Source organism: Heterocephalus glaber, unplaced genomic scaffold, assembly GCF_053883595.1.
Source record: "Heterocephalus glaber isolate CG9 unplaced genomic scaffold, H.glaber_assembly_v1.0 deba00001569, whole genome shotgun sequence".
Classification (NCBI taxonomy): domain Eukaryota; kingdom Metazoa; phylum Chordata; class Mammalia; order Rodentia; family Bathyergidae; genus Heterocephalus; species Heterocephalus glaber.
The window spans coordinates 11,184,243-11,472,600 of record NW_028258354.1 but is presented as its reverse complement, the minus strand read 5'-3'; the positions used below and the strand labels follow the sequence as shown (position 1 = coordinate 11,472,600).

General features: G+C 37.4%; 1 protein-coding gene and 1 long non-coding RNA gene across 3 annotated transcripts; one reads left to right on the top strand and one right to left on the bottom strand.

Moving 5' to 3' along the window:
* Positions 1-144,977: 144,977 nt before the first annotated feature.
* On the bottom strand, positions 144,978-275,577 carry Hmga2 (high mobility group AT-hook 2). Of its 2 annotated transcripts, XM_004861103.3 has the most exons (5): positions 275,461-275,577; positions 272,779-272,865; positions 263,159-263,209; positions 156,170-156,202; positions 144,978-145,139 (listed from the first exon to the last, which is right to left on the bottom strand). In XM_004861103.3, the coding sequence occupies exons 1-5, from the start codon at positions 275,569-275,571 to the stop codon at positions 145,092-145,094; spliced, it is 330 nt and encodes a 109-aa protein (XP_004861160.1). In that variant the 5' UTR covers positions 275,572-275,577; the 3' UTR covers positions 144,978-145,091. The 2 variants fall into 2 exon arrangements, with proteins under 2 accessions (XP_004861160.1, XP_021097020.1); XM_021241361.2 differs by lacking the exons at positions 144,978-145,139; positions 156,170-156,202 and adding an exon at positions 241,811-243,985.
* LOC110345128 (uncharacterized) lies at positions 223,835-230,980 on the top strand. The gene is made up of 3 exons (XR_002388258.2): positions 223,835-224,855; positions 227,338-227,592; positions 228,545-230,980. It is a non-coding gene; the product is annotated as an uncharacterized LOC110345128 (long non-coding RNA).
* Positions 275,578-288,358: the final 12,781 nt, after the last annotated feature.

Sequence of the window (288,358 nt, the reverse complement as noted above, 5' to 3'; positions counted from 1 at the left end):
CTCCCGTCATCCCCTCCAAACTTCCCTATTTACAAAGACTTTATTTCCATTTTTTCCATTTCTCATCATTTTTCCTTTCCCCCTTTCCTTTCCCCTGCCCCTCCCACTACCCCTACCCCTTTGGACATTTTCTTCGTATTTTACATTATCGATTATTCATTCTAATCATTGGTACATTTTAGGTATACAATATAATGACATTCATCATTGGAAATTTGCACCTTTACATAGTCTCTCTTGGTTCTTATTTTTCACCCTTGCCCAGCCCTCCCTTCAACCTCTCCATCCCTTCCTATTTACAAAGATTTTGTTCTTATTTTTCCATTTTCTCATATTAATTCCATTCCCTTCTTTTCTTTCCCTTACCCCTCCCACTTCCTTCCCCTTTGCCCCTTTTCTTCTTATTTCACATGACCTATTATACATTTTAGTCCTTATTTACACTTTCAGTTTCTCACACTAGAGAAACTTCGTTCAGTATTTATACATGTGTGTCCTGTTTATTTCACTTAAGAGTATCACCTCAATATGCATCCATTTAGCTATCAACGTCTCTAATTTCTCATTTTTTATGGCTGAGTAGTACTCCATTTTATTTAAAACCCACATTTTCTTTATCCAGTCTCCAGTTGATGGGCATTTGGGCTGTTTCCAAGCTTCAGCTATCACAAACTGTGCTGCTATGAACATGGGTGCACATATATCACTGTGGTATGATTCTTTTAATTCTTTGGGGAAGATCCCCAGCAGTGGAAAGCGGGGTCAAATGGGACTTCCAGTCCTAGTTCTTTGAGGTATCTCCATACTGATTTCCACAGTGGTTGCACCAGTCTACACTCCCACCAGCAGTGGAGCAGGGTTCCTCTTTCCCCACAGCCCCGCCAGCATTTGTTATTGGTTGATTTCATGATAGCAACCATTCCTTCTGGAGAGAGGTGGAATCTCAGCCTTGTTGTCATTTGCATCTCTCAAATGACCAGTGATGTTGAACATTTTTTCATGTATTTATTTGCAATTTCTACTTTTTTGTCTGAGAAATGTCTGTTCATTTCAGATGCCTATTTTGGGATTGGGTCTTTAAATTTGGAAGGTCTGATCTATTTAAATTCTTTATAGATTCTAGATAGTAGTCCTTTGTCTGAGGAAAAGCAGATGAAGATTTTTTTCCCACATTATGGGTTGTCTCTTCACACTGCTGGTGGTTTCTCTTGCTGTGCAGAAACTTTTTTAATAAGAAGAGATCCCACTTGTTAATTGTTTGTGCTAGTTCACGGGCAACTGAGGTTTTGTTCATAAAATCTTTTCCTACACTAATCTCTTCAAGAGTTCTACCTAACCTCTGTTCCAACTGGCTCAGTGTTTCTATTTTAATATTTAGATCTTTAATCCACTTCGATTTTAGTTTAGTGCATGGTAAGAGATATAGATCTAGTTTTAATCTTTGGCAAGTTGAAGCCCAATTTTTCCAGCACCATTTATTAAAGAGACTATCTTTCCTCCAGTGAGGGTGTTTAGCTCCTTTATCAAAGATGAGATGGCAGAGTGTGTCTGGAGTTGTTTCTGCATCTTCTAATCTGTTCCACTGGTCCTCAGGTCTGTTTCTTTGCCAGTACCATGCTGTTTTATCACTGTAGCTTTGTAGTATAGTTGCAAGTGGGGATTGTGATATCCCCTGCCATGTCTCTGTTACCTAGGATTACTTTTGCTATTCTGGGTCTCTTCTTGTTCCAAATGAATTTTTGGATTGTTTTCTCAAGGTCCGTGAAGTATGCTGCTGGGATCTCAATTGGAATTGCATTGAATCTATATAGCAGTTTTGGAAGTATGGCCATTTTCACCATATTCATCCTTCCTACCCAGGAGCAGGGGATGTCTGTCCATTTTCTGATATCATCTTCAATCTCTCTTTTCAGAGTGCCATAGTTTTCAGAGAAGAGGTCTTTGATTTCTTTCGTTAGGTTGATTCCTAGGTATTTCAGTTTTTTGGATGCTATTGTGAAAGGAATTATTTGCCCTATTTCTCTCTCAGTGAGTCTGTCATTCGTGTAGAGGAAAGCTATTGATTTTTGTGTGTTGACCTTGTAACCAGCTACTTGACTGAATTTGGTTATTAAGTCTAGAAGACTTTTGGTGGAGTTCTTGGGGTCTTCTATATAGAGTATCATGTCATCTGCAAATAATGACAATTTGACTTCATTTCCTATCTTGATTCCTTTTATCTCTTTCTCTTGTCTAATTGCTGTGGCTAATGTTTCCAAAACGATATTGAACAAGAGTGGTGATAGTGGACATCCTTGTCTTGTTCCTGATTTTAGTGTGAAGGATTTCAGTTTTTGACCATTTAGTACGATACTGGCTGTTGGTTTTTCATAGATGGCTTCTATCAGATTGAGGTAGAGACCATCTATTCCAATTTTTTGTAAGGTTTTTATCATAAATGCATGTTGGATTTTGTCAAATGCTTTTTCTGCATCTATGGAGATAATCATATGTTTTTTTGTCCTTGGCTCCATTGATATAGTGTATTACATTGATTGATTTGCATATGTTGAACCATCCCTGCATCCCTGGGATGAATCCCACTTGATCAGGGTGTATGATCTTCTAGATGGTCTTCTGCATTCTATTTGCCAGTATCTTATTAAGGATTTTTGCATCTACGTTCATTAGTGAGATTGGCCTACAGTTCTCCTTTTCGGTTGAATCTCTCTCTGCTTTGGGGATCAAGGTGATGCTTGCTTCCAGGAATGAATTTGGGAGTATTGCTTCCCTTTCCATTTCATTGCAAGAGTTTAAACAGTAGTGGCAGTAGTTCCTCTCTAAATGTCTTGTAGAATTCAGCAGTGAAGTCATCAGGGCCCAGGCTTTTCTTAGTTGATAAGTTTTTTATTATGTTTTCAATTTCATTGGTTGATATTGGGTTGTTTAGAAGTTTTAGGTCTTCTTCATTCAACTTTGGTAATTCATATGTATCTAGGAATCTGTCTATTTCTTCTGTGTTTTCCATCTTATTGGCGTATAGGTCCTGGAAGTAAGTATTGATGATCCTCTGGATTTCTGCTGGGTCTGTTGTAGTTTCACCCTTTTCATTCCTGATTGCATGGATTTGGGCCTTTTCTTTCCTTTTTCTGATAAGGTTGGCTAAGGGTTTGTCAATTTTGTTGATTCTTTTGAAGAACCAACTCTTGGCTTCATTGATTTTTTTGTATCATTCTCTTAGTCTCCATTGCATTGATTTCTCCTCTGATCTTTATAATTTCCTCCCTTGTATGAGCTTTGGGGTTGTCCTCCTCTTCTTCTTCTAGAAGCTTGAGGTTCAGCATCAGGTTGTTTAATTGGGCTTGTTCTGTTTTCCTAATATGCATATTCACTGCTATGAATTTCCCTCATAAGACTCCTTTAATTGTGTCCCATAGATTCTGATAAGTTGTATTGTCATTGTCATTTAATTGAAGGAACTGTCTGATTTTATCTTTAATTTCCTCTGTGACCCATTGGTTATTCAGAAGTGTGTTGTTCAATTTCCACGTGTTTATGAAATTTTTCCAGTTTCTTTTGCTATGAATCTCCAATTTCATTGCACTATGGTCTGATAATATACAGGGGACAACTTCAATTCCTTTGCACTTACTTAAACATGTTCTATGTGTGAGTATGTGGTCTATTTTGGAGAATGACCCATGTGCAGCTGAGAAGAATGTGTATTCTGATTTTGTGGGGTGGAAGACTCTGTAAACATCTGTTAAGTTCATTTGTTCAAGAGTTCGATTGAGTTCTAGTATTGTATTACTTATTTTTTGTCTAGTTGACCTAACTATTTGTGACAGTGGGGGGTTGAAGTCCCCCACTACAAATGTATTAATGCATATATGACGTTTCATGTCTGTTAGTATTTGTTTTATATAGTTGGGTGCACTAGTGTTTGGTGCACAGGTATTTATGATTGTCATCTCGTTCTCTTGGATTGTTCCCTTTACAAGGATGTAGTGTCCTTCTTCATCTCTCTTAATCAGTGTTGGTTTGAAATCTACTTGATCTGCAAAGAGGATAGCTACTCCTGCTTTTTTTCGGGTTCCCATCACATGGAGTATTGTTTTCCACCCTTTAACTTTCAGTCTATGAGTTTCCTTTTGAAATAAGTGTGTTTCTTGTATGCAGCATATTGTTGGATTTTGCTTCTTGACCCATTCTGCCAGTCTATTTCTTTTGACTGGTGAATTGAGACCATTAACATTGATGGTTATAACTGAAATGTATTGACTTGTCATTGCCATGACTTTTTCTTTTTGTTGGGTTCTCCCCCTTTCCATTTAATTTCTTGTCATGCCAGATGGGTTCATTCTGCTTTGCTTCCTGGGGCTGTGATCCTCAATGTCTGTTCCTAGGATATGGTGTAAAATTCTTTGGAGTGCTGGTTTGGTATTCACAAAGTTCCTAAGGTGCTCTTTGTCCTGAAAGTATCTTATTTCTCCATCCATTTTGAAAGATAGTTTTGCAGGGTACATCAATCTGGGTTGGAGGCTGTTTTCTTTTCGAGCTTGGAATATGTCACTCCAAGCTCTTCTTGCCTTGATGGTTTGTGTTGAGAAATCTGCTGTGATTTTGATGGGCTTTCCTTTGTATGTGTTTTGTTTCTTTTCTCTAAGTGCTTGAAGAACTTTGTTCTTCTGTTGAGTTTCTGGAATCTTAACAATTATATGCCTATGTGTAGATCTTTTTTGACCAAGGCTAGTTGGAGTCCTATATGCCTCACTTATCTTTATGGCAAGTTCTTTTCCCCTGCTTGGGAAGTTTTCTGCCATTACTTCTGTGAAGAGTTTTTTTTATGTCATCTGCACTCTCTTCTGTTTCTTGTTTGACTCCAATCAGTCTTATGTTATTCTTTTTTGCATCATCTAGCAGCTGCTGGATTGATTTCTCATGTTCCCTTATAATTTTGAAGCAATTTTTCTTTTCCTGGTCATTAATTGCAATCTTATCTTCTATATCTGAAATTCTATCCTCACATTGGCTCATTCTGCTGTGTAGACTTTCAATGGAGTTTTTCATGTCCTGGAAATCTGTTTTATGGATTCCATTTGTTTCCTATGTTGTTATTCCATCATGTCCCTCAGCTCCTCTCTAGATTTATTAATCATATCTTGTACTAGGAGCACAATCTCTGCTGTTATCTGAGAAATTATTTCTGATTTCATTTTTTCCAGATCCCCTTTTTTTGCCAGTTCAGTGGGTCCAGGTGGTTGAGTATCAGAGTGTGCCACCTCATTTCCCTTTGGGGTTGCTGTAGGTGATCTAGAAGTCTGTTTTTGAGACTTATTTATGTGTCCTCTTTTTTCGACTCGGGGGGCAGGGGGTGCTATTGGTGCCTGCATGGCTCACCTCCTCTGAGCAGGAGAGGTGGGACAGGGGCCCAGGAGTGGCAGGAGGGATGGTGACCCAGAAGCCCCTTCCTCTGGGCCAGGAGTGGCAGGACAGATGGTGGCCCAAAAGCCCTTTCCTCTGGGCTGGGAGTGGTGGGACGGACAGCGACCTAAAAGCCCCTTCCTCTGGGCCAGGAGCCACAGGCTGGATGGTGGCTCAGAAGCCCCTTCCTCTGGACAAGGAGCAGTGGGACAGTGGGTCAGAAGCCCCTACCTCTGGGCTGGGAGCAGCAGGACAGAGGGCAGCCCGAAAGCCCTTCCCTCTGGGCTGGGAGAGCTGGGAAGGCCAGCGGCCAGTGATATGTATCTTAAGGGGCCAAATCTTTTGCAAGCTGGGTCTTCTTCAGTCTCTCTCTTGTCCTTTCCACTGGTGAAGGTCAGTGCTACAGGTGGCCATTGATAATGAGCCTCGATCCTGGAAAAGAACATCCATGTGGAGAAGAATTCCCAGTCAACCAGTGATGGAAATGGACCTTGAGCAGGAATTAAACCTAGAAGTAAGACCTCTGCCTCAGCTAATCCTCCATAGCTCTTGGTAGTACTGAAATCCCTGGAGGCCTCTTTTCCTTTGGCATGGTGTTCTCCTCCCCCACCTCTCACTTCTTCCTTTCCATCTCCATTGTGCTCTCTTCCTTCATTTTCTACTTCGAGATGGATAGAAGATGTGCTTCTGATCTCACTATGTCTTTTTGATAGATGTTCACCATTGCCACTTTTGGTTACTCTCACAGCTTTAAATATTATGTCTCTGTGACCCTAAGTGTTAGAAAAAAGTATCCAGTTTGAGGATCCCTAGTCTCTCTTTCCCTTCCTTTCTCTTGCCTTCCCTCCCTTTTCCTTGAGGGCAAGGATTCTAGTCTGGCTCGTCAGTCACCTGGCTGTGAGACTTCACTTGTCTGCCTCTTTGTCTGTACCTATAACATAGAAGTGATTGGAGCCTCTACCTCACACAAAACACTTCCAGGGCTATAAAGGGGTCATTATGGTTTAGATATAAAATGCCTCCTCAGAATCCTCACATGTCCTGAGGATGGGCTTTTGGAAGGTGATTGGATCATGAGGATTCTAACTTCATCAGTGGATTAATCTGATGGCATCACTGGGAGGTGATATAGGTAGGAGGAGAGTCCTCTGTGAAAGGAGTGGATCATGAGGATGTGTCCTTGGGGACTATGTCTAGTCCCAAGCCCCATCCTCTCTGGCTCCCTCTCTCTTTACTTCCTGGTTACCACAAGGTGAGAAGCTTTTCTCTGCCACACCCTTCCACCACTATGTTTTCATCACGACAGGACTAAAAGCAATGGAGCCAGTTAACCATGATTTGAAACTTCTGAAACCTTAAGCCAAAAATCTTTCCTCCTCTAAGTTGTTTTTGTCAACTATTTGGTCACGGCAGTGAAAAACTAACACAATTGTTGTACATTTACATTTTCTTAGCTCCCACTCTCCCCATTTTCTTCCACCAACTTCTGGTAGGACATCCTTAGAAGGAGATATCTCATAATAAATACAAACATAGGTCCAGCTCATACTGATGTGTAGTAATAGGAGTGAAAAATTGGTACCTTTGTCCTGAAAAGACTGTCCATACAGTGCTTGCTTTGTTTTCTGGTTAGATTGTCACCTTCCTGTGAGTCAAGCACTTCTAAATTGTCAGCTTTCCCACCCTCTTTGTCATATGCACAGTCACCTGCCTGAGGTAACTCTGCTGTCCTTATACTCAGTCTTAGCTCTTCCCTGCTCTCTCCAGGGTCATCATTGCCAGGGCATTATAGCTGCCCTGCTTTTCCCCGAGAATCTGTTTTCTTTACTGTGGTAAAATACATGTAACATAAAGCTTACCATTTCAATCATTTTAAGTGTGTCATTTGGTAGCATTAAGTATATTTATAATATTGTGCAATTATCACTTCTATTTCTTCATCTAAAACAGAAAACTTATACCCATTTACAATAATTCTCACCTCTTTTCCTCAACCCCCCAGGAGCAACTAGTCTACTTGCTATCTCTGAATTTTCCTAGCCTAGGGTCCTCATATAAGTGAAATCATACAATAGTTGTCCTTCAGTGTCTGACTTCTTTCATTTAGCATAATGCTTTGAAGGTTCATCCATGTTGTAGCTTGTGTCAGGATTTCATTCCTTTTCAAGACTGGATAGTGGCCCCTTGTATGTATATATATATATATTTTAATTCATTCATCTGTGGAAGACACTTGTGTTGTTCCCCTGAGAATATCTTGAGATGCTCATTGCTGGGTCCCCCTAGTTTTCTGTTCTGAGACAACCCTCCCTTCTCTGTTACTGTCTACCCCTTGTCTACTTCAAAGTCATCTACCCAGGGATGGAAATCCAGGGGCCAGGAGTTGGTAAGGAGTAAAAGGAAAGTTCACAGACTATATGGATGTGATAGTGATATATTTTTATTTCTTTCTGACAAGTGAATAATTTTTAAAAGTACTCTGAGTAAACAATTGTAATCATGACATATATTTTACATTTGTTGCTAGCTGATTTCATGTGTTTTCAATACTTTTAAATTTCTACAAATAGCTTTTCTCCTTTGTGAAGTTGGTGGGAGATACGCAGAGACCCTTAGTGCTGTACTTATGATGACTTGTGGCATCTATTACGTTGCTTGGTGATTTAACTTCTGAATTTTGAGAAATGGTATATTTCTTATCTTTGCCATCATATTGTAAGTTTCTTCAGAGAGGAGATGATTTGGTATATCCAACATTAAAATCAGATAAAGAACATACATTTCACAAAGGACTTGATACATATTTGGCACTCCTTGAAACATTTTCTATTACTTTCTGTTTCTTCTAGCATCACCCAACAAAATACGCAGATAGGAGTCATGCTACAGTTTAGCACTTAACAAATTGGTTTATCTATTGATTCCAGCTTTCCCTAGTCCCTGCTATTTTTTATATTTGACATAGTATGTTTGAAATAGTCATCTTCCCCTAAAACCACTGACATTTTAATTATGCTGTATTCAGTCCTGGTCTTAAAGTATAACATAAACACTTTATTTCAATTCAGCTGATAGAAAAAAATTCAGGGGCACAGTATGAAGTTTTCTTTTCTTCCTAAATCTTACCTTTCTCTGCAAGCCTGTACTAATCTGCATCCCTGGTTTATATCTTAAAGAATTTTAGTGTGTGTTTATTATAGTACCTTAATTCCCCGAGATTTACCGAGGACAAATGTAATCTTAATATTATATTGTATTTCATTTCACAGGTTTGTTTCATAATCTCAATATTTATTTCTAGTTGCAATTCTGTTTCCTTTCTAAATGTGTTAATAAAATGCTTGCATTAAGATTGGCTTGACTCCAGAATCTGATGTGGTCATGCTTCAAGTAAGTGATAAAACTTGTGACAATATAGCACTTGGAGATCTTTGAATGCATCCTAACTATCCAAGTGGGGAAACTCATGGTTCCTCATAGAGTTAAATTAAGGTCAAACCTGGTTTCCGACACGAAATTCAGATGTATTGGCCGATCCCATGCTTGCATTTATTATACTGTAATTTGGGGCTTAAAGAGTTATATCCAGTCCATCCCCAACATCTGGATAGTGTTTATAACGATCACATTTGATCCTAATGTAATTTTGTTGGAGAATTCACTAGAATTCCTCTGTTGGCTACATTACAACTGAACATGAGATCTGCTAAAATATTACCAAAAAATGAGTGACTACCCATAGAGAATATAAAAATAGATAGATTTCACTGCTCCCCCCCCTTCCTTCCCCTGCCTCTAGCCACAAACACATCATGTTCATCTATCTGTGTTTCCTTGTCTCCATTGACAAAATGGAGGTGACATTTTAACAGCAGCCAGTATTTGTCAAGGGTTTTCAAACTTGAAAAGCAGCACAAGCACAAAAATATTTCAGAGATGATTATTGTATGTGTGTAATGACAATGGTGGCATCCTAGACTGGACTGATGAGGATGACGTGAGATCGACTGCGATTTTTCTCTTTCTTTTTCCTTTTGATTTAGATGCTATTCCTTAGGGTTAGAAAGACATTATTTACAAAGCAGAGCCAACAGATTGGTTCTAATCACCTTTCCCCCATCAATGGAAGCCCCAAACGAATCAAGCCAAAACTTTTAAGGGCTGTAAAAGGAGCCTTTAATTAGGTGAGATTGACAGGAGGGGCATTTGGGAACTTTCACAATGCAGTTCCAGGACCTCCCAGTCCTGCCAACAGGAAAGTTATTAGCATATTTCATGTGATTTGTGCATAGTAATGTGCCCTTCCCATGAAATAATTTTAACATTCAAAAAGAGACAGATGGGAAGGGAAAAAACAGATAGGGAAGGACAGAGAATGTAACAGTCTTTAGAGAGGGAAAATTATTTCATTAAATCTAAAGAGCATATGCTTTTCTGATGTATAGCATATGCAAGTCTATGCAAATTATTTAATAGCAGTGCACTCAGAGTAATTTCCATTTCCTCCCTAGCTTATGATGGAAATATTCCTTTTAATCAGATTAGATGACATCCTCCTCAAACTTTTGGGGGTTTCAATTTAATTTACCATGCTAAATAGTTAGGGTAATTTGAAATAAAGCAATCAGTGGGCCGAAAAGAATGAAGCCAAACCTCATTTCTGTCTTAGCTATGAGGGGCTGGTGGGCAATGGGAGCCCCACAGGACTCCCCCTCCCCAGATCCCTCTCTACTCCCCAGCACCCGAGACCTCAGCAGAGTTTTCAATAGCCGATTGCATTGTTTTGATGGCACCCAGTCAAATCTGTTTCCCATCCACCAGGTTTGCATGTAATGCTGCATTCCATTAGGCCTCCCCTGACTGTCACAATTTACAGTGCTGCCTCAAGCCATGATGGAAAGATGAATTCACACTCCTTAAAAACTTTTTCACCTAGGGATGTCATGGACTCCTGCAGTGGTCTTTGAAATGAGTCTCTGAAGAGGTCCAGCAGATATTCATTCTAGAGTTTGGGAAAGACTTTCATTCTGCCTAGTACCACAGATGGGCGAGAGTTACCAAGAAAAGTCATGCCAGGAAAGAAATTATTCTAGACACAGCCTTGAAAGGGACATCCATGTATCCATGGAACCTGTGCCATAGGAGCAGCATTAGCCTTTGATGGAACTGGGAAGTTTTGGGGGGTAGTTGCTTACAGCTGTGCAGGCTGTGGTCTACCTAGTCCCAGGGCAGGATTCTCTTCCAGTCTTGGGGAATCTGTATGGTGATATCTAGTCTTCCAGAAGATGGAAGTAAGGAGTTTTAGAAAGAGAGTTCTAATACCACATCAAGTTACAGTTGGAACTAGGATAGAGGCTTCTTGGCCTCCTCTCTCCCAGTCCTTTCTTATGCTGCTAGTGGTGGTGGTGGTGGTGTGTGTGTGTGCGCATGGGAGGTGGATTTTAATTGCTTAAACTAATTCCCCACAAAATGTTAGCAGATGAGATTTAAATACCATCCATATTAAACTGCTAGAGATTTACTAGCCATCAAGATATAAAAGAATGAAATTTAATGGTGAAATTTCATGTACCTAGACAAGCAGTTAACTTTATTCTTTCCTTTCTTTTTCAAGCCCCCCCCCCCACCACCACCCCGCAGCAAGGCAATGACTCAGTTAGGATCCCAGTTTAAGATGTGCTCCTAAGACTTGTTCCCTGTGACTTAGAGAGAGCTTCTTAGCAAGGGTTTGTTTACAACCTCAGAATGTGACAGACACAGTAAAGAACAAGCTGTCATCAATTAACTCTTCAATAATTATTAAGCCTGTGAGTAAACAAGCAGGCAGTTTTTCTGAGTCTTTCTATTCACTCTTTTCTTTTCTTTTTTTGCAGTGTTGGGTATTGAACTCAGGACCTTGTGCTTGCAAGACAGCGGCACCACTGAGCTAAATCCCCAGCCCTTCACTCTTTTCATTATTCCCCAAGACAATCCTTTAAGGTGATTAGCATTTTCCCTGCCTCACTGAGAAAGAGACGGCTGGCCAGGCAAATCAGGGGACCAATGGGAGGTTTCCAGTCATCCCGTGGATTCCCATTCCAGCCTGTCTACCCCCAGGGCCCAACCTCATGACAATAAAATACTCTTCTACATCAGCACTAACAATGAGACTAAAGTGGACTTATTATTTTGTTTGTTGTTAAGTAGGTAAAATATATACATCATGAATTCAGATACAAACTCACAAATAGGTTTCTCTCCTTCCATGCTTCATCTCTGGCCACCTTCTTTCATGCAGTTGGTTGTAGTTTCCTGTGTATTCTTTTGGAAATATTTTGTACTTTGATAAACATGTACATACATATTGCTTTTTTTTTACCTCATGTGAATGGCAGATCAGGAAGACAGTTGGGTCTTTCACTTTTTTAAAATAATGTTTTTCAGGGGAGTTAACTAATTATAACAGACTCAAAATATTTCCTATTATAAGCACCACAGTTTTATTTAACTAAAAGTGATTTATTTAATTTATATGTTTATTTAAATAAGAGTGATAAACTTTAGAGATTATATATGTCTGTCAGTGTGCCAGCCTTTAAACACTTGATGGACAAGTGCTCCAAAATTGAGTTAATATATGGCCTCTTCAAGTGACTTAATTATCAGGTACATTTTTAAGGGATTGTGTTATGCTTTAAATATATATTATTGTCACATCTCACATGTATGCCTCCCACACCATTTGAATTAGAATTAAAGATTACCAAAGGAAGATAGCGAAGTCTCAAGATGTTGAAGAAAAATAACAGTGCTAATGGGCTCTTCTATACTTTTTATGGTACTTAGACACATACCTGTAGCCTGTCCAAGCTTCAATTTCACTTCTTTAGAGTAAAATGAGCTGGATAAATAGGAACAAAGTAGGAATAAGCTCACTTTTCAGGGAGAAACAGAAACAGAACAAAGGGAGGAATTCTGCAATCTATAGAGAGAGGGAATTCCTTTTTCATCCAATAAACTTCAAATTCTTTGGTTCCTTTGGGGCTGATATGAATACTGGTCTGTTTTTCCTGTTGGTGCCTTTAGATGAATTACAACTTTAAGAGTACTCAGGAGTGGGGTTGGGGATTTAGCTCAGTGGTGCTGCCGCCTGCCTCACAAGTGCAAGGTACTAGTTCAATCCCAGGTACCAAAAATAAATAAATAAATAAAAAGTACTCAGGAGTTACACAAAAGATGGAATTTATATTCTATTACTTTTATATGTTTCCTAGGAGTTACAGTGAAAGAGAGGGAGAAAAAGAGAAAAGGAGGAAGAGGAGGAGGAGGAAGAAGAGGAGTAGGAGGTAGGGAAGGAGAAGAAAAAGGAGGAGGATGAGAGGAAAAAGAGAAGAGAAAATAAAAGAAAAGAGAAGAGAAGAGAAAAGCAGCAATTATTATCTCACTATCCACCAACATGTAAGGTCAGGTTTTGTCTAAGAATTTCCAAGATGTTAGTGTGTCATCCATGATGGTGAGATTTTCGAATGCTCCACCTAGTTTCATTTTCTCCTTCTATTATAAGCTTTCCATTCAAATGGCAAATCTGTTAAGTACCTATTGTGAATATTATCCAGTTTTTCTGATTTGGTACTTTTATTTCTACATTTGTGCTCTTCACTATATTTTGCCCTATTTCCAGTCTCTCACACAATCTTTTGAAAGCAATCATTTGATCTGGACGTCAAAGGATCCAAAGGCCAGCAAACTCTACCATCATAGTCTTTACTGCTCTTCCTACCACATCCCACTCCATCTCTACACTCGCCTTTGCCCTGATTCTTAAGGATATGCTGTAATCTTCTGGAAGTGGAAACCTCAGGACCTCAGAAACAATGACGCTATGACCTAGGAGCAGAGGGTGACCTCCACTTCACTTGAAGTAGAAGTGGCCAAGGTATACATATATGAAACAATGAATAAATGGCATGGAGTGACTTATATAGAATCTTCAGGTTTTAGATTTGGAAGAAACCTTAGAAGTCATCTAATCTAGTGGTTTTAAAGCCTCACCATGAGCATCAGTGAAGAAATATTAGCACACAGAAGATACACACACACACACACACACACACGCACACGCACATACGCATACGAGCATGTGAACAAATCTTTACTACAACAAGAAATGTTACATTATTTATTGAAATCAAACAAAGATAGTTCTGACAAAGGTAAGGAGACCCTCCTATTCAGGCTATATAAGTGTTCCTGGGGACTTTTTTGTGGTTATAATGGTCAGCTATTGCCGCGATGTTGTATAACAAGCTTAATGGTTTATAGCAATGGCAATAGGCTTATTATTGTCAGAACAATCAGCCAAAATTTAGTGGCTCATCATAATAAACATTTCTCTCTTATGCTACAGTTCTGTGGGTTAGATGGGGCAATATGCTTAGGTTATGAGTTCAGGTGTGTTCCATGAGTTTTTCATTCTCTTTCAACCAGCAGCTACCTAGAATGTGCGTTTCCCAGGGAAAATGCCAGGAATGCAAATGATAAGTAAAACAATAACAAAATCCACCTAAATCTAATTCAGGTCTCTGCTTTTCACACCCTCTGAAGGAGTCATGTGCCCAAGCCCAGAGGGAGTGGGCATAGGAAAACATCTCCTCCCATTGGGGAAGGTATTATAAAGTTACAAGACAAATGGTATGCATTCATAGTCTTGTTACAGGCGAGTGAATGTCTTAGTCCGTTTGTGCTGCTATAACAGAACATTTGGAATTTTGTAACTTATAAAGAACAGAAATTTATTTTTCACAGTTCTGGAGGCTGGGTATCCTCATATCAAGGCACCAGCATCTGGTATCTGGTGAGGGATGTATACTTTAAAGGGGAAGAACTCTGTGTCCTCACATGGTGAGAGCTGAAGGGCAATAGACAATGAATTCCCTCTCAGAAGCCCCTTTAGGAGGGCACCTAGTCTTGTTGGAGGAGACACATGCAAACTGTAACAGTAGAAAATTGGATCTTATCTTCATCTGTTTTAGGACACCACCACTCATGGTTTTCTTCTATCTTACTGGATATTCTTCCTACAGATCAAGTTAAAAGTATTAGATAAACAGATTGAAAATAAAAAGGAAATTAGTGTTTACTGATCACCTCATAAATGTCAGATATTTTCCTACATGCCATCTCATTTATCATCAAAACAAAACTATGGAATTTCCCCCACCACTTTTACAGAACTAAAAATAAACACAAAGAAGTGCAATAATTGATCATGAAGAAAGTAGATTTTCAAAAAATATATATTTTTTATTTGACAAGTTTCAAACTTAACAAGAAATTGCATGAATCATGCAAAGAACTCTATATACTTTACCCAGATACCCCATTCACATTTTTTCTAGTTTTCCTAACAACTAATTTAATTCAAGAATATATACTGTAGTCGTTAGTGTCTTCCTTCTGGAACATATCCTCAGTCTTTTCATGACCTTGAGATTCTTGAACATTATACATCTGTAACTTTATAGACTGTGCCTCAATTTGTGTTTTTTTAGTGGTTTCTCATGATTAGACTCTGGCATGTGTTTTTGGATAAAGTATCAGAGATGTTGTGTTCTTTTCATTATTTCTTATTGATGGGCACGTGATGTCTGCTTGTCTTGTTATTGGTGATGTTAACTTTGATCTTTTGATTAAGACTAAAGTGTCAGCTTGATCTATTTTGTGATTAATAAATATTTTAAAGATAAAATCTCATTCCACTTTCACTCATTAATTTTAGCATACATTAATGTTTTTTGCTACAGTCAATTACTGTGACAGTGGTTGCCAAATGTTAGTTGTCTAATTATATTATTCTTTCTGTACTTTTGTCTGGCTTACTAATCTAAGGTAGAACTTTCTCTTCTCATTTATTCATTTGTTCATTCACATCAGTGTAGACTCAAGAATTTTTATTTATCCAATGAGTTATAAGCCATTACTATTATTACTTATTTAGATGCTCACATTGTCCATATTCCAACAGTTGGGATCCTCTTCAAATTGATTTTAAATCCATGTCATACAAATGTGGAATTTATTTTGTTAAGTCATTTACACTGCTGTAGTAGAGACAAAGGAACAAATAAGTGAAAAATTAGAAAAGCATTGAGTGGGTATGGCTCCTGGCATACGTTCAGTGCTCAGGCTTTAATATCATCAAATTCTTGGTTAAAATTCTGACTGTGTTGTCTTAGTTGAAGGACATTGGGCAAGGTATATGCCTCCTTGTGCTCTCATTTACTTGTAAGGGTCAAGGATAAAATGTATCTTTCCAGATTGTAAGAGTTACAAAAGATAATGTGCCTTATTTAAAAGATACAACAATAAATGCAATAAATGGTAGCTATTGTAAACTATTAATAATTATGAGCCACACATTTCTCCTCCCTAAAATGGGACAAAAATCTCTTTCAGAGAACCTTTAAAAACATTAAATGAGGTAGCATCTGTTAAACCATTTAGCACATGTAAGTAATCAAAAAATGTAACTATTATGACTGATGTTATTGTTTTCTGAGCTTCACTTTCATCATTCTTAAAAAAGGCAACAATATCTACTTTACAGATTTGTTGTGAAGATTAAATGAAATTACATATGTAAAACTCCCAGGCCAGAGGCTGGCATTTGGAAAGTACACCATAAATAGGAATTATTGTTATTGCAAACCAGACCTAAAACACCTGGAGAAGTTTTACAGATGCAAAATACCACTTCACCTGAGGAAAATCAGGCATAAATGTAAGACCATGGGCCTCACCAAACACTCCGAGGAGCTGACTACAGCAAAGATCACCCGGGAGGGAACACACTGGACAAGTTGTGAAAGTAAAACAGACATTTATTAGTCTGGCCAGACGGCACCCTCCAAGCACCAAGCTTAGAGAGGTGCCTGGCTCAGGGACTGAGGTCTTTTTATAGGGGTCGCAAGAGGGAACTTGGCAAGCAAAAGTACAGAAGCAAGACATTGGCGGTTGAGGTAGTGTAGCAACCAATCTTTACATAACAGGCATAAGGCTAACTTGCAGTTTCCTTGGAACAGCAACAAGTACATTCTGGGAACTTGACGTCCCCGTGGTGAAGTGTAACAGAGGCAGACAAGATGGGGCCTTATTACAAAATGGAATAACTTTTGTTCAGTTTCACAATGCACTTGTCTCTCTGTCTCTGTCTCTGTCTGTCTCTGTCTGTCTGTCTCTCTCTGCACATGGATGCAAATGTGTGAAAAGGCAATGAGTCGGTGTTTACCACTCTCAGAGTTTAAGTCTTTTTTCTTGGATCTCTCTCTACTCACTGCTCTGGCTTGAAGGAGAAGTTATACTTAAATGTAATTGGTTTGGTCAAGTGCAGTGATTTAAGGATGCACTCACATTCCCTAATCTCATTTTTATCCACTTGCCTCTAACGGGGGATTCTAAGCAGCCTCCCCACTGTTTTACTTCACTTCCTGTAATAAAAGAGCACTCAGAAGTGACATGAAAGCCATGAAAGCAGTCACAGAGGGAGCAGCACCTCCGCTGAAATGGATGGAAGGCTATTTTTAATAGTAAAAGCAACAGATCAGCATTCATGTTTGTATGTTAATAAGTTCTGTCTTAGCTTACATTTTCTGGTTTTTAATCTCAAAGCAAATAACACTCAGTTGGTCTGTAGCCAAGCAAGTCCAACTTCACATTAAGTTTATTCTTCCTAAGACTGATGACTTTGGGCATTTATGTCTCAAAAATAGATAAACAGTGCTTGGAAAACTTCACCGAGTGACTGTCTCAGAGAGAGGCTTAAGTGGATTGATGCCAGCCTAATACTATCCTTTCTCATTCATTCATAATAAATGGCAAAGGCACTTCATAACTGAGCATTTTATGAAACCAAAATCATCAGTTCAATGCTTTAAACAGGTTGGGGTGGTGCTAAAGCTCAAATAGTCCAACAGGGAATCCAGAAACTTCTGTTTGTATTTGGTATGCCAGGCACTGTACTTAACATACTGTGCAGATTATTTTATTTAATTCTCAAAAGAATATTGGGTGCTAAATACTCTTCTTATTTCAATTTATGGACTAAGAAACTGAAGTACAGAACATGCTTGTGCAAAGTCGTCTGGCCAGTGGTTCATGAGGCTTCCCACTGAGGCAGCCTGACCCCAGAGTTCAAGCTCTTATTCTCCTCTAAATAGCAGAGGGATTAGATTTTTGTTATTACTGCTCTTTTGTTTTTGATACTTCTATTTGATTATGAAGCTGTCAGTTGCACTGGGAACTCACTTCAAGCCAAGTAATGACATCAGACAATGCTGAATAACGATCGCTTCCGAATTCTTTCCGGATGCAGACCATTTCCTGGTACCCTGCCCACTGGTGCGCATAGCACCAGTTTAAGGCATGAGGTTTTTGGTCTAGCATCTCATTTTTAAAGAGCTGCTCTTAAATACCTACTTGGTTTGTTACTATACATTTTTTTTCAATTATACTATCTAGTGTGGCTTCTGTTTAGTTATTCAACCTCCTTGGACCTCTGTTTCTGAATTTGTACTCTGAATGGTTGGATGAGTTCTATGTTATTCCAGTTCTGACCTCCTGAATTTCCAAATGGTTGGGAACTATTTTATTATTTCTGTCTCTCGGCCTCTCCAGGAATCTTTCCTCTTCATAACTCCTGATTGCCCTTGGTGCTTCCTTTTTTTCCCCTCTTCTCTGGAATTACCTCCCTTCCTCTCTTTTTCTAACTTTATCTCTCTCATGCTCTGTTCTCTCCTTCTTCCCTTTCTCCATTATTTACTTTCCTTTCTGTCTTCCTTTTGCTCTCTTGCCTTCACTTTCTCATCTCCTGTTGTCTTATTTCTCCTCTGTCATCTGTATCACTCTTCTCTGGACTTGTCTTCTCCCTTTCCTCATCCATTCCCTTATTTTTCTTTCATTGAGCTCAACATGCATTATGCCTTTCTTTTGCTGCACTGTTGAGATACAAATAGATCTCTAGTAATAATAGGAGAATCAATCGAAGAAAATTCAGATTGGTTGGTGCTTTTCTTTCAAAAGAGAGCAAGGAACACTGGGATATCAGGAAGTTTGGGTATGAAAATAAATTATCCTGGTTTCTCTGCTCAGCACAGATAATCTCTTTTTTGCTATTGCAAATATGACTGAGCTTCTTACTCAAGAGAATTAATTTTCTTGGGTGTGCCATATTTCTGTTGCTTTTCTGGATAAATCTAGGCTCTTTCCTGTAGGAAAAATAGCACTTAAAATTGTTAGTGTTGTGTAGGAAACTTGAAACAAGATGCTGACCCTTGAAAGACTCAGATACAAACTCCCACACTTCAATTATCTTGGTCAATTAAGTTGAAAAGACACAAACATATCAGTTGGGCTTGGATCTAAATAGACACAGTTGGAGATGTTAAATATTTTATCTTGTATCTTTCTCCATGCTTCACAAATCTGTTTTGTATCTTGTCATTTTGGACAAATTATTGAAGAGCTTTTTCTAACAGACTTTTATTGCCCAGATATCTTAACCAGAAAGTAACTATTTTGTTTTACGTATTGTATCCTCCATTTACCTGTTGATCCACGAGTCTAATATTAGTTGGGTTGTATTACAATGTCTTTAGCATCACAAAATCTTGCAGAAAAAACTCACTTTTTTGTATGCTCCTCCATGCCAAATGAATTAAGATTGGCTTTTTTAAGTAAATCAATGTTGGGCTGGGGATTTAGCTCAGTAGTGCCACCACCTGCCTTGCAAGCACAAGGTCCCAAGTTTGATCCCTCATACCAAAAAAAAAAAAAAGGAAAGAAAAAATAGAGGTTGTTTGCAAACATTGATCTTTTTTTTTTTTTGGTAATGGGGATCAAACTCAGGACCTTGTGCTTGCAAGGCAGGTGCCGGAACCACTGAGCTAAATCCCCAGCCAATAACTTCTATTTTTAAAATCACTTGTATGTATAGAACTTGTTTAAAATTCACGTTGGACTTATGACTTTGTACTGTGTACCTTTCGAGGTGTTTTCAAGGTGAAAATACTTGAAAACTTGCCAAGTTTCCATTCTTACTTCTCAGAGGGAGAAATATTATTAAAATTATTGATATGCTTCTGATATTGTATAATTAATATGAATATTTTCAAGGAAATGTGTATAGATCTATGTTTTATATAAAGGAGGAAATGAATTATCTTTGACTCCTAATTTTTGTCCAATTCTTTTGTAATCTTTTTTTTTAAAGATCTCTGATAATCACAACATTTCAAAGGGACTCCATTGATATTTGGGTCAAGAGAGATCCTACCTTCCTCTCAGTACCTTGGATTCTAGCCCCAGGTTTGGAATTTAATTTAATTCTGGGGAAATGGCTTCTTCATAGATTTTTTTTTAATAAAAAAGATTTCAAATGTACAATCAGGTGGTCTCCACACAGAGACTTAGAGGACACTTCCCGATTTGTGGACAACCCCCTTGTGTAAAAGGACATGGCTGTTCAGTCCCTGGCTTAAATAATGCCAGGGCAGCTCTGAAAAGTACCCCCTGTCGCAGAGGTGGGCTTACATTAGAAAGCGTCCAGGCCCCTGGCAGCTCTGAACTAAAAGTGGCCTCACAAGGAACTGGGTGAGGTAATAAAAGGACACAGTAATGATGTGTGGCATACACACAAGGGCCTTTGCACCTGAGACTGAAAACCATTAAGGGGGTGGAGGATTATGCTTCTGAAGGACAAATGAAAGTGAAATGATGCTATGAAAAGAGCATGCACTAATTGGGGAGATGATGAGGAAAGATGGCACTGAACTTGCTTCCCACAAACCGATTTAAAGAGAGATCATGCCATCTCCTCCAGCCTGCAGGGACTACATGGCTGATGAATGGGAGGAAAAGGCCTCTCCTTGTAGGCTTTCCAGAGAGATGGTATTTTGGCACCAACACCCATCATCTCTTTCCTCTGCGGTTTCACTTGCTGGGAATGTTCTGTGCTGCTGGGATGTATTTCTACAATGACACAGTAAGCCAGGCCTGGTCTGGCTTCCTCGTCTGAGGCCCAGAGGGAGCAGGCATCCCAGGCATCTGACTGCCATTAAATGCCAATCCAGTGTTACTAATGCAGAAGGTAGCTCAGCCTTTGGATTGTTTGAAGATGAGATGCCTTATCATTCTGAAGAAACTCAATGATTTGCATGTCCCTTTGTAAAAAAGAGATTCAACACATCTTGGACTTATCTTCAAATGGGGCCACTGTTGGAGCTGCTGACCAATGGCATCGCAGAGTTTGGTTTGTGCAGAAAAAATTTCCCAAACCCAGGTCTCTCAATTAGGAGTCATTTAACAAACGACCAGTAGATGGCAGCATGAGCATCTGGTAGAAGATCAAGACTGAATATTTATCTTCACAAAGCTCTTCTTGAAGTATGAAGCAAAACTGACCAAAACGCAACCGTATTTGGACAAGCAGGCTTACCGTAGTGTTTTGTTATTAGAAGTATACATATGTATGTATATATTTTACTGTCAAACCCTAAAGTTAAGGAAAATATTCTTGATGATAAGGATGGACTGTAAACTTTTAGTGTTATTTGTAGGCTGAATTTTCAATTTCTTATCGAACCTAACTTTTTCCCTTAATAGGAAGTTTAGTGGTCATACACCATACCATCACTTAGTAAAACTCAGGAGAATATTTTGATCATCTGTATAACCCTATAAGAGAAACACATACAGGGAAAACCACAATTGCAATGTGTTTATTTTATTTTAGTCTATTGTATTTTATTTTACTGTGGTACTGGGTATTGAACCCAGGACCTTCACATCGAGCTTCAACTCCAGCCCTTTTTATTTATTTGTTTATTTTTAAAATTTTGAGACAGGGTTTGTTTAAGTCACTAAGTTGCCCAGGCTGGGCTCAAACTTGAAATTCTCCTGCTTCATTCAGCTTCCCAGAGTGATGAGATTATAGGCAAATGTCACTAGGCTGGGCTTAGTGTGTATATATCCAAAGAACAATGTAGATAAATATTTTTAGGTCAATATATGCATCTTTATGGAGATATACACATAAACAATAGAGCTCCTTATCAAGGTTAGTTTAGTATAGGAATGCTACTCCATGTCAGATTACACTCTACCTCTAAACCTGAAGGTTTCAGAGTAGAAAATGACTCTTAGAACTTAGTAGTAGATGCAGCCCCTGGAGGAGAAGCTACCCTGGAACTAATAAGCCCTTTCCTTGGGTGAGAAGTCTGAACACAGGCTTGTACTCTGTCTTTGCAGATACCCTCTTACCTAATAAGCAGTCAGACAGGACATGGTAGAGTAAGAACAAAAACTAAAGGACAGATTGGAGGATCGGAGACTCGGGTAAAATGCCCCAAATGGTATTTGGGACAGAAACAAAATTAGAAGCCAGTAATCAGAATGTTATTAATGAGACACACCCAGGTCCCAGAGGCACATGTAAGAGGAGAAAGTGTGGGAAAATTCAGGCCCCAGAAGTAAGGGCTCACGCAACATAGTTACTCCAGCTTGTGAGACTGAGCATTGTTAGCTACCAGGGATAAAAGTCGGTTACTCGCAATTTTGTTTCATTTGAAGACACAAGGGCTTGCCTTCAAGGATTCCTCTTTGCTTTCCTAGAGCCTCTCAATTCTTTGTTTTTGTTTGTCTCGGTTTTGTGTGCATCACATGACCTCCTTTTAATCCCAAGAATTGATTTTAACCATTAAGAATTTAATTCCTAGCTTTGACACAGAGTTATATCTTGCAGAAAATAAAATTATCATCCTTTGAGGCCTCTTAAGATACAAGGAGAGAAAGAGTCCTAAGAATATCCAGAGAAGGTGAGCTGGTGTTGGGTGTCTGTGGGAAGTTTAGTCGTTTGGGTTGCAGGTTGGTTTGGGGAAATCTCTCAGGAGGATGAGTGGGAGAGGAAGACAGGCTGGAGCCACAGGTCAAGGATCCTATTAATAGCACCCACACCTAAGGTCCTCTGTTAGCAGTGATAGAAATCTCTGGTGTCACTGGGAGCGCTGATCTGTTGAGGGAAAATGCCTTTGCACTGGGAAGAGATTCAAATGTAGTCAGCTCGATCTGAATATAAAATTGTGAGTACTAGATATTGGGAAAGGTTGGGAAGGGGACCTGGAAGGTAGATAATAGTTACCAAAACACAGACGGAACGGGGCGGGAATGTAGCTCAGCGGCACAGTGCCTGCCTAGCAAGCACCAGGTCCTGAGTTTGATCCACGGTACCAAAAACAAAACAAAGCAACACAACAACAACAACAACAAACCAGATGGAATAAAATTGAGTGTTCTACAGTGTTATGGCGTGATTATAGTTCACCATAACCTACTATATATTTTATAAAGAACTAGAAGGGAGGAATTCAAAGGCTCTATGCATAAAGAAATGATAAACATATGGAGATGCTAATTACCGTGATTTGATCAGTATGTGCTGTATATATGCATAAAGATATTGTACGGTACCCCATAAGTATATATAATTATTACAGGTTAATAAAAATATAAAGCAGTCAGCTTTAGGAGTCTTTAGGGGTTTTTGAACATCCCTCCATAAGGAAGCATGTTTTCATGAACTCACTGACTTTCATACACAAGGATGAAAGTAGTAAAAAAGGCATCCAAAACAAAGTCATGTGGCCCCCAGCTGAATTCAAAATATGAGGAGAAAGGAATATTAGAGTTTTCTAGATGGAACTCGGAACCAGCCTGGAGAAAACCAGTTTTATTTTCAGTCTTCCAAATGGATATTCAAGTGGCAGGCCATAAATAGGTAAATATGGAGGACTACTGAGGAGCTGTCTGAAATACAGAAAAAAGGAGGAGATCATTGTTCCAGTTAAGAGTTAATCATAAGAGCAGTATATGGCAATAATGACAACAAGAAGGTTTAAGACTTTTCAGGGGCCCTATAGTCCCAGCACTCTGGGAGGCTGAGGCAAGAGGATCACAAGTTCCAGTCTTGACAAATTCGCAATTTAGCAAGGCTTTGTCTCAAAATTAAAAAAAAAATAAAAAGAGCAAGGATGTAGCTCAGTATGCAGACCTGGGATTTGATCCCCCAGTATTGAAAAAAATACATGTCATTGCTTCTAGATGACAAAAACAAGCTAAGTCTTCTTTTCATCTCATAGGGAAGGTAAAGATGTTGGAAAGTCTGACAGTTGATTCAGTTCATTCAAAAAGACAGTGCTAGCCTTGGTATCAGATCTGGCATTGAGTTGATGTTCCAATATATATTAACTTTGTGATTTTTAGCAAGTTACTTTGGTTTGACAATCATATCTGTCTCAAATACTTAATTAAAACATGCTGGTAATGAATATAGAAATATTAGTAAGAAAAACAAATATTAGTAACACTAATAAATATTTTTTTCTTAAATTCTTTTATTGGTACATTGTAGGTATGCAACACAATTACATTTCTCATAGGGAATTGTACCTTTACATAATCCATCTTGGTTCTTATTTTTTCCCCATTTCTAGCCCTCCCTTCACCCCCTCCACCCTTCCCTATTTACAAAGACTTTATTTCCATTTTTTCCATTTCTCATCATTTTTCCTTTCCCTTCTTTCCTTTCCCCTGCCCCTCCCACTACCCCTACCCCTTTGGACCTTTTCTTCCTATTTTACATTATCGATTATTCATTCTAATCATTGGTACATTTTAGGTATACAATATAATGACATTCATCATTGGAAATTTGCACCTTTACATAATTGCTCTTGGTTCTTATTTTTCACCCTTGCCCAGCCCTCCCTTCAACCCCTCCATCCCTTCCTATTTACAAAGATTTTGTTTCCATTTTTCCATTTTCTCATATTAATTCCATTCCCTTCTTTCCTTTCCCCTACCCCTCCCACTTCCCCTTCTGCATTGCCCCTTTGCCCCTTTTCTTCCTATTTCACATTATCTATTATACGTTTTAGTCCTTGTTTACGCTTTTAATTTCTCATACCAGAGGAACTATTCGGTATTTATACATGTGTGTCCTATTTATTTCACTTAAGAGTATCGCCTCAATGTGCATCCATTTAGCTATAAATGTCTCTAATTTCTCATTTTTTATAGCTGAGTAGTACTCCATTGTATAAAAAACCACATTTTCTTTATCCAGTCTCCAGTTGATGGACATTTGAGCTGTTTCCAAGTTTAAGCTATTAACACTAATAAATAATACATTCAAAACACAGCTCATCATTTAAAAATTTTTATAATTATTTATATTCTAGCTCAAGTCTTTTGTCAATAGGGGAGAAGCTATCTTCCCTAAAGACTGAGGACATCAATATCCCAGAGCTAATTTTCAAGGTCTTCTGAAGATAGAGCCTATCTTCCCTTAGTGAAAATATGGAAAAGTAAGTGATTATAGTTATTATTGTTATTATTATTTTAAAGAGAAAGAAAGACAAAAGGGAAAGAGAAACTGTTAGGTTTCCTTGTGTGTTTCCATTGCTATTTTTGCTGAATATTTTTCTGGATCCATTTGTGCTACATTTTAAAATTGCCTGGTAGACACAAGTAATTGATAGGGATTGTGGCCTAACATCATATAATGGAAATGCACCTTAAAATGACTATGTATTTGGAGGCTTCATACTTGTCTGCCCTGCCTAAAATCACAACACAGCTCAGTGGTGTGAATTTGGCTTTTTACTACAAGAAGAGGGAGGGTCGTTGCGGGGTATCCAAGGTAGAACTAAGGTCAGGTGAGATTTTGCTGCTACTTAACAGTGCACCTAGGCAGTTTTCTCTCTGTGGTTTGCATTGTGCACCAATTTTTATTAGAAATAGATTGAAAAATTAAAAGATATGTGTGAATTCTTTCTAAGAACTGTTGTTACAGAAATCTGTCAGCCCTGAACAAAGGTAATATCTGAGTCAGTCCTGCATCTGATATGAATAGTTCCTTATGTTTGTACAATATCTTGATGTTTATATTTTTAAGATTGTATTTTGAATTTGTAGAATTTCTATTTGGTTCTTTTTCAAGTCTGCTCAGCCCTTGTCACTAATTTCTAGCTCCCAAGTGATATTCACAGACTTGACTTTTTCTTTTTTTTTTTGTAAAAAATAAGCATAATTATTTTGTGATCTTCATCTGGTAAGTTTTATTTTTCAAGTGTTTATGGGTGTGTTATCTATTATTTCTTCCAGTTGTCACTTGCAGTGTCTTGTTTTCTTGTGTGTCTGGTATTATTTGTCTATGTGCAGGATACTACATTTAGAAAAATTTATTCCTAGGGCTACTTTGAGGCCTAAAAAAGAAATCTATCTTCCTCCAGACTTGAGCATATTGTTTTGCTTTGACCAAGAGCCTGGGAACACTACCAACCTTGGAGCGTCTTAATCCACATTTAAGGCTTGAAATTTCCTGAACAAACCAGATGATGCTTATGTGAATCCAGGTGAAGACTGGGTTACTTCCACTTCATACTTACCTTGATTCTAAAGCACAAGACAGGTGATCAGAGTCTTTGCTTAAGCAGGCCCTAGATTTTTACTTTTATCCTCCCAATCATTTGAAACTTACTCCAAGCAGTTTCATCTCAAAACGGTTTGGTTTCTTGTGGATTGGCACACATCCTCTGGACAAAGCAGACTGAATGCTGGGCTTACTTCTCTGGGTTATTGTCTTCACCTGGATTCTGCTCCAGTAATTCTTCACTACTTCGTTAGATTTTTTTTTGGATGCTCTTTAAGAAGGTATTTATGCTCTTTTAGTTTGCTCCAGTTGGAGGGTTGATCTAAATGACTTTGTTCTGCCATGTTTGGAAGATTTCTAATTCTCTGGTTTGTTAATAATTGGATTTTGAAAATGGGTTGGAGCATGTCCTCAATTAAAAAAATGGATCTATAAAATAAAAAGTAAGTACAAATGGATGAGGAGCAATGTGAGTGTCACTGTAGAAGGGAGTATGAAGTCTGAATTTTCTTCTATATTTTCTACATAGTGTGGGAATTTAGAGGCCTTTTAAAAAATATAATTTGGAAGTACTCATTTTAAAAATATGAAAGTGTGTTAGTTTTTCTGTATAATAACCAACCACAATACATCAGTGGCTTACATAATCAGCAGGCATGTCTTTCACATATGTCTGCAGTTGGCTAGGGTACGAGTAGGTTTCAGGTCTTCTCATCACATCTCATTGTAGTGCCCATCCTGGAGGGCAGCAGTTCACTGGGGCATTTTTCCCCCTGTGGTAGAAGTCAGGAGCTTCACAAAAGGTGAGAGAAAACAAATCATGCCTTTCAAAACCTTGTTTCCACTACTAGAATTCAATGAACTTGTTTTCGTTAGTCTTCTTGAAGTACTACATACTGATAATCACTGGGCATTTTTCCACATCAACTCTTACTTGCTAAATATCTCAGAATGATCAGAAGATTGATTAAGAAACATCTTAAGGTGTTCCACATCCTAACAGATACGACAAACAGTAAATATGTTTGTTAGTAAGATATACTTTAAAAAATATAAAATTGAATTTCTTCAATTCAGTTTTATTTCTATTATATATTTAAATATAGATCTCTCTCTCTCTCTCTTTCTGTATCTCTGAAAATTCTTTTTCTTCTTTTTAAGATTCCTATTTTTGTGCCATGAGTGTTTCGCCTTTTTTAGGATATCACTGACAGTTCTGACACATTTTTCTACTTCTTAGTTTATTTTTTCTACATGTTTTCTTCTCTTGGATTGAGACACTATATTATATATTAGAGGATTTTTTTCAAACACTTGTTGATCCTTATTGTCTGCTTATATGTAATATTTGAAAAGCTGAGGTAAGAGGGTTTGGAGTATGAGGACTGTTGTCTGGCTGGGCCATTTTGTTGGGGATTTTTCCTTTAAGCTAATCATGTGATCTAGAGAAAGACTTTTCCAGTATTTTGCCTGTATATCAGTGTTCTGGAATCTCAATGGGAGAAGATTTATGTTCTTGAAATAAATACTGTCACTTCTTACTTAAACTTCATGTTTTCAACATGGCAACCTTCCTGCCAATAGGGCCTGGTGTCATCCTGTCTAGCGACCCTTTGTTTTACTAATGGTCGAACCTTTGTTTTCTGCTGGGGTGGAAGAAGGATGGCTGATTAACTGCATGGAGTGGAATAGAAGAATCTGGTAAAGAGTTAACTGCTTCTCTGCCAGACTTCCAATAGATCCTTCCATATTTAGTCTGTCTTCATCTCTGCTATGAGAGATGTTATACCCCTTATTTGTGCTTTTTGTAGGTTCTCAGTGTAATTCAACTTACTTTTCAGCATTCTTAGATATTGTTTTAGGATTTAGTTCCCAAGTCTGATATATTCATTTCCATTTGTCCATCAGGTTTTTAGCTTCCAAAATTTGTTATTATTTTTCTTTTCCTCTTTACACTTGTGGGTATATGGTTTAAATTTTTTTCTTTGTTGTTGTTTTGATAAGGTTTTGAGAGAGAACAGAAGTTATTGCCATCTTTAACCAAAACCCTTTTCCTTTTTCTGACAAGGTTGGCTAAGGGTTTGTCAATTTTGTTGATTTTTTCGAAGAACCAACTCTTGGCTTCATTGATTTTTTTGTATCGTTCTCTTAGTCTCCATCGCATTGATTTCTCCTCTGATCTTTATAATTTCCTCCCTTGTATGAGGTTTGGGGTTGTCCTGCTCTTCTTTTTCTAGAAGCTTGAGGTTCAGCATCAAGTTGTTTAATTGGGCTCATTCTGTTTTCCTAATATGCATAGTCACTGCTATGAATTTCCCTTTTAAGACTGCTTTCATTGTGTCCCATAGATTCTGATATGTTGTGTTGTCATTCTCATTTAATTGAAGGAACTGTCTGATTTCTTCTTTAATTTCCTCTGTGACCCATTGGTTATTCAGAAATGTGTTGTTCAATTTCCATGTGTTTATGAAATTTTTTGAGTTTCTTTTGCTATGGATCTCCAATTTCATTGCACTATAGTCTGATAATATACAGGGGATAACTTCAATTCCTTTGCACTTACTTAAACATGTTCTATGTGTGAGTATGTGGTCTATTTTGGAGAATGACCCATGTGCAGCTGAGAAGAATGTGTATTCTGATTTTGTGGGGTGGAAGACTCTGTAAACATCTGTTAAGTTCATTTGTTCAAGAGTTCGACTGAGTTCTAGTATTTCATTACTTATTTTTAGTCTAGTTGATCTATCTATTTGTGACAGTGGGGTGTTGAGGTCCCCCACTACAATTGTATTAGTGCATATATGACTTTTCATGTCCATTAGTATTTGTTTTATATAGTTGGGTGCACTAGTGTTTGGTGCATAGATATTTATGATTGTCATCTCTTTCTCTTGGATTGTTCCCTTTACAAGGATGTAGTGTCCTTCTTCGTCTTTCTTAATCAGTGTTGGTTTGAAATCTACTTGATCTGCAAAGAGGATAACTACTGCTTTTTTTCAGGTTCCTGTCACATGGAGTATTGTTTTCCACCCTTTAACTTTCAGTCTATGAGTTTCCTTTTGAATTAAGTGTGTTTCTTGTATGCAGCATATTGTTGGATTTTGCTTCTTGACCCATTCTGCCAGTCTATTTCTTTTGATTGGTGAATTCAGACCATTAACATTGATGGTTATAACTGAAACGTATTGACTTGTCATTGCCATGACTTTTTCTTTTTGTTGGGTTCTCCCCCCTTTCCATTTAATTTCTTGTCATGCCAGATGGGTTCATTCTGCTTTGCTTCCTGGGGTTGTGATCCTCAATGTCATTTCCTAGGATATTGTGTAAAATTCTTTGGAGTGCTGGTTTGGTATTCATGAAGTTCCTAAGGTGCTCTTTGTCATGAAAGTATCTTATTTCTCCATCCATTTTGAAAGGTAGTTTTGCAGGGTATATCAATCTGGGTTGGAGGCTGTTTTCTTTTAGGGCTTGGAATATGTCACTCCAAGCTCTTCTTGCCTTGATGGTTTGTGTTGAGAAGTCTGCTGTGATTCTGATGGGCTTTCCTTTGTATGTGATTTGTTTCTTTTCTCTAACTGCTTGTAGAACTTTGTTCTTCTGTTGAGTTTCTGGAATCTTAACAATTATATGCCTATGTGTAGATTTTTTTTGATCAAGGCTATTTGGAGTCCTATATGCCTTACTTATCTGTATGTCAAGCTCTTTTCCCCTGCTTGGGAAGTTTTCTGCCATTATTTCTGTGAAGAGTTTTTTTATGTCATCTGCACTCTCTCCTGTTTCTTCTTTGACTCCAATCAGTCTTATGTTATTCTTCTTTGCATCATCTAGCAGCTACTGGATTGATTTCTCATGTTCCCTTATAATTTTGAAGTAATTTTTCTTTTCCTGGTCAGTAATTGCAATCTTATCTTCTATATCTGAAATTCTGTCCTCACATTGGCTCATTCTGCTGTGTAGACTTTCGATGGAGTTTTTCATGTCCTGGAAATCTATTTGCATCTGTTTTATGGATTCCATTTGCTTCCTATGTTGTTATTCCATCATGTTCCTGAGCTCCTCTCTAGATTTATTAATCATGTCTTGCACTAGGGGCACAATTTCTCCTGTTATCTGAGAAATTATTTCTGATTTCATTTTTTCCAGATCCCCTTTTGTTGCCAGTTCATTGGGTCCAGGTGGTTGAGTATCAGAGTGTTCCATCTCATTTCCCTTTGGGGTTGCTGTGGGTGATCTGGAAGTCTGGTTTTGAAACTTACTTACATGTTTTCTCATTTCGACTGGGGGGGTGGTGTGCTTTTGGCGCCTGCATGGATTACCTCCTCTGAGCTGGGTGAGGTGGGACAGGGGCTGGGAGCAGTGGTAGGGATGGTGACCCAAAAGCCCTTTCCTGTGGGCTGGGAGCAGTGGGAGGGATAGTGGCTGGGAAACCCCTTCCTTTGGTCCGGGAGCAGTGGGATGATGGTTCAGAAGCCCCTCCCTCTGGGCTGGGAGCAGTGGGAGGGATGGTGGCCCAGAAGCCCCTACCTCTGGGCCGGGAGTGGTGGGAGGGATGGTGGCCCAGAAGCCCCTTCTTCTGGGCCAGGATCAGTGGGACAGAAGGTGGCCCCAAAGCCCTTTCCTCTGGTCTGGGAGCAGTGGGAGGGATGGTGGCTGGGAAGCCCCTTCCTCTGGACCAGGAGCAGTGGGAAGGTGGCTCAGAAGCCCCTACCTCTGGGCTGGGAGCAGCGAGACTCAGTACAGTTGTCTGGTGGTCCAGTGTCCTCTGCGTGTTTGTAGTGTGGAACCAGGTGGCTGTACAGAGGAGTGGGGGAGGGGGGTCCAGTGGATTGTTGCCAGGGCGCGGGCTGATTCGGCGTGTTCTGTGTGACTCGGGACCTCAGTAAAGCATGCGCAGACCTGCCTGTCTGCAGCTGGCTCCCAAAAACCTTTTCTGATTGAAATTCACTTTCCTTCAACCCATAACCCATTTGACTAACCATGAATTTGTTCTCAGTCATTCAGGAGGCTGCTTCTTTGATGCTATATTATCAGACAGGAATATTGATCGTAAGTAATAAAAAGAAATAATAGGCAACAATCTGGGAGCATTCCATCTTTCTGGTCATTGCTCAAACCGGTTGTTTTGTATTTGCCCCTTCTAAGCCTGGCTTTAGCATGAAGAGGAAGAGGACAGGGGCAAATACAAGACAACCAATTTGAGCAGTGACCAGAAAGATGGAATGCTCCCAGACTGTTGCCTATTATTTCTACTTTTTATTGTCATTATATTGTATACCTAAAATGTACCAATGATTAGAATGAATAATTGATAATGTAAAATAGGAAGAAAAGGTCCAAAGGGGTAGGGGTAGTGGGAGGGGCAGGGGAAAGGAAAGAAGGGAAAGGAAAAATGATGAGAAATGGAAAAAATGGAAATAAAGTCTTTGTAAATAGGGAAGGGTAGAGGGGACGAAGGGAGGGCTAGGAATGGGGAAAAAATAAGAACCAAGATGCATCATGTAAAGGTACAAGTTCCCAATGAGAAATGTAAATGTGTTGCATATCTACAATGTACCATTAAAAAAATTTAAGGAAAAAAAAAAAAGAATCTGTGGCCAGGCAAGAAATCGTGGGCTTCCCAGTCTCAGGGAAACTCAAACCTCCAAAGATCTCAACGCCATCACTCTCTTCTCACCGGCTGCTCAGTTCAGTCTTTGATGTTAATAAACTACATAAACTACTATTAATTCTCCATCCTGAGTAAAGCTTGGGGACAGTAGCTTTGGGGAGTCACTATGACAAAGTCAGCTGAGAAATTTAGAAATTAAATGTAGACTTCTCTTTCTGGGAAGAGGATAGCAAAAAAGGAACTAACATTGTCTAATCTTTTGTTGTTAACTCACTTTGTTATACTTTGCCTCAAAGCCCTCTGCTTCTTAATTCCCCTGGGCTTCTTTTCTTCCATTCTCTTTCTCTCTTTCCTTCTTTATTTTTTTCAGTACAGAGGATTGAACCCAGAGCCTTCACACTAGCTATATTCCTAGCACTTTTTTATTTTTTATTTTGAGACAAGCTTTCACTAAGTCATTAAGTTGCCCAAGCTGGGCTCAAACTTGTGATCTCCCTGCCTTACCTTCCCAGAGTGCTGGTGTTACAGGTATGCACCACCATGCCCACCACTATGCTGGGGTTCACTGGATTTTTCACATTTACGAACTCTCCCCTCTAACCTACCTGGGCTCCAACCACTGCCTTCATGATTCTATGTGGTTTTAGCCCATTCCTTTCACCAGATGGGGGGTGCAGGGAAGCCAACCATTCTGTCTCCAGGTGTTAATGACTTCTCTCCACCCTGGCACCACATCACCATCCTCACCATCATATCAGTGCCTGAACATTTGCAAGGACTCCTATAGCTAGAGAGCTAGGGGGTAAATGAGTCCCTTCACTGCTGAGAAGTAGAGCACATAAATATATTGTTGAGGTCCCATTTGAAGGGGGGAGCTATTCCATATATATTTACCCTATACCCTGTTTCTCAGTCCTCTAATGTTATAGATTGTACAATCTCACATTCACAGGTAGAAAAACAAGAATGATGAAAAGTAGTGGATAGTAATATGTTAGATCTTTGATGTAATTAAATGCATATATGTTTATCAAAATTGCCAATTGTTAACTGCTTGAGTTAAGTCACCGGAGAAATTTAATCAAATCATGTCTTTTGCAATTCTGTATGGCCCCCAATGGATATGATCCTTAGGTAGCAAAATGCTGTCATAAAACATTATTACTGATGAGGTACATTGTCTTCCTCACATATTTCAGGTTAGAAAAATCTTGAGAATCACTAATTCTAAGAGGCTCACTAATTGAAATTTGAGAGGATAGTGTCTTTTTTTAGTTCAGAATAATTCAGTTTTAAGACACATGGAATAGTTTTATTTATTTAAGTGATCAGAAAACTTCTAATTAAATTAGCCTTGCAATGGAATTTTAAATTGGCAAATGTCAAAATTGATGTATTTTACCAATGGAATAAAACTGGATAGATTTCTGTGTATATTGGTAAGATTTTCTAGGAAAGGAATATAATACTATATCATCAAGAGTCCTAGGACATTGGGCATGGTAGTGAATGCTTGTAATCCTAGCTACTTGAAGGCTAAGATCATGAGTTTGAGGCCACCTTGGAAGACTTAGCAAGACTGTCTCAAAAAAAAAAAGGGATGGTGGTAGTGAGATGTATGTAGTTTCATACTCCCTGGGTTCAGTCTCTACTTCTGGAAAAGAAAGAAAGTGATAGGTAAGAGTACAAATCTAATGGTAACTGTAATTTTGGAGGTATTTACTATGTGCCAGACACTACGATACATACTTTACATAAAATATTCCATATGATTCTGTCAATAACCCTCAGATAATAGATATCTTTATTTCTATTTTGTAACCAGGAAATGAGAAGTCAGAAAATCTGGGTGGGCAATATGTCTCAGGTCACATAATAGTGACAGAGTTGGGAATGAAAATCAGAGATATCTGTTTTAATAGTCCATGTTTTTATTTCCCTTTGTATGCTTTAACTTTTTATTTCAGTAATCCTAGTCTAGGAACTGTAATTTAAGGAAACAATTCTTTAGGAAAAAACCACATATGGACAAATGTTTATAACAGTGGATTGTATAAGAGAACAAATAGCTGCAAATAGTTGGAAACTACCTACATGTTACACAATAGGACAATGGTTAAGGAACTCATAAGAGATGTATTCAATGGAATATTATGCAATCACTGAACCAGATTACTGGGCTGTTTTTGTAAAAATATAGAAAGATGTTCATAATTAAATAACTTTAAAAAGATTGAGTACAAAATGTTATTTATCACCAGAATTTTCACTATGAAAAACATATATATATGTTTTTCATAGTGAATATATATATATTTATATAAACAAGAGCATAAAATTACAAAAAACTGTTTTCATTCAAGCTTGGGATTATGTATATCCCTCCCCCAAATTATAAGAATGTCTTATTATTGAATTGGACACAAAGGAATTAGTTTTAGTATTTCTGCCTCAAAACAGCAGTAATTCATAAAAATAGCAGTGAAGTAAAATATGCTCTTGACAATAATAATTGTACAGATGTACTTATTTGGGAACTATTGAGAACTGCAGGGTTGCAAGATTGGTAGTTATGTGCTCATGTGTATATCTCCATCATGAGACTTCCAGCTTCTGGGAAAAGGAAGACCCTATCATTGTGGTGCCCATTTGCTTTTGTTTTGCTTCATTCAACTTCCTTTCCTTTTTTTCCTGATAACAACTTTCTACTTTCCTATCTCTATTTTTTACCCCACTTAGTTTGTGGGGGAGCTGACTGCACTCCTACCTTCAGAAGTGGGCAAGTAGGCTAGGTGTAACTGAGCAGAACACTGTGTTACTTTGTGCTGTGGGCCGAGCCTGAAGATGGTTCTTTGGCTCCTCCTCCCTCCTCTCTTTCTCCTCCATAGATTAGAGAGTCAAACAGACTGTGTCTGTCATACTGTAGACCCTGGATGGTACAGCTGCAGGAGACAGTTACATTGTGTGTGTGTGTGTGTGTGTGTGTGTGTGTGTGTGTGTTTGTGGTGCTGGTGACTGAATGTAGGGCCTTCTCAATGAGTTACATCCCCACCCCTTTTTATTTTGAGACAGTCTTGCTAAGTTGCTAAGTTGCCCAGCCTGGGCACGAATTTACCACTCTCCTGCCTCAGCCTCCCTGAGTGCTGGGACTATAGACATGCGCCACTATACCCAGCAATTTCAAAAATTTTGACAAAACAGCTCTAAGACAATATTCTCCCTTTCCACTGAGGTTGTCCAGAAGATGGGTTGTATGCCGGGAGTATCTGCAGCTGTATTGCCAATGTGAGAGCAAAGTTTACATGAAAGTGAAAATAATACAGTCAAAATGAACAACAACAGATCTCATTTGTATTATCAGAGTCTCTGGATGCAACTCTAATGATAGAATATTCTTCATTAACAAACATCTCTCATTTTCTTAAGCTAATTTAAGTGAGTTTTAGTCTTTTTGCATCTATGCATTTATTCAATGCCTTTCACATTTCCTAAAGGAACACAGGACAAAGTCCAAGACAAAGAAGAATACTGTGGAGGTTCAAGGGTTGGATAATCTGAAGGTGGAAAGGTACACTGGGGCCAGATTGTAGAGTGCTTTGAAGGTCAAGGTGTGATGCAGGCTATTAAAGATCAAAGGTCCAAAGTGATGTCTGGAAGGTTTAGATTTTCACTTAGGTCCATTGTAACTAACGCATGGGAAACCAATGAGCTGGAGCTTATCTTTCTTTTTTTCTTTCTTTCTTTCTTTCTTTCCTTCTTTCCTTCTTTCTTTTTTCTTTCTTTCTCTCTCACTCTTGTGCTTTTCTTTCTGTCTGTCTGTCTGTCTGTCTGTCTTTCTTTTTTTCTTTCTTTCACACTGGGAGTTGAATCCAGGGCCTTCACAATGAGCTACATCTCTGGCTCCCCTCCTTCTTTAAATAACTATTTTATTTTGATATCAGGATCTTGATAAATCACTAAACTGTCCAGGATGGGATTGAACTTGTAGTCCTCTGGCTCTAGTCTCCCAGAATGCTGGGATTACTGGTATGCACCACCAAACCTGTCTAGGCTGGGATTATTCTTAGCATAGCTATTAACCCCAGAGAATTTCTTGGAATTCTCTCTTGGTGCTGCCTTGAAATTCAATTATCAAGTTGCTAATAGTTTTAATTATCTTTGAACTTTTGCATTACATTTGATTCAAAGGGTTAATCATGTAGCCACTAATAGGGTGCTTTGAAGGTTGTCCTTATGAAAACCCTGTAGGCCCTGTGCAGAGAGTACAAGAACAGCAGCTCATTTGATTCCAACCTTGTCAAAGCAAGGCAGGGGGATCCATGTAAAGACCGAGATAGAAGAAACTCATGGCAGAGATCACAATCACTTAGAGAGAAAAAACTCCTGCTTCACTGTGAAAATTGTTTTTGTCTTTTGGGATACATTCTGTTATGGCATATACTCAAGATATTTAGAAAAATTATTTATTATTTTCTAAGGAAAAAATGAATTTTATCCTTCCTTTATTCATATCCCTATGAATTTTGTCCTTTTTTTGGATGAGGTGACTTGATACTACTGACTATAGATGCTTAAATAACAACAGCTCAAATATCTTAGAAAGGATTCTAAAACATCCAACATTTTTATTTAAACATAAGATTTATTAAATATTTATTTCAGCTCATGCATAAGACATCTGTCTCCCTCTGTCCCACTGTCCCAACTTGTATTTCAGAAATACTGCAAGTTTTGAGGTTTTGGATTCACTTCATTCTTCCCTTCATGAAGAAATGGAATTGTCACATTGTTTTTAGCATGGATTTTAGAGTGAGTGGCATTTCAGGTCTATGACCCACAAAACAGCAACAATGTGACCTTCAGGAAATTTTTCACCTTTGATTTTTGTCATCTGTGAACTGAGGCTAATACTACTTATCTCAGGGACTGCTGGACAATCACATGAAACATTATTACTAAATTGAACATGAGCACTAAGCAAATTTAAATAATAACTAATGCTATTAGCATACAAAATAAAAGGTCAGATTTTCCTGTAGATTCTTCCATCTATTGTAAAAGCTCTAAAAATAGGCAGCATAATTTTTGAAGCTCAGAAGATGTTTTGGGCTTCTCAGTGCTCAATATAAAATATGACACCTACCTTCAAAAGAGAATTGGTAAAGAAGACGTGGGGTTTTTTTAATGAAATGGAGTACTACTCAGCCATAAAGAACGAGAAACTAGAGACATTTATAGCTAAATGGATGCATATTGAGGCCATACTCTTAGGTGAAATAAATAGGACACACACGTTTAAATACCGAATTGTTTCTCTGGTGTGAGAAACTAAAAGAGTAAATAAGAATCAAAATGTATAATTGATAATGTGAAATAGGAAGAAAAGGTCTAAAGGGGTAGGGGGAGTGAGAGGGGTAGGGGAAAGGAAAGAAGGGAAAGGAAAAAAATATGATAAAAGAAAAAAATGGAAACAAAGTCTCTGTAAATAGGGAAGGGTGGAGGGGTTGAAGGGAGAGCTGGGGAAGGGGTAAAAAATAAGAACCAAGATACATCATGTAAAGGTACAAGTTCCCAGTGATAAATGTAACTGTATTATATACCTAAAAGGTACCAATAAACAATGAAAAAAAGAGAATTGATGCACATCATAAAAATTGTTTTAGACAAATTGAATATGAATTAAATTTCTTTTGTCATAAGTCCATATTTTAAATATGCTTGTGGCCACTTGTCAAAGAATTCTCATGCTAATTCCTATTGAAAATGGCAGAATGATGGGCTCTCTGTGGTAAAATCCATCTCTCTTTGCCATCACTTCTCAGTCTCCACTTAATTCTGGACTTCAGATGGCCAGTGCGAGGCCAGTGAGAGAGATCTGGAGAAAGAAGGGAAGAGACTACTACTCTCCAGAGGTGGCTTCAGGCAGGCATGTAGGTATCTGGCTTATGAATGTCCACAGCTATTGCCTGCTGCTATTCCCTCTGTTGCTGTTGCCTGGTGCCTGGTAAGGTGTTGCTCGCTGCTTGTACTGTGAGTGGCTACTGTCGTTACTGGGCCTTTTTGAGTTACTGAGACGATTTAGGTGGTTCCCCAAGAGAGATCTTGGGAATCAACAACAGAGAGCTACAAACCAAGATCATTGTGACAGCTTCACTAACTTTGTCCCCCAGCCCTGCCATTAGTTGTGAAAGCCTCTACATCCTGTATTAAAGCCCTTTCTATGTGAATGACATAAAGTGACATTTGTGTTCCTGATCAATCCCTGACTAAAATGAACAACATAGTGTATTGAGTACTTAACCTGGAATCGAAAGACTTCCTATATTATGCTTATTCTCTATCTGGCCACATTGTCCTAAATCATTCTTTGTTTTTAGGGCAATGTGGACAGATAGGGAATGACCATAGAAAGTTGATTTTCCATTTTTTTTTCTCACCAGAGATCGAACTCAAGACCTTGGGGTTTTGAGGCAGGCACCATGCCACTGAGCTAAATCCCCGGTGGTTGATTTTCCATTTTATGAAAGTATCATAATTGATTCAACCAACTCTGTTGAAGGATACTCAGTTTCTTGTTTCTGATTTTTCTTTATTACAATGTCAATGAACAGCCATGTATATGTAGTTTTACACTCATATGAGTAGATCTGTAGGGTCCCCAAATAGCAGTATCAATTCCCAAAATTGTGTATGGTTTTTATTTTTGTCCTTTAGAAGCTATATGATTAGGTAACTAAATTAATTAACTAGAGTTCCATTTTAACTATTTTTAGTCCTCTTTTTCCATGAAAGATGTTATTTATATTCAGGGCAATAATAGTAATAGAGATAATACAAACATTAAAATCTATTTATTTTCAGAAAACTCAATTAAAATGTAATAAAATGTTTTCTATATTTTATACTTTAGAAATATGTATCACTTAATGATAGTTGATTGAATTTCCAATAAAATGTATCAGAAATGGTCTCATACAATGTGTTAGCTGGGACACAAAGAGGTCATGAAGTAAGATCTTGTTTCATGCTTCCTTCCCACTATAATCCCAAGACTCTGTGGGAGAACAGGGTTTGTGTTTGTGGTCGGGTATACATTTGTGTGAGGAAAAAAAGCTTGAAGCATTATTTCAAGTTTATATGAAGCTTTGTGTTGCTCTTTGCAACTTGAATCAGAGGATATAGCTTCACAATAAAATTTATTCCTTTTTATTCTTTTTAAGGAAAGGCTAACTAGTGATTTGCATCATTGAGCGGAAGTGTTCACTTTTATACTATAATCATACTTCCAGTTACTGAGGTAAATGTTCCTAAACCTTTGTTTATGTCAGATCTTAGTTATGAGGCTAAACTGCAAGTCTGCTGGTATCTAATACATATTACATATCCAGTATTTGGTAAAAGGGTAAATGATGTATTCATACAGAGTACATTGCAATGTGTATACCACCTTGAATATAGAAGAGATTTTTGCTTTCCTTGTCATTTGCCTCATTTCTCAATTAAAAAGAAAAATTGTCTACCGTGAGCAAGCACAAGAAAACTTACAGAATTTCTGAATTGAACTTCTTTTCCAAAATTATGAGAAGATGTATTAGCTGTTTTTTGAAAGAAATATTATTGTACCTCCATTTTTAAGCAGGAGAAAGTATTGCCATGGTCAAATAAATTTTAAAAAGAGCTTTGAATTGGTGGGGAAATGTGATATTTAATGGATTTCTCTCAGTCCACCTGCCCCTCATCCCTGGATCTGATTTATGGATAATTTTTTGGAGAATGGTTTGGTGATACAGAGATTGGAAGAAATGAGAGGAATTAACAGCATTGGATGATTAGCCATGTACAGACCCACACATGATTTAGAGTATGAGCCATTCTTATTACAGAACTTATAACTGGAAGTGCAACATGTAAATCCAGGATTTGTGGGAAATCCACATAGAAAAAACTTTATTGTGACTTAAAATATTAGTCTTGAAAGCTAGATACATCTCACTTTCATGTTTTACAATGGTATAATACTAACCTCATGGGAATGCAAAGAGACTGGAATAAGACCAGACAAACAACTTACAAAGACAAAGTCTAATATTTTTCTCCTTTTGTTATCACTGAGTGCTTTTGCCTATTCATGGATCCAGGAAAGGAAAGAATGTTTACATATGAATCCCTCTTACTCTACAATTTGTAGTTAGACCAACAAAACACAGGTTCAGTGAGCCAACCTTTAAGACTATAGAAGTTGTCGAGTAACTAACCTATCCCTAAAAATGTATTTCTTGTAATTTAGCGTAAGAAAATCTCTTTCATGATCCTCAATTGTAAAGTGAAGATATTAGAATAAAAGAATCATTCAAGCTTCCCACAACTCTCTAAAAAGAGGCTTACCGTGGGCACGTGTGAAAGCTGGGACAAGATTGATTGCAACCTTGGAATCTTTTCCCTGTTGGTCCCGAACACGCCTGGAAACAGCCTTATTCTATGTCACCACCCCTCTCTTATCTTGATAAAACATTTAGTCAGACTGTATCTTGGGACTGTCTATAATCTCCTCTGAACAGGGGAGCTGCAAAAATGCATTCCCAGAATTTAGGGTTAGCAATTTGTCAAATTGTTGGAACAAGTCACAATTTATGCCAAAAAAAGGTAGAAAATGTGTTGATTTCATTCAGGTTCAAAAATATTATATTCACATCTTTCCCTCAGTGTTAGAGGTGAAATATAAAGACTGTGAGACTATTAAAATGTTGGGGATTATATTTAAGACAATACACTGTGATCTCCTCAAAGTACAGTAAATAGGGAAATTCATATTTATCCTACGGGATGTGTAGACCATACTATTTGCAAAGAAAAAAAATCTCTGGGCCCAAGAGAACCATGAAATGAAGAAAATGAGATCCTCCACCATGCGGTGATTTGTAATTCCTTGTGTATTCTAGGCTACACCAGTCTCCAAGGGTCTGCTAATCACTTTCCTTTCTCACCAGATTCCCTGAGGAAGAGGTCTTAAGGAATGCCTCGTAGCTGGGGTCTTCCACACAAGAAAGAGAACTGTGAACATTCCCACCACTTCGGAGCTAGGCCTAGCAACTGAACAGTGAACCCAGTTCCACCAGGGCATATCCTACCCTTATTTGGATGCAACCTCTCAGCGATTAATCTGAGCTTCTGCTACAGGGTATAAAGGCAGAGAAATAAATGGATTTTCAAGACTTGGTGAGGTTGAGGCTTATTACCCTTAACCTCTTCCACTGGGTATACCACATTGTTAACTTGGGGGGTTAAGGATGGATAGGGAGCAGGGGAAAGGAGTCAGGGAAAGCCATGTGACTTACGGAGACTCAGGATGGTGACACAGCATGGGGCCATAGAACAGCGGACACCCCATCTTCTGCACTATAGCACACTCCTGGGTTGGACCTGTCATTGCACTGACCTGGACTCCAGCCTTCAACTGTCCAATCCATCTAATAACATCCCTGCCATATCGACATCCTAAAGCATAGACTCATTTTAGTATGTTTCCTTTCAAACCAAAATAAAACTTTCGGGAGCCAATTGTTATTTGCTGAGTTAAATAGTAATTCTCAGAGCCCTTCAAAATATATTTTTAACTGCCCTTTCCTTTTGCTTCCTGTTCCTCATCTTAACTATATTCTTTATTTCAAGAAATATCTTTACGTATTTCTTAGAAATAACTCCATGTTTTCCTACTTCCAGGCCTTTGTTTTAAAGATTCTTTCTCTTAAAATCTCTCCCCTTTACCCTGTGGCCTATTAAAAAATATTCTTTCTTCATAAAAATTTTTCTTGAAACTTCCAATTTGCTGTATTCCTTTCTTTTCTTTAAAAAAATGTATATATTACAGGTTGAACATCCTCAATCTTAAAATCTGAATCCAGAATGCTCGAAAACCCAAAACTTTTTAAGCACCAAAATGATGACTTAAGTTTGATGCTTTAATGTACATAAACTTTATGTCATGCATAAAATTATTTAAAATATTGTACAAATTACTCTCAGGCTATGTGTTTAAGGTATATAGGAAGCATAAAATAATTTTGTATTTAGGCTTAGGTCCCAACCCCAAGATATGTAAATATTCCAAAATTTGGATAAAAAACTCCAAACAAACCCTGAAGTCTGAAATACCTCAAGCAATGGGATAAGGAATATTCACCATGTATTTTGTAATTTGTAACATACAGTCAGAGTCACTTTTTTTGTTTGTTTGTTTTTTGAGACAGGGTCTCGCTATATGGTTCAGGATGGCCTCAAACTTACTATATACCCCATGCTGGCCTCAGACTCCCAAGTGCTAGGATTACAGGCATGCATTGCCATTCCCAGAAGAGTCATTTTTGATGGTAGATTTGTCTTATTCATCTTTGTATGCTCAGCATACATGATATAGATTCTTAAATAGCTGTTTCAAAGTAGTGTTTTCAAAGTTGAGAGATCCTACTCTGGTAAAGCTTAGTGACATGTTGATGAGCTAAGACATTCAGAATGAATGAGATATCCATTGCGAGCCAGTGGTAAGGGCTACATTCATGCTATAGACAGTAAGGATTGAGTGGGTGCATGGGGAATGAATTTTCTCTGATGATAGACTTATATGTAGTTTTAGTGAATGGATGAGTTGAAATGATGCACTAAGGTGGTGAGTAAATATTTTCTAGGCCAAAGCTGGGAGGAAAGGATTCTCTTTGGTTCTCTGTAACTTCTAATCACTAGTTCTGGTTCTGCTGTGGAGGCTGTAAAGTATATGTATGCTTCCAATTTTAGCTTGCCTGCCTGCTTGTTTGCTTGATTTCTCTTCTTTCCTTTCTTCCCTCCCTCTTTCCTCATCTCTCCTTCTTTCCTTTGCTGTGTTCCTTCCTTCCTTCCTTCCTAAACACCCCAAGAACCATCCTTCATATGACATCATTTCTAATCCTATCTCATTCTCGTGGCCTCGGAGGACATGTTCTACTTAGATTAGATGCCTCTTTTAAATGCATCTCTTGAATACCCTGACTCAGACAGTTTCTATGTCCGAGGGCAGTGGGACTCTACCTCCACTTCCCTTGTCCTGAGTTTAACTTCTATTAAAGCAGTCTATGATCACACTGGCTGCTGTTCCTGCAGATAAATGGGCATGTGCACGTTCCCTCCACTTTGCATAATGTGAGCACCTTTAAAAACTGAGGTCATGCACATGCTTTTATGAACACTAATGTATTAAGCATTGGTACACCTTGGTGAGGACCAGGGACCCATTGCTGTTCCCAAGGCTCTGGCAATGCTGACCACCAGGCCTGGTCCCGCCAGGGACAAGGGCTGAGACTATCAGATTCAATCGAAACTGCAGGGGGAGTTTTAAGGAGGCAGAATGTAATTACTTGAGTTGGACTGGGGCCAGAATTCTAGAGTTAACACAACTGCTCTTAGAAAGTCTGCCATAAGATCTCTGGTGACCACAAATGGTTAGGTCTGTGGTTTTAAGTTTCATCCGAAAGGTAAACAGCTCAGCGCGGCCCAGTGCCCCCCAACACCATGCAGGGCACCGATTCACAGGAACCTGGAGAGGAGAGGCCACCTACTGAATGAGACACACCATTTCCTGAAGTACCTACTTGTTCCTGGGAGGTCTCTCATCCTTGCCCAAAGCAGACCAGCCCTTCTTTAGCTAGTAAGGACTGACAGGCTTAAAGCACTGAGTGGTATGGCTGCCAGACTGAATTATGTGCTTGTCATTTCTCCCTATGTTGTCCAAGATTCCAGCAACAAAACAGTAGGGAACTCCCCATACACATTTTTTGCTCAAAACACATTCGTTTCTCTTCTCTGTAAAGTCCCTGGATCCCACAGTCCAAGTTAAACACAACTGGAATTTCCCTATAAGTCAAAAACAATATTAATGCTGAGACCACATATTTTTCTTCTTGTAGGTTATGTACACATTTAAACACAGCACATGTTGCAGACAATCTGCAAATGGTAAAAGAAAAAAAATGGCTCAGGAGGAACAAACAAAAAAGGAGAAATGTGAGGAAACATATTTTTAACAAGAGAGCGGAGGTTTGGTGGGGTGTCTGACCCAGCAATGAGAATGTTCCTCTGTGGTCTGTTGAAAGAAGGGCAGAGGCTGGCATTATGCCTTGGATTGACAGTTGGCAGTTTCTATTCCACACAAATCTTCAATGAGGGCACTTCTCCGTGGGAAGCAAGGAGATTCTTACAGACTATGAGCCCAGCACTCAGCTGAACCAATGGGTCCCTGACTCTGGTTGAAGAGGAGACATTGAAGTCTCTGTTTATCTGAAGTCTTGAGATTACCATAGTCATCTTTTTCAAACTAAAATGGCAATATAAAGTTTTGTAAATGTTAGCACCTCTAATTGACAGTGGCTTGTATAATTAAAATAAGTCACTAATATTTTCTCTTGTATTTTTAATCACCGAAAGTTCATTTTTCACTAACTCAGACAGGGTCTTCATTTTTATGAAGACTCATGCTGACCTCTAAATATCTGATTTTTTTTCAGTTAAGGTTTGTGCCCATCTGGTTTGAATTTAGCATTTTTATGAGTCATTTCACTGTGATAGGCACACTCTGCTATAGAAAACTTCTGTTAAAATTTTAACATTTTAAATCAAACACCACATAGAGCATGACCTAAGTCTCCTTGCAATTAGAGAAAACCGTGTCCTCTATTTGTTCATGGTTCCTGCCTTTGTGTTTGTTTTCTTTAAATTGAACATAGTATATGGTAAATAAGTGCATATGCTATATGTGTGTTCAAACACTTTACCATCTTGGGCTGACATAGCCTCTTGCACCCTAAGGGCCTTTTGGAGGCAGCATTTGCCTGAGGAAGGATGAATAATTCTATAGGAAGTTGGATGGTCTTTGCTTTTCATGGCTGACACTTAACCCATTTAATAGAGCTCCATTTATTTTTCGCTCAGCATTAACTTTATAACATACATTTTACTACCCAAATTTCCTGATTTTGAAGCTTGAACTCATTTTCCTTTTACTGCCAGGCAACATTTCTCAAGGTAGTCTTTAAGCCTAAACGAAGGAGGAAAAAATGCCAGGAATCTCTTTAAGAAAATATAGCAGTGTCTCCTCTACCTTCTTAAGCAAATGGATGGTTCCCAGAGAGGCTAGACTTAGCTGTGTACTTAGTCAGTAAATTGAATCCGCACATGGGGTGGACATAATTTAACTTTAAAAAAAGCAAAAAGAGGATTTTGAAGTATTATTTGTCTATATTAGAAGTGAAGTTAAGTATGCCTTAACAAGCCAAACCATTTTGTCCTTTAGTTACTGTATGTAAAAATATTTCATCTTAATTTTGGAAGGAAAAAAATATCAGTGGTTTAAATCAAGTGCTTCAGCAGGAGCAGGTCATTTGTAAGGTATGTATGAGTTCCACACTTGAAGGGAGATACAAATGAGCTCCTTCTCTGAATGAATAATACGGTTTCACTCCCCTATGCCCCTATTAAGGTTTCTTGAGTTTATTTCATAATCTGCAGGAATAAAGCTTAACAAAACAAAGCACCATATTTGGGCTCTGAGCACCCATTCCTTAAGACAACTTTATTCTAATTCTCATTACATTTTAATTCACTGATGGTGCTTGGAGAGGTTTAAATCAAAATGGAAAAAATAATAACCATTGACTCACAGAGGTGGGGCCTAGTTCCTTAGTCTTTGTTCAGGCAAAACATGTGTTGGAGGCTATGAAAGCTTTGCAAAATCCAAATCTGGGGATTTTAGCAACCACATGCCATAACTGCAGATCCTGGACTCTGGGCATGACGAATATGTTTGTACTTCCCATTAACCATATTGTTGTGACTGAATAAAAAATGTAGTTTTTTTCACACAATTTAATTAGAAGTACCAGATGTGGTGTTGTATGACTGATGTCAAAATATGACACTTTTATGTAAACACTTTAACTTAATCAATCAAGTAAATAGCTTTCACTATTTTAAAGCATTTCAAATCTGCTTGATACAAATACATTATTTTCATGATATGCTAAATAGATCATGGCCAGCTGCAGCATTATTAAGAGATTAGGGGAATAAAGTTAGATTTTACTATATTATTTTTCAAGGGCTGGCCTTTGCAATTTCCTCCTCTGGGCAAGACGAAAAGAAGACAGGGCTACAAAATCCTTTAGTTTTGTGGTGCTGAAGAAAATTTTCCTTGAGAAAATAATGCTCTTTCTCCATTCCCATGAAATATTATTTTAAAATATACCTTTGCATTCTCTACTGCTTCCAGGGAAAATTGTTTTTCTCTTGTTCCCTATCTAGTCAACAGTCTACTGCTGAGGTGGTGCACCTTCACCAGCATATTAAGTGTCCTAGAAGTTTGATACCCCCGGGAGTATAGCCTGGGAACAGAGAATTGAAAAGCTAAGCCATTAGTTTCCAAGCACCTCTCCTTATCCTGCTTAGTTTGAATTCCTTGTCAGTTCAAATTGCCCTGTGTTACTGGGGCCAACTTAACTTTATCAGTAAAAGTAGTGCTGTGGCTCAGAGATGTCCCTTTTTGAAGAGCAAAAGGTTGGGGAGAGAGGCAGGATACTAAGTTGAGGCAAGAAACTCAAGGGTTCAATTGTGCAATGAAATAGTCACCCCTTATGAGAGTTGTGTGAATATCTGTGTAACGTTCACAGGGAGGAAAGTATTTAAGAGGACACACAAAAAAGAATAGATTTAAAACATTTTTATTTATTCATTTAGTTTTGAACATATTAATTGGGCATATTAGTTGTACACAAAATAGTGGGTTTCGTTTTGGCAGATTCATGCTATGTATACCATACTCTGATGACGTTCACCTTTCTTCAGGACAGTAGTGGCTCAGAAAGATGATTGTGTGTTGCTCCTCAACTTGTTTCTCACCTGGTCCTGCTTCCCTTAGTCCTCTTTGTCCTCCCTTGCTCAGGGCATTTAAAGAGAAAGAATTATTGTGGAGAGAGAGTGGTTGGGAGAAACACTGTACAACTGCAGAAATGAATGTATATCAGGCCAATATTCTAGAATATTCTATAGCCCCTAATCTTGCTATGCTTTAAATTTTTTTTCTCTACCTTGTACCATTTACACTATGGTTCCCCCCCAAAATGAAGTTTTCTGCTGTTGGACAACACAGTGGTTTACTCTTGTGGAAACTAAGAAACATGAAACATGAAAATGAGGACATTACCCTGAGGTTCCACTTTTCCTGCTTTAAGAATTGTTGACAGAGGAACTCTTCCAAAGAAGGCATTGTGTGTGTGTGTGTGTGTGTGTGTGTGCGTGCGCGCGCGCGTGCTTGTGCGCGTGCGTGTGTTTCCTTTCAGGTAATATTTATTTATTTTGCTGAAGTGAAAACTTTTCTTGTTTGGCTAAAACAATGGGACTTTAAAACTCAAAACAGAAGGAGGGATAAGCTTCAGCAGTTTCTGATTTCTTCAGAATTCACTTTAAAAAATCAGTCATAAATGGTGAGGGTGAGTGACTCTGGCTGGAGAGCAGGCAAGATTAAATCTCCACCTGGCCCCTTGAAAAGGGTTGGAGCCTGTTGAAAAGCTCATGTGTGCTGGGAGGCACTTTGCCCTATTTCCAGGACGGGTTGGAACTGTTTCATCAGCGCCGTTTCTGGAGAGTCAAAATTAGGAAAATACTGACTGACCTGTGATTTGATTTTATAATAATTTCTAGGAAAAAATTTAATAATTCTTGGCTTTTTGCCACATGATCCGTGCTTTGCAAGCACACTTCAACATCAGAAGGTTCTGATACGACTCATCCTAGAGGCCCAGGTAGCACGGGCTTTGCACACAGTGTTCAGCTCCTCCCTCAGCCTCCTCCTTCCTCTTATATTTCCTGTACTTTATCAAGGGCTGCTTACTTTCCTGATGCTACTTAGGTTGCAGACATTACCTGGAGAAAACAATAAGTAAGGAAACCAAATGAACTTGCAAAGAAGACATGTGGGTTTTGTCCTCCAAATGGATTGATTTACTGGACCACACACTTTGAATGCAATCAGTTGGTGGGGATGCTTTTTATGCCACTTAAGCTGGGTGATGGGGTGGTTGTGTGCTTTGAAAAGCTACAGGAGTCATGGTGGCATTCAGATAATTTTGCCTTGTGAATCCCAAAGTGCAAGCAGTGCTAGAGGGATTTGTTTTCTTTGTTCTCACCCTTTCTGTTTTTTTTTTTTTCCTTTTCTTCTTCTCTTTTTAAGGCATCTTTGTTTACTTTGGCAAATTCTTAAGTCTAAGTTAAAAGTGGGTGGAGGCATTTAGGGGAGGAAGTGTGTAGGGGGGAAAATGCAAATGCAATTAGCTGGCCAATACCCTGTTTTGCTGGAATACCTGAATAATTATCACATGAGTATTTTGGAAGAGATTCATTTCTATGTCACAGACTATAGAATTCTTTCTCTTTCATCTCCTTTCCCTCTGCCCTCTCTTTCTGTGTGGTGGAGAGGGGCAGGGAAAGCCAAACAAAAACCATAGGGTCTCCTTGGTGGATTCATGAACATTTCAGAACTTGCTCTTAGAGTAAATAATTCCAAAGACTTTTTCCTACAACACAGCCAATGGTGTGATTGTTCCAGGTTTGAATACTTCTGGGGGGACTGTCTTGCAGTATTTTATTTTCTAGTGCTCAGGTTACATGGTAGTTTCTAGAAGATACCACTCTGTAGCCAACCAAAGAAGAGTTGACAATTTAATAATTAAAACTAATGCCCAGGGTCTTTGCACATGCTGTTCCCTCTGTCTAGAACATTTATGTTTCCCCTCCCTTTTCCCAGCAAATGTCCATTCATTTTCCATTCAGGCTTCAGCTTAAACAGCATGTTAATGATGTCTTCTTTGATTTTTCCAAGCTGGGATGATATCACTTTTATATTTTTTATGTAAAATATATATCTTCTTGGTGCCATAAATCTCAAATGTAATTCATTAACATTTAAATTAACACTAGGCAGCTGCTACTATGAAGGAGCTGATACCATTTTTCTGGAGACCAATAAACTGCTGGCTCCAAACAAAACAGCAGTCATGATGATAGTTATTCAGAACAACTAAAAGCTAGTTAAAAAGTATTAATGGGAAATTCAGTGACAGCAAAAATGATTACGGGAAGAAGAAGGTGTGTGATGATCACTGTCTTGCTGCACTATGCAATTAATTCTTCTCCATTGTATTAAGCCATCCTAGTAAATGTCAAGATCTTCACCTTTTGTGTGGTGTCCTTTTCTTTCAGCTATAGAAATATATGAATACTTAGTGAATTTATGTGCTAAAGCTAAACTCCTAATTTAAAATACATTTATTTATTCAAATGAATACATTCAAACACATGTTGACGTATTGACTTTTGATTATGTGATATCTCAATTACCAACAGGTGACACTAGGTAAACACTTAACCTTCAGGTGCATCTGTTTTCTTTTCTTTTTTTTTTTTTTTGGTACAGAGGATTGAACTCAGGACCTTGCACTTGCAAGGCAGGTGTGCCTCTGTTTTCTTAAATATAAGGTAGGGTTCTTGGGATTAAATTAGATATTATTTATAGTAAAACCTTTAGCACAGTGCCTGTCATACAGTGAGCTTTCAATGATGTTACTGATTATTTTTTTTTAATGTTGAACTCTTGCCATTGAAAGATTGAAAAGAGGTGATCTTGGCTGATCCTGAGTTCATGGCTGTGAATGATTGGCACTATAATCCCCAAAAGTATATTTCCTCTTCTATAGTCATCTAGTTTATAAAGCGACCATCAACGGGAGTTTCTCATTGCACTCACTGTGCGTGATGGTTCCCAGCTTTTCTAACGTTTTGGCAGACCCTTAGCATATTCAGGTTGTTCCACTCCCAGCAGCATTTGTTTTTCTGCCTCTACAGGCAAGTGCCACATGAAGTCCTCTCCTCCATACCCTGGGGCATTGGAATGGCAGGACAGATGGTGTGTTGGCCAGTTGCTGTTGTGCTTAGATTATATTGAGCTTGGGTGCTGCTGGATACAAGGCTGAAGGTTTATAGAAAAATTTTTCACAATCTGTGAAGCATGTGAATTATATTCCTGTGGCATTTAAAAAATTCTTGGCCCAGGGAGAAGTGTTGAGTGAAAGGTAATAATCCACTGTTACCTTCCCCTTCTTTTGACTGCTATAATGGCTGTTGGAAAGGCCTCTGAGAAATCTGTTGAATTAGACTCTTGCCATTGTGCTTCCCGGTCATTAGATAGCCTCCTTATTCTTCTGTGCCATTTCCCACTGGTGATCTGTGATTAAAAAATATTTTAGAATGGGCAGCAATTGATGTTTGATTCCAGGGTGATTCACTTCTTAACACAATGGATTCTAAGTGAAATTGGGAACAAGTTTTGGCCATTACTTTTATAGATGAAAATGTTTCACATTTAAAAAATGCTCTTAACCTTGTGGGAGATTATTTTTGTTTTTTGGGAAAGTTTGGAAGATAAGCGTCTCCATTCAGATTTCCTGGAGACTTAACCAGATGGAAGAGACAAGAAAACTCCAAAAGTACTTAACTTAGGACCATGCATGTGTTTTGTAATTTTTCGACAACAATTTTCTCTATACTAGTTGGCAATTGCTCTTTCTCCTGTCTTGCTTTTCCTCTCATTTGTGTCTTCACGCTGATTGTATTCATGAGCATAGTTAATACTTACAATTTGCTATGTATCTTGCTTTAAGAGCTTCACATAGATTGACTTCATTGACACTTTATAACAACTGTATGATATAATCATATTATTATCTTCATCTATAGGCAAGAAAATAGAGGCATAAGGAACTAAGTTAACCAAAATCACAAGCTAGTAAGTAGGGGATGAGAGATTTGAACACACACAGTCTAACTCCAGAGTAGTTCCACCCTTTACCATGATGGTTCCTTTCCATTCTCATCCTAGTCTATGCAAAGTAGACCACAGGGAGGACCTAACTCCAACCTAAGGACAGTGTCCTTTGTCAGAGAACTTGGCAGGGGAGCCAATGGCTCTGTGTCTTAGTGTTGGAAAACACTCCACTTGTGTGCTCTTTTTGCTACTTAAAGTAATAAATCTTTAAGATCGATTAAATCTTTGTTTAAAAAGTTGTTAATGGAATAAAATATGACAAAAGCTTTCTCCTTGAAGAAGAAAATTAACTTTTGTTGTATTTAAAACATAAAATCTTTCAGCCTTGCAAATATGGATCCTGTAAATTAAAACAGACTGTTATAGGCATCTCCTTTTTCTGATTAGAATTATTTTGTAGTATTGTATGTCTCAAATTGTGTTTTCAATATTAATGATTTCATCTCAATGGAAACAGAAATTCTATGATAAGTCCACTCAGGTTAAGCCTAGAATCCACCAATTCTATCATTTGTCTTTTTCTGGGGTTTTGGTGGGGTTTTTTGCCCTTTCATGTTTGCTTTAATGAGTTCGATTTCTTAAACTCCTTTTGGTTCAATAGGGTGATGTGTTGTTGGACATACACTAAGTTTACTGACTTCAACATTTGTTTTTTAGAAATCACAACACTTCTCACCTTGAGTTGGAAACTGCTAAGTTCTATCCCTAGAATGAGGTACACTTTGAGCAATGGAGGAGATTTTACCAGGCCCTCTTAAACATTCATACCTTTTATGTCTTCCTGAACAGAGCTCTGGGGACAGAGCAATGTGGTCTCAGCTATTAAAGATAGTGGGCCAGGAACACCTGCTCACAATAAATATAGGCTCCTTCTTTCAGCTTCTCAAGGTCTTAAAATGAATCTACAAATTTTAAAATTTGTCATTTCCAGGATTATGATAATCCTAGATAATGAGACATTTTCACAAGCCCCACATTGTAAATTTGGTGGTTGCCTGTTTAAAAGACCACATTCAAAGGAGATTGAATTTTGCTAATTGTATAGTTTCTTGGATTCAACTTATCCCAACACCAAAGAGACTTAGAAATCAAGAATATTTACAAGGTACCTAATTATAAAACCATGAAAACAAATGAAATCACTGAATTTTTTAAAGAACTTGTCTACCATAATGAAACCAGTCAGGCAAATTCCTGAAGTGCAGAAGTAAATTAGGGTAAAACTGAAATATCTGTGGGCTGCAGTAAGTCCAAAGTATTCTTTCCAAATAATAACATTTATTGGTATGTTTTTAATTATAAAAGTTATTCATGCTTATTTTAGAAAACTTAGGGGGGAAAAGAAAAAACAAAACCATCTTCGATCTTACACATGCCTGAAATTTTGACATCCAAGAAAAAGCAATAGTGTATTCCGCTGAGAGTCCTTGTTCAAAGCAACTACTTTATTAAACTCAAGATACATTTGAATTTAAAATATAAATGAGAATATCCGATAATTGTACCAATTACAGTGACTCTATACTGTATCTTCTAATAATAGAGCAACCCAACTTAAGATACATTAGTCCTTATTTTTTCAACTATAAAAGTTACATTTTAATTTTAGAGCTTAGGTGGGAATATGAAAAACACCACACCTAATCATCATACTTCTCCTCAAGACAATTATATTGGTCTGTTTTCATCCAGCTCCAAAGCTTTTCTTGACTTCAGCAGAGGTCTTAGAAATGGATGGACTCTGGTCCTCTTAGAAAGGCAAAATTGCAATGGTGGGCTATAGGCCAAGAGATTGGCAGACTATGTAAGGCAGGAGTTTCCAATAACCATGCTCTCTGGGCAGGAAGGCCATCTGAGAAGGGAAATCAAACTGATTTGTTCCCTAACAGTAAACTCAGAGGTGTTAGAACCAGGTGATCTCTCTCTCCACAGCTCAGATTTGCTATCTGTGCTTCCTTGGTGGAAAGAAGTGCCATCTTGTCCTCGTTTCAACCTATGTCTCACCACAGAATGGTTCTTATTCCCTTATCAACTGTGAAAATAACCAACCTATCCTAACTGCACTGGGTACATATTAGGTCCTACATAAATGCTTACTGAGCTCAACTGAAGAAAACCAAATTTATAATCTGGATGGCAGTCTTAGCCAAGAATATCAAATAGTTTTCATGAAAGATCTACAATTGAACTTAGTTAAGGGGTAAACCTTTTAAGCAAATGTATGTACTAACTGAGATGATGATGAGAATGGAACGGGAGAAAAAGGAAGAAAATGTGAAGGCCAGGGAGAGTTACTCATTTGGCAAAGTACTGTGCTTATCTCAATGAATATATACAGATGTGAATATATGTCATATATATACATACACACATGTCACTACACATATATGTGCAAATGAAATATTTCTACAAAAATGTGCTGGACTATGGTGCTGATGAGCTTATTTTTACAGAGAACTGAAAGAGGAACTAAAAATGCCATAAAGTAGAAAATGTCCGATGCTAAGAATATGCTAAAGAAATGGAAAACCATAATGAGAAAAATGTTACATTTATACATTAGCAGGAATCTTATTTTTTGCTTTCATGAATTTTAAAGTTGCATTGATTTGACTCAACCAATCTCATTAGCATCTCATTTGTACTTAGGACTTTTAATGATATGCTAATGATCTATCTGAAATGAAGGCCAGCAACCCACATGTTTGGAGAACTATTTATTCCTTGGAAAATTCTTCTATTGTTTGGAAAGTGTCATCTGTGGATACCATCTACTTAGCATAGAAAATGGAATCAGTGAACATTCCTCTGCTTCAACAGATGTGCTTTATAATCTGTGAGGTCCTGAGGCTCAGAGGTTGTGCATTTTGGAAAGGGTGACTAAGATGCAAGAATCACCTAGGTGCTCATTATATGCAGATTCTGCAGAAAAACATACAGATTCCCAGGCTTAACACCAGACCTACTAAAAGAGAATATTCAGGTGTAGGGCATGAGAAACCCAGTGACATTTATGCACACCAAAGTTTGAAAACATGGTATAGTATAAATGTTAGGAAATATTTGTTTAAAACTCTCAGTCTATGCAAAGAGAAAAAAGACTGATGTTTACTGGCTCTTACACCAACAGGGGTCACTCACCCTTTAGTCTCGAATCTGTTCTAATTGGCAAACAGGAGGCAAAACCACAGGAGGAGGAATAAACTGAAATTCAAGAAGAGAAAAGGAGGAAGTCTTGTCTCCAATAGGTGCATCAGCTTTGGAGTCATTGTCATAATAATGACAAATACCAGTTTTGGATGATTTCTTTGTATTCAGCATTTCCTACGTACAACCATGGGGGATCTTCTCAACAACCTAATGAGATTGCTGCACCTTTATTTTGTGGTGGGTCCACTGGGGTTCAGAGAGATTAATTTGGACCAGAATTCATTGGTATTAAGTTGCGGACATGGTATCTCTTTGATTCCAGAACTTTGGATCTTAACTTCAAGACACAATGCATTCACTACTTCTATAAACCAAAATTTTGAGTGCACCTCCCAGGGAAGTCTTACTTGAAATATTTTCTCTTCTCTGGATATCTATATCTAGCTCCAGCAGTTGGTATCATAAATGTCATGTCAGTACCCAGGAGCCTTGTGAAAACCACAATCACAGAGAATTCCACACTGGCTGTTGTTCCCCATTCATTTCCAGATATAGGGCTTCCCTATTTCTTCCGGTCATCCATAGAGCTAGATCTTATGTTCACTGAGAGTATAGATACAAGGCTAAGTTTAAAAAAGTAAGAGTGCTGATAATGTTTTGTTTTATAGTCTAAGTGCTAGGCATATGGATAGATTCCATTTGTGAAAACTTCAGCAAGCTGGATACTCACTAAATATCCACTATTCTTTATGTACTATATATAGTATGTAGATGATAAAATTTAAAAATAAAATAAAACTGTGGTCTTTGAATTATGTATTTTAGCTACTGAAGCTCACCTCATTGTGCCATCTTCCACTGCTCCAGCTCTCCCTTTCATTTCCAAATCAACAAGCAGTTTTCTGGTGAAAGATGGCAAAGTAATTGTTCTGACAACTGCATATACAAGTATTGGTTAGACCAAAGGCTCAGGGTTGAAGTTAACGCTGGTAACGGAAATGGGCTGCTTCCCTATTAAACTCTTTTCATCTCTTGACTTCAGTCATCTTTAAAGTTTAGCACAGTTTTCTATTATGTTAACACATTGTGTCCTAAACAAGCTGACAAAAAGCATCTTGAATATGCTTTAAAATTTTTTGCTTAAGTAACCGCATAAGATTCCCACATTCTTTAGTTTTGCCTGTATTGAGAATCAGCAGTTACTTTAATTTTTAATAAGTTTCACATGTGTTTGTAGTGAAACTGTGTTTGGTTAATTCTAACCTTTAATTAGTAGCCTCTGGATTGGTGTATACCAGACACAGGGATGTTATTAGTCGTGAACTGAAAGCTATGTGTGTTACTCCATAACAGATCAAAACAAACCTTGTGTGCTCTGACAGCATTAAACCCCTCTGAGCCCTGACCAGGATATGGTTTTCAGTTGTAAGAGAAAATTGTAATTTCCAAGTCTTTGCCAGATGTTGTACCCCAATACCTCAACTTCATTACATCTAACTAAAGTAGGTGATCATATAAGGTTTAGCCTAAGGGACCTGCTTTGGTGTTTTAATCATTTAAAAATCAGAATCACTCAAAATATTAACAGTGGGAAAGTTGATGCTTCTTGGTTTTTAACTTTTAAAAAATATTATGAATGTTAAATTTGGGTTTCACCTTCAAAATTCTCACATATAATGTACATTTTTTGAAATATTAAATCAAGAAGAAAATCTTTTACCTATAAAATGTAAAAAGATCTAAGATAAAATAACCGAATATGAGCAAATTTGAATGAGAACACAGACTTGGGAGCTGGGGTCTGTTTCAAGAAGTAAACAAAATAATTCTAACATTTTGTTTCAATCCTTTACCACACTGTGGATACTACCAAGTACAAATTACAAAAACTTAACTAGACAGACCAAGAGAAAAAAGACTAATGTATTCTCAAAAATAGTTTGATTGGCAGTGACCTCTGAAGTGTTGAAACGTATTAAAGTTCAAATGCCAGTGTGCATCATCGTGTAATTACAAGTGATTCATGTGGGCACATTAGGGTGGTGAGAAGATTTTACCCAACTTGGAGTTAAACAAATGACCAAGAGGCAATTTACTTTCACTTTCTGGTCATTCTGTTTCATGGCTCTAACAAAATATACCTTTTGTACCTTACATTTCTTATATCCTTTCTTAAACTACTGGATTTGTGAGTGTTTTCTTTGGTTAGACAATTGGTCTTATTCTAATACATACTTCAATTTAACCTCAATATAATTTCACAGTAATATGTAATGCAGATGGTAGGATATAGTAGTAGCTTTCACCTTACAGGCAAATATATTTTATCTGGCTATAACTATAAAAAGTTATTCCTGAGGGAAAATTGTAGCAAGATATTTCCCCCAACTGGATTTTATTGCAGTAATGATCAATGTTAAATCCAAGTGATTTAAAATGTAAATTATTATGTTGTTTTTTCCTATAAAGGAGTAACTATGGAAAGCAACTGCATGGTGTTCTGGCTATATACATAATTTGATTCTAACTTCTCTGATGACTAATTTAAAAGATACCACTATGTTTGTAACGTTTCAGAAGCCTCTGCCTGGCAGTAATTGACAAAAGAGCAACATTTAAAAATGTGGTGAAAGGGAGTGCTTTTTAAAGAAACTTCTTTCTCTCTTTTTACACACCTTGAACTTGTGAGCAACCAAATATTTAAGAAAGAGGATTTCAACTGAACACTAGGAGCAAAAGGTTGTTGTTTTTTAAACTGGCTTTTAGGATCTCCAGGGCTAATTTGTGTATGCGAACTAAGCAATAGAACTACACAGGTAAGCATACATTAGGCTGTGAGGTTGGAGAATGAATTTGAACGTTTTGGGGAATGTTCCCTTTTGACTTGTTTTCTTCTCCAGATAAAAACCACAGAGGTGGAATTTGTTACTCTTCATACTTTTATATAAATTGTTGCTGACACTGGCTTTTTGACTGATATTATCCTCTAAACATTCTTCAGAGAAGTAAATTTTTTACTTTTCTCTCCACTTTAAATTTAAAATTTTCAACTTCAGGAATTAACAAAACCCAATGATCTCTTCTTGGTTCACTCTCTTCTCAGACTTGTCATTAACAAGTTATATCAGAAATTTCCCCTTTTCAGATTTAAATGGGACATAATGAGTCATTCCTTTTTCCCCCTACAGTGAAAATGATTTAAAATTATTATCTATAATTCTAAAAATTCATAATCAGTACAACTTTGGGATTTCATGAAGATTTATAAATAGGACCCTTTGGCCTTTATTAACAGGCTTGTTAACACTTTAATGGCTGCTACGATTTTAAACAGTTTAAATCAATGTTTTAATTTGAGCTATTATTTTATTGGTACAGAGAGATATAGTAGTATTTCCTTATTTGGGGAGTGTATGTGCATAGGTTTGTGTAGGGTAAACTCTTCTCTTTTTTCCTACCTACATGGGTTGCAAATTGATGTGTGACAATAGCAGAGGATTTGGAATCAGGAAGCCTGACTTCAGTTCATTCTGCTTCATACAAGTTGTGTGACTTAGGTAAGTTCCTTAATAATTGTTCAATATACAGTAACATGATAGTGTAGGGACTTTATCTTTGTCAAAGGTAATCACTCTCAATTTCTTCTATGTAATGAAAGTCACTTTTAAAAAAACCTTACGTATCAAGCATTTATGTCTGATGGTGTCCACGCACATGAAGTAACTCATGTTCACCAGTATGAAATTTTTAAAAATGTACTTTGCAATAGTTAACATCTTCAGTCTTTTAAAAATATTTGCACAGGACAGTTATCAATCAAGAAAGTCCTATCTACATAAAGCTTCCAATGATTTTTTCACTGTAAAACTTTAAACAAAGACAGAATTGTTCTTTGTTCAAGGACTTTAACCGAAAATAGTTCTTTAGCCATGATATAAATACCTTTATACAGCACTTCCTCTTGCAAATGACACCAAAATACCGTATTGGTTGCTGTAAGGCTTCTCTTACTAGTCAAGAAACACAGAAGTACAGCAACTTTTAACAGTTGTAAAGACTTGTTAAACAAAGAACATTTTGACAATAATGCTAATTTTCCATAAAATAAAATTCACTTCAATTTTCTGTGAAATGGGTCCAGCTAAAAAGAGAGAGTCCACAGGTTACTCCTAGGTCTTCTCACATCCCTCTGTGGTAATTTTTATTGTCATAGGAAGTAACAGCTGAGAGTGGAATCACATAATTGAGTTGTGCATAAACAAGCCATGGGAAAGCCAGATGGTAAGGACAGAGGAAGAGATATCAGAGTCCTGGCCAACGCAAACATTAAACAACTAGACACTGGAATTTTAACTATCAGCTGCTGTTCAAGGCTTATACTTTAGTGAGTCCCACAAAGACACCTCCACCTCCACAGATAACTTTATCTCACCGATTGGAGCACAAGATCTTCTTTTGTGTGCTGGAGAATTTAGAAGCAGACACTACCATAATGTGACAGAAGAAGGCAGTGAGATGGAGTAAGTCAGAGACTGCAGGTCACTGGAGGAGATGCTGGGGCTGTTTTCGTTAATGGAGGCAGTCTGGTGTCTGGCTCAATGTGCCCTGTGAAGCCTTTTATAGACACTGCCCCACTTTCTAGCCTTTTCAGGAGGTTTTCTCATGATAGGTAGACCCCCAGGAGAATCCCAAATAATGCCATTTTGCCTCTCCACATGCTGCTTCTTTTGCCTGGAAAAGTCCTCATCCTCCTGTCACCTTGGGGACAGAAACACTCAAGCCTCACTTCCTGCATAAAGCTTTCCTGTACTCAGCGCACCCTTGTGCACACCACGTGGTAGCAGGGCTGTCTGTAGGTGCTGGTCATATATTGTAGATATGGATGTCAACCTGCAGTCACCTTGCTGTGCTTCGGGTCTTCATTTGTTTATGTCTTTCTTTCACTGCACTGTCAGAGAGGCCTTGTATTTGATTCCTTTTCATATGCTCAACACACAGGATAGAACTTGGCAGATTGAAGGCTCAAATTTAACATAAAATAGTTGAATATAACTGTAAATTAAGCACTCTGTCTTTTGATGCATTTTGATGATGTGAGTGTTTTATTAGGGAGCTAAAGTACAATGACCACTTTGGAAATTCTAAATCTGAAAATCGAATGAGAAATTAAGAAAGTAATTTTTTTTTTGTACTGGGGATCGAACTCAGGACCTTGCACTTGCCAAACAGGTGCTGTGCCACTGAGCTACATCCCTGGCAAGAAAGTAATTTTTATTTTATTTTTAAAATTAATTTTATTGGTACATTTTAAGTATACAATACAGTTACAGTCATCATTGGAAATTTGCACCTTTACATAATCTCTCTTGGTTCTTATTTTTTCCCCATTCCACTGCCCTCCCTTCAACCCCTCCATCCCTTTCTAATTACAAAGACTTTGTTTCCATTTTTTCATTTTCTCATATTAACTCCATTTCTTTCTTTCCTTTCCCCTACCCCTCCCGCTTCCCCTTCCCCTTTGCCTCTTTTCTTTCTATAGAAAAGTAATTTTAAACGGAAAGAACAAATTACAGTTAGCATTATTAGGTGCTTCTTGAAAATTTTCAGAAATGTGAGCAGAATTAAAAATAAAATATATTTAAATAACATAAAACATATATTTAAACTAGATTTTATCAGAGCCTGATATATATATATATATATATATATATATATATATATATATGCTTTATTTTCTTATCTGAATTCTAAATTCTTTGTGGGGAAAGGAGAATACTTTTACTTCTATTTCCAGATAAATAGGCACAGCAATTGATACACAATTAATGCTCTAGTGTCTAATTAACAGTATACACACACACACACTCACTTCATCATCACACACCAGTACCCCATATCTTGAGAAACAACAGGAGGTCTTACAGTATTTTTGGCCAACACACATGTGATTGAGACATTAGCTTTTAATTAAATGTCATTTTTATAAAGTTACTTAATTAAAAAGAGTAAATGTCATCATCTGTGAATGATTTAGGGTCTCCCCAAATTTCTCGCTGCTCAGTGACTACAATTAGAGAATACAACTTCAATTGTGTTTTCCCACAATGGGTATTACCTTTGCTCTTATTTTGCAATTTTAGAAATGCTACAGCTGTGACTGTATCCAAAAACTAGGAATGATTGTAGGAATGATTTCAGCTGTAAGAACTTCACCAGAAAATCTGCTTTCTCTATTTGTGTGAGGAAGAGTGCAAATACAAGAATTTCTCCCATGTCATACTGACTTCCTCTGGGCCCCAGCGAAGCCGTTTGAACTCTCTTCGTTAGTTCGCTCAGCTATTAAATGGAACTAATAATGACTAATAATGTATCTCGCAAGGTAACTCCGAAGACTGAAGGAGCTATGTTTCAAGGTGGTAAGCCACAAATATGGAATATCTGTATAATGTGAAACTCATAGGACCAATGGTTTTCTAGCTGAGTGTGAATGTTTTCTCTTAGATTGGGTTTTCATATCCCCTCAGTTTATTTAAATGCCCAAGACAGGTGACTTGCAAGCAAGGTGCTTAATTTCTATATTAATAATTCCATTTTTTGACAAAGAACTTTTTAGAAAACAGTAACACTTGCCAATAAGGTAATGTGAATTCTTACCAAGCTCTATTGCAACTGTGGATAGGTTAGAAAATTTCTTTGTTCTTGTTTCCTCTTAGGTCCTAAAGGATGATTGTGGAGTAAAGAGGTAACATATGGTAAAATGCTTAAACTCTGTGTTGAAGATGCCAGAGATATTATTCTACAGATGGCAAAACTGAGTCCTAGAGAAGTAAACAGCCTTACCTTAAATCATGTAACAAGTGGACCTCAGGAAAAACACTCGATGAGTTAGATGATAAGCAGTTATTTCTGCCTTCTGGCTTCGTAAGTAAATACAGGTAGAATTTTCTGTTAGAGAAACCACCCTTTCTACTTTCTTTTTCTTTTTAAAATTTTATTTTATTGGTACATTTTAGGTATGCATTATAATGGCATTCCTAATTGGAAATTTGCACCTTTATATAATCTCTGTTGGTTCTTATTTTTTCCTCATTCCCCTGTCCTCCCTTCAACCCCTCCATCCCTTCCTAATTACAAAGATTTTGTTTCCATGTTTTCATTTTCTCATATTAATTCCATTCCCTTCTTTCCTTTCCCCAACCCCTCCCACTTCCCCTTCCCCTTTGCCCCTTTTCTACTTATTTCACATTATCTATTATACCTTTTAGTCCTTATTTACACTTTCAGTTTCTCACACTAGAAAAACTATTTGGTATTTACACTTGAGTGTCCTATTTATTTCACTTAAGAGTATCGCCTCAATGTGCATCCATTTAGCTATAAATGTCTATAGTTTTTCATTCTTTATGGCTGAGTAGTACTCCATTTTATAGGAAAACCACATCTTCTTTATCCGATTTCCAGTTGATGGGCACTTGGGCTGCTTCCAAGGTTTAGCTATCACAAACTGTGCTGCTATGAACATGGCTGCACATACATTGCTGTGGTATGATTCTTCTAACTCTTTGGGGAAGATACCCAGCATGGGAATAGTGGGGTCAAATGGGACCTCTAGCCCTAGTTCTTTACTGATTTTCTACAGTGGGAGTCTGCACTCCCACCAACAATGGAGGAGGGTTCCTTTCTCACCACAACCCTGCCAACATTTGTTATTGGTTGATTTCTTGATAGCAGCCATTCTTTCTTTTTCTTTTTTTTCCATTAAGTTTATTAGTACATTTCAGGTATACAATACAGTTACATTCATCTTTGGAAACTTGTACCTTTACATGATACATCTTGGTTCTTATTTTTTTCCCATTCCCCAGCCCTCCCTTCACCCCTTCCACCCCTCCCTATTTACAGAGACTTTGTTTCCATTTTTTCTTGCCCTTCTTTCCTTTATCCTACCCCTCCCACTTCCCCTACCCCTTTAGACCTTTTCTTCCTATTTCACATTATCTATTATACATTTTGATCCTTAGTTACACTTTCAGTTTCTCACACCAGAGAAGCAATTTAGTATTTACGCATGTGTGTGCTATTATTTATTTCACTTAAGAGTATCACCTCAATGTGCATCCATTTAGCTATGTCTCTCATTTCTCATTTTTTATGCCAAGTAGTACTCCATTTAATGAAAAAAAAAACCACATTTTCTTTATCTAGTCTCCAGTTGATGTGCATTTGGGCTGCTTCCAAGTTTTAGCTAATACAAATTGTGCTGCTATGAACATAGGTGTACATATATCAGTGTGGTATGATTCTTTTAATTCTTTGGGGGAGATACCCAGCAGGGGAATAGCTGGGTCAAATGGGACTTTCAGCCCTAGTTCTTTGAGGTATCTCCATACTGATTTCCACAGTGGTTGCACCAGTCTGCACTCCCACCAGCAGTGGAGCAGGGTTCCTCTTTCCCCACAGCTCCGCCAGCATTTGTTATTGGTAGATTTCATGATAGCAGCCATTCTTTCTGCAGTGAAGTGGAATCTCAGCCTTGTTTTCATTTGCATCTCTCAAATGACCGGTGATGTTGAACATTTTTTCATGTATTTATTTGCTATTTCTACTTCTTTGTCTGAGACATGTCTGTTCATTTCAGATACCCATTTTTGGATTGGGTCTTTAAATTTAGGAGGTCTGATTTTTTTTTTAAGTTCTTTATAGATTCGAGATAGTAGACCTTTGTCTGAGGAACAGCAAGTGAAGATTATTTCCCACATGATGGATTGTCTCTTCACACTGCTGGTGGTTTCTCTTGCTGTGCAGAAGCCTTTTAATAAGAAGAGATCCCACTTGTTGATTGTTTGTGTTAGTTCACAGGCAACTGAGGTTTTTGTTCATAAAATTTTTTCCTACACCAATGTCTTCAAGAGTTCTACCTAACCTCTGTTCCAGCCGGTTCAGAGTTTCTATTTTAATATTTAGATCTTTAATCCATTTTGATTTTAGTTTAGTGCATGGTGAGAGATATAGGTCTAGTTTTAATCTTTGGCAAGTTGTAACCCAGTTTTTCCAGCACCATTTATTAAAGAGGCTATCTTTCCTCCAGTGAGAGTGTTTGGCTCCTTTGTCAAAGATGAGATGGCTGAGTGTGTCTGGAGTTGTTTCTGCATCTTCTAATCTGTTCCACTGGTCCTCAGGTCTGTTTCTTTGCCAGCATCATGCTGTTTTTATCACTGTAGCTTTGTAGTAGAGTTGCAAGTTGGGGACTGTGATACCCTCTACCATGTCTCTGTTACCTAGAATTGCTTTTGCTATTTTAGGCCTCTTGTTGTTCCAAATGTATTTTTGGATTGTTTTCTCAAGGTCCATGAAGTATGCTGCTGGGATCTCAATTGGGATTGCATTAAATCTATATAGCAGTTTTGGAAGTATGGCCATTTTAACCATATTCATCCTTCCTACCCAGGAGCAAGGGATATCTGTCCATTTTCTGATATCATCTTCAGTCTCTCTTTTCAGAATGCCATAGTTTTCAGAGAAGAGGTCTTTGATTTCTTCTGTTAGGATGATTCCTAGATATTTCAGTTTTTTGGATACTATTGTGAAAGGAATTGTTTGCCCTGTTTCTTTCTCAGTGAGTAGGTTGTTTGTGTAGAGGAAAGCTATTGATTTTTGTGTGTTAACCTTGTGACCAACTACTTGACTGAATTTGGTTATTAAGTCTAGAAGACTTTTGGTGGAGTTCTTGGGGTCTTCTATATAGAGTATCATGTCATCTGCAAATAATGACAATTTGACTTCTTCATTTCCTATCTTTATTCCTTTTATTTCTTTCTCTTATCTAATTGCTGTGGCTAATGTTTCCAGAACTATATTGAACAAGAGTGGTGATAGTGGACATCCTTGTCTTGTTCCTGATTTTAGTGTGAAGGATTTCAGTTTTTGACCATTTAGTATGATACTAGCTGTTGGTTTTTCGTAGATGGCTTTTATCAGTTTGAGATATAGACCATCTATTCCAATTTTTTGTAGAGTTTTTATCATAAATGCATGTTGGATTTTGTCAAATGTTCTTTCTGTGTTTATGGAGATAATCATATGGTTTTGTCCTTGGCTCTATTGATATAGTGTACTACATTGATTTATTTGCATATGTTGAACCCTCCCTGCATCCCTGGGATGAATCCCACTTGATCAGGGTGTATGATCTTCTTGATGATCTTCTGCATTCTATTTGCCAGTATCTTATTAAGGATTTTTGCATCTATGTTCATTAGTGAGATTTGCCTATAGTTCTCTTTTTCGGTTGGGCCTTTCTCTGCTTTGGGGATCAAGGTGATGCTTGCTTCCAGGAATGAATTTGGGAGTATTGCTTCCCTTTCCATTTCATTGCAAGAGCTTAAACAGTAGTGGCAGTAGTTTCTCTCTAAATGTCTTATAGAATTCAGCAGTGAAGCCATCAGGGCCCAGGCTTTTCTTAGTTGATAAGTTTTTTATTATGTTTTCAATTTCATTGGTTGATATTGGGTTGTTTAGAATTTTTAGGTCTTCTTTGTTCAACTTTGCTAATTCATATGTATCTAGGAATCTGTCTATTTCTTCTGTGTTTTCCATCTTATTGGCATATAAGTTCTTGAAGTAGGTGTTGATGATCTTCTGGATTTCTGCTGGGTCTGTTGTAATTTTACCCTTTTCATTCCTAATTGCATGGATTTGGACCTTTCCTTTTTCTGATAAGGTTGGCTAAGGGTTTGTCAATTTTGTTGATTCTTTCGAAGAACCAACTCAAATTCTATAATTGTTAAGCGCCTGTGTTCTATAGCCAGACTGCCTGGGTTTGAATCCCAGTTCCTCTATTTCTGAGCTCTGTAACACTGAGCAAGGGATTTAATTGCTGACTCATGTATAAAAGGGTGTGAGACTAGTACCTATCAACATTGTGATAGTTAACTAAAGAAATGCACAGAAAGCACTGAGAAGAGTATCCCACATTTAGTAAGTATTTAATACATGTTACTGATTTTTTATTATACCCAAGGTTATTACCTCAAGTATAAACAGTGTGGTGGCAGAGATCCAACTATTTCCCTTACCAACATCAGCCTGCTATTTACAAAAGAGAGAGAAAGGAAGAGATGGGGGGTGGGGAAGAGAATGAATATGACAAGTGGCTAGGAAAAGCAGAAGTGATGTTATAGATTAATTTCTCACTGCTGAATAGTAGGAAATTACCAGAAAGAGAGCTGGTTCAGCACTTTGCCCCTGACCCACTCTTACCAATAACAACTGTATTTATTTTAATTTTGTTATTTCTGATTGCTGACAGTGACAGCCAAAATAAAATAAAAGAATAGCACAACATCTTGTATTTACTTTTGTGTTGTCTCAATACTATTTTCTTCTAGCAGTATATCTTCCCTACTGGTTGTGACCTGTCCTGTGTATCCATTGCTGCTTGAAAATGAGCTAAAAGAAAGGTGATTTTCCTTATGAACAAATAGGTTCAGGGTGCGGCAGGGGGAATCACCAGTTTCATTCAGGATTTTAAAGTGATGGATGCTTGTATGTTGATATGGTACTATCTAATGTGATTTTCTGGACATAACTCTTTGGATTTACCTTCAGTTTTGATGAAATGTACAGGAAAGCTCTCATCAGCTGTGTGGACACATACTGCTTCCCTCCCAGCCTGTGTTGTCTGGATGAGAAAAGGACAGTGAATTGTGTTGTCTTAGGCTTGGAGCTGGTAGCTGTTGTGCTTTGGTGGCAGCAAAATTCTAGACTTTCTGCAGATCTTAGGTAGATTTCAAGTAGAATTGGGAAGGCCCATGTTTATTAAACGAGTGAGTTGTAAAATTCATGCTACCTATTGAGACCCTATGGCCGCTATTCATGCTTTAATTTTAATAATAATTTTAATGTTTAAAAAAAATAAATGTTCATGTGACTGTATTAAGAGACTCTCAAGTTTTAATGTGGGTAATTTAAATCAATTCAGCCCTGTTGGCAAGTCTCGGGTGAGGGCATCTCCTCTCTGGTGTTCCAATAGGGTCTGCAAAACAGCCCATGGGAATCTGGCTGTGAAAGTGATGGAGGCAGGCAAGGGCCTTCCCAGCAGTTACGGGGGCCTCTTCTCCAGGCCAAAGGCATCATGGTGTCTTGTGGCAATCAGAAAACGCTTTGCCTTTGACTCTCTCCATAAACTAGAGATCCAACAAAGGACTCTCACCTGTTGAGTAGGAAACCTGGATTTTAAATTGTTCAATGCTCAGTTTGTAATAGCTAAAGCTTGGGAATAGCCCAATTGCCCATCAACTGGAGACTGGATAAAGATGTGGGGTTTTTTAAAAAAAAATAAAATGGAGTACTACTCAGCCATAAAGAATGAGAAACTAGAGACATTTATAGGTAAATAGATGCACATTGAAGCGATACTCTTAAATAAAATAAATGGAACACACATGTATAAATACTAAATTGCTTCTCTGGTGTGAGAAACTGAAAGTGTAACTAAGGATCAAGATGTATAATAGATAATGTAAATAGGAAGAAAAGGTCTAAAGGGGTAGGGGAAGTGGGAGGAGTAGGATAAAGGAAAGAAGGGCAAGAAAAAATGGAAACAAAGTCTCTGTAAATAGGGAGGGGTGGAAGGGGTGAAGGGAGGGCTGGGGAATGGGAAAAAAATAAGAACCAAGATGTATCATGTAAAGGTACAAGTTTCCAAAGATGAATGTAACTGTATTGTATACCTAAAATGTACTAATAAACTTAATGGAAAAAATAAAATAAAATTGTGTGTTGCTAGCGGGATGGCAATTCAGACACACTGTGATTGTGACCTATACCAGGCTCACTGTGATGCAACCTTTACTATACCTCAACCAGTACAGGGGCTGGTGGGTGGATATGTTTTAATTTTCCAGAAAAGGATGCATTCAAGAATGACCTCCTCACAGAACTTCTTAGTTCAGCAAATGGTTAGTTATGCTGCCTTGTCTTGGTGCTTTTTTGCAACAGTACAGATTGACTGAAAATATATATTTATTAATGTTGCAGCAAATTGAGCCCATTTTTTATGCATGAGTCTCTGAACTTGGCCTTTTATGGCAGACCACAAAGAACATTAATAAGATGCAGCACAGTCTTGGGGGACGGATTAGGATCTCATACACCATCTGTCCCCATGCAAGTAGTGAATATTCACTGGACCATTCTGACAAATGGGACTACATGATATTATCACTTCAGAAACTCTGTCGGAAGTGTTTCAGTGGCCCTAGGTCAGGCCCTCTGTCCTTGGATGGACTTGTTCATCTATAAACTCAACATCTTCCACTCAGAATCTAGACTCTTTTAGTCCAAAGTCCTGTGCAGTGAGGAATTTCCTTACACAATAATTCTGATACTGATTATTCCCTATGGTAGTACTCACCACTTTCAAGGGTTGAGAGAATAAATAATCTTTAGATTTGGGTTAAATCTTAAAAGAAAAATGATAGAAACATAAGTTTAATCCACTATTAATTATGGGCTAATTCCAATTTATTATTTTGTTGGACCTGGCTTTCTTTTTTGCTATTTTTGTTAATTCCTTTATCTTGGAGCTATAAGTATGCATAGAGTATTTATGTTAATTTTCGTGTTTCATAGTAAGTTTGAGCAAAAATATTTTTGTTTTGTTTGAGGAAGGTGAAACAAACAACAGAATAATCTATGCATTTTTGTTATGCATGTTATTATCACTGCCAACCTTGCTGAAGGAAAAGAAAATCTGTGATTGAAGGATACTAGGAAAGATTTCCTAAGCAGCAAGCCATGCCTTCCCCTACTTTTTTCTTTTAGAAATGTGAAGTCATTTCCCCTGCTGGTGGAGAAGTATGGATTTGTCCCACTGAGAAGTTCCCCTAAACCTGCTACCTGCAAGATAATCAAGGGCCATCCAAAGTAAAGTTGCTTTCCACAAAGTGATTGATATTATATCAGAGACCCACACACTAAGACACCCTTATTCTCATTGGTCTGAGAGTTTCCAGGAAGCTTGAACGGAGACTTCCATACTATGATCTAAACTTTGGTTGGCTTCTTATCTCCCTAGGTCTTCTAAGTACTCCTCTGTGATTTAGACATTGGTGATTCTCATACCTAAAGAAAATGGTTTAAAATCGTTGTTGTTGTTTTTATCAAGGGGTAATACATCATGGAGCCCATTTAGCCATGAAAACAATGCTGGTAGTCAAAGTTTCTCTTTGTTGCCGGCTTTTCATGTTAACATAGTCTGAGTAGTAAAATCATTACTAGTGAAGAGAAATCCAGATTTGTGGCATGACTCATAATACATGTACATTACTGAGACCACACACAGATCAAAAAGATAATGGCAGGCATTGGTTTTGAGCAATGACCTGTGTGCCAAAAATGAGGTTTCACCTACAAGAGACTGAAAGAATTTAAGAGTGTTGGTTTCAGGGAATCAAGAGCTTCTTTCTCTATTTCAGTCTGTCTTTTAAAAGAATAATAGGACAACATTTTTTTAGAGTTTATAATTGTCCCTGTTTCACTATTCACAGCTGAAAAAGGACATACACTTCCTTCCCCTCCAGGAGCCACTAAGAAGAAGCAGTCCTATGAAGAGCTGGGAACTTCGGCTCTTCAGCTAGATGGCCTGGGCTCATTCCTGGATTCTCTACTGTGTAACTCTAGGTGGTAGTTTTTTGTAAAAAAAAAAAAAGCATGATGACTGTACCTATTTCATGAGGTTATTATAGAAATTAATAAAGATAATAAAAGTAAAATGCTCAGCATAGAACATGAATCCTAGTCAGGTTTCAGTGGTTCGCTATGATTACGATAAAATCTTACCTGTACTGACATCAATGTACTTCCAAAATTTAATTGCATAAAATATGGGGTCAATTTGTCCTAATATTAATGAATGTCAACATATTTCCAGTCAATTTCTACTATTGCAAAAAAAGCACAAAGCAGATAGTACGACTGACCATTTGTTCAACTAAAAAGATTGCCTCTTGAACTCATCCTCTTCAAGAAAAGGGAGAGGTGGCAAAAGTTTTTTTCCTTTTTATAGATTGTCTCTTCACTCTGTTGTTTGTTTCCTTTACTGTGCAGGTTTTTAATTAGATATGATCCCATTACTTGATTCTTCATATTATTACTTGTGTTATTGGGGTTCCATTCAGAAAGTGCTTGCCTATGATGATGTCTTCAAAAGTTCTACAAAGTTGCCTTCCAGCATATTAAATGTCTCTGTTTTAACATTTAGAGCTTTGATCCCTTTTGATTTTAGTTTAGTATATGGTGAGATGTATAAGTCTAGACTCATTCTTCTGCATGTGTGTATTCAATTTTCCCAGAACCCTCTATTAAAGAGGCTGTCTTTCATCCAGTGTATGTTTTTGGCACCTTTGTCAAAGATCAAATACCTGAGTGTGCCTGGGGTTGTTTGCTTCCTCTGTTCTGTTACACTGATCCACATATCTGTTTTTGTGCCAGTACCATGCTGTTTTTATCACTCTAGCTTTATAATATAATTTCAAATCTGGGATTGTGATGCTTCTTGCTTTCCTTTGATACTCAGAAATACTTTTGGTACTCTGGGTCTTTTCTTGTTCCATATGAATTTTAGGATTGTTTTCTCTAGTTCTGTGGGGAATGCTGTTGGTATTTTATTTGGGATTGCATTAAATCTATATATCAGTTTTGGAAGTATAACCAGTTGAATTATATTGGTTCAGCCTATCCAGGAACATGGGATATCTTTCCATTTTTCTGATGTTCTCTTCAATCTTTTTTTTTTCAGAGTCATGTAATTTTCATTGTAGAGGCCTATATGCCTGTCGACAGATGAATAGATAAAGAAAATGTAGTATTTATACACAATGGAGAACTACTATGCCATAAAGAAGGATAAACCTGAGGTATTTATACTTAAATGTATGTATTTTGAGACCACAGCATTTTTTTAATATATGTATTTATTGGTACATTTTAGGTATAAAATACACTTACATTTATAATTGGGTGTTTGTACCAGAACATGATGTATCTTAGTTTTTATTTTTTCTCCCATTACATGTGCATCCTTCACCCCCTCCACCCTTCCCTATTTACACAGAGTTTGATTCCATTTTTTTTTCTCATAATTTTTTCTTTCCCTTCTTCCCTTTCCCCTTTCCCTTCCACCATCCCCAAACCCTTGGACGTTTTCTTATTTCAAATTATCAATTATTCATTTTAATCATTTTCATCCTTATTTACACTTTCAATTTCTCACACTAGAGAAACTATTCGGTATTTACACATGTGTGCCCTATTTATTTCACTTAAGAGTATGGCCTCAATATGCATCCATTTAGCTATAAATGTCTCTAGTTTCTCATTCTTTATGGCTGAGTAGTACTCCATTTTATTAAAAAAACACATCTTCTTTATCCAGTTTCCAGTCGATGGGCACTTGGGCGGTTTCCAAGCTTTAGCTTTTACAAACTGTGCCGCTGTAAACATAGGTGCACATGTATCGCTGTGGTATGATTCTTTTAATTCTTTGGGGAAGATTCCCAGTAGGGGAATAGCTGGGTCGAATGGGACCTGAAGTCCTAGCTCTTTGAGGTATCTCCATACTGATTTCCACAGTGGTTGCACCAATCTACATTCCTACCAACAATGGAGCAGGGTTCCTTTCTCCCCACACACACCCCCGCCAGCATTTGTTATTGGTTGATTTCTTTTCTTTTTTTTTTTTTTGTGCCGGGGATCGAACTCAGGACCTTGCACTTGCGAGGCAGGCGCCGGAACCACTGAGCTAAATCCCTGGGCCAATTGGTTGATTTCTTGATAGCCGCCATTTTGGGGGGGGTGAGGTGGAATTGAGACTATAATATTAAGTGAAATAAATCATACATACATGCTTAAATACTGTATGTTTTCTCTTATATGCAAAACCCTAATTATAGATGAGCAAAATGAAATATAGGTAATAGGAAGTAGGTAGATCTTTTTCACATGAGAAATGGAATAAGAGGGAGAGGGGAGGGAGGGGTAGGAAAGGGAATAAAAAAGAATTGAAAAAAAGAAAATGGAAATAGAGCTTTTGTAAATGGGAAAGGGATCAAGAATTGGAAGGAACAGGGAGAGTTGAGAGAGTGGGGACAAAAAAAGAATCAAGGTGTGTTGTGTGCACGTACCAACTCCCTACAATAAATGTAATCATTATGTACTTCAAACATGTACTAATAAAAACTAAAAATGACTTGAAAAGGTAGAGAGAGAAGCACTGTTGAAAGTGTTACTTGTTACTATTAAGGTGGCCAGCTCAAACCTGGTTTTAACTTTTCTGATTGGTGACTTGACTCTGGATGCACATTTAAGTTAACCAAGAAGCTTTAAAGACATTTTGATGCCTGGTCCCAGAATAAAAACAGCAAGATGTGGTCAACAAGATACAGTATACACCATTCAGCTCCTGGATCCATCATTTTTAGCTTGATAAACTTTTATTAACCTCTCTGTTTCCCAGTGAGTTGCAGGATATTGTAAGGATTAAAGACAATGTATATAAAGCTCTGAAAACAGATATTGGTGTGCAGTAGGTGACAATAAATGTGTGGCTTTAATAACCTATTTTCTGTAAAGATCTGAGCCAGATGTGTGGGATCCACTGAAAGCAAGTATAGAAATTTTACCTTGAAACATTGTCTTGGATAAGTACTGGGGGAGGTCTCTTATTCTACAAGTGAGTAAACTAAAGCACAAAAACGTTGTTCAAGGTTCCATAGCTAAAAATAGACTAGAATTCAAACCAGTGTCTCCCAACACCTTGTCCACTGTTTTTCTTTCTATTCCTTAGTTCTAATCCCATGTCCCCAGAAGTCCAGATTCTGCCCCTGGATCTCAGCACCAGCCTCACATTTTACCTTCTAGCATAGATAACACTTAAATCCTTCTAGTGTTTAGTTTTCTGTTGTACCGACACTAAATTGCTATTTCCTGATACTCATGATTGCTGTTTTTCATCTATTTGCTTTGGCTTATGTGATCATCCTTACCTGAAATGCTCTCTTTGCTGTCATTTTCTAACAACTATATAACTCTTGCTACTGCCCATGAATAATTAACTGCTACAGTAATTGCTTTCTCATTGTAAACACTATTCAGACAAAATGTCAGTTCTGGGCAACAAAATTTTAATACCTATAAGTAGGAAAATTAATGAGCTGAGCTCTATAGTTGCTGCAGTTCACACTTCAAAGCAGTTTTTCAGCACACTGCCCAGGGTGTGGTAAGCAGAGCAGAGCCACTTGCTCAATTTAGGGGATAGGAATAAATATCTAGGGAGGTGGAAGAGGCCAGAATTTGCAGAGCAGGTGACCACAAAAGGGAACTCCTTGGAAAGGGAGCTCCAGAAATCTGAGGAGGGTTCTCCATCTTTGACAAAATGTTATCTATCTGCCCATGTGTGTAAAGAAGCTATCAAGAGTAGGAAAAGAACTTCCAGAAATCAATAGGCTGAACAATACTTGAAGCTCATAGAGGCTCACGTTCCTACCAGCCTGAGTGAAGAAACTTCAAAAAACGTGAGGCATTTGGAGAAGTTCTTACAAAATTCATTCTTTAGTAGTGGGGTAACATTAGTCCTAGAATAAAAAGTTCTCTGGAACTACTATACAAAGTTGAAAAGCAAGCTTCTTGGGGATCAAAGTGATTTGTCACAAAATTCAACACTTTTTAAGGAAGATAATAAAATCTAAGACCTAATAAAATAAAATTCACAATACCTATGCAGTAATTTAAAAAGTAATTATTAGATATGACAAGACACGTAAAATATGATATATAATAACAGAAAATTTAATAGAAACAGATTAAGAAATGATAGAAATAGTGGAATGAATAGATAAGGACATCACTAATCTTATGCTTAAAAATGTAAAAGAAAACATAAATGTCATAAATAGAAAGTAAAAGATTTAGAAAGACTCAAATAGAACTTATAGAGATGAAAATATATGAAATAAAAATAGGGTCCAGTGTGGTAGTGCACGCTTGTAATCTCAGCACTTAATAGGCTGAGGCAGAGGATTACAACAAGTTTGAGGCCACTCTGGGCTGTATAGTGAGTTCAAAGCCAGCCTGACCTACGTAGTGAGATCCTGTCCAAAAAAAAAGAAAAGGCTGGATAGGATTACCAGCATTTAGAAAATCACAGAGCAATAGAAACTATCCAAAATGAGACATAAGTTAAAAAGAAAGGCTAAAAAACCAAACCAAAGACACACACTCATAGACCTACCTCCCAGTGAACTCTGAAGCCATATTAAATCATGTAACAAATGTATAATTAGAGTCCCAGAAATGTGACATGGAGAGAAACAGAAACACTATTTGAGGAAATAGTGGTTCAAAATTATCTAAATTTTATGGAAAAGGTAAACCTAAAGATCTAAGAAGCTCAAAAAACTCCAAAAAGAAGTAATGTAAAGAAAACCATAGCCAGACACATCACAATTAAATTTCTAAAATCAATGCTGAAGAGAAAATCTAAATAGCAGCCAGAGGGAAAAAGATACATTATGTGGAGAAGAACAAAGAATTACAGCACGCAGACTAATGATAATAGGAGATCACTTTTTTAAAGTGCTGAAACAAAATAAAACAAAACAAAACCCAAACCACCAACCTAGAATTCTATATCCAATGAAGACATTTTTCAAAGATGAAGAAAAAAAAAATAAAAACTTTTTCAGGTCAGTAAAAGGTAAGAGCATTACTGTAAGAAATATTAAAAGAAGTTCCTTCAGCAGGAGGAAAATGATACCAGATGGGAATTTTGACCTGCAGAAAGAGATAAAAAAACACTCCAAATGGTAAATATGTGGGTGATTATAAAAAATATGGTTTTCCTCTCTTTTTCATTTCTTTCCCACCTATCCATCTTCAAGGAAGAATCTTTTGTTTCTCTACTACCTCTTCATAAGTCAGGAGTAAAAAATGGAACTCTTATATAGACACAGATTGATGAGGTGAGTGAGTGGTACCTGTGTATGCTTGTAGGAGATCCAGGAGATAGCAGTAAACAGGAAAATGTATCTCTCATTTAAAAGGAGACTCCATTATGCAACTTCAGCTGACTGTTGATGGGAGGAAATTGAGCACACTTCCTTTCAATATTAACAACTAATTTAACTTAACCAAAATAAAAATTTCCAGCACATATATATCACATGCTAGATTCAGCCTTTAAGTCACCTGGAGAAAGGACTATTTTAAGTATTCTTCACTTGTGTTTTCATAATGCAAAGTGGTTTTCTCCATTATAGTTACTAAAATGTATTCCAATTCTTTTGTTAGTATGTACGTCTTCTTGACTACATTTGTACTGTTTGTGGGCAAGAATCATGTCTTATTTATTGCTATATTCCATGGCCCAGTATGGTCAGCACTCAATAAGAGCTTATTAAATTGGAAATCATTTTAATATATTATTTTCAGAAGTGAGCTCATTCTGTCTATAGTTCAAGGAGGTAAGAAAATGTTAAAGAGTTAAACACTAGAGTTAAATTTTGGTGGAGTACTCTGAGGATGTGTAAAAAGCATTTGGTGCACTTTCACTTATTCAGTTGATAAGTCTGTGTAATCCCCACAGGGGAAATGTTCTGTGAGAATCACAAGTATGAGGGTAAATCCATGTGGTGTTCTGGTAGCAGCAGTCTTTCTTCAATGCCTTTATTTTTGGAATAAAAAAGAAAGAAACTACAAAGTGTGTCCCTCATCTCCTCCAGGAAATACCTCTCCTAATATAATTTCACAGAGATGCATCTGTCACTGTGCAAGTTTGTCTCTGAACATGAATAAAAAGATAGGTGGGGATTTCTCTTTTTATTCTTTCCAACCTAGCTTTTCTTTCCATCTCCCCCACCCACCTCTACTTCCACATGCTTCACCTCACCCTGCACACGTTAATCTCACCATTAAAAAACCAAGTTAACAGAAGGCAACAGTTTTTCAAAAGTTGGCCCAATCCTCAAAGCAATATGGTCAGTGTATAGAGCCTGTATCTACCAGGTAAATGACATGTCATTTAATGCTCACAGTAATCTAACATGATAATACTTAATCTCTGTTTCATAGATAAGAACTCTAAAGCCCAAACGTTCACAGCTCCTATGATCTGACTTTGGACTTTATGTTCTTTCTTTGCTTATGAAATCCTCACTACCCAAAAGTTTTTTAGAATGGCAGTATCTCAGCATGCCCTTATACCCAAATCTACAGACTCAAAATGGATGGGTTGGCAAGATCCCCCGGTGACTCACACAAATTGGAGTTTGAGAAGCCCCAGTCTAGATTATGCCATTGCTCTTTGGGCACACACATCCCAATAATGCCCCAACTTTCTATGGCTTGGAAAACTCAGCCCATTTCCCAAGGCGCCCAACTTTCTTTTCAAGAATAAATGAAGCAGCAGGATTTTGCCAGTGGAATTCCATTATGTTGACATGGATCCTCCTCCCTTTCTCCTACTCTCAATTTCCCATGATGTCTCATCTTCCACTTCTAAACACAGAACATGAATAGGGAGGTCTGGGATGTCTGCGGGGAGGTGAACAACCCGTGGGGCTTGCCTTCGGCACTGATGCCCTGAACTGTAGATGATGGCCCCAGCTTCTGAAATGGCTCTGAGAGACCCATAATTTCTCCAAGTGGTTGCTTCTGCCCTTGTGAAAGCCCATACAGTAGTGCTGTGGGTGGCATAGCAGAGAAGCCCTCTCAGGAAATATCCATTGTGCACAAGTCTTGACAGAACTATAGCCATAGAATTAGCTCTGGGCACAAAGGTGCTTGAATGGTGGGAACTGCACTAAAGCACATTTTTGCATTGATATCACTCATTAGCAAAAATCTAACCACTTCATATGCTTTTTTTATTGAGTTCAAAATACTGTGGACCTGAGTTATTATAAAAGTGCACTCTGAAAAGTGGACTCTCAAAGGTCTAAATTGTTGGATTGTTGGTGAGAAAGATTTTTTTCCAGATGAAATGTTTTGTATACATTTGCTTTGGTAGAGCAGTGGCAACAAAGAATGCCTTTGTGACGTTCTTCTAAGGGCCATTAGGATGTTAATAAATAATTTAGGGTTTTTTTCTTCTTTTCAAGAGGTAGGACATCTCCAGGCTTTCTGTTTGCCAGTTCTCTCTTTAAAAACTTTTTTTTATTCCTCACCACCCTCTGTGGGGGTCTGAGTTAACCAGAGAGAGATGGGAGGAATTCTTTCCTCCTGAGACATGGCCAGTTGGGGCAGAATTCGGGACAGAGGCCAAGTTTTCTGCCAACAGTACAGAGCATGAAACTGTAGCATAGTCTTTAATGTTGTTATAACTTTATTTTCCACATTAAATTAATGGAAATACTTCATAGGAGTAGAGCTGTTTGTGGAGGCAGAGCAGCATAGCCGACCATATCTCTGGCCACTTATCCACTGGGGAGCCAAGGGGCAAACTTCACAAGGCTCCTGCAGCCCCCAAATTAAAAAGTTTCATCCTACAATCAAAGCACTCAAAGGGGGCGCTGTAAGATCATTTTATATGCTTTCTTCTTCAAAGGTAGGCAGATATCCAGATTTTTACAGATGAGAGGCAGTGAGATCATAAAAAGAACAAGACTTTAGGTGGATGCAAATGTTGGAACAAATCTTAGTTCTATTATTTATTAATGTGACGGGGGAAGTTGTGCAACCTTCTGATTTTTAATTTTCTCATATTTCAAAACTAGGAAATAGGAACTTTTGTACCTTTGATCTTGAACACAGGCTCAGAAGTTGATTATTAGAGAGTAAAACAGTGGTTTTAATGCTAAAGGTGAGGAGTGGCAAGGGGGATTCTGTATCCATGTAATTTTACTTTTTAGACACATTATATGAAAGATCTAATTTTTAGCATCTCACTTATGTTCTGTAATTTTATTTTTCTTTGCAACTGAACATATAGACAACCTATTTATGTGAGAGTCTGGCTTCAGTTAAAGATTTATCACTTTTAATTTGACTAATAATTTTCATCTTTTGCTGGATTGTATTGTTTATGATACTCTTGTCACTAGTACATTTACCTTTATTTGTATATTTTTCATCATTTTAGTAAAAAATAATGACAAATTACAATAAAATATTCGAATAATTGCACAAATATTGATTTTTTTTGTTGTTTGGATCACTCTATCCATGGAAGTTATTTGTTGGGTGCTGTTAATTACCATTATTACAAATAACGTCCAAATGTCAGTGATTTAACTATTTTGTTCACATAGTGATGAAGGTGGTCTTGCTTGGGCAACACTTCTTTAAGATGGAACTCAGGGTTCCTGTCAATCCCTCTGTGGCTCTGCCATAATTAGGACCTGCCTGGGAGGCCTACGCCAAATCTGTTACATTCAGCAACAGACGAGCAAAGAGAGAGAATGGGGAGAATCTCACAGGTCTTTTTAAGGGTCAAGGCTAAAAGTACATATATCACATCTGCTCACATCCATTGGCCATCAGTTGTCACAACATGCCATCCAGATGAAAGAAGTCTGGGAGATGGATGTTTTCCCTTGTGCTCAGGGGAAAGACTAAATGGTTTTGTGAACCCATAGTATTGTCTGCCTGACAGCATTTCTGCCAAACTACATTGTTAGCTGGCAAGATGCCACCAGAGAGTCTTTCAAAAAGGTTGTTTGTCAACTTATGTACAAAATGCTAGTTTTGGTGGATAGTAAGTAGTTTATAGCTGCCCACACAGGATGAGAAAGTTGAATGTATGACAGCTGAGGACTATATGTATATCAAGCTCTCAGAGTTAAATCTATTGCTGAATTGTTGCAAGAACGGTGAGATATTTATGTGAAAATGCCTAGCACAGTGTTTGCATTGACCAGTGGTTCTCAGAGTTTGAAGACTATGGCCATCTTTTCAAAGAAAATAAATTTTCCCATAGTTTCTTTTACTAAACTTCTCTAGTAATGAATAGGTTCCAGCTAAAGCCTGCCATTTTTTATATATTGCTAAAATTGATTTGTCCATAGTGCAATCATATCCATTTTGAATTGGTCTCATAGAAATAGTAAAAGATCTGATTATCATTCTTCCTATACTTCTCCATTAATGTGAAAGCCATTTGGCCATCTGCAAGATTTTCCTTCTTGGTTCACTTAAAATCTTTTTGATATGTCTACTTTTTACCCATGACTCAAAGTATATCATCTGCTATGTTCTTGTGGGTGTTTTGTGTGTGAGAACTGTAGCATTGGGATAATTTTATATCTAAGAAACTTTCTACTGACTTTTCATTTAAAAAATGAATATTCATGTCTCCACTGTTTTTTGTCAAGTAAGAATGTGTTTTACCTGAGAATATCTCAGGAAAACAAAGATTTTTCTACAAAATTCAGAATGTTAATTTATCCCAATAAGCTACTATTATTTGAAATTTACCAGCCATACCATCTCAATGAAAGGTTTTAAAAGAATTACTTTTCTATCAAGAACATATGAGTGACTCCTTATCCTTTTCTTTAATCTTGTCTGCATCACAAAAGTAGAAGTTTCTAAAGCCTACTGTCTCCTGGGAATTAACCAAAATTTGTCCTGTGTCTTCCTTCCTGATGTTTCCCTATGATTCAGATTCTCATGGATCAACAGCTGCAACATAATGTGGACATTCAAGAATGGAATTATGTTCTGCCTGGTCTGACTTGAATGTGGGAGAGCTAACTTGCTCAATTTCAGAGGTGTCATGACCAAGAGAGATGGGGGCCATGGTTCCTTGCTTCCTACCAAGCCTCTTATCAGTTTCCTGTGCAACTCCCTTCTTTTGCTTAATAGGTTTCTGGATATTCTCATTTATTAATGTTAAAAATTCTTTTTCAGATGAACCACTCATTTATATGTTCATATTAAGATTTTCATTTCCCAGTTTATCACAGCTGGCATAATTAACAATGTCAAGTTTTAAAACTATATTGTGACAACATTTAAAGTTGTTTTGCTTTGCCTGTGGATGTAATTAAGACAGTGTGTTTGGTATCAGTTTATTCTTTAAAAGCAAAGTAAAAGCAGATGAGGTGTATTTATAGACTCATCAGCCAATGAATGGATGAAAGAGAAAAAGAAATTAATGGGGAAATGTCAGCCAGAATGGAGGAGGGACCCACTGCCAAGTTCATTTCCAGACCAACTATTTGGAATTTATTCCAAAGACAGCTGTCCCTTGATTTACAGTAGGGGAAAAATGACATTGTAAGACTATCAGGCTTCAAGTTAAGAAGCAGGCAAAGAATAACATACTTCAAATAAACTTCTGCTGTTTGGGTGGGGGCTCAGGCACAATACTTATAGTCAGAACCCCACCTGGAGGGGCATGCCCTCCTACAAAGACTGAGGTTTAGAAAAATCTGGAAAAGAAGGAAAATCTATGGGAAACATAGGAGCTTTGGAACCTGGTCCTGGCCACTTGAAAGCTGTTTTGATTTGGAGCCAAAGACCCTGAAGGGGCAGGAGGAGTTGGTGGTGGTACTGGTGGGAGACAGAGAGAGAGAGAGAGAGAGAGAGAGAGAGAGAGAGAGAGAGAGAGAGAGAGAGAGAGAGAGAGAGAAGAAAACACTGGAGAAGAGAAAGTTGTAGTATAAAACCCCAACCCAGGGAATTCAGTTTTCAGAACAGACAAAGAAGGAAATGAATTGAGCTTAAGGGGTACAGATTCATTTCTCTGTGTTTTCTCATGAGCTTGGCCAGTACATTTTCTTGGTTGTGAAATGAAACACAAAAGATGTCAGAGATTCTTGGGCATGTGTCTAACATTAGATACAGGTGGGGCAGAACAAATCTGTATTGTCTTGACTACGCATAAAGGGGCAGCGTGGTGGAGAGGAAATATGATTGTTTTGGAGTCCTATTTTTAGCCACCCACATTTCACAGTCTGTGAGAAATGACTTGGGCCCAGTGAAAGTCAGGAGATGTCCAATAGTTCAGCTAGGGTCAGAGGGACAGGAGGGGAAATGATCTGACCAGTTCTCTTTCCAAAAATGTCTAAAAGAATATTCACTAATGACTTTTAGAAGAAATTTCTTTGGATTTTCATGGGTGAACAACCAAGAAGAGTTCTTTCTTTTCCAGATGATAGAAATATATAGATAACAGGTTTCAGAAAAATCCCCCCTTGGAATCATGAAGGAATGCTTCCTTTGTTTGTTGTAGACACTTTTCTCTAGAGCCTAATATACTTGCATTTCCCAGTCATAGTTCTTTCTCTCCAGGTATCTCTGAACTCTTTTCCTCCTTCCTTTGCCTCAGTGAATTTTACTGATATGTTTTATTGATGCATATCAATGCACCTCTTGGTTTAACTTCAAAGAAAGAGAAGATGATTTTTTCCCTAGATTGAAAAGAAAAAAAAAAAAGGCAGAGGGAAGGAGGACGAGAGGGAGGGAAGGTGGGAAGGAAAGAAAAAAGAACCAAGCCTAACAAATTCATTTGCTTCAATCATTTAATCAAACAATACCTATTCCTGAACAATCTACTCAGCTGTGGCACATCTGGAGAGACTGAGGAAATGAGTTCATGAGCTTTGGGCTGTGTTTGTGCTGAGTTGGTTGTTCTGTTATATAGATAACTCTGTGTGTGTGTGTGTGTGTGTGTGTGTGTGTGCGTGCGAACATGTATGTGTGTACAGGTGAGTGTAAGTGGGTATAAAATCTACATTTAATTCACAAAGCAGTCACCCCAGTATCCAGATCACTTTGTAACTTGGACTAGTGCTTCTCAAACTATCTGTGGCAAATGACCCCTTTTGAGATCTCTAATCAGTAAAATATTACAAAAATGCAAAATGTATTTCTAGAAAAATTAAGGCTAAAAACACCCCAAATCAGGCAAACTGTGAGCCTTTAATGTTTATTATTAGATTTAACAGACAAAACTTATTTGTGAAATTACTATAAAGGTTTTAAATGCTCACTACTCTCAGTTTCTAAGCTAACATCATAGCAGTGCAGTGAAAATCAATTCCGAGGCCAGCGTTGTCCACAGAATGTACTCTATGCAAAGAAAAAGGACGAAAGTTAAGGTTAAACTGAGAGTCACCAACTTACCGTAGAACTATAGGGAGCAAGATCCATTCTGGTATTCAAATAACTTTGTTCCTGATATAATTATGTACCTTTTTCTTTTGAAAGGAATTTTTAATTGTTGGACAGGGTTAAAAATCACTGAAGTGTTGGTTTAAGTAAAATAAACTATATTCAAGGAGTATCTCTATTATCATACGGGCTCTGTACTCAAACACTGAAAGAATGAATCTATTTTAACGCTGAAATGGTTTTAAGAACGAAAAAGTTTCTAAAATGTAAATAAGGGCATGGTATTCTGAAATACATATACAGATGACTGACATGATATACACAGTTTTGCATGCCATGTTATTTTTTCTATTGATCTTTCTTTATCCAAATATAATGAATTAATGTGGGCCATTGCCTAGTCTAGTGTTGACTGAAGTAGTTATGAATTCACATATTGGGCCGAAATGATCAGGAACATTGCAGGGAGCTGAAAAGCTTCAACAGTGAATTGTACATTTTCCTCTAAGGTATATGACATTTACCAATTCCTGCTGATTCTGAGTTGCCCTAACAAACTTTCCACAAAGAGACTAATACAATTTATGTCCCTACAAGCAGTAAGTTAAAGAAATGGAAGCTGGAGTCACAAAGAAATTCCCTTGTTACAAATTTATTGTTTGCCAGGAAGAATTTATTTTTTAACAAAAAATGCAGAGCAGAGCGATTGCTTATTATCTCCACATGGAACACCTGGTGAAAGGGCTGTGGCGTGGCAGAAATCATATTTATTGTTATCATATGGTTTTCTTTGGCTATGGCTATCAGAGAGAACCTTTTCGGGAAGGTATCTTTTACAGTACCCCATTGTTTGACATCCGACTTTACCTTTCTGTTTCAATAGTAGTTTATTACCATCACATCTTTTTGTTTTCTTTGCTAGATTAGACTTTAGATGAATGTCACACTCTAATAATGAGATTTTAAGAATTACTCAGTAAAAAGACCTTGGAAATTCAATGGTCTATAAGTCTGGACTTGCCAGAAATTACTGGGTGAGTAAATTTTGGATAGTGAGCCTGAAAACAGTTCCCTTATATATGTTACTTAAAAATGGAACTAAAATCTATTGAGCAGTAACCACCTGACGTAAATTGGCTTCACTGTGGCCAACAAGGAGAGCTGGCTCCCTGAAAGCTGGACTGGAGGCAGGGATAACACGTCACAGCTTGGTGGGGCCTTTGTGGGTGGCATGTATTATCCAGGTGGCCAAAGGTTTGGTGTGTGGTTTTTGACTCTGCACATTGGATACCCGAGGATGCCAGAACCAGTTAAAAACTGTCATGTTTAAATGGTTAGCCTCCCTCATGGGACTCTTCCAATGCTCCCAGATGGCAGGAGCCATCCAGTTTCAGCATAACTCGCCCATAAATCTGAGGGGGTCTTGTGCTCTGTGAGAGGAGGCTTCCTGGAGAAAACCATTATTCTCTCTGTCCCTCGGTTGGATCTAGTTTTGCCCCCAGGGTGTGATTTGCTGTCTTTTGGCACATTCTGGGTCTGTCTTCTTTTTCCAATCCCAGTCTTGCACATATTAATATATTGGTCACAGCTAGTCGCTCTCTAAGTGCATCATCACTGTCCATATTTCCACCTTGCTGGTGTTGATTGCTTGGATTTTAGGAACTATCAGAAGTAGCCACTAACCTAGAAAAAGAGAACAAGAACTAGCCCTAAATAGTTTAGCTCATGATGGCAGATTTGTTGGCTTCATTTATCTTTTGCTTCCTCCAGCATACAGACCTACAAAGAGAACACAAGTGGGTTGATGCCATAGCATTGTCTGAAGCTCAAAAGAGGATCATGAATTTTACCACCTTGTCTTCACTCTACAGATCCAATATTTGCATGTTTTAAGAGATTATGTACATTAACTCTCATCTGTTCTTCATCTTATATATTTTTCAATTTTGGAATATATGATATATAATATATTAACCATGGTCAACACTTGAAAACTTATTCCTTCTGGAGAAATGAAACTTTGTACCCTTTGACTTCGCATTCCACCCCCAACTCCCAGTCTTTGGTAACCACCATTCATCTCTCTACTTCCGTAACTTCCACTTTTTTAGATTCCACATATAAGTGAGATTGAAAAGTATTTTTCTTTATGTGCTTGATTTATTTCATTTTGAATAAATGTCATGCATGTTCATTCATGATGTCACAGGTGATAGCATTTCTTTTTTATTAAAGGCTGAAATAGTGTTCCATTGTGAATGTATGCCACATTTTATTTATCCCTTTATCATTTGATGAACACTTTGATTACATATCTTTGCTATCATAAATATTAATGCAGTAAACATGAGAGTGCAGATATCTCTTCAACATACTGATTTAATTTCCTTTGGATAGATACTCAAAAGTGGGATTGCTGAGTTATATGGTAATTCCATTTTGGGGGGTTTTCCACAGTGACTATACTAATTTACATCCCTGCCAACAGTGTACAGGATTTTCTTTTCTTCCACATCCTCACCAACATTTATTATCTTTTGTCTTTTGATAATAGTCATTCTAACAGAAATGAGATAATATCTTATCATCATTTTAGTTTGCATTTCCCTGATAGTTAGTGATGTTAATTATATTTTCATATAAGTTTTGACCATTTGTATATTCTTAAACAGGAAAATATTGATTTGACTGATGATCTATACTCTCAGTCACACACATAAACTTCTTATCATAATAGTTATTGAGGTTGCAGTGGGAAGAGAATGATATAACTACACCATTATCTGAGTCAATTATTATTAGCATGGTTTCTTCAATTCATGTCCAGAAATATTTTGGTCTAGACTTTATTGAAATAATGTTTCAAGGTGGAGACTATTGGTTATTCATTTCAGAAGTGGTAATAAATAACACATTGTATTTTCTTCCTGAGTTGTGTAAGACATACAATTATAGGAATCCTGAGGAGGAAATAACTTTAAGGGATGATGTCCACGAAAACTTCCCAAGTTATGAATTTGAGAAGTGCTAGGTGGCACCTGGTAAAACCACATCATGGGAAGGCTTATCACTTAACGATGTCAGCTCAGGGAACGCTCTCATCATCCTGAGGTGACTACAGCCAACAACAAACTTCACAAATGCTTTATTTTAGGGAGAGATGTAAAGTATGCCACATTAATTCTGAAGTTTCGCTTGTTTCTGCATATGAAACAACTCAATGCTATCTTTTTTGGGGGGGCTGGGGATAAATATATGTGAATTTTATTTCAGTAAAGCTGTTAAAAAAATAAAGAGGTTCAAAAAATATAACAGCTAGGTCGAGGATTTAGTGGTTCTTAGTGGTGTCACCACCTGCCTTGCAAGTGCAAGGTCTGAGTTCAATCCCCAGTACAAAAAAAAAAAAAAAAAAAAAATATATATATATATATATATATGTATATATGTATATATAATAGCTATTGACTTTCTCCTTACTCTTTTTAAAAGATTGTATAGAATACTATTTTATACTAAATAGAGTTCTCATTTTGAACAGCCCCTTGAGCTTTATACAAATTAACTGAAAAAACAAACAAGGAAATGACTGCTGCTGAGCTCCATCAGCTAGAATGTGGTGCCTGTGTGCACTTCTGGGGGAGGGTGGGTGACTCATGGTACCCAGGCCAGCTCTGCTGGACCGGATAGGGTACTGATCCAGAGCTCATTTCTCCCTGCAAGTGCTCTGAGGCTGGGTTTAGTGATGTGGGTAAAGGAGCCCATTTTAAATATGTGCATGCAAATTACATGCACCCACACATTCTTGATTTGAAGACTCTCCTTGTTAATGTGTCAGAGATGTATCGCATACATTGGCTTCTGTGATGTGGGTTGCTGATCGTGGCAAGATGAATGAGAATCACAATCACATTAAGTTTGAGGACTATGGTCAGGCTTAAACCATTATTCTTGAGGTATATGGCTACTGATTTATCACTGTTCTCATTTTTAAGAATGAAATTTTCTCAAAGTTGTATATATTGTATGTCAAACAAGGTAAAATGTTATATTCTCTCATAACTTCATAAATAACGTATTGCTTTGAGGGACAGAATAAAATGACAAGCTTTATTTGGCATCTATGTATTTAAAAGGTCATGACGAGATTAATGGCTGTTGGCAGTTGCTCAAATCTCTGTGATACACACTATTGTTTTTGCACTAGAATTCGGCACTTACTGCTCCCTGGATGAGTTGCCCACTCATTTATGTTGATAAATTATGGTCCCTTTATTACATAATTTCCAACCTATCCAGATAAAAGTATTGTGGGATTCTTTTTCCTATAAGCAATTTCCATTTTGGAGGCATTTCTGCTTCCTAATAAATTTCAGAGAGTCAAAGTAGATATCCAAGGCCTGTTTTTATGTATTTCAGTTTTCTATGTTCAGCCAAACTTTGTTTAGGAGATGTCTTACTAGGCAGTTACTAAGATTTGTGAATATTTGGAAAGCTATTTTCAGAAATGGGGGTCTGGAGATTCATGTAATCCCACTGTATATAGTATATATTTCCTTTTTCAACTCCGTATTTCAATTTTTGGTAATTTGAGTGGGATATTTAATAACCTATGGGCATAATTACATTATTTACTAATAGTTTCAACTTTGATCTCTTCCTAATCTACTAGCAGAAAGATGTGAAAACATTCTAAAATTAACTCTGGGGAAGGTCTAAAAGATATCTCTCTTATTCATACTGCTTTTTTTTTTGTCTTCAAAGAGAGGCCAACTGTTAACTTTCTCCACCTTACCAGCATGCAATATAAATGTATCCAACCACCCTAAAGTCTCAGTCAACACTAACCTCTTTCTTTTGCTCCTTTTCTTCAATTTTCTAAATTCTAGTTGCAATAGCTTTTTCCATTACTTAAAACCAATGTCTAAAGGCATGTGTATATATTTTTAGTGTTTCTATTGATTTAATATGAGCACAACACTGAATAAATGTTTTTTGGGCAAAAAACAATTCAAACAAATGTCAAATTTATAAGAGTACCTTTTTACTTTCCTTAAACAACTAAACAGGAAACACATAAAAAATTTTATGCTTAGTATATCAAGGACATGGGAATGTGCATTTTACTGGATTTAGAGAGACATTATTCAACCATATACAAAGATGTATGTAATGATCTGACTCAGTTATACAGCTTGATTGGTTAGGGTTCCAAGTTCACAGGAAATCACAGAGAAATATCAGAGCATAATATTTTTGACCAATAGTTTTAACCACCAATAGCATCTAATTTTTGCTTACCTAGACTTGAGTCAACTGATTTTTATTGTTCTCTAATGGAAATACATGTGAGCATTCGGAGGCTGGCAGTGGGTGTGGGTTGGGCATGGACATAGAACTGAAATCCCTAAACCAACAGCCAACAGACAAGCAATTATGTGAAAACTGACTTCCATGTATACAATACAACCAATTCCAATACTAAACTTTCTACTCTTAAGAAAATCTCTGGGAGGCTAAGGGAGCCATAAGTTTGAGCCCAGCCTGGGCAATTTAGTGACTAGTGAAAATCTGTCTCAAAATATAGATGAATGGCACCCCGCTGCAGACAGGCAGGTCTGCCCATACCCTATCCAGGTCCTGAGTTGCACAGAACACGCAGAATCACCCTGCTGCAGACAGGCAGGTCTGCCCACACCCTACCGAGGTCCCCAGTCACAGGGAACACATGCCAAATCAGCCCCCTGCAGACAGGCAGGTCTGTGCACGCCCTACCGAGGTCCTGAGTCGCACGGAAGACACCGAATCACCCCGCTGCAGACAGTCAGCGACCTGATTCCACACTACAAAGACACAGAGGACACCAGACCACCAGACCAAGGTACTGAGTCCCACTGTTCCCGGCCCAGAGGTAGGGGCTTCTGAGCCATTGTCCCACTGCTCCTGGTCCAGAGGAGGGGCCATCCCAGTCACCATCCCTCCTGCTGCTCCCAGCCCAGAGGAAAGAGCTTTTGGGCCACCATCCCTCCCACCGCTCCCGGCCCAGAGGGAGGGCCTTCTGAGCCACCATCCCACTGCTCCTGGTCCAGAGGAAGGGGTTTCCTGGCCTCCATCCCTCCTGCTGCTCCCAGGCCACAGGAAAGGGCTTTTGGGTCATCATCCCTACCGCTGCTCCCGCCACCTGTCCCACTTCACCAAGCTCAGAGGAGGTAATCCATGCAGGCACTAACAGCCCCCTGCCTCAGTTGAAATGAGAAAACAGGTAAATAAGTCTCAAAACCAGACTTCCAGATCACCTACAGCAACCCCAAAGGGAAATGAGATGGAACACTCTGATACTCAACCACCTGGACCCACTCAACTGGCAACAAAAGGGGATCTGGAAAAAATGAAATCAGAAATAATTTCTCTGATAACAGGAGAAATTGGGCCCCTAGTGCAAGACATGATTAATAAATCTAGAGAGGAGCTCAGGAACATGATGGAATCCCAACATAGGAAACAAATGAAATCCATAAAACAGGTGCAAATAGATTTCCAGGACATGAAAAACTCCACTGAAAGTCTACACAGCAGAATGAGCCAATGTGAGGACAGAATTTCAGATATAGAAGATAAGATTGCAATTAGTGACCAGGAAAAGAAAAATTGCTTCAAAATTATAAGGGAACATGAGAAATGAATCCAGTAGCTGCTAGATGATACAAAAAAGAGTAATATAAGACTGAATGGGCTCAATGAAGAAACAGGAGAGAGTGAAGATGACATAAAAAAATCTCTTCACAGAAATAATGGCAGAAAACTTCCCAAGCAAGGGAAAAGAGCTTGACATACAGACAAGTGAGGCATATAGGACTCCAAATAGCCTTGATCAAAAAAAATCTACACATAGGCATATAATTGTTAAGATTCCAGAAACTCAACAGAAGAACAAAGTTCTACAAGCAGTCAGAGAAAAGAAACAAATCACATACATAGGAAAGCCCATCAGAATCACAGCAGACTTCTCAACACAAACCATCAAGGCAAGAAGAGCTTGGAGTGACATATTCCAAGCCCTAAAAGAAAACAGCCTCCAACCCAGATTGATGTACCCTGCAAAACTATCTTTCAAAATGGATGGAGAAATAAGATACTTTCATGACAAAGAGCACCTTAGGAACTTCATGAATACCAAACCAGCACTCCAAAGAATTTTACACAATATCCTAGGAAATGACATTGAGGATCACAGCCCCAGGAAGCAAAGCAGAATGAACCCATCTGGCATGACAAGAAATTAAATGGAAAGGGGGAGAACCCAACAAAAAGAAAAAGTCATGGCAATGACAAGTCAATACGTTTCATTTATAACCATCAATGTTAATGGTCTCAATTCACCAATCAAAAGAAATAGATTGGCAGAATGGGTCAAGAAGCAAAACCCAACAATATGCTCCATACAAGAAACACACTTAATTCAAAAGGAAACACACAGACTAAAGTTAAAGGGTGGAAAACAATACTCCATGCAACAGGAACCTGAAAAAAAGCAGGAGTAGCTATCCTCTTTGCAGATCAAGTAGATTTCAAACCAACACTGATTAAGAGAGACGAAGAAGGACACTACATCCTTGTAAAGGGAAGAATCCAAGAGGAAGAGATGACAATCATAAATATCTATGCACCAAACACTAGTGCACCCAACTATATAAAACAAATACTAATGGACATGAAAAGTCATATATGCACTAATACAATTGTAGTGGGGGACCTCAACACCCCACTGTCACAAATAGATAGATCAACTAGACTAAAAATAAGTAATGAAATACTAGAACTCAATCGAACTCTTGAACAAATGAACTTAACAGATGTTTACAGAGTCTTCCACCCCACAAAATCAGAATACACATTCTTCTCAGCTGCACATGGGTCATTCTCCAAAATAGACCACATACGCACACATAGAACATGTTTAAGTAAGTGTAAAGGAATTGAAGTTATCCCCTGTATATTATCAGACCATAGCGCAATGAAATTGGAGATCCATAGCAAAAGAAACTCAAAAAGTTTCATAAACACTTGGAAATTGAACAGCACACTTCTGAATAACCAATGGGTCACAGAGGAAATTAAAGAAGAAATCAGACAGTTCCTACAATTAAATGACAATGACAATACAACATATCAGAATCTATGGGACACAATGAAAGCAGTCTTAAAAGGGAAATTCATAGCAGTGAATATGCATATTAGGAAAACAGAATGAGCCCAATTAAACAACCTGATGCTGAACCGCAAGCTTCTAGAAAAAGAAGAGCAGGACAACCCCAAAGCTCATACAAGGGAGGAAATTATAAAGATCAGAGGAGAAATCAATGCAATGGAGACTAAGAGAATGATACAAAAAATCAATGAAGCCAAGAGTTGGTTCTTTGAAAGAATCAACAAAATTGACAAACCTTTAGCCAACCTTGTCAGAAAAAGGAAAGAAAAGGCCCAAATCCATGCAATTAGGAATGAAAAGGGTGAAATTACCACAGACCCAGCAGAAATCCGGAGGATCATCAATACTTACTTCCAGGACCTATACGCCAATAAGATTGAAAACACAAGAAATAGACAGATTCCTAGATATATATGAATTACCAAAGTTGAATGAAGAAGACCTAAAAATTCTAAACAACCCAATATCAACCAATGAAATTGAAAACATAATAAAAACCTTATCAACTAAGAAAAGCCTGGGCCCTGATGGCTTCACTGCTGAATTCTACAAGACATTTAGAGAGGAACTACTGCCACTACTGTTTAAGCTCTTGCAATGAAATGGAAAGGGAAGCAATACTCCCAAATTCATTCCTGAAAGCAAGCATCACCTTGATCCCCAAAGCAGAGAGAGATTCAACCGAAAAGGAGAACTGTAGGCCAATCTCACTAATGAACATAGATGCAAAAATCCTTAATAAGATACTGGCAAATAGAATGCAGAAGACCATCTAGAAGATCATACACCCTGATCAAGTGGGATTCATCCCAGGAATGCAGGGATGGTTCAACATATGCAAATCAATCAATGTAATACACTGTATCAATGGAGCCAAGGACAAAAAAACATGTGATTATCTCCATAGATGCAGAAAAAGCATTTGACAAAATCCAACATGCATTTATGATAAAAACCCCACAAAAAATTGGAATAGATGGTCTATATCTCAAACTGATAAAAGCCATCTATGAAAAACCAACAGCCAGTATCATACTACATGGTCAAAAACTGAAATCCTTCACACTAAAATCAGGAACAAGACAAGGATGTCCACTATCACCACTCGTGTTCAATATAGTTCTGGAAACATTAGCCACAGCAATTAGACAAGAGAAAGAAATAAAAGGAATAAAGATAGGTAATGAAGAAGTCAAATTGTCATTATTTGCACATGACATGATACTCTATATAGAAGACTCGAAGGACTCCACCAAAAGTCTTCTAGACTTAATAACCAAATTCAGTCAAGTAGCTGGTTACAAGGTCAACACACAAAAATCAATAGCTTTCCTCTACATGAATGACAGACTCACTGAGAGAGAAATAGGGCAAATAATTCCTTTCACAATAGCATCCAAAAAACGGAAATACCTAGGAATCATCCTAATGAAAGAAATCAAAGACCTCTTCTCTGAAAACTATGGCACTCTGAAAAGAGAGATTGAACATGATTTCAGAAAATGGACAGACATCCCCTGCTCCTGGGTAGGAAGGATTAATACAGTGAAAATGCCCATACTTCCAAAACTGCTATATAGATTTAATGCAATTCCAATTGAGATACCAGCAGCATACTTCATAGACCTTGAGAAAACAATCCAAAATTTCATTTGGAGCAAGAAGAGACCCAGAATAGCAAAAGCAATTCTAGGTAACAGAGACATGGCAGGGGGTATCACAATCCCCAACCTGCAACTCTACTACAAAGCTACTGTGATAAAAACAGCATAGTACTGGCAAAGAAACGGACTTGAGGACCAGTGGAACAGATTAGAAGATGCAGAAACAACTCCAGACACACTCAGCCATCTCATCTTCGACAAAGGAGCCAAACACCCTCACTGGAGGAAAGATAACCTCTTTAATAAATCGTGCTGGAAAAATTGGGCTTCAACTTGCCAAAGATTAAAACTAGACCTATATCTCTCACCATGCACTAAACTAAAATCAAAATGGATTAAAGGTCTAAATATTATTGGAAGAGAGGTTAGGTAGAACTCTTGAAGACATTGGTGTAGGAAAAGATTTTATGAACAAAACCTCAGTTGCCTGTGAACTAGCACAAACAATCAACAAATGGGATCTCTTCTTATTAAAAAGCTTCTGCACAGCAAGAGAAACCTCCAGCAGTGTGAAGAGACAACCCACAATGTGGGAAAAAATCTTCACCTGCTCTTCCTCAGACAAAGGTCTACTATCTCGAAGCTATAAAGAACTTAAAAAGATCAGACCTCCCAAATTTAAAGACCCAATCCAAAAATGGGCATCTGAAATGAACAGACCTTTCTCACACAAAGAAGTAGAAATAGCAAATAAATACATGAAAAAATGTTCAACATCACTGGTCATTCAAGAGATGCAAATGAAAACAACTCTGAGATTCCACTTCACTGCAGAAAGAATGGCTGCTATCATGAAATCAACCAATAACAAATGCTGGCAGGGCTGTGGGGAAAGAGGAACCCTGCTCCACTGCTGGTGGGAGTGTAGACTGGTGCAAGCACTGTGGAAATCAGTATGGAGATAACTCAAAGCACTAGGGCTGGAAGTCCCATTTGACCCAGCTATTCCACTGCTGGGGAATCTTCCCCAAAGAATTAAAAGAATCATACCACAGTGATATATGTGCACCCATGTTCATAGCAGCACAGTTTGTCATAGCTAAAACTTGGAAACAGCCCAAATGCCCATCAACTGGAGACTGGATAAAGAAAATGTGGGTTTTTTTATAAAATGGAGTACTACTCAGCTATAAAAAATGAGAAACTAGAGACATTTATAGCTAAGTGGATGCACATTGAGGAGATACTCTTAAGTGAAATAAATAGGACACACATGTGTAAATACCGAATAGTTTCTCTGGTGTGAGAAACTGAAAGTGTAAATAAGGACTAAATGTATAATAGGTAATGTGAAATAGGAAGAAAAGGGGCAAAGGGGAAGGAAGTGGGAGGGCTAGGGAAAAGGATAGAAGGGAATGGGATTAATATGAGAAAATGGAAAAATAGGAACAAAATCTTTGTAAATAGGGAGGACTGGAGGGGTTGAAGGGAGGGTTGGGCAAGGATGAAAAACAAGAACCAAGAGAGACTATGTAAAGGTGCAAATTTCCAATGATGAATGTCATTATATTGTATACCTAAAATGTACTAATGATTAGAATGAATAATCGATAATGTAAAATAGGAAGAAAAGGTCCAAAGGGGTAGGGGTAGTGGGAGGGGCAGGGGAAAGGAAAGAAGGGAAAGGAAAAATGAAGAGAAATGGAAAAAATGGAAATAAAGTCTTTGTAAATAGGGAAGGGTGGAGGGCGTGAAGGGAGGGCTAGGAATGGGGAAAAAATAAGAACCAAGATGTATTATGTAAAGGTACAATTCCTAATGAGAAATGTAATTGTGTTGTATACCTACAATGTACCAATAAAAGAATTTAATACAAAAAAATATATAGATGAATGAATGAACAAACGAATGAATGAAAAAAACCAAACAAATAAATAAATGGGTTTGGAATGTAGGTCATTGGGAAGGTCCTGGGCTCAATCCTCAGTAATAGAAAAGAAAAAAAAACCTCACACACACAGTCTAACAAAAGAAGCAAACCTAACTCAAAATCTCAGGATTTTGGTACAATTTTTGTTTTCAACAAGTCCCCTTCTCAATATTTTAAACTCAGTTATCTCTATTGCATTAGAAAATAGTTCGCTTAAAAGCTAAAGCTGAGAGCACAGTTTTGGTAGATCTGCTTTGTGGGTTCTATACAGCTTGTAAAACACACTCGTAAAAGGTTCTTACTACTGTTTGTGATATTTTCCCATTCTACTATGTAAGAAATTCTGAGTTTCCCTATTCTTAAAAATGAAGATATAGTGGCTTTAGCATGTGAATTGATTTGAGCACTGTGCCCAAGCAAATAAGCTTTATTTGCCAAAAAGAATCAAAGGAGAGTTTACAGAAGAGTTTTAGATTTTCTGCTACATTAGAATTCATCTCACTTTTTCCACAAATGTTTCCTGAGAGTCTATGATTGGTACTAGGCCCTTATCAGCATGTAAGTCCCTGCTCTTGCTGTGAAGTTTCCAGATGATAATCAAATGATAGCAACTGGAGTGAAGGAGCCACTAGATTATAGTTATGGGAAGAATGACTGGTTCGTAAAGTAATTAGTGAACCTCTACTCTGTGACAGGCCCTCTACCAGGTGCTGGGCAGTAGTAGTATCTCCTCTTTACACTTTGAATTCATTGAAGTATTTTTTTGTTATCTCATTTTATTAGAATTTATAAGCTGACATCTAAGGAACTTTGTCAAAGTGCTTGATGGAATGATCCCCAGTAGGCAAAATCTTGATCGACCTCTGGTGATCTCGCTCTTTCTTTCCCTTTCTCTTTCTTTCTCTTTCTTTTTCTCTCTTTCTCCCACCTGCCTCTCTCATCTCTATCACACACACATTTCTCCATTCTATCCTCACTAGACTCATTACAAACCAGTCAAGAATCCCTACCTTCAAGAAGGTTTCAGAATGAAATCTGAAATTGGTAGGAGGATTCAGACAACACATGAAAATAAATGTTAATTATAGTGGCAGGCAAGTGCTGTGAAGAAAATTAAAACAGTTAAATGGAATGGGCTGCAAAGGAAGACATTTTGTCATTTTAAGTAGGGGCGGTCAGAGAAGCTCTCACTGTGAAGGGACATTGAACAAACCCTGAAGGAAGAGAGAGAGAAGGCACTTTGTGACTCTCTGAGGAAAGCGTCCAGAACAGGAAACAAAAGGACATCAGTGTGGCTGGAACAAAGTGAGAAAAGAGAGCAGAGCAGAGAGCCAGAGAGAAGGATGAGGTGGACAGATGGTGAGTACTCACATACGTGTCAGCTCAGGGTGCCATAGAAGACCACAGACTCGACCACATTTATTTTGTCAAAGTTCCAAGGGCTAGAATTCCAAGCTAAGGTGCTGAGAGGGTTGGTTTCTGGTGTTGCCTCCTCCTGGCTTGCAGAAGACTGCTTTCTTGCTGTGTCCTCTCACAGGCTTTCCACAGCATGTGTGCTGAGACAAAGCTCTGACATTTCTCCCTCTTCTTTAGCAACATCAGTCCTGTTGGATCTGGGCCCGACTCTTCTGATTTCATTTGATCTTTATTATCTCAAAGGACTTAATCTCTCAATATAGTGGCCTTGGGGATTAGTACTTACAGAGGGACCCAAGTCAGCTGGTAACAAGCCATGATTGCAAGTAGTTGTAATTCAAAGTGAGGTGAGTTAGCCAGGTGTGGTGGTTTACGCACTTGAGAGGCTGAGTCAGGAGGAGGCCAGCCTGGGCTATGTAGTGATACCCTGCCTCAAAAAAACCAAGCCAGGCAAAACAAGGCCAAGTGAGCAGTTAGGAGGTGACAAGTCTGCTTTTTGAAAGGATTACCTTGGTTGCTGGGAAGCTGGAAGGCCTGACAGGATAAAATGGGGAGAGGTGAAAATAAGAGTGGCAAATCACGTTGTGTACAGGATCATCGGCCCCAGTGAATTTGAGCAGCCATGACATTGGTCATACCTCTAGGCTCTTCCATGAACCATTCAGTTCCTTTCCCCATTAGCCTCTCTGATAAGAATGCTGTGTCTTCATCTATTGTGAAAGAAGTAGGGAATATCATGTTAATAAACATTGATTATAGTCAAAATATGAAAGCTTACTAATAAAACTTTAAAATTTGGAATGCAATATCTTGCTTTATTCCCAGTGGGGTGACATTTCCACTCCCTTGCAATCCAATAAGTTGCTTGAGTAGAAGGAAATACAAGTAAAGAGAATATAACTGGAGAATCCATAGGGATTTGCTTTGGTGGAAACATCACTTTCCTCCAAATTTCACATGACTGGCATTTTCTTACCATTCAGATCTCAGTTCAAAACCCCACTAAAAGCCTGCCCTATTCAGTCACTTTGCTTTGTTTTTTACATATCACATTCATTCTCTGATATCTTCTTGAGATTTGTTTGTTTTTTATTGTATGCCTTAAGCTCCTAGAATCTGCACTATGGTGGAACAAGCTTGCTCATCACGATGTCTCCAGCATCTAGAACAGTGCCTGACACATAAGTATGGAAAAAGTATTTATCAAATGAATGGGGAGAATAAAAAAAAACCCTGAAGACCTTGTCATGTAGCTAACCAAGACTTACAAACTGTGTAAGGGGAAAGAAATCCCTTCTGTGCAGTGCAATGTTGGTGGTTGACAGGGGACCACACAGGGCTGGGCTGATTTCAGGGCTCTAAGATCTGTGTTTTTGATGGTTTATGTGTAGATCTGGGAATCCAGAGATTGGGGGTTTACATCTGCTCTATCTCTGACTCACGGAGTGACTATGGTACAAATCATTAACTTCCGCAAGCATTAGTTTCTCCATCTGTGTGGTGTTACTGGCTAGTTTAAACATTTAGAGACCTTCATTGGCAAATATGACTCTATTTATGCTGTTTCTTTCAGGACATTGAGTGCTTTGTGGAAGTGTGCCCTGTTTTTCCCTTTGGTTTCTGAACTGCACTTCCCGGGGCAGGCAAGGTGATTAATTGCACTGGATTCCTCTTCTCTGGCTCCCTTTCCCAGCCTCTCCCAACTCTTCTTTTTATATGGGGAGGCTGCATGACTTCCATGGGAAGGGAAGGCCTTGGGTGACTAAAGATGGGCCTTGGGTTGTTGTTCCTGCCTTCCTTCCTCTATACCTGCCTCCTTAGCTAGATGAACTCACCAGCTCCTTACCACACAGAAGGTCAAGCCCAGCTCAGTACCCAGGAGAGGCACACAGTTTTTACTCATCTCCTCCTCTATAGCATTTGCAAATTAAATCTTTTTTTCTCCAAATCCAAAAGGCTGCCTGTGCACCTCCCACTTTCTTGTCCTGCCAACCAAACCTACTCTGCTTGGAAGGGCCTGGGCTCTGTTAAGTGACTTCCTACTTGAAGGCATTAACACCTAAGAGTCAACCTTCCTCTGTCCCCTGACCCTAACAAGTTCTGAAGAAAGAAAGACATTGACCATAGTGTTAAAGATGCAAGGGCTGGGGATTTAGCTCAGTGGTGCCGCTGCCTGTCTTGAAAACACAAGGTCCTGAGTTTGATCCCCAGTACTGCAAAAAGAAAAGAAAGAAAGAAAGAAAGAAAGAAAGAAAGAAAGAAAGAAAGAAGAAAGAAAGAAAGAAAGAAGAAAGAAAGAAAGAAAGAAAGAAGAAAGAAAGAAGAAAGAAAGAAAGAAAGAAAGAAGAAAGAAAGAAAGAAAGAAAGAAGAAAGAAAAAGAAAGAAAGAAAGAAGAAAGAAAGAAAGAAGAAAGAAGAAAGAAAGAAAGAAAGAAAGAAAGAAAGAAAGAAAGAAGAAAGAAGAAAGGAAGAAAGAAGAAAGAAGAAAGAAAGAAAGAAAGAAGGAAAGAGATGTAAGCTTTGCACTCAGACAAACTTGGGTTAAAAACCCAGCATAATCTGTATGTGACATTTGTGGATCAAGATCACTAACTCTGTGATCTTGAGAAACTTACTCAACCATTCTAAGCCTCAATATCCTCAATAGGAAGGTTTGTAAGAATTAAATAATAATGACATGGGCCAAGAATTCAGCACAGAGCTGGCATGAGGGTCTAGTCCTTGCTATTTTCAGTTACTAGTGCTTTCTTTGCCAAGCCAAGGGGAACACCTGATACTCTGCTATGCTCACTATTCTTGGTTCCTGGAGTTGTTATTGACAGTTCAGGGGGTTTTTTGTTTTAAAAAGTTAATCTCTACCTTTTTTGAGATTTCTAATTTGTACAGTTAGAATAATCGAGCAATTTCCCACCCAGGTATTGATGGCTCATTAGCTTGTTGCTGATGGCTGGGGTTGCTGATGGACCTGGGATGCAACAACTCTAAAAAGCTGTGTAGTCCAATTCCACGTCTCACAGAAAGAGAAGAGGAAAGTTCTTATAATTTCCTAGAAAATAAGCATCATAGGGACAGCAAATCTGGACGATCTCTATTGGATTAAGAATGTGAATATTTCATGAGCAACTTAACTTTTCTTCAGGTGTTTGATATTAGCAATATTTTAAAAATGATTTTATTCTGAAACTGACTGATCTAATCTTTTCCATGCAAAGAATGCTGTATTGGCTTTTTCCTCCAGCACAGATTGATGTAATATTTGCTTAGTTCTATGGATGGAATTTGCTCCTTTAATAAAGAAAATATCTCAATACAGATATTTAGAATATATTTTCCAATTTATCAAGTAGTGAAGCAGATTTTCTTCAATGGCATGTAATGGTGCTTTCTCATTTTAAGCTTTAACATATTCTGCGTTTAAGAACAGTGGAGGAGGCCAGTTGTGTCAAGAACTGTTAGCTTCAGAGAAAGACAGAGAGAGAAAGAGAGAGAGAGAATATTGTGAGAAATATTTATTTGTCAAATGTTACAAAGAAAAACTCCAAACCAAAACCTATTTCAAAAAATGTTGGAGGAAATGGTATAGCTTTTTATGTGCTTAAGAAAACAGTTTAAAAAACTTCACAGCATTGGATCTATTAAGTACATTTATTCCAGTGATTTCCCAGATATTTCCAAGTTCCATTTAAAACAGAAGTCTCCTATCAAGCAATCCTTTGAAATTATTTACTCTTTTATGGTTGTAAAGTATGTAAATGTAATACTTTAAATGGAAACCCTAATAAACGGCACATGCTACAAAGTGTCCACTGATATGCTTTATAGGTTGGGATTCTTACATCACTAGGACTTGCCAGTCTACACTCTGTTCCCAGTAAATGCCCCAGTGATGTGCAATACAATGCATGGAATGGCATGGACCATTCGAGCTCACCAAAAATATGGCAGCCAGGGTCCATCTGAAGGAAACCATACCATGTTAGTAGAATTATTTGGATGAAGGACTTTATTATGTTTATGATGACTTGATGGGCACCATAACTTGGGAAAAAAAAGTTTTTCCTTATTTTGAAGATAAAGGAATTCCTGTAAAAACCTGGTTGTGAATCTCCAGAATAAAATAGTATGTAATATTTTTAGTATATACTTAATTGGCAACAGAAAAATTAAAACCACTTGACTTATAATGTTAAAATGGTATTCTGGACAAAGTCAACTCCCTATCAAAAAATTTAACGTGCTCCTTCAAATGTATATTTTCATGCAAAAAATATATTTTAACGTTATATATCCTTAATTTTATTCTGAAATAGTACTCACAGTTCACAGATGGATTTTCTCCCCCTGGCAAATTATTTTTCAATGACATGCTTTCAAAGCATTCTCACTTGGGTATGCTTCAGTTTAACAATTCAGGCATTCTGCATTAAACAGTAATTGATTTATTGACATTTGATGGATTCATACTCACGTTCCATGGTTTAAAACTCTTGTTAAAATGTTGTTAATAATCTGTGGGTATATATTTCAAATAACTGTCATTAAATTTAGAATAACTGTCATTAAATAGGGAGAATTAAATTTAATAGAGTAGTTACTATGTATTTAAATACCAATGTATGATTAGAAACAGATTTATTAAGGCCTTAATCATGGCTGGATAGATTCAAGCCTCCATGCCTTTTCAGAAAATATATTCATTTTATTTTATTTTTCTATCTTAAAGTATGTGTAGTGCTTCAAAAGCTAAGGCATCAGTTAATTACAGCAGTATTCAAAATGTACAGAATGCATTACACTTCTCAAGATATTTCTACACGGTATATTAATCCATCCTTTGTAGACTCAGAAAAAAACAAAAATTGGCTGTTAGGAAAAAGAAGTTCACCTGATTTTCTTCATGTTTGCCACTTGGTAAAACAGGAGTAACTTCTATTAAAATGTCTCTGATGGTATGGGTAAAATATCAAAGACAGATTCTTTTAACAACATTGCTTGGAAATGTCAGTTTGATACACTTAGACTATCATGTTTTAGTTTTGTTTTATTTTTAAATAACAAGACATATCTCCCAAACTATCTGGAGAGGTTGATTTCTTTTTACTGCCCTGCAGCCCACCCTAATCTGAGTTTGGAGCATTTTTTTTGGATCTCTTTGATCTTCTGTTTGACTTCTGCTTCATGGAAAAATGCTCATAAACCTTCAGAGAAAGGCTTTCTTTACTTTCAGCTTTATTCAAGAATTATAAACAGTGGCCAGGTCTATAGCAAAACGTTTTTAAGAGCACTTAGGACTCACATGCTAATTTATTTGCTCACCACCAAAAAGAGGCTTGTTTGGTAAAAAGAAGTTTAAAAAGTTCAACTCTGCTTAGTGAAAAAGAGCTCCACTTTTAAGCCCACTTTTAAAAGTATTACATTTCGGGCCTCTTTTTTTTTTTTAAATAGTAAGATCTCTAAAGCAACAATCTTTAAAAAAATGTTATGCACAAGGATTGGTATGATGTTTGAAATGGCTTCAAGAGTCCTGTTACTGTGGACATGCTGGCAAACACTTTGCAGATGTGCCTTCTCATTACAGCCACACCAACAGAGTACGCAGATTCTGTGACTCCAAGACTTCTGTGTCTAATGCAAGAATAAAGTAGGCTAAAGGCATTAGGTTGAGAGCACACTACTGCTTCTAATCCATCATTCTTCTGGTCTTAGTATAGCTTCTCCACAAATTATGAGATCTACCAGTTGATCTCTATATTCTTAGATGTTGGGTAACAATGACAGTTTCAGATAAAAGCAATAAACAAACGAACAAACAAAATGATAAACCTTTGCCATTTGATATTTTTCAATTCTAAGAACATTTTTCAGTGTAGAAAAATAAAAAAAGAGTTAAAGATTGGATATATATATATATTTTTAAAGTAGAGCATTCTGAAGTTCTAGTGGGGTAATAAACAGATGTCTCCCTGGCCGAATCAGTACTATTGAGTGATTTTACTTGGAAAAATCACTCACTTTCATGTGGAAATTCAGACATCAACTTCTCTTGAAATGCCAGATCCAACTACACTAGTGCTTTACCCAGAAATATCAAGTGAAAGCAGTCATGGCTGCACATTTCATAAGACAGCTTAATTATTTTACAATCTGCCCCACGCTCTAACCATGACACTGGCTTTTTGACTCATGTACTCACAGCCCCCTCCTTGGCATTTGAGATTTTAATCCTTGCAGCATGAGATTAATCTGAGACACCAACCATGTTACTGGTGGACCTGTATGAAGCAGTCTGAAAAATTCAAGTTTCTGTTCTTGCAATAGATGTCATCCATTTGGCAGAGAGGGACCTTTGTCTTTAGCAGGTATTTATTTATTTATTTAATGCTGAGTCTCACTATGTAGTCCAGGCTGGCCTTTAACTCACTATGTAGAGCAGACTGGCCTCAAACTCACAGTGATCCTTCTGCCTCAGCCTCCCAAGTGCTGGGATTACAGGCACACACAACCACACCCAGCTTTAGCAGGTTATTTTTGAGCAGGTTGATGAAGAAACAGTTTGAGGAATCTATGGAACATCCTGGCCATAGTTGTATTTCAGTGGTCTCATTGCCAGTAGAGCTGCAGTGGGGTGAGGAATTCTACTCCCAGCTTAGAGGGAGACAATTCTCTAGCCATATGAATGGTATGTAATATACAGATCACCCAATGAAAGGTCAGTTCCAGGAGGATAGAAACTGTTTTCTTTTTCATTGAATCTCATGTTTCCAGAAGAGTATTTGTGGCCCATAGTAGTTGCTCAATAAATATTTCTTGAATGAATTAGATGGGTTATGCATAGAATATCCAAATTTCAATTTAAGCAGAAAATATAATAAAGTAATAATAATTGTTTATTGAGTGCCTTCTATGTATGAAATATGTCACAAACATCACTTCATTTATTTTTCACAGGTGGTAGACATTGTTGAGCCCAAGATATATATGAAGGCATTGAGATGGACAATTTTTAATTGCCCAAAGTCAAGTGCCTAGAAACAGTAGTGATTTTTATCAAAGTCATTTTAATTCTAAGATTTGTTCTTTTTGCTTTCTATATTTCCTTTTCAAATATAAAATATTTTGAAACACTAAGAATAATCGCGAATGGGCTCTGTCCAAGAGACACCAAAACATTGACAAATTACTAATTTTTTTTTTTTCATTTCACAAAATAAGCTTTTTGGCTGCATTTAATGATCAGCTCTGGGTCTTGCTGGGAAGCGGGTAAGTGAATTGTGAATTCTAAAGTGAATCTGTGAACCTTCATCCAAAAGAATATAAGGTACGCAGGTAGAATCAGATCTTCCACCTCAGACTCTCACCACTAAGCTGGCAGCTGTCCTCCCTGAGCCCATCTGTTTTCAGCAGAAAGCTTGAAGTGCTGGATTTCCTCTGGATGTCACTTTTGACTCTGGTTTGTCCCACCAAGATTTGAAAGTCTGCCTCAGAGTTCCAGAGCTCTCAGCATCCTTGCTTCCTATTGTCAGCGCCTGCTTTGTCTCAGATTTTCATCTTCTATGTTGCGCTGGCCTAGCAATCTTGATTTCTCCCTTAGTTTGGTGTATGAGGTTGTGTAGTTTTTGACCATGAACAGTAGCCAGACTTAGTCCAGTCATAGGAGTATAGCAGACAAGAGTCAAGGGCCTGACTTACAGTTAGAATGATCTGAACTGATCCACTTAGTATGAAACTGGAAAAGTTGTTTAACTTCTATGTCTCATGATTGCATTTGCCTCTTTTTGCCAGAGTTGTTGGGATAGCCTCAGTGACTTATAAGTTTGCAAACTGGGTACAGTTTTAGACCTCTTAGTTCTTGACAATTTATTTCTTCCTTTCCACTTGTACATATTTTTTTTCTTGCTTTATTGCATTGGTTTAGATTGCTAGTATGATGTCGAATAGAAGTGACAAAAGATGACATTTTTGCCCTTTTCTCAGTATTAGGGGGAAAACACCTAGGTTCTCAATACCAAGTGCAACATTAACTATAGATTTTGGGTAAAAGCCTTATACCAAATGATGGAAGATCCCTTTATCCCTAATTTGCTCATATTTTCTCAGGCTTTTTTGTTTGTTTGTTTCAATTTTTTTGGTACCGGGGATTGAACTCGGGTCCTTGTGCTTGCGAAGCAGGAGGTGGAACCACTGAGCTAAATCCCCAGTCCAATTTGCTCATATTTTGATGAGGATTTTTGCATCTTAGTTCAAGGAGATTTTACTTATAACATTTTTATTTTTTATGTCAGGGTAATGCTAATTTTATTAAATGATTTGGGAATTGCTTCTCTTTCTGTATTCTAGAAGAATTTGTATGAAGAAGTTATTATTATTAATTTTTTAAATGTTTGGAAGAATTTGCTATGAAGTTAGCTGGGCCTGAAACTTTCTTTGTTAGAAAGTTTTTACTTAGAAATAAAATTTCTTTAAAAGATATAAGACTAGTCCAGTTATCTATTTGATTGTGGAGGAATTTTGGAAGTTTGTGTCCCAAGAAATGTGACCATTTCATCTGAGTTATGAAATCTATGGGTAAAAAGTTGTTCTTTTATTATCCTTTAAATATCTATAGGTTATATGAAAATTATAATCTGTGTCTTCTCCTTCTCTCTTTTTTCTTGGTCAGTTTGACTATAAACTTATAAATTGTATTGATCATTTCAAAGAATCAGGTTCTATTTTTAGTAATATTCTGCATGATTTTTCTGTTAATTACATTGACTTCTGAGCTGACCTTTATGACTTGCTTTCTTTTTTCCTTTGGATTTACTTCTATCTTTTCCAAGTTTCTTAAGGAAAAAACTTACTGATGTGAAATCTTTCTTCTTTTCCAATATAAGTATTTTATCACTATAAGTTTTCCTCAAAGCAATGCTTTGACTGCATCTTATAAATTTTTGTTTGTGTTCTTATTATTAATTTAATTCAGAATATTGCCTAATTTTCTTATGACTTCCTTTTGGACCTATGGGTCATTAAAAAAATGTAATGCTTGATTTTCAAATATTTGAATGCTTTCTAGTCATCTTTCTGTTACTGATTTCTAGTGTGTGTGTGTGTGTGTGTGTGTGTGTGTGTGATCCAAAATCATACTGTGTGTAATTGCCATTTTTTATACTTCTTAAGTTTTGTTATGTGGTCCAGGTTATGATTTAGCTTAATGAACATTACAGGTACATTTGAAAAGATCACGTATTCCTCATTTGTTGGATAGAATAGTCTATACAAATATACTTTTAAGTGAAATTTATTTCTTTTCTTGCTTCTATATATGTTTACACACACTATAAACAATACATTACTACTATTTTTACTTAGGCAACTAAAATATTCAAAAGTGAATTTTATATATGTGTTCATTTATCCCATTTCTAGCACTTACATGATATCTATTCAAACACATTCAGAGACAAAAATAAATAAATAAATATTTAAAATATAAGTATAAATAAAATGAATTAACTTATATAATTTTTTTTGTTTTTTTGAATCAGAGTCTCATTTTGCAGTGTAGGGTGGCCTTAAACTCACTATGAAGCCCAGGCTGGCCTCAAACTCGTGGCAATCCTCCTGCCTCAGCCTTCTGAGTGTTGGGATTACAGGCATACTCCACCATGCCCCACTGTATATCATTATTTTTTAAGAGAATGAAGTCTCCCAGCAGACTTTGTACATATCTTATTTGACTGGACTGGATCACATGCCCATTGCTCAATCAATTTCTAGGACAGGGATGGAACTAACATATTTAATTTAAGCTTATCAAGATTTAGCTCTGGAAGAAAAGAAATTCCTCTGAAGCACATGACTACGTAATAGTCCCAAAATAATAATAAAAATAATAGTAGACAAAAACATGATTCAATTTTTAGCAAAGAAGAATGTAGGCAATGGCTGTTAAGTGAGTGATTAATGGTGCCTACTAGACTCCATAAGGCAGGAAGGTAAGAAGCTTTGGGATCAGATGTATTTAGCCTCAAATTCTGGCCTTTTGGACCCTGGAAAATATGAAAGGAATAATATTTTGTAACTACTAAACATTAGGTATTTATTTTTCTTCCTCATTAAATTATATTCCTTGATATTCACTTTGCTATTGTAGTTCAGGAAAGGGACATGGTGAATATTACCTCAGTTAAATACAGGATATAATTTTGGAGTCAGTAGGGGTTCAGAATATGGTAACTATTGTTATCCCACCAGCAAATTGTTCTGGTACGTTTAGCCAGTGGCTTTTTGTAATTATAAGCTTTTTGTTCTGGCTGCTCTCTCCTTTGAGGGAAAATGGGGAACCATTTTCTAGTTTAAGTGCAGAGTGGTCGGCTTTTAACTGACTACCTATGTGATAGTGAAGGACAGGGAAATATGGCAAAATTGGTAATATAATGCTTTCTCATTAAGGGGAAAGGTTATATATTCTTCTCTGCCTTAACTGAGCCATAAACTATGGAGAGTCAAATAGATATGAGTGGTTTATCTTTTAATCTAGTTATGGGGCTCTGCAATGAATAAGAAAAATAACAGCACCAGACAAGTAATGAATAGTCCAGATAAATCTACAATGATTCCTATTTATCTTTTACCATAACATAAGAAGACAGTGGTGAGGTTAAAGTGCAGTACATTTATAACAAGATCCCAAAGCAAATGAATCTTTGTTGCACATCAATCACCAAAGAAGTTATTTTACTGTGGTTTGATATTATGATACAGTATAAACTGTATTTTCTGGTTTTGATACACAGTTCCTGGCTTATAACTCCTCCCCCAAGGCAGGCCACAGAAACTAAAATTTCTCTTTCCTAGGCTGGGTTATAGTAATTTTAATCTTCCCTTGCATTTCTGTCTTCAAGCTGTTCTTAAAAAATTGTCTGACCTACCCGTGACAGTCAATGGGTCATAAGATCCTGTTCATTGTACAGGGCTCTCGCCTCCATAACCCGGAGGAGGGCGTGCCACACAGAGAGGTCAAGAAGAAGCTGAGTAGACAGGCCTTTCTGGTTTTCCTCACCCAGTCTTTTAGCAAACATGCCCACACAATGAAGTTTCCATAAAAATTCAAAAGGACGGAGTTCAGAGAGCTTCTGGACAACTGAATCCATGAAGGCTTGCAGGAGCTAAAAAAGAGCTCATCCACCTGCCAGGACAGCAGCCCACCCCAACTTCAGGGACTTCCATGTTTGAGTGCCTTCTGGATCTTATCCTATGTATGTCTCCATCTAGTTGTTTTTGGTATACTTTAAAATATTCTTTGTAATAAATTGGTAAATATAAGGATAGTGTTTCCACGAGCTCTGTGAGCCACACTAGCAAATTAACCAAACCTGAAGATGGAGTGCTGGGAACCACTATTTATAGCCAGGTGGTCAGAAGTTATAGAGACCCAGACTGAAACAGAGTCTGAAGTGGAGGCACTTCTGGGGACTAAACCCTCATTCTGTGGTATCTGATGCCTTCCATGCAGATAGTGTCAGAACTGAATTGGATCAGAGCATATCCTACAGTTGCTTACTGCTGGGTTGCTGGTGGGGAGAAATTCCTGCAGTTTCTGAGGTCACAGAAGTGATTTGTGTTGTGAGTTAATAGCATGAGAAACAGATTCCGAGATTTTTTCCTATTATGGAACTCATTATTTTTCTAAAATCTATACTAGGTTTTATTAACTTTTTACTATATTTATTTCCACAAAACCCAAGTCATATTATTTCCTTCTTAATCCTGGAATAGTCATTCCATAGTGGAAGTGTTATAGCCATTCTGCTAAAATAAGGTGGACCCTTACCCACAACTTGATTTGGATGTAGAGAGACTAATAGTGCCTCATTTACATTGAAAGGGTATGAAAAAAATTGTTACTTTTAAAAATGGCGACTTTTCTGGAGAGAAAAGGAAAGACAAAGAAAGGAAGATGGGTTTGAGGTTTTGGTGGTGCTTGGGCAGTGACTCTAGGCTGTGTGTTCCCATCCAGGGAGAGGTCTTGTGTAGCTTGAATCTTAGCAGAGCCCAAGGAGAGAATAATATTAGTTCCTTATTCTGGCTCTGAATAACATTTAAATGTGAATCCTTCAGCCTATTACTTTCTCATGACCAGACTTCTGCTGCATATTTCTCTAGTCTCTCATTCACTAAGTTTTGGCTCTACTGTCCTTTTTTGATGCCTTAAAATTATGAAATATTATAGATATAGATATGGTGCTTTTATCCAACTATTTAAAAGATTACAGACACATAGCCACAACTCAGATTTTAAACATATTTTTCATGATTTCAAGTAGGTATGTTTTATAAAGTCACTGTGAACACTGACTTAATGAATAGTAAAATGTTGCTCCTAGGAGAAATACAGGGCTTGGTTCCTGTTTGCCCCTGCCATAATATTTTCATCAGTTGATCAACCTTATTTTATGTGTGTTTTTGTTTAATGACAACTTCATATACATATATACATACACACATGATTAATTAATATTGAACTTGGAGCAATATCCCTTTAATATATGCTTGAACAAAGCTTGTTCAATGGATATTTTTTTTTCCAGAAAGCACAGTAGTTTTCTTACACTTAGGAATACTAGATGACAAGATGATTGAGGGCATGTTAAACAACAAAATCAACTCCTCAAGAAGCACAAATTTTTTTTTATAAGTACAGCACCCAGTAGGCCCCTCAAAAGACACTTTTAGAGTAGAAGGGGTAAAACAGAATGAGGCCATGTTGCTCCACTTTGACTGGGGTTGTGTGCATCCATTGGGTGACTCAAATTCTTCACTGTGTGAAATAACTATGAATATGCTGCAAGCATTGATTGTTGGGTTAAAAAATAATCTTAGCAAGCAGATGAATTTGTAGATTTGGAGCCTATGGTATATGTTAAATATATCAAATATACTAATAATTTTCCATTGTTACAGAAAATAATGCAGATGAAGAGACTAAAGAGCACTGAGAGGAAAAGTTTTACTAGCCAATAAGATCTGAAAGATGAAGCTCAGTAAGAGAAATTGGGTAGAGTTTTTGAAGCCAAAAAGATCTATGTATTAATCCAAGTTCTTCAGAGAGAGAAAGAGGCTGAAGAGTCAGAAGAGATGGTATAGCTCCAGAACAAAAATCAGCAGACTCTAGACCCAAGAAAAGCTGAAGTTTAAATTCGAGCCTGAAGGTAAGAAAAACTGATGTCTTTTGAAGGCTGTCAGACAGAAATAATGCTCTCTTACTCAGAAGGAAGATCACCCTTTTTGTTCTCCATTCATTGTCTTCCATTCATTGGATAGGGCCACACACACTGTGGAAGACAATCTGCTTTACTCAAACTCCTCCAGTTTAAATGTTAATTTAATTTAAAAATATCTCCACAGAGATACCCAAAGTAGTGTTTGACCAAATATTGGCAACCTGTGACCAAGTTTATACATAAAATTAACTATCACAACTGAGAGTGCTGTTTTTAGCCTTTATTAGGAAAAGGACATCCATGAATGTGACTGATGGGTATGGGACACGTAAACACTGACTTGGCTTAGGTGACTCCTGCAGGATTATACATGTGATTTTTGGAGATTTTGGGTTCTAAGTATGCTTGCACTGGTCAGAAGCTGGCTTGGTTGCCCGGTCAATGTCATCATATTTACTTCAGACTGATTTCTTTAGAGATAAAATATTATGGATGGAGTTGAAGGTATTTCATTTCTATTTGCTTTCCTCCTCTATCCAAAAGTATACTTTCTGTGTTTTTTTATATTTTACTACATAAGTATATATCCACAAATAACATGTTATTGCTACACAATAAAATTAATCTCAATTGAATCTCTTATATGTATTATTATTATTATTATTATTATTATTATTATTTTGGTACTGGGGATTGACCTCAGGACCTTGCACTTGTGAGGCAGACACAGTACCATTGAGCTAAATTCCCGGCCTGAATTTTGCATTTTCTTTAAAACTTAAATACTGTGTTTATGTGATTAATTCATGTTGCACATGTAGAGTTTATTCTTTTTTTTTTTTTTTTTGGTACCAGGGATTGAACTCAGGACCTTGCACTTACCAGGCAGGTGCAATGCCACTGAGCTAAATCCCTGGCCCCTGATTCGATTTATTTTAGATATTCCATTGTAATTTTTTCATCAACATTACTTTTTTCTTTCAATATTTCTGCTCCTGTTACAAAATGCTCTAGTGAATATCCTTGTACACTACTCTTACACACATACACAAAGAGACCAGCACCCAGGAAGGGAGCTCTTGGGTATGAATATCTTCACTTTTACCAGATAGTGTCAAACTGTTTCACAAGGTAGTTACACAATTTGACTTATTTATTTATTTATTATTCACTTATTTGGTGTCACTGGGAAGTTGAACCCAAGGCCTTCACACTGAGTTATATCCACAGCCCTTTATATATTTTAATTTGAGATAGAGTCTCACTAAGGGCCTAAGTTGTCCAGAGTGGGCTTGAACTTGAAATCCTGTCTTAGCCTCCAGGTTGCAGTGATTACAGGTGTGTGCCACCATACCAGCTGCTTGCACAAAGTTAAAAGGTTAATATTAACGAATATTGTTTTTTGTTGCTTCAGATCTCATCAGCATAAATGTCATCAGAATTCTTGATTTTGATGAAGTGCTATCTTACATTTGTTTGATTTGTATTATCCTAATTACTGTAGGAATTGAAAATCTTTTCATGTTTTTGGCCATTTGTTTTCCTTTTGTTGTAAATTGCCTGTTCATGTCAATTGCCCATTTTTCTACTTGATGGTCTTCTTTTTATTTATTTATAAATTTTTAAATATATATTTTATATAGCAATATTCCTTGCTATATATCTTCATTAAATAATGTTATCTTTAAATTCTGTTTAAAAGGCTTTGTCATATAGAAAATTTTAATTAATTAAGTTAATTTTGTGTTTTATTTAAGAAAATCTCTGGTGCATCACGGTCATGGAGATATTCCTGTATATTAATAATCTCTACATTATCATCTTATAGTTTCAAAGTTTTGTTTTCATTCACCTAAAATTAATTATTATATACAAGAAAGGATTTTATATGTTTATTTTTTTACCCATAATAATAGACAAATTTTTCAGTTTTATTGATTAGATAGCTTTTTATTTCTCCATTATTTGTTATTCCATTTTCTGCTAGGCACCAAAAGTACATATAATAATATTTTCTAGATGTTTACATTTGGATTTTTCTATCCTGCTCCATCAATCCATGTATTTGTCCTGGAACATTTAAAGCAATAAAACTCTATGATAAATCATTATATTTGGTAGCTCCTTAATTTTCAAAATTATTTTGATTATTCTTGGCCTTTTCTCTATGTGAATTTTAGGATTAGTGTGTCAATTTCAGTCCAAAACTCTGTTAAAATTTGTATTAGAATAGCAATCAATTTATAGAGTTAGAAAAATTATTATTTTTACAACATTAACATTTTAATCTCTCCATTTATTTGTCATTTATGTCCTTTAATTCTATTTTTGATTAAGATATTGTATTTTTTAATAAGAACCAAAATATATCATGTACAGGTACAAACACCCAATGATAAATGTAAACGAATTGTATACCTAAAATGTACCAATAAAAGAACAACAACAAATAAAAATATTGTATTTTTAAAAAAATTATTATATACCTTTTCTTCCTGTCATTGTGAATGGGAGCATTTCTTTTAAGTACGTTTTCCAAGTGGTTGTTTATTAGGCATAGCAAGGGCCTTGTTTTTGTTTTGTTTTGTTTTGTTTTTTGGTACAGGGTTTCGAACTCAGGACCTTGAGCTTGTGAGGCAGGTGGTGGCACCACTGAGCTAAATCCCCTGCCCAAGGCATTGCTTTTATATGCTGCTTTTCTATCTGGGAACTTTGATGAGCCATCATTAATTTTATTAACCCATATATGAATTATCTTCACTTTTCTAGGTACACAATAATATCATTGCTTAATGTTAACCATATTGTTTCATGTTTCTAGTTCTGTCTTTCTTTCTGGGTTTCTGTTCAGGATGCAAGCAGTAATAGTGAGTATCCTAGCCTTATTCCTGATTTTAAAGGCAATGCTTCTAATTTTCACATTTGTTATGGTGTTTGCTTTAGATTATTGTAGAAATTTATATGAAGTTAGGAAAAATTCCTTTGTATTCAGAACTTTGTTTCTTTTTTTCTTTCACTCTTTCTTTCCATCTTTCTCTTTCTTCCCTCTTTCTCTACCTTATTTTGTAAAAAATTAATATATGCTAATTTTTTCTAAATTTAAAAAATTAATGTATGCTAAATGTTAATAGCTATACAGATTATAAAATTTTCATCACACTATCCTGCCTTTGTTCAGTTTTCATATCAAGGTTTGGCTAACTTCATTTAAAAGTTAGGGAATTTCTCCTGTTTTTAACCCTCTTGAATTATCCATTCAATGGATTTATTCATTCTTTGAAAGTTTGGTGAAGCACCTTATACTCTTTAAAATTGATCCTTGTTTTTTAGATTATTGACAATGATCTATGTTTTTAATGTTTGCCAATATATTTGAGCTGGATATTTCATTTCAAATCAATCTTAGTAGTTTATACTTGATGCAGGATACTTTACATGTGAATAATAGTGCAGCCCATGTCATGTTGATTCAAGCAATAAAGGTATCTCGTATGTCAGATATTAAGAACTTCAGAGTGGGGCCATCTGCATTGTTGAATGAAGAACCCAACAATATTATCAAGGATACGAGTTCATTCTGTCCTTCCTCTCTGCCATCCTCAGTGGATTGTCGGTCATATTCAGACATAGCAATGATGGGCCAGGGATTTAGCTCAGTGGTTCCGCTGCCTGCCTCGCAAGCTCAAGGTCCCAAGTTCGATCCCCGGTACCAAAAAAACAAAACAAAACAGACATAGCAATGATCAGATGATGAACAAGGATTATCCTTTCCTAGTCTGTCTTCTTAGGAAAATTCAGCAGCCATCTCATCATAACAGGTTAGCCAAAAATAGACCATGTTGTCATTCCTAAATCAATCACTGCAAAGATGGGGCTTAGACCTAGACTTATAAACATGTTCTGTATAAAGTCAGATAATATTTTGTATTGTAGGTCATATGGTTGGTGTTGCAACTACTCATCTCTGCTGGTGTAAGTGCAAAACTGCCATAGACTATGCATGAATGAAAGGACACGGCTATGTTCCAATAAAACTTTCAAAACAAGGGACAGGCTAGGTTTGGTCCAAGGGCCATAGTTTGTGGCTTAGGACACAACCTGGGTATAGAAATGAAGACAGCTATCACTGAAGTATATGGACATATAGATGAGGTTAGATACTTAGGAAAACTAGAGCTATAAACTAGTGCTGGGAATGTGTGATGGACACATAGCAGGAAGGGAGGAAGGGGGCCTACTTCTAAGAAATGCTACACATTGAGATTTATGTTTTAGGCAGTAGGGAAGCCCTTAAAACAAGGGAAAAGAGACTCCATAGGCAATACAGAGTATCAGGGACCTAAGCATGCTTTTTTGACTAGATATGAGGATACCATGTACATTCCTTTCTTTGGTGGGGACAAAATACCTGATCCCATACCTTTAATATCTACCTCTTAACAGTTAAGGCAGCAGCTATATTGCATCTATTCAGGTATTTGCTCTGTAGTTAGAGACCTCCTGAGTTTATTTTCTTTTCTGAGCGTTAAATAATTCCCAGGTGATTTCAATATGTGGCCAGGGTTGAGAAACACAGACCTAGCTTTCTGACTCATCCCCAAAGTACTCTCCTTGGCTTTCACTGTCTCTTCAGTGCTTACTGGAGTGACATGCAAATCATCTAACTCTGGGATTAAAACCTTATTTCACATATTGGGAGCAAAGGGTCTCATGTGAAAACAAGGTTTTGTATCCTTCCAGTCGAATCTTACCCATTCTCAATGGTCTCTGAATAAACCTCATGCTTAACTGAAATTCCAGAAAAGTTAGTTGGTTTTAATAAAAACCTGTCATAAAAATCAATATCATAAACCATTAATCCATGTGTTATGGCTTATAACAAGATGTCCTCGAAAGCCTCATGCACTCATACGTAGGGCTTTGGAAGGTTTTTGGAGGTGTGAAATTCGTGAATTAGTCCACTGATGAGTTTGTAGCTAAATGTGATGTTTAAAGGTAAAGTCTTGATGAAGGAGGTGGGTCACTGGATGCATGGCCTAGAAAGATATATCTCTCTACTTCCTATCTGCCATGCCATGAGCCTCCTCTGTCCTGCCACCCTGCCTTGGAGTTAGCCGACTATGGACTTAAAGCTCTATAAACCATGAGCCAAAATAAACCTTTCCTCCTTTAATTTGTGGGAGTTGAGTATTTTTGTCTCAGTGACAAGAAAGTAACCAAGACACCATGCTATGGTAAGAAAGTAAATTCTCCTATAAAGTCTTCATATGGATGTTCTTTGACTAACATGAAATCTTCTAGTGTAAGATGCCTGAATAGGGATGGCCAGTGTGTTAGTCCAGATTCTCTGAAGAAACAAATCCAGTAGAATATATATTTGTATAAGAGAGGGTTTTTCAGACTAGTTTATGTGATCATAGGCTGAAAAATCCATGATGGATTTCGGCAAGCTGGGGAGGAGGAACCCAGTAGTATGCATCTAAGAAACCAGAGCTTCAGAATAAGAGAGAGACCAATGTTTCATACCTAATCAGAGAGATGTCCTAGAAGTCTGTTGGTGCAAGTCTGTGCCCAAGGGTCAAAGAATTTTCAAGGGCTGTAGCAGCAAAACCACACCTACCGAGGAAAGAAGAAAGAATGTCTCCCTTCCTCTGCCTCGTCATTCCATTTAGCCCTCAGTCTATTGATTGTGCTGTCCACATTCAGGGTGGGCCTCCCTCTCTCAGTTCGCTGACCTTCATGCCAATCTTTTCTGAATACAAATCCCAGACACATCCAGAAATGTGCTTTACCAATTCTCTAGACATCTCTCAATTCAATCAGGTTGACAACCAAAGTTAGCCATCACAGTCATTCTTTGTAAGATCTGGTTGTAACAACAAGACCTCCATTATATTTGGGTACATTACAGATGCAGACAGCTATGGACAGTGAAAAGTCAAAATTCCTGTGTTGGATCATCTTTACATCAGCCAAAGAGTAACAGGTTCCATCAGCCCAGAGAAAAGGAAGACCACTTGATTTTTCCATTTTCATGTGAGAGCTTTATTTTCCCTTCATTTTTACCTTTACTCCCTGAAATCAATATTGCCAGGAATTCCTCCTTACCACATTTATACTTTCACAGAACATCTGGAGCTCGAAGGCAAGAGCTGTCCCAGACCACACCAAGGCCCCTGCATGCCATCATCCTTGCTCATAGCTTCTGTGGGTTTTTCCAGAACAGAAAAGATTCAAAGCACACTTTGTGTAGTAAAATGGCCCTGGGAGGAAATTCATGCTAACATAATAGAGTCTGACAATCAGTAAATCTCATTCCAACTTCTTATCCATATCAGGATGTATATTTGAGATGAATCACCAAGTATTAAAAAAGAAAGGCATACAACTTAATTCTTGTGGTTTCTGTGCCTCTATTTCAGACAGGCTCGGACACATTCTACTAAATCTATTTGTAAGTGATGTATCTGAATGTATTTTCAGCAACTCAAGGGGATGAGAAGGAGAAAGGAGCTAAGAGAAGATGAGTAAGACAAGATAATCTGATGGCCCTAGTGGATCACCCAAACTACTGTAGGAAGTTGGTGCTACTCATTTTTCAGACTTAAACCTTTATGTCATGTTCAGAGAGGTTAGGGAAGAACTGAGGGAAACTTCTGTTTCCCTAAGCAAGCACAGAATAAAGAGTAAGGAAGGTGAAGCTTTCTTTTTCAAGGTGAAGTCAGGTCAGTTGTGTAATACTGTGTGGAGTAGATATTGTGTACCAAGTGAGCACTACTCATCTGCTGGCTGAACTGAGGTCAGGACCTTGGCACTAGTAGCTGTCCAGGTACTGAATCAATCCAAGCAGGCTCAATATTGTAAGTTTTGGATGTCTACTGCAAAGTCTGGGCTGGAAATGTGAATAGGTCTCATATTAGACTGTTTTGCATTACTACAATGAAATATCTGAAACAGGCTCCGTATAAAGCAAAGAGGATTGTTTAACTCAGAGTTTGGGGTGCTGAAAGTCTAAATGGCTCAGTGCAGATTTCAGTGAGGAGCCCTTTAGCTGCCTCACCTCATGGTGAATAGCAATGGAGGAAGTGTGTGAGAGAGCAATGATCAGGAAGTCAGAGAACTGAATGAGACCAGGCTCAAGTCTTTATAACAACCATCTTGAGAATATTACCAAGAGGGCACAGAAGAACTACTTAATCCCTCCCAACGGCAGTACCTTCAGTTGACCCTGAAGACTTCCCATTAGGCTTCACTTCTTACAGGTTTTTATACCACCTACAAATGCTGCCACTCCAGGACCAAGCTTCCAACATATGAAACTTTGTGTGACGTGGTAAAACAATATTCCAAACCAAAGCAGGTCTAAAACACTTAGTTTAGAATATCTCAGAGAGAAAAACCAAGAGTTGGAAGCAAAGAGTGGGCAACAGGGACAAATTTGAAAGGCAAGGTCTACAAAATTCTCAAGAAATACTTTAAAAAAAAATACTTTTGGTGGAGACATCACAATGATACCATGGTGTGAAACAGCTGTGTGTGGCCCACCTAGATAATAGAAATGAATCCCAAGTTTTCATCCTCAAAAAATGTATATAGTTTAAGAGGATATGTAAACTGAAGAATGGGCATGCTTGCTGTAAGACATAAACAGAAATATACTAGGTCATAACATGCAAAAATGGATGTAATCTCCAAAGGAGAAAGGAATCTCATTGGCTTTATTGTGGGAACAGTGCATTAGAAAGCTCAGCAAAGGAGTGTGTGATTAAGTAGGGTTTGAGAGATGCTGGCAGATAAGAATGTGAAAAAAGACCAAGAAAATAACATGTTCAAAGACAGTGGAGTATCATGGTTTATAGAGATGTAGAAATAAGAGAATTTTGGAGTAGGGGAAGGAAGGGTGATGTTATGGCTTGTGTCTAGATGTCTCCCACAAGCCTTGTGTGGTCATAGGTGGGACTTTTTCAGAGGTGGGTGGATCTAGAGTGTGTGATGCTGGAATTATTCATGGTGCAGTGGTAGGCTCAAGGGCACTAGGATTAAGGGTGTGAGTGTGTGAGTACTATCGCCCTAAGTGGTCTGGATAAGATAAAAGGGACAGAAAGACACTATTAAGGTCTCTTACTTGTTTTGCTGTCTTCTCTGTGCCATGAAATGTTTCTTCTCTGTGACATGCCTCTGCTGTGCCACTCTACCTTGGAGCCAGATGATTATAGACTGAAACTTCTACAAACTGTGAGCTAAACAAAAGTTTCCTCCCTTAACTTTGGGTATCGGGTATTTAGTTTCAACAATGAGAAAAGTAACTAGGACAGGTGACAATGGGGTAAGGCCTAGAGAAGAAGACCCATAGGCTGGCCCATGATGGGGGCCTCACCTTCCATGCTAAGGAGATGGGTTTGCTTTCTTTTTCATCCTGGAAATGGAGCCATTGATATATTATATCCAGGGCTGTGTGAGTGTATGAGTTTTGAGTTTTCAAAGGATCAGTTCTCAGAGAAATTCATTGTAGCTCGGAAAATTCACTTGAGGGCTACAAGATTAAAGGACTTGTTGGGGATGTATCTCAGTGGTGTGACGCAGCAGCTGCCTGGCAAGCACGAGGCCCTGAGTTTGATTCCTGGTACAAAAAAAAAAAAGACTAAAGAATTCATCCAGTTTAAACAACAACAAAAAATAAACTATGGCAATGGTTCAGGTTAATAGGGCTGAAACAAAAGGAATGGCAGTGGGGTTGAGGGCAGAGCTTGAGGAACAAACCCAAAATATAATTAAGATTTGATGATGGCATAAGTGGTGAGGTAGAGAAAAGAATCAAAAATGACCAGCCCGGGCCAGGGATTTAACTCAGTGGTTCCACCGCCTGCCTCGCAAGCACAAGGACCCGAGTTTGACCCCCGGTACCAAAAAAAAAAAAAAATGACCAGCCCAAATGCTATTCCTCTGCTGCCGTTTCTCATGTTCTCACTTTCCCTTGCACTTGATCTTCACACATATTACACATCAACCATGGAGTTTTCCTCTCACCACTCCTCCACAACCTTCCAAATTCATATGGCCCCCTCCACCCTCACTTGTGCTTTGGCTGTATTGGTCTCATCAAACACTCAAAGCAGCCTCCTTTACACTTGCCTGTACCATTTGTTCCTTACCCAGATAACCTCATAGATGCTACTCTGATTTTAGGTCTCTGCCCAAATATCAATTTCTCTAACTACTCTAATACAGAAACCAGTTATTTCTCCCCATGTCATTCTTGTACACCCTTACCCTGATTTATTTTCTTTTTTTTTTTTTTTTTTTTTTTGGTACCAGGGATTGAACTCCAGACCTTGCGCTTGCAAGGCAGGTGGTGGAACCACTGAGCTAAATTCCCGGCCCCCTGATTTATTTTCTACAGAGCATGTAGCCATTCTCTTAACAGAAAAAGTCTGACTGTGTTGTGGTGACTGATAACCCACAAATATTACAGGTTGAACAAAGCAGAATTGTCTCACTCATGCTATCTGTCCACTGCAGGCCAGCAGGGGCCTTTACTCATGGTAATTACTATTGGTCCAAATGATCAGGAATCATTTAATGTGTTTCCACATTTGCTGCAGCAATGGGGAAGGGATGTGGTGGTTTGTGCACTGATCTTAACTCTTCTGCCCATAAGTGACATACATAATATTTGCTCCCAAACCATTGGTCACATCTAACTTCACAAAGGGAAGAATGATGTCCCCATGCACTCAGCAAGCATAGAGCCAGCAATATGATACAAACAGCACTAAGTCGGTCCTGTAATATCAGATACATTATATAGATCATTATTGTTACTCTTCTTTCTCCAGAATATGAGCTGCCTGGTAACAATGCTTGGTCTTTATTCTCTGCAGTTATCTCTATATTTTGTTTTTTGTTTTTTGGTTTGTTTTGGTACCAGGGATCGAACTTAGGACCTTGCACTTTCAAGGCAGGCAGTAGAACCACTGAGCTAAATCCCTGGCCCAGTTTCCCCTATATTTGGAGCATGCTCAGCGTGAAGTGAGCACTTAGTAAATATTGGTTGAATGATTGACCACATATCTAAGTTCTTCCTCTAGACTGAAACTCCTTCAGGGCAACAGTACTCATTTATCTTTGTAAGTCATCCATCCCTGGGTAGTTTCCTGGGTGTACTACACATTTGTTAAGTGTATTTATAATGAAAAGCAATCCCTGGCCTAAGACCACACCTCCCCATTTGCAGAACTCAAAAATGTTTTTCCAGCTGAGAGAACATGAGCAACAGAAAGAAATAATGATGGAAGAGAGGCAAAGAAGGAGGAATAGGGCAGAAATCTTTTGACTCAGTGTGGTATAAAACCAGCAGAGATCATAAGGGTCCGTTCAGCGTAGATTTCTTAAATAAGTGATGTTCATTGCCTACCCTTTATTCTAACCCACTCAGCCCTCAAAGCCTTCAGTGCACAGTGTGATACAGTGTCTCTGACTGGCTGGAATTTTAAATAACTCAGATAGGTGTATGGGTCTGAGTGACAGTCCAGTCAGCAGGCAGTGACCTTCCTCCATCTTTGTACTGCTTTTATTGTTGTGCTTTTTATCAGTTAGTTTTGAATTTACCAATAAACTCAGCAAATACAACTTGGTTATAGTGGGGAACTCTGCAGTTGCAGGGGTCACGGAAGCAAACCTGAGTGGGAAGGGAAGCTAAACAAATGACCGTGAGGCACCTGAGAATGGGCTTTGGAGAAGACTGAGGTCTGGTAGAGGCACCCCTTATGGTTGCAACTTGTAGGGTTCTGGAACTTTGTTGTCAACCTGTAATATTCAGTCTGGTTCAGAGTTGAACATTCTATTAACTCACCCCTCCTTGCTTCCTGATTTATGAATAAAAAACACTACAAACATACCCACCAAGAAATATGTCTGCACCAAGGATTTTTAGAAAACCTTTGAGGCCTTTTCAAAAATGAGACTGTGAATATTCCCTCCTACTTTTACCTGCTCAAGAAAAAGCTGCCTATATATGTAAGCTGGTACAAGTGTTGTGGTTGCAGAATAGTTTATTGGGTTTTGTTTTTGTTTTTAGGTCCTAAAAAAGCAATGGGGCAGTATGTTTAAAATACAAAGAATAGTGCTGATGAGAACATTCAACCTACAAGTGAGCCCCACGGAGAGTTTGGTGAAGAGAATGGATCTGCATTTTGGTTCTGAGGGACTGATGATCCAGATATCACTGATGGAGTACGTTTAGATATTTGGTGTCAGACAACTACCTAAGAAGGTGTCCTTGGCATAAGGAATCTTCTTGGAAAAAAGGGCAAGATTTCCGAGAAGTGAAGGTAGCACTCAAAGTCAAAGACCTCTTGTGCAGTTCTGGCACCCAACTTTTACCTGTGCATTAGAAGGGTAGGAATAGTCACCGACTTTTCCAGCTCCTCCTACTGGAGCCATGGGGTCAGGAAATTGTAATAATAGCAAACCTTTACATAACAGTGCAGTGTTAGGGGGCATGCATTAACTCATTTCATCTTCAGAATAGCTAATTTTTACAGAAAATACACAACTTAAAAACTTACTTGAAGAAGCCGAGCTGGAAAGTGCATGGAAGGTTTAAATTAGCTCTGCCTGATTAGGGCAATGTCATCCAAGAGAAATTCCTGCAGGCCATGTGAGTAATTTCAAAATTTCTAGTAACCACATTTAAAAAGTAAAAAGAAAGATGAAATTGATTTTAGTAATATATTTTCTTTAACCTACTACATAAATATATTTCACTTTCACATATAATCAATGTGAAAATTATTAATAAATATTTTACATGTATTTTTATTTTTCATCTATTATTCAAAGTCTGGTATTTTACATGTGCAAACATTGCGATTTGCATCAGCCGCATCTAAGTACTCAAGGGTCACATGTGGCAAGTGGCTTCTTAATTGAAATGCACAGGGCCAGAGTCCATCATTCCCTGTAGCTGCTCAGATTCACCACTAGCACCCTAAAAGAAGAGGGCTTCTGGGCCAGGATTGCTACTAGTACATTTGGTGAATATATAAAAACCTAAACAAAATTCCCCTTCAGCATAGACACAGGCTTGCACAGTGGGCATGAAGTGGAAAGCAGAGAGCCAGCTGCTATTTGGTCTCACCTGCCACTGTGACCTGGTGCACTTATCAGCCATATGGGTGCCCCAACTCTCTCGTCTCTCCAGCAAACTCTCTCTCCTCTTCTAGTCCCAGCCTCTGAGATTCATCTGTAGGAAAATCTCTTCATCAAGTTTTTGTATTGAAGAATAATTTTCCCTTCTCTTAATATTTACATTCTTCAACATTTCCAATAGAGGAAGTGCTCCCAATTTGAAGGGGAAAAATGTGTCTCAACTGATTCTTTAATAAGGCAAATAGACTCTCACTAACAGGGCACAGAAATCCTGGGAAAGGAAACCCTTGTCCCTCTGGCCTGCTTTTGTAATAACTGTATTTCCTTTTTGGCTATGGGGTAGTGGTGCTTCACCTACCATAGAAACTTCTTCATCAACCCATTGAGGCGAGCATATTTCTGAGATGGTCCAGATGGAAAGAGTTCAGGCTCCTTCTTCTGCTCATCATATAGATGTAGCTATTGTCAAAATCTTGTAAAATCACCAGGAAAAAAAAAAAAACACCAAGTGGTGCACTAGGAGGATGATCACAGTTCTTCTTTAGATTATTTAAAAAGTATTGCTTGTTCCTTATGTGTGTGTGATTACCTTGTATATGAAATAGAGAGACACCTTCCCCTCCCCTCACTTAGATCTTTCTAGATCCAAGCAGACCTGGGTTTGAACTTCTGCTCTGTCACTTATTAACTGTTTGGAATAGGTTAATTTATCTCACTGCTCCTTTGTAATTAATCTACATCATAGATTTAGTGTGAGAATTAAGGGATAAGTCAGTCACATAGAACAGTTAACATAGTGATCAGTGCATCCTAGGTTATCAATAAAAGAGTTATTGGTAATAATAGTAATTCATTACTTTAATTTTATTATTATTTTATTGTTTGCAAGGTTATGATGCTCTCAGCAATTCTAACAATGAGCTCATGGATTCCCCACATCTCTCAGAGTTGGGACCTGAGAAAATATTTCACCATTGTGATTCTTATAATACAGCCTAAAAATAAATTCAAACATTCCAACAGTAATGCTTTGATTTCGATGCAGCAAATATTCATAGAGTGTTTACTTGGTTGAAGATCCTGGGATGGATAAAAATCACTAATTTGTACCAGAAGCCCCCAGTCAAGGCATCGCTAAGATGTGCATGGTAACTGTTACTAGACACCTCTCACTCAGCTACTGCAGAACAAACACCTGGGCCTCATTGTAGCTTAGTGCCTAGCACAGAGTAAGTGCTCAAAAAGATATTTTTCAATGAACAAATGCAGTCAATGGTGAGTACCAGCAACAGAGGTCTGTATTAGTCTTATATATCTTTCTCCAAGTCTGCTCTCCTGATCATTGTTAATCCATGCCCCTCACATACTTTATGTCCAACCAGGTCAAATTACTCCAATGCACAGAACACAATCAATCCTCCAGCTTTGCAGGTATTTTGCAGCTCTTACTGATGTACCTGAGGGGAAGAGCATCCATTGATGAACCCAATCAAGGACCTTCTCCTCAGTGAAACATTCCCTGCCCCTCTGGACAGAGCTAATTATATTCTTCTCTATGAATGAGGAGGTCTGCTTGAACTTACAACAGGCCCAGGCAAAGGCACAAATGGCCTGCATCACATGTCCAAAGGCTCAAAAAGTTGTAAATCAAGCCAACCAATGATTGATAGAATATGTTCAATCCTATTTCCTTGTCAAATATGCCATCATAATAACAATAAAAATACAAGTAAATGAATTATTTCATATAAGACTGAACACTGTCAAAATACCAGAAGACTAAATTTAGTAATCATTATTAAACATTACTTAATCTATAGGCTGGAAATATTTGGATGAATAATAAAATAAATATATACATAATTTATATATTATTATATTTGTTATATAAATTTTATACAGTTAATCCATAAAATCCACCTTTATAGAGTTTAGCAAAAGCATTTATTATGTCATAATGATGATTTCACCTAATTTTTATTATATTGACAGTAATTATTCTAAAAGATTAAACTATGAAGTATAACTGTATTCAATGACTACAAAATTGAATATATCTCATTACAATATAGTAAAAGCCAAATTTTAAAAATTAAAATTATTCTTATTTTCAAAAAGCTATGTCATCGAAATGTTTAAAATTATTTACAAAATTAATTGGTAAAAAGCACATAATAATTAATACCCATAAAATTTTGAATTCAAAGTTACTTAAACAAAATTGATTGGTCTTCAAAAGTGTTCCCACAATAGACAGATACTGGGGTGCCCATGGTAGGTGACTCCCCAGCGATAAGGACATGCAGTTGATCAAGTGCAGAGCTAAAGTTCAAAAATTGCCTCCAAATGACTATGCTTTCATTCTCTAATGTTCATATATTTAAAATAAGTTGCTTGAAAAATTGTATCTTATTAAAAAAATGTAATGTAAAACTATAAAACTAATGTTCAATATTCATCTGGTTATCAGGGTAAAGAGCCAGTATTACATTGTACACATTAATTAGATTTACACATTTAAATTTAAGACTAATGTGATTCTTAAAAATATTTCAAAGTGTTTCCTTCATATGCAGCCATTTTGAATACTGAGCTAATTGGTAGCAATTCCCAGATCAAAAGTTGGAGTATAAAGAGAAACAAGACCTTGATGCTCAGTGTTCCTGGGAAGTGATGCTGTTTATTCAAGAAGAAAGATGTAAGTAGTTTATTTGTCTTTCTTTCTTACTTGAGTGCTACCACTGTTCAAATCCTTTTCTCACTCAAAACAGTATTCATCTCAGTGTTGGCAATAGTACAATCTATACACCTTCCTGACAGTCAGGAGCTTATTAGTTCAAGGATGGGGCGGGGAGATATAGGGAAGTATTCCCTGAGGGACCTGAAGGATGTTAGTGTTGAGAGCGAATATTTAGGGTTACAAGACCTGTGCAGTCACTTAGTACCAGATTCTAAGAAACAGAGTTCATAAACTTTGAAATAATAAAGTGTGTGTGTGTGTGTGTGTGTGTTGTGACAAGCTACCACTATTCTTTACATAATTGTTACCTAAATGGAAACGTTCCCTTCTTTTGCTAGCATGAAATTTTGAAATCATCCTGGACTCTTCTGTCTACATCCTAAATCGTACCCCTCTCCTAATCCTATTGGTATTAACTTCAAAAATATTTCTTAAATCCAATCATGTATCTGACTTCTACCATTACCACTGTAGCCCAAGCTACTGATATCTTTCATCTTTTGTTCCTACACTGCATCTCCTAACTCATATGTTTTTATTATTCTGTTTTTCATTCTGTTTTATTATCCCCCCTTCCTGCTCCTTCTAAAGTCTGAAGAGTTGGCAGTCATCCTCTTAAATATAAGTAACAGCTTGTCAGTCCTGTGCTTAAATCTCTGCAGTCATTTCAGTCACATTTAGAATAAATTCTACAATCTTTACAATGATCTACAAGTCTGTCTTTGACTTGCCTCCTATCTGCCTTTCTTTCTTCATTCCCTATGCTTTGCTGCTAGCTTACCATATTCCAGCACTTGGGCCTTCCACTGTCTTTCAAATATTCCCAGAACATGTTGGGCTCAAAGTCTTGGCATTCACTCTTCTCCACACCTGGAATACTGTACCCCAGTGGGCTGGCACCCCACTGGTGCAGATTTTCGTTTATCAGTACCTGATTTAATGTTACATGTCTATTTGATAGAGCTGTGTATCTGTCACCTCCTTTTGGATTTGACCCAAGTGGTTCAAGGGCCTCACTTGTCCTGTAGCTCCAGAGATGGACACACCTATTCATTTCCCAATATCTAGTCTTGACCACCCCTGCCAAATGATGGGTATGGGATTAGACAAGTGAAGTAAATAAGTATTCACCTAGAACTGGTACTGAAATATTTTTGAAATTGAATTTCTGATTTTGTTGGAGTTGCCAAATTGGAAATGCTACCAGACATCCCAATAATCTGTGGGGGAAGCTGCTTGAAAATAAAGGCAACACAAAGAAAAATAGAGCTGAAAGAAGGAAAGATTCCTGAATATACAGTTCCAGTACCAGGGTTTTCAGCTGATCCAATAAATACACTTTTTTAACTTAAGCCAATTTGATTTGCTGCAACCAAAAGATTCCGATGACTCTAACTATACTGCATTACTTCTGTATTGCCTCAACAGTCCTTTTTAAGGACATGTGGATAAGCCAGATTTTATTGAAGAACTGATAACATCTAAAGAGAATTACCACATGAAGTTTGTAGTAATAATATGTTAATAATTATATCAATAATACAGCATAATAATGTAATGAGTCATCTAAAACTGTGTAATAAGTACAACATTTTCCATTGTCTAGGGGAAAATAATCCAAGAAGTTGAGCAATTCATATGCGTCCTCATAGATGTTCCACATCCAAACTCACACACGCCCTAGGCCTCAGATATGTGCTTCTCTAAACAAATGCCTCTGCCTTCTGTAATCCCTTGGGAGAAACTCCACTTACCACTTGGGAAATCTGATCCTTACACCCAAGATTATTTTGATTTCTGGGTGTATCTCTTTTCCTTAGTGCTACTTTTTTTCCAACCTGAGTGACTCAACCTATGGTAATATGAAGAAGTAAGAATAGAGCAAGAGAGAATGAGGGGAGAGGGCTCCCTAGGACAGTCTGAGGTGACCTTGGCATTTCCAGCACCTCAGTTAGTCTGAAGTAGACAAGGTTGTCCCAAATCCAAACTCCTATGGAGGTCTCCCTACTAGGGTGGATTGCAGAACCCTGTCTAGCCAGTGTTTCCTCTTATTCAACAATAAAATCTTAAATCACACACAAAAACTACCAATTCTCAAATACAGTGTCATCTAAATCTAGAAAGCAGAAGCAATTTTCTAAACATCTACCCTGGCATCATGCAGAGTGGCAGTAGCTCTTTTTCTTGATCTTATCCTTAATTTTTATCATAAAGGATCCAGGGATAATGGAAATAGGAAGAGGTCTTATCAGTGTGCAAGGATATATAACAACTGACTACACTTGCAGCTCAGGGGTCATCCTCCAGCACCGCCTACCCCAGTATATTGATATGGAGAAGAGAGGGGGAGAGCTATCTATGGAACAGATAGTTTCATTCTTTTAGTTAAAATATCTTTCTCCTCTCCTTGACCTGGAGTTTGTTGAAAAATCTTGAATTTCTTAACCAGGTATGCCATTGATAAATAGACGCTGAATTAACCGATGAAGATTGCCATGGTTATGAATATGAATACATCACTCATGAGTTTGGTAATAGACTTGATGTATATGCCTTACTAATCAGAAGCAGGTTTGGAGTCTTTTGTGGGACAAGCTCTTGTCCTTCTAGAAATTGCCAATTAAAATAAAAATACTGTCTACATGGGAAAATTAGATGGTACAGTATCCATTAAAATAGAATTGTTTCTTACAATGGCCAGAAGAGGGCAGAGTCCCTGTGGGAATGTGACATGGGACAGATGTATTTGGTTACTGCGGAAAAGTTTTGTAACATGTGGCACTGCCAGGGAAGGCAATAATAAGTGCAAAGATTATCTAGGATGAGGGACAGAGGAAGAAGTAATGCCCAGAAGGTGATAGGACAAGATATTTTTAAGAAATCTATTTACTTTGTTGAAATTCACCATTCAATTATTAATTTACTCCTTCATCAAAGATTATCAAGCACCTACTATGTGTTTGGCTCTATGCCTGGACTAGCAATGTAGAGATGAACATAATATAGGTTAGTAAAAGCTACTGAAATTGAAAAATAAGTACAAATATTATAAGATTTTGATTAAGAACTATAGGAGAAAATAATGCTATAAGAATTACTTTAAGGGCTGGGGATTTAGCTCAGTGGTGCCACCGCCTGACTCCCAAGTGGAAGGTCCTGAGTTTGATCCCTGGTACCAAAAAAAATTACTTTAAATTGGGAGCGAAAATTTATCTAACAAAGGAAATTATGTGATCTAGGCTGACAGAACAAACAGCTCTATGAAGGCCCCAAGGTTCAAAAGAAATTGAAATGCTCAAGGAATTAAAGGTGGCTGCACAACATTAAGGGAGATAGTGGCAGGAGATAGATTTGTAGAGATGGGAAGGATTATACAGGGCCTTTTGAGACATGCTGAAGAGTTTGTATATTCCTCTTTGAGAAACCAGAAGCTGTTGATGGGTTTTAACACAGAACAACGATATTGTCTGTCCATGTTCTCGAAGATCACTCTGGCTGCAATGTGAAGAACGAGCTGGAGAGAAGCTCTGGGGAAGACAGTGAGAGTAGTTAAGAGGCTCTTGCCTCTGTCTAGGAGAGAGGGTGATAGCTTGGACTGGGATGGTGAAAACAGTTGGCGAGAACTGGGTAGATTAGAAATGTATTTGAAGATAGACTTGAAAAGACGGTAGTTGGATGTTGAATGGGGCCAAATGTATTTTAACTAGTTTCTTCCATGAGCAACTGGGAAAGTCTAGGGAAAGGCAGGCCAGGGATAAGAGAATAAAGGTGGGGAATGGAAAACCAAGAGATCAACTTTGGTCATGTTAAGTCCATGATCCCCATGAAATACCTAAATGGAGATATTCCAGGATGGAGGTCTGAAACAAGGGCTAAGTAAGAGATACAACTCGTGAATCATTTGATATATAAATATTGAAAGTCATGAGTATGGATGAAGTTACAGAAACAGGGAGAAGAAAGAAGCATAAGGTGTCCTGTGATTGCATCCTGAGAAACTGTAACATAGGCAGGGATCACTTACTATTCAGGGTTTTGTGAACTAATGGAGAAGAAAGAACATTCAGAAATTAGTTCATTTAGTTACTATCTAACCTTTCTCTCTGTAAGGTTTACATAGTATGTATTAGTTTTCTTTTTGATGCTCTAATAAATTACCACAACTTGAGAGACTTAAAATCAAAAATGGGTTCTCTTGAGTTTTGGTAGGTCAGAAGTCTACCGGTCTAAAATCAGGTGTCACCACGTCTGTCCCTTCTGAGGATTCTACATAAAAATCTGTTTCCTTGTGTTTTCTAGTTTTGGAGGCTACCCACATTCACTGGCTTGTGACCTGCTTCCCTCTTCAAAGCCAGCAATGGTGAGTGTTTCTTATGCTGCATGACTCTACCTTTGACACTCCCACCTTCCTCTTTCATTTTCACAAGATTCCTTGTGATTATACCAGCTCTAACTGGAAATCCAGAACAAGCTCCCCTTGTGAAGGTGTGCTTAGTAGCAATCTTAATTCCAACTCCAACAGTAAATCTCCTTTACCATGTAACACAACACAGTCACAAATTCTGTGTATTAGGACATACATGAAAATCTTTGGTAGGGCCATTTTTCTACCTAACATACTTTATAAATATTGGTTTATTTTCCTTTGGAAGAGTGAGAGAGTATATAGCACTCCTCAAGTCCTAGAAAATAGTCCCTTTTAATAAAAGGAACTATAAAAAGAAACTTTTTTCTAGTATACCAGTATGGTACTTGCCAAAATGGTGAGATTTATTTACTTGACTGTATGTATTTGTACGATCATTTGCATATTTAAGGCATACACCCAATTGGATAAGGAAGAAGAACAACTAGCAGAGTTATCGACTAGGGATTTATTTACACTTCCCTTGTCCATTAGTATAGCTATTTGCTTGAACAGGCATTCTTAGGATACTGCCATCATGTAGACATCTTAGTAAAACATGTCACTATACACCTATTGAAATAATTTAAAAATAACAAAACAAAAAATTAGAAAGAAACAGACCAATAAATTCCTCATGATATCAAATACTTGCAAGACTTAGAGCAACTCTCATACATTGCTGATGGAAACACAAATGGTACAGCTACTCTGTAACCTCTTTCAGAAGGTTAAACACAGAACAATACTATTTCTAGGTATTTTCCCAAGGGAAATGAAAACTCATGGTTACACCAAAATCTGTAAGGAAATGGTTGAGTGGCTTTATTGTAATCACCAAAAACTAGAAACAACTAAAATATCCTTTACTAGGGGAGATAGCAGTACATTCATACAATGGAATGCTACTTGAGAATAAAACAAGAATGAGTCAGAGATTAAAGTATAAACTAAAAAGGGACAGAAAATAGATCAATGGTTGCCAGGGACAGGACACAAGGAAGAACATTGACCGTAAGGTGACACAAGCATTTTTGGAGGTGATGGAATTATTCTTGCTTGTGGTGATGCTCAGGTGACTTACAGGTGTTTGTCAAAAATTGTAAAACTGGAAAGGGTCAATTTTTATTTTATAGAAATTACATATTAATTTTCTAAAAGAGAAGTGTGTGCAAATTCTATAGGTCATTTTGTTCCCAGAAAGTTCTCATCCCAGGTCTATATTTTTTATAGCATATAATTCTTCTACTGTTTTAAGAGATCTATAGATAAGGGAATCCGTATCTTCCTTAAACTGACAGAATGAAGGGCCTTTACAAAAGAGCTCTAAGTAGCTGTCTTCTTGAAACACATCATAAGAAGAAATGAGCCAGGGAGTCAGGAAATCTGGGTTCTAATACCAGACAGTTACTAACTAATGTAATTTCAGATAAAGCACTTAAACTCTCTGGGACTTAGCTGCCTTATTGTAAAATGGGAATAAGACCTAACTGAACCTATTTCATGGAGTGCTGTGAATTTCAAAAGCCAAATGCAAAATGTACCTTGAGGAGCTTGTTAAAATTAAGATTCTACCTTCTACCTTTTGGCTCCTTTTTAATAACTTACTATTAGTGATCCTTGACTAAAGAGAGTGAGCTGAGTGCTATGTATGCAGTGAATTGTAATCATTACAACAATCATCTATGCCTGGTACTGGAGTTACAGCAACTCTAAATTACAGGCAAAAATTGACGTTTCAGTGGTTATGTTGATATAAAGTGGATCCAGAATTCAGTTCTATCTGACTCCTGGGTCCATGATCTTATTCTTCCATTTTTCCCTGTCTCAGAGATGTTTTTAATTTAGAAACAACCTGGCCAAGTTGAATTATGATATCTACACTCAGAGACTCTATTACATATAGCTATAGCCCTTATGTATATATAAGACACATGAGAAAGCTAAATACTTACCAACTCACCAAAGTTTTTGATCAATACAGATATAAGAAAGATAAAAAAGGGCAGAGTTAATAAGATCAGCATTTTTGTTGCTTGGCTAATATAAATTTAATTTGGGACAAATAATGTTTGCTTATTTACCCTGTACCGTTGTATATAAACAATGATGAAATCTTACCTTGGTATCTAACTTTCCTTAAGTGACTCACTTAAGGAAATGTATATTTATTTTTCAATAGCCTTTTAAAGAAATAATTGAACTATAAATTTATATCTTAGTACCACTTTAGATATGCCCTACATTCTAGTAATTTCATGGTTGCTTAGGTCTAAATATTTTATACTTCTAAATGTCATTTTCTCTTTCATTCTTGAATAATTTGGAGGTGCAGTTAATCAAAATATGCATCAGCATGTTTCTTCCTTTAAATATTTTTACTATTGGTGTGTAATTTAAAAGTAATGTGGTTTTTAAAATGTAATTGATATGGCACAAATTTTTGAAAATTTTTGAGTTGTCGTTTGTGACCTGACATGTGGTTGATTTTGAGCATATTTTATGTGTGCTTGAATAGAATATGTACTTTTAAAATTTGGAAAGTACAGAGTTTTATACAGAGATAATTGAGGTATTGAATCCCTGATGCATGGCCTACTTAAAAAATGCAACCTTAAATGTGTTTAGCGGTAGTAAATTTCCTGTCTCTGGTTACAAATTCTGGAAAATGCAGCACCTTTCCTGTAGACTCCCAAGTAACAGGCAGTCTTATTCTCACTGTGGTCCTAGATCACCATCTTTATCAAGTTCCCTGCAGATATCCATCAGTGCTTCAGTCCACACACGGCTGAGATTGTACCTGCCACTCTGCAGGAGTCAGTGGTTGGCTATGGTCTTCCGTGATGTGTGTACCTAGCTCCCGACTTCTGTTCTCCTTTTTCCTTCTTAACCTACTGCTTTTTCCATGCTTTCTACTTAGGCGATAGGCACCAGCACACATGTGGAACCGGAAATCATCTGGATTCCTCTTCCCACTCTTCCCTTCATTCCTAGCAAATGTCAAGACTCATCAACTCCATTTCCCAAACATCTCTCGAGTTGGCCCACTTCTCTCTGTCTCCACTACCTTTGCCCCAATTTGGGCCACTTTTTTCTCTTTCTTGAATCACTTCACTCACATGTAACTGATACTCTTCTCTGCTTTGCCCACACTAAATTCTTCCTGTTATATCCAGTGGTTTTTCGAAAAGGCACATCTGGCCACATCCTTCTCCGTTCAAATCATTCACTCGTTCTCTAGAGATCATAGACTACACTTCAAACTTCTGAACTTTGCTTATGTGGTCTTTAGAATGTGGCTGTTTTAAACAATTTATCTTCAGTATCTTTTAAATTATTTTCCTCTCTCTAAAACAGACCTAAACTCTAGTTTTCTTACAGGCCCTAACAAGTTATGGTCTTTCACCTTGAAACATAATGTGTAGCACATTTTGTCCTTGAGATTAAGATTTCTTGAGTTTACATCTCTTAATTCCAAAAGAATGGAATGATGGAAAAAGATTACATGCATACATACACATCCATATATAAACATATGTATACACATACATGTATAAACATATATACATATGTACTATGCTTGAGATAAACGTATGGGAAAGTGTACATATATTGTAGATATGCATATATACCATAGAGATTTCAATAATTGATAAAAACTTTAAAAAATTCCTGGATATCCACTTAGGGACAGCAGATTAACTGATGTAGGAATTTCTTTCTCTTCACAAGGCTCCATTAGAATCATAGTAAAGATACAAAGAATGTACAAATTCACAAGGCTAAAAAGAATGGGATAGGAGTCCATAGCGGGTAAGAAATTTCTGCACATATCTGAACTACAGATTTAGCAGAACAAATGAAGCAGCTTCTTCGCACGCATAGGGAGATAAAGGCACAAGAAACCACATTTCCCCAGAGAAATAATCCAAGGAGGACAGGATTCTGGAATTCCAGGTAAAGTAGATAGAATTTAGGCTTAGGTTTAGAAATAGGGAGAGAGTATGGGTCAGTGGGTTGCCACTCATTTCTTGAGGCACACAATTCAACAGCTTGGTTTATATCTCCAAACTGGAGTCCAAAGGTGACTTTCCAGACTTGAAGAGTCTCAGAAACAGACCTTCAAATACATTTTGTACAGAGTTAAAAAGGTAGTCAAAACCTCCCAAACAATGAAATAAAAAGATAAAGATAGAAAGATGTACAAAAGAAAATCTAAGTACACTAGAGATTAAACAGAAGGATCCATATCTGACTAACAGATCATCCCCCCCCCCAAAAAAAGAAAAGATAAAACAAAGGTGAAGGAATTATGCAAGAAACAGCATAAAAAATTCCTCCAGTTAGGTAGGGCTCACTTGTCAGAGTCTCAGTGACATTCCCTAACCCATCTAAATCATAGCCCCTACCACCAGCACTTTGTGTCCTCCCCCCGTACTTCATTTTCCTCTACTGAATGTGTAGCCATCTTGCATGCTGTATATCTTACTTGTTGGGCACTTCTCTTCCTCACTAGGATCCAAGCTCCTTGCAAATACCATTTTTGGCCAATTGTGTTCATCTGTGTATACCTTTTGCTTGGCCAGTAGGTATTCAATAAATATTTGCTGAGTGAATGAGTAATTGAAGTCCTAACTCCCCATCTGCCATAGAAAGATGTCGCCTAGTAGTGCCTCAAGTTAGTTAACCAATAAGAGATATATGTCTGTAATTTAGAAATATGGAGGCAAGGACCAGAAAGAACAGCTAAAGGAGCTAGAGGCCGTTGAATCTGAAGAATAAAATGAAAGTGTGGCCAGGGAAGGAAGCAAAGCAAAACCTGTGTTTTTCATTATAAGTTTTTGAAAACTATTTGCTTTTTCACCATATGCCTTTATCATTGATTTAAGGAGCGTGTACATGACTTAGAAAACATTTTGTATTTATTTATTATAAATATGTCATATCAACAATAATACCAGCTAACATTTATTTAGCACTTATTACATGCCAGGCATTGCGCTGAGCTTTATATGGATTATTGAAGAATGTATTACATATCTGCTGTCATTTTGCATAAATTGAAAACAACTGGACTTAACCTATAAATAGAAAAAAATTACCAATCCCCAAATATAAATATTTAGTAATATAAGCCCAATTGAATAAATACTGCTTATCAAGCCTCAAAACAGATATGAATTTTATATGCTTGCCCTTGTCCTTAAAATACAAGGAAAAGGGATCATTTATTAGGAAATCTTTGTAGAATTGCAAAAGTAATTGTAACAGGATTTGTGCAACAAGAAGTGTAGAAAGTGTAGCAAAGTGTAGAAAAGAGAAGGAAAACTTGTGTATGAGTGTTTTAGAAACAGCTATCAGTGTCATCTGTTTGTCTTCTCTCCATCCTTCTCTCCACTTTTCTCTTTCAGTCTGTTCATATGGAGGGCAAGTGACCTTTGTTTCAGGAAATTGGTGAGATTTTTACAGTATGAAGTGGCTTTGGACAGTGGTTTTTGAACCTTAGCTCGGATCCGCTTCATTTTGTCCGTACTGAGATTTACTGCTGTGACACTGTCAGTTGTTCAGGAACACACAGATCTGGTTACCACAGCAAGTCAGTCATGAGCCAGTATTGTCCTGTGATTTAAACATTTATACTTGTTTTTAAAAATCCTTTTGGCACAGTGCTTTTGCTTGGATGCTTCTGGTGTTTAAATTGCACTATAGATCTGTTGGGAAAACTTTTCCCTCTTCTTTTCCTTCGGCTTGGCCAAACTCCTTCCCACTATCATACTTCAGTTTAGATGCGTTCCCACTTTCTTGAAAATGATCCCCACCTAAATGCAGATACTGTGCTTCCTGCATCTTCTGGCATTTCATTTCCATATTGTGCCATTGCTGCTGTTTGTTTTCAGTTTCCTCTGCTGGACTCTGGATGCAAAGACTCAACTAGATGCTTTGAACATATAGCATAGTTCCCGGTGTATGGCAGGTGCTCAATAAACATTTGCTGTGTGAATGTATAAAGAAATTCTGTAGAGCCACTCTCGCTGAATATAGATCCACTTCAGTTTGCACAAACTGAATATGTGTGAGAAATGACAACCTAAACTACCACACAGCTATCTTTGACAATGGCTAAAGCAAAGTCCAATGAGAATATAAATTAGTGCAGTCATTATGGAAAACAGTATGGATGTTCTTTGAAAAACTAGAAATAAAATGGTCATACAATGCAGAAATCCCATTACTGGGCATATATACAAAGAAATTGAAATGAATGTTGAAGAGACACCTGTGCTTGCATGTTTATTACAATAGTCAGGATACAAAATCGACCTAGGTGTCCATCAGCAGATGAATAGCTAAAGCAAATGTAATATATGTACATGATGGAATATTAGTCAGTCATAGGAAAAATGAAATTTTGCATCCGCAGGAACAAAGATGAAACTGGAGGACAATATATTAAGTGAAATTAGCCAGGCATAGAAAGAAAAATACCATGGGGCCAGGGATTTAGCTCAGTGGCTCCATGCCTGCCTTGCAAGCACAAGGTCCTGAGTTTGAGCCCCAGTACTGAAAAAAAAAAAAGAAAGAAAAATACCATGTATTCTCACTTCTATGTGGGAGCTAAAAAGTTGATCTCAAAAGAATTATAGAAGAGAATAGTGATGACCAGAGTCTGGAAAGGGTGTGGAGGAGGAAGGGAGGGAGAGAAGATTGTTAATAGATAAAGGGGTACAGTTGGATAAGAGAAATAACTTCAAATTTTCCTCAGTGCTATGGCTGACAACAATTATTTTGAATACTTCAAAACTAGTTAGTAGAGAGGGTTCAGGACATAGAAATGATACATGCTTGAGATGGTAGATATAACAAGTACTCTGATCTTACTGTACATGGTATACATGTATAGAAACGCCACACTGTACTATTAATTACTATGTCAATTAAAGTCAAAATATATTAAAACACCCAAACAAAAAAGAAATTATGTGTATGGAGAGGCTAATCAGTTAAAAAATATTGGCCTATCCAGAAGTTAAAGGAAAAAGAAATACAGGCTATGCACATTTCCTGTGTTTCGTAGGAAATGAATACTTCCTAAATTCTTTTCCTCCAGCAATTTCCTATGTAAATTGAGAAGGGACCATATAATTTTATAACCCTATGAAAGAAGAAGGAAAAATGCTTTCAAAATGGTTTGTGTCTCTCATTTATAGCTTGAGAAATAGGTGAGGGAAAGCTTTTTCCTATTTCTTCAGAGCCTTTGAATAATAGTTAACAAAGACCACTTTGAAAATTTGCCTTATCACTCCTGAGATCAGATTCTGGATTATGTGAAGCGAAAATGTTTTTAATAGAGTCCCTTCCCCTCTCCTTCTCCCCCCTTTTCAGCTGGGGCATGAGACACCATAGAAGCATCATAATTACTTCATGCTTTTTCTATTCCTCTTCATTGGACCAGAGCTAATATGCACTGAATGCCCTTATAAATGATATGAACAACTTGAAAGAAAACTTTAAAGGTGGGTTTAAAGTCTTACTCTGAGGGTAGTTGAAAGATGATTATTTAAGGAAGTATGGTTGTGATTATTGGGAATTGGGTAAGACTTTTTTTTTAGTTCAACTGATGTGGCAGGCTAAGGGGAAACAAATCAAAGAGCAAAGAACAGCCTCATGGGTTTATAAATGAGTAGTAAGACAAAAATAGAGCATTATTGTTCCTTGATGATTTGTATTGTTATGTATAAAGCTAGATTTTCAGTTTATATTCTGAGGGAAAATGGATAAATCAGGATGCTATTAAAAATAATTGTGGAAAGATTTTCACTGGCTTATGTAAAATTACACTCTGGCTCAATATCTTTTGGAAGAAAAATACTTTATTAAGCAGAATGTGCCTTTCATTCAAATGATGTTCCAGAGACATATTTAGTTGAAAGTTGGAACCATTGTGGTCACAAACTTATATCATGTTATCATTATGACCAGAATAATAGCCCCATTATCATACATTTACCCTTGTGCTATAACACATGATATCTTATTTACTCTATGTACTAGCGTGCTTTCTTTATAACCTCTGGCTAGAATTTATAATAATAATCGTTAACTTAACTATGAGTATTTTTATACTACCCTACATTTAAAAAAGGAAATATCTTCTGCATGTATTTAACTTAAAGTAATATACCAAATGTGTATACACATAGCACATATGGAATGATATATATAGATATATACACACATACACATATGCATATATCTCCAGTGACAGAGATAAATGAGCTCTCTGATGAAATCCTACAGTTGTCTGTAGTGTTGCTGTTTTGTTACTTGTTGGTTTCAAACTCCAGAAGGTTCTGTCATCAGTCCAGGAAGTTCCTTGTTCCTCTAACCTGGAAATAACTTAGAAAGCTGTGCACACATGAGATACTGCGGAGCCAAGAAATTTCCCTCCATCTATGACTATTTCCTTTACAGGCTTTTAATCCAATGAGCTAGTTCCTTTGTGTTTAAGCATTATGGACATCTTAGTATCCCAGAACCCTAGAATTTTAAACCTAGAAAGAATATTAAAGATCTGATGCAGCCACCATCATCAGTTTGCATATAAAGAGATTGAAACTCAGAGCTTTGTCAAAGGTCTCTCACTCTGAAAGTTGTGAGCACAATAAAGTCCTCCTGAAGGCCAGTTCTGCTGTCTTGTCCATTGAAGTTCTCATTCTTTAATTCATGGCATTAACAGGATTTTGGGGGGTGAAGGTGATAGAAACACAACTCAGACCAACTTTAAGAAAAGAGCAAACTTCATTAGCAAATGTAACTGAAAACCTTCAGGCACAGTAGAATCTAGTGGCTCAAATAATGTCTCCAAATTGCGTCTCTGCTTTCATTCTCAGACAAGCTTATCCCATGTAGTTGTACCATGCCTTCCTCCTCTCTGCTCTTTCCTCAGAAGTTACTGGCTTGCTTCCTACCAGCTTCAGTTCTACGAGAGTGAGAAGAGCTTACCTAGCTAGGATCCCAGACAAGTGCTGACAAAAGACCTTGCTGGCTTGCCTTGGGTTGTATGCCTGGACTTCACTCATCAGAGGGTTCAAATATGTCAACTGGCTTGGGCCTTCCTTCCTCAGCCAGGCACCTTTCTTAGCCACCAGGAAATCAATGCCAGCTACAGGTGAATTTCAAAAGCTGAGAGTGAGGGAGAAAAAATTTTAAAAGAAGGAAGGTATACTGCTACCACAGCTAAAATAAAATAGGTGTTGAGCACAGTAGTTCAAAGCAACCACTGTCTGCTTCAAGGGCACACTTTGTCCAATACATTGAGCTAGGCATTCAGCTATAGAGCATCTGCCATCAATTCATTTTTTTATCAGATACTTTTCCAAAATGAACGTGCTAGCAGTTAATTGAATTCACAGAAATGAATCAGAGGAGTTTTATTGGCTGTGTTGAGGAGGTGATGGGGAAGCAACTGAGAAAGGTTTGAGGTGCTGAGCCCTGTGGAGAAGAGCAAAAGTGAGGCCTCACTGAAGGTCAGGAAGGTCAGGGAGGACCAGAAAGATCTGGGGAAAGCCCAGGCAATAGGTGCTCAGTCCAGTGGAAACCAGTCATGGTTGATTCATTCATTCATGCAGCTTTGGAGGGGCTATTATAGTCAGATTCTGTGCCTTATACTGGGCATACAAATGTGACAGGATAGATCTGCCTCATGATCCTTGGAGAATGTTAAATGGTTGACTGACAGTTGCAGTGATTGTCGCCAAGAAGCTCAGTGTGTTATGGGAAAAAGCACTGGCGGATCCAACTGTATAGAAGTGAGGATGTGGAGCGTGAGAAGCTCAGAGAAGGACTCCAGTGACAGACCTTTAAACCGAGACTTGAAGAGTGAGAAAGAGGTTTTCCAGGACCACAGGGGCTGGGAGAAGGAACAGAACTCCAGGCAGAGGAAACTAGAGCCTGAGAGAAAGGGCTCAGGGAGTAGGAAAGAGGATGGTGCATCCCATGCCATCCTAGGAAGCCCAGGAAGAACGAGAAAGGAAGGCTGGTGTGAGCATGGGCTGGAAGAGGAGAAGGAGACAGAACATGTCAGGCTGCCTGGGCCACAGGGAAGATTGTGAATTTCTACCGAGACCATTAGATTTGTGATCTGATATTTTGTTGGAAAGATGACACTTGCTGCTCACAGAGAGAACCGAAGAGGGATGAGGTTGCAGAGACAGAGCGAACGCAAGGTGATGGTGGCTTGGATCACACTAGTGGTGATGGAGACAAAGAAAGGAGACAGATGTATGAGGTACTTGAAGATCTGAGTTTTGCAAATATGAATTCTTCTGAATTCGTTGGACAAGCGGTCTAATGTATCTTGTGAATTTGTGTAAGTGGCATGTTTTCATTAGCTGGTTGAATAGTAGGTTTTATTTTTTTATGACAATATCAAATTGGTTGGGGATTCAGCTAAGCATAATTGTTTTATGTCTAAATGTATCCCTGTGTAATAAATAATGGCTATATATCAGCCTGCTTACTGCCTGATTTAAGAGACAAGGCCTCAGGGAACTTTGTCAAGCATACAGATTTGGGGACTAAAGATAAAGGAATGAGGTTCTTAACTCCGGTGGTCCAGCAGAATGTTCTGAGACCGCAGCTTGCTTGCTGGCTGCAGTTAAGACCATCCTTCAAATCTATCAGAGCACATATTTTCCTGTTGCATAGTCTTGGATGGCTGCATGAAATAAGTAGTCAGGTTTAGGTGCTCTGTAACACAACAAAAGAATTCCAGTGATAGGGAGTGACAACTTGGGGACTAGGTGTGCTTTATTTCAGTGGTTCCCTGAGGAACTAGCTTTGAAAAATCTAATTTTATCCTGTGAATCTAGGATTGAATATATTAGAGAGTGAATGCAGGAGAAGTTTCATACTGAGTAATATTGGGAAAAGATCCTCTACAGATGAACATTAGTGTAGAGGAAGGAAAGGAGGACTAGAGGGCATATTATGGCTCTGCCATTTCTTAGTTCTATTTCCCTGGGTCAGTCACTTATGTTGTAGGAGCCTCAGTCAACCTGTCTATAAAATAAATATATAGTAATACAAACACAATGTGCTCTATCATCTGTTATGATGCTGAAGATGAAAAGAAAAATTTGTAAAAGTGCTTTGTAAGCAAAAATCGAGGACACAAAAAGAACTGTCAACTGTTTGTTCCAGTCAAGATAGCCTAAATTAAGCTGGTCATATAAAACCAGCATTTGAGGGGCTGAGGCAGGAGGATCACAAGTTTGAGACCAGCCTGGGTTACACAGTGAGACCCTCTCACACACACACAAAAAACAAAATCAAAAACAAAAATCCCTAAATTGTTGTGTGGTAAGAAACAGCAAACACCAAAGTCTCAAGACCTAAAATTGTTTCTTTCCCTTGTAAGTCCAATATTAGGACGACTCTTGGGGCACGTGTCTCCCACTCATGCTAATGGCAAAGCTTGCTCATATTTATCTTACTGCACATGATGTTTATTCAGGGAAATCTGCTGGTTGTTTCATCGTAACAGTGTCCAATTTCACTTCTCAAGGAAGAGCACTTTCAATTTTCTGGGGGACATCACCCATTTTGTGTTTCTAATAAGGCTGGATTCTTCTTGCCTTTCCCTAACTTGCAAAGGTCCCCTGCTGGACCGCTTCTGGGGAGAGACATGGGATCCACAGCTGGCCCTATCAGTACTGTACTCTTTCCCTAGCCGGAGTGGCTGATAAAAATGATCAGTCTGAGAGTCAAGTCGACCCAACAATACTCAACCCCAAGATTTGGTTGGAAATACTGAACTAAACTAAACTAAACAACTAAACAAACCATATTTTCTGTTGTTTGTTAGGCCAAAAGGATGTGCATATGGGACTTGCAGCAGCTGCCTTGCTATCAGGAGAAGAGAGCCTACCTGGGTATGAAGCCAACAGAAAGAAAGCTGAACTATACGTCTGATTCCCAGCCACATTCCTAGGTCCCTAGATCAAGCCATGCCTGAACCTTTCAGTTTATCAGTTACTACATTTTCCTTATTACTTAAGCCACTCTGACCTGGATTTACTGTTACTTGCATTTAAAGGAATCTTTGCTCATACAGTTATTCTTTCTTTTTTTTTTTTTTTTTTTTTTTTTTTTTGAGACAGTCTCGTCTATGTAGTTCAGGTGGCCTTGAACTCACTATTTAACCTGGACTGGCCTCAAACTCGTGATCCTCCTGCTTCAGCCTCCTGAGTGCTGGGATTACAGGCATGTGCCACCACACCCCTCAGTTACTCTTTTTCAATTCTGGAGCTGCTAGCCTGGCTAGGGAGATGAAAGTGTATGGATAGTGGTATGCAGCCCCTTAATCTCATCCCAGGTCTGCCTGGTCATTAGGGAAAATTGAAAACAGTAGAGATTTATCTCCTTGTTTAAATTTCTTTGTTCTTCTAGTATTCACTAAGTATTCAATTATTCCTTGCCCTAAGAACTTAGCATCCTTAGGTTTCCCTTTGGTAACCTAAGGTCCCAAGGGGAGTGCAGAACAGTCTTAAATTGAGTAGACTGGGCAGGGCCTAAAAAATTCTAAAGAGGCTCAAAGGCCGACTGCAGAAGGGCTGTTAGTTTGGCTCCATTAGGTGGGTGCACAACAGCTAGATGCTAGAATCAGAAGGAATAACTGGGATTGAAGGCTACCAGCCAGGCGGGGACTGCCAAAAAGCCCCATACTCCAACAAGGTAATACTTTCAACCAAAGTCAGAAGGCTGGAGCAATCAAGACCAAGGATGAATGGCACTGAAAGTCAGAGGGTGACTCTCACTGCAAGCGAATAAAGCTCGAGAGCATCGGAGACCCAAAGTCTGTCTTTCCAATGGAGGTGATTTGCATTTTGATAATTTTAGGTGTGATTCTTTATTAACTAAGTCTATTGTGATCACAGTATAAATCATAAGGAGAGAGTATGTATATTATTAATGGTTTCTGCACATAGAATGTACAATTAAAATAATGTTTGAAAGTCTGATATCTTTTTGACCATGATGTCTGGATATTCCTGTGCCAGTACCAAATAATGATAGAATCAGTGGAGAAAAAAAGGTTAACTTTTTAAGCTCACTCTGCAGCCAGAAGCAGAATAACAAAGAAGAGCTAACACTTTATGGTGTATTATTATCATTATTATTATTATTATTATTATTATTATTATTATTATTATTTGTGGTACTGGGGATTGAACTTGGGACCTTGTGCTTGCAAGGCAGGCGGCAGAACCACCGATCTAAATCCCTGGCCCCTATAGTGTATTATTTGTACCAAATATTTTTAAGCATTTCCTAAATATGGACTTATTTAATCTGTAAAACAACCATTTTAGGTACATGGTAACATGTCTATCTAAAATGAAAAAAGGCATCTTAGAACAGTGATATGTAACTTGTCCAATGTCCCCGGTTAGTTAATAGCAGAACTGTGACTCAAACCCAGGCAGTCAAAGCCCTAAGCTCATACTCTCATCAGTTTGCATCCTATGGTACTTTGGAATGCTTTGTCTGGTGAAAGAGGACTAAACTGTCTTGAATTTCAAAACGAACTTTTTCCTCATTCATTGCATCACTTGGAGGGTGGCTGCTCCTGTGATGGCAACGTTTCCTTCAGTTCCTCTAAGACCTGGCCAACCTGCCTAGCACAATAGCAAACACCAGTCGATGACACCACTGGGGAACACAGTGGTGTTTCTGAGATCTTGACTATTCCTGGAGAAGTCATGACAGTGTTAAAAGGATCCTCTTTTTCTCCCTCCTTTCTGTTCTTGGGGACAGCAGACTACTACAGTTAGGTCCTCATCTACTATTTTTTTCCATGGTAAGTTTCTTTCAAGATAGGTATCTCATGATCCTCAGAGGTTGCTATTCTGTGTTTCTAAGAATGCATGCTTAGTCCAAGACAAAGGCAGCTACATGATAGGTGAAGTCCCAGGGAGAAAATAGGTAATCAGATGAGAGGAGAAAGGGAGGTGGGACTAATAGGTTTCAGGGGTTAGGCCCAGGGTCAGTAGTGTACAGGGGAGACTTAGGGCCCTATGAAGGCTGGTGTAAGGCTAAGCCTTATCCTGGTGGGAGTGGGGAGGAGGTAGATCACCAAGGTGTTTAAGTAAGGCTCAAAGGCAGAAAACAAGAGCCCAACTCCTGTAAACTAGATACAAAGTCGGGTATTGGCTCACTGATATCAGGCTGTCTCTTATTGGCTGTAACTGGGTCTTTGTATGAGAAGAGAACTGAGGCAGGGCTGGCATAGAATGGGTGGAATCCTGAATGCAAAGGTTCATATCCACAGGTATTTCCCACCTACTTCAGGAAGAGCAGCAGATTGCCAACTTTTACAGATGGTTAAACTCAGACTAGAGGTGTAGATCTCTATTGTTTTATTTATTTATTTTCAGTATTTTTTCCCCTTTTAGGCCAGATCTCCTACATCAGAAGAGTAATTGATCAAGGATGACCTTAAGTAACTCTAGGAATCAGTCTTGTTCAATAATAAGTCATGTGATGTAAATAAATCTTAAAAAGTACACCCATCCTCTCTTCTGTCTTGGGTTTCTTATTCTTCACTTCTCTGAAGTTTCATTACAGTCTGAGTTTGCATCATATGTCCCTGGCTGAAGTGTTACTCATTCTTTAGTTCTTTTTTTATTTCTCCCTGTACTTTTCAGCCCTGCCTCAACTTAACAGAATTGAGTAACCTTAACCCTGTTGAAAAATATATCCCCTCCTTACACTGGCATGTGAAATGCTACACTGACTAAAATTCATTTCTATGCAGCCTCAGGATCTCTCATAGTGACCATAATGTTTTCTGAGAAGGCTCGCAATTTGTTCATGGTCTTGGTAGGGGATTCAGGCGATATCCAATTTTGAGAGTAACTCAGTCAGATTCAATTTACAAAGATCTTTTTTGGATCCAGCTCCCTCACCAGAAATTTTGGTTCTTTGTGGAAAGGCATGGGGTCCCATTTACACTTATTCCTCCAAGCAAGATCCAATGCATATTAAGGGATTCACTGTTATTTGAATGGATTGACTGATTTCTTCTGGAAATGCTCCTCAAATCTGTATCTAAACCGTTAAGATTTCTTTGTGTAACTTTTGTTAAGTGTGCTACTCATTGTGCCAAAGCAGGGCTGTAATAACTCAAAACCTGATTTAGAGACCATTTAGAATCATCTCTAAAATACAGTAAATATTTTATCCTCATCTTAGTACAGGCACATTCTTTCTAAAAGCAAATTTTCCCTCCTAAGACGCTAAATAAAGGAAGAGTTTTAATAAACACGATGGAAGCACAAACTAGAGATTAAAAAAAAACAAACCCTGGATTTATTCATGATCAGCAATTGAAGTGTAATGATCCTGAACTTGGGGGGAATAATTCTGATCCTGCTAATTGTTCTTATAGAATTATAAGACTCTCATTCAGGAGAGACTTTATGGTTTTCATTTCTTACTCTTTACAAACTGTCTGTGTCTCTCCAAATGTTATCTCAAAGATAACTTGTGTGTCAGTTGCTACCCTTACAGACTTTGTAGATGTCTGCCCTAAGAAAAGATTTTGTAGTTTTAAACTTCAGCTTGTTCTTCCTTTACTTTTCTTCTAAGGCTGATTCTGTGGAATTCAATGTCAGACAACTCAAAGTGAGTGTAGGGCAGTTGATTTAAGGGTATGATACTTAAAAGCACATTTCCTGTTGTGTATGCAGAAGTGTGGCCACATACTATGCAAGAGGTGGAATAAAAGGACTTGTGAATGCCTCCCACCTCGACCTATTTTAACCAAACTTATGTTTATTTAATGGAATTGTAACAAAGAGTAGAAATCAAAACACGTGGGGATCACAGAGGCTGTTATGTTTATTGTGCAGAACAGACAGTGATAATCCACTAGAGAAATATTTTCAACAAGCAAGCGAATCAAAGTACAATCATAGACAGCAATTCTACATGAAGAACAAAGAATAAAGTTAGAAGACACTCAAAGGAACAGAGAGAAAATCAACTGCAGTTAAACGTCTTGATACTTTTCTCCTGCAAACATACCTAACTTGCAGAAATGGTAGAAAAGTTAAATGTCCAGTCTTACTTAGCTGGGACCAACAACAGCAAAGAACAGTCCTATAAAATTTATCTCCCACAAAAATAAACTATATATATAAAATTTTATGATGTTCTTACTGTTCCATTGGCCACAGCTTTTTTTTTCAGTATGAAAAATGAGGTATACTGGGACTTAAGAGGTAGTAGTGTGTTTTGATTGTACAACGTACAGGAAGTAAGAAAGTAACTTCATCAGAGATGGAAATTGCTCAGTGCTCGGAGTTTGGCCAACTTGAGCAACTGCTTCAGTTTTATGAGCTGGCCAATGAGGTTTCTAAAAGGCCCATCCAAAGATATGGAATGGGACTTTCATTTTTATGAGCCACTGTTTATTTGCTTATTTAATGCACAGTTAACAGTCATGTTGAGTTTTAATTCTCTCCATAGCTCCTTTGGTGATTCACAACAGTGAGCAACCTGCCAGTCTCAGAGAGGTATGTGGCCTTTGAAATTACCTCCCTGAAGTGGCTGGAAGAGAGATGGTTTTGAGTTTCACTTGGCTTCAGTACTAAAAGTCATACTGACACAAGCCGTCTTGAGAAACTACCTCCTGGCCCAGTGGATAATATCATGTTAAAAAGTCAGCACACTCACTAGGAGAGAAAGGCATAAAATACTCTACATAAGAAGTGTTCAAAATAAATCTGGTTGAGACATATTACAAAAATCACATTTGTGTAAATACATGAAAATATCTGTCAAGCATTTTATTATATTCAACTAATCTTTAAAAACACATATTTTGATTGCATTAGGCAAAAGCTGAGCTTCTTGCATCTCACCTACAAAGCTTCAAGTTTCTTTGAAGGTTGGCTTCATTTTATTTACTTATTTTTGCAAAAATATGTAAAAATGTGTTCCTTTCTATCAAATGCTTTACAAAAATAGTTTTGATTAGGGATAGCTGCAGTTTGAGCCATTTCAAACATGGGAGGGAAAAACGCTGCAAATAACAAGTTCATTCTTTTTGAAGTCTGGAGGTAGGTCTTTGCAAGTCAATTAGTCTGTTTCCCTAAACAATTCATTGAGGTACAGATTTAGAGGGTAATTAAGCATTACAATCAAATTGTGTGTGTGTGGCATGTAGTGCGAGTAAGGAAATTATCCTTAGAACCTAGAAGCGACTGGTTAAAAAATTCTTCAAGTTAATGTAGAAATCTAGCAGAGAAGCTGAAACAAGTATTTGTAAAATTTTAATTAAAAAAATCATAGAAAAATACATAGCCATGCTGAAACAGAATAAAGAGATTGTTTCTTTAACTGTAATGAACTGTACAAAAAGAATTGCAGGTGATTGGAATCACCTACCCAGTAAGTTATTTTTCTTGCATTGCTTGTGTATAGCAGCACGTAATAAGTACGAGATTGTAAATTCATTGTAACATTCAGAGGTAGTATTGAATAGTGGGAATATTGCATCTCTGGCTAAAAGTGCAGTTTGAATGAAGAGATGGTGAACGGAAACTAAAGTAAAGCACCTTGGTCAACCATCTTATGTCAAAATGTATTACTTGAAGTAACATATAGGTTTAATTTGAGGTAAGTGGTATTTAGGTCTTTCACTGAAACTGATACACAATGGGGGGGGAGGGGGGAGGAAGGAAGGAGGGAAGGAGGGAGGGAGGGAAGGAGGGAGTGAAAGAGAGAGACTGCTTTTTAAATTGTCATTTAACTATAGCAAAGGAATTTAGATTTTGCTTCTCCCCACCTCATCATTCAGGTGAGTTTATCATGCATTATTCTGCTGTACCTTTTCACTAAATTACAAAGAGGATCATTTACTTGTCTAGCTTCTTTAAATGCTTTGAGGCTGACAAGTATTTATTGCTAAAGGGCATTTGGCTCTGTAGGAAGTAGATTTTCTGAAAATGAAGTATTGTCCTGAAAAACAAAGAGTGCTGTGAGTAAATTTATTACTCCTGCTGATATGTGTGATATCCATAGATATAGGAGTCGGCAACATTTATTTGCTTCCCTTTTTGAAAAATGAATGCAACCTTTTCTGGTTTGCTAACTGAATGAAAGGATACATCAGCATTTCGTCTCACTTAGAAATAAAAAATAGTTAAAAATCATCAAGTGTCTACGAGATTATACAAAGGAGAGAATAGTATCTAGTCCTTATCTTTGGTGTTCTAAACAGAGGGTTGACTACTGCGAGCCGGGGTGGGGGTGGTGTCTGAGGCCCACGCGGTGTCACACACCGCTCTGTTCGCTTTTCCTATATGAATGCCCCGCGTCACCGGTCACCGGCGTGGCGCGTTTCTTGTTAAATGCAGTGCAGTGATTGACTAATCCCAACTCAGAGTCTTTCTCACCCACCCAACTCTTGCTTATCAGACCAACAAACTATTAGTAGGTTAAGGAAAAAAAACAGTCATTAAAAGTTGCATTGTTAAACTGTGTCCCCTGTGTTTACAGCAGTTTTTCACTAAACCTGGGACTGTGAAGGGATTACAAAGAAAGTGATTAATACAGTCCTTTTTAAGGTTATGTGATGTCGCCCCGCCCCGCCCCCGCCCCTCGCCCGCCCCACCCTCCCTGCCCCGCGGAAAGTGGAAAGACCATGGCCATAGAGAGCAAGTTAAGTGGTCACTGCAGTGTCTTCTCCCTTCGAAAGATCCAACTGCTGCTGAGGTAGAAATCCAACGTGGGGCCCCCCTAATCCTCCTCGGCGGATTCTTGTGAGGATGTCTCTTCAGTCTCCTCCTGAAACACACAAAGGACACGTGGGTCATAAGAGGACCTTAGGCTGCGCTTAGGAGCGCAGAGGTGACCTGTTCCACAGCAAATTAAGCTTGCTTCAGAAGAGGGCCACCGCATCTAGCCAGCCCTCATTCCCAGGGCTTCTTCCACCGTAATTGAGGAATCAAGGTGTTTTTTGTTTGTTTGTTTTCCCTCATTGGCCACTGTTGACTTTAAGCCTGACATCCCAGAGGCTGGTCAGCAAATTCAATTGTTTGCAGTCTAGAGATTGTCAGGCCAGTGTAATTCTACTGGCCAGTAGAGTAGAAAAGAAATGGATAATTTTTTCCTGATAGCATGCCAGTCATCAGTTTTAAAATCTGGCTCACAAGTACAAAAAAAGTTAAGGGGATCTTTTCTTGAGGAATAAACCCATTCTCCAGATATTGGTCATAATGGCTAATATTCTTAGGGTGCTTACTAGATGCTTTTAGGTACTAAAGACCAAAAAGGCACAGATAAAAGATTGGGCCCAGGGTTACAGCTCAAGTAGGCCCAGGTTTGGGCCAGGTCAGGACGGTGTGAGAATCCAAGTGTGACTACTAAGCCCTGTGCAGGAGTAGGCAGAGAGGACCAGTTAATTTGGAGAAAGAGCCCGGAGAATGAATTGCAGAGTTCCTTTCCAAAGCCATTTCCTCGTTCTTGTATTTATTAAAGCACATTCTGAGACAATGGCCAAAGTTTGGCATAACTGTTCAATCCCAATACTAAATCCATCCAATTCAGCCAAATATTTAATGGTGGGCTAGCCAAGCAGAGAAAATCTAATATATATGTTTTTGCAGGGCCTCCTCTTCATATAAACCTAACTCCTCCTTCTCTTTTCCTTTTTCTGATTCCTTATGGCTCTGGAATTTGCTGGGGTTTCGGCAAGCCAGCCTGAGCTGCAAAGTTCTCTTTCCTTTTGCTTATTTAACAAATGTGCTATACCTTTCAGGACATGGGTGGTAAAGCGGAGACAATAAACATTTCTGATAAAAGTGTCGTTAGTGAGAGGATGATTTTTATCAAATGCTGCACACTGTCTCCTAAGATGGCATGTGAAAAAGATCTGGGAGAAGAGATAAACATTTACTCCTCCAGCAAACTGAGCCCCTTTAAGAATGGCCAGCTTAAAACAGCTTATAACAGCCTTCATACTTTAATAGATTTGATTTTCCACATGGCTTCATTTTGTCTGGGTGGCTAACTGACACAATTTATACCTCTCTTCCTTTCCCAGGTCACTACAGTACGCCATTCAGTAAAGCAGGCCTTAGAGCTTGTCTGCATTATATGAGCAAACTTCCATTCATTAGTGTCTGAAACACTTCGGCTGTGAAGGGGCTCCTAAATGCTACCATGTGTGACGCTTTAACGTAAAAGCAGCAAATGGGAGGGAAACGGCCCCCATGAATGGGCACTCACATGAATGTGCACACACACATGCACATGCTCACACAAACACGAGCCTGGGCTTTAATCACAGGCCACAGCTTACTGCAAACCTTTTGCAAAGGTTTCAAACATTCTCTTTCCCCCAAAGACCAAGAGAGCTGTAAATCCTGGGAATAAACACACATACAAATGAATGGATTACAGCTTAAAAAATATAACCACAGCAGCATCAAGTCATGAGATTTCACACTGGTTTTGTTTAGTCTGCTTTGGGTTTTGTGGGAAATGTGGAAAGTATGAAACTACCTCCCCTTTCCTCCCAGCCCCCAAATGCGGACTTCACATATTTAAGCAGCAGGTTTATACCTCTTGACGAGGCAATAGGCCATGACCTTGAGATTCTCTGGGGAGTCCTGGTCACAAAGGAGGATGTAGCATGATCAAAGCCATGGACAGACGAAAGAGAGACAAGCCAAGGATCAGCTGCCCTATGACCTTATCTTTTTACTTAATATTTAAATTCCAGAAAGTCACTAAGCTATTCGGCAGATATACTCCTTGTCTGCTCCCAAAGGACTCATTTCTCATTATGACATGAGGTGTGGACTTACGTTCCTGCTCTGAGACAGACCACAGCAGAGAAGCTGGTAGGTATATTTTATTCTGCTTCCTCACAGTTAACAAATTAATAGAACCCAGTCAAGCTGGAAAACCTCCTGGACCAACCTGTGATTATTCTAAGTGCTTGATTTTCCTCTACTATCTGAAAACCAATGTACTTTGAAATCTGGGCGGAAATAGAATTTTCAGGCCATGAACTTACAAAGACCTTGTACTAGATGGAATGTGATCAGCTTTTCAAAACGTTCCCAGACACTTTGCCTGATTTGAGCTCCTGAAACTCCTGATAGTCAAACCTCTTAGACACAACTCGGAACACTGTCCTCGTATTGTTTTCTTTACTTAACAGTTCTTGACACAACATGGGAAGCTGTTTTATTTATGTATTCCTCTGGCCTTGAAATTCTTCTGCTAGTATCTATCAATTAGTAGTGGGAATATGACTAGGAGGTCAGGGTGGGAAGCCTCACTCCATTCAACTTTTGGTGGCAAGGTGGGCTTTCATATGGTCACCACTATGATTTTCTCAAATGTCAAGTTTGAGGACAGTTCTCTCTTCTTGGCATAGCCTTCCCTGGGAAGGAAGGCATAATTGCAAGCAGATAGTGCTGCTTCTCTCCTTTGCAAACCTCAGGTTTCACTTCTCCAAGGACCTTGTCTTTTGTCACATGTATGGCAATGAAAAATCCTCTCTATTGGGAACAGGGTGAAGTTGGAAAACCCCCTCAGCTGTCCTACATGTCACAGTCTGGCTAGACTTCACACAGGATGCTTCTGCAGTGTCAATAGTGGACAGAAACAAGGGATATGGGGAATAAGCAGGTGACTTTGATATCTGAAAAGAATCTTATTTCCCCACCAGACTAGTTGGTAGGGAACATTTAGCTTCCATCCTTTGATCCTCTTTAGTAACTCAGAAGACATGGCTGTGTATTACAGACAATAGCTTGGACTCCAGCTGTTTTTTTTAAAGAACTGCTTTACATATGCAACATTCTGCCAAAAGACTTTTGAGTGCAAGTAGCTCTTCAATGGTGGCCTTGAAGTATAAGGAGACTGAAATATTGTGGCCATGAGTTGCACACATCTAATTAGGAGCTGGTTGATAAGACTTGGAAAGCCAAATGGTAGCTCTCTGTTCAAGAAGGTTTACCTTCAGGAATGTCACAATAAACGAACTTTGCAGAGTGGAAGTACACAGTGACATTTTTATGAGCACCAGCCACTAAAACCTCTAAACACTGAGCAGCTCCAAGCCATTCATGCAGCTACTTTACCAAGACAACTGAAGCTGTACCACACTAGGGGTGAAACCTATGTGATTTTTTGGCAGAAAACTGATGAGATGGGGAAAGGTAATGGGCAGAATTGGAGAGCTATATTTTTATTTATAATTCTTGGAAAATTGACCTTATCTTGTTTTAGTTTTCCTTTTGTTTGTGAAGAAAGAGATTTAATAAATGTAACGCCTTCATTGCTTTGGCTAAGCTTGAAAAAAATCTCCACTAAAGCCCAGAAATACTGTTTGCACATATTGCCATTCTTTCAAGTTGGTTCAGCACAGTGGATGTGGTATGAATCTTTGGGTACACTTCAGCTAAAAGATTAAAAAAGGAGAAAGACGGCAGCCTCGTATCCATCCTTAATTCCTTGGGCTTGAGGGAATCTTAAAATGTCTTGAGTTTCATCATGGGTCTTACCACACAGGCATGGTGGAGTGTACAATGGAAGGAAGTTCAATATTTAAGACTAAGAGCTGAAGCTCTGGGTTTAATTTTAAAATGCAGACTAAACAGAGGGTTTGTAGTGGAAAAGAGGCCAGTAAATTCTAAATGGAACCAGGAAGTGGAAATGCTCTCCCTGCAAACATTAAGGGTTTTGTCACCATGATGCTCTTCTTTGTGTGTGTGTGTGTGTGTAAGGAATGCAAGATCCCCGAAGTTCATGTCAGTTTTAGTACATCCTTGTGTTTTTTTAATTGCAAAGGATTCTGCAACTTTTTTATCATATGATGCTGCAGGCTAGAAATACATTTTGTAATTTAAACTATCTTGCCAATAAACCTACAAATACCTGGTAATTAAGAAATGACTTCATTTTGGTTATCTTAATATGTCCAGATTTTTAGGTCTTAGAAGGACATGCTTACAAGTTTATTGCATTAGTGAGTATCTCAAATCAGTCCTGTCAGAACAGAAATAAAGGGCTCCTCTTTCCAGCAGGAGTGACCAGAAACCAATCTTTCAAGTTCCATCTGCAGCTAAGAGACCCACAGGACTTTAAAGCCAAGATTTTCTATATTTCTGTCCCATATTTTAATTTAAAATGGATTGGGGCTGTTTAACTTCATGGAAAGTGATTATTTCCTCCAACTAGGAAAACTTTATAGCAGATTTAAAAAACATGTTGAATGGAACATATATAAACCATATAATCTGGCAAGTACAAGGGATTTTGATGGAAATGCTAGCGGGGAAATATGTTTTACAAAAGGAGACTTGAGAATTTGGGATATTTGCAGCATTTATACTAATCTTTTCTTCCTTTTAGCTATATGTACAGGCTACAGGGCTCCTTTGCTTATGTTGCCATCCACTTACTAAAGTTGCTTTTAAGGCCTTAGAGGGGCATGTTTCATATAAAGAAGGTGGATCTCAGATGTCACTAACCACAGGTGCCAACTGTGGCACCAAGGGGTTATATAACCAGTACCTTATTCCCACCCTGTCAGACCAGTAATGGTAATGTCCATCTAGCTTCACTGCAGGGTTGTGTGAGAAAGTATATACCAATCACATAGGAAAGCTTTAAAAATGAGTAAAAATTCCCTAAGACTAGTGTGAAATAGTGATTATTCATTTTAATTACCCATTCTGTGTTTACTTCTTTACCTGTGGTTTAATAATAGAGTCTTGAGAATGGGGTAAAAACCAATTTTTCCCAAAGAAAGTAAAATTTAGATTCAAAGATGCACTTCTATTAGTCATATACTTTCAGCAGAGTTCTATCATGGCTCAGACTATGAGAAGCATTTTCCCTTCATTTTTATGTGTATAAAATTTTGCTTAGCTGCTCTATTTGTTGTCAAGCAATAGGATGTTTCTAGATTTTAATCTTAACTGTGCCAATGTCTTTCATTATGCTGAATTAATTTTGAATAAGATTATGAAAATATCAGTAATCACAGTAAGTCAACAAATAATTTTTCAGTGGACATTTGAGTGACCAGCAAAGGTTTCCTGGATGTAAAAGGAGTGGCTTAGACAAAGCAGCATATTTCAATTGAATTATGAAGGATTTTCTTCGAAAGCCCAGGTTTTAAGGTCAGTTATTATTTTTTTCCATATTAATTTGGATCAGTAAATTTGGCTATTAAGAAGAAAGATTAGACATTGAATAAATAATTGATTTTAACTCAGGTCACTCAAAATGCAGAGGGAAAGCCTTCTGGAATATGAATAGGAAAAGCCCACAAACAGTGCCATTTCATGTGTAGCCTTAATGAACAGACTTCTACACAATTCCACCACATCAAACTCCGGTAGCAAATCTGATAGGTCCAGAAGCACTAAAGTTTGTCTTTTGGAGTTTTATATATTGCCCCAAGTTGAGTGATATTCTTTTTGTTCTGTTAGAAATTGTATTATCCTTTCAAGATAGTCTCTGCCAAAAAACGGCTGACTTCATCTTGCCAACATTCCTTTATTAAAGTGTAAGCTAAGCTAATTACTTCATCTGTTTAGGGTTAATAATCACTTTGCTATACTTCCTCTGCCCTTCAACTTCCCTGTAGTACTATGTCCTCGAGCTACTTTATTCAGAATAAAATGTTGGTTGCTGCTTTGCTCTCTCCTTTTCCCTTGACCTTTGCAATGCCAGAGGTCAGAGGTTAAATAAAAAAGTATTTCCTATACAACAAAACAGTGCCACTCAAGGAAGCCTCTGATAGGGTTCTTCATGTTTTGCCAGTTGGTACCAAACATTTGCTGGCCCACAAAAGGTTTTACCAGCTTGAAAGAACATAAGTAGGAAAATAAATAAATCAGTCCTCATATGACTTAGGTGGTATAAATCACTATGGTCCTCGAGTGAGTAGACGAGTACTGTTCGCAAGTCTGATTTATTATGAACTATTTACTGCACTGGCCAAGGTACTATGTAAAAGATGAGTGTCAGAATGAGAATGCTCTCTCCTCTCTCTCCTTCCTTCCTTCTTCGTGTGTCTGGACTAAAAGTCCCCAGTAAAAATGCCTTCTTTGAGAACAAGATGCTGACTGCAATTCATCAACTTGCTCTTCCAAAATGATACCTCTCATTTTGCTCCAAACAATGTTTAGGTTGTCTGAAATATAAACATCCTTAAAACTGCCCTTGAAGTCTCTGTAAAAACATTCAACATTTTTTTAAAAGGGGGGAGGAATCCCAAGATAACCAAGGCTTACTGAGATTTCTTTGCCTTGGTACCACCCACAGAAGATGTTACAGGTAAAATCTCCACTTTGAAACAGAAAGCTTTGTTTCCAATTTTTTAAAAACTGAAAAATTTCCAATTCTCTCACTGAGGAATTGAAAACAACAGGTTTATACCTGCCCTGATTGCCAGAAGTATAGCTTGCCAGTGCTGTACAACAATGAGAAAAGTAGACGGAAACCATGAAGAACAGTTAGGATTTTAAAAACTCGTTTGCCCTTTGGGTAAAGCTGTGGTAAGTAAAAGTGTCTGAATTATGTATCTTAGTTTAAAGCCTTAAAATGGAACATCAAGAAACAAGTCATGCGATAAGCTATCAAAACCTTTTTAGAAGTTCTAGATAGAGATTTATTTTTATCAAAATAAAAACTTGAGAAGCAGAGTTCCCTCTATCAATAATAATAATCTGACACTTTAAAGGTATTTCTTTTATTTATTTTTTTTAAAGAAAAACCTACCCCTAATTCCTACTAAAGTTTGGAACAGAAACCATATGATTGAGAACTCAGACACTTCAAATTGCCGAAGAACTAGCTAATTTCTATTTATTTATATGATTTCTACTTAGTTGACTTCTATTTATTGTTTATCACTTTAAAGAAAATAATGTAGAATTCATTCTTTCACTGATTTTGGAATTTAAAAAAAAATTAATGTGAATTTTGTGGATTTTTTCTCTTTGGACATTTAAGGGATGATTACTCTTCCCGTTAGGATTATAGTGCACATTTGAAGTTTGCATTTTCCAAACACAAATTTCCATAGTAGTGCTTCTCTTGCATGTTTATTCCTCTCTAGACACATGTACTTATATACACAAACACAAATATATATATATGTAGATGGTGAGATTTATCATAATTCTGAATCTGTCTCCTCAGACAGAGCATTCCTACTGTGAATACTAGTTTTTAAAAAGTGGCGTTCTTGAAGCTGTGAGGATTCAGAATTTCATGGCATAAGTACACTTTACCATAGTCTTTGTAATTCCATATGCTTGTGACATACATATAAGGAAGGTGATTCTGACTGTGTTAGTCCTAACAATAGGATTTAGTAATTAACATACAACGTTCCTTAGTTGATGAAAAAATTCTTATTTTAAAAACATGCAAGGAAAATACAAGGTATTGCTTCTCGGCCTTTTGGCTAAGATCAAGTGAAAATACAAGGTAATAAAGGCAGAAATTTTGAAATAATCAGAATTTTAAAATGCTTGAGACTATCAATCCTGGGAGATGAAAAATTTAGCCACTTCAAATAAGAACATAATAAAACTGACCACGAAATTTATATAATTATTAATCTCTCATAATGTTTTTGCGAATTATAGAAGAGGTATTATTATTATCCAATTAGAACAAAGACAGATTAATTAGCCCAGTGACGAGGCCAGAATAAAAAAAGCCCAGGTCTCTTTACATACACACTGTTGAGACATTTTTTTGTATATAAAATATTTACGTATGTTAAAATCTTCATCACCTAGAAACCAAATCAGAATGTAGCCCCTCAAAGTGCTTTCGATGAAGAAAGGATGTAAGCCTGAGTTAATCCAGATTGCCACATGGAAAAGCCATCTGGGAGGGTATTTTGAAAAAAACAGATGGAAAAGGAAGAGATTCTTTTGAATGTAGTGTAAAATTTACATTATCCTTCATGAACTTCCATGTAGTTCCCATGTTTATATAATTTATCACTGTGTCCTTAGACAATATAAATTAGGTAGTCCAATGAGCTCATGTTCTTCTTTAAAATTCTAAGTCTCAGCTCTTCTCCTTTAAAGGATAAATTTGAAGCAGGGTTTGTAAAACACCCAGACTGATCAGTGAGGGTCTACCTAATGCACTTGTGGCTCCTTTGAGATTCCTGATTCTCTTGGGAAAAAAACTCATGATTTCTTTTATACTACATCTCGGTGTATTAAAACCTAATTTGCAATCAGTTCCAGACAAATCAATGATCTCTCCCTGGGATGTATCTGTTTCTGCCTATCTTTGCATATGCTATTCATTTCACCTATAACATTTTCTTTTCTTTAAGGTTCCATTTTTCCCCTTCTACAGCTAAACAACAACAAAATCAAACAAAATGATAAAGTTCCAATCTTCAAAAACCACCCCCTCAAAAACCCGTGACATTCTACTCATTCATCTCTATCTCCTCTGTGGCCCATATCCATCTGACATTTTGTGGTCATTTGCTCAACGAATGTTTGAACATCTTTTCATGTGTTTTCACTGAATACTGTATCTTTCATCCCTGGCTGCACATTAGGATCATGTAGAGAGTTCATAGAAAACACTTATGGTTGGGTCTCCAGAGCAAATAAACAGAACTTATGAAGGGTAGTGCTTGTGGTATGTAGGTAAATGTTTACCAACTTTTCTCTAGGATAAAAAAAAGTCCAGACTTGCAACATTTGTTAATTTCCATGGTGTAAATACTCTCAGTACAGTGGATTTCAAACTGCGTACTTGACATCACTGACCACAGAATTTGGAAGAGATGCTCACAGTTGGCTCACAATGGCAGGCTCCAGCACACCACTAAGGAGGACCCAGGAATTTTATATATGTGTATACATAATCTCCAGGCAATTTTAATATGCAGCCAGTATAAAAAGCTCCAAATTAGATTACATATTTCTCTGATGCACGACTTTGTTGTTCAACTCACCTTTCCTATAACACCAAAAGTAGAGACTAAATCAACATTGTTCACAAACCATGGGAAGTTATTAGTGTATTACAGTTCACGTCCCTGGAGCAACAGTGAAAATGCTGCAGAGTACCTTTGACGCAAATGCTCAGCACTGTCAATTCACTGTCTCTTGATTTTCTTACTTATAATGGATGACAGTCTAAATATACAACAGCACCTCATTTTACACTTAATTCTTTCCACAGTTCTGGTCGCAAACCAAATTGGATGAGAACTGAGTCAAGTTCAATGGTTAGGTTAATATTGATCTTATGTTAAAATTTGATTCAATTCTTGTCCAATTCATTTTTTGACCAGAAACGTGGAAAGAATTAAGTTCATAAACAGAGGTACCACTGTATTTGAGATCTCCTACTGGAAATATCAAGTTTTTGTTTGTGTTTTGTTTTTTTAAAATATTGCTTGCAAATACTCAAACACTGAATATTTTTAGTTCCACCCTCCCTCTCACTCTTGGCTTCTAGGTTTTTGGAGCAGCAGTGAGAGAGATTTTTGTTTTGCGTAGTAACCCTGCTTTTATTCCAGTTAAACTACATGTGCAATGTGGTGGCGCATTCCTGTAATATACCGGCACTCTGGAGGCTAAGGCAGTAGGACCATGGTGAGTTTGAGGCCAGCCTGGGCTACAGAGTGAGTTCAAGGCCAGCTGAAACTACTGTCTCAAGAAAAACAAACAAACAAACAAAACCAAACAAACCCTAAAGTACACGTGCAATTATTTGAATTCATTTCCCCTAGATCCTTACATGTGTTTAAAAGTTTCAAGTTTCTTCCAAGCAGCGTCTTTAAAAAATATGAGATAGATAAGACTGCCCAATGGTCTTTTCCAGGCAACATGACACTGTTCTAAGAGAACAGGATGCAAGGTACATTTTTAAAGATCTCTAGGGGAAAAGATTCTACGAATATTTTAAATTACATGACAGAAATCTATAAGGAACTTGATAACTTATGACACTGCTTAATAATTTACTTTATTAGGCTCTACGTAATACTGCCTAGAGCTATTTAAGGTATCTATTTAAATCCAGAAGGGAAGAGAACAGCAGGACATTTCTTACACTTTAATAATTCACATTCTTGGCAATCATTATTAATTTACTCTTCAGTTTTACTTTTTTCCAAGATACATTTCCTCAATAAATATGAATTTTATGCTTCTATGTATAGACTATAGCTAGGACAAGGAACTCCATGAATATGGGACAAAGAAAGTAAAGCTGGTTTCTAATTTTAATACTGCCAAAGATTTCAGAGACTATGATTTAGCCATTTAAGCAAGGCCTGAGAGTTCATTAATCTGTAAAATTAGTATAATTTAATGTCCTAGTTTCCCAACCTTGTTGGGAGTGTTTTAGGATCAGCAAATGTTACAGAGTCAACAATACAGACTAATTCAAGGAGCAGATGTTTCTGGTCACAAATCAAGAAATAATTTACAATTAATAACTCCTGTATAAGTCAAAGAAATATAGACAGTCAAATGGAAAGTATAGAATTTGATATTTAAGAATTGGTTAAACACATGATAAAACTAAATACTTACATGTGAGTCACTGAAATAAGTTTTCATTCTTAAAGTATTTACATTTGCTTTTACATAGAAGATCTAGATTTTGTGTTTTAAAACACAATTTCAGACTACATATTCTTAACCTTGAAGGATACAATACATTTTAAGAATAAACAAATCTGGAAAAATACTAATTAAATGTTTAATTTGGGAAGCTTTATTAAGTACATATTTTACTTTACTTTTTATAATAATTGGAAAGGAAAAATCATAATGACTGTCTTTTACCTGAGCAGGCTTCTTCTGAACGACTTGTTGTGGCTAAGGAGGAAACAACAACAACAAAAAAGAAATGTTATATTTTAACAGGAAATATATACAAAGAAAAACATTAAGTATAGTTATTTTAAATGTAAATGATTGCAAAGCAAAGAAGAACATTTGAAGTTCAAATGGTTTATCTACAGTTAAAGGGTTTATTTATGATCTTTGTTAAGAAAATATAATGGAGGCTATCTCAATTAAAACAAGGCCCAATTTAAGCCTGGTATATATACTAACTACATCAAAATAAGCATACTATTCAAACACTTCTTTGTGGTTTCTTTGGGTTTTTTTGGTACCAGGGATCAAACTCGGGTCCTTGTGCTTGTGTAGCAGGCAGCGAAACCACTGAGCTAAATCCCTGGCCCTTCAAACACTTTTTTAAAGTCTACATATCACAAACTTTGAGAAAGTCTAATCTGTTTCTTTTTTTGAAAAAAAGCTTTACTGAGATAAAAATCTATATATTATATAATTAACTCACTTAAAGAATAGCAAAGTTTTTTGTGTGTTCAGAGGGTAGTTGTATAAACATAACCACAATTTTAGAACATTTTCATCTCCCCAAAGAGCAACCTTATGTCAATTAATGTCATTCTTCATTCTTTTCTATCTCCCAGACACTCTTCCATGTCAAACTGACAATTAGTCTACTTTCTGCTCTATAAATTTGCTCATTCTGGACACTTCAGGTAAGAAGAATCATACAAAATGTTATTTTTTGTGTCTAGCTTCTTTCACTGACATATTTTTAGAGTTACTTATGCATCAGTATTCATTCCTCTTTTATGCCACATAGCATTCCATTGTATAGATGTATTATACATTAAGTATCCATTCATCAGCTGATGGATATTTGATTTATTTCCAACTTTTGACTCTTAAGAATAATACCACTGTAAGCATTCATATGTAAGTTTTATTATGGACATATTTTCATTTCTCTTGGATAACCAAGGAGTAGAATTTCTGGGTTTTATGTCAATTCTTTTTTTCCCTCAACTTTCGAGTAGTTGCCAAATGGTTTTTCAAAGCAGCTACACTGTTTTACAGTCCAACCAGCAATATACGATAGTTCCAATTTCTCTACATTTGTGCCAACACTTGTTATTGTATCTTTTTTGTCACAGACACCCAACTGGGTGTGAAGTTGAATGTTAGTGTTTAGATTTAAGCTTCCCTCACAACCAATGGCATTAAGCAATTTTTCATGTTAGCCATTTGTATACCATCTGTGGAGAAATGTTTATTCAAATCCTTTGCTGATTTTAAAAAATGAATTATTCATCTTTTAAATATGGGGTCATAAGAGTTCTTTTTATGCCTGGATACAATCCTTTACCAGATATATGACTTGAAAATATCTTCTCCTATTCTGTGAATTCACTTACTTTCTTTACAGTATCATTTGAAGAATATTTTATCCTATCTTTGTATGTATGGACCAAAACTCTCCTCTTGAGTGAAACATCAGAGGGAAATTTTTCTTACAGCCTAAATTAATTTTCTAATACAACAGTAGAAAACATTTGTTATTTTTTGGTATTGTAAAATATGGATTTGAAGCCCTAGTTTTATGATGTATTATTTCCAGTTCACACTCTCATGCTTGAATATAAACTTACTTATTCCATCTACACATCACTGAGACTTGTGAATACAACTGAACTGGAGAGTAACATACTTTCATAGTACGAATTAAAGAAACAAAATTAATACAGTTCTCCAAGTAAGAGAATTAGGGTAAATTCACTATATCAAAAGTACCAATTTTCCTTCCTCTCAGAATTTCTGTGGTGGTGTGCTGTTTTGGTGCTGGCATATTAAAAATGTTGTATAAAAATTATCAGAGTTTTGTTTTTCCCTACTTTTACTTGGCCCAAACTCGCTCTGCAGAGCCTGTTCCTTTTCCTATTTTTAATAAAACTTTTCTACTGTTGGAAAAAATTATCAGAAATTTTAGGATGGACAAAATAAAAATAAATGGCAAGGTATTTTTCTGCTCACTGAAAAAATCTGTTCTCCCGATGACTTTAAAGGACAATACAGATGACATCACTATCAAGATGATGTCTCAAATCAAACCAAGGACAACTAGGACTTCTTGCCCCCTACGACTCAAAAGTGTATCCTGACAGAGTGTTTATTTCCAAAGGGTCATTTGTAAGAACCAACCACTCTGCTTTCTCTTCTTTTGTCCTGCTGATGACACCTGTACATGTTTCCTTCCAAACTGTTTTATTTATTTTTTTCAGGTTTTTTTATTAGTGCATGTTTACAGTACATAATCATTACATTTACCATGGGGAATTGGTACATGGTGGGTTTTTTTTGGTTTTTTCCCCCATTAAGTTTATTGATACATTTTTGGTATAAAATAGTTACATTCATCATTGGGATCTTGTACCATTACATGAGTTTCTTGGTTCTTTTTTCTTTTATACATGATGTCCTTTGTATCCTAGGTAGTTCTTTGCCTACCCTGAATTCATAAACATTTTCCCTTATAATTTCTTCTTAAAGTTTTATACTTTTAGGCTTTCATATTTAGGTTCATAGATCCCTTCAAGTTATTTTCATGTATGGAAATAAAGGGTTGAGGTTAATTTTTTATATATGGATACCAGGTGTTCTAGTGCCGTTTGCTGAAAACACTGTCTCTTCCTCGGCTCTTGAATTGAGTTTATATTCTATAAAATGCTAATGTTAAATAATCTTTCAAAACTCAGTGGACCATATATGTGTGGTTCTATTTCTAGATTCTTTTTTATTCAAATGATCTATATGTCTTTCCTTACACCAACACTGCCTTGATTACTGTAGCTTTAGAAGAAGTCTTAAAATTAGGTACCAAACTGTTTTAAATCCACACATATTCCTGCACACTGTCTGGTTTCTACAGCTCAGAGGTTCCCCTCCTTTTTTGGCTGAGGATCTCAAATTCATGTGACTCCTACACAGCACCGCTCAATGAAACCCTCTGAAAGGCCTGCCAGCTCGCCCAATTTTCCATGAATTAGGTCCTGACACTTCAATGAGGGTAGAGATAATGTCTGAAACTCTGCCAGCCCTGGCTGTAGGCCTAGTCCATGTCAGAGAACTACTACCAGCTACCCATAGACACAGCACTTCATACTTTTCAGACCACCAAACAAACAGACCCTTGAATACTTTCAATGCTGGTTGTGGTTAAGACTGCCAGGATGCTTTCCCAGCCTCTGGCACCCAATGGCTCCAGACTGTGTCAAGAAAGATTTTGTTGTTATTTTGTTTTGTTTTTATTTTTATGAATGGCTTTGGTCAAAAACACAGACTGAAGCATAATACTACTGCTATTCATAAAAAAGGAAAGGAAACAAACTGCTGACAGGAAAGTTTTTTGGACACCAATCAAACTTCAAGGCTCTTACTTTCCTTGAGGGATCTCCTAGCTTAGAACTTAGTGTTGATATCTAGAAACCAGCTCCTCAGAGTTCTTGGCACCAGAAACAGTTGAACATCCCATTTTTACACAGACTGAATAATACTGACCTGTGCATATTAATCATTCATGTGGTTAACTGTAGGTGTCCATGTACCGTAATAAACAAGTAGCATTTTTCACATACATTTCTTGTACAGAGGCTAAAATCTTTTGTATTTTCAACATCTGCCCTTTGTGACTGGGAGGGCCAATGCCTTATTGCTTTCATTTTCTCACAGGGAAACTAAGGCATAGGGAATTTAGATAATCTTGAGGTCATTTTCTAAAACTAAAACAAACACACTCTATTAATTCTCTTAATCCCTTGTAAAATGTTTGGAGGAAACCCATTCTCTTCCTTAAAAAAGGGGAAGAAAAGAAAAGAAAAAAGAAAAGGAGACAAATCCAGAGCTAATTTAGGAGAAGCTGCATTTCCTGACCTTGATTCCATCTCCAGATTCACCTTCCTCTCTGGAATCTCTCAGGACTTCCCAGGGCCAACACTGCCAAGGGAAGCTCAGGGCTTGCTCAGCAGGGCCCAGCACACAGTCTCCTAGGTTGCTGATAAGTGAATCCCAAGGGATAGGAATTAGGTCCATACAGTCTGGCTGCTATGCCTCGCTTGGAGATTTGTCTTTCATTAACAAGTGTCCTATTGAATAAGCAGCAAAGCCTTTTAACTTGTTTATTTAGACAGTTTTGATGGTTCTCTTTCTGATAAGTCTGTGCACGTGCTGAGTTTATGTGGTGTAGGCACTTTGTCAACTTGGCATGCAAACAGCTCAGTGCACTGAGATTTTGTGTTCATCATATTAAGGGACTTGTAAACCCTTCCAAAAGCTTGTAGTGAAAACCTTCTCATTCTACAGTTGCATTTAAACTTCCGAAATGCAACGAATGAAAGAGAGCTTCCTCTTAGAATAAAACATCATCATCATCACCACCACCACTAGCATCAAAGGACTTTGAAGAAATGCTGTGGATTACTATAATATTAAAATAAATAGGAAGATCTCATCAATGTAATGTACCATGGAAAGATTAAAAAAGACTCTCTCACCAGACAAGACTTCAAGGCTCCTGCCAGTTGGCCCTTATAATGGACTAGCTTAGCAATAAATGAAGTACAATGCTTAAGCAAATAAATATTGCTAAAGTCCACATAAATAACTTAAAACACAATATGCGAAGAAAGTTCACAGTATAAAAAAGGGTGGTAACTGGATAAAGAAGATGTGGTTTCTTTATAAAATGGAGTACTACTCAGCCATAAAGAATGAGAAACTAGAGACATTTATAGCTAAATGGATCTATGTTGACGCCATACTCTTTAAGTGAAATAAATAGGACACACGTGTAAATACCGAATAGTTTCTCTAGTGTGAGAAAGTGTAAATAAAGATTAAAACAATTAAAATGAATAATTGATAATTTGAAATAGGAAGAAAAGGTCCAAAGTGATAGGGGAAGTGGGAGGGGAAGGGGAAAGGAAAGAAGGGAAAGGAAAAATTATGAGAAAAGAAAAAAATTGAAACAAAGTCTATGTAACTAGGGAAGGGTGGAGGGGGTGAAGGGTGCACAGGTAATGGGGAAAAAATAAGAACCAAGATGCATCATGTACAGGTATAAGTACTCAATGATAAATGTAAACATATTGTATACCTAAAATGTACCAATAAAAGAATTTAAGCCAAAAAAACCAAAACAAAAGGGTGGAACATATTTTTTGGATCTCTGAGGTGATATAACAAACCAGCATTTCTTCAACGAAAAAAAATAAAGGAAGAAATTTCTTAAATTCTTACAATTCACAGGGTATTTTGTTTAAAAAGACAATGTGTAGAAAGACACTGTGCAGGAAATCGCCTACCATTCCACCTATCTATTTCAGAATAATTAAGGAGTTCCTTGGCCCTCTTGAGAATATAACCCACAGTCCTAGGGAGTCTAGGTATTTTAAAGCTGATACTTAAGAGAACTAAGCTCCCCCTCTCATAGGCATTGAAAGAAAGTCCGCCCTAACAAAGAACCTAGACGTTAATAGTTCATTTTAGTACTAATCTGAACATTAAATGAAAAAAGCTTAAATTTGGCTTATCAACTTAATTTTTTTTTAAAGAAAAGTACAATGCATAGTAAAGCAAGGGTCTTAAGCAGATCTTAAGAAAGAAAGCAGCTCTTCAGTTGTATCTTTGTGCAGATGGGTCTCTGGGACTTATACAAGCAGCACAATTTTAATCTTATACTTTTTGGGTTTTACTAGCTGGTAGTAGGAAATTTTGATCACTTTGTGCTAAAGTCATATGAGCATTGCATAATCAAAAGATAACTATTCTCTAGCATAATCTTTTTCAAAAAAGGTAGATTGTTTCACATTCTCATAGGAGGATAGGACAAGACAGATTCCTTGGCTATTTACATAAAAGGACTTAAAAACCCTAATTTCTGCAGAAAGGAAAGTCCTCTAAAATGTAACTGGCATTATTTCATGTCTCACAGGATAGCATCTCATAAGTTCAGTTACTAAAGTTTTAACTTTAATATGGTAACATATGAAAAATATTTGCTAAAAGGCTATTTGCTTTTCATTTTCAAAAACAAATGCTTTACGCTTAAGTCAGCTCATTGAAATAGTGTGGCTTATGATTATGTTTGTACTCACATAAATGAAACCAAGTCCTCCCTCCTAAATTGACTGATGAATGCATTTATGGTGTGTGGACAAAATTTCAATAAATAAATATACTTACTACCAATTACTTCAACTACTTTTTACACTAAATTGACTGGGTTTTTACAGTAAACAAAAAAATGTTAAAAATTGACTAAATAGGCACAACTCAGATTCTAGACAAGTAATTGTGAAGTCTACATAAGCACCCCAAACACAGCCATGAGTCATCAAGACCAGCAGCAGTTTTGAGTTTTGTGGTATGCATTCACATGCACGTCTTTTGACTAGCGGTTTGAACAACATCCATCTTTACCTTTTGTCTCAAGTTGTTTCAATTCAAAAGATGACCTTTCTCTTTGCACATAACCATCCACCAAGGTTCATTTATGGGCTGAGAAATATGTTTTTCATCCTTGGAAATTTCACAGTATTGTTTTGAATATACTTCATTTGAATATGACATTAGCCTGGATGGAGGAGGATTATCGACATCAAAAATAAGAATTCTTTCCTTCCTTTTATGAAATGATGTAATAATCATACTTATTTATGGCCTAATTGCTTTGCAGTTTTAAAACTTCAGTATTCTGGAATCTCAACATTTGTATTTGGGTCATTTAAAAAAATGAACTTTATAGGTTTTGAAGTTTTTCTTTTAAAGTATGGGCACCTCTCATTCTCCTTTTACAAATCAGATTTTATGTAGACTTCTACAAAAGGAAGCAGGCAAAGTGATACTCTGAATGGAGTGCCAAAGGCAGGTTCTGAGACTCATTCATATGTCTTCCACTCCAACTCATTCCTGCTGTCCCAGGACACCCCTGAAGGCCCTCAGTGGAACACTAGAGCTCCAGGGGCGGTCAAGTGAAATCTTTGATCTTTAGATGCAATTCTTCCAGCAGATCTGTCTCCCCAGGATAGGTGGAATCTAAGTATCTTTACAGCATTCATCCGATGTGATTTAACTATTAGACCGAACCACATGATCTTGCATTTTTGTAAGATAAAACTAAATGCCAGAAATTTCATACAGCTTAATCTAACAGACTCAAGGTAAGGTCTTTGTAATTCAACCATAAATTTTTTGTGATTTGACATAAGCTGAGTCGTTCAACAGATTTTTTTTTTTACCACCTTCTGTGTACCTAAATCCTGCACTCAATTTCACTGCTTATGATTCTCCAGATTGGGTCTTGACTTTTATACCTATTTTGCAAAAAGCTACCAATCTCTGTGGTGAAAGAAGAGATTCACCTACACCAGGTGTAACCTTGTGGTTTACTTGCATATGCTGCAGCTCTTCTTCCAGAGCACCACGGCTGTCTGTGTGACCACCTGGTAACTTCTTATATCCGCTCCAAGGCCTTCTGAACTCCACATCTCATTCCAGTTGGATGCTGCAATACTTTGTACATAACAATTAATTCTCTGTGCCTATTTAGGGAAGCTTTAGGATAAAAACTGTAACTTGTAAATAAATTTTAAATTAAAGGTCAGTTATTAATTATTCTTACCAATATAGTGGGGCTGAGTTTAAGATGTTTTCTAATATCAAGTGGATTTTGGCAATTAGATAAGAATACAGTGTGTTTGAAGTCTGAGAATTTATTTCAGTCAAATGTTGCTGCTACAATGTGAAGATGACTTGGCTACACCTGTATAAATCCATCCCTATATAGCACTATTCTTGTGGAGGACACTTTTCTGTTTTAGTGGTTTCCTCAGTTGAAAATGGTTCTGCCAGGTATTGGTGGGAGGTCTTGGTATAAAAAGTGATCTACCATGAACAGCTAGTGACAATTTTCTTCAAACTTTTAAAAGGCCTGGGTTGGCTGATAAGCTCCATCCTTTATCCCTCCTGTGTGTCCTTAGGAATGACTATGCAAGGCATGCACTCCTGGAGTCATGGATGGTTACAATTTGCTGGGGACATCTGGCCCTTATAGTGTGAATGATATTTTGTAGTTCTAAACACAAGTCTCCTAAGAAGTGATAAATCTGCGGGAAATTTTGTCAAAAGCTCTGGAATTTATACTTAGTATTGGGGAGAATGTTCTTTATTTTCTATTCTACTTGGCTTTACTCTTTAATTTGAATGCAAATGACAAAAATAAGCATCATTTACAAAGTATTTATTGGCTTATTATAGCAAAGTGCCCTCACTGATGCTGACCTCATTTCATCTGCTCAAAGACGAGAATAGCTCAAATAGGCCCTAGTTAGTAGTGATTAGTATCAGCCCGTGTGTATAGGGCTACAAGCCACCGAAGCTCTCTTTAAAGATTTGGGGACCAATATTTTAGAGTTTTTGCCTTCCCTTGGGTGCCTTTTAGACACTTTAGGATGTAGAGAAAAGATCAGCAGCATAGTGATTATTTCAAATCCCACTGCTTTGTAATCTTGGCCTCGTGGAGTTATTCACTAGCTCATCAAATACTAGACACTTGATGAACTACCTGACAGGGAATGGGTATGCAAGGTAAATGATATTTCAAAGAGTCCAGAGTTTAATGAGGAAATGGATATTAGACAATAATGTGCAATTTCAGATTCATTTTTTCCAACAATGTATTCTTAGGTGTAGAGAGGTATGCTCATCAAATACAGAGAACAACTGTAGGAAAGAAAAAAGAAATAACCACAGGTGACCCTTCATATCTGCAGGTTCCCTCTCCACAGAGCCAACCAACCATGGATCAAAAATATTTGGAAAAAGAACTACATCTATACTGAACATATACAGACTATTTTTTTCTTAATATAATTTCCTAAAAAATACAGGATAACTATTTATGTGATATTTACATTGTATTCCGTTGCTTAAGTAATCTAGAGATGATTTAAAGTATGTAGAAGGGACTTAAGCTTTTATGGATTTTGATAGCTGTTAAGGTTCTGAAACCAATCCCTGGAGAATACTGAGAGGTGACTGTATTTTCCTTAATTAGGGGAAAATGAGAAATCAGATGTAAGCTTGTTCTAACAAATATGATGCAGAAGTGTCACTTCTTTCCTAACTCCAAGAACACAGGTATGAAGGAAATTTTCTTTGGCTTCACTTCAGAAACAGATTATAATTAAGCTTAAAATAATCAGAAAAAAAACAAAGAACAAAACATACAGTTATGGGCATAATGTTGTGAAACCAATGTGAGTTTTACAGTGATGTGGTACTTTGGAGTGCTTCTGGTTACTGCAGTGTAGTAGACATTTATAATTCAGAGAAGATATTGTGCTTTCAGCAACATAAAGCAGTTTGAAGTGAGCAGCCAAACACAGGTGGGGTAAAGGAATACATGGTCTCATGGAGTAATTTTCATTTCAAGTTTTATGACTTGGTTTTTGAAGGAAGAGATCACAGGCAAATAAGTCTGAGTAAAAATTGCAATATTAATGTTACTTCATATAAAAGAATTCATCTGTTTCAACCCCAATGCCTTATTCTACAAGTTTCTAGAAAAGGAATGCTATATATTTTTAAGGGCTTAAATTATTTATTCTGTACATATTTCTTTTTCTCTGTATAGAATCATTCTCAAAGTTAGGTCACTCTACATGTGCATAGAAGAATAAAGAATAAAAGAATAATAAATAAATCTTTGAAGCACTATGTTGCTGGGTTTCCACAAACCAAACACATATGCATAGTTGCTATAGTGTAAGTTCAGGTTAGTTAACGTCAACTTTGGCAAGTAGAAAGACTAAAGTACAATATTAGATGAAAAGGAGACATCTATGAGATAATGGAAATGAAATTAGTTATGCGCAATAATTAACACCCAAATGTGTTAATAGTCCAAATTTATTGATAAAATGCTTGCAAGTCTACTTAAGACATAAATTTTTTTATCATTTGGATGATTATTCAGATAGTGTTTATATTAAATTGGATCTGGACTTTTACTGTATATACAGAATTTTGCACTTAACTTGTACATCTTATCTGTATGTTTGCCTGTATGCATTTGATAGAAATAATGTAGTTTTAAAAGTAGTTCTAATTACAGCACTTTCATTTTGACTAATGAAATTTAGGATCAATACTTATGTCTTTGGTTCCAAAAACATTTGTCCAGGTCTTAGACATTTGAAAATGGTTTCATAAAATGATTTGACACTCCAGTATTTCCCAGCAGCTATAGCATTTACACATGGAAATTAAATTTTAAAAGCTAAATCATGATTTTAGGAATTTCTTTTCCTAAAGGAAAGAGTCAGTAAATTTATTGGTAATCTCTTATGTTCTCAAGGACTACAAAGAGATAGTTTATGGCTTGAGAACTCTACAATACTTCACTGAATCATATCTCTCCTAGAACCCTAATTTAGCACTATTTTCTTGGCACTGGTATAGGGTTGACATTAGCAGTTGAGTTGTTTTCCTTGGAGGAAGCTTAATATTCACTCCAAGAAATGTTAACCATTCCCAAACATTAGCTTATAGAGTTAAACTTCTTAAACAGTTGTGGAAGTGAGTCTTTTTTCTTCTACACTCTCACACTTCCACAGTGGCCCCAGCACCCTGGACTTTCCAAAGGATACCTTCTTCCTCCTTCTTCCTGGACCTTCCTTACACCTCCAGGTTTTCTCTAGATTAATGTCCCTTTCCTCAGAATCTGTAAATTATAATGATTCCATTAAAAAAATACTACATTTGGCTTCTACACCTCAGCTCAACTGCTCTTCAACGGATGATTCTGGGATCAGTATTCTGCCATCTTAGAAACAACTATATAGCCAGGGATTTGGATTAGTGGTTCTGCTGCTTGCCTTGCAAGCGCAAAGACCCGAGTTCAATCCCTGATACCAAAAAAAAAAAAAAAAAAAAAAAAAAAGAAACAACTACATAGTATATTGTTCTTTAGGAGTGTTTAGAATATCCCAAAAATGTGTCTCTGAATTCTGCTTCATGATCACATCCACCAAACCAAGCAATTTGTAATTATAATTCAGAATGAGATGACAAGACTCTTCATTTTATATTCATACTGATTGCACAATAAAAACAACAATATATAGCTTTTGTAGTCATTTAATGTGCACTAATTTAATCCCCACAGCAGCCATTTGGAGATATATTGTTGTTTATATTCACACATAGAAGCTGAAATCTACTACAGTAAATGACTCTCAAAAGGCCTCAAGGTGAGTATATAACGAAGCTCAACTCTAGCTGGGTTGAACATCTTCACATTTTTCATTCTTTCCATGACACCACAATGCTCCAGAAAAGAATTTTGGGTAATTATTCAGTTTATTCTGTGCTTTATATTTTTTAAATGAAAAATCATTGTTATTTGTAAGCACCCTTTTTTTATCTATTTTCAAAAAATAATAAAAATCTATCTAGGACTATTTCACTAAGAAAAAAAAAAGGCCAAATTAAAACTATATTTTAATGTAAAAACTTTAACCATCTTAATTCAAAACAATTTTTTAACACATTTAAAGGACAAATAAACATTAGAAAGCTATTTTTACAATAACAGCTTTTCTCTGAAATATTTTTTTGTCGAAAAGTTTAGGGTATCTCAGAAATTTGAAGAGCATCTTGTATCTCAGAACTCCTGTCCTGTTAGCTATCTATCTTTTCCTTAATCCTTTTATTTCTTTTATCCCTTTCAAAAACTCCATAAAAATTCAGGTAAGGCCATGAAGACAAGGATATCTGTGATAAATATTAATGAATTATTTTTGGTTCAACTCTTTTATTTATTACTTGCTCTAAGATTTGATTGTTACAAATGGTAGCTACGAATTCCATGATAACGACGACACGGGAAAAATATGACATAGGTCCTGTATCTGTGGAGTTTATAATCTCATGTCTTATATATTATTGTCTATGATTGAAAACATGAAGAAGAATGAAGTTGCTTGCCTCTCATATAGCTATCATACTGTCTATCCCATACAGGCCAATTTATATCATCAGACATCTTCCATTCTCATTTCTGCAGCTTTCTCCTTGAGAAATCTACATGTCTTTTGCCTTAAACATCATATCTAGTATGGTTTCTGCAATCTGGCTAGTGCTGTGTGCTGTTGTTCATTTCTTTGGAATGTGACCACCCAGGACACTTAATTTTTACCTATAATATAATACACGTTGTTACACGGAGGGAGTAATTTTGAAACACTCCATTTTAAACCCTGCATATATATGCATATATATATTTATCTATATTAAGGAACAATTACTAGTCAAAGCTCAGAACACCAACCACTTCATGCTCCAACCTCAAAGAAGCTATATTCATGAACTTCATGAATGATATTATATTATATTATAATTATCTTATTATTATATTCAAGGTTAAGCAGACTATGCCACCAATGGAAAATTTCAGAGAGATTCTTCGCAGAGAAATTGCCCACACACCTGACTCACTCTCAATACACTTTCTGACTTCTGTGTGGAACAGATATCCAGAAAAGGTTTTCAACTTATTTCTCAACCTTCTCATTGCCGGGAAGAAATCCTCCTTCTCCTCTAAGTCCTTATCATTAAGTAGTAAACCCTACCTTTCACAGATCTCATAAAAGCTTGTTACAAATACAGATTCCTAGATTCCACTCTCAGATTCAGGAAGGGCCCAGCAACTTGCTTTAAAATAATAAGCCAGTGACCCTTGGCCTTGGGCTGAGAAACTGCCATGGGAAAACAAGCCTTACCCAACTGCAATTCTTTCCTCCACCAAAGCAGTAGTTGACATGAGAGAATTACTTTTTCAGAGATCTAAAAGCTGGGAGAAGAAAATCCATATATTTGAAAAACACAACAAGATGTCTTGCTGTAGTTTGGACCTGAAATGTCTCCTAAAGGCTCATGGGTTGAAGGTTTGGTTGCTAGCTTATAATACTACTGGGAAGTAGTGGAACTTTTAAGAGGTGGGGCCTAATTGGAGGGAATTAGGTTATTGGCAGCACGCCCTCCAAGGGGGCATGAGGACCCCTGCCCCTTTCTGACTCTCCTTTCTTTCCTGCAGTCAGGAGGTGAGCAGTCCTCCTCTATCATTATATACTATGCTGCTACTGACCCAAAGTAACAGAGTCAAGCAACCACAGACTGAAACTGTGAGTCAAGATAAACCTTTCCTCTTTTAAGTTGATTGTCCTAGAGACAGAAAGCTAACACACATATTCAGTATGATTTTACCTCCCTATATTTCATGTAAGTCAGACTATGTGAGAAGAGGTAATGATAATTAAACCAATTTATAAGAACTTAGATAATGAATTGTGATGAGTCTCAAGTAGCTCATCAAAGACAATTCCTCTTATATGCTTTTGGGTATAACAATAAATCTCAAATTAAGCTGAGTTAATAAGGATATTATTTTTCTGACATAACAAAAGCTTGGAGATGATGCACCTCCCTAGTTAGTAAATTCAGTGGGTCAAGAATTGTCAGAGTTGAGATTTGTTTCATTTTTCTGCTCTGTCATCTTACAGATATTAGTCTCTTTCTTTCAAAGCCATAAAATAGGTATGGTGGTGGGACTTTCAGAAACGTCGGTGTCCAGAGAAGAAGAAATAATCTCTTCTTACCGTCCCAGCAGCTTTTCTTGCCCACTGAAACAAGCCAAGATTGTCCTGCAAAGGAAACAGCCAGCTCCAAAAATCAAGTTTATTCCTGAGCCATGGAAAACACTACTTTCTGTGTACAAAGGAAGACTGGGAAGAGATAGAGTAGCAACCAGTTTGACTTAGTACATTTTAGTACTCACTGTGCTGGTTTGTCTTTGAGAGCTGGTACAAAATGCTCTCTTGACTCTGAAATCACCTTGCACAAGGTTTTTCCTTGGCATTGTTTGTCCTGGGCTACTACATAAAGTACTTACTTTTGTTGAGCTGTTTCTGAGGAGGCAGAAAAATATTTCTTTTTGTAGAATATACATGTTTCAGTTATATAGTTATTATGGAGATAGTGTCAGTAGTTTTTTGCTTTCCTCGCCTGTTTGGAATTTTCCTCTGGTAAATCCAGATTTGAGTTCATTTCATTGTGGACTGAAGGGTATAGCTGTTTCTGGCAGCTAGTTAATGAGTGTGCCACGCTGCCTAAAAACCAGCTGTATCTCATTGGTCATGTCCAAAAGAAATTCCAGAGGGCCGGGGATTAGCTCAGTGGTTTCGCCGTCTACTGCGCAAGCGCAAGGACCTGAGTTCGATCCCTGGTACCAAAAAAAGGAAATTCCAGAGATGGGTAGTAAGTAACTAACATGAGCTTCTGCCCACATTCTGGAAGCTGACTAAATGTCTACTGACTTTTAGTGAGAGGAAACGAGTTCAGCTTGTTTAAACTGAAGAAGGACAGAACCCGAGGGTGTTCTTGAGGCCTTCTGCTGCCTAGTAATAACTACTTTCTTTGTTTTACAATGCTCTTCTGACTGCCTAGCAGTTCAGCAGGGGAGGATCCCTACTCTATGAACAAGCTGTCTATTGAAATGAGATGCTTGTCTCTTTGCAGATGCAGTGGTATTCAAGCCTTGGCTCTAGATAATACATGTTTTGGTATGTCTGGGCTTATTGCCAGATATATGTAGGTATCTCTGATCTTGGGAGGGTCTGTTAATGGTGATAGCTTCTTTTCAACTTTTAATTTTTTTAAATAAAGGAAGGATGTTTGTAAGGTGCATTCTTTGATTTAGCTGCTGTTTCCAGGATATGGAATCTGCTTTGAGGTATTACAGAGGCAGCTTTTTGGCCTTGAGAAAAATTCTCCCTCAAGGAACTCAATATATTTTGTAAAAGTTAGGAGGTAAAACATCTTGGTACCTGAAGAGTTCCACTTCCTTTATATATAAGTGTTATGGCTTGTGTCTAGATGTCCGCTCAAAGCTTCATGCGGTCATAAATGGTGCTTTTTCTGGAATTGATTCATGGTGCAATGCTAGGCTCAAGGGCACAAGGATTGAGAACGTGAGTGCTACCAGCCCTAAGTAATCTGCATAAGATAAAAGGGGCAGAAAGATGCTGTTAAGTCTCTTGTTGCTTTGCTACTGTCTGTCTGCCATGAACGGTTGCTTCTCTGCCACCCTGCCTTGGAGCCAGCCAATTATGGACTGAAACTTCTATGAACTGCAAGCCAAATAAACCTTTTCCCCTTTAACTTTGGATGCCAGGTATTTTATCTCAGTAATGAGAAAAGTAACTAAAGCAATAGGGAAAGGAAATTCAAGACCAGGTCTTTGGAGCCAGGAAGACCTCTGAGATCAGGTCTTGGACAAGCTATGTGACTCAGTAGTAGTTTAAACTTCAATTTCCTAGTTTGTATAATATGGATGTCTTGTTGGGTTGTTGAAGTGATTAAATAAGATACATGCCACCAAAATACACAGTACAACTTCTGGCTGTAAGAACACAATGAACACTATTTAATAGCGTGAAGGGGGTGGCTGCGGTGGCAGCAGTAGCAATAATAGTGGCAGTGGAGGCACAATCCTTAATGTTTACTATTTGCATTGTTCAATATTAAAGAAAACTTGGTATCACTCTCGGGAGTTATTATAGGGCTTTCTGCATTATAAACTTAAAATCCACATGCTCCGAGCTGCCAGTTTGTCACTTAAGCCTTGCCATTTTGGTGGCCTTTGAGATTCTGGTTTCAGCTGCTCAGGAATATGCATTGTAGCCAGAACAGAGTTTTGTATGTGCTTTGTTCGCCTAACTTGCACAAGACAATGGTGATTTCCTTTGTATTGTGTGATGCAGGGTTCATAGGCATGCATTTCACAGAGATGTTATCTAGACTGATTTCCTTCATTCAGCTCTAGCCTGGCTATTTAAAGCACTTGATTTGTGGATAGGGATGTCCTCCCCCCACATTCTTGAGAAAAGGAAAAAAACGAATGGAACAAAAGATTTATAGAGAGAGCAAAGAACACACACATTCATAGTATTAACAAGGCACCATTACTTAATAGTAAAAGTAAAACAGCTTAATAGTAGTGGCTTGCAAACTTCATCTGACCCACAGATCCCATTTGTGAATGGATCCAGCCATGTGAACATTAAAGGTATATATATTAGGCGTGTATGTGAATTCCCTGAAGCTTTTCTTCATAATATTACTGTAACCTGATGCTGCATCAAGAACGCAGTGCCTTAAGCACTTAATCGCAACCCTGCAAGGCTTTACAATTTCAAGTCCTCTCCTTGTTCTTCTACCTGTAAAACCTCAGGGCTGCTGGGACGGAGGGTCAGGCTTTAAAATGTACTATTGTTGACAGTTTTTTTCTGAAACAAACTTATATTTTATTAAATTTAATTAATGGTTACCAATTAATTTAAAAGAAAGAAAACTTTTTAATTTTTTTCAAAAATTAACTCTCTAAAGATAACTTTCATTAAATTACAAAATTAGAATCTCAATAAAAGCAAACTTAATTCTTCTGTGTTCACAGTATGTGTTGCTTCCAAACTACCTTTAGTATGCTTAGGTATTTAAAAGTCAAAAGATATACTTTTCTTTAAGATGACAGTAAGTATTCATCCCCACTATCATGTCCGCATGTGTGTTACACACAAAAAACCCTCCAAATCCAAACAGATGCCCTTAGACTGTAATGAGCACATATAACACACTGAAGTTATACAAATATTTCTGTCAAAATTTTTCATTTACTCAACAATATTCTAGTATCTACTTCATGCTAAGATGACTAACAGTTATTCTTGAACGAGTATTAAGAAGCCATTTAATAGGTCACATTCAACTCTAAGTTTACTAATTAGCAATAGTTAAAATAGTTGTAATAATTTATAACATTCACTGCATAAACAGAATCTTAAAATTAAGCCAATTTTTCAATCTATAGTTTAATATTAAACAGAATGTGGACTTAACATGGGAGAGCTTGAATATTTGAATAATCTAATTTTCCTAATGTTTCTCTAAGAGATTCAACAATTCAGCATCAGGGTGCAAGGCCATATGCATTGTGTAGGTTCCCTCCTGGAAAGAAAGAAAGCTGGCACTTCTAGCTGTGGTAACAGGGTAGAAGAATCAAAGAAAGAAGAGACAGGATTGGTTAGTTCAGTGGCCACCATTCATTGAACCTGTGATGGCTGCTCTGCATTTTCTGCTCTTACCACTGGCAGGAGGCTCCACTCCTTTGCTCTCAGAATCCCTCCAAGTGCTGCATGGTAAAACTTGCCTGGTTTGGACAAGTCTGAGTCTCCTGACACCTTTATGGATATTCACCACTCACACAGTGTCTACAAAGAGATGAGGCAACAACACGAAGATCGCCAGTCTCTAAGTTGAATTTTTACTCAATTTCCAATTCCTCAACCTACTTGTATATCACTTTCTTCAACCCACTTGCAGATCAATTTCAACTTAAGAACTTTTGTTTATATGAACAAAGGTAAGCACTGTAACAAAAGCTCCTCAGTTCTGTTCATCAGGAAGAGATGACATCAGTGGGTCCTCCAACAGCTTTACAGAGAAAATGGAGGGACCAGAAGGCATGAATTTCCAGAAAATATAGAGGCTAATGCTCTGATGGGGGCAAATTTTGCATTCTCTAGTAACAACATAACATATTGGACAGTAAAATCATAAGAAGTGGACTGGAGCATAAAAGTTACCATTGTAACAGCATGAATTCTAGTATACTAATGAAAAGCAAAAAGATCAAATTATAAAAATATTCTAAAGTTATTAAACAATATGGTCACTGCTATACAACTGGGAATTGAATTTGCATAAGGATGGTTTTATCTACCCTGATTTTCATTCATTTTTAGAAAGTGCCACTGTTGAAAAGTATAATAAAGTTTTGATTACTCAAACTGTGTAGAGCAATATCTCACAATGTACCTATATAAGTATGAATTTGATGGCTCTTTTCAAGATATGAGAATTCTCTTGTAAGGGGCCCAGTAAATACACAAGAAAGTATAAACCTCTCTGAAGAACTGATAAGAGATTTACATACCTTCCAAAAAAAAAAAACTACAATGGTATTGGCAATAGAGGTAGAAAAGAAGGTAAGATATGCTGGATACAAGAGTTTACAGAAGTTTTTGTGGCTTTTTCTGAAAACTTAAATCTGGGCATACTGTGTTCTAAAACAGTTTTATATTTCTGATAGAAATGGACCTATGTTAGCATTGCTTTCTATGCTCTATTCCGGTGTTACTGAATCCTGTCCCCAAGGGTTTAAACAGATTAAAGACAGATTAACTATTCTGGAAATGGAAAATAAAAATTTGGTGATTAGAAAAAAATCATCACTTTTGCTTTGATTTACAGAATGGAAGCCAATCTTAAAAAACATAAAAACATTTTGGATAGCTCCCACCATCTTTTATATAAATATTCTTTCTGTAAACAATAATTTCAGAACAATAGACTTACCTATGTATAGCCAGTGATTGAGGAAGCAGGGTATACTTTCATGGCTATTTTAATCTTTTTATCTCTTAGCATGAATTATCTGTAATTTACTGTATGGATCATGCATATTACAACAAAATGGATTTCATTTGAAATTCAATCTATATTTCAGACTCTATAGAGACTGTTCAGATAGGATAAATTTAAGGGATACTTTGCAATATTACATATGTTTGAACAACAAATATTAAGGTGACTTAAAAAACCCCACTAACCTAGTATTGTGTCTGGTTAGGTGTATACAGTCTTCAGTACAATCATAAAACAAATTTGCATTGAATTCTGCAAAAATCTTTCCTGTATATCACCAGGTATAGGAGAACACTGTGTTCATGAGGCAATGATATGTTCCAAGGATATCCATGCAGCTGGTGATGCATGAAGCCAACATTCAAATTAGGGCTTATCTACGTCCACATGACATACTTTGCTTTTACATAATGCTGGATGGAAAAGTAATAATGATAAAAAAAAAAACTTTATAAAAATGCTATTCACCTCCCCCATATCGTACTCCAAATCCTTGAAATGATGAGGAATGTTCCTCTGTCACAGCCCAAGAATAAAATTAGCGTACACAGGGTTGGAGGTATGGTGAAAAAAACCAATATGTTAGTGTATAAAGTATGTGCTGAGGATGCCAAAATCACTGCTTTGAATGGCAACAGAAAGGAAAAGTTTATTGGCTGTAGTTGTTATAGTAATTTCTTTAGTATGTAGGAAAACCCTTTTGGGACATGATTGCCTTAGGTTTTTATTTGAATATGAATTTTGCAGATAGTAGCCTTTTCATGGTACGCAGAGAATCCTGAAATCCTGTTTTGTTTTGTTTTTATTAATTTCATTGGTACATTTTAGGTATACAATATAATGACACTCATCATTGGAGATTTGTACCTTTACATAATTTAGCTTGATTCTTTTCTTTTCCCCATTCCCCTGCCCTCCCTTCAACCCCTGCACCCCTCTCTATTTCCCAAGACTTTGTTTCCATTTTTTCATGTTAATTCCATTCCATTCTTTCCTTTCCCCTACCCCTCACACTACCCCTTCCCTTTTCTACCTTTTCTTCTGATTTCACATTATCTATTATACATTTCGATCCTTATTTACACTTTCAGTTTCTCACATCAGAGTAACTATTCAGTATTTACACAGGTGTTCTATTTATTTCACTTAAGAGTATCACCTCAATGTGCATCAATTTACCTATAAATATCTCTAATTTCTCATTCTTTATGGCTGAGTAGTACTCCATTTTATTAAAAAACCACATTTTCTTTATCCAATCTCCAGTTGATGGGCACTTGGGCTGTTTCCAAGTTTTAGCTATTACAAACTGTGCTGCTATGAACATGGGTGAGGATATATCACTGTGGTGTGATTCTTTTTGATTCTTTTTAATTCTTTTGGGAAGATACCCTGCAGGGGAATAGCTGGGTCAAATGGGACCTCTAATCCTAGTTCTATGAAGTATCTCCATACTGATTTTCACAGTGGTTGCACCAATTTGCACTTTCAACAATAATTGAGAAGTGTTCCTTTTTCCCAACAGCTCCACCAACATTTGTTACTGGTTGATTTCATGAGAGCAGCCATTCTTTCTGGAGTGAGGCGGAATCTTAGCGCTGCTTTCATTTGCAACTCTCGAATGACCACTGATGTTGAACATTTTGTCATATGTTTATTTGCTATTTCTACTTCTTTGAGAAATGTCTGTTCACTTCAGATGCCCATTTTTGGACTGGGTCTTTAAATTTGGGAGGTCTGATTATTTTAAGTTCTTTATATATTCTAGATAGTAGACCTTTGTCTGAGGAATATCTAGTAAAAATTTTTTCCCACATTGGGGGTTGTCTCTTCATGCTGTTGGTGGTTTCTCTTGCTGAACAAAAGCTTTTTAATAAGAAGAGATCCCACTTGTTGATGCTTTGTGCTAGTTCACATGGAACTGAAGTTTGGTTCATGAAATCTTTTCCTATGCCAATATTTTCGAGTTCTACCTAATCTCTCTTCTAGCCAGTTCAGTGTTTCTGTTTCAATATTTAGATCTTTTGGGGTTTTTCTGCTTTTTTTTTTTTTGGTACCAGGGAACCAACTCCAGACCTTGCGTTTGCGAGGCAGGCGGTGGAACCACTGAGCTAAATCTCCAGCCAAATATTTAGATCTTGAATCCATTTCAATTTTAGTTTAGTGCATGGTGAGAGATATAGGTCTAGTTTTAATCTTTGGCAAGTCAAAACCGAATTTTTCCAGCACCATTTATTAAAGAGGCTATCTTTCCTCCAGTGAGGGTGTTTGGCTCCTTTGTCAAAGATGAGGTGGCTGAGTGTGTCTGGAGTTGTTTCTGCATTTTCTAATCTGTCCCATTGATCCTTGGGTCTGTTTCTTTGCCAGTACCATGCTGTTTTTATTCACAGTGGCTTTGTAGTATATAGTTTCAAGTTGGGGATTGTGATACCCCCTACCTTGTCTTTGTTGCCTAGAATTGCTTTTGCTATTCTAGATCTCTTCTTATTCCAAATGAATTTTTGGATTGTTTTCTCAAGGTCTGTGAAGTATGCTGCTGGAATTTCAATTGGAATTGTATTGAATTGATATAGCAGTTTTGGAAGTATAGCTATTTTCACTGTAGTAGTTCTTCCTACCAAGGAACAAGGGATGTCTTCCAATTTTCTGATATCCTCTTCAATTCCTTTTTTCAAAGTGCTGTAGTTTTCAGAGTAGAGATCTTTGGTTTATTTTATTAAATTGATTCCTAGGTATTTCATTTTTTGGATGCTATTGTGAAGGGAGTTGCTTCTCCAGTTCCTCTTTCAGTGAGTCTGTTGTTCATGTAGAGGAAAGCTATTTATTTTTGTCTGTTGACCTTGTATCCAGCTACTTAACTGAATTTGGTTATTAAGTCTGTAAGACTTTTAGTGGAGTTCTTGGGGGTCTTCTATATAGAGAATCATGTCATCTGCAAATAATGACAATTGGATTTCTTCATTTCCTATCTTTATTCCTTTTGTTTCTTTCGCTTGTCTAATTGCCGTGGCTAATGTTTCCAGAACTATATTGAACAGGAATGGTGATAGATGACATCCTTGTCTTGTTCCTGATTTTAGTGTGAAGGACTTCAGTTTTTGACCATTTAGTATGATATTGGTTGTTGGTTTTTCATAGATGACTTTTATCAGATTGAGGTAGAGACCATGTATTCCAATTTTTTTGTATGGTTTTTATCATGAATGCATGTTGGATTTTGTGGAACGCTTTTTTGGCATCCATGGAGATGATCATATGGTTTTTGTTCTTGGTTCTATTAATATAGTGTATTGATTTCTGTATGTTGAACGATCCCTGTATCCCTGGGATGAATCCCACTTGGTCAGGGTGTATGATCTTCTTGATGATCTTCTACATTCTATTTGCCAATATCTTATTAAGGATTTTTCCGTCTATGTTCATTAGTGAGATTGACCTATAGTTCTCTTTTTTGGTTGGGTCTTTTTCTGTTTGGGGGGGATCAAGGTGATGCTTCCTTCCAGAAATGAATTTGGTAGTATCGCTTCCCTTTCAATTTCACTGAAGAGTTTAAACAGTAGTGGCAGTAGTTCCTCTCTAAATGTCTTGTACAATTCAGCAGTGAAGCCATCAGGGCCTGGGCTTTTCCTAGTTGGTAAGTTTTTAATTACGTTTTCAATTTCATTGGTTGATATTGAATTGTTTAGAATTTTTAGGTCTTCTTCATTCAACTTTGGTAATTCATATGTATCTAGGAATCTGTCCATTTCTTCTGTGTTTTCCATCTTATTGGCATATGGGTTCTTGAAGCAGGTATTGATGATCCTCTGGATTTCTGCTGGGTCCATTGTAATTTCATCCTTTTCATTTCTAACTGCATGGATTTGGGCCTTTTCTTTCCTTTTTCTGATAAGATTGGCTAAGGGTTTGTCAATTTTGTTTATTCTTTCGAAGAACTAACTCTTGTCTTCATTGATATTTTTGTATAGTTCTTTTAGTCTGCATTGCATTGATTTCTGCTCTGATCTTTATAATTTCCTCCCTTGTATGAGCTTTGGGTTTGTCCTGTACTTCTTTTTCTAGAAGCTTGAGATTCAGCATCAAGTTGTTTAATTGGGCTTGCTCTGTTTTGCTAATATGAGTATTCAGTGCTATAAATTTTCCTCATAAGACTGCTTTCATTGTGTCCCATAGATTCTGATATGTTGTATTGGCATTGTCATTTAATTGTAGGAACTCTCTGATTTCTTCTTTAATTTCTTCTGTGACCCATTGGTTATTCAGTAGTGTGTTGTTCAGTTTCCATGTGTTTATGAAATTCTTGTCGTTTCTTTTGCTGTTGATCTCCAATTTCATTGCATTATGGTCTGATAATATACAGGGGATAACTTCAATTCCTTTGCACTTAAACATGTTCTATGAGTGAGTATATGGTCTATTTTGGAGAATGACCCCTATGCAGCTGAAAAGAATGCGTATTCGGATTTTGTGGGATGGAATACTCTGTAAACATCTGTTAAGTTCATTTGTTCAAGAGTTTGATTGAGTTCTAGTACTTCATTGTTTATTTTCTGCTAGTTGATCTATTTATTTGTGACAGTGGGGTATTGAGTTCCCCCACTACTATTGTATTAGTGCTTATTTAATTTTTCATGTCCTTTAATATTTGTTTTATATAGTTGGGTGTAGTAGCATTCATTGCATACATATTTATGATTGTCATCTCTTCCTCTTGGATTTTTCCCTTTACAAGGATTTAATGTCCTTCTTTATCTCTCTTAATCAGTATTGGTTTGAAATCCATTTGATCTGGAAAGAGGATAGCTACTCCTGCTTTTTTTGGGTTCCTATTGCACAGAGTATTGTTTTCCATCCTTTGACTTTCAATCTATGAGGTGTTTTTTTTTTAAATTAAGTATGTTCCTTGTATGTAGCATATTGTTGGATCTTGCTTCTTGACCCATTCTGCCAGTCTATTTCTTTTGATTGGTAAATTGAGACTGTTAACATTGATGGTTATGACTAATATGTATTGACTTATCCTTGTCCTGACTTTTTCTTTTTGCTGGATTTTCCCACTTTGAATTTAATTTCTTATCATGCCTGATGGATTCATTCTGCTGGGCTATCTGGGTTATGATTCTCATTATCTTTCCTAGGATATTGTTTAAAATTTTTTGGAGTGCTGGTTTGTTATTCATGAAGTTTCTCAGGTGCTCTTTGTCATGAAAATATCTTATTTCTTCATCCATTTTCAAAGACAGCTTTGCAGGGTACATCAATCTGGGTTGGAGGTTGTTTTCCTTTAGGGCTTGAAATAAGTTATTCCAGGCTCTTCATGCCTTCAGGGTTTGTGTTGAGAAGTTTGCTGTGATTCTGATTGGCTTTCCTTTGAATGCAATTTATTTCTTTTCTCTAACTGCTTATAGAATTTTGTTGTGTTGGGTTTCTGGAATCTTAACTATTATATGCCTATGTGTAGATTTTTTTTGATCATGGCTAATTGGAGTCCTATTTGCCTCAGATATCTGTATATCAAGTTCTTTTCCCCTACTTGGGAAGTTTTCTGACAGTACTTCTGTGAACAGTTTGTGTGTGTGTGTCATTTGCGCTCTCTCCTATTTCTTCATTGACTCTGATCAGTGTTATGTTATTCTTCTTTGCATCATCTAGCAGCTGCTGGATTCTTTTCTCATGGTCTCTTACTATTTTTAAGAAATTTTTCTTTTCCTGGTCATTAATTCCAGTCCTGTCTTCTATATCTGAAATTCTGTCCTCATATTGGCTCATTTTGGTGTGTAAACTTTCAATACAGTTTTTAAACTCCTGGATATCTGTTTGCATCTGTTTTATGGATTCCATTTGTTTCCTATGTTAGGATTCCATCATGTTCCTCAGCTCCTCTATTTTTTTTATCTGTGTGTGCTCTAGATTTATTAATCACATCTTGCACTATGGAACCATCTCTGTTGTTATCTGAGAAATTATTTCTGATTTCATTTTTCCCAGTTCAGGGAGTCCAGGTGGTTGAGCATCAGATTGTTCCATCTCGTTGCCCTTTGGGGTTGCCTTAGGTGATCTTAAGTCTGGTTTTGAGACATGTTTATGTGTCTTCTCATTACAACAGATGCAGCCTGCTGCACCTGTGTTGAGGCGACTTTTTGCTCACCCAATGGTCTTCAATTCTCAGCAAGCCACCTAGCCGGCCTTTTCTCTGCTGCTCACCATTGCACCAATTCCTGGGTTTAGAGTGGTGGCCTTCTGGATCTCTGTGCTGTTGTCGGGGCGGGGTTCTGGCTGCGGCCTGTGCACACTTGGGATTGTATCTAGGCATGCCTCTGGCTAGGGCCTGCCCCCCTACATAGCTATTGTCTGTGAGGGACTTTGCCTGGGGGCTGTGCACCCCAGTTGCTGGTGCCTGGGCAGGCTTCTGGCTAAGGTCTGTGTGCACTTACCAATGGTATTGGGGTGGGCCTCTGGCTGTTGCTTGTGTGCCTGGTACAGCTCTTTTCCAGTGGGTTTGGCTGGATACTTTGGTCCCACGCCCTGAAATCCTGTTTCTTGAGAATGTGGTCACAAAAAGGAGCACTCATATCTGGAACTTTTCAAGGAGGGCCAGGTTCAACACCCTGGTGTTGATCACATTCACCCTTGTACTCCCTGCAACTTATGACAATATAGCACTGCCTGCAGTTGCAGCACTATGGCTTGTCTAACACCCAAAAGAAGCTTTATGCAATTTTATCTATCCTTATATCTACCCTTATTACTATCCTTTGAGTTCATTTATTTATCCTTTGAGTTCATTCATTTAGTTCATTTGAGTTCATTCAATTCATTCAGTTATCCTTTGAGTTCATTTATTTATTCATTTCCTTGTTTATTTAGTACACATTCATTGAGTGCCTTCACTAGACCATGCACCAGAATGGATGCATTGCTCCTAGAACAAAGTCAGCACTCAAAAATAAGGAAAGAAGACAGGACAAAAAAATATGATCTTTGCTATTTGACATATCTATGCTTATGCTAATACTTATGCTAATGACCAAATATTATCAAGAAACATATGATCTACACTCAATGCATTCACAAATGTAGTTTGAGACATATGTGTCATGTATATCAGCCAGATTTTCCTGTACAACATTAACAAAGTTTAAAGTTAAAAATTGAAGACATCAACTCAGTTATCTGTAAAATTGTTATTCTCTGAGAGTTCAGGGTTAGATAGGCTGTTATGCTCCCTTCCTTCTGGGAGTGTGAGCTATAATCCAATTAATGTGGGCCTTAACTGAAATAGTTATCTTGCTTTCTATTTCTTAAAATGAAAATATAGATTTCTTGTATTTGGAAATCTGGGCCTTGAAGCTAAATTTATACTATACAACAATTAAAGAATTGAGAATAACGAAACCATCCAAGTTTCATTTATTCAAGGTTTAAAAATATTCAAACAAGATGAGAGTGGTGGCAGATATCTGTAGTCCCAGTACTCAAGAGGCCTGAGTTTGAGGTCTGTCTGGGCTACACAGTGAATTCAGGGCCACCTGAACAAGACCCTATCTCAAAAAACCAAAGAACATTTAAAAAAATTCTAACAAACTGCAACTTCTTGGATTTGTTAAATATTTCAGCCCTCCACTGATTGTGTCAACCTGGGTCATATCAAGTAATAGTTTTAACACTCAGAATTTTAGAAGAGAAAGAAAATGTAGATAGATGCCTAATCAGCTATTTGTATGCTAAAAATACTGTGCATATTTGTATCCCCCTCCCTACACACATAGAATACACATATGCATACCTATACACTTAGTTAGCTCCTGGGTTCCTTTCTTGTAGCCCTTGATAAGAGAAGGAGTTATAATCATATAAAACATTTACAGGAGCAAGAATCCATCAAAATCTTTCAACATTGGATTGGTTTATTGTAAGATGATGGATTTGGGAAGAAGAATGAAATTCCAAAATGTGAATGGTATTTAAACCTCTTAAATTTTTTCTTCAAAAGAAAAGGAAAAGAATAAAATTATGTTTTTCATGTTGAACAAGATGGCATGCAGAAGGGCTGTGGGCAGGAAAAAAAAAGAATATAAAGACCCAGTGACTTGAGTCCCTTTCATGAAGTATGTGGGTTAAAAAAAATCCAATAACCATAAAACAACCTTTTCTTTGATGTTGAACAAAAAAGTTTGAAATTTAGGGCTGCTGAGCAAGTGAATGAAAAATACAGATGTCTTTACCTTCAGCTCAACTCAGATTTGCCTACAGCACGGCCCCATGCTTAACTCTTTGTATGACTAAATATATCAAAGCATTTAGTTAACAGCAAAGGTTTAAAGTAAAACTTCGTACATCTTTCCTTTATTTTAATATTCTCTCAGTTAGGTCCCTTTCCTTGTCCTCCCTGAATTACAAAGCTAAAAATAACACATAAAAGTGAAATACATTTGTCTTTCTTTTCCTGGTATGTATTCTAGCCCAATTTTTAAAAATCAAGATATTAACTGTTTTATTTAAGATGTAGAACATTGATGCTATTTTCATTTTCCAAAGTCAGCTTATAATACCAGTTTCCCCAATGGTCAAAAACAATATATTAAGGAAATACCACCTGCTACTTAGAGCTTGTGTAGGAAATTTCTATTTCCACTTTGTAATGTATGATTTGGGGAGAGGAAATGACAGTCTGCTTCATTATCCAAAGCCACAGAATCTCAATAGCTACAAAGCAGCAGACAAAAAGAAAGATATCCAGTGTCCATTTTCCTACTGAATTTCATGGAAATTAAAATTTTAATCGGCAAAGGCAAAAAGCATGTGTTGAAAAGTGCCAAGCTCAGTCTAAGCTCTCTCTTCTGTTCTCATTAAAACAAGCCCTGCTGGCCAGCCCACCTGAGTTGAGCTAGCTTTGCAGAGGGGCAGGTATGGGCACATTTTTCAATCTTTTGTAAACAGTACCTGAAGGATTAAGGTGGTGGTCATGGCTTTACTCTTTAACCTGACTCCAAGAACAAGAGAGAGCACATGGAGAATGCTTGTCCAAAGTTCAACAGACCCTTTCTACAGCTTTATTTACAAACCAAACAAGGTTGAAGATAGATTACTTCCTACTGTCCAGCCCACAGGAAAGAAGTATCCTGTCCAGATATAGCATATACATTAAGAAACAAAGGAGTCGGGGGAAGCACCACCCTTAACCGTAAGCAGCTATATTGAGGTTTACAATATATTTTACTCTGAAAACAGTCTCTGTTGATTCAGCTTTCCCTGAGTGTCATTCCTCTCTTCTTTCTTCTTATCCTTTTCCATCTTTCATGTTTCACTTCCTTCTACAATTATCATATAAGAACAATCTGCTGTGCCCTGACACATATCCTACACTGGATGTGTATGCTACTTAAAGATGCTTATGTCTGGATACATTATACAAAATCATTTAATTGATGAGGAATTTTATCTAGCCAAGGGCAAACAATCAGCTTTACCAATTGTTTTTTGGTGAGTTGACTAAATATCTTCTTTAAATTACATTTTCAGCTGAATTCAGTTTAAAATTGAGTAGAAATTCCTTGAAGTACTTGATATAAGGTATTTAAAGTACTTAACAAACTGATAAGAAGTTTATTTTGATATGTCCTTGTGTAAATTAGCTACTTAAGTATATATCTCTTTAGAAAGATCAAGTAGATAAAGATTTTTTCAAATTTTTAAAACCAGTTATAAAATTAGTAACATCTTCCTTTCACATTCAAGGATAAAAATTATTTTTTGCTCTCTTGATGTACTATGAACAAGCAAAACAAATCACTGCTTAAAAGTCAAACATGTTAAAGATGTAACACTGAAATGTAGAAGATAGAAAATATGAGGAAGTCTACTACTAAGAGAAATTTATTGGCCAGAGAAAAACCCTCAGGATATATCTAGAGAGTGGCTCTGAGAGCAATGTAAAATTTGTCTGCATTCTTCCAAAGACCTGTATAAAAATCTGGCCAATTTTCTGATTATTTTTGTTCAGATTCTCTAAGACTGCTGTGCATAGATCAAGTTACAAATGATTAAAAACATTAGAAATGAAAATTCCGAAGTCAGTGAAAAGAATTGAACTGTTATTTTTGAAGGTCAGGATATTGGTGACTGTGAGCTGTCTTAGAGATAAGGGATGATCCAAATATACAGTGAATGTTTAAATTTTTAAAATTTATTACAATAAAAGACACATTGCCATTAATTCCCTTCAGCAGACTTCTCCTTGCTTTGAACACACTTATTCCACTGTCCCTACAATTTTCTGAAGCAGTTTTGTGAGAATCTTTCCAAGATGTGATTTAAAAATACAGTGAATGTTGCTGCCAAGTGCCATCCAATGGGAAGGCAAGCTTATAAAAACATTAGCGTGTCCTCATTCACCTCTTCACCAGATCTGGCACCATGCAACTTCTGACATCATGAGACTTCTGGCTCTTCCTTAAAGTCAAAGTGACCATGAGAGATACATATTTTCAATAGGTTCAGAACATCAAGGCAACCACTAGAGTCCAATTAAAAACACTCACTAAGGAGAACTTCCAAAACTGCTTTAGAAAGTAACAAGAAGAATGAGATAAGTGTGTTCAAAGCAAAGGGGAGTATTTTGAAGAAGATTAACTGTAATGTATCTTTTACTGTAGTAAATTTTTTAAAAAATTAAACATTTACCATATTTTTAATCACACCTATGTACATCTCCTACATACACACAAACACAAGTATACATATACATATGTGGAGGGAGTGAAGGAAGAAGAGAGAGACCAATAAGCCTTTAGCTCCAGGAAGTCAAGTCAGGAGAAACTTGTATTAGTTCAGTAAAAACATTTGAAAAGCCAAAAACATAATGAACTATAACTCAAGATTCTGGCTTCTAAACCATTTTAAGCATCTGAGTAACTGTGAGATCTTGGGCAAGTCCCTTGAACTCTCTAGATTTCCATTTATTCATTCCAAATGGAAATCACCGTCACATTTTACAATTCTATAAAACATAACTATATGTTTCTGTCTTCTCCAAAATGGAATTAATTACTAATGCATTTTGCCTCTAACCTGCCCTGTTAAAAGTGAAGGGCTGCCTTTCTCAGCGTGGTTTATGTATTTGGCAGCAAAAACAAACACCCAGCAGAGGCAAAATAAGGAAAAAAGGCACACAGCCTATGGTAGAGTAGCAGTGCATCACTTTCCTAGAGCCTGGAACAGCCATGGATGGTAGCTCATAGGATTAAATTTTGTAATACACTCTTTGTTTTCCTGCCATGAAGGGAATAAACTCAATTCCCAGAAATATAGTAATTAATAGGCATCTGGGCCGGGGATTTAGCTCAGTGGTTCCGTCGCTTGCCTAGCAAGCGCTAGGACCCGAGTTCGATCCCTGGTACCAAAAACAAACAAACAAACAAACAAATTAATCGGCATCTGTGACCATCCTGGGCTGAGGAGAAAGGGGATGTTTTGTGAAATGGAATCTAGAGATGAAACTCAGGCTGGCTTGAAAATAGTGTTAAGTTGTGCATTTAAGGTGAGTGATAAAAGCTGCATGTGTTAAAAGAAGGCTACAAAACATTGTAACTCCTCAATTTACAAAAAAGGAACTCCACCTGGCTCACCTAAGAGTTTGCCACATGTAAGAAGCAAGAATATCCCCTAGTGTTGCACAATAAACAGTGACCAACGTGGCCACGGGAAAAGAGTACACTTTTATTTTCTTTTGTTGAGTGAACAGGGGGCTACTTCTGGAATTGGGATTGCGTTTTTCTCACTACATACCTCCCTCAGAGCTGAATGTGTGGTGAGAGACACCTGAAGGAGAGTACAACTGACAGTTTCCAGGGACAATGGAGGCATTTAGGAGCTTCCTGTTGCTCCTGGTGATCCCACTAACCCTTCTTTTGTGATCTTTGCAGAAAATGAGACAGTAAACCAGCAACCAAGCTCAGTGCAGGAGGTTTAAAGGGCAAAAGAAAATGGTGCTTGTTTAATCATTAAACAATTTTTATTGCTAAATATTTAAGTTATTTTATAAGTCAGTGTACATGTAGAATGCAAACTACATTCTGGAGGAATAAAAACTTTGCCAATTGTTTTGCTGGGGCGGGTGTGACTGCTATGACCTTAAATCTCAAATCTGTGAACTTCTCTTGAAAGCCTCATTCTACCCACCTTTCCTCACCTCCCACAAATTAATTCTATAAAGACAAACATGTAATTTATAAAACTATTGAGAAGTAAATCTCTCATCCACAGAAAAGGGAGCAGTTGCCAGATGCAGATAAATCTTCAAGGAGTAGGAAGCTTCGCACTGTTTGGAAAACAGCTGGGAGACTTTGCACCTGTCCCAACTGATTGAATGCTGCAGACAGAGACAAGACCTTGCTCACTCTCACTTAGGCTTTGAGAGGCCAAGTTAACACTCAAAAATCAGTGCTTCCCTAATAAACGCCATGATTTAGTGGAGATTCTGACTGTTTTGGGTTGGTACTCCTGAAATAAGAATAATTTATGTTGCTCTAAGCAAGTGTGTAATGAGAATAGAGGCTGTGTTGATAAGAGATCCTTGGGAATTGGTAATATATTACCCTCTATAATTTCCCCCCAAAATAGACTTAATGGAAAGAGGATGCACAATATACCCGTTCTCAAAGGAAGCATTCCCCAATACAACAGAAGCAGTCATTCTAAAAACAGCTTTATGGCCCTTCAGTCAATAGCTCTATTTTCTCCCCTTTCACAACTTCCTCCCTTCTGCTGGGTAGAAACCCCTGTGGGGACACACACTCACATCTCAGGGAACACAACCGAAAATGCCCGAGTTCTGTGTCCTGCCTCAAAAGTCTGGAAGGTCACTGAAAATTTAATACTTGCTTGATGCAATTTTAACTTATGTATTTTGTAATGCTCTTCACTTAATTTCATTTTTTCCCCACATCTAACAGTGAAGTACTGTGAACCAGTCTTGGGTTAAATTTGGTCCAAGAGCACTTACAGTACTAAGTGCCTACTATGTTTTAAGCATTGTGTTAGACACAAAGTCAAATAAGGGACAGCGCTCATAAAATGCATTGAAACACAAGCAGAACTCTTCCCTGAAGATAAAGATGACAGCACAGGGGCAAAATCAGAGTGCTGGCACCCAAAGTTCCAGTTCTTCATCCTACACACTCAGCTAAATTATAAGCCCAGTTATTCTCCAAGGCCCTGGAAATGAAGTTTCCTTGCGAAGATGTTTTCCATTGTTATATTTCACAAACCAGAAGAACATTTCTTCCTGCTCAAGGCCAACTAAATCTTTATTAGACTACAAACAATCCATAAATTTGCTGATTTGAGTGTGAGTGTTTTCAGATTTGGGACATGTTTTACCATGAGTGAACAAAAGGTATCAAGAGTAGTTAGATGCTTAGGAAGTGCAACAAAAACCACCTACAATATAGCACATTTATAATTACAGAAACCATAGAAAAACATACTCTAAAGAGCTAAACAAAAGCTTTATGTGAAATATTTTTAAAATTCATCTTGGAACTTGACATTTGAGGAACACCAGTGTTTAACAAAAGGCAGTCGATGGAAACTTTTAAGGAGGGTCTGAATGGAAGCTTCTGGGCATTTTCAAGGGGTGAAGAGAAATAGCATTCTTTCTCTATTCTGTTAAATTTTACTTCAAAACACATGGTTTCTTTCTTCTCTGATACACTTATTGCCAGGGCCACTCTAGAAATATGACAAAATAGTAGAAGAGGCATGGAAGAAAAAGAAAAAAAAAAGGAAGACATATTATTCTGAAAGAGCTAGGAGAGAGAAGAAAAGGGAGTGAATGGAATACTTGCACATATGAAAATAAATGAAAGAATACAATCTGGAAGTGACGTAAAGGCATGGAGAACATCTGAGTCACTTCTAATTTGAGTCTTTTCTAATCTGCAGCAAATACCCTCCGCCGAAGACCTTATAATTACTATCTGAGTGACTTTAGGGGTGACTTTAGGGGTGTGTGTATGTGTGGATGTGTGTATGTGTGTACATGTATGCATGTGTAGTAGTAGGTTGAGGCAACACAGAAGCCATCTGTGACACCCCAGAGCATTCAGAAAATCTGAGTGCCTTTCCTATACCCAACTCACAGATGAGAATTTAATACAGTGAAGAAGCAAAAAGAACAGTGGGATTAGAAGCAGATCCGATTAAGAACTATAAAAGTAGTTTTATATTTTAAGTGGAAGTTGAGTCATTTAAAAACTGCCTCCATGACATGAAGGAGAGTAGCAATTGAGTAAAACTTGCACTGCCCCAAATAAAGCAAGACTAAATGGACATTAATTACAGCAAGAGGAATCTAAATTAGTAGTAAGTCGTGTTATTCCCAAAGCAGGCCTGGGGTAGGAACAGAGAATGGCTTTCTTGGTGGTGACAAAGTTTGGCATCTCTGATGAGACAAACTCTAAAACTCCAATTTGGGTTCCCCTTGGTTACAAAGACCTAAAGGAACTTGAGTTATCCATTAAGCAACTCGGCGAGTTGTTTGATCTTCAGCATTATAAAAGATTTTGTCCAACTGGTTCAGTGCTATAGGTGGCAAGGACTGACCACTATAGTAGCAGCTCATTATTTCCTGGACATCAGGGGAGCTGACAGTGGCCTCTATGTAATACAAGGAAGCCCACAGTGGATAAAGAATATTCCTTCATCGAGGAACAATTTCATTTTCCCAATCTCTACTCCTCCCCAGGCTTCAGGATATTTTATATGTGACAAAAATATAGCTTCTCTACTGGGGTGGGAAAGGACACAGAACCTTGTCTTTTTTGTGTGTGTGTGCTTCTCTTTGACTTGGCTGGGCCCAAGTTTACCAATTAAATTAGCAAGAATAGCAAGCTACCTTTCTTTGAAGGATGCCAATTAGTAAGGATGAGCAGTTTCACCTCATTTTCACTTGGAGAAAACAAAGAAATGGTCGAGCAAATCAATCTCCCAAGGTCCTATGGTTAGGAGGAGAACTGAATCTAAAATACATATTTTAAACAAATCCTTTCTATTTTCCTGGTTCTCAAGAGTTTTCTCTTGTATTTTAGTATGCCCTAATGTTTTTGAGTACTTGGCAAGCTCCCAAATTCACAGTCTCTAAATTTGGGAATCCAGGAAATACTTTGCTAAAGTTTGGAGATTTCTTCTGAAAGCATATTACTACCTAGAGGCAAGTGTTTCCTGTGCATATCCTCATACCAAAAGTTAACTCCCTTTCTATGTCTGTCCAGGACTAGTCTTTTGGCTTGATGACTCTTTCCACAAAGAAACTTTAAAAATAGTATAGTCTCTTGAAGAGAACTACTATATAGACTCAAATTAGTAAACAATCAAGGCACATTGGGCTGTGACTGCTAGCAATGTGTTAGGCCATAAACCAAGTGCTTTTCCCCCTAAAGATCAGCTTCCAGGAGCCAGAACTCAACTTTGTGTCTGAGAAAAATGACAGACTACTAAATGTCATGGAATTTGGGGTCCATCTTTGGTCACTGCATTCTTTGTAAGCAACCTTGAATGGAGGGAAAACAGGAAAATATTAAACAGGCCTCAATCAAACAGCAGATCTGAACATCACATCACCTGATCAAATTTTCTGTTACACATTGGTATTGCCACATATATTCTACCGCCTATTTCATTCTATGGAATGTCTTTCAGTGCTGTTAGTGGGCTTAAGGCATTTAATCCTCAACCATTTAACAGGAAATAATAAAATGTGCTGTGCCTTTCCACTTAGTCCTCTATCTTCCAGAATTGAGGAAAATATATTCAGGCAAATGTTTAAGAGTGATTGGATTGGGCTTTGAAATAATTTTTATGTATTTATTTTTTAATGTTTGGTAGAAATTTAGTGAAGTCATCTGGCTTGAGGTTTTCATTAAGGAAGGGTTTTTGAAATAATTTTTAGCTTCTATTTCTTAAATTTTATTTCATCTGCAAAAATCTGTTCTTGCAACACCTGTCCTTATTACTCAGGCGCCTTCTACGTATCAGTCTATCCACTCGTGATTCTAAACTTTGGGATTAACTGATTGCAGGTAACTACTGTATTGCTCAAGGTTCTTCTGCGGTTATCCATTCGTAGAAAAGTTAGGTGAGAGCAGAAATAGGAAAGTGGATCAGCACATATTAGGCTTCCCATTAGGACCACTACCATGCTTTTACTCTCTATCTTTCCTACTTCATGTTTGCTTTATTTTGAGCTGAGAGCTCATGGGCTACTGCTATATTTTCATTAATGATACTGTCTTATGTATCATTTAACATGCTTACCAAAATGATTCACTTATTTATTATGGGGAGTAATAAAGACTAGCTATTATTCTTCTCAGGGTAGCAGTCTATATTCTTTATAGTGTCTTCTGTCTTTTATTTTTGGGAACTTAAAAAATCTAGCATACATAATATTTCCAAAAGAATATGACTGTAAACTATGTGAGATTTGATACACATTCTCATCTGATATTTACCCATCCTCTGTAGGAAAATTCTATTAGATGAGTCAAACCTGGCTGGACCTCCCCTTTCTTTTTTTTTAATATCTTGCTGAGAGATTTGCCACAGTGGTACCTCTACCCTTACCCTTTGGTAGAAACATTTTTTTAAAAAAAAACTCTAAGTTTTTTTAAAGTTATGGTCAACCCACTGGTAGGTATCTCCTCTTCTACAGTATCATTGACCTCACTCCTAAAAATAGGAATTACTGTCAAGAAGTGGAAGCAAACAACCTTCACGTATTTAATAAGATAAGTAACACTATTACCTTTCAGTTTTCTCCTCACTGCCCTCTTAGAAGCACTCCTGGTAGAACAGTTTAAGGTTATATTCGGATGTCAACCACAACAGTTTTCACCCTCCTGTCATTTTTCAATACTTTGATCTTGATCTTCCACTACAAGGTGATTTTTTTCTTTTCTTAAATGTTTGAGAAAAATGTGTTCTTTTTTGGTTTGTTTGTTTTGGTCTTTTTGTGGTACTAGAGTTGAACCCAGGGCCTCTACCACTAAGCTTCAACACTAGCCTTCTTTATTTATTTTAAATTGCCCAGGCTGGCCTCAAACTTGGGGTCCTTCCTCAGCTTCCTGAGTAGCTGGGATCACAGGTGTGCACAACCACGACACCCAACTTTCAGATATTTTTAAAGTATAAAATGGTAAAAATTACTTTCCAATGTTTTCAAGAGTATTTTCTTATTCATATCATTATTGCATAAAATCAGCTAAAAAATAAAGTTTTTTCAAGTTCCTGGAATAAAAGAAATCTTGTAGACTATTAAAGTATTTCTGAGGTTCAAAACTAATTAACTGTCACCACCACATTTTTTCATTAGTCCTGCTTGTTTTTCCCACGAGTACATTTTACCTTTGTAAACAAGCTTGGTTTCTCTTTATTAGTTCTCATATCACAAAATCAAATGGACATGTGATTTCCCTCCAGAAAAACACTGCCTTTGGTTCACTTACAAATACCAATGAGAATTCTTGTGAAAATGGAATAAAAATGGAGTGAAGGAATAAAGAGAAGCTTTCAAATCTTTCAGGCCTGTTTCTTCATTTTGCTAAGATTAGGAAGAGTATTTTGTAGAGCTGACTCAGAGGGACGTTTCACAAGCAACACATCTATAGCCTTTTAGAAATAGGAGTTTGCATAAATTATTTAGAAAACCCAAGTGTAATAGATGCCTCTAAGAGGGGAGGGATGCTTTCATTTCATCTGTCAAAATTGGGTATTTTTCTTGATTAAATTTCTACCTAATTATTCATGTTTAGATATTACTGGAAACTTGCCTTTCTTTCTCCCAATTTGTCATTTAGTGTAGAATAAATGCTTGTAGATCTGTATTAGGTACTAAACTGATACACAAAAGGAGTTATTGTCTTCTCCAAAAAGGTTAAAGTTCCACTGGAGAGATGAGAAGAATGTTCAAGAATCATAAATATAAACACTCCTGTACCTAGGACTCTGGGAGCCTGAGGCAGGAGGATCACAACTTCAAGCCTAGGTTGGGCAATTTAGTGATTTGGCAAGAACTTGTCTCAAAATTTTTTTTTAAATTGTTTTTAAGGGTGGAAAAAGGGCTGGGAATGTAGCTCAGTACAAAGGCTCTGGGTTCCATCACCAGTAGAAGGAAAGAAGACAAGAAGGAAAGAAAAAAACATAAACGAATTAAAGGCCAAATTCATGAATTTAGGTTTTTTACCGCCATGACTACACACTCCAGGAAACCTCTAGCTTTCTTCACTCCCTACTACTATTTTTTCCTCCATGTTACCTTCTTTGTCTCATTTTGTTTTCTTCCATGTGCCTATTTTACATATTAAACCTCCTGACAAGTATGCTATTATCCTGTCATCCATGAAAAAACCCATGATTACTTATGTCTGCTTGGTTGCTTGATTCATTCCTTTCCTCTCTCTTTCAGTAAACAAATGCTAACTTTCAGTGCACTAAGCTAGGTAACACAGAGGGACCAGATTTACATTCTGCTCATTTTGCCTCTCTGAAAAAAGTCTTGTCTTTTGTTCTTCACTTTTATGAGTGCTATCAAACACCATTTCTAGGGATCCTTGCTGCTTTCCACACTAGGATGTCTTCTCAGTAGTCTCAGAGCCTCAGTGGTAGTATCTTAGGCTCTGCATTTCCCAAACAATTCCATCTGCTTTTTTTTTCTTCTTTTCACTTCTTCCTCCTTCCACCATGCATTACCACTTAGTGCCCACAGGGCTTGGCCTGGGCCTGGAGCTCTTTGTCCTTCTTTTCCTTCTCTATATATCTTCTTATCATATCCACATGGATTCAATTAGCACCTATAACCAGATGAGCCCCAGATTCCTATCTCCACCCTGACCTTTCATCCGCTCTTCAGTCCCATATTTCTCAGTGTCTAGAAAATATAGAGTACATATTTCACTGCCATCTCCAGCAAACATGTCAGAACCAGATTTTACTATCTCCCCCTACAAACCTGCTTCAGTTGGCTACCTCCCCATGAGCAGCACAAGTGCTAGCACTCCAAGTTCCTGAGATGTCTTCACCAGCCTCCCCTTTCCATTTATTGTTCCTTTTCCTTGTACCTTCCGTCAAGTCTTCTACGGTAAGACCAACTAGCTCTTTTTCTCTATTATTTTCTCAGACCCAAATTTTACCATGAGTTCCACAGCCAAAGAACTATTCTAGATATTCTAGATATTTCAGAGTCACACACACACACACACACACACACACACACACACACACACACGTTCTCTCTCTCTCTCAATTAGTAAATGGGAAAACTTTCTTGGGGTATCTTACATATCCTAAGACAGATCAAGAATTGTTTTCTAATGATTTATAGAGTATAAATAAATGCTTCAAGTTGAAGTTATATTAATATTTATTAGGCTTTTTAATTTACTTAACTCAACAGTTGCTTTATTATTATGTTTCCAGGCAAGCACTAGCCTCAACAGGCATAGGAGAAATAAACAAAGAAAGATGCAGATAAGGTAAAATTAATGGCATTTCTAGCATATCCATCAAAAGACCCATCTGTATTCTAATACATCTGTCAGGAAAGTTTCCCTACAATTTATCTTCAAGTTTCCTATTTCTTAATTTTTACTGCCCCCCCCCCTTTGCATTAAAGTAGTTTTCTGCCTTTTTGAGACAAAGTTTTTAAAAATCTATCAGTTAATGGACCTGGGAGCAAGCTGGCGGAGACTTGTAGCTTCACCGATCATCATCATGACTGGTTTGGTTGAGGGACTATGTGGGACTTGTACAAAGTTATGAGCTTAGTATAAAAGACTTTATCCTCATTAAGAAAGATAACACCTCAGGCCTTGGCAGTACTGAACTCTCAGTCCCTGTAAAAGTTACCTGTGTGTGGATTACCTAAGTCTCTTGGTAACCCCTTCCCTTTCCTTCTCACTGCCTAGACTTAGGTCATTTAAATGTTCATTTGAGTCATCCCCAGAGGCATTGTAGAGAGGAGGGGCAAGCAACTCTGACACAAATTAACTACAGAGATTTTTGCCAAACTGCCATTAAAGAGAATCTGTTAAAATAACATAGAGATTTTTAGCAAAATCTATTTGCTGTAATCCCCAAATATGCCAAGTCTAAACAGAAGGAAAGAGTGTAAGTCAAGTCTGGTATTCAAGAGTGCATGCAAAGAAACAACTAGAATTGGCAGAAGTAACTGGAGCCAATCTGAAGCAGGGAATGAAATGCTATTTACAAACTGCAAGGAAGGTAGCAGATATAGGAAAAGGAGAAGGCCAATGAAATGAAGAGAGGAAAGTTGATATTAGATGATATCAAAGAGATAGGGTGACAAACATATTTTCAGTATGTTTTATAAAATTAAATCCTGCCAGAGTCAACATTGTAGTTTCTGCAAAAAGGTTAATCTTATACAAGGGCACCTGAAGTTTGGGCCCTCTCTACTTTCTAAGCTATTCTTCCAGGAATAGCTCTGTGCCTGCCTAGAATGAGCAACTCTGTCAAATTTGCACAAGTGTAGCACATGGGATGACAGTGAAACTGCATTGCAGGGTGCAGACGTAAGGTGGGAACCTAAGGATGGTTCAGCATCTTGAAATAATCTGAAATACATCAGGTGGGTTCCTATATTGACGAGAGCCACTGATAAGCCTTATGGAGGTAATTTGGGAAACCCCCAAGATAAAAAGAGGTCAAGAGCCATCTTGAATTCCTCCAATGCCAGTTAGATGACTTTCTGATACTGTTTCCCCTGGATGTTTTTTTCTCAGAGCTGGTTCTTAATGGTAGCTTGTCTCTACAGTCACAACATCAGATCAGGGGGCACTGGAAATAGCATGACTGCCACAAACCAGGTCTTGTGATGGGACCCAATAATGGAAAAAGCATTTAAAAGATGTGTCTTTTATTTTTGGGGGGGTGAGTAAAGAGAATCATTTCAAATTCTCAACAATGTGTTCAATTCTAGGCTCCATTACTAGTAGGAAAGTGGAGGATAGTCACAAAGAAAGAGAAAGGAAGGGAACTGACATTTTATTAGACCATTGATTACATGTCAGGAGCATTCTATGCATCATCAACTTTGACCAGGATCCTGCGAGACAGGTTTCATTAACAACACCCAGCAGGGTAAGGAAACTGAAGTTCAGAGAAGTTAGGAGCTCTCACTGGGGTCAAACAGCTATGGTATTGAGTGACAAGTCCCAGATTCAAATCTAGGTCTAACTACAAATCCCATATTCTTTCAATTACACCATGCTGCTTATTAAAAGGCTGAATAATATGTCTTATGAGAAAAAGTTAAAGGAAGTTCTATAACTCATGCTTGACAAAAAAGACTGAAAAATGATATAATGTTTTTGAAGTACTGTCTAGGAAGGATTAACTTAAAGGATGGTAACCAGCTGTTCTGAAACTTGTACTGAAGAAATAAGAATAGGAAAAGGGTTTCAATTGCCACATGAAGAAAAATTTCCTTACCAGAAGGGTTGCATGTACTGGAGTTAGTGGCTGAGGAAAACTGAAATTTTCTTCCAGGGCAGAAGTCAAGATGACTGACTCCAGAGAGGAGAGAAAAAGTGGAGTTTGCTTAAATGTAAAATACCATTCAAGGAGTTGACAAGGGAAGAGGAAGAGCAGGAAAAGTGCTCAGAATGATATGCTGTGAAATAGCACAAAATGGCAGAAGGGATGGAGCAACCAAAGAAATGTCGGCGAAATACTCAGATCATGAGAATCATGATTATAAATAATTAATGCAAACACTAGTTTTAATAATGTCTAGTGTATTCTTGTAGCTAAAAAAATCCTATAGTACCTCTTTCTCTAAAGATATTCTCAAGAAATATAGATTTTTATCTAATTGGGAGAATTTTAGTGCGGTTCTTGGCTTAGAGCAGAAATACATTGTGACAAATGATCACTTTAGGGGTTTTTGTAACCCTCAAAACAGCTTATGTTTTTACTTTATATTTATGCAGACAGTAGAAATGACAGTATACATTCTAGACTTGTGAAAACTGTGGGCCTCAGAAGCTAAGGAAGTTATCCAGGTAATAACTGACGGAGCCAAGACTTGACATTAAGTCCTTGAACTGATTCCAAATCCAAGATTCTTTCTAGAATCTTAGCCTGTACTTTCAAACACACTGTGAGGATCAGCTGGCTGTCAACATTCCCAACACAGGTTGTTTCTTTAACTTTTAAGTGAATTACTTATGAGCTCTGGAGACTGCATGGATGGTAGAAGAATTGTTAAGAAAAACTAGTAATTCAGAGAACAGAACAATAGAAGAACCAAATGTCTAGGACCGGGATGCTACCCTACAGATAGATGGATGAGAATAGTTTTGTAATGGCTCTAGACAGAGCGAGAAGCAATGTCTAAAAGTTTTTCTTTTTCATTTTGTTGAAGCCCACTATGAAGTCTTCTTCCAGAGAACATTCTTTCCTTCATTTGTTTATTCATTCATTTATTCAAATTTAAACCACATGAGGTCACAATGTTTGGTCTGTTTTTGCAGCAATGAAAAAATGTTAAAGTAGAGCATTCTATGGAGAAATAAATTCCAGAATACAAAAAAATTAAATTTGTTTTAACATTAAAAAACATTTTAACTGACTAGGTTACCAAACTGATATCAATAATTAAAAATAATTGCAATATTTATCACTTACTTTAAGAATCATTTTGTGAAGTGTATGGACTGTGACTGCTGGGTGGTGACGATTGTAAAGGGAACAGTGACACGAATGGGCAGAAAGTACAGTTAGGAGTTCATGAGTTTTGAGGAAGTATAGTGGCTCAATCAGTGATCACGATCACAAGTTTCAAGTATGGAGCTTCTACACCATGTATTATCTGTAAGTGTTGATGTGCTCACATTCATAGAGATCAGTCTTTAGTAAGGAGATGCCACTGTAATAGCCACATTCTTTGTTCGTCATGCTAGTAAAATAATTTCAAGCATGAAATTGTTAATAAACATACAACGTGGTGAATCCCCAATCTTAGAGATTCAACAATACTGAACTTTTACATGATGTGTTATTATTTCTACACACATGTCCTGGATCAGTATGTCTAGGAAGTTGTGGGAGGAGCTCGCAGTATAAAGGATCTTATCATGATAAAAGGTGACAAAGTAGACTAGAGGCATCTCAAATGAAATTTGGTTGGTTACTGGTGGAAATTCAAACAAACAAGTGCTCACTCCAAGGGTCAGCTTTAGGGATAAGCAGTGTTAGTGGAATCGACCGTGCTAAGGGGTGGGAGAAAGAGACCCAGCCCCGCTTCCGGCATTCTAATCTTGCTATCCCTGCATAGCTTTCCTTGGAACTCTGCCAAGCAATGTGCCAGCAGAGAAGCTGCTCTGTTGAACAGAGGATGTGAACGTTAACTACCCTGTCACCTGCTTCCGGAGAAGGCTGAAAACATACTAAGGTTTTTAAAAGCTCAATCCTCCCAACAACCAGCCCCATTATTAAGCTACCCTTTTATCTGAGCACAAACTTTAAAGTCAAATGAGAGAGATGGTACATCTGTTATCCCAACCTTTGAATATCTTTTTTTCCACAATAAAAACCAGTTTCTCTCTGCACCCAACCCTTGAGCCCAGGTGCATCTTCTAAACTTCCTTGTACTTTAATGTTGTGAGTTGGGTATACACTGTTGTTTGGAAATAAACTGAAATAAACAGTTAAGTTTCTATTAGTTATAACTGATATATATCTGAAATCTTTTTTTATTAGTACAAGTCTGAGATAATGATTGCATTCATTGTGAAGAGTTGGTACATATACGTGTCATATCTTAATTGCTTTTATATTCCCTTCCCCTCTATCTCTTCATTTCCTTTTACCTGTCTTTTATTTTGTTCTTTAGTTTACTTCTATTTTGGGTTTCTCATGTAAGAGAAGCCATGTGATATTTAAGCTTGTGTGTCTGATTTATTTCACTTAACGTTATGGTTTCAAGATGCATCCATTTTCCTATAAATGACTCACATTTATACTTCTTTATGGCACAGTAGTCTTCCACTGTGTACAAATACCACATTTCCTTTATCCATTCATCTGCTGAAACCTTATTTCTTGTGGGGGTTTTTTTTTTTTTTGGTACCGGGGATCGAACTCGGGACCTTGCACTTGCCAAGGCAGGCAGCAGAACCACTGAGCTAAACCCCTGGCCCCCTTATTTCTTAATAAGTTAATTTCTTGATTTCTGCTCCCCATGAGGATCTTGCCAGTTGCTGCAAAGTCTATGGGTGAGCCCATTAGTAGTAGAACAAAAGGATAGTGGAGGATAGGACCTGGGGAAGGCTAACACCCAGCTGTCTTCACGTCCTACATTCAGTACCTACTCATCAATTGCTTCTTCTTAGTCTTCACAGCTCAAAAACTTAAAAGAATTGAATTTGACCCTTCAAATTCAGTCAACACATGAAACAAAAGGTACTTAGCGCTTTTTTTAAAGTAAAGTGACACATGTAACAAACCAAAAGAAAACCATGGAAGTGTATGTTTCAGTTTAAATTGGATATAGCTCCAAGAACTAATAAGAAGTTATTTGAAAAAGAGGAAACTGTAAAAAATGGCCCAGGATGGAGATCAAATTCCTACCTGAAGATAGTCATGAAAAATCAGGGACCACAGAAAATCAAGAGACAGAAATACATGCAAGCATATAGAGAAAACAGTCCTGTGTAGATACCAAAGACATGTATTTGTATTCATGATTTCAGATATGATGTCTTCAATAATCTATAAAATTAGGACAAAACAGTACTTATCTTACAGGTGGGAGGACTTAGCAAGATTCAAATACTTTTGAGTAAAATTTAAAACAAGAGCTAACATAGTACCTTGGTCAGTGGTAGTTATTTCAGACATGTAAATTTCTGGAGAAAGTGTCTGTTCCTGGTGATGGGGATGTATGAGAACTGTTGATGACTGGCCAGAATGAGCAGAGGCCCCTTCCTCCCCCTAGGAGCAAGGAAAGCAACATTTTTCCCCCCAGCTCTGGGAGAACATTTTTTCAGGCTATGATTGAGTACAACTGAGTGGAAGAATTCTCTGGAGCACAAAGTAGGGAGGTGGAAAGTAGGGAGGTGGACAGGAGCCTCCTTTTTCTTGTTTTGATCTTAGATCTTCTAGTCTCCTCTAATGTGCTGTATTTCTCTTTCTTTCCTTCCACTCTACCTCTTTCCAATATATTCTTTTTTGTGCTATTAATTTTATTTACATGTTTTTGTCCTAGTGAAAGTATTTTCTACACATTCAACATCTAAGGTGACATATGTGTAGCAATCTGATATTGAATGACCTCATGAGCCAGTGGGCTAACCACTAGGCATCAGGGCTGTAGCTGGAAGAGTAGAGCCACCAAGGGTATGAATGGATGTGAAGGCTGGAGTGCTCCATCTGAACCCTTGACTTTGCATGTGTTCCTGAAAACATTTAAAGTCTAACACTTGGTTCCATAAGCAGGGTATAAAACTGCATTGAATGGATTTACCAAGGTAGGTTGTCTACACTTTTTTGCTCATGGCTGCTCTTCTTTTACAATCATGTCCATAGAAAGACATAGGCATGATGTCAGGCGTGAAGCAGGATGTTCCGATTAAATCAAAGGACCTTAGTTTTCTTCATGATCCTTTTTTCTTTCTTTGTCTTTGTTCCTATAAACTTATTAAAATACTGGCATATTGTACTCACTTCATCGAAGATTAAATAACAGGCATAATACCACTACCCTCCGATATTTCACATTTTTAATTTAGCCTGAAAGAATATGAGAATTTTTGAACTTGTCTTTGATATGAATGCAAAATTCAAAATATGCCTGTAAAAAGATTAAATAGAAAATTAGGGTTGCTAAATATTCCACATTACCAAAACAAACTAGAGACTGAAAGGAAAAAATGCAACGCATAGTTTAAATTTCCTGCCTGCAAGGCATGTTACACCTTACATCCTCTTAAATTCCACAGGTAATATAATTTATATTAAATGGGACAGGTCCCAGCAGAAATTTATATTGGCGCCAGGCAAAACAATTACTTTGATGTGCACTTTTGAAAGTACTGTGGCTTCTATGTATGGTGTTTACATGCAGACAAACAGTAGAAAATTTAGATTTTTTTCTATCGTTAAAATTATTTAATTGCTAACATGTGAATATTGAACATAATATACAAACAAATTAAAGCTAATCTATTGACTTGTTTCTTTTTTGAAAAATTAGATCAACAGTTAAAAAAACAAGAAAAATTAAAGTCAGTCTAAACTATAGTTTCCTAGAAAAGAAAGCAAAACAAATCCTCTGCCAGCGGATGTGTCTAGAACTAAACCTTTTAAAGATGATAGCAGGATATATGTTGTAAAGGCAATTACAGTGGAATTCAAGTGAGGCCAATGTACATCAAGATTATAGTTTTGTGACAAAAAAGGCTTTTGCTGTAGTTTGAGCATGTTGCCCGAAGTTCTCAACCTATAGCATAGTTGGGATCCAAAAGCAAGTCTGTTTCAAAATTGATTATCTGGATGTAGAATCAATTTTCTTATTGAAATTACGTCAGTTAAAAACATGAGCATTTATTAAGTCCCCAGTAGGTGCCTGGAAAGTTGCTGAAGATGAAAGCTTCTTGGAGGTAGAAATACTGTAGGTTCATCAATAAATAATTACGGCACAGAGCCCCCTGTGGTATGAGACACAGCGGATGGATGATGCACAGTGAGCAACAGCTAACTCCACTTCCCTGCAACACCTAGGGCCCAATTTCACTTACAATGAGAATGTAAATCAGGTAAGAATAAAGGGTAAAACAAAAGAAAGAAAATAAAGATGTGGAGAAGGGAAATATCAAAACAAGAGAATAAGACTTTAAAGAGATGTTGGAATGCATGAGTAAGAAACTGCAAAGAATAGGCAGAGACTGGAGAATAAAACCACAATGTGTACATGTGGGTATCCCAAACTGTGAACTCGTCCACAGTTCCCAGAGGATGGGAAAGCCTGGCTGTGTACAGGCTGCCACTTGTACACAATTGCTGCTTGGAAGTCAAGTATAGGTAATCCAAAGAGTGATTTTATAATGCACTGTAATTCATCATAAAAATAAGGTAAATGCCTCCAACATTACACCAAATCTTAGGCAAATTTGTGGCCTATTTGACTAATTTTGACTTTTTTCTCCATAAAGTAGAATATTTCGTTTCTTCTGACTTCCTAATTGGCACTCTAGATATGGGATCAATTTCATTTAAGAGAGTAAGGATTGATTAATTTGGTGTAGAGGCAGTCAAGCTACCTTTGTAAAGACTGAAAAGCAATGGTAGAAGCTGAAATGAACTGCCAAAATGGAACTTAGGTCATATGGTAGTTGATACTACCCAGCAGTAGAAAGACTGGAAATTATGTTGGAAACCCAATTACATCACTACTATCCAGTGCAGCTGCTTAATCCCATGTCTACCACTTCCCAGAACCACTCAGTCCCAACAGGATTGTTACCTAGAAACCTCCTTACTGGAAAAATTAAGCACTTGTCCAATACTTTCCCGTTAATGACCAATTTCCCTAAATATTGGCTTGTGTGCCTCTTAAGTGGCCACTCCATCTTTCTGCTCTCTATTCCCAAATCACTGTCAATTATGAAGAACTCCTCTAAAGCCCAGGCCTTTTCAGGTGCTACCAAAGGAGGACAGACTCCTCTTTTGATTTCTCTGTCACTTTCCTCTGTGCTATTAATTGCTAAGTGATATCTTAAGTTGGGACCAATGAAGTGAGACTGAGAACTCTCAGCATTTTACTCTTTATTGAAATAAGAGTGTACATGCTTGATTTCCATTCATTTTCAGCTAAGGGATTATCTGTGGAGCGAGTTTAACCTGGATAGGTTCTAGTCCCTGGCAGGTGATCAGTGATTATGAAAGAAACCCAATGTGGCAAAGTCTTAACTTTTAATGTTCACAGCAATCATGACATTAAATTTGATGTTGAGCCTTTGGAACAACTTGCAGACAGTAACATCAGCTCCTAAACTTGTGATGTCTTACAAGCATGGTTTTCTGCCCTTAAAGAGCTTATAATCTAATGAATAACAAAAGAAAACTTAAAATCCTTACTCTATAGAACTTCATGTTCAGCATAATTTTGTTATTTTCAACCTTTCTTTTTGGCCTTCTTTTCTTTTCCATTTTCTTCTCTACTGCTTACCCAATACCCCTCACTCTAATCAGCATTCGGCAGAAGTGTCCCCCAAAGAACAGTCTGTGAGTTGAACCTACTCACAGCCAAGAATCTAAATGTTGATAGTAAGGAAAACTATAGAGTTGCCTTCTTGCTGAAGTATGGGAAGCAAAATCACATACCAGAGAGGGAGTTTTGCGGAGCTTTTCCCTTCAAAAGCCACAAAGCCCACTAATAAGCACAAACATGCATATAAACACTTATGAATGTTGCTGGGCTTCTGCAGACTCGCTTCTGGAGGAATTATCCTCCAAGACCTCACATGAAAAAGCAACAAATCTGTATGCCCATAAGATGCTATCATCAGAGGCACTGACCCCCCATGTGACCCCGGGACAGCCCCTCACCTCTCTCACAAGATTTCCAAAGGAGCGCTCCCTCCAGCTATTGTTACATGTGACCTCATGGCAACTTCCCGACATGAGTTTAGCTGCAGGCTGATGTCTAAAAGTTCAGGCACTATAAAAACTGGTTTATTGGATGCAAAAGAGAATTAGGACTTCAAAGACTCTTACTCTGTCAAATTAAATTAACATATGGAACAGCAACTAAGCTATGATTGGTATTCATAGCATCAGCTCTTTGGTAAGGGCCTGGCAGGGTTTTAATGCAGCTGGCTCACTGTTTTAAGTGAACTATTGCTGATCTATTATGCTTACTTAGAAGAATATCCAGTGTCATGGGAAATGCTCACAATAAAATGTGATGTGTAAAATCCCAAATAGAAAAATTATACATAAGGTATAATCCAAATTTCCTTAACAAGAAATACATTATACATAACTTTAAAAAAATCCTTTACTTCATATTTGAAAAAACCTATATTACAATATTATCTTTGACTTTCTCTGGACACTTGGGGCAAGGGGAAAACTTCATTTTATTCCTTTGTGAATTATCAAAAAATATATTTTTAAAGAAAATGATTCCATATAAGAGTACTGTGTATAAACAGGGGCAAGCATTTATATGAACATTACTGGCACTGCCTTGTTATTTTCAGAATAAGCATAGTCAAGGGGTATTATGTCTATGCAGTGTAGGTAGTCTCCATACACAGGATTTTGAAATGAAGTTTTTAAAAAATTTTTTTATTGTTTTGTCTTTCTACTCCTCATGAATAAACAATGTACTAAAATAGTGGTAAGATCCCAACCCAGAAGAGGAATTGGTTCAAAATATGTACAGTGGAATCCTATTGAAGAAGCTTGTAAAAAGATTAGCAGAAGTAAATAGGCTGAAGCATTAGAAATAGACAGTATTCAACCAATTTAGCTAACAAAAATAGCAACTTTGTTTGGTTTAACTGAATATATCAATGTTGCTAATATATATTATAGATGCTCATTTTAATATTTATCTTTTGTCCCCTGTCACATATACATTTAAGCCATAAAGTCAATTTACTGTAGTCTGTTCCCCAATAAGAAAGCCCAGCCTCTAAGGACCTACATTTCAAAGACTAATGTAAGTGGCTTTTTACACTCAAAAGCCGACTTGGTATAGAGTCACACACATTCAAGATATTTAAGAGTTTTAAAATAAGTAGTTAATACCACCACATAGATAATTTAATCCTCAAAACAACAAAATAATTTAATAGATAACATCATTTGACTATTTGGGCATTTTAGAATATTCTACATGTACCTTGTTTTATTGATTACAAATAGTAATATGCTAGCTGTAAGTTTGTGACAAAAATCAGTTAAGGAATTTGAGAAGTTGGCTTGCACTGTTATCTTGATTGTGGATACTTAGTAATGTGGAAAAACAGGATATGCCACAACTATATGTTGAAAAAGGATTTTAATTGTACAATGCTTGATAATTAAGAATAATTTAAAAACTGTTCTGCAGTTTCCAATTGCTAGATGAATCTGTAAACTAGAAACAGTTACAGTGTCTGCCAAGCTTTGATCACCCAGCACAATGAACTAACAGACAGCACTGGGTACAAGCAGCAATCCTAGTCTCTCAACTCATAGGTTCTATGATGTTGGACAAATCTGCCAAACCTCCTTAGCTCTCTGGAAAATAAAGCTAGTGATTTAAAATTCAAGGTGATTAAGTGGTATTTTGGAAATTAAAAGTTAAGGATATTAGCATTTTTACTTGAAATTATCACTATGTAATGGGACTGGTTTTGTTATTTACTGTTACAGGCAAATATAACTTCACCTCCCCCAAATAAAACATTTCCTCTTCATTTCTACTTGGAAATCAAGCTGCTGTACGCAGTCAGTATGCATGTAAATTTGTCAGTGTTGAGTCTTATCTCATTCCCGCAACAAAAATGAACATTGTCTGTGATCTGCTAATTATCCCCAGAAGCCTGTATCTCACCAATCAACAAGCCCAAAGATCTGATGAAACTGTGGGTTCATATATTCTGGGATTTAATCCATAATCTTTCTTGGGATGAAGGCACACTGTCCTTAGAACACAATCAGCCTCTCTGGGTCCACTGATGCAGTGTTTGACAGGGCTGTCAGAAACATTTTGCTAACATTTGACCTAAATAAATATTCACGGTGACACCTTGAACCTTTATATTGGATCCTTTTTTACAGTGACGCCTGTTAACTAGGAAGGCTTGTTCTGTCCTGATCTCCCTCCCCACTGTATCACTGTACATGTTCTGCTCTTGTGACTAGTCTCAGGCTTTGCACAGAAGGATTTCCTAACCTTACTCAAATCGTTTTACTGTGAGGAGTGTCTACTTATCCACAGAGTTTCCTACTAGTTTGCAATTTATGTTGCTTCAAACTAATGACTGAAAATCAGCCAATTAATTAAAACAATCTTACATTTCCCTTAATTTTTCAGGGCAAACTTACCATATACTGGATACAGATACACATTCAACTTTATGGCATGGTTTTCAGGCACTGCTTTAGTGAAGTAACACAAATTTCATTCTTTCTAATCAGTAAAGCCACTGGTTTTCTAAATTGTATGTTTTGTGGAGAACATAAAAACATAAAACATAAAAACTCCTAAATCAATATACAATGAAATATAAAGCAAATAAAGGAAGATGGTATTCTCTGTGACATCTTGTTTCCTAGTACTTGTTTCTTTAAAGAAATACACACATATACTTAGTCATGTACATATATCCTTGGTCCAATATATATAATAATGTATTTTTCTCTTCTTTTACATTAGACTTCAGCTTGTTTTATTTTCTTTCTGATCAGACTACCTGGTTTGTATAACTATTTAACTCTACAAAATCTAGATACACAGTTTTGGATTAATACTGGCAAGTAGCACACTGTCATTTCTTGTATAAGACATGAGTGGGGAAATTGGAGTTATGTTGAGCCATACTGTGAGTTTAATATATTAAATCCTGTGGTATCCTCAGGTCAAACATTTGGTTGTATCAGAGGTGACTAACAGAATTAGAAGATATCTCTGTACTTTCTTTTGAATGTAAAGGATATCAAAACATGCTGTTGTTGTTCCATTTCACCATTTCTGGGCAGCTGTTTTCTCATACTGCGCTATCTTCTGCAGAAAATGGATCTGGCCATCCAGCTGCCGCTTAGTTTTGTTCTTACACTTGCTGAAAAGCATTTCCCCAGGCTCAATGTGTGTCCAGTGATAATATAAAAAGGAATATAATTCTTGTTTACGTTTCCTTTTTTCCTCAGGGACCCTGAGGGTAAAAATTTTTTCAGGACAGGGAATTTTTGAGTCAGACCCAAATTTCAGTTCCTTCTCCATCATCTGGTACTAGTATGATTTTGTGTAAAATGTTACATTTTTATGTAAAATGGAGATATCAGAATCCAGCTCACAGCGTTCATTAAAACATTAGTTTTGAGGGAAAATGTAGCTTATAACAGGTATTCATTACTTTTGGTTTAATACTACCCTTCTATGGAAGGCAAATTAAGACTCGCATAGGTCTTCAAAAATTCATGTTTTTCTTAAGAAACTGAGATTGGCTTTTTACTTTTGCTATTTGGAGCGAAAAAGAATTGTAAAATGGGCTGATTTATATTATGAACAAACATTTGAACTTAATCTGGAAAGCAGGGACCAAATCTTATATCTGTGCAGAACCAAGGACAACATTTAGTACATAGCTAGCTCTCAAAAATAACCCTGGATCTTTGTAAAATGAAAAGGAAGTTAATTAGCATCCTCAATTTTGACTATACTTGAAAAAATTATGCGAGCCTCATATAGAAGACTTAGTTTCCATATACTTTAGTATAATTCAGATTGAAATACTTCAATTAGGATTTGAAAACAAAATAGGTTTGATGGAGATGACTTTTCTTTCTTGGGCTTTTGTGCACACATATGTTGTTTTTTATTGTTTGAAAAATTCTGCTGGTGTCCTCTGAATAACAAGGACCCAAAAATAGAGCTCAGAGACAATTGTGGAAGATTTATAGATTCAGGTCAGCTTCCACTGTCTTCCATTATCTAGTAAATATTTAACAGTGGGCTGGCTCTCTTGCAGGAAAAAAATGTGCATGCACATATGTATATTTACAAAAGTTTATTATAAGCTTATAAGAATATATAATGAACAATTACAAATAATAAAAAAATACACAATAGTTTATATATCCTATACATCTGTAACTTCAGTGCCATTTGGTATTTCTTGTGAGATTCATTATCAATTTTTATAATTTTATAACCAATAATACAGTGGTAGACCACAAACAAAATGTCTGATTGCTATTCACTTCAATAAAAAAATAGCTTGTGTCATTAACAAATGAGCTCATTCCAAATGAATACTGGCTGATATTTTTGGTTATATTTGATAAGTAGGACCAAAGTGAAGAAGTGAAGTCAGAACTTTACTCATCCATCAGTAAGGTGAGTGACTCCTTTGCTGAATTGGAAGAGAGTTTTGGAATACTAAAGAACATTTCTCCCATTCTTATGCCATTCACAAGGTAAAGAGTATAAATATAATACTTAAATTTAACCTGCATTATAGAAGTGTTCTTAATAACTTTCACAAATCTAACAAGCATCATAGCAATATGTCAAGCCCAATTTGTAGCACTTGCCTATTTCTGTGGCGTAAATGCTGTCACTATGGTTACTTTCAAGCTTTCAGTATGTCATCACACATGGTTTGAAAGACATGAGAATGGATCCCATTATGGAGAATTTCCACCATATAGATACAATAAGCAAAAAATAATCTCAGCAGCATCAATAATAGTAAAATTTAAAAAAATACTTTGGGATCCATGAGATTTGCATATGTGCTCTGAAACAGTGAATCTTGTTTTTAGCAGAACTTATTTAATTATAAATTTACACACATTGATTTTAATAATGGCCATGTTTGGCAACCACCTCACAAAATTCCTGAAAATTTAATATTTGGCTTTACACTGCTCCAACACACCACAAAATTTCCCTTAAAAGCTTTGGCCCATTTCAGCATATTTTGCTTTCTTGCTAAGTAGGAAAATTTAGTGAGTCTTAAGAAATGACTAGTGATTCTACTACAAAAATTGGGCTGATTTTATTCTTTTGTCTTTCCAAGAACAGGAACTAGTAAAATGGTTACTGTGGTCTCCATTCCCTGCTCTGTACATCACTATTGTCCACAGTGTCCACAGTGCTGGACAATCTCCTTTGACACAGCTGGTCCTTGACCAGCAGCTACCATGAGCTTCTGTGGCTATTACCATAAGATGAAAAGTTAATGACTTTCCCTGCCTGAGTTGTGCTAAAGATTCTGGTCTGATAAGCTGTAAACAAGAAATGGATCTTATCTTGCATAGCAACACCCAGTTAAGGAGTTTACAGGAAAAGAACCTGACCATACCTTGGGGTAAGAACCAAACTGAGCCCTCAGGAAAGTAGTGTACCACTGAGTCACACATGATTTCAAACAAATCCATCCTATATGAATTGAGAGTGCAGCACGACCCTACAAGAGAATATGGACAGACTAGGACTGAATGTCTTTTTTTTCAAGAAAAAAATTTTATTAGTATATGTTTGTGATACATACTGAATACATCACCATGGGGAATTGGTACATATGCATATTGTGTCTTCATCCTTTTTATATCTCCTTTCCTTCTTTCTCTCTCATCTCCCTCATTCCCACATCTCCTCCCCATCTTCACAAAGTCTTATCTGTTTCCTATCACCTGTTTTTTACTTTGCTCTTTAAATTAGTTATACTTTGGGTTTCTCATATAAGAGAAACCCATGTCTGATTTATTTCACTTAGCATTTTTCTTTCTAAAAGAAGAGAGCAATGACTAAAATAATCCAAGGAAACTTCAATTCAAAAATCGCTTTATTACCTTCAGAGTAAACATGACCCAATTTGCTAATAGTAAATAGAAAAATTATTTAAATCACATATACAAAATAATATGAAATAATGAAGTAATAATCCTATAAGTCAAGACTTTGTAAAACACAAAATATTCAAATATTCTTTTGATTTTATTATTTGTTAAGTTCCCTGCATAGCTGCATTAATGTCAGACTCCACGGTAGAAATGTACTCCTTTGTAGAAACAAACAAACAAACACAGATTACCTTAAGTGCCAAATGTGTTGGCAGGTAAAATGTGATGGGTGAAGAGAACAGTAATGCTTAGTAAATTAGCCTTTTCCTTAATCTGCGTACAGAAAATTAGCCAAAACATCTCCATTTAATTCCTTAGGCCAGATTTATTCTGGTACAAAGATAAACTCAAACTCCTATTTCCCTCTATTCCAGCTTTTTGAAATTCAGAAAACATCCTGTGACTATCTTATCATGAAGCAGATTTTCCAAAATGCACGTGTTCTGTGATAAGCAGGAAGACTAGTGAAGAAAATGCAGTGAATTCTAGGTAGGGAACAGTAGTAACAGAAGTCATTATGGGGGAAAAAAGTTAAATGTAGATACTATAGAGAACAGATAAACATCGGAAAGGACTTGCTTTCAGATGTGTCATAAACTACAAGTTATGAAATGTAAGAATGTTTGGAAATGTTTAGATATTTGACTGAATTTTTAATTTTTCATCTGTTGGAGGCATGAATTATAAACTCACAAGAAAGCAGAATAGGCAGAACACAACCAATGCGACTTATCAGACAGGGCTGGGATCTGGCTCCATTGCTTTTTAACACTACCTCTTCCCTATACCCCACTGTCTTCATATTTAAAATGGGAATAATCATTTTAGGATTTTGCAGGATTGCTAAAAGAATTAGGGAATGCACAGCAGTGCTTGGTATTCAATATATATGTAGCTACTACAAGATGCAAAAGTGATGGAAATATCTGCATACTAGGTTTATGATTACAATAGATTATACTGAACAAATTATAACAATTAGCATCAATCAAAACACAAAACTTGAAAGAAAATGAATAAACCAATGCTCTACCAAAGATAATGATTTCTGGCCCTGCTGCAAACCCTTTTCTCCTTGATTCATAGGACTTGTGTATTTAAAACCTTACTGGGGCAGGGATTCGGAACTACTAAATTATACAGCATCAGTACACCTTGGCTGGGAAAGCAGCCTGGTACCATATTTATTAGGTGCGAAGAGGCTGAGATTCACAATGAAATACCCACAAGTAAGCAAGTCACATTAGAATTAAAATGAAGCATTAGCATCAGTGGCTTTGAGAACATGGAGATGATGTGCCATCTTTTTCTACAAGTGAGTCATTTAACTTTCGTGTTTCTTCCAGAAAAATGATAGGCATCCATCCTCATCCACCATGCCTTGGCCACGCCTTCCTTTTGAATTTTTAAACACTGTCCTGTATACTTGTTCGTCTTCTTCTGGGTCATTCCTTTTTTCTGCCCTTTTTTCTACACCCAAGTATTATGATGAAATGTAAGAAAATCCACTGAAAATAAGCCGAATATCTCTATTGGCATGACTAAAACACTATTCCCAAGTTCTTTTCTCTTTAACTGTCTCAGAAATGTATAAAACGGACCTGACTGCACATTGGCTAGTTTATAGTGCCACTTTCTTTAGGTAGTTATGCTACCTCAAATAATTCTGGAGTACTTTTCACTTCCTTGCTATTGCAGGAGCCATGTTTCAAGGAACTAGTTTTGCATTCTTCCTAGAAGCAAGTAGAATACATCAGCAACACTGATAGACTCACTGAAATTGCCCCATCAAGTGTGATAATACAGCCAGATATAGCGGGCAGAGCAGCCACATGAAGCCAGATTCTTTGCTAAGTAATTATTCCCACAAATTCATTCATCTCAACAACTAGATACTTTTGATAATTAAATGCCAGCATGTAAGAAAGATCTCTAAATCAGATTCTTCATGAGGTCTTCCTCCAATTTTTAATTGATTAGGAAAACACAGATTTCCCCACAGGCTGTGGAGCTGTTGCAGATCTGGTCCAGCAAAGGCCTGCAACTGGCCATTGACTTTCGAGTAGCAGCAGAGGTCAGAAGATCTGCTTCTAGAAATGGCCATGTTGCACACACACACACACACACACACACACACAGAATGTACATTCATAAAAAGAAAGGGGAGGAAAGAACTAAGAAGGAGGAAAAAGAAGTAGAAAGAAAGAGAAAGCAACACACCTCTTGACAACAGCAGCCTTGTGATCCCTCTGGTAATGCTACCCAGTTTTGTTTATCATGAAAAGATCCCATTAATGCCTCAGCCCCATCAAACAGCAGACCAAGTCCATGAATGGCACCTATCAGAGCCCAGGATAAATCCAATGATTAGAAGGAATTCGCCAAAGGGCCTTTGTAGCTGAGAAAAATGCCTACTCCAGAGAGGAATGCAGAAAATTCCTGGGAGCACAGGCACTTCTTTGTTGGCAGTCTGGCGGCATTCTGGAGCAAATAAAAGGACAAAAATGGGATCTTGGATGCAATGAACGTTTGAAGAAAATGGTTTTCAAAGACCTCCTTGAAACATTCCTTTTAAAAACTCCAAAAACTATCATGCTGATAAAGATGAACAACAGAACTCTAACCAAATCACCATTTTCTAGTATTTTGAACTTAGGACATTCTCAATTGGAATATAGTTTTGGTTAGACTTCTGGTTTTAGTTAGATTGTCCTGTTGAGTTTCCTGGTTAAATAGTAAGCCAAAGTTAAAACTTTACTGATAGGAACATACACACATACACACATGTGCAGCATGCAGGTACACATTCACACACACATATTTGCTAATCTCAACTTTACTAACAGAATAAACTGAGATTTAGCATAACATGAAAGCATCAGGCAAGTAAGTAGGGAAGCATACAATACCAAATTGAGTGTATTTACCAGCCTTAGACCAAAACAAAGCATAAAGAAAACGCTGAGCTATCACCATTATCCAAACATGTATACAACCAACTAGAAAGAAAACTAGCTAGGCTGGCTAAATAAGACAGAGAGAGGAAGGAAAGGTGTAAGAAACTTAGACATTAGCAAGCTTCATTTTCATCTACTTCTGTATGCAAGAGCAATGTTGTTTGTTGAAACATCCTAACATAAGGCAGATATAACATTGTTTACTATCCAATTGCTAACTAGCTACCAGAGTGTGCAAAAGGAACATTAGGCTTACTCTAGATTGCCTTTAGTGTGGCTTCCTAGCGAAAACAGAATCTTTCAGTTTTGTTTGGTGAGAAGAAGCCACATACTAGAGTGAAGCAGAACCTTAAGGTACAATAGCTTTTTAAAACCTAAAGGCTTAGGTAGTCATCAGCAAGGCATTTGGTACATCTGAGTTTCTCATTTTTCTCAAAAGGTTTTTTCCCCCCTTCCTAAGGCCCAAGCAATTTTAATGACTTTTCTGCACAATGTGCCCCTAAGTGTAATACCTTTCCTCATAAATCTTGTTACAGACTTATTTTATGTTCCATTTTAATGTTTGCTGGGTTGAGGGAGAAGCAAAGTAATAATCATGTAATTCTAGTTTAGGGTTTTCCTCCCCTTTCTCCTGGGCTGAAATCTAATAAAATATCATTTATTTGCATCTTTGGAGAACTATTCACTAACATTTTTCAAAACTGTAGTAAAGTGGTTGCAAAGGTGGTGTCTTTACTGCTTTGCAAATGTTGTTCATTTTACTATTTGTTTTAAATGCCATTTTACTAGTACCACTGGATTTACATTAGAAAGCTGTACGAGGACGCTATTTGAGGTCTATACAACAAATGCAAAACTTTGGGCTGTGCTTCTCCATACTCACTTCTTGTTTGCCCATATAACCATATAAAACACTTCTCCCAGACTTCCCTTCCAAATAATTGAGCATACATAATTGTGGAGTTATTGCATCACTGTTTACGGCCAACCTTGCCCCCTTCTAAGAGTTACTCCAATAAGACTCTACCTGGGGGTGTACTCTCATAAAGTTTATACATCTGTGCACCAAAAGGGAGAGGTCAGTTTTGCTTTCGCATCATTAAATATATAGTTTTGCAAGCACTAATGAATACAATACTTTTTCAACATACATGATGGCTTGAAAAACAATTGACATACTTTCCTGATGCATTTTGCAAATTACCTTTTGTCTGGACTGAAAAAGCTTTATTATTATAGTGCTTTTATAAATAAAATGCTTAGTTTTGCCAGGGTAGAAAAATCCATTTGAAAGAAATATCTAGAATAGGAATAAATTTAAGCACAGAATGAGGCAAATGCTCTCAATGACCCCAATTCAGGATTCCCTATAAATGGAGAGTGCCTCTCTACCACTATAGAGTTCTCTGAAATCTTGCCAAATGCATAAATCCTGGAAACATCTTCTAAAAGATAAGAATGAGCTTGGAAAATGGATCATCAAAGAAATATGCAATGCCAATAAAATAAACCACACACATAGACACAATTTTCATTTACCAGATCCTCTTTCACAGCAGATGGTAGAGTCCTAAAACTGAGTTTTTCAAATTGCAACCTGATTTTCTATTTCAACCAGAGATGTTAGCATGTTAAAATAAGTGCAGTGGATATAATACAAACACTAGAGACAAATAACCAGCTCACATCAAGCTGGCCAATGGAAAAGAAGGTGAATTCAAAAACATAACACCAATTCTTAGCTACATAAGTTTTGTACATCAGTATTTCTTCACAGTAATACAATCTAAAAATGTGAATTAAAAAAATACCATCACAGATACTGTACTTCAGCTAGTGCCATTTTTTAATACTGAGCAAAAATGAACACAATGATATGGACTAGCTACCTGGTGAAGATTAGACTGTAGCATGCAAAACCAAACATCAGTGTTGCTCTTTTTCCTCTTAGAAGAGTCAGACTATTCTAGTATCTTTGTCGTTTGATCCTCACCCCCAAAACTAGACCAATTAAATTTTTGTCACTTAACTCTTAAAACTACAGCGGTGATTTACTTCTGGGGGTCATTTCACCCTGACTCTCAGGACAGCTCTAATCCTGATAGTGGGGGCCAAACAGAACATCCTTCGGAACTATTGCTTCGGAAACTCTGCCATGTTGCTAAGAATGAAAAATCTCAAAGGAGGGCATTTCAAAAACCCATCTTATTTACAAACACTAAAATACAAGTGGATTTAACATTACTTTTTTTTTTTTTTTTTGAGGTAGGGTTTCACTATGTAGTGCAGGCTGGCCTTGAACTCACTATGTAGCCCAGGCTGGCCTCAAATTCACAGCAATTCTCCTGCTTCAGCCTCCTGAGAGCTGGGATTATAGGGATGCACCACCACACCTGACATAATGTTATTTATTTTAAACAATCATTTTTCACATTGCAAACTTGTACTCTCAAAAAAGAAAAAAAAACTGTTGAAGAAACACAACTGTAGTGAAAGAGGTTATCTGTTCTTTTCAAGTGCATCCGTTTGGGCTCTACTCATATGTTGAATTTGGCAGGTCTTGTCACGAACCTAAGTGCCTTGGACTTTAGTGTGACCACACCTCGAGAAAAGACAGTTGACGTTGCTGGGAACAAAGCAGGTCTTGCTATGGTCCTTGAAGGTCCTCCTATATTAACAGCAATTAAGGAGTTGAGATGTAATTTCACCCTCCTTCGTGCAGGACCCTGTCTCACCTTCAACGGGAAATGGGGCCTGAGTCAGTGGGGCATGACTATAATAGGAGTCTGTGACTGGGGTACAGTACAGCCATCAGTATAAATCTGTCATAGACACACTTGCAGAGGAAGAAGGACTTCCATACACTGCAGGCTTTACACTTTTTGATGCAGATACAGATTTATGGCACACAGGAAGCAGAGAGCCTTTGAGCCAAAGGGGCCCTGTGAATCAAGGCCATTTTGTAGGTTTCCGCCATTGGAAAGAGCCACACATTTATAATTGTGCTTGAAGTCAGTCTCCTTCCAGCCCCAGGAGGCAGCACCATTTGGTTGAAATAAAAATGAGGACTTTTCCCAACAGCTGGCCGGCCCTAGTTTTAAGTTTTAACAACAGGATGAATGGATTGAGGATTGCTGAAAGGATCAGAAAGCGTTATGCCAGACTTTTAGAGACCTTCTCCCTGACTACACTCTTCTCCTGTATCAGATTCATTCCAAGATGATGCACTCCACTTTGAAGAGTTCCTTTGCTTTGTTTGCCCAACACAGATGACTCTTTCACTTAGATACTTAAAAATGATTCAGCTGAGACCTTAAGGAAATGTCTCAAAAGATGTAGGCAAGAGAAAAAAGAGTCAGCTAGAAGTAAATGTAGAACCAGTCCACAGTTGGTGTTAATTAATTAAAAACACAGTTTCAAAGCATCCCTAATAGAAGACTTCCTCTATGCAGCTAGTATCTGATTCAGGGAGTGACTCAAGTAATAAAATCACAGTGAGACAACTCTTGTGGTGCTGGCAGGCCAAGTTCAATATTTTTCCTGTGAGGCATGCCTGTACTATAAAAAGAATGTGATGTTTGAAAATGAGTGTCTCCGCTCTGTGTGTGCTGGCATAAAAAAACCTCTCCAAGTCCTCCTGACACATTTCAAGAGTACAGTATGAATCACAGTCATGTGATGAGCACCTCCTTGCCAAATTCTTTTATGCTGCTACCACGGTGCGCTCCCTCTTAGGTCTCTGCCAGCAGCCTCTGTCTCCTATCCAAGACCATGGCTGTGTCAGTGGAGAGGCAGAGCACTCTGCTCCAGATTCACCAGCGAGGGAACAAGGAGGCACACTATTGTAAAAGCTGTAATCGCCGAGCTGATAAAGTGGCCAGAGGACTTAAACATCAGCTGGGAGATGGAGCGGAGAGGCTTCAAAGAAAGGAGGAGGCACCTGAAAAAGGACTGTTGGTTTTCCATAGTCCTGGTCTCTGTTCTTATGGCACAGGATTGAGTTCTTAAATTCATGCTTTCATTTAATTTCCCTGAGAAATGATCACTAATATTATGGTAAGGAAACCAAGACTCCCAGTTATTAGACAAGTGACTTGCTGCAAACAGAGCAAAGGGAGGCAGAGCTTAGCCTAGAACCTAACTATTGTCCTTGCTTCTCTCCTCTCAACCCTGCCACCTCTGATTCTGCAGCTCCAACTAAAATGAGACAGAGAACTGCTCTTCTCCTATCTTGGGCTTTTAACTATTAAAGCCACCCTGTTCATTGTTCCCCTAAATGTGCGCATTACCCCTTTTGACAATACTGGTGTATGAAAATGTTTCTTAACCAGATTAGCAGCCAAGGAGCCACCCGTCCACAGCTCTGACCACAGAACTCACCCAAGCATAACTGTTGTCCTCAAATGCTACTCCAGGGTCACAACGGGGACTGGGAGAGTGTATAGAGGAAAATATTATTGTAGTTCAACATCATGAATCACTACTGATGGAATCACTCAAAGTTTATCCTCTGCTTACAACTGCATTTCCTTTGTGTTCATTTATTGCTGTGGTTAACTACAGATTAATCGACTTGCCAGTTTTCTGTACAGTCTCCTGTAAACCGAGCACTTTCTGGCCCTTAAGAGGCAAAAATGGATCATGAAACCAGGAAGCTCTCTAGAATTAGAATGCTTATTTATCCCAGTCTTTTTAAATGGCTTGTTAGGCACAGCGTTTGGAATCAAAACTGTGTTTGAGGGGTTAAATTTCTATTCATTAGAAAGACAACTTGTTCCAGTACATAGGGAAGGAGGTAAGAAGAGTTGAAAGGCTTCATGCACATGGAAGAATAAACAGAAGGGACAGTAAAATATTGTCTCAATCTCAGCCTAACCTAAGAAGGACTTAGCCTGTCATGGAGTTCTGGCTTACTTGAAAGCAGGGTCTCCGTGTTTGTGTTTAGGGAGAAGGTATGATGTTGATTTCCATGACATAAGTGGCTAGTTTGAGTCACTTCTTTAATATGGCTGCCAAAGAATTTATATGACAGGCAGAAATATAGACATATATTATTTAGAATAATAGTAGATGAGTCTTGTGCTTCTTTCACTTGATCAAATCACAAGAACGTATTAATGAAAGTCTAAGCAAGATTTTGAGAGGACTCAAAATCAAAATTAGGTGTCTTATTACTTTACTCAGTCCATCATTTATTCAATAAGCATAAATTATGCAGCAATTATATCTCAGGAACTTTGCTAAGGGCTAAATATACAAAAATATATAATATAGGGCCTTTGCCTTACTGGAGTGGCAAAGTCTTTGCCTCACTGGAGTTTGCTGGGATAATACAATGTTTTAAGTACTATACTTAAGAAGTGGCCCATACTTGATAACTTACTAACTTCGTAATATAATAACTTTCAGGACCTGGGCAACTCTGGTCTTTGTTAGTACTTTTGCTAATAAAAGGAGCCCAGTGGAATTTGTAAGTGTCTTTGTTACTTTATTAGTCTGTAAGCTGGTGATGCTGTTGCTGTATAGAAGCTATTATTTCTAGCAATTACGGATGAAGTAAAAGAGAGTAGAAATTAGCGGAAAGACAGTTGGGTTTCTTTTTTTAAGTGAATAAAGCAGAATTTTTCAGTGAGCTGCCATATAAATGGGAGGGAGAAAAAGAAAGGTGGTAAAATATGATTGAAGTAGACCTGCCCTGCCTAGCTCTATCATTTATTAGCCTTTGACTTATCCAGAAGGTTACTTTATCTCTGTCTATGCCTTGGTTTCTGCATCAGTGAAATAAGGATGATAAAACTGATTACATCATTAATTTTTTGCTAGAAAGAAGTATTCTCACAACAGCCTGGATACAGACGTTTTCATTACCTAATACAATTTGAAACTAAGATTTGTCAACAATTACCACCCACCTTTTTAAAGGCACAGCCCAATTCATTCACTATTCTGTAAACCTGGAATATTCTGTTGCACATTTTCTTATTCTTGTGTGCTGGAATTTCGGGTACCATTCTTGAAATTGAAACTCCTAGGGCATTCACCTGTTTTAATCTGCAAGTATATATGTTTATATATGTATTTACTACATATGCACTGGCTATCTATTTACTACAAAAGGCTATCTGTGGACATCTACAACACATCTAATCACCCTTAACTTAGTGCTAAGGTCACCTTATTCGGAAAGAGAAGGGGAAAATGCCAACTAAAGGCTTGTCTGAGTTGTAGGAAAAAACTCCTTTTTTTCTCCTGTGATTTGAGACAAAAAAAAATCCTGTATTAATTATACTAAGTAATCTTACCAAAGTTCAAATGAAAGAAGTCTTAAATATCTCCGTCGATATTGGAGTTTATGTGACAAGGGCAATAAAAAAAGATTAGGAGGTTAAAGTGGGTACAATGAGAGGTATTTAATACTTTGGACATTGCGATATAGATAAGAGTAAGTTGACAGTAAAATTCAAAAGTATATCAAGCATGTAGGCCTTTTGTTAATATTGACACTCACTGATGGAAAAAGCATACCAGGTGCACCTCTAGAAGGGAACTGTCCCTGGGTCCTGATGTCATGGTTGTTGTAGGAAGTAGCACACTGCTGGCTTGCTCTACACATCTGGGGAATGAACCAGTGAATCACAGGTGTAAGCAAAGTTTTGTTCAAAGATTTCTATTTAAGAAAACATCTGGCTGAGCTTGGCAATGTGTGCCTGTAATCACAGCACTCTTGAGTGACTGAGGCCAGAGATCATAAGTTCAAGCCTTGCTTGGGCAAGTTAGTGATTCAGCAAGAATCTATCTCAAAAAGGGGGTGGGTATCTGGATGTAACTTAGTGCAAAAGGCTATGGGTTCGGTCCCCAGTACCACAGGGTAAAAAATGAGGAAAGAAAATATCTGTGCTCCTTAACTCACAAACTGTATCTTGTGCCCCCAAACTGCTGTGAAAAAAGGCATTAATAACTTCAGGAACAGTAACTGCTGATTCTTATAGTTTGTGTATGGGTGCGTGTGTGTACATATTTGTGTGTCTGTATGAGACACACTGAGAAGAAACACTAATAGAAAAACTAATAGGGTGATCCAAAGACAAATTAATATCTTAGGGTCAAAGGCAAAGAAAGGACAACTAGAATAATAAATTTAAACATTTTTTTCTAAAGCTTATTTATGGCAGGCTATGTTGCCTACAGATCTATTACTACAGGGATCCTAGTACTACAAAGACTCCACTATTTAATTATTTTAATTATAGAAGATCTGATTATTGTTCTTTCAGATTTTTAGAATTTCACAAATACTGAGTGCTGTATAAAATAGTTTATTAATCCACTTCCATATGGTGACTCATGGAATGCCAACTTTAAAAAAATAGCTAAGGCAAGGCTTTCATTGCTGTCCCTGAATTGGCTTTACAGCAAGTCATTGAAACCTTCTGTCTTTAAATTTCTCACTAAAATAGCATCCACTGCAGAGTGGGGACCATTTGTGTAATGAACACTTTATAGAAAAAGCAACACTTAAATTGCCAAAGAAATAGATTAAGGTAATTGGCCTTCTACAATTTTGGGCCATGAGAAACATAAATTACTTTCTAAATGAGCTCACAGTCATTAAAAACCCCAAGAATTTCATAACCTACAGCTCAAAAGAGTCCTACTTATTAGGGACACTGGGGAAGGCAATGAATAAAAAGAGAAAATGAGGAGTTCAATAGGCTGTGCCTTTAAAAAGCAAAATTATGTTCAAGATAAGACAGAGAGTAAAGGTAACCACCACCAGTTAATTCTCAGCCAGTGGGTTGCGAAGTTCTCTCTGGAAATTAATCCTTAACTCAAAGGTTTGCCTTGCTTGAATTCACACTCAGTTCTCTGAACACTGTGCTGTACAGTGGTACCTTACCTTGGTTCATGAACTGAATTCTTTCCATGATTCTGGTCTCAGAATTCATCCCACCAAACTGCAACCAGAGTCACGCCTGCGAAGTGTGGAAAGAATTCGGTTCATGAACTGAGGCACCACTGTATTTCAGCCAGTGTGCTTCTCTGTGATGCCCCAAAAGAGTGATGAATAAAAGAAGCTCCCTACCAGGAGGAGGAAGCAAGGACTAAAGGCGCCTGAGAATCTTTAACTACAAGTGAAACGTCAGATTGGGAGCAGAATGGTCCCATTCAGTATCCTGACCTCTTAAAACTGTACACTACTTAATGAACACTTCTTTAAGAACAGAGAAAACAGCAAAAAAACTACCTATGTAAACAGAACTTAAGAATATGACCTCTCTCTTATTAGGTTGAACTAATAATTTGCCCGCAAAAGAAGACATTTTCATGGTGTAGGTGCTTGATATCATCAGATAATATTTTCAAACAATTTTGAAATTCTGACTTACAAATCATTAATCATTAGTTGTACAAACCTTTTCTTATTATTATTTCTACCAGGGTATATGTGAGTGGCAAACCACTTTAAAACTATTTTTAGGGCCGGGGATTTAGCTCAGTGGTTCCGCTGCCTGCCTTGCAAGCGGAAGGACCCAAGTTCGATCCCTGGTACCAAAAAAAACACAAAAAACAAAACAAAACTATTTTTAAAAAAGAAATTAGTTTGAGATATTTTGAGTATGGTGTAAGGCGCATACGTGATCCTCTTGTTGCAAAGCAAGCTACTTTCCAGCATGTTATTTATTCCCAGGGATCATACACATTCCAGATGATGTCACCAGGGCTATGAGTACACAAGAAAATAAGTGTATGAGACACACATCAGCTCATGTGGCAAATCACTAGGTTTGCCAAATGGAAAAGAACAAAAACTGAGAAGGAAAACATTTTGTTTTCAATCTACAAGGATATTAATAAAACTCCAACCCAGCATTCTGTGGCTGAATTTCCCAGGAAGACGTTTCTTCTAGCCAAAAGAACATAACAAACTTCTGTATCTGAGAAATATGTATCTCGTGATGTCATTTAAAATCCCACTATTTATCATGACCAGAGCTGGCTGAAAACATGTTCCTCTGAGACTTGGGCTCCAAAAAAAGAGGGAGGAAGTAAGGAAGAGAAGAAATTTGAGGAAAATCCTACTTCAAATAATTTCTAATTCAGTTAATAAATTCAATGAATATAAGTTGACCCATATGTCACAGTTCAAAATGAAAAATTTCTCCAGCTAAAATTCTAAGGAATAAATAGTAAAAAACAACTTGATATATGCAATAAAGACAATGAAGTATAAGAATATGAAAATTTCTTAACAGAGAAAATGTTTTATGCAAATATAATGTATATACAGCAGAAAGAAGGAAGGAAGCAAATTATACTACTGAATAGTAATTAAAAGTAGAATCAGTTGGAAGGTCTCTTAGGATTAAAATACTATTAGATACATTTTTAACAAAAAATTCCAGTTTGGGAATCACTAGTGATTAATACCAATAGTTAACATCTGCAAAGCACTTACCATGTGCAGGTGAAATTTAAATCACTTTACATAATTAATTCATTTAACGATCCTGGCAACTCATTATGAGACTATGAAGATACCATTATCATTTCCATTCTGTATCAGAGGCAACAAAGCCCAGAGAGATAAAGAAACTTGTCCACGGCCACATAAGTAGTGGTTACTAGCATATATTAATGTAGAAGAATCTGGTCACACCATTTCAAGGATACTAGTAAGTACTGAAAATTTAGAAGCATAATTCCATCAGGACATGAAAAATTATGACTGAGAAATTTCGTTTAGTAAAATAATATTGAGCCCTTTAGATTGCTTACCTTAAAGATACCAGTTTTTTTGTGCATGTCTTATAAATGTAGACAGCACAAACAGATCAGTCATTATCAATTGACCATGTTAATTTGGTAAAGATGTTAATTTTTACAAATGGTCACAGGAAATGTACACATACTAAAATATCATGTGAAATAATTTTTCCCAGTTTTCAATCTCTTCTTGAATTGTTTCCCTTAAGGGATACATGGATATGTTAAGGACAACTAATTCATTGATTTTAAGAGAACAGGATTTACTTGAAAAGCAAGATAGTTCATTACAAACTGCTTTTCTGGGAACATTTGGAATTTTGAAATATGTAGTCTTGACAATGTTCAGCCCTTAATTTCTAGGTGAGAAAACCACAATGGATAGAGATTAACCTAAATTCAGGTTAGGATTCAGGAGCAGGTAGGATATACAATGGTGGCTGAGAGCAAGGGAGCATTTACTAAGCTGAATGACCTTGGGTAAGTTCCTTAACTTCCTTAAGCCTCACTTCACTCATCACAAAGGGGCGGGGAGATGTCCTGGGGTTGCTGTGGAAAGGAAGTGAGATATAACACACATAGAGTCCTTTACACAAGATCTGACAACCAGTATGGGTTGAACAAATGGTCATTGTTGTTCTCATTATTTTTATTAAGTGATTCACAGCCAGTTAATCTCAGAACAGGATGGAAAGCATTTTTGGAGTAATTTGTTTTAAACTGAGTTCTTTACCCTTCCATTTCCCTGGACCTAAGAGGACAAAATCATGGATCATAAGTGTTCTCTCCCAAAGTAGCATTATTCACCACCTCTAAAACAGCCCTGTCATCCTTTAAGAGAGGGTTTTGCATTAGAATATAGCTTTGAAATTGAACTTCCTATGGGAAAGTTCAGATACACATTCACAGAGGGATAAGCATGGACCCAGGAAATCTGAGCAGAATGAATCCATGGCTCACATACCTGCTTTCTTCTAATCCAAGTTGGGTTCCTCTTGGAAAGAGACTGGGAGAATCTCTCATATGACTGAACATTTTGACGTCAAAATTGAACAAAATCATGTAATCAGTCTGATTTTCAAGTGTGCTCCTAATGAAAAAGCAGCCCTGTTTCAAAAAAAAAATTTCCCTAACAGATCAGCGCTTTTTTTTTTTTTTTTGGTTTGCACAATTTCTTAATCTTTTCTGCTTCACTTGCATCTCAAATTCTAGGTTAAGTAAGACTAGCCAACATCTCCTGGGGTCTGAGTGACTGAGTGTTGTGTCCCGTGCTTTGCCTACACTTCCCCAATTGATTTTCTCAACCACCCTTACAGGTTTTGTTCCCATCCTCATTTTACAGATGTAATAACTGAGGCAAGATGGATTAGGTAACTTGTTCAGGGTTACTACGCTGTTTGTAGCAAAGCTACAAAACCCAAACAACAATATGGTTGGCTGCGCCCTTAGGAGGCACCGATTATACTGCAGGGTGGGCTACTGCCCGGATATGCCCACATCTTCCCCCAGGCCTCAGTTTCCCAGCTTTTCGAGGTCCAAGTTCGCTTCCAGCCTGAGGTCCTAGGGCTTGCTGGTGCTGCCCTGGGCGGGCTGCTTTGTTTCCATGCTCAGCTGCTCTGGCTGGCCCTCCCTGGGGCTCTGCCCTATTTTGTTTTTGCGGCTGGACCTACTACAGACACAGTGCTGGCAGCGGTGCAGACCGGAGCGCAGCCCAGGCTTCCTCTTTCCCTCTGTTCTTGGCTGCTTCAGTATGAACAGAAAACGTGGGCAGGGGCCAACTGGCAGAAGCCACAGAAATAGCAGCGCGTGATTCTCAGAGGAGCAGCAGAAAGGCCGGCAGCAGGCCCTGCCCTCTGCCCAGTTCTCGTTGAAGAAGGTTACTGTTGGCTCGCAGTCCCCAGCGGTTTCCGGGCTCACTTCCCTCCGGGCAGGGCAGACCACGCCAGTGAAGAGACCACTCAGAGGTTGGGCTCCGTGATCTCGGCCAACAGCACACTGCCCAGAGGCAGGAGAGACACTGGACTGCAAATGCCACGTAGAAATCTCACTATCTGAACTGCACTACGTGGCAGAGCCTACTCGGAAGAGGGCACAGCTGGGCCGCCTCTGAGCCCTGGAAAAGGGTGCAGCGCCCAGGAGCGAAGGTGTCAATCATCCCGGCGCATGCGTGGAAGGCCGGCCCTGGGATTAGCAGGCTTCCAGAGCCAGCTGGCTGCTGCTCATTAGCAACCGCCTGGAGCGAAGTTGCCCGGGGCTGTTTTCGGCAAGCCCAGCCCAGCCGCGGACAGAGCGGGTGACTCAAACTCTCCTTTGCCAGTTTCTCCGTTTCCTCCCCCTCCCTCTCTCTTTCTGGGTCTACAATACTCTGGTCAGGACAGTTCCAGTCATAACTGGATCTTTCCACTACGTAGTAGCACACATGAGGATTTGCTGGAGGAGTGTTTTGTTTTGTTTCGCTACTATTAAGCAAGATTGCTTCATAATCCTTTAAGTGTTTTTTAGCCAAGTCTTACTTTCACATCCTGGCCAACAAGCACGTGATTAAGCCCAGGATGTCAAGGAGGGAAAGCAGATACACATCTGAAAAACAGCTGATGCTGTTTCATTCAGTAGACAAAAACAACTGAGCTGTGGAAAAGGACAACTGTCTCTTGGGCCAACGGGACACAAAACTCAGATTCTGGAGACCCTCAGGACAAGGAGGAGCTGCTGAGGTAGGGGTGCAGATGCAAGCAGTTCTCCTTCTGCTCCCTCTTTCCCTATATACACTCCGGAGACCGAGCTTTAGGACAGCCAGATACCCATGCATCTTCTACCTGGCAATGGTGGTCAGTTGTCTTGTCAATTTTCTCTACCACCAAGATGCCTCTGACTTTTTTCCCTACAATGTACATTCCAACTAGAAAACAAGCTGTATTAGCACTGACAGAAAAGAAATTCGAAGAATTTCTTTAAATGAGTACTTCTGATCAATGTTTATTCAGTGGTTTTATGTGATAAGATCATGTCTGAAACATCAACTTTTTCCTGTTTTTCACCCTATCATAAAAAGTCAATTATGATTATTCAAAAAAAAAATCTAGTGATCTGCCAAAAGGTTCAATGGATCCTAATTTAGTAGTTTTTTTTAAAGCAAAAGAAAATTCAACCCCAAGACTCAAAGATTCTCTTCACCACCGAAAAATTCTTAAACATTACATAAGCATTCACTAGAAGACACCCGACTGTAAATTGTCTGATCACGGGCAAAACATGCCACAACACAAACCTCAGCTTCCTATTTTCTACTCTCATCCTGCCACACTACTGTACCTATGTGTGTAACTTTGAACAAGTTATATTCTCTAAGTGTACATTTTATTATCTTTACTATGAAGATCCCCCTATTAGGGATCTTTAATTTTTCATCTAGCTATAAGATGAAATACTTAATATAAAATTCTTAATATTGTAAATGGCAGTTTTTATTTTAGTCTTTAAATACCAAGGGCAACATGAATTTCATAGCACAGAAATACCTTATTGCCATAACTTTTGAGAGAAATATTTATGCAAATTTTTCTTTGCTCTTCTTGGAAAAAAAAATCATGCCACTAGGCTCTGTGAGTAAGGAGACAGATGTCAGAGATACAGGATGGTTGACAGAGGATTTATTAATTTTCCTTGAACTGAAATGCTTTGAAAATGCATGGATTTTCCCTTGGAAAATGCTTTTGTCCCTAGTGTTACCTCCATTTATCAAAAGTTAAGTGTCAAAGGTTTGTGAATGGATTTCAGAATGTACAAGTGGCACCTCCCATCGTTAGTTGTCTACATTTTTTATAACCACTTGCATACTTTTGGTCAACCACTGTAAAATAAACAGTCCTTCCCAAATGTTTTTGTTTTCTTTGACAGCACAGCAATAATTCACTTGGAATGCTGTAGTATGAATAGCACTTTAATGCTGTTGTAAGGCTGGCTTTTTAAGATTTCTATTCATCAAGTTGTTTTTAAGTTAAAAGATGCCAGATTGAAAAGAACATAAAATACTTTGGAGATGTTTCATACCTATATCTTTACTTCCTGTTCCCACCAATGTATGTGTGTGTCTGTGTGTGTGTGTGTGTGTGTGTATATGTAGTACATAAATATATATTCATATTCAACATAAATATCTAAAACTATTCATCAAAATCATTTGCTTTTGTTTTTATAAATATGCTTTTAGTATCTAAATCATGGTACAGTTTGTGTTCATGCAAATGAAGATGTAAATTAACATTTATTATTGTCTAAAGGTTTTAAAATACCATCCTAATACACTTTCTGCTTACTTGGTAAAAACTATCCTTTTTCTCCATTCAGGCACATAAATACTAAAGATATATAAGAAAAAGACTATAGATAGTTTGTTTCAAATTTGATATAGTATGGTCAGAAGAACTTTATTTTCTTTCTTTTAGGGGGCAGGGGATTATTGTTATAGATATGCTGTGTCAAACATGGGATAAAAGTAACTTGAGAAACTGCATAGTCTTTGTGCACCAATATATAGGATATCTTTGTAGAAGACAACATTTGAGTTAAGAAATTGGAGTTTGTGTGGTGTTACATTTTTATCTTACTCATCCTTCTCTTTGAGAAGCATATTTTTATCCTCTCCATGGCTTGAGACCTGAGATGTACAACATGCATAAATAGGTCTTGTGGCGAGTATAATTCTGGAGGCTAGGAGTTTAATCAACCGAGCCATCACACCTACATTCTTTGCAAGTGATTAGCCTCAGATGCCTGGCCTGGCTTCGGGCTTCTCCAGTAGAGAGCAGTGAAACACTGTTAGTAAACCTAATTCTGGAGACCAGAATAAATTCCAAGCTGGGAAAAAAGGCAAAGGCAGAACTGACAGCCTCCTCAGAGTTGCAAAGAAATTGAGGGAGTTGGGCTTGTAGTTTTTTTTTTAATGGACATGTGTTTAAGGTTTGATACCACCAATATTATTAGCAATACTGTATATGTTTAGATCTTTAAGTGTTATTCAAAACATCACTTGACAGTACACAAAAGAGCGTGTGCTTTCCAAAACTAGCTTATTTTAATCCTGCAGTTGCTAGACTGTTATACATTTATTAGCTTTACTATTGCACCTTTGCTCAGTAACTTTCATTTAGCATTATAAATATCACCTCTTGAATTTTTTTTTTTTTTGGTACCTAGGATCAAACTCCGGACCTTGGGCTTGAAAGGCAGGCGGAAGAACCACTGAGTTAAATCCCTGGCCCCTCAGCTCTTGAATGTGGCCACCTACCTTGACAGTTCTTTAGTAAAAGCTTGGTAAATCAAGTAGAAGTTTATACTGACAAACTGTGTAACACTGTTGGAGAGAACGTTTTCTAAGAAGTTTGAAAACAGTCTTTGGTGGCTCCAGTTCAAAATGAGGTTCACGTGTGGATGTGTGAACAGTGCTTCCAGGTAAAATGATTTATGGGATTACACATTAACTTGTTAACAGAATAATGCAAAAGTGTGAATGTTTGCTGAACACCTCGCCCTTGGCTGATGTGCAGATAGCTTCTTCTTCCAATCAACAATTGCATGATGACAAAAAATATTAGTTAATGAAATGTTTGTGCTGGGCTGCACTTAAAGAAAACATATATTTTCACAAAAGGAAGTATGAGCATTTACAACCCCGTGATGTGGTATACATGATTTAACGAGTTACTTTTTTTGGATGAAAAAGAATATAATACTTTTTTTGAGGCAAAGATATCAGAGAAGACTTCTAAAGAAATAAGCAGTTTAGTCATTTGAAGTGGGAAATAATACCGTATGTATACATCACAAACTTTTGGCCAGTGGTTTGATGAGTTCCCATGCTGAAACTTTTTTCTGTCTTCAAAGCGCTGGGCTCAAATGCCAGCCTCTGTGTACAGGCTGCCAAAATCCTAAGTGAAGCATGGGGCACTACACATTAAAGGGGAGAGGTCGGCATGGCACCATGCCCAAAAAGCACGCTGTACAGCAGAGTGAACTTCGAATAGGTCAGCTCACATCAAAAGTCACCATGTGTTTTACTTTCTCCTGGTGATCATTTGACCTTCATTTGGAATCTTCTCTAAGCCATTCTATGTTGAATGCCCCTCTTTATTTCCCCCAAAGCCCCTCTCCTCAGCACCACTCCAGCAAAAAGAAACAGGGAAAACTACTTCCAGAGGGCAAATACAATTGCAGCCAGATAGCCAAGCTTCCTGCAGCTGAAGACACAGGCAGATGGAAAGGCAGCATTGCTTGGAAAATTGCAATCTTGCTCCCCCAAGTCAACATCCCACCACCTTGGCTTTTCCCAAGGTTTCAGTAAGAAAACTCTTTTTTTCAGTCTTTCTTTTTTATGTCTTTCTTTCCTTTTTCTTGTTCTTATCAGTTCAAACAAGAACAATGAATTCCACAAGCCCACAAGAATGTGACAAGGTGTCAACAAAGCCAACCAGGAAGGTGATGTATGGCCCACACAGCTTCCATAAATCACTTCACAACCAAGACTACAAAAGAATGAACTAGCAACCCAGAGCCAGAGTGCAAACCCTCAAACATTCATAGTCCCTCGGCCCACTGTGCTTGTCAAGCACCCTCACTGCCAGTCACCTGTCACCTGTTCATCAACCAGCTGGCCTGCTCCATAGTTAGGACAAGTGCTTTTCCTTCTGTCCCAAATACTAACATACAGGGAGGAGCACTATTTGATTTAATGCCTTAGGGACATGTATCTACACAGCTATCTTGAAGGCTGCCTAGAAAGTTCTATATTTCAATTTAGAAAAACTTGAAACGTCAATTTCAAAGGTTTATAAATGGCAAAGTACTTGTTTATAGGTGAAAATTTGATTTAGAAAGTTTGGGTTTCGATGGTGAAATGATTTTACAGTTTTAAAAATCAGGTCATAACTTTTACCTACTTGATAGTGATAGAGAAATTAAAAACTAGCAATTTAGAAACCCTTTCTGGGATTATAGGATTTCGTTTTCTGAAAAACTGAGTATGTAGTTGTGTATACACCAAAATTAAGAGGGGAATGGAAGCACTTAACCTTGTTTTATGCAAAGTAACTTACTGGCAAAAATAAAATTATCAAGTAAGTAATTTTCTATCAAGGTTTTAATATATCTAAATGATTTTATATACTCTTTATACCATGATTTGGAGATGAGTGCACAGTGTAAATTTCTAATGCAGAAACTCCTGAAAATATATAAATACAAATGATTGACTGATTTCATAGCAACTTGGAATCCATTCTGTGAAAACCATGATGCAGACTTTCAAGAGAAGCTAAATACATCATCTATAAACATTTATTCATATGATAGACTGACTTTGGGCTACTACATTCCTGCATAACAAGTTTGAGAGAAAAATAAAAAACTTCTAAAGAAACAGTTTTATTGAAAACTAAAGAAAACATAAAAGAAAAAACTCATCAATTTCCATGATAATGAAGACCAAGGTCAGCCTTAGATGAATGTGGTTCTATTTCTTCCCTTCAACCATTTTTTAAAAATAATCAAAGATTCTAAAAATAGCTGGAATAGCAGAGATGAGCTCATCCTCCACTGACTAACCTTGCTTATTCTCTATAATGATAATAAAAATAATGAAAACAGCAAATAAAAATAAAAAGGGCATTCACTAAATTGGTAGTTTAGACTCACAGAAAGTAGACCAATGATTGATGTTAAGTCTTAAAAAAATCTAAATACACAAAAATCTACATAAATGATTCTTTGGATCAACTTTGAAATAAACTAAGGGTTACTATAAATTCCAAGTTCTAGTGCTTGTAAATAGATCACTTTAGAATAATATGACTTACTTATCCAAGAATACAAGTGTTCAATTAAAAAATATACATCTGTTATTACTGCCAATAAAACCATCAAATCAAGAATGGACTGAGCCACTTTGAGTGTATCTTCTAGGATTAGAATGAGTAAAAATTCAATTTGGGATTATATTGGAAGAATTACCTCTTGTATGAACTATTAAATGCTTTTCAATATATACATTTCTTATTACTTTTACACATTTATGATTTAAACAAAACAAAACCCATTAGGCTATAGTGTCAAGCTACATGGTAATTCTAAAAGTATTACTGGGGTTGGATAAAGGGAGATGAGAACATAAAATTGAGTACATGCAAATTTGTGAGATTCCAGTTTTCTTGCAGTGGAAAAGCTTGTAGAAAGAGTTGTGTTTGTTTCAAAATATGACTCTATTTTGCTAAGATGGAGCTCCAAACTGGAAAAGGAAAAGGAGAGAAGGACGCTGGGGCCAACCATTTGAACTCGTCTAATATTTCTAAGCATTCTTGTGAAAATACTAAACTTCATACAGAGATACAGAAAAATAGATGGGTTAGAATCATGAACATCTACCCTTTTATATAAGGAAAAGATATTTTGGCAGTCCATAGGAGGTTCCTGGGGTAAATCTGGGCAGGCCGGTTCATATGCAAAGAACAAATATACATAAATCACTTGTGAGCTGCTCTAACAAAGCCAACAAGGCACCTGTTGGCACCCTATTCCTCCTTCTGAAAAAGACTAAAACATCTTCTAGAAGGAACTACATCTTCAGATGGTTTCCATCCTACTTGCAACCTAGGCTCTGTTGTATGAGAGCAACTTGCTCCCAATGAGGATGATTAACATTTCCTGAGTTCTGCCTCACCCCATTAGACTTGGATATACATTTTCACTTAAAGTTTCTGAGCAAGACTGGCAAAGCCTTCAGCTAAACAGCAGACTTCACATAGCTTTAAATTATATATATTTTATATACTGACTATTTACATTTTATATATGTAGGCTATTTATATCATTTGTTCTAATTTTTGTTTTAAATATACAAATGCTTATCTTCATAGATAATAAATGAGATCTTTGAGTATAAAGGATAAACTCTTACACATATTCACAACTAGCCGGTATCAGTACATATAGCCCAAGACTCAACTCCAATTAAGTCCAAAGTGAAGAAAGGAAAATTGAAAATTACTACAAATTTGCCTCTATTTTATTGTCACTTCATTCAGTCAGCAAATATCCATTAAACATATAGTGTATATAAAATGCTGTATGGTAAAATACAAAGTGAAGTCTCACATATTGTTTGCCATTATTAGCATATCTCAAAATTACCTTTTTATGAGTGTGATTTTTGTTAATTCCATAAGGTCATAAACCATATATTAATTCCTCTGAATGTCCTGTATGTTAATCATTTAATATATAATTCTATCATGTCATTATTGTACAGGCATGGGTAAATACCAGAAGCAAAACTTGAAAACAGAGGCCGAGGATTTAGCTCAGTGGTTTAGCTGCCTGCTGTGCAAGTGCATGGACCTGAGTTCGATCCCCAGTACCAAAAGAAAACAAACAAAAAAACTTGAAAATAGAACCTAGTCCTTTGGACTTGAATAAAAAATTTTGAGGATGAATATAATGAAATATAAGAGTAATGTGATAATGGTGGCATTTAAATATATGTTCATGTACATATATATGTTCGTATTATACACATGTACATATTTTATGTCTAACAAGGCACTAACTTTTTATGAAGTTCTTTTAGTTTTTAAATATTGTCTCTAATACATGTGATTCACTAACAGTGAAACTGAAAGTCTGTCCTCTTAATTCTAGTCTGTTAAAATAAATACTGTCCTACAACTACAACACCAAAGGCACACCTGACTTCATGGATAACTGTAGCCATCTATTCTTAATCTTGACTCAAAACAAAATAAAACAAACAAAAATGAGAGAAGAAAACAAACTTTCTCTGCCAATAGTTGCCCTATAAGGTTCTCGCAACAGCATTCATGTCTAACATGCCTGGCAACAGAATCTAGAGAGCTCCTGGTATAAGTGCAGACACATAGCTTGGACACATTCATTCCTCTAATGCTTTTTATGAGAGAGACACTATAGCCAGGTATTTAGCTGAGTGGTTTCACCTCCTGCTGCGCAAGCACAAGGACCCAAGTTCAATCCCCAGTACCGAAAAAAAAAAGAGACACTATGCACTGAAAATAAAAAGACAGATGAGACATCATCTTATGTATGAAAAATATGTAAATAAACAATTACTATACACTATAAAAAATGCTCTGTCCAAGTGTGTGCAAACTGCTATGGAGTCAAAAAGAGGTGATAACTAATTTTGAGAAGGAGAATACCATATGTGAATTAGGCCTTGGGAGAGGTATTGAGTTTTGATCAAGTAGAGAAAAAGGGAAAGAATATGCAAACCACAGCAGAAATATGAAAGAACCAATCTAAATTGCAGAAAAACTGATCTTTCTATATTAAGGAAGTAAAGACTGTAACTAGTGGATGGTAGGAGGCAAGATCAGAAACTGGACCTAATGCTATAATCAACCTAAGAAGTTTGGACTTTATCCCTTGATGAATGCAGCCATTGAAAGTTTTTGGCAGGGGAGTGATGAGGTTTCTGTTTTGAAGATAACACTTGCAGTGATATTGGGAGTGGGCTGGACAAAGACTAGAGACAGCAAAGAAACTAGTAGAAGTGCAAATAGTCCAAGTGAGGAGTGATAAGTCCTGTGCAAAGAAAGAAACACTGAGAATGGAGGAAAAGAAAACTCAAAACATATTTAAGAGCAATAAATGAGAGGACTTTGTAAGTACTGAAACTGGAGGAAGAAGAGAATTGGATGATCAAGTAAATGATAGTAGTCTTAAACTGAGAATATAGCCATTGAAATGCAGACAGTAACTGAAACATAGAGGTCACAGACTTAACTCAGTTAACTCAGAGTGGCCTTGGATATAACCCTGGAGATGAGCACATGCAGAGGATGGGCAGAGAGAGAAAAGCCTACCAGACTCACTGAGTTCTCTGATCTCTGACAAGAGAAGAAACACTAGGTCAAATGTTTGTTCTGGGTCTGAGGAGTGAAAGTGTGAAGTAGGGAGGCGTGTTCAATGTGTCTGGCATTTCAGAAGAAATGTCAGCTGAGGCCTGAGAAGTATTACTTCCATTTGTCAGTTAAGAGGCTACTGTTGACCTTAGTTAGAGCACTTGCCGTGGGGATTCTATGCTGGGTGAATGGAGTAGAAGCCAGACTACATTTGGCTCAGGTGTGGATGCAGGATGTGAAGAGGGGTGAATATCTTCACTTTGCATCCCATCACTCCCCTTCAGTCTACAGAGGACAGGTTATCCTGCCTCCTTTTGCTGTCCATATAGTCCTGTAAGGCCAAGAAAGCTCGGATGCTGTGTTGCAGCTTTGCCACACACATAAGGCAGCTGATAGGTTACTGTGGCATTAGCATAGCACATAGGAAAGTAAGCTCAACGGTTCATAGTCAAAGGTTACCCCAGCATTCCTGAACCCCCCAGATGAAAACTCATTGAATGAGGTATGGGGAGAAATCAAACTGTTCATCTGACACTGTTCTGTGGAGCCGACTACCTGAGTGTGAACTAAAAATGGAGTGTGTTTTTAAAAAGAAACGTCGCTCTCTAACCTAAAAGGAAAACCACACTTTCAGAATCCCCAGAGGGAAGGGATGTGATGATGGATAAAACACATTCTACCTCATTATTTTTTAGCTCAGAGAATCTAGATATGGAACATACAAAATAATACCAGAAAGCTAAAGGTACCTTGCTTCTATTAACGAACTTATATTCATTTTCCATTCACACCCCAGAAGGAAGAAACCCATAAAAATAGATTAAGAGGGCCAAGGAGACACACTAAGGTAGAGGTCGTCACATGTTTTCTGCCAAGGATCAGACAGAAACTATTTTGTTGGCAAGATGATCTCCGTGGCAGACTCTTGATTCTGCTCCTATAATGTAAGAGTGACCACAGGCAACACGTGACCAAGTGGATGCAGCTGTGCCCGATACAACCTCATTAGTCAATGTTGAATGGAATCTCACAAAACTTTTGTAGCACAAAATATTACTGTTCTTTTATTTTTCAACCTTGTAAAACTGTATGAGCCAAAGGTGGGGGTCTTCCTATATTGCCTGGAACTCCTGGACTCAAGTGATCTTCCTGCTTCAGCCCCCTGAGTAGCTGAGACTACAGGCATGTACCACCGAGTCTATAAATAAATATTTTGAAAACTAGTTTCTAAAGAAGAAAATTGGCATAGCAAATAACTATGCTGGATTAGTCATTAGGGTATGGAATTAGGTTTCTGTCTGAGCCTATAGTTTCTCTAAATCCAATCAGATTTGACTGGTCATTCTCTAGCTTAGAAATCTTCAGTAGTTTTCCATTCCCCATGTTAATCTTGTGCATGCTGTACATGGCCTTCATAACTTGTTACTACTTACTGTTTAGGTTCAGTGTCCATATTCACTCCTTTACCCATTCTCTGGCCCTAAGTTATACTATCCGACACACGCATGCTGCTCTTACTTGAGGACACTCTATACTTCCCTGCCTTCATTTATCTGCTCCTACTTCACATGGCGTGGAAGCCCCGCTCCAGGAATCCCTCTCACAGCTGTGCTATTAAAATCCCATTTATTCTCAGGGCTCAGCTGAAGTGCCATTCATCTCCTTTGTAAAGTCTTTTTTATTTTATCTAGTTGGAATAAAGGCCTCATAGATTGTTGTTTATGATTTACATTTTGATAAAAAGATTTGTAAAACCACTACTTTATTAGAATTTAAGGATTAACTAATAAAGCAAAATCATATTTATAATGCACCTCACACATAACACCTGACATACAGAGTTCAAAATGAACAGAAGTTGTATGTGGAGGCAGATCTACCCCTAGACTATAAATTCTTGAAGCTAAGAGCCATACTTTACTTACACACAAATTTACATTACTTGGGCTGGGTTCCACCGCCTGACCCCCATGATCAAGGACCCGAGTTCGATCTTCGGTACAAAAAAAAAAAAAATTTAATTACTGACCTGAACACACATGTTACGTGGCTCAAATTAAATATAATTTGAATATTAAGCACTACATCTTTTTAGAAAAACGTTACCAATGTTTTTAATCCTAAAGCTAAGTGTAAGATAGACTGAAAAACTACTCAGCTTTCCATAATCTTTCTTATTTGTTTGACTGTGAGGTTCAGAAAATCATGGGCCTTGGAGACTGATAGACCTGAGATCAAGATTCAGTTTTACTACACTGTAGCTTGAGTATATTTGCAAGTTATTTAAATTTTCTGAGTCAGTTACTTCATTGATAAAACTCAATAAAATGTGCTTTTACAGGTATATTTTGAGGTCAACAGAACGAATTGTTATATTTGGTAGGCTTTAATAAGTATGAATTAAGAGTATTAGGTAGGACTCTGCTTAAATGCCCTACACTGTGAAATGATCTCAAAGTAGTATGTAAATGAAGTGCAAATTGTATTTCTTGATCACTCCTCCTTAAATACAGAAAGAAAGCAGCAATCTCTAGCCCATTTTGTGAGAAAGCGTGCAATGGAAGGTGGGTCACTAAGATCCCTGGGGAATGACCTTATTGACAGCACCCTCTGCAACTTCTCCTTGGTAACCTCGGCAAACAGCAAGAGGGGCATATGAACTATGACATCAGATTACATTTGAGGATCCATCCATCTATCAAGCAGAACTTTAGGAGTCGTGATAATGCCCATCTGCTGGATAAAGTCCCTGAACTATAACCATTATGTGTCACTTCCATTTCCTAGTCAGTGCTGTCCTCTTTCTGTCAGTGATTCACTCATTTTTCTTTTCTAATTGTGCTTTGATTTATGAATGTACACAATGATAGTGATGGTACAGTACTCTATTTGAAATGGTACAGACCCAAACTAATTTGGTTCGGGGGACCATACAAAAAAATTAATCGAAGCCTACTTGGTGTTGAGCTGCATAAGTTAGATCTTTAGAAAACAGCTCCGAGATGCATTCTCACTATTCTTTTTATAAACTGAATATTCCATAAAAGGGTTCCTGTCTCACTGATCAAGGGAATTTAGCAGTTTAGCAATGTCAATCTCTTTACACGTAATGGTACAAAAAATTAACAGTAATCCATCAGATTCACTTGTATGTAATGTGTTGACAGCTTGGGCCAGCATTAGAATTTATAATATTGCATTGTCTATATTTTGAGTTTTGGTATAAATTTTTAATTTACTTTTCAAACTCAGATGCCATGATTCCATTTTTATATTAAGAATAGTTAATAAAAACCTCTAATCATGTAGTTGATAACTTGCTAAAATTCCTGCTAGTGAGGTTTCTATTGAGGATTTAAGTAACAGAGCTCAGCAGAAACAAGCAAGGCTTATACCACCTGGTTTTTCTTCCATCTCACCATTCCATAACCTTCCTTTAAGATGTACTAAACTGCCGTGGAGAAAATAGGAATTACCTATATAATACTTACAAAAAGAATTTGCTTTAATTTTTTTCTTCATATTTAAGGTTTACACTGCTTTGGGCTCAAATAAGATGACTCATTGCCTCAGTTGTTCCTTTCCTGTTTCATGTTCAGACACAGCCAAAACTGGAGAGTAACCCAGCTCCTCCTGATCATAATGGACTGCTGCCAGGAAGATACTCGAGATTTCATTCTCCCTGTGCTCCATAAAACCACCTATCATGCAGAGAAGATCTTTGACATGTTCTGAGCTCAAAGAACAAATGAAAATGGCATTTTTTTAAGGAGAGAAAAATGAAGCCAGAACAAAGAAGTCAGAAAAACGATACTACAGGATCAGGCACTTATCTATACTGCAAGTAAAAAAAGCTTCAGACTCAAAGGACTGAGCAATTGAACCACTAGTTTTCTCTTGAGCTCTTACTGTCGTAAGAGGTAAGAGATCCTTACACTTCCAGTGGCATTCAACAGATTCTCCCTTTTTAGTGGGGCCAGCCACATGTTATTGGATATTTGTTCCTTCTTAGATACAGAGATTCTTTTGTGAGCAATGTTGGAAAGGTAAAGAGCTCAGAAAAGAGGTGAACCTCAGAAGACAAAAGAGATAGATCTACAAGATACTTATGATACTGTTTCCATTTCGTTCCATGGCTGGTGGCAAAGTGCAAAACCAAACTAATCAATTTAGCAACATGGTGCTGAGAGCATCCACACAAACTCTTTGTAAATGCTGTTATGGAGAATCCAACAAGAAACAAGGAAATTCTAGGCATGTGTAAAAAAAGAGAAGCTACATCCTGGCCCTCATGGTGCTTCCAGTCTGTTCAAGTGACAACATTAAGTACATTAATTCATGCATTTCTTCATTTCCCTCAAAACTCCACCCAAAATTCTTTTTCTCCAGGCAGCCTCACTGACTAATAACTCATGCCTTAACTCTGTGTCCCCACAAGACTCATATCCTCCACTTTTACACAATTTGAACTTGGCAGAAATATACTTCAGTTGATTCATGTGTATTCAGTCTAGCTGATTTGTCAGGATCATGAGGATAGGGTTTCTGTCTTCTCATCCCTTCATGTTTTTTCACAGTCATTAGTTCTGTAGCTTAAACATAATAAACGCTCGCTAAGGGAAGATGGGCCAGGCAATTCTGAGGACTCCGGCTCAGATACCACTCCACGTGTGCTGGTTTCTGGCTCTCTCCATCACAGATTAAGTTCCTAGAAGTTTCCTGATTTCCATGTTGTCTTTTTATCCAAAAGCAAAATGTTCTCAACAGAGCAAAAAAGAATTCAGTGCCCCCACGGGGTCACCTTCTGCTTGTTGCAAATATAGGACAAGAGGCTATTTCTACACAGTTCCTGTCATTAGCTACATTCAGAAATACTAGTTAATGAGAATGGCAGGCCCTAAATTCAGGGTCAACTTTTTGGTCATTATGTGAGCTAGTAAGTTAACTCAGCTGAGCCTCACAGACCTCTTTCTTTCACTCTATTCTTTCTCCTCTCTTTTCTCCTGTATTTTTCTGCAGCATTTATAAACCAGTAAACCAGAACCTATTCCACCCACCCCACCCACTCTCTTATCTCTGCAGGGATGACAAGAGAAAAGAACAATTTGACTCAAATGGCTTAAGACACACTTTGCGGAGCAATGCTGATACATGTCTGCTACATCCCAGCTAAGTGTCAGTGATTTTTTTTAAATTTAGCACTACTAAAAGGAAGAATAACTGCATTAATAATGGCTTTGATTGCCTTCTTAAATCTGTGATGAAGAATGTGAGTTGGGGGCCGGGGATTTATCTCAGTGGTTTTGCTGCCTGCTGCTTAAGCACAAGGACCCGAATTCGATCCCCGGTACCACAAAAAAAAAAAGAATGTGAGTTGGATGAAGGGGGGAGAGGTAATATTTATTTCACTTTGAAGCTTACAGATGCTCAATAGGGGTCCCAAAAAGAACAGATATAATGAATGATTTCTTTTTACTTTCCACTTAATGACATGTACAGATTTCTTTGGGTATTCTACCTAGGTACATTTGTCATAACCCAGGGGATGAAAGACACCCTGGTGAATATTCAGCTCCTAACTCTCCCCTCCCATTTGCTGCTTGTATCACCCGACAGATCTACTCCTGGAAGGCTGGCTCTAAATTCAGAGCTGTAAATTCACCCATGACACTCTCCATCAACCCAACCCAAGCTAATCTACAGTAGCCTCTCCCAGGGTTAGGGGGTGGGAATTAGTGGTTGAGCACTTGCCTACTTGCCTGAGGTCCTAGATTTAATCTTTAGCACTGCACAAATAAATAATAAAAACAAAGCAACCTCTTCACCCCAACACTGTCTATCACATTAACTGGGTTCACTTTTCTTCTTAGTTCTTATCACTGCTTGAAATTATCATCCTCATGTTTTTTTTTTAATGAATAGGCCATTACTCTAGAGTAAGAGTCATGAGAACAGAGACCTGGAATTGCTTATTTGTGCCTCTTCAGAATTTAGCATAGGGCCTGCCTAGTATTAGCAGGGCCACGATAAATGCTAGTGATGTGAGTAGAGTTGTCTTTCTAGGGCCATTCTTAAGTTTCCATATTTCTTCTATGTTTGTGAAACGTTTTTATCTCTTAATATATAAGGATCCTCCCTACTTCGACCCAACAATTAAGATTATATATTTGGTATGATTCTCACGATATACAAATTCTGTTCTCCATAGTTTGTAACTTTCCACCTTGACACAATATTTATGTTAATGTCATAAATTAAAATCATTTTTCTACTATGTTAAATATGTCCTGTATTAAGAAAAATCATAAACATTAATAGCAAAGCTTATATTCCCTGCCAAATACAAAGTGAATGTGTGCTATCTATAGAAAAGCAAATGATGGTGTCAGTAACATAATAGAAGATTTCAAGGAGGGACAAGAAAATACTATTTTCCTAATAATCATAATCCTGTTTCTGGCTACATAATTTTGTCTGTGTAACACTACACAATTAAATGAACAGTTGGGCCAAAAATTATCACCTTGGCTGCTATGTGGCATTCTTCAAACTCTTAAAATCCCTTTTGTTTGCTTTTTCTGAAAGGCATTTACCCACTCTTGGAGGGGGTAATAAGAATCAGGAATCCTGGAGCCCAAAGAGTCTAAAGCCTGGTAAGCAGGTTCAAAGTTAATAAGAACAATGGAAATGGGCCCTACTTAGTTACTATGGATACCTCAGATATAAAGGATTCCTATTGATGTTATTCATCAATAACTACCAGCACAAAATCTTTCATGTTGCTTGGACCTAAATATGGTTATAAATGTTTACTGCACATACATAGTATTCATCCTTCAGTGTATTTTCATATCCTGTTTTCCATCTGGAAAGTTAAGATTTCGTTTTGCAATTAGCTTTGTAAAATCAAGCATTTTTGTTGGATTGCTAAAACTACTTAGCCAAAATCAGGCACAAGTGCAATTTCTGTGCCAAGCCAGCTTACCCAGAAACACTGCACCTTACAAAAGTTTTGAAAGCTTTATGTTGCCTTTACAGTGTCCAAGGTGTAACTACTGTAGTCTGGAGGTAAAGTCCTGTAGTAGGTTAGGTAGACTGGCAGGGTACAGAGCCTACTGTTCCAAATCCTTACAATTCTATTCATGTGAAAACCTCTCAGGCCATTTTTTGGTGAATGAATCCCAAATTGCAACATAGTTTCTCATCATATGATCCATGCAAAGAATGTTGCCATCATTTTTTTTTTTTTTTTAGTTAATCTTTGAAATCTCATGATCCTTGAAGTCAAGACAGTCCACTGGATGTTCAGTTCATACTGCAGGAATGGAAGGTGCAGCCAACTTCTAAGACTAGGACTTGCATTTGTTCCCTATTTTGGCTTCACAGTTTTAGTAAAACAATAGAAATGCTCCATCCTGTAAAGTTACTTGCATAAGAAAACTAGCTTTTCCAGATGGGAAAGGACATATCACTAGACATGACTTAATGATCCAGACCCAGCAGGGTCTTCCCTGGTGTCAACCCCCGGTTCTCCTGAAGTGCTGACAACATCTTCAGAACTTAGAGTTCACTGCTGTTCTTGGTGCGCCTTAGTGGTAACTTGGGTCTAGTGAGCTGATAGAGAAGTAATACCTGTGCCACTTATAATGAGCTGAGCCTAAGTCGGGAGGGGACAAGGGAAGCTGGCTACTTAAATTCTTGGGACAATGAGATGGCTGCAGAAGGACATGGTGATGGCCACTGGTCCACACACCATCACTGTCAGCTGACCAACTATTTTATCTCCTTCGTGTGCAATGGTCACAATTTTCCATTTCTTCTCCATTTTCTATGTCACTTTTTGTCTTTTGGACATTCTCTTGAGATCTTTATTCATAGCTATGGCTTCAGATAGTGGCATCAATGGCTCCCACTTTGTTATCTTCAGCTCAGCTCCCTCTCCCAAACTTCACACGTGTGACCAATGTGCCATCTCACCATGATCTTAACATCTACTCTTCTTCTTCCTGAGTTTTTTCACTTAGTTGGGGACATGGCTACCCACCAAATGACCCATGTTTCTATTCCAAGTACAATCCTTGATATGTAACACTTTAGATCTTTGAAATACAAGATATTTCTAACAACTGGCTTCCATTGTGTATGTTCATGCAGATTAGTCGTTTTAACTGTGTATTTTAAATATACTTTCAGAAATACTTAGTTTTACATTTTTTACTGTATAGGAGTGCATATAAACTTATCTAAAATAGTTAAGCATGGTAGTAATGGTGTGATACTGATTGTGCAAAACAGGGAAGAAAGAAGAAATGAGCAGAACCAAGCATGGTGGCACACACCTATAATCCCAGCCTTCTGGGAGGCTGAGATAGCAGGATCATAAGTTTAAGCCCAGCTTGGGGAACTTAGTGACTTAGAAAGACCCTGTCTCTAAAAAAAATTAAAAGAACTGAGGAAGTAGCCCCTTGAAAATGCCCTGGGGTGCAGCTTATTTTTGTTTGTTTGGGGTTGAGGGGTGTGTGTGTGTGTGTGTGTGTGTGTGTGTGTGTGTATTTGCTGTCTGATTCTGAGAAAATGTAAATATATACAATGTTATTCTTTTGTTAACATCCTTTAAAATCTGAAGTCACCCTTAGGAATATGCTGTGAATAAACTGATTTGTTTTTCAAAAATTTATCAATATATTAAAGTATACTCTGTTCAGAAAATAGTATATTAAGAAAATAGTAAACTATCTCTTTACTCAATTTACTCTTAAGATTTTAATGTACCACAGAAACACAAGGCAATTAAATTAAAGATGTATAATATCTAGGTACTTATCAATTAAGAGAATCTGATATAAACTAAAAGGAGTTGAAACTACCAAATGCACTATTTTGAAAAAAAAAAACTAACATAATTTATGAACTCTGTGATCCACAATTATCTACACACACAGAACAATGAGTAAAAATGAGACATACATTCATACACAGGATTTGCCACACTGAGCTGTTTTATCCATCCCAATCAGTGAGTGTTGCTTCTTTAAACAATCTTACTCTTCAATAATCAATCACTGACATGTTGATTTTTAATGAGTGGGAAGAAAAATCTAAAAAAGCAGGCATATCTCTAATTATGAAGAAGATTCTGCCATCCTGGAGCTTCAGCTTAGACTCTGTACCTCAACCAAGCCTAGTAAGACAGTCTACATTTTGTAGTCTTTGAAGATATTTTTTCCAACATCTGCTTTCAGATTTGCTTTCTATTTTGTAAACTCACTGTATGCAGTAGCAGTGTTAATGTCACTTATATTTATGTCTCTAAGTATTGGATCCAAGAGATTAGCATCAGGAGTAATTCCATGGAGTACAGTAATTAATGGCATAATACAGTGGAAATACATATATAATATATATGTATATATATATTTAAACTTCCAATTATACAGTTGTAAGAAATCATTTTTTGGGAATTACCTTAGTAGTCTATGTTTATTCTTCTATTCAGCAAATCAATGCCATCTTGAAGAAAATCCAAAACTTTTTTCAAGGAACTTACAATACAAGGGAAAATGAATGAGCAAGGCATTCATAATGTTTGTTTATGCTCCAGGGATGAGAAAGCCTACCTCTGACTAACAATTTAGTTCATAAACTAGCTGGGCTAAACAGTACTTGGACAGTAGAAGATCTTAGGCAACTAAAAGAAGGAAATTTCAAGTAAAAGTGAAGGTGAGAGGGTAACCCATCCATGGAATTGGAAGTTTATCTACTTGGCTGCATGTCTATAAGGAAAATGGTAAGCCAAGAGCCAAATGTTTCTATTTATTTAACTGGAAATTTTTATAAATTATTCAGTTACAAATTAGAGGCCATTTGGCAGTACGGGAACAGTAAAATGACATGACAGAGTATGAAGTGAAAGAGTAATTTAGAAGTAACCTAATAACATGAATGAACAGGTTAGGGGAGTCCATACAAAAAACAGGCAGGCTGTGGGTACGGTGATTATATAATTTACCCACTCAAATTAGAACACTTCAGGGAGTGAAAGGGATGCTACTCTTAGTTATACTACTTGGAGGCTGAAAAGGAATCTGGTAGAGGAAGGAAAGAAGCAGGGCAGGAAACTGAGAGCTTAGCAGGAAAAGATATTTCAGCTTGATTCCTTTTTCATGCAGACCTGTGACCTGTAAGTTTTTAAACCCTCCACCAAGTCTGGACCATGGCTGATGCTTGGTAAATTTGCAGCCAGTAGCTGATCGCAGATTAAAAACTCTGTGGCCATCATGTCTAAGTAGGGCTGTTTACACTTCTGCATAAGGTTGGCAATATTCCAAGATACCTAAGATTTACCCTATTAAGACTTTTAAAAAATGTTTTTAGAAAAGCCTTTTAACAGTCCAGATAAAAATAATGCAGCAAACCAGTTATTAGAAGTACAGCAAGGGCTAGTTTTTTGGGGTTTTTTTGTTTTTTTTTTTTAAGAATCAATATGGAACATGACAGGCAACACTTTGACTCTGACTTGTAATTGGCCCAGGCTTATATCAAAGGGTTCTCCAATTAATAGACTTTTAAAAAGCCCTGAAATGTTGAATAACTAGGCTGTGTATTATTCTCTCAAGAATTCAATATACAAAGGTATAAATATAAGAATGATCGTTAAATATCAGAGAAAAGTCAAAGAACCACAGCAAAATCATTAGTTTTTTCCTATTCATTTCTTACAGTATTTTATTCTAACAGAAAAATTATCATCACAAGAATGTAAAATAAAGTCGTGTTCCCTTCAGAACACATGTGAAACCTGAATACTATCTGCAGTCAGTAATAGAAAGTGTTTCCAGATACATGTCACTGAGCACAATACTTTTAAGACTTAAACCAGCAGAGGAATCTGAATCAAATTTTCTTTCTTTTCTTTTCTAAATGGGAAAGAAAGGTAGAGAACCATAAATCAGTCATAAAACATAAGGAATACTGAGGGATGATTCAAACAATCGTACTTACTCTTGCATGTGTTCACATTCATTTTCTCAAATTAGTACATACATTGGAAACTGCATCAACCCATAAAAATAACTCATGCACCTATTATGTTTTTCCATTTTAAGCTTATAATAGCAATAACAACCTCAGCAAAAGACATTTTCTTGGAATTAATGGCTGGCTGGGAGGCAGAGCCAAAAACCACTGGTTCCTCCCAGCTGGTCATTAATCCTCCGGAAATGCCTGCACCTCCATCATTATTGCTAAAGCACCATTATAGAAAATTCTCACAGTTCCAATATATGGAAATGTGAAGACATTTTGCAAGCCCATGGTATTCATGTGACTTAATAGGTCACCACTGAGCACAGAGGACATAATTATCAAAATGACAGAAGGGAAATATTGTTCTCCTAGGTCTGTAAGATTATAGGAAATGGAGACTAGCCTTATGGGAAGAGGTATATTTGCAGCTAAAAGACATTAATTTAAGGGGGGATTTGGAATTACACATAAAAAAGTTAAAGACATGACAATCCATTTCCATTACACAGTTTTAAAAATATATTTTCAAAAAGTATATGTTAAGATTATATGTACATTTCCTCCTAAATTGATCAAATAATATTAAAGAGAATGAGATCAGGAAGATTATGAACACAAATGATTACATTCAACTAGTGATGTTTGGAAGAATGTATAGAGTGCTGAGTAGAATTTCTTCAATTTTTATTTAAAATATGTATAAATACCATTAAATATAATATGCAAACATTTTATTCTGGACTTTGTAACTGCTCAAACAAAATCTTAAGTTTCCATCTTTTCCTCACATGCCAACAAGTACTAAGAAAACAGAAAATCTAAATAATAAATACAATGCTGGTGTTATGTAACACAGTTTTTAGTTCTCTAAAAATCTTTTATTGGCCTCTATGCTAAATTGAAAATGAAAATTAGGTGTTTTCAGTTCTACTCATTCTGTCTTTAAATAGACTGGGCTTAACAAATGGTCAAAGGAAGGAATTAATCCACAAGTTATACCCCCAAACAATCTATAAATCTTTTCAATAACAAACTCTAAATCTTGAAGGATGAATTTTTAAATTTAATGAAATTCATCATAGATTCTCCCATGTGCTACACACACCTGCCTAGTTCTAAAAATAGTTTTGAAGCTAATGAAACTTGTTACAAGTTTTAATTGGATTCTTCCAAAAATGTGCTGCTATTCTAACCCTCCTCATATCCATGGGTGTGACCTTAACTTGGAAATGGGGTCACTGTAGATGTATTCAAGTTCAGATAGGGTCATCAGGATGGACCTTGATCAGATATGAACGGCATCTCTATAAGAGGAAGAGAGATACCTAGACACTCAGGAACAACAAGTGACTACAGAGGCAGAGGCTGGAGTGATGCATCTAAAAGTGAAGGAACACCAACAATCACCAGCAACTCCAAAAGCTATATGATAAAGGCATGGAACAGATGTGTGCTAAGGTCCTTCAGGGAGAGCGTGGTCCCACAGATAACCTAATTTCAGATTCCCAGTTTCCAGAAATGGGAGAGAAAAAATTTTTTTTGCTGAGTTAAGGCATCCAAGGTGGTGATATTGGATATTACACCTAATAACACCATATCCACCTAATATTGGATAATACATCTAATAACACAAAGAGGGAGAAAAACACCTAATGCAAGACCTAAAGGAAGAAAGAACTGTGGCCAGCATTACAAATAGGAAACCAAGGAAGGACAGGTGAGCCAAGAAGAAGCTGCGTATTGAGGGAAAAGCAAGAGGTAGGAGTCAGGAAACACGGTTCTTGTCAGAGCTAAAAATGAGACTGTGTGACCTTAAACTAGACACTTAGTTGCTTGAAGCTTTGATTTTCCTCACCTATAGAACATGACAGGATTCTACCACATAAACGCAGACCAAGTCCAGGGTTATATTTTGGAATATCAAGAACCGAACAGATCAACATTTCAATATTTTCAAAATGAATGGTCTGGCATTGCTTGCAGCTCAGTGACCGACTTCAGGGCAGAGAAGCACAGCTGCAGTCCCATTACCACTTGCGCCATCCACTGTTCTGATCATCACCTTTATTTGGGTAGGTAAGGCCCAGGGCATTTGCTGTGGAAAGAACAGCATACCCCGATACTCTCTTATAACTGTTCTTTCAAAAATAGGTTTTTTCTACACTTCCAAGATTCTCAAAAATATCTCCAGCTAATCCAAAACTGAGCTTTTGTTTACATTAGATGATAGTTACTACCCAAAACACAAAATGTCACTTACAGCTAAGGGATAATATTTGATTGATTGGTTGGTTTCTGTAGTGCTAGAAGATCAAACCCAAAGAGTCACACATGGTAGCTAAATGTTCTACCACTAAGCCACACACTCCCCCTGTCCTTAATTAAGAATTTTTAAATGCCAGTAGAAAAAATATTAGTCTAAAGAGATGTGGAGTAGCTTTTTGTATGCTACAACAGTGGACATGTAGGATCCAACAGGGCATTTGATCCAAGTATACTAAAGGTATTCTCTAAAAGGCTCCCATAATAATCACATTTAGAATGTTTTGCTCTTGGTTATTATGATCAAACATCATCATCATCATCTGTGTTCTGGCTATCTAATCAAACGTTCAGATTCCAGGAGTGATCAGTGGAATGCAATAGACCTTTGACATTCTCAAATTTTAATGTTTGCAGTTTGAGCTACTTGAAAATTCCATTTTTCTCACACTGAATACAGGATTAAGATACTTAGCTGGAGAGGTACCTTGCCATCTATCTATCCAGGGTTTACAACTCAACATGGTTTGCTTCTGTGTGTGTGTTTATATAAGTTGCAATTTTTAAAGTTATGAAACCTAATGCTATCATGGCATTACCAAATATGGGTACTCCTAAAGGTGTCAAGATGACATGTTTCTACTATAGTTCACTCTAGAGAGTAAGCCAGAGACCAAGGGACAAATTAACAGGATAGTTTTTGAACAAAGAATTTCTGAGAGGGAATAAAGGCATTTATCGAGGATGTCAGGATGCTGGAGACATGCCTGAATATATCCCAAAGAGCAAATGTACTCAAGTAGGCATGTTGTACATGGCCTCGGGAATAGCAGGTATGTTATACTCCTAGACCAACACTTTGCTTCCTGGCCTCTGAAATTGGCAGAATTCGTAATGCAATACAAATAATGAGTTACTCCAGGCAAGTAACTGTGCCAAGCCCACCTTGGATTTTGCCTGGGCCAGCCAACCCTTTATAATGAGGGAATGGGAAAGAGTAAACTGCACAGCCACAGAAGTAACCATGGGTCAGCATTCCATTCCCCACCTTCCTTCAGCCAGGCCACATTCTTGCATATTAGAGCAGACACATTTCAAAGTCTATCATCATGGGATACATAAAAACCCTCAAATGATGATAGTCTTAAAAGACAGTACATGGTGCATGGTGATCCACATCTGTAATTCCAGCACTCTGGAAATAGCTGGCAGAGGGACTGCAAGTTCAACCCCAGCCTGGACAATTCAACAACTTAGCAGGACCCTGACTCAAAATTTAAAAATAAGCCATATGTGGTGGCACACATCTGTAATACCAGCACACAGGAGGCTGAGGCAGGAGGATTTCGGCAAATTTGAGGCCAGCTTGGACTACATAGTGAGTTCACAGCCACCCTAGAATATACAGTAAGAACCTGTCTCAAAAAACTAACAATAAACACATAAATAAATAAACAAATAAGGGTTGGCGATGTAGCTCTGTGGAAGAAGGCTCTGGACTTCATCCTCAGTACCTTAAAAAAAAATACAGTATTTCTAGTGGTGGATACCCGAACTTACAAAATTGCATATAATAATATACACAAAATGAGTACTTGTAAAACTGAGGAAATCTGAATATTGTGGATGGATTGTACTGATGACAAAAGCCTAGTTGAGGTATTGTACTATATTTTTACAAAATGTAGGGTGGGCTGTAGCGCAGTGGTAGAGCATATGCTTAGCACATGCATGGTGCTAGATTCCATCCTCCGCACCACGCCAGAAAAAAATAAAAAATGAAAAAATGAAAACAGTCACCAATGAGGGAAGGTAAGACAAAGCCTATAGCTTACATGGCATTTCTCTGTGTAATTGCTTACAACTGTATGTGAATCCATAATTACTTCAATTAGAAAGCGAGATAAAGATAAATCTGTTGGAATTTGAGATAAAAGGAAAAAAGAAAACAGCAAAAGAGTCTAATTTTACTATTAGAGAAAGGGTAAGAAAGAAACTTTATTTTAAAAAATATAAATGTACAAGGTTATCAATAGGTTTCTTGATAACTTCATGCTTCATTTAGGAATTTGGAGAAAATGTGAAGGGCCTTTCTTGCAACCTTCTTTTCTGGGGGAAGAGGCATGTCAATAAAGGAGAAACAGTGTAGGTGGAACACCAAATGTCTCAAAAATTGTACCCACTCCCATTAGCTATCTTTCATAACAAATGTCACAGTATTACATAGTTTAGAAATGTTGTGTTAAGTTAAAACTTATTAATCCTGGAAGAGATCTTACTATGATTCAGGAGAATGGGAGGCATAGTTGTGAACCCAGTGCAATCATCTTTGCTATACTGACTAACTGGAACTGCATTCTCACACGTGGTGTCAGTGTCAGCTTTCACTATGGATTTTTCACTATGGAACCTCATGCTGTGGTGGCATTCTCAAATTTGGATATTCCTCTTTGAGATCCAGCGAAGGATGGGAAAAGCCACTAAATTTATGGAGTGTTCACTATGTGCCAAGCACTGTGCATTGAGCTGCCCAGACCAGGAAGGGAGGGACCCGTGTGTGGTGAGGATACAGGCTCACACCCCAGACATGACATCACACCACCACTTTGCTCACTCCAAATTCCTGACTTAGGGTGCCAAAAACTTTTAAGTGATTCAATGGCTAAAGTCAAAGGCATCCATGGAGCAAAGAGCCTCAGGAAAGCTGCCTCTCATGTCCCTTACCGTTAGCCAGCCCACCACGGCTGGTTCTACTAGAACATCGGAACATAGAAGGTAATTAGCAAGGATGTTTAATCAAATGAGACGACTTTCACATGCACTTCCAGTCTTATCATTAAACAGGAAACAAAACTGATACAACAAAACCGAAAGTTTGGTACAAACATGAAGGAAAAGCTCTTGTTTCTATGAACTCTATATGTAATACATTTAATGTTATGCGTTATGATGTCCACTATACCCTCTTTTCTCCCCAGTTTCAGTGCTCCTACACAGTCCTCATGCTTTAGCTGTCACAGCTGGAGCACTCTGTTTACCCACTGGTCTTCTCCTGCTTCACATTCTCAGTCTTCCATACTTAATCCTCCATCCTAACTTTCTCTCTTAGATTGTATCTGTGCAGATATGGCCAATTTTTTCTCCTGCTCAAGATCATTGTGGCCTTCAAGGTCACTTCCTCTCTAAGCAACTTCTAACGCCCCAATCAAAGCTCTCTTCTCATTCTTACAAGTTTTGACCACAACATTCTTCTGTTGGAACTTAGTGACTGACTCTCTTAGGAGATGCAATTCTATGGTCTTTCCTTTTAATGTCCACCACTGGGGAGCTATCTTCTGCTCATCGCTCCTATTTCCCCACTTAAATCATGTAGCTCTCTTTTAACCCCACCAAACTACACACAAACTCAACATCTTTAATGCTGTAACCTCCAACCACAAGAGCAGATAGAAATGGAAAAGAGTTAATGCCTCATAACTGCTATATAGGACAGAGGGAGGCTGAAGATACTGAGCAGAGTTCTAACATATAATTAATATATATTATCTGTATCACCTCATTGTAAAGTATTGAATTTTAATTCCTGATACTGTAATCACCTTATGAATATAACAGTGCTTTATGACTTATACATTATCTTCTTCATGTTATTCTGACCACTACCCAGACAGGAAGACACAGAAGGTATGATAATTTTTACCCCCATTTTACATATGAATAAATAGGTTCATGCATGTTAAGTGTCCTGTCTGAGGTCACAAAACTGGAAATTCATAAAGTCAGAAAAACAGTCACATAGGTCTGTTGTTGCTAACTTAGTATTCTATTTACTATACTATCTTAAATCTCATTTAAAACCATGATTAATGGGTTAGAAATATGGGACATACAAAGATTTGGGAATGTTACTATGGAAAAGACAAAACAGATTTAAAATATTCTCACAAGCTGGGAATGGTGAAGCATGAGTCTAATACCAGCCACTCTGAAGGCAAGAGGATTGCAAGGTCATGGCCAGCTTTGGCAATTTAGAACGGCCCTATCTTAAAGTAAAAGATGGAAAGCGAAAGGGAAAGGGAAAGGGAAGGGGAACGGGAACGGGAACGGGAAAGGGAAAGGGAAAGGGAAAGGGGGGGAGGGCAGGGCAAAAGAGGACAAGGGAGGAAGGAAAGAAGGAAGGTAGGTCGAGACAGAGAAAGAACTAGGAATGCTGGTCAGAATCTCCTGTACCACACCAAAAACAAAAAACAAACAAAAAACAACAAAAAAACTCCTATGGGTTTTAATAATGATGATTCAAGAGACAATATTTTGAGTATTCACCAGGAAATGGATACTTTTGCTAAAACTGCAAGGGACGGCTTACAAACCCTTTACAAAAGAAGAAATTTCGGCTCAGAGAAGAGATAGTGGCCTAAGCTTACTACATGTCAGGGCCCAGACTCAAACCCAGGTAGATCTGTTAGGACCCAAACAAAATATGTACCCTTACACTCTCCCAAGTAGGAAGATTTATTTGAAGAGGGACATAGCAGATGTTCTCTGTCACTATTAAGGACAAGACAACAGGAAATGGACTGAGAACTGTATAAGGAGAAATTTAGATTAAATGTATGAAAACACTTCTGTCACAAGACCTATAATTAAATTTGTACATCACTGTGAGGGTACTCATGAAATCTCCTTTCCAGATCTCTTTTTTTTCATGTACATAAGAGTACGCTTCTCCCACAGATAATTTCAAAAAATTAATCTAAACAATTTCATGGACTCTGAGTCAAAAGTAAAATCACAAAATAAACACCTAAAATTTTGCATAAGTTGAAAATTTTGTGGTTACTTTACAGATAAAAATGTCACTTCTTAAATAGAGGTCTAAATTTTTTACTGTAATATATTTACTTCAGAGAATAACAAGTAGTAATTCTGAATATATATTACATTATAACAATCCCAGGCAGAAGTCTTTATTTTTAGAAAAATTATTTTCAGTCACAAAAGAATTCTTCATACTATGACTATGTATGGTCAAGCCCTCTTGCACTACAGAATTTACATGCACTGAGTATCCCCTATTAATTCAATGATATAATAAACTCACTAGCTTTGACAGTTTATTCCCATGATATTAACTTTTAAAGAGGATTTCAGCTGATCTCCACTAAAATGTCATTTAACAGCCAAGCATATTATATATTAGACAAAGTTGCCATTTTATTGTTAATAAAATAGGAGATTTTTAAATGTTTTTATTTAGTTCATCAATTGTCTTAAGAAGAATGGAAAGCACAGAATCCTACACTGGGCTAATTCACTGGATAAAATTTAATATCCCCCAATAGTAGGCTACCACTGGGAGTAGAACATTGGCTAAAAAAAAAAATAAAAAACCCACCACTGTCTTGGTTTGACAGTCTGGAGATGAGCATTCCAAAAATGGCAATTTCAAGCAGAATGTCATTAAATTCTACCATTGCTGTGAAAGGAATTATAAGGAGGAGAATAGGGTTCAAATGAGATAATGTTCATCCAATATATGTGGAAAATTTGGGGTCCAAAGGTAAGAAAGGAGAATTAAGGGTTTAATCAAGCTGTACTTATAAAAAAGAAGTTTAAGATGTAGTAAGGGCACAGGAGAATGACAATATTAGTGATGACAGCATTATCATATGTAACAATTTTGCCCTTTCTCTGAAACGTCCATAGTGCATTTCCAGTGTCACAAATTCCAAATCTCTCAGAAGAAAGAACCATAGAGATGGCAGGACCATCCATTCCAATCCCAACCCCAATCTAATTGAGATTCAAGAGTGTGTCCAGGAGTGGAAATGCTCCCCTAAATCTTAAGAGACTCTGAAGCTGGACTATCTCACAGAATAATGACTAGAAAGGAAATACAAAAACTGAGACAGGTGATAAGAAAATTATATGCCAGGATCAGCTTTTGACACAAAATGGGCGCTATGTGTCTCTTCTGACATCACAATCATTTGGACAGGGAATCAAAAACACCGCAAGACAAATGGAGCTTTCTAACATGATTAGCTAAAATCTTATGTTTCCATATCTCTCCACCTCATTATTCTCTCACCTCCCTGGGCTTTGGAACTTCCTGTCATGGGACACTTCCTCAAAACTGAAAATACCTGGACCTTCCAGGAACTTACTTAGTAAACCCACCCTCCTTCTATTGGTAATGTTAATGCTTACAATTCTAAGTCATACAGCATTGCTGCCTATGTTATTCTGACCATGAAGTACTTATTTCCATGGTAACATAAGCTTAATGTTGTAAGTTTCCCCCTACCAAAAAGCCCTAATTATATACCTACTATATGCCATGTGTCACTTTGAGTGCTTCAACATGCCCGGGGAATAAGTTAAAGAAATAAACAGCATTATTAACCAATTTTCCCCTTTCCTTTATTGTCACATTAGAGTAAGAAAATGGAACACAATAGATCACTAAAATTAGTTTTGATAAAAAAATGAAAAACCACTTTAAAAAATTACTTTGTGAGGTTTGACTAATAAAGCTCTCTTCTGTTTTTCTGATGACCCAAAGCTGTGATAAAAAATTCTTTTAAAGTACAGCACTACAGTCTATTTTGGAAAGCAGAATGCCATTTCCAAAACAGAGGGAATGGAAACCTTAATACAGTGCAAGCTGTTCAAAATCTCTACTGGGCTTGTACAGTCGAGAGCAGCAGTTCACCTCTTAGGTGGGAAGCTATATGCTGGAATTCAAAATAACTGTGCACTGATACCTGCAGGTTATATTTTTAACTGGAGCATATTCACAGTACAGAACAGTGAGGCTCATTTTGGCATACTGGTACACATATATAACACATTTTGATTATTTTCATCCCTAATACTGCCCTCTCCTTTTTTCTCCCCTGCCCTCACCCCCTTCCCTATCTTTAAAAGTCTACTTTCTAGTTTTCTGTCATCTCTCCTTTAGTTATTATTTTAAAATTTTATTTTGAGGTTGTTTATATATGAGAAAACATGAGATATTTAACTTTCTGAGATTGGCTTATTTCACTTAACATGATGGTCTCCAGTTCCATCCATTTTCCTGCAAAAGACCATGATTTCATTCTTCTTTATGGCTGAATAATATTCCATTCAGGTTGTACCTGTAAATCTAATGCAATCTCTTTGAAAATACAGATCAGTGGGTGAAAAAAAAAAGGCAAAGAATACAATTTGAATCCACATTTATCATTAGAAAACAAAAATGCAAAGACCATGCTTTCCAAACACTAAAGGAAAACTGGATTCTATTCACTAAACATTTATTAAGCATTCCTATGGGCCTGGCAATGTACTAACATCAATAGTAATGATCTGTTGTGTGGTTGCTATGTGCCAAGTAAAGTTTTTTGATGATTTCTCATTTAATTCTTCAAAACAATCTTAGGAGATGAAAATTAGTCTTGCAAAGGGGAAAGTGGGGCTGTGGACATTGGCCAGTTTACCTCGATTAAGATGATACCTGAACCCAGGTAGTCTGAGCTCTTAATCACTGCTGAATTCCCTCCTATATCCTCATTGCTAAGGGTAAGAAGGTAAATATGATATGCTTTCTACCTTCAAAGAGCTCATTTTTAAAGATAAAGGAGAGTGCTATTCAGAATTATTAAAGTACATCATTTTCTTTAAGAATCAGTGATTTAGAAATTATTTAATAAACATAAATTATGTTCAGCATGAACAAAAGAAAAAAGAAGACCAATGTGTGTTCAGACTGTGGTTCAGTAGATTATTTTGGTCTTTCTATGCCCTTTTCCTCCTTCTGAGAGCCACTATCTGACAATTTAATACTTATCTTTTTAAGCCTATCTTAACTAGATAAAACGACTCATTATTTTGACAAGGCAAATCTATGTACTTTGATCTTAGCCTCAGTATTTGCTGTGGTGACAATGAGAGAATGTAACTCTGGGCCCACATTGTACCACCGATTCATAGATCATGTATACATAGGTAAAAAATGGCAAAGGATGCTGTTAGGATTTGGGAAGCAAATAATGCCTACGGATGGACTAGTAAATTCCAGCGATCAAAACACTTGAAAATTGTACTTTAATTTAGCCTTACAACATCCAAAGCACAGAACAGTAACTTAGTAGGCATCAGAATTTCCTTTTCAGTTCCCCAGACTACGGGTTCCCCAAAGACAGCTCCCATCTATTTTGTTGGCCTCTTATATCCCCAGAATCTAGTACAGGCTTCATCCCTCTATGGCCAGAGACTTTAGCAAAACACTTAAACAAACTAAAACATCCCCAAATCCAAGGGTCTCAGACTTGGAGCCCTGGGGTTTAAATGGTCCAGCCAAGCAACAGACAAGCAACAAGTTAGTAAACAGATAAGTGTCTAAGTCATCTCTATCATAGTGCAGCCATTTCACATGCTGAGTCACAACACTATGTTCAAGGAAACAATGCGCATCTTCTGGCTGAAGGTGCTGAAACTACAGTATGAAATAATAACACGAGATTCCCTTGGTCATATAGTTAGGGTTAGTTTCATGAACTTTTTTTTCATGAAACGTATTATACGCCTAAGGAATGAGAATATTTGAACTCTAGCTTTGTGACCTTTTAACACAGAAATAAGATCCTGTCGGCATCATAAGGCAATCTCCCTTTACCTGAATTTAAAGAGCTATCATTCCACAAACTGAGTTTTTAGGTAACAACAAGCTTAGTGCAGTTCTTCTGAATTAGAATATGGGCAAAAGATTTACTAGACCAAGCTTATTCTGCAGTTACTATGGAAATGCAAGAGAGAGACTCTGGTTTATTATAACATCCTGAGAAGAACTTCTCTAACTTGTAAAACCATATTAATAAAAAGAACGAACAAATAATGTGTGCAAAGCAAACTCCAGTGTCATGGCCGCATTCCAGTGTTCCTGAGGACAGAGCCTGTGATGGAGCACATCAACAGATAATCTGAAAACCTTATGCTGGGAATTACTCCCAGTCTCCTCACCAACCCCTTTTACCAGAACCGATCCCCAGTTCTGATCCGGCCCCCCACATCTGATAGAGGCACTAATGAGCAGTGAAATGGCCAAAGGGCAGGCAACAGTGGGGAACAGGGAAAACAAAGGAGTCCTGAGACTCCAACATCTACAACCTCAGTCATCAGACCTTGGATGACAGAGCCGGTTGTAGCAATAAAGATTTTTGCATTTTACAACTGTTAAATGTTTGACAAACACTAGTTATGGACAGAATGTTGCTGATAGGTACTTAACATGAATCTGCTTATCCATTTGAAGTAGAAGAAGTAGACTTGATTTGGTCCTACCATGTTGAAAGAATCTGGAAATACTTCAAATACTGAAGAGTTTAGAGTCAATAATTTCTTTTTCTTTTTTTTTTTGGTACCAGGGATCAAACTCGGGACCTTGCGCTTGCAAGGCAGGCGCCGGAACCACTGAGCTAAATCCCTGGCCCTATAATTTCTTGATTTAAAAAAATCTTGCAAACAAACCCCACCCTTAAAAATAAAGCAAAAATATTCTTTTGATGTATGGAATCATAACAGTTTTACCTATTTATCTAGTAAAAATAAGTAGCATATTTAGTATGCATAACATGAGGATTTCCAATCTTTTAGAAATATTTACTGCCAACCATAAAAATTTGAATTTAAATTAAGTACAGTTAAATATATACATATATAGGACTACGGAAGTACACTCTGAAAGAAAAGTCTTACATACATTTTATTTCACATGAAAGAGTCACTGAATTCCATAACATCTTTAACTTTATTCAAGTGAAAATGAGATAATTATCTTGGCCAGAATTCTATAGATTTGATGATATTGTATAGAGAAATAGGATGTTATCCAAATTACTTCCTGTCTACAATTTGCCAGTACAAGTGGGAGAAAAACATGATTGTAGTTTAATGAGATCATCAGGCTATTGTGGCTCTGAAGCCTCATGCCTGGAGTAGCTGACCCTGCACTGCATCATTGTCTTTATAATCCTGAATAGTTAAGAGTCTAGTAGCATTTGTCATACCAAACTGAACCACATGACTGAGTAGAACAGATTATTACTCTCTTCTTTAAAATTTCATTTAACACAATAATTAAAAATAATACTTTGACATTAAAACATAGAGATTAATCTTGAATGAAAACATTAACAATCAAATCCAGTTTTGCTTCCTGGGTATCATTTATTAATACTTTGTATTTAATCTTGTAATTTAAAATAATCATGCTGGGAAATTCTGCTGTAAGTTACTGAAATTAAACAAGTCTTCTCAGTGTTCTGTTGGAGTTTGAAATGTATTCCATTTTTTGTCCGGAGCAATGCTACATAATTTTAGGGAAAAATCATTTGATTAGGCCTAGTTCACCTGCCTACAGGGCAGCTATGGAATTCCGAGACATAATTCCATTACGGCCTCCGGTCAAAACTGAGACCTCAATGATCCAGCAATGCTGTGATGCTCCAGGACAAGATTACACCAGAAGAAGACATCCTGAAAGGAACAAAATCTTCATCTACTCAGTTCCTCATTGTTCTTGGATTGTTGCACTTTGTTTACTGAACTCTCTGCAAGTCATGTGTTACACCTTGTTTATCCTGATGTACTGAACTCTCTGCAAGTCATTCGTTACATATTTTTCTCCCAAGGTGCAGTAAACTGGGGGCTTTCATCTTTGCCACCCAGAGAAGGACTGATCGGACCCAAAGCTCAGCTTCTTTTCAGAGTCTCATTTTTCTACCTTTCCGGTATAATAAGTTAATTTGCCTTGTGCTGCCGTGGCTCACAGGAGACTAGGACTTACTGCAGAGGTTCTAGCAACGTCCCCTTTCCCTGTTACCTACAATTTTTATCATAAAATCTTGCAAAAAAAAGATACTGTTGTTACAGAAAATATTGCTTACCAATTATGAATACATCAGAAATTTTGTTTCAATCACTGGGCATATATTTTAAAAATCTGTGTGCTTTAAAGAAGTTATCTCTTGTTTCTTAAAACATGTTATTATTACAAGTTCCTAAGGAAAATATTTTCACCTTTACACATTCCAGTTTTGATGTTATATTAAAGTCATTTCTTCCCCTCTGACTCCCGTGCAAAGTTATAATTATCTGCAACCTGCATTACTGGATGTCTCCTTCTAAGTACTGAAGTTATATTTCAGTTCAAACAAGGCAAATTTAAATTACAAATGACTAAAAGTTTTTTTAAAGAAACATCTGGAGAGGAAAAGTAATGGAAATGAAAAAAGAATGCTTTAACTTTAAAATTAATTTCCAGATTTTTTAATATGTTAATGTTTGAGATCTTTAGAAAAAAATCAGAGTTTCAAATAGAGTAGTTATAGTAGGTTTTATTCTGATTGAGTTTCTCCAACTTGATACTCAAATCATCACTTAAAAAAAATTTCCAGATTACTACAATGCAGGTAAAACAAAAAGGCCTTGTTAACCTATCTAGAATCCTTACATGTATTTTCCTTCTGTTGCTTATTTCCCTTTCCCTTGCAACTATCCTGAAGATAAAACACGTAAAAATTACCACTTTTCCTTAGTTTTATTTTGTTTCTGTGACACTGGGTATGGAACCTAAGGCCTCTGCACTGAATGGCATTTCCAAACGTTTTTTATTTTATATTTTTATTTTGAGACAAGGTCTCATTAAGTCACAAATTTCCCAGACTGGGCTCAAATTTGTGATCTTCTAGCTTCCCTAAGTGCTGGGATTATAAATGTAGGACACCACACTCATCCTTAGTGATTTATCCTTTGTTATCTGGTCCTTGCTCCTTTTCTTCCAGAAGCAATAGTAGCTTCACTAAGGAACATCTGGATAGGTATAAGAATACATCTTTATTACCTCCCTTATATTCTTGAGGTTTACCTCTACTTTCTAAAATTTTTTTCAATGTTGAAGATTAAACCCAGGAACTCAGACAAGTCTTGTAAGTACTCTGCCACTGAGCTACAACTCTAGCTATTTTTTTATTTTTATTTTTATTTTTTATTTTGCAATGAGGTTTCACTAAATTGCCCAGGCTGAGCTCAATTTTTTTTTTCTTCTTTGATACACTTGCTTTAGTCTCCCAAGTAGCTGGGATTATAAGGCTTGTGCTACCACATCTGGCTCCAAATACTTTCTGTTACTAAAGTAGATATGTGATGAGCATATTTCCTAGTCAAAAGTTGAGAAATGTAAATATTACATAAGTACAATTGGCTGAAGGACAAGCTGATGAAATTCTACAAAAATTCTGAGCCAGCATATGTCTCTATGTACATACAGAGGAAAATAGCAGAAAGGCTACTTTTCAAATCTCTACTATTAGAAGAAAGGCTTACAAGCTACAATGTGGAAATTTTCCCTTATACAAATTAGCTTAAAATGTACTTTAATATAATTTATAAGCAATTCTTAAACTTGATAATATTGATACAATAAAGACATAAGTTCATCACCTAGGGAACTTGATTAATTTGGTGTATAACTGTCATTTCTCCATACGTAACTCCCAGCGGTTGTGTGTAATGAGAGCTGAGGCTACATCTGCTATCAAGCCCTTTGCATGCATTCTCTCACTTAAGCCTCACAAGAACTCTATGGGAACTATACTTTCTATAGAGGAAAAAAACCAAACTTTTAAAAGGTCACATGATTTGCTCAAGATTCCAGTTAACCAAATAATGGGTCAGAACTTAAACCAAAACCATCTGTATCTAGATCCTGAACTCCTCACTGTAAACAAAAATAAGCTATAGCTGATACCAAAGTGAAACTTATACCATTTCTCTCTCCTCTCTTTTCTTCTCTTACATGCATACATACCCAAACTGAAAATCCACACTATCTCATCAAAATAATAGCTATTAAATCTAATTCAAACTAGGATGAAAAAGAAAAAGAAATAAAGTACACAATAGAAGTGCTCTTAACCAAATCTAGTCAATGTGCTCACTAGATCACTAGATTAGTCAACGCTCCATTCCCTCCAGAACCAAGTCAGTTCCACGTTCCTCTCCTACACCTACATATTTTTGGTTAATAAACTTTTGATTAAACTCTCAACTACTGATACCAATTATATTAGATGAGAGGGTTACAGTATGTATTTTTCCATGCCTGTTACATGAATCTGGAAGATTTATAGGGCATATTTTTAAAAAGCAAAATAACTTTAAAACAAAAACAATCCACAAGAATAAAAGGGGAACAATTTGCTTCTGCGCTATATACCCAGTATAGTTCAAAAATATATATATACCCAGTCAGTTCAAAAATATATCTCCAATTCAAGGATATCAGTGAATGGCACTGTTGGAAAGAACTGAGCTTACTATAAAATAAAAGCCCATTTCCTATGGAAAAATGCAATGATTTATTTCTTCAGCACAAGCTTTCCAGCAAAGAATGCCATTGAATAGAATGCCTTGCTGTGGCTGACTGAATATTCTACCATCAGAAGATATACAAGCAAAGAGGAAACACGTTGTCTAGAGAAAATATACAATTTCCTTTTATTTCCTCTTCCAAGTAGAACAACCCTTCTTTGGGGACCAAATTAGGGACTTGTAACAATTCACCATACAAAATTTTCCATTCTCACAGCCAGTAAAAATTAGAAAGTAGGAGAGTCCGTGAGGATGGCCCCAGTCTTCTCAGAAAGGTAAGGGTCTCTGAGCTGGGCACCTCCTATGCGCTTTTTACACAGCATATAGGTCAGATGTCTGAAATCCAGGTTCCTCCACAATAAGCAAGAATGCCATGAAGAAAAAAAAATCATATAGGATCTTTAATTTTTGCTGTGTATTTTATTCCAGCATGGCAGAACATCAGCTGTGTGAGGATGAGTGGTGGAAATAAAGCCATAGAGAGAGTTGAACATAAACTGGAGGACTTCAAAGTAGTGGGGCAGATTGTAACTGATTCACTGGCAGTGTGGAGGCATAAAATATTTCTGAGAATAGCAGTGACATGGCTATAATTTATGGAAGTTAGCTGGAGAACACTATAGGATAGCCCAAAGGTAGAAGAAATGAAAGTCAGAGTTAAGAAGCTCTAACCAATGGAGGTATACAGCTGGTTAACTTTCACTGTATTTGCTTACACTTTTTTTTTTTCATTTTAGCCACATTAATCCTATGACTTCAAAAAGCTCATATATTCTCTATTGTTTATTATATTTCCCATTAGATTACACAGGTCTTTTTTTATGGATTGGTTTAACAGAATGGAATGTCCTTTCAGAGTTCTGATGCTTAGAAAATAGCAGACCTCCATTTGATATGTTTGCCACTATTAACTTGATCAACAATGTGGTCTCTGGAGTATGATGGAAATAGCACCTTCTGATTTTTGAGATTAAGTCAAAAAAGACTGTTATGGTTTGGATCTAAATGTCTCCCCAAAGCTTCATGCAGTTATAGATGGCTTTTTCAGAGGTGACTGAAGCTAGAATGTGTGATGCTGGGATTAAGGGAGTGCGATTACTAAACCAGTACACTACTAATCCCGGTGGTCTGGATACGACAAAAGGGGCAGAAAGATGCTGTTAATTTTCCCTTGTTGCTTTTGCCACTGTGTGGGCACCATGAACTTTCTCCTCTGCAATGCCCCTCTGCCATGTGCCACTCTGCCTTGGAGCCAGATGATTATGGACTGAAATCTCTACAAACTGTAAGCTAAATAAACTCTTTCCTCTTTAATTTTGGTTGTCAGGTACTCTGTCTCAGCAACAAGAGAAAAGTAACTAAGACAAAGGCCTTGCGGTTTCTCCAAGGTTACCAGAACACTCTGTGGGAGCTCTGAGTGCAGATAAGATGGCTGACTACCCTGAGGCGAGCAAGCTGGAGATGCCATGTGTCCACAACCAGGGGACACTCCCCGACATGCTCAGACTTCCAGCCAATCAAAGGACCAGACTTACAAGTGAAGAAGCCTCCTAATTCTAAACCCCAAGTATGAGAGTCAACCCAAGATGTTTGAGTCCTACTGGCTGAGGCGCCAAGGATCTTAGAGCAGATAATGCCTTTCTGATGTGCCTTGTCCATATTCTTGACCCAAAGACTACAGGAGCATAATAAAATAGTTGGGTTTTTTTACACTATTGAGTTTTTGGGTAGTTGATTAAACAGCAATAACTGACTGGAACCATACGTACGGCAAAAGACATGATAAACTAACTGGTTATAGAACCCACACCTGGAATATGATACGTAGTTCTGGGTGACATATTTTAGAACATTAAAAAACAAACATGTTTACAAAAGAATAACAAGAATATTTCTTTATGAGGGGAAAAAAAGAAAGGATTGGAGATAATCAAACAAAAATGAACGAAGAGTTTGTATTAATTGTCCGTAAGAATTTGAAAAGCTACCATGAAAGTGAAAACATTTACTCTGTCTATTCCTAGCAGGGAGGCTAGAGACAATGGGAAGAAGTTACAGGGAGTCAGATGGAAGATTTTTTAATGTTCTGAGCTTTCCAGGAAGGAGGAGGCAAGTTTAAGGAATAGTGAGTTCTGTAACACTGAAGGTAATCGGGTAAGCTCCATGGCCACCATGCACTGTTTAGGTTTGGAGAGAATTCATTTATTGAATGCAAGCTAAATGAAATGCCTTTATTTTAAGATTGCACTGTAACACTGAGATGTTTTTAATCTTAAAATCATCTCCATTTCCCTTTGCTAAGAAATTTAATCCCAACACATGCGAAGCAGAGAAAAGAATACAAGATGAATAAATTAAGTGAAAGTCAATACCAAAGTATAAATAGAATGTGATGCAGGACTCAAGAAGAAAGGAATAGCAAACTAACAGGAAAATATAATCCAGGATACCAGGAAAGAAACTTAAAAAAAGAAGTGGAGCATGAAGAACAAACCAGGGAGGAAGGAAAAGGAAACGTAAGAATTCATCATATACTATACCAGGTACAGCGGATGCCCTTGCCCTTTCTGAGATGCGGATGTACTTAATTTTAAGACTTTTCTTCTCTTTCAGGGGAAAGACACACCAGACGAACATGGGTAATGTGGTGACAAAGGGGACAACATTCAAGTGGTAAAATAAGAAAAGTTCTTCAGCAACCACTGAATTTCTGAACATCTGTACACATGTGGGGTCAAGTGCGTTTGAATCATCTCTGCTGTCAGTATGTAGCGAATGATGACTATGGGAAGCAAGAAGAACTGGAAATTAAAACCCTGTTTCCTAACAAAGCCAGTGTCAGAGAGAAAACACAAGCTACCTATAAAATCAATTTGTTTAAAACAAGGCCATGGGGGAAGCCAAAGAAAAAGAAAGAGAGAGAAAGAAAGAGAAAAGGAAAGAGGGGAGAGGGAGGGAGGGAAGAAGGAGGAAAGAAGGAAGGGAGGAAGGAAGGAAGGAAATGTTAAGTTATTTTCATCTGAATTTTATCACCATTTATAAACAACTTCTAAGATTACATAATAGCTTTAATCCTCGTTACTCAAACCATAGAATAAGTCATCTCATTATTACCCCATCTGAAGGAAGAGGAGAGACACCTTTGATGTTAATAAGAGATAGAGGAATGACTTTCAGGAAAGCAAAGTGCTCAGAGGAAACCCCAGAGCCTAATGGTAAGCAGTAATAACCTCTCACTTACTTGTTAACCTTTTCGAAGATTCATCAAACTGGAAGTTAATAATTTATGTAATCCTTGAAGTAAAACTAACATTTTTCATGGTTTTATTTTTTAGAAAACAATTTTTTCTTTACTAAAAGAGCAGAAATTATGTCTTATCACTCACCCATTTCCTAGGTCTGCCTCTTGGTCGTTTTTCTCCAGTGGCTTCTGCTTTCTGCAAAATGAAAAAAGGAAGTTACATAGTTTCCTACCTGACATTATTTATAGTACTGTGCCAAGGGAGATGTTTCAAGTAAGAATGTTCTGGATTGTAGATTAGGTATCTAGATGCTTTTAATAACCTTTTTCTCCTTTAAGGTTCATCATCTTCTGCATTTTTTTTAGTAACGTCTTCATTTTTCATTACATTAGGTAAAGAGGCATCTATGCAACCCCTCAACATAAAAGACTCCCCTGGAGTGATCTATTCTGAAATACATTAAAATGCTTTTGTAAAATCGATTTTCTTTCATTTCTGTTCACAGTAAAAAATAGTGCCACATCTCATAATTCCATAAATTAGCATTTTAGAAAATAAATGATTTTCTTTGCACATCACAACTAAAGTTATAAAAATTACTACAGATGTATTGATTTAAATTTATAAAACATGTCTACCAATACTGCTAGTGAAAAGCAAGTCTTAATGTGAAAAAGAATACATAAGCATTCTAATTCAAAATAATAAGCATCAGCCCATTTCTACATGATTTATTTCCTGTTTCTTGCCAAAAACAATCACTTGTCAATCAGTTAATTTAAGCAGAGAAATAAAAGGCTGGTAAAAATCATCAGTGTTTGTCCCTGAGATGAAAACTATGGCTGCCTAAAAATAATGATTAATTAAAAATTTATATTAATAACAGGTCATGAATGTATTCTCGACTATCTTGAGGATTTGTCTAATTGTTTTACTTCACAGATTTTTTTTTTCCTGGCATCAACTTTTTTAACAATTGAATCAAACTTTTAACATGATTTATAAAGTAACTAGCCTTTTTCCCATTTCTTTCACCTCTACTCCAGTTCCAAGCACATCAGTACACCAACACATCAGCACACACACACAAATACTGCTTCATATCTACCTTCTCTGAAAACATGTGTTTATACTTTTCAGAACAAAGAAAACAGTACACACTGTTCTGGGAACAAGAATCATTTCAAGGCTATCTTAACTCAAAAATACAGTTAACCTGAGCCAGGATAATTTGTTTTCTATTTTACTTTTGTTACCTACATTAACAGCCAATGAAGATATAAATTATAGTCTATACTACTAAATGCAACTTTCCTCTTTCTCTCTTCAATCTAATAAAAATACATATACATAAATGACAGATAGATATAGATATGTAGATAAGTAGATGGATATCTGGCATTACTATCTAGCAGGCATATGAATTCACCCAAACTCTGTGATTGTAATGTTAGCTTACATTTACTGCGAATTTAAAATAGCACAGGCACTAGGCTAAATCACTCACATGTGCTACTTTAATCTGTCCAGCAGCCTTATAAAGTGGGTATTATTATTTCTCTTATTTTGTAAATGTGCAATTAAGTCTCAGATAGGTTAGGTGAATAACTTGTCCAAGGATAAGCCAGTAAGTGGCAGACCTGTGGCCTAAACTCAAGTTATTGCTGATGTCACAAACTGTGCGCTCCTAAACGCTCAACAATGCCATCTGCCCTTATACCAGAGAAAATATTTGGAAACAAACTGTCATTGTATCGGCTAATTTTCCAAAACACAAGGAAATCTACGATCTCTGTTAAGTTTGGGCTCTCTGAATTGTTATTACTTTTGAATGGCTTCACAAAGGAATCATTTATTGTCAGGGTTAGTGGCAACACCTTACCTTCAGTCACAGGGAGCATGAATTAAATTAAGTGAAAGCCAGGAATGCTCAGGAAACTACACTCCCTTTTAGAGTGTTTTCTCCTGGAGAGAAGGAGGTCTCCTGAGAGGAACAGATTCTACTTTAGAAAGCTTACTTCAAATCTCTACTCTGCCATTTTGGCTTTATGACTTTGGGCAAGTCCCTGAAAGCCTTAATTTGATTTTATCTCTAAAATGGAGATACTTCCTTCTATGAGGTGACATCAAGGTATATTTAAGTGCCTGCCATCAATGAATAGCTCATAAACATTCTTTCATTCCTAACAAGATGGAACCCTTAAAGCGGAAAGTTTTTCTTTAGGTTAGTCCAATCTCATAGAAGGTTCAACCAAAGAAAATATTCCACTACATCCATCACTTATAGAAGAAAGTTTTTCAAAAACCCTGTGGGGCTCCTGCACACTAAGTTACGAGAGTACAAAATTCCCTAACAGGAGATACAGGCTCTGATTTAATCTTTGGGAGCCACTGTAAGATTGCATAGTTTACCCAAGAGTAAGTTACACAAACATGGAAGGTAGAAATCCTTTTCTAATGTGAATGGAAATGGGGACAGTAGGTGGGGCTGGGGGAGATGGCAGTTGACCTTAAAGCTAACGGTGTCCTGCCGGGCTTTTCCGTACAGTTGTTAAGTTTCAGGGCCATGATGTGATCTGGGTGTATCCGAAATCTATTGAAGAGAGTTTTTAAAAAAGGTTTCTCTGTATTTCAAAGTCAGAGGAAACAAATCTCTCAAAGAAAGACCTGCAAGTAAGATAACTTTTAAATGAGCATCTGATTTACAAAAAGCCTATTGAGAAATAAAATTCATACCATTAACTAAAAGGCAAAATACCATGATTATCATTCAGACTTGTCAAAAGCAAACTTGCTCCTTGGTCACGCAGACCAGAGCTACATGTAAACCGAAACTCTCTTCTGAGACTACATCTAGAAGAAACACATTAGCTGTGCTGTGTGGCTTCGATCTGGGAGGTTTGCAATTGTTTTTAAAAACCCACATCATTTAATCATTCTAATCAAACTCCTCAAAGGCTGCAAAAAAAGTTAGGATTTTAGTTTGTAAACCAGCAGAGATTCAGGATTGTTACATATTGAAAAATGCTGACTTTAATGTTGTTTTTCCTGTGTTTAATGCTCTGCAAGATATTGTTTTTCAATGAGGATAAACAAAGCATTTGGGAGACTTGTTTTGTCTTAATATGTCAACATATGCAAAATTGTAGGAATGTATATTTTGTTTTCTTTTGCCTGAATAGAATTTGGTTCTATACTACTAACCAATGCATAAGTGACACATAACTAGCTCTAAGTATTTATTGCTTATATAGAGGGGAAAAAGAGACATAGGAACTAAAATTTCAGAGTTACCAGGATTGTTATAGCAGTATTCACAACTATCATAGCTTGTTAAAAGCATTATTTCCTTACTTCATTTGCATTTTATTTTTTTTAAATTTAAATTCAAACTGTATACTTAATTTTATAATATGTTTAGAAGCAAGTTACCGAGAATGAGGAGGAATGTTAAACTGGAAATATATTTATTTCTTTAAGAAGTTCTTATACACTGGGCTCTCAAATGTGCTCCACATTTTTGAAAAATTGAGAAAAGAAATTCAGCTAGTAAATATCTCTCTTGAAATCGAAAACAGCACTTAACGTTAGTGCCTGTGTGCAAGAGGTATTCACTACATATCTACGGAGGGAAGGAAGGAAAGAAGGAAGAAGAGAAGAGAGGAAAGGAGGGAAGGGAAGAGAGAAGGGAAGGGAAAGGAAGAAGCTCTGGTGTTTATGTGTTTTATCTTTTTGTTATAAAAATTTGAGAACTTAGCAAAATTTTAATTTCATTTCTTATAGCTTTCTCATTTAACATACAAGGAAACTTCTGGACTGCTGTAATCCACAAATTCATAGAACTGTGGTTTAAGGGGCTCTCCAAAAGTTTCTCAAAACTCCATTTGAATTCTGCATCTCAGGTCACACAACATAGTAGAAATCTATGTAGCAAATACTTTATAAAATACCTGGCAGTACGTAGTAGCAGAAATGGGATAAGCTTTAGAATTAAGAGTTGAATTCAAAGCCATGTATCATCATTTAATTGAGTTGAACATTAAACATATCAGTTTATTGACTCTGAAACCCATTTTGCTCATTTCTGAAATAAGGATCACAATAACTAACAGAAGGATCAATATATATGTGTATATTTATATGTAGTGCCTATCAGCTATGACATTTGTGAAGTACTCAAATATAATTTGTCTCCTACTTTAAAATGCTACCCTTAAAAAGAAGACCTACCAATTCTATAAGTCTTCCCAGTGATTTTCCGAGCATAGTTTTACATAAGTAGGGCAGCCATTTACTTCCCCTATTTTCTACTTCATGGGAAATACAGTGACCTGCCTAAATTCATAAGTAGTAAAACCAAGACACAATCTGATGTCAAAGCAGTGAAAGGTTTGTTCTTTGGGGAGACATTCTCATATGAAATAAAACTGCCATGACGAAGTTAAAAAGTAAAAGAAAGCCTTCGAAGGTAAAAATGAACAGTTGAAAGTAAAATATTTTCAAGATTTTTGTAAAGATATAGATAAGAATAATGATTGGGAATCAAAAGAATAATTCAAATCTAACTTCAGGGTCAAGTTTAGATAGCTATTAATTTTTTGCAATTCTAAATGTTCTCATTATATATACATATATATATATATATATATATATATATATATATATTTTAAAGACTAAGATCTGCTTGGACCTAAATGTATATGGAACTGACTAACCAAAATCTAGAAAATCACATTTTATTTCTTTCAATTACTCTTAAAATATAAACAGTGTAAAGCAATGTACATTGACATAAAAATTAACTCAACTAATCACTGAGCAAATTCTCATTTTACCTTTTTGATAGGCCAGCTCTGTGAGTTCCCCAATTGTTAACGCAACCATTTTTAATCTTAAAAAGCAGTTATAATTTGTTCTCACAATACATTTTTCAGGGGGAAATTCCATCACTTATTGTAGCTTATGCTTGTTACTCAAGGAAGCCCTTATTGTCACCTCTCCCATCTTTATGTTGCCCATGGCTGTCTTCACGTGTACAAACACTAACTTAAAACCCAGGCCAAAAAGACAGGAAAAGTTATCATTTTCAAAGTTGGAGATGATCCTCCTTTAAATCTTCCCTTTATGTATAGTTAATAGCAGAGATTCAAGAGTTCACAAGTGTTACCTTCTGCACAAACCGTCTCCTACATTATCCTAAGGAGAATGACTACACTAGTCCCCACTAAATCAAATAGGAAATGCTACTCAAAATTGTTCAGTGCACTGTAAAATCATTGCCTTGGTGCAATGTAAAACCAAGCAATAGCCTGAAATATAAATAATTCTCCACTCATTTTTTCCTCCTGGTTGGCAGAACATAACTGCAGATTCATAACTGAAAACTGCAGCATCTAGGACCTGGAAATTCAGCCTTGTGCCAAGCTATACAGTTCTAAAGTGAGCTTTAGAAACTGCACAAAGTTAGCTAACAGGACAAGACTTATTCAAAGGATTTAACTGGCATAAAATGCTTTTTACTGCATCCACCTATTCTGAAGAAGAAAGAACTGAAATGCAAGAGAATACAATTTGGTATCTTCAAACTCTTTAGCAAAATGATCTGTTGAGACCTGGAGATAAAAATCAGCCAGGGATGTAGGTCAGCCAAAATAATGAGGAGCTTTTGATGAAAGGGCTCAGAAGGCTGATACTTTCCAGAGGATTCTAACTATGGGTACCCTGACATCAAGTTACTATGAGTAAAATAACTCAAATGTATTTGAATCTCCCATATTTGGAATATTGCCAGATAGAGTTTATTGATACATTAAGACTTTGTTTTCCTGGCAAAGTGAAGCAAATAAATAAATAAGTGAATCAATTTAGGTAAGCGAGCTTAAACTACTAACATACTGGAAGCAATAAACTAATAAATTCTATATGCCTGAATTTATTTGTATACTCACAGAGGGCTCTGAATCCCATTATGGAACTTACCTGCCCATTAAAACACAGAAAAATAAGCTAACTCCTACTACGATTGTAGAAACCATAGACTGGAATAGTACACAACCCCCAAGGCCATCTTTCTCTGACTTACATATAACTGTTGATGCCTTTGGTAACTCTTCAATGGTCCTACTATATTCTGAAGAAAATTCTATTCTCATGAAGCTCTAAGAATTAGAACTCTTAGAAGTGATGAGTTAGAACTTTTGGTTTGACATGATAAGTAAAACCCACATTATCTCTCCCTAAAATATCTGTGATTGATATTAATAATTTATCAAAAGTCAGTCACATTTGTAGAAGTGCAAATTATAGTGCTCAGTTAATATCAGCCCTTCTTTTCACAGCAAATTGAAGAAAATCAAAATATTTACTCCAAACACATTATTTAAAGTATACATACTTTACCTGGATGATATTTTCAATCTGCACTTTGTTTTCTAGGTCTGGCCATTACATCTAAAGTCAAAAGGAAAGTCAAGCAAATCCATAACATTACAAAGTAAGGCTGCCTCACACCTGAGATCTTTTTTTTGTAGTCACTTTCCTCCTATTAAAATTTAACTCAACCTCAGAAAAATACTTTTAGAAGCACTTGAGTGAACTGCTTTGAAACCTAAAGATGAGTTTGACTTGTGACTTTAAACAGAAGGATTAGTGACAATCCTCTGATTAAAAAAGAACAACAAAACATAAAAGAGGTTACCATCTTCCTTCTCTCCAAAGATGAGAAAAGCAAAAATATAAAGTATTTCCATCCAACACTATCATGAGAAGAAAACAAAAAACAAAAAAGGAAATTAAGAGACATCTGATAATAAGTGTATCTCAAACTTAAAAACAAACAAAAGAGTTAAGAATTTCTTTCTCACTCAAATTATTTATTTAGGAAAACATCAACTTCTGCTCTTCTTTTCTCCAGATTACAGTATAAGACTGGCTCAGGAACAAAGTTTAAGGACTCAGACTTGAGTTATCAGGAATGACTATAGAATTCCCACATAATGGTCCACCCATGGGAATGAGTTTTAATGGAATATAAGTAGACTGATGAACAATGATCTCCTCTGCCATAAGAAATAACATAAAAATTGTGTTTTCATAAACTTGTTTTACATGTCATGTAAATCAATTTTCTATTGAATGTGGCCTGAAATTAAAGTGATGGTTAATTTAATAATCCTCCACTTGATCTTTCAATATTCTGCATACACTGTCAAGTTTCACACTGTTAATTTTCTAACAAGCAGTTTTGCTTTCAAATGTCCCAAGGTCAGTTGCTGGATCTGAACACAAACTTTGCAAGTAAAGAAATTTCAAGCAGCAAAAAATTTTGAATACACAGTATCAGGATTTAGTGTACAATGGATCTCCTCTCATTTTAGAGTTCTTTTCCTCTCATATACTTACCAGTTTTTATAATATATTTTTCATTGTGATGTGCCTCAGTGTGCAGAAAAATACCCAATTAATCACAGAAGATTCGTATCTACTCTGGTCAGTCTAACAAGGTATTTTTTTCTTGTAGTGTGTTATGAACAATATAAATTTTTCTAAAAAGATTTGCAGTTCAAACCTTAATGAACATATGCTTCATTAGAATACAATATATATTTGAATAACAAGGATATCTTTAATAATCATGTTTATATAAGGTAGTAGCATACTCAATAAATACTGATTTGAAAATGAAAACAACTTAAGTCTATATAAGCCATAAACAATTCATCAATGTCATTTATTACTTTGAAAAAATATTATATTCTGCAAATAAAGAGTAATTTATAAAACTGAAGAAAAAGAACAATTACATTATGGGCAAATGTATTTTTTCAATTTTATCAGAAGCAATTTTGTAACAAAGTTATATGAAATAATTGTGTTTGAAAGGATGAAAGATTTCAGATACTTCTGAAGGACTTCTTTAGGAAAAGAAACCCTATTTGTGTTTTGCAAATTGTAGTAATATATGTATACATAGGAAGACTTATCAGAAATACTAATGATCTAGTATGGTCATTTGAAAATGTTTATTACTGAAGTCACTGAAAATAAATCAATCCTTACTTGGGAATAGGTCAACTTTTGGTTATTTTGCTTTGGGTAGTAAATTAGACGTAAGTCTCAGCTTTCCTTTTGTCTATAAAGATGCTGTTAGTGGTAAACTTTTTTAAATGAAGAGAGGATGGAAATATTTTTATCTACTTCAAATAAATGTAATGGAATAAAATCTGGAAGATAGTTCATTTCCTTTTTTGTATTAAATTTTGAATAATTTACTTATATTGAGTTTTAAGAGTTTCTTCCTGGGACATGTTATACAGCTTAAATGTTTGTTAGCTACCTACTAATTCCACACTTATACAACATAGAATCTAACTCCTTGGCAAGATTAGCTTTTTAGTTAATGTATAAACCAGGTAAAACAGAATAAATAGTGTTTACATTAAGAATACCAGATTATATATTGTCACTTTTAAACAAGGATACTTAGAGCTACTGTAAAATTTGATTGTGTGTGAATCCTAACTCCTATGAAGCAGTTAAATTTAAATATATGAGAAATCTCCTCCTTCAGTTCTATTCAAAACTGTTAAAACAGGTAAAACTCATAATTACTTCCCAAATAACTTTCTATGTACTACTAGTTATTATGGCAGTTCACAACACTGAAAACTATCATATATAATATGGTTTGTGCCTACAATCACAGTAAAACACACATATATAAAACAATAATCCCCAAAAGATGAGCATATAGTTCTTTTTAACATGATCTTTTGTATATGGTATATTCCAATCTGTTGAAAAGATGTATTAAAAGTCTACTTCTGATGTTTTAATCTTTGTTCTAAACTACTACACAAACCTACAAATAAAATGTAACTTCTTTTAATTTACTTATAAAGACAAAATTAGTGACTTATGTTCACCTTCATTTTGCTATACTTGCATTTACCCTGAGATATTTCTTCTTTGCTAATTCAAATACAACCAACATGAAGTTATCTTAAACTGCAATTTAAATTTTATTAAGAAAAATACTGAATATTAAACTTGACTGGCTTCTACGCTGCCCAAAAATATATATTAAATGAGTCAAATATTTGTTTTAAAAACTTGTCATTGTCCAATTCAGAGCATAACACGTGACGAGTTTTCTTGAGATTATGATATACATAATTTATTGCAGGTTTATTATAAAACAAACTATCATCACATTTAAAGTTGTAAAATTCATGAAATTTTTGCAGTATTCATGTAATTGTATTTACTTCTAATTGTCATCCACTTCAGAAAGTACTTTTAACAGAGTGACTAGGCTTACAGTAGTCATGTAAATAAGTACAAAGTAAATTCATCTCCATCATTTTTCAGAGGAAATTGCAAAAACTTCACCAACAAGAAGAATCTAAAGTTTTGATTTGTTTTTAACTATTTCACAATTGCTGCAAATATTAATTGTATCCTTCTCCACTGCTACCCCACCATCCCCTAGCCCTTTCCTCATCCCTCCACCCCCAATTAAGGTTCATAATATTTGGTGTTTGTTTAAAAATAACATTGTAAGCATCTTCATGAACCTTTTACATTCAGCTTGTACTTGCAAGAAAAAAAAATTAACTCCCATCTAATGTTCAATGTAGAAAATGTGTCTTGGGTTACCCACCTAGGGAAAATCCTTAAGTGTGGATACAGAATGGGGAAAAAAATATAGGGTGATTCCTAAAGTCATTGATGAAGTTAAGAGAGGGTGACTTGAGAATTCTCACCTTTTGAGCGGCTTTAGAGGGACTCTTGTTTTTGCTGCCCTTGGGTCTTCCCCTGGGTCTCTTAGGAGAGGGCTCACTGGTTGGCTCCTAATTGTGGGGGGGAAAAAGATGCTGTTGTGGCAAGACCGTGTGAAAGAAATTGAGTGTGACTCTTTAGCTGTATTTTCTGCATGTGCTGCTCAACAGAGCTGTTGGAACACATTTCAAGGATAAATGATGATAGTACCAAGTTTACAGAAAGAGGAAATAACTATACTTTTAATCCAAGGATTCAAAGCGGAAACTATTTTGCATATGAAAACTAGGTTCTATTGCATACCTACAAGGGTAGGAAAGCCTGAAAAGATTGCAGGTTTTGGGAAGAAAATAATTTATTTTAAGGTATAAAATTTAGAAGTGTGAGCATTTGGCAATTCATAGAAATAATAAGCATTTTAGGTGAATGTCACTTCCATTATACTAGCATTTCAAACAACAGAAATATGAAGCTAGCCATAGATATTTCAGCACTGTAGATATCCCAACAATTTCCCATCTTAAAGGTGGCTTTTAATCTTCTGTACATACCTGCATTGTAGGTCAATTAGGATGCAATCGACACATTGAGCTAAAGACTGGAGCAATTATCCAAGTTCTTCAGCTCAAATTAACTCTATTCCTTCTAAAATTTCCAAATAATTATGGTAAATCTGAGGTGGGAGGTTTTGCTTGAATTATCTAGATAATTGCTTCAATTCTCCACTTCCTTTCCGAGAGGGAGGCATGGTCTCCAGTCAAAATTTTAATATCTTTTTATAAAAATAAACATGTTTTCTTCAAAACTTTCTTTTGAGAAAACTTACAGGGATGGGGTGGAGAAAACTAAAAGGAGGAAAAAAGTGAAGAGGACTGGAAGTATTGGAGAAGGAGAAATTGAAACAGTCACTAGGTTTAGCAGAACTTTAAATGGCTCCTATGCCAAGCAGTAAATACAAGTGGTTAAGAAAATGTGATGATTAATATTCCAGATTCTAAATATTTACCTTGTGAATCATCTATTCATATTTCATTCAGATTCAGTGGTTAAATAAGACTAATTAAAATGCAGTACAGTTCTCAATGAAAATTCGCTTCTTATTGAGAGAATCTGGGAAAGGTTCCTTCCCTGGGATACTAGCGCCAGTGGGCACATCCTGAGCAAACACATCGAAGACACATTTTTCTTTCTTTGTGAACTCTGTCTTAACTCAAAGGTAAGACCTCCAATCACCTCCAGATACCGTTGCATTTTCTTTTAGTTTTTTTTTTTTAAATGAGGAGGATGCAATTAGCGGAGCGAGAGTGGGAAACAAGAAGGATAGGACAGAGACTTCCTGGGAGGTGTAAAACAGGATCCAAACGTGCTAAGAAGTGTCGCCTGCGCAGAGCGGGAAAACTCAGAGGTCTCTAGATTGGCTGGTTTCCTTTGATAGATTCAGAAAGATACAACCTTCTCTCCGTTTTTCCTAAAATGTACGGGCAACAAACATTGTTCAATTTCCCTCACCTTCCCCTTCCTCTGGCTTTGGGATTCTAGGGTTATTTGATTTATTTGCCAAAAGGAAAGCGATTTAAGGGAAAGGAATGAAAGAGAAGTTTTAAAACCGAGGAAGTGGAGTTTACATGTTCTCAATAGTCCTGTCCCACTCCACCCCTGCCCGCCTAGCCTTGGAAATTTCAGCGAACAAAACCCCCGCCCTGGGCGCTGAGCGGAGCTCTGCAAGAGGCGGCTGCACGCTTAATTGGTTGCATCCGCAGACAAAACCTTCCACTCTGCGGGGTCCGCGGCGCCCCTCGACTGTCCCCTCCCAGCCCCTAACCACTCGTCCCGGGAAGTCTGCAGCTCTAGAGTCTGGGATCCAGGAGCAAAAGGCAGACGGGGCGCCTGGTGAGGAAGTGACCCTAGCTACCGTGCACTCTCTCGGACTCTCCGTCCAACGCGCCCCTGGAGGGGCGAGTTAACTCTGTCCCCCCGCGGGGGCCTAGGTTTCCCTGTAGCCCCTTCTCCAGGCCACCGCTGGCGGCTGCTGCTCGGCATTTAAAGATCCCAGAGATCACCCGGCAGCCAGGTCCCCTCGCGTTCTTTGTCGGGAGGGTACAAACCTTGGACCACCAAGAGTTTGGAGAGGGCGCCAAGGGGGTGGCTGCGGCGCGCCACCCTCCCGTCCGCAAACAACCCCGAGAGGCGGGAGAAAGAAAGACCCTAGGGCCCCCAGGATACCAACTCTTTCAGCCCTGGCCGGCCTGAGCGCCTTAGTCCCCGGCGACCACTTTCCTCGGGCAGCTGCAAAAGTGGCTCAGAAAGCGTTGTCGAGTCCCGGTTTGTGAGAGGCCGGCCGCTGCCAGTCACCAGGCGACACCGCGCCACTCGGGCCGTGCACAATAGCGAAAGTCTGAGGACGCGCTTCCCCCGACCCCACTCCTGCCAGTCCGCGGCCGCCGGCAGCCGGCCCCCACCTCAGGGCCCCGGGGGGCTCGGGCGCCCAGGGACTCTGCGGCTCTCTCTGGGGGACTCTGCCGTCCGCCCCCGTCCCCGTCCGCCCCGCAGCGGGCGGCCGCCGCCGCGGCCACTAGGCTCCCGCGCTCAGGTCGCCCGGCGCGTCGCGGGGCCCTCGCAGAGACAACAGGGGTGGGCTGGGGTTCCCAGCGCGTCCGCGTACTGACTTGCTGCTGCTTCCTGGGCCGGCCGCGTCCTCGCTTCTGAGGCGCCGGGGCGGCAGGTTGTCCCTGGGCTGAAGTGGACGGCTGCCCGGCTCCTTCACCGCGTGCGCTCATCCTGCCTCCCGCCGCCGCCGCCGCCGCCGCTATCGCCGCTGCAGCCGCTTCGCCTCCGCCGCCCGGAATCTGCCCAGCACCTTTGGGAAGGCTGGGTGGGGGGCTGGAGAGCAGGCGAGGGGAGCGAGAGCTGGCGTGCGGCGAGGGCTGCTGCTTCTCAGGCTGCCGCCGCCGCCACCATCAACACCGGACGTCCAGCGGCTGCCAAAGAGAGAGAAGAGGGGAGGAGGAGAGGAGGAGGCGCTGCCGGTGGCGGACGCCGCGGTGGGTGAGCGCCGGAGGTGGAGGTGGCGAGAGAAGGAGGTGGCGAGAGGAGGAGGAGGAGGGAAGCGAGGGAGAAGAGGAAGAGGCTCGGAGTCGAAGAGACGCTTCTCGCGGTTTGGGATCAGGATTTGCGGGCACTGGGAGCGCTTCGGCAGCGGCTTGGAAAGGGAAGAGACTTGGAGTGAATTGTGTCCCTTGAAATGTTAGGCGGGGAAAGAATTCCTCCTCCTCTCCCCCCCCTCCGCGCGCAGAGAGAGCGAGCGAGCGAGAAAGGGAGAGAAAGGGACGAGGCAGTCGGAAAGCAAAGAGAGGATGGGAAGATTCTGGCGGGATAGGGTTGGGCACCGGACGCGAGCGAGGGACCGAGGGACAGAAGCAGTGGGTGGCACCGCGCCTCCTCGGGTGGCGGGAGCAGGCAGCGGCGGCACCAGAGTCCGAGAGGGACGGGCTGCTAGCTCCCGCGTCCTGCACCAAGTGCGCGCTGCCCGGGCTGGGAGTCTCTGAGTTCCTGGCCCAGGATTCAAGGGGGATGAGTGTGTGCGCGCTTGCGGAGGGGGTAGCGGGCGGGGCGGGGGGGGAGTGCCCACCTCTAATCGTGGGCGGATAAAGGGGAGGGGGCTGCGCAGGAGGAAAAGTATGAGGAGGAGGGAGGCCAGGCGGACCGCCGAGCCAAGGCGCCTGGCCGGGAGCCAGAGGCAGCGTTCGAAACAACTGCCTCGGCGGCGGCGGCGGCGGCGGCGGCGGCGCCCGGGTGCCACCCGGAGCCCTGCTCACGTGCTCCTGCCCGGCGGCGGGGTTAAAGGGACAGGCCGGGGATCCCGAGCCGGTTCCCCTTGGGCCTCGCCCCTCCGGCCGCCGGAGGTCACCACCCCCGGCGCTTGTCCTGGAAAGGCGCGGGAACAGGACTGTCCCAGAGCCGCCTTTCGGGGCTTGGCCTTTACCTGCGCCTCTTCGATGCCAAACTTTGCCGGAAGCGTCTAGCTGCAGGGGCGGCAGTTTTCCAGTTCACACTGTGAGTGGGAAGGGACTGCTGAGCAGTAGGAGGTGGCCCTGACAGCCCTGCTCCGTCTGGGGATCCCCCACCGCAGAGCGCGCCGGGGAGCCCGCGCACGCACGTAGAGAACATGCACAAAGGTACTCATGCTCACACGCGTAAGCACATCTACACTTGGACGCAGACGCACGTGCACTCGTAAATACACATGGAAATACACGCACTTGAACACACGTACTGGCACACAGACGTGCACTTTCGCAGACACGTATAAACAATGCACACAGGCACGCAGAGCGCGCCAGCTTCCCCTTTGAGCTTTTTTCTCTGGGAAAGAGTGGGGCCACAGAACTCTCCCCCAGGCTGGCGCTACCCACGCGGGTTCTGACGCCCCAAGAGTAAAAGTGACCTCGTAGAATCCTAACACCATAGTCGCACCAACTGCCTAACTCTCCCTTCAGTTTACCTTGACTTAACCTTCTCCCAAAGAACTCCCTTTCTGCCAAGTCCTAATTTTATAGCCTGGACTGTTTCTGAGTTATGTGAACACAGTAATGGCCACAGTCCTTTTTTAAAAGGTGGAGTACATTTTAAAATGTACCTCTTTTTCATCCTCGAATAACACAAAACTCTGAAAAAAAAATTAGGTTCAGATTTTCACACATCACACCCAAAATTATTTTGGACCAATTCCAAAATTAAAACTTTCACTCGGGGAAGAATTTTTCTTTCCAAGGTACAGACCACCGTGGAATAAAGTCTGCTTTGCAGCCCCAAGCAGGGTGTTAGGCACCGCCAGGTTCCACTGTGCATGTGGAGGAGGCGCGTGTAAATGTCCGCTTAGGCGCGGCCTCTCTGATTGGTCCGCGTTGCCATTTTAAATCCATTGCCAGCTGTCCTTTGCAGAGTTGGGACACTTCACTGCAAGTTGAGTGCACCGCAGGAACCCAGGGTTGCTCCTGGGTCTGGGATTGCTTGGCTTTGATGAAGAAGGAGAGTCCCCATTTCTCCAGATAGAGCCCAGCAGCTGACGGGGAGGGAGGGGTCTTACAAGAACCAAAGGTTTTCTGTCAGAGTTTGGCTGAAAGATGGTATCTTCATCAGAGGATTGAAATTTCACCTACTAACGACTGCAGTGACATTTCCTAGCTGCCAATTTTGCACCTTTTTTCTTTGTGCTCATGCATTTGCACTGTGGTGTGCATATTTTACATACACACACAAAATAGGCTTCTGGGCTTGTTTTTGTTTGCTTGCTTTTCGCCAGGAAAGGAGCTAAAATTATGAAGTTGAATGTAGGCAAAAGACGCTCAGGATGTCAGTTAACTAGTTTTATGTAGGTTCCCTCATTATAACCGGGGATTTTGTTTTTTAAAGCATAGAACTGACCAGAAAGGGATTTCAAAGCTTTATGTTTGCATTAATTCTTTAATCTACAAAGAAGCACTGAAAAGCAGGAAGGATAATGTCCAGTCAGTTGTTTTTAGTCCACTTCACTATCAAATTACTTGATCCCCTTGAATTTGCATAAAGAAGAATCAAAAAATTGTGTCAAGTTCTATCTGCTGGTTGTATATAGTTTCATACTTTGGAAGCTGTATTTCTTTCAGGTTACTACATATTTTATTAGGTAAAACATTACAATTTTTTAAATAAAATTAAATGATTAGCTTTAAAAAAAAAAAAGAAAGAAACAGTTCCTTTTTTACAATTACATTTGTGAGATTTGTTTCCCCAGTTTAGGTTCCTCAATCACTCACTTCCTGCCCTTTATCTTACTATATATTACCATCTATTCAAACCTTAACTCTTCTTTCTAATTTGAAAACTTTCCAATTGTTTTCTGTCTACATTAGAGTATTTCTTTTCTTCTTCTGCCCTTACTATCCAATGGAACAATTAGCACCTAGGTTGTATATGTTAACAAGGTTTCTAATTATCTGTGACACATGATTTAGATTAGTATTTAGATCAGGTCAACTCATTAGTGGGTGACAAAATCAATTTGGTAGACCCAGAACACCATTTTTAAAAAATAAATAGAATAAAATAGAGAATATAATATGTAAAATTTCTATTTTAGTTATATAGTACATATGATAAAAATTGTTGTAAGACTTCCTCCACTTTTTAACACCTTGGAAATTGAGATATATCTTAGAGTTCAAGGTGTCTTAGCATTGTGTTATCAAATACTAGGTAGTATCCTCTCTATTTTAGTGGTTCTCATGATACTGCATATGTCTTGCATATATGAAGATTTGATTTCTTACTATAGGTTACAGTGGTTAAATGCTACTGACTTAGTTATGAGACTTGGATTCCTTTACAACTCCACTTAAGCTCGGTCTTTGTGATTACTGTGATGTTTAGCAAACCATTTCTCCACTCTATATTTCTGTGTTCTCGTTTCTAAAATGAATGATAAGAATAATCTCTAAGAGTGCTTCGAGTTCTAACATTATAAAACATGTATAATATTTTGTTTTCTAATTGCATCACTATTTGAAAATTGTATGTATAGTCTCTGAAGATAAGTAGCATTCCTAGAACCTCTTTTATTACCAGCTTTGTCTAGATAATAGTCAATTCAAAATAGACTTGCTCATTACTAATTTATTGCTATGACAAAAGTACTTTTAATAAAGTTATTGTTTTACAAAATGTACCATATAGGGTGAGAAAATCATTACAAATATATTAAAATACCTTCATAATTATTTTGACAAGGATATTCATCTGTAATGAACATGTTGAGGTTCTCACATTATATCACATAGTATTCATACTTTAATATATTCATAAATTAAGGAATAATTTAGAGATTTTCTAATATTATAATGGATTGAATTAATTATGAATGTTTTATAACAGATTTATTATAAGCAGGTATTCTGAAAGTGAATCTATATAGTCACAGAAAAAAAATAACAAATAATTAAGCAGAATTATATATATCGATATATACATAAACGTAGATAGAAACTCAGTACAAAGTAAGTATATTTTCTTGCCTTCAGAAAGCTGGATTTTAATCTTCCTGGAAAACATATCCCAAGTGTTTTCAAATTAGCTCATTTGCACTGTTGAAACTCAATTTAGAACATATATCTCTTTAAATACGCTTAGAATATAATAAATTGTAGATAAGATTACCTGGAAGAGTTTTCCTACAATGTTGCTATAAATGAATATTTGCTGGCAGGTTAGGGCTTTTTTTTTTTCACTTTGGACAAGCTTCCTACTTTTATAATCACCAAATCACCGAACAAAAAGAATTTGTTCACTCATTCTGTTGGTTTTAAATAAATTGAATACACATTGATTTGGTCTGGCAACAATCTCACCTATTACTTTCTCAGGACTCAGGAATATAATTTATCTAGAACTAATGAGTCTCTTCTAAAACAACTAGTGCTCATTTAAAAGCTACCTATTATGGTGAATCTTTTCTTCCATTTACCCTTTTAAATGTTTATTCTCTATCCAAATCATAGTTGATTCGACAACTCTTTATTGAGCATTTAGTATTGCTAAGATTCACTGAACATTCTTTTGACAAAAGTGATAGCAGAACAGAAAGAGTTTTATTCCATCTTTCATGTATTAACATTATAATGTCAGACCCAAACAATCTGGTTATCAATATGTTATCAATCAAATTTGGAAAGCAGGATGAATATAGACTGTGAAATTGACTTAAGCATGGGAAGTAGAACTCTAAAACGGACCCCAAGATTTCCTCTTGCCCCGACTGCTGTGAATTTATATTCACAATCCCTGGAACTATAATATGCTGTATTTTACTTCAGTGATAAGTTTATGTTAAGTGGCATGTGTTAGGGTAGGGAAATTATCCAGAGGAGCCTCACCTAATCATGTGTTTAAAGCAGGGTTTTCTTTGCCTCATTTTAGGAGACAAAGTTAGAGATTTGAAACTCAAGAAAGATTTGGCTCACTATTGCTGGTCTGAAGATGGAGGGGAGGCGTAGTGAGGAATGCGTATCTTGAGGAGCTGAGGGTAATTTAAACTAACTGCCAACAAGGAAATGGACCTCTGTTCTCCAACCACAAAGAACTGAATTCTGCCAACAAGAAGAATGAGTTTGGAAGTTCAATCTCAGTCTCCAGAGCCTTGACACAGGGACTCAGTAAAGCCAATACCTTACTTTCAGCGTTGTTAACACTCTGAGCAGGGAACACGACTGCTCTGTGCTTGATTTATGACTTACAGAACTGTCAGTTAGTAGTATTTCAGTGATATTTTAAGCCTCTTAAGTTGATGATAATCTGTTATACCACAATGGAAAGCATATACCAGGGAGATCAGATGGGATAAACTTTCCCTCCTTTCTCCATTTCATGAACTGCTTTAAAGAACCTTGTGCGTTCTCCCTGGAGATGTCCCCTGAAGCTGTATCACTCCTACCAAGCCATTGCCTTGTCACTCTGGACTTGCAGTGGAGCAGTGGCCAGTATGAAAATGCATTATCTTGAATTGCTTTCTATCCTTCCTTGCCTCACCTCTATCTGTCCTTACTTTCACTGCCCTAGGGGCAGTCTTCTCAAAGTATCTAAGTATTAGTCCTTTTGTCAGGTTCTGGGTTTTTTTTGTTGGTTTGTTTGTTTGTTTGTTTTTCTTGGCACCTGGGATCGAACTCCGGTCCTTGGGTCCTTGCGCTAGCGCAGCAAGTGCAAAACCACTGAGCTAAATCCCCGGCCCCAGGCTCCAGTGTTTTTAGGAATGGAGGCTAAGACATTCAAAACTCAAACTCAACTTCAGTTTTGGTAATTGTGAAACATGTTTTAAAATTTTTCTACAATCTTCCCACAAAATGTGGAATCTCATTTCTCCTCCCTTGAATAAGGGTCAGCTTAATTAACTTGTTTATAGTAAATAAAAATGCAGTAGAAGTAAGGATGCATACCTGTGGGTTAGGTAAGACAAGGACAGTATAATTGCCTGATCTTAATCTCTCCTGTCTCCCCCTTCCCCCGTGCACATGGAATCCCTGAGCCAAAATACAAGAAACTACCTTGAAGCTACCATGCTGATGGAAACTTGTGGGAGGCCACACAAAGATAGAAACAGAGACAGAGGTAGAGATAAAAACAGGGAGAGATAGAGAATCTTGGTTATTTTTCCAATTGTCTGACAGGTGAGAGAATGAACATTCAGGTAAATTCAAGGTTTCTGCAACCCCTGTTTTTAAACCAACCCAGGCTGATGGAGAGAGTAGAGCAGATAGATGAGACTTCTGCTGAGCTCTGCCCCAAATGTAGATTTATGAGTAAAATATATTGGTTTTGCTCTTCAAGGACTAAGTTTTTAATGGATTTATTAGACAGGTATAGGATCTGTCCCATCATTTCTCCCCAAAACAATTTTCTCTTTTTTATTTTCCTTATTCTAATTAAAAACTCAAAATGGGAAAATAAAATGAAAACCTCAAATGAATTATTTGCTTAGTTATTGATCACCTTTAACTGGAAATTACACTTAGGAATCACTCAGAATCTTCCTTTTCTTTCCATACCAAAAGATCATCAAGTCCCTCTAGTTCTGGTTTCTAAATATTTCTTATTCTGTCTACTCTGTTTCCAGTCACTTCCATAGTCAAGGCTCTCTTGATTTACATTTGGATTACTTCACTATCTTTCTCTCTGGTCTCCTAGCTTTCTTTTTCTTTTTCTAGTCTTACTTTTTTTTTTTGGTACCGGGGATCAAACTCAGGTCCTTGCACTTGCACAGCAGGAGGTGAAACCACTGAGCTAAATCCCCGGCCCTATGATCAGTTATTTTTATCTCTTTTTTCTTATATATGTAATAGAAAATGCTTATTTGAAAACACAGGTGAAAGGTAAAGTAAAATATTTGCCCAGTTATCCTACTACCTGGAGACAACCCTGAAACATTTTAATTCTTCTAGACTTTAAACAAATATAGGTTCATAATTTTCATTTGATTTTACAACCTATTTTTAATCTAACATATGAATATTTTTCATATTGATGAATGTTCTTCTAAAATACCCCTTTTAATGGCTCCATTGTATGCATTGTAATATATATATATAAAATAGAACACCTGGAATTAAGTAAGCTTTTGATAAAAATTTTTATGACATCCTTGTGGAAAGCTGGAGAAATATGGCTTGGATGTTACGCATTCCTTTGTGCTGACATCAATTTCAAAGGTGGTCTCTTCCATCAGCCTCCTAGTATAATTTAAAAAATTTTAGATGTCCTAAAGGTAGAAAGGATACCTAAGTATACTGATACCCAAATAGGATTCAAAAATATTTCAACAAACCATAATATAATTTATGAAGGTAAATATGAAGTATGTTATTAGTTTCAAAGGGAAATCAGTGACTTAAAAACAATTCTTATGTTTAGAAATAGTACTAAGAAGCAGATAGCACTATCCCACCAAGACTCTATTCTAATTTAGTAAAAGAATACCCATGGTGTTGAATATGATAATATACCCAACCTAAAACTACATGTCCTGATTTCCCTTTTAGATCAGAGTTATCATTGAAAAAGAAACAGAAATCTTTGGGAAGTAATTCTGGGAAAACCCTTTAGAGGAACTGAGTCGAGGGGGAAGCGTCTTCCAATATCCTCCCTCATCTTCCTTTCTTTTCCTGTCAAGAATGTAGACATGGTAGCTAATGCTCCAGAAGCTGTCCTATACCATGAGGTAACTCTGAAAATGGAAGCTATAGTCTAACACTAGTAGAGCAGAAAGAAGCAGAATGGGATGGCTTTGTGAAAAGATGGGGCTATTTTGCTTGTCCTGACCTGCCTACGTCTAGACTTAACTTGCAAGAAAAAACTCAACTTTGTTCTCGTTTAAGTCACTTCTAAGTTTTATTAGACTGTCAATTCTCTGTAATTGTTAATTCAATAAAAGATTGAATCAATTCATGGTTGACATAAGTAATAATGTGATTGGCTTTTTAGGAATGAATAGATTTTATTTTTAAAAGAGTTTTAGGTTGATGGCAGAATTGAGGATAAAATATAGAGGATCCCCATATGCCCCCTGATTACACACACACACACACACACACACACAAAAAAAAAAAAAAAAACCTTCCCAACTGTGGACATTGGCACCAAAGTGTTACATTTGTCACAGTCAATGAACTTATATTGACACATTACTCAAGGTCCATAATTTACATTAGGGTTCGCTTTTGTGGATGTACATTCTGTGGGTTTTGACAAATGTATAATGACATATAGTCACCATTAGGTATCATACAGAATAGTTTCACTACCCTAAAAATCTGTGTTCTGACCATCATTCTTTTTCAACACTAATCCTGGATGGCCGCAAGTCTTTTTATTCTCTTCACAGTTTTCCCTTTTCTAGCTTTTCATATAGTTGGGATGATGCCATATGTATCTTCCTCATATTTATTTCTTTTACTTAGTAATATGCATTGATCTTTGCTCTGTCTCTGTTCATATCTTAACAGTTTATCTCTTTTTAGTGCTGAATAATATTCCATAGCCTGGATGTACCAATATATTTATCTGCTCACAAACTGAAGAGCATCTTAGCTGCTTCCAGTTTTTGACAACTGTGAATAGTTTCTTTAAGCACTGAATGAAAAATTTTGTGTGGGCATAAGATATAAACTACTAAGGAAGGTAATTGTTGGATTATATAGTATAAGGGTATGTGGCTTTGTAAGAAACTGACAAACTGTATTCCAAAATGAATGTACAGTTACCACTTTCTGGTTTTTTTTGAAAGTTTTCTATTTTTCTTTAAATTTATTATTATTTTTTTTTTTTGGTACTGGGGATCACACTTAGGACTTTACACTTGTGAGGCATGCATGGTGCCACTGAGCTAAATCCCCAGCCCAAGTTTTCTTTTTTATTTTGTTTTCCTTAAATTCTTTTATTGGTACATTTTAGGTATATACTACCTTTACATTTATCATTGGGTACTTGTACCTATACATGATGTATCCTGGTTCTTATTTTTTCCCTATTCCCTGTCCTCCCTTGAACCCCTCCACCCTTCCCTATTTACAAAGACTTTGTTTCCATTTTTTCCTTTTCTCATAATTTTTCCTTTCCCTTCTTTCCTTTCCCCTTCCCCTCCCACTTCCCTACACCTTGGGCCTTTTCTTCTTACTTCAAATTATCAATTATTTGTTCTAATCATTTTAATCCTTATTTACACTTTCAGTTTCTCACACTAGAGAAACTATTCGGTATTTACATGTGTGTTCTATTTATTTCACTTAAGAGTATGGCCTCAATATGCACCCATTTAGTTAAAAATGTCTCTAGTTTGTCATTCTTTATGGCTGAGTAGAACTTCATTTTATTAAAAAAACACACATCTTCTTTATCCAGTTTCCAGTTGATGGGCACTTGGGCTATTTTCCAAACTTTAGCTATTACAAACTGTGCCACTATAAACATGGGTGCACATATATTGCTGTGGTATGATTCTTTTAATTCTTTTGGGAAGATACCCAGCAGGGGAATAGCTGGATAAAATGGGACTTCCAGTTCTAGTTCTTTGAGGTATCTCCATACTGATTTCCACAGTGGTTGCACCAGTCTACATTCCCACCAGCCATGGAACAGTGTTCTTCTTTCCCCACAGCCCCACCATTTGTTATTGCTTGATTTCATTATAGCAGCCATTCTTTCTGGGATGAGGTGGAATCTCAGCATTATTTTCATTTGCATCTCTCCAATGAACAGTGATGTTGAACATTTTTTCACATGTTTATTTGCTATTTCTACTTCTTTGTCTGAGAAATGTCTGTTCATTTCAGATGCCCATTTCTGGATTGGGTCTTTAAATTTGGGAGGTCTGATTTTTTGAAGTTCCTTATAGATACTAGATAGTAGACCTTTGTCTGAGGAACAGCAGGAGAAAATTTTTTCCCATATTGTGGGTTGTCTCTTCACACAGTTGGTGGTTTCTCTTGCTGTGCAGAAGCTTTTCAATAAGAAGAGATCCCACTTGTTGATTGTTTCTGCTAGTTCACAGGCAACTGAGGTTTTGTTTATAAAATCTTTTTCTATGCCAATGTCTTAAAGAGTTCTACCTAACCTCTGTTCCAGCCTATTTAGTGTTTCTGTTTTAATATTTAGATCTTTAATCCATTTCAATTTTGGTTTAGTGCATGGTGAGAGATATAGGTCTAGTTTTAATCTTGGGCAACTTGAAACCGGGTTTTTCCAGCACCATTTAGTAAAGAGGCTATCTTTCCTCCAGTGAGGGTGCTTGGCTCCTTTGTCGAAGATGAGGTGGCTGAGTGTGTCTGGTGTTGTTTCTGCATCTTCTAATCTGTTCCACTGGTCCTCAGGTCTGTTTCTTTGCCAGTACCATGCTGTTTTTAATCACAGTGGCTTTGTAGTATAGTTTCATGTTGGGGATTTTGATACCCCCTGTCATATCTTTGTTGCCTAGAATTGCTTTTGCTATTCTAGGTCTCTTCTTGTTCCAAATGAATTTTTGAATTGTTTTCTCAAGGTCCGTGAAGTACGCTGCTGGAATTTCAATTGGGATTCCATTGAATCTATATAGCAGTATGGCCATTTTGGAAGTATGGCCATTTTCACTATGTTGATCCTTCCTACCTAGAAGCAAGGGATGTCTTTCCTTTTTTTGATATCATCTTCAATCTCTCTTTTCAGAGTGCTACAGTTTTCATAGTAGAGGTCTTTGATTTCTTTTGTTAGATTGATTCCCAGGTATTTCAATTTTTTGGATGCTATTTTGAAAGGAATTGTTTGCCCCATTACTCTCTGTGAGTCTGTTGTTCGTGTAGAGGAAACCTATTGATTTTTGTGTGTTGACCTTGTATCCAGCTACTTGACTGAATTTAGTTATTAAGTCTAGAAGACTTTTGGTGGAGTTCTTGGTGCCTTCTATATAGAGAATCATGTCATCTGCAAATAATGACAATTTGATTTCTTCATTTCCTATCTTTATTCCTTTTGTTTCTTGCTCTTGTCTAATTGCTGTGGCTAATGTTTCCAGAACTATATTGAACAGGAGTGGTAATAGTGGACATCCTTATCTTGCTCCTGATTTTAGTTTGAGAGATTTCAGTTTTTTACCATTTAGTATGATATTGGCTGTTTTTCATAGATGGCTTTTATCAGATTGAGGTAGAGACCATGTATTCCAATTTTTTTGTAGGATTTTTATCATGAATGTGTGTTGGATTTCGTCAAATGCTTTTTCTGCATCTATTGAGATGATCATACGGTTTCTGTCATTGGCTCTATTAATATAGTGTATTAATTTATTAATTTGCATATGTTGAGCCATCCCTGTATCCCTGGGATGAATCCCACTTGGTCAGGGTGTATAACGTTCTTGATGATCTTCTGCATTCCATTTGCCAGTATCTTATTAAGGATTTTTGCATCTATGTTTGTCGGGAGCAATGCTACATAATTTTAGGGAAAAATCATTTGGTTAGCCTAGTTCTCCTGCCTACAGCCCAGCTACAGAATTCCGAGACATAATTCCATTTCCGCCTCTGGTCACAACTGAGACCTCAATGAGCCGGTGATGCTGTGATTCGCCAAGACAAGAAACATCCTGGGAGCTGAAAACATCTACTCAATTCCTCGTTGTTCTTGGATTGTTACATCTTATTTATGCAGGATGTACTGAACTCTCTGCAAGTCATTTGTTACGTTTGTTTCTCCCGATGTACTGAGTACTGAATAAAAGGTGCAGTAAGGTGGGGGCTTTTGTCTTTGTCCCCCAGAGCAGCACTGCTCGGACCCAAAGCTCAGCTTCTTCTCAGTCTCATTTTTCTACCTTTCCTGTAATTCGCCGTGTACTGCTGTGGCTCGCAGGAGACTAGGACTTAACTACAGAGGTTCTAGTAACATCCCCTTTTCCTGTTTCCTACATATGTTCATTAATGAGATTGGCCTATAGTTCTCTTTTTCAGTTGGGTCTTTCTCTGCTTTGGGGATCAAGGTGATGCTTGCTTCCAGGAATGAATTTGGGAGTATTGCCTCCATCTCAATTTCATTGAAGAGTTTAAACAGTAGCGCCAGGAGTTCCTCTCTAAATGTCTTGTAGAATTCAGCAGTGAAGCCATCAGACCCGGGCTTTTCTTAGTTGTTAAGTTTTTAATTACATTTTCAATTTCATTGATTGATACTGGTCTGTTTAGAATTTTTAGGACTTCTTCATTCAACTTTGGTAATTCATACATATCTAGGAATCTATTTCTTCTGTGTTTTCCATCTTATTGGTGTATAGGTTCTCACAGTAGGTATTGATGAGCCTCAGGATTTCTACTGGGTCCATTGTAATTTCACCCTTTTCATTCCTAATTGCATGGATTTGGGCCTTTTTCCCCCTTTTTTCTGATAAGGTTGGCTAAGGGTTTGTCAATTTTGTTTATTCTTTTACAAAACCAACACTTGCCTTCATTGATTTTTTTGTATTGTTCTCTTAGTCTCCATTGCATTAATTCCTGCTCAGATCTTTATAATTTCCTCCCTTGTAAG

Bases quoted from the DNA above. Each gene is read 5' to 3' on its own strand.
- Hmga2 (XM_021241361.2), bottom strand. From the start codon at position 275,571: ATGAGCGCACGCGGTGAAGGAGCCGGGCAGCCGTCCACTTCAGCCCAG. The intron at 263,210-272,778 runs GTGAGAATTCTC...TTCATTTTGCAG, and splicing joins CCTCTAAAGCCGCTCAAAAG to AAAGCAGAAGCCACTGGAGA. The intron at 243,986-263,158 runs GTGAGTGATAAG...TTTCCCATTTAG, and splicing joins GAGGCAGACCTAGGAAATGG to AAAAGAAAAGAAAGAAAATT.